The sequence below is a fragment of the Rhinatrema bivittatum genome, chromosome 5 (genome assembly GCF_901001135.1).
Source record: "Rhinatrema bivittatum chromosome 5, aRhiBiv1.1, whole genome shotgun sequence".
Classification (NCBI taxonomy): Eukaryota; Metazoa; Chordata; class Amphibia; order Gymnophiona; family Rhinatrematidae; genus Rhinatrema; species Rhinatrema bivittatum.
In genome coordinates this window covers 218,684,502-218,972,859 of record NC_042619.1, presented here as the reverse complement: position 1 = coordinate 218,972,859, position 288,358 = coordinate 218,684,502, and the positions used below count along the sequence as shown (strand labels likewise).

General features: G+C 44.1%; 3 protein-coding genes across 13 annotated transcripts; 2 read left to right on the top strand and 1 right to left on the bottom strand.

Annotated features, from left to right (window-relative positions):
• Positions 1 to 14,819: 14,819 nt before the first annotated feature.
• Positions 14,820 to 86,185, bottom strand: BMX (BMX non-receptor tyrosine kinase). The gene is made up of 19 exons (XM_029603222.1): positions 86,141 to 86,185; positions 85,871 to 86,015; positions 85,030 to 85,178; positions 83,456 to 83,560; positions 82,590 to 82,671; positions 81,452 to 81,571; positions 80,572 to 80,624; positions 71,244 to 71,425; positions 53,878 to 53,937; positions 50,495 to 50,549; positions 45,654 to 45,733; positions 35,224 to 35,351; positions 34,735 to 34,809; positions 34,265 to 34,436; positions 33,101 to 33,317; positions 22,918 to 22,982; positions 19,793 to 19,911; positions 19,156 to 19,313; positions 14,820 to 16,064 (listed from the first exon to the last, which is right to left on the bottom strand). The coding sequence occupies exons 3-19, from the start codon at positions 85,165 to 85,167 to the stop codon at positions 15,981 to 15,983; spliced, it is 1,893 nt and encodes a 630-aa protein (XP_029459082.1). The 5' UTR covers positions 85,168 to 85,178; positions 85,871 to 86,015; positions 86,141 to 86,185; the 3' UTR covers positions 14,820 to 15,980.
• A 23,910-nt stretch (positions 86,186 to 110,095) lies between these two features.
• PIR (pirin) lies at positions 110,096 to 240,288 on the top strand. Of its 10 annotated transcripts, none has more exons than XM_029603220.1 (10): positions 110,096 to 110,254; positions 111,216 to 111,351; positions 123,647 to 123,739; positions 140,197 to 140,280; positions 142,144 to 142,350; positions 192,594 to 192,678; positions 223,255 to 223,299; positions 224,606 to 224,688; positions 227,571 to 227,637; positions 239,839 to 240,288. In XM_029603220.1, exons 2-10 carry the CDS (start codon positions 111,259 to 111,261, stop codon positions 239,952 to 239,954), a joined length of 873 nt encoding a protein of 290 aa, XP_029459080.1. In that variant the 5' UTR covers positions 110,096 to 110,254; positions 111,216 to 111,258; the 3' UTR covers positions 239,955 to 240,288. The 10 variants fall into 10 exon arrangements, with proteins under 10 accessions (XP_029459080.1, XP_029459079.1, XP_029459076.1 ...); XM_029603219.1 differs by having other exon boundaries at positions 110,096 to 110,268; XM_029603216.1 differs by having other exon boundaries at positions 110,097 to 110,268; positions 111,197 to 111,351.
• A 129-nt stretch (positions 240,289 to 240,417) lies between these two features.
• VEGFD (vascular endothelial growth factor D) lies at positions 240,418 to 288,078 on the top strand. 2 transcript variants are annotated; one of them, XM_029603209.1, is made up of 7 exons: positions 240,418 to 241,350; positions 271,465 to 271,666; positions 277,762 to 277,952; positions 280,383 to 280,531; positions 282,582 to 282,685; positions 283,859 to 284,033; positions 286,974 to 288,078. In XM_029603209.1, exons 1-7 carry the CDS (start codon positions 241,258 to 241,260, stop codon positions 287,059 to 287,061), a joined length of 1,002 nt encoding a protein of 333 aa, XP_029459069.1. In that variant the 5' UTR covers positions 240,418 to 241,257; the 3' UTR covers positions 287,062 to 288,078. The 2 variants fall into 2 exon arrangements, with proteins under 2 accessions (XP_029459069.1, XP_029459068.1); XM_029603208.1 differs by having other exon boundaries at positions 277,762 to 278,000.
• The last annotated feature ends 280 nt before the right edge of the window (positions 288,079 to 288,358 follow it).

The window sequence follows — 288,358 nt, the reverse complement described above, 5'->3', positions numbered from 1 at the left end:
TACTCGCTCCTCGAGGGCCTAACCCTTTCCAGCTACTGAGCTTCCTAAAGACCTTATGTGAGTTTTGTCATCCAGTACTGGCTATGAACACAGCATACCCTGTCTACTCACTATCTATAGTTTCTCTACAGCTCAGCAACCCTGGGATCGCTGTTCCAGTACCTGAGGGACTTCAGCCCTGCTGGGCATATCAGCTCACTACTGCCACCTCTGGTGGTTCTACTAACCTGTCTAATAAAAGAATTACTTGTGTCTGTCTCCGTACTCAAGCCTAGCCGGTGGTCCCTCTCAGGATATCCTCCTGGGGGCGCAGTCATCTGCCATCGGCCCAAGGATCCACCTATCTACATTCCTCTACAGCTGAGTGCCCTCTCCAAGCACTCCGCTGGTAACAGATTGCTACTCCTTCCTCATCAGGAGTCTTCAGCAACAGATTCATAACAGATTGCTATCTCCGCAGTCTAAACCCTATCAGATTGCTAACGCCTCCTTCCACAGGAGCAGATTCATTACAGATTGCTAACTCCTCCCTTCTTGAGGAGTAGATCACAACAGATTGCTAACTCCTCCTTCCACAGGAGCAGTTTCATAACACTGTGATAGGGGATCCAGTCATGGTTAGGAAACCCCAGCCCAAGTTCCAAGCCCCTGCTTGGAAGGGAGACATACACAGAGGCTGCTGTAAATCTGAGGGCCCAGGATATACTTGGACACTTTATTTATTACACCTATTAATTCTTTTGAAATCAATCATAGTAAACTTTAATTTGAACACCCATCCAGAGAGTCCAGCCTGGTTTGTAAGTGTACTTGTCCCAAAGAGCTATGGTTACACACTTATATGGCAGATCATACATACATCACTGCCTAGGCCAAGAAGATTTTCCTTCACCCCCACAAAAAGGACCTACTCCCTTGGGAAAAGAATGTGAGAGAAAAGACTGAGAAGTTAGCCCCGTTTAAGAATTTTTTTAAATGGCCTTTTGGGATCCAGCTTATCCCTGAAAAAAAGGTTACACAAATTTCCTGAGACTCCAGGGGAAATCCAGAGAGTTCCCAGGTATGATTACTACTGAGACTGAGATAATGTAACGTAATAACTAACTAATATGGGTGTATAAAACAAATAATAATCTTGTCCAAATAACAGAAGCATTAAGATAACTGTATGGACTACTTTATTAGGGGATTTTGATCATTAGCGGAAGTGTCAGGTGACCTTGGCCTGTTTTCAGTGAAAGTAACACCTGCATCCTCATGCCCGGTGAAGCAGCTCCAGTAATCGCTGACTTTGGCCGAGTCAGTAGTGTGCCATCCAGTTGTCCCTTTTCCAATCTGCCTATTAGTGGATCATTTAGATTCTTCTTAACCCAGTCACTCCTTCAAGGTAAGATACACAAGCTACTGCAGTGGTGACTTCAGACCAGTTTTCCCGTAGAAAGAGATCCACAGGTTGTAGGTGCCCTGATTATCCTTAACCTTTCTAGAAATGTGGCTTCATGGGAGCAGGTCTGAACATGCCCCATGAGACTTTGACCCAGGTATGATGAAGACATCATTGGAATGTTCCTGAGAGGATCTCGTTTATTCACCAAGAGCGCCTCCCTGTTAAGACAGTGACTCGCTGCAACACTAGAATGAGCTTAACGGCTGGTAGAGGAGCAAAGGGGTGACGGAGACAATTGTTAAGGTGAGTGAGGATTCTGATACACATACTTCACAGGGTGAGCAATAAGTTGAGGAAAGAGGAATATAAGAGGTAGTGGGAAACGTGGGCATGCGGGAAGGATTAACTTACGTTCTGCTACCCCCCACGTTAAGAAATCAGAGCCCAAGATGGAAAAGGAGAAAGAGTTCACGGTAAAGAATGCAAATGTCCTCCCTTTCACTGAATTATTTTGCCTCTTTAACAATTTGTGTTGCTAACTGTTTTCCGCTTGTACGAACTCATCGCATGAACACTGCCCTCTTAAACTTCCCCTTCCTGTTGGTGACAGAAGGAAACCATCCAGGGTGAAATGCAAAAAGAAAAGAAGTGAATTTACTCCAAGTCCTTGCTGGCAAACAGAGGGCCTAGTGATTAGAGCAATAAGCCAGTGAGCAGGGAATTGAGGCTTCAAATGCATCCTTATCCCACTAATGCTCTTTGTGACCTTGGCTATGACACTTGGGGGCCTATTTGCTAAAGCAAGTTAAAGACATACATGTTTAAATGCCATTTAATGTCATATTCACTAAAGGCAATCAAGCCTTTACCACATGCAGATCTTACTGGCAGAAAAACAGACTGGCATAGCCAACCCATCCCCCATTCATCACAAATAGATGTTCGCAGCCCTAAGTAACACCTCCATCCCCTGGCAGGAGCACAGTCCACTCAACCCTCAGAAGCACAACTCTCACAGCTGGAGACACCCTCAGCGGTATCAAGGGGCTCTGCATCCCAATGTTCCCCCTCCCTGTAGTCCATATTCACCTCTAGTTGGGAGAGGGGGGAACAAATACATTGGTGGGCTGAGGACACATTCATCTCATCTCCTGAAGTCACAGGAGGCGAGATGAGGTGTACTGAAGGTCACAGAGGAAGTCGGTGGCAGAGGAAAATATTGCACTCATGTCCCAGGACTAACTCCCAAACCACTGTCTAGTGTCCTAATTGCTAGACTAATCCTAGGCCATGATAGCATACTGCATGTTTTTGAGGCATTAAATTGTAAAGCACATAGGAATCTTGTCTAAGCAAACGACATTGTCTTAACCCAACTAATTAAAAGCAGTGGTATTAGTATATCTTTTGCACCACTCATCCAGACAGTAGACTCTTTTTATGCTAGGCAAGAAGCAGATACAATTTAATGTGGACAGGTGCAAAGTAATGCACATAGGCAAAAATAATCCCAACTACTGGTACATGATGATGGGTTTGGCGTTAGGGTCACCACCCAGAAAAAGGACCTAGGAGTCCTTGTGCAGGCCCCGCACTACCGGGTGTGCACACTCTGCAATTGCACAGGGCAGCCCACCTGGGGAGGGGGTCAGCGGAAGAAGAGGTGGCCTGCAAGGCTGCCGATGGACCCCAGCTACCAGCAGCTGAACAGAGAAAGACCCCCATCCCACCGGCAACCATACCTGGGAAATTTTGATTTCCAGTCACCCTCCCACCCATGCTCATTCACACTTTCACTTCTCTTCCTTCTACACACACACACACACACACACACACACACACACACACTCTCACAGATATGTGCTTTCCCCTCCCCTTTATATACTCCCTCCCCCGTGCACACACTCATTCACATATATAAACACACACACACACATATGCCCCCCTCACATCTATATACAAACACACATGCACAAATACCCACCTCACTAGCTACCTCCCCCACCCTAAACTCACCAGTAGGGGCAACCTCCTCCTGGAGTTGATAGGAAGATCCTTCTTCCAACCAATAACAGCAGCAGCAGCAGCATCTTCTATTGCTGCTTCTGCTATTGCAGTAGCGACCAAAGAAAAGGGGATCAGTGAACACCAGGAGTTCTTTATTCAGCACAGAACATCATAAAAAGCCCGACTCAGGCCGAGTTTCGCTCTTTGAGCTGCTTCAGGGGCTATTACATCTAATGCCGGTGGTTTGTCTCCATACAGCAGTTCAGCCTGTGCGCCACAATTGAAATATTGATCGCGCTGACCCACTGAGGGTTGGTATGGTATTTAGGAGCACGATTAAATGCGGCGGCTCTAGACTGATTTATGTTCGGCTGACACGGAGCTGTCAGCTGATGACAAGTGAATGTGCTGATATTAAGATTTTGGCCTGCGAGGTCACTGGTGGACCCTATCTCACCAGCAGCCCAGAAGAGGAAAAGGCCTGCAAGACTGCCGGTGGTCCCCATCCCACCAATGGTGGAAGAAGATGTGGCCTGCAAGGCCGCCGTTGGACCCATCCCACCGGTGGCCCAGAAGAGGAAGACTCCCGTGAGGCTGCTGTGGACCCCATCCCACTGGTGGCTGAAGAAAGAAGAAGGTGCCAGTTCTCCTGCTCCTTCTTGGTGCCAGTGTGCACTATCCAAAATATGTGCAGCTAGCATGTGCTCTATGCTGATCTCATGATGCACGAGATCAGCATAGAGGAAATGCTAGACCCGCGAAATTTAATTAGTAGCAGAATGGCTCCTGATTGGTATATGTGTGTGTGTGTGTGTGTGTGTGTGTGTGTGTGAGTGAATGAGAGCCTGACTGGGGGATGTGGTGTGTGTGAATGGGAGCCTGACGGGAATGTGTGTAAATGGGAGCCTGACTGGGGTATGTGTGTGTGTTTGTGTGTACATGCAAACCTGACTGGGGTGTGTGTGTGTGTGTTTGTGTGTGCATGCAAACCTGACTGGGGTGTCTGTAAACCTAACTGGGGTTTGTGTGTATGGGAACTTAACTAGGAGTATGTATCTATATTGGAACCTGACTGGGGTGTGTGTGTGTGTGGTATGTGTGTATGTGTGAATAGGAACCTGTCTGAGGGTATGTGTGTGTGAATGGGAGCCTGCCTGGGTGTGTGTGTGTGAAGAAAGTGTGTGTTGCCCCACTAATCCACACCATACTCAGGATGACTGGAAATGAAAAGTTTTCAAGTATGGAGGGCAGTGAATTTTTCATCTTTATTAGTTTTAATTATTGGGTGTCTGTGTCAATTATTTTGAAATATTTGATTGTCGTTTAGAACATTTTTTAAATTTTATATGCGCTCTTAATTATTGGATATTATTCTATTCCTTAGCTTGCTAGAAATATTATTTTTGTTAGTATGGTTTTACTAATATGATTGATTTATATTCCTTGATTTTATTGTTTGAATGTGGGTAGATAGTCATTAGCGGTGGTTTGCTGTCTTTTGAATGATTTATGAGGACTGGTGGTGTTTGATTCTCCATTGCTGCATTGCATACAGAGTCTGGCTTGTTGCAGTTTTCAGTTCAGTTTCTGTTTATATTTTATAGTCTCTTTATTCTGTATTTGATGAGGGTGAGTTTGCATTCTGCATGTTTAACTGAGGTGGGGTATTCTGTTTAAAAAAAAAACAAAAACACAAGGAGGGGGCAGCACACTAATTGTTTACACACGGCAGCAAAAATGCTAGCATTGGCCCTGTCCTTATGGACAATACCTTGAAATCTTCAGCTCAGTGTGCAGTGGTGGTCAAAAAGACAAATAAAACTTTAATTTATTTACAGCTTTTATATACTGTCCACTCAGCATGCTGATCAGAATGCATAACACAATTGAATACAGTCATCAAAAATAATACTATTATAAAAACAGCATTAAAATACAATATCAATAAAATGAAAGAACAATCAACTCGCTCCATTCCCACCTCCTCCATCCCTGGAAATAAGCAAGTTTTTACCCTTTTCTTAAAAATCATTTTTTTTGCCCAACTCATTCCAATCTCACATTTCCTCAACCCATGGGAATAACCAAGCTTTCATCCTGTTCCTAAAAATCAAATAATTTGATTCCATCCTGACATTTAGAGGGATTATTTGGAAAGGAACAGAGAACAAAACTGAGAATATTGTTAATACCTTTGCACAGATCCATGGTGTGACTGTATCTTGAATATTGTGTGCAGTTCTGGTTGCTCCATCTCAAAAAAGACATCGCGGACATAGAAAAGGTACAGAGGTCACAAAACTGATAAAGGGGATGGAAAAACTCCCTTCTGGAGAAAGGCTAAACAGATTAGGGCTCTTTAGCTTGGAAAAGAAACAACTGAGGGGGGGATATGATTGAGATTTATAAAATCATGAGTGGGGTGGAACTGGTAATAGAGAACTGTTAATTAACCTTTCAGACATCACTGTGACTAGGGGACACTCCATGAAACTAGCAATCAGTAGATTTAAAACAAATCATAGGAAGTATTTTTTCACTTTGCGTACAATCAAGCTATGGAATCTGTTGCCAGAGGACATGGTCAAGGCAGCTAACATACAGGGTCATTCATCAAATTGCGTTATGACGTTAACACCCACGATAACGTCATAACGCATGCGTTAACACCATAACGCACTAGATAGTTATGGTACCACGCGGCACGAATGCACATTTTTCAAAGGGGCGGGATTGGGGAAAGGTTTGAGAGGGATTAATGAAAATGAGGAGTGCTATCGCATGCTTTTAACACTGGAAATAACTACACCTTTTTTCCTGGCAATAAGCTGTGTGAAATGCCTGAAACGGCCGTAATGCAATTTACAATAAAGATTGCAAATTGTATTTCGGCTTGGAGGGGAAGAAGGAGAGAGTGAGAGAGAGCCTCTGGGGTGGCACACATAGTACTCACATATTTATACTACTATAGGAGGGCCAGCTAGTAACTCAAGGTTTTGGTGATGGTGTAGGGTTTTGGGGCCAGTTTTACATGCAGAGTGAGACGTACGAGCAGCACAGTAGACCCCAGCGAAGATCTGACATATTTGGAGTGAGAAAAGTCACACAAAGATGAGATTTCTTCAATATTTTCTCGCTGTAGCTTGATAGAACTCTGGTAGAGAGTCCATCAAGCTAGGGCGAGAGAACATTGTAGAAATCTCATCTTTGTGTGACTTTCCTCACTCCAAATATGTCGTCTTCGCTGAGTCTACTGTGCTCTCTCGCTCTCTCCCCTAAGTAAGTAAATGCCTGGCTGAGCACTTCGCGAGTAGTGAAGTACAAGTATCACACTTTACCGCATGTTACAATAAAGTACCTATGCGAAGTGGTAAGATGGAGCATGGTGCGATAATTCTAAAATTATCATAACCACGCCCCTTTTTCTTATTGCAGGCATTATCCATGCGAAATTATAGCATTTTGATGACTCTAGGGGATAATGAGGTTCCTGAAGGAAAAGTGCATAAACAGCTATTAGCCAGGCAGAGTTGGGTAATCCAGGGCTTATTCCTGGGAGTGAGATATAAGAAAGAGATCAACTATTGGGGATCTGATGGGTACTTGTTACCTGGATTGGCCACTATTGGAGACTGAATGCTGGGCTTGACGGACCTTGATCTGACCCAGTAAGGCACCTGTATGTTCTGATTAACTGGAAGAAAAGGATAGTCGTGTTTTCTCACTGTTAAATGAGAAACTTCCCTAATGCTTTTTTAGAAGTTGCCTTTATGTACAGGTAATGAAGCATAAATCCGTTTTTACTTTGAAAGAGAAGTTTACAAAAAGAAAAAAAGGAACATGCCACTTTGTTCTACTACCGAAACGTTTATATAGCACAGGATAAGGATATAGAGAGAGATTAGCTAGAAAAGTCAAATCTTTAGGAAGCAAAACACAATTTTTGTCTTCAGTCAGACCTGACTATGCTGGTTCCTAAACTCTTTGTGGCATTGTTTCAAAACAAGGTCCTGTATCTGAACAATAAGCCCCGATGCACCCCCACCTCCCCTCCTAACTCAGGACTTCAACAAATTTCCAGCCAAAAGTAATTCGCTGTGTTGGGGGGGATGTAAATATTCACAGCTTCTGTCTGAAAAAAAGCAGCAGAGAGGCCTTGTGCGTCTCAGAAAACTCTCTTGTATGGGGTTTTAGGCCAGTCCCTGCTCTCAGGAGCATAATATATTGTCAGGCCCATTGCAATACACATGAGGGTCATTTATTCCTTGGTCATGGGAAGTCACACTGTTGACATTTGCAAGACTTAGGATAAAGCAGAGGACGCGCGTGGAGAGCAGCTCAAGGGTTGTGCATGGCACAAAGAATGGAGAAAAAGCTCAGAACATTTGCGCACATTTCCATCGCCTCATTTAACCTGCTCTGAAACACTTGTGCGGCCCTGCACCAAAGGAAATAATGGGGAAACAGGAGATGAGTACAGAAGAAAATGTTGACTGGGAAATCCGCTCCAAAAGTTTGTATAAACTTCAGACAGAGGGTCTACATCATTTCTGAAATGAGCACAAATCTTACAAGTTCAGGCACCGCCACACAAAGTCCTTGGTCAGTTTCTCCTTATTGCCATTTTATCTGCCCAGCACATCAAGGGGGGGGGGGGGGGCCAAACACAAACGTTTTTTCATACCCTCTCGCTCGTTAGCATGCACCCACAGCTCAGCACTGCATAAGGCACATCAAGGTATTCCTAGGAGGATGGGGATGATATGGCGTAGGGTGGCCAAGTGTCCTGCTTTATATAGGACAATTCTGGTTTTTAAGAACTTGTCCTAGGTCCTGCTTAGGCAAGAATAGGATGTACAAATTGTCCTGTTTTTCAATATTGTTGAACATAGAAAAAGAAACTGACTTAATGCCGTATGTGCCACACATGGTCAGATCTAGGATTTTAAAAGGGGGGGGGAGGAGATGCATCATCCACCCTACCCTTCCCCCTTTCACTTTCATCCTCCCCTCTGCTCCTTCTTCCCCTTCCCTCTACCCTTTGATCCTTCCAGACTCTCCTCGATCTTCCCCAACAGGTTCCTCTCCACCTACCCCTACTCATTTCTATCTCTGTTCTTCTCCGTCTTCCCCCTCATCTCTCTCAGGTACCTCTCCATATCATATCCCTTCTAATCCATGTCCACCTCCCCCCCTTAAGTTGCTTTCCATCTCCTCCCCACAAGGCTTCTCTCCCTCCCCTTTAGATTTCTCGTTACCTCTTTCCAAAGGTTCTTTCTATTGCTCCCTCCTCCCATCTCACCAGGTTTCCATTCTTCTCCCCCTCTTTCAGGGTTCTCACAGTTTCTCAGGAGTACAGGACCATGGGCAGAGTGGTGGCAGGCCAGCAGGGTGGGGTCTGGGTAAACCTGTGCTCCCTTTCCCCCTCCTTTATCACGCACACTCCCTTCTCAGGAAGCGAATGGGGAGGAGCAGCCACAGCGACTGGGAGTGCACGCTTACTGTATCCCAACGCTGCTGCCTGCCATCACTGCCAGGAAAAAGGAGAGGCAGAGAGAGGAAAGTCAGGTTTTTAAACAAGGTACATATCTGACACCACTTTTACTAAGGGCATGTCCTAAATTCTGGGAATACATCAGTTGCCACACTAAGTTGGAGAACACAAGTTTGCTTCATGATACCATCTCTTTGGGAGACCAGAAATGACAGACGTTTGTTCTATGAATGATCTCTTTATCTCATGAGTACTTTGTCATCCTCATTCTCTCGCTCTCCTAGTGAAGAAAATACATACACACAGGCCATTTCAGAGTTAGATTTAGACAGACATGGCTTCCATATGGAAATACACACAGTTACCCACATATTTATTTATTTAACATTTTTCTATACCGAACTTCATGACAAGCTTCATATCAGGCCGGTTTACATCAAGCTTAGGGAATAACTGAACATAACCATATAACAGGAAGGCCGAAGCGCAGGTACAAATAACAGGGAGAATGAACTTGGGGGCTAGAGTAGCCAGGACATAAAGGACAGAAAAAACTGGAGAATGAGAACGTATGAATATACAGTGGCTGGGTCGGTCATTTAGTCTATTGGGCTAAATGACGCACTGCTGACAAGAGACTCCAATCACAGCTTTGTACAGGGACCCTACATGAGAGGTTAAAACCCTAACGGTGTTGTTGGATATGGTATGAACTCAAGAGTCTGGGGGAATCAGGATATGCACAAGATTTAGCACAACTGGCCCACAAATTTAAAAAATGCTTAAGGGTCCAATGCCCAGGAAACCTTCAGGTTCAAACTGCCAGCTGCCTCTGGTGCCCTGCCTCTTATTCCCTTCAGCAGCCAGCAGGGGGGGCTCTGCTAACTGTGATGCACCCCATCTAAGACCAGCTTTTAAACCAGCTTCGGGGAGACCTGGCCTTCTTAAGCCTCTTACACCTGCTGTCCATCATGATTGTGGTGGTAGTTTTGGGTGGTTTTCCATGTGTGTCTGTTGTGGGCGAAGAGGTTGTTATTGCGCTCTCACATGTGAATGCTGTTGTTACATTATTTGAGCTCTCTATTTGTTACGGGAGCAGAACGTTTGGGGATTATGCTGTTTCTGCTTTGATTGTAGAAGACTCTTCGTCCTTTTCTCCTTCTTGGTAACTATTTCCAGCCCCATTCAGTCCCACTGTCTTCAGTTTCTCATCTTCTCGGTGGGTGTCACGGAGTTAAGAATGTGTGAAAGGGTTAAGGATGGGGGTTAAGTACTTGTTGCTTGATGAACGTCTGTTGTTTTTTTTATTAGCCTTTTTTATTTATTTATTTGATTTATATTCTGTCTTTCAAGCACTTCAAAGCAGATTATGTTCGGGTACTGTAGGTATAAGGACATGCTCATATATATATAAATATACATATAGCATGTTGTTGTTCCGGCTGGTGGAGGTGGAGAAGGAGCAGAAGAGGAAGAAAAGAGGTTTCTTCCCCTCACCCCACCCCAGCACATCTGGCAGGAGGCTGGTGTGAGAGACTCAGCAATAGCCTGCCACACGACCCAGCCGTGGAGTCTGCAGCAAAGCGATTATAATTACATGTTTCATATTATTGTTTGTCCTGTAAACCTTCAATAGCAACTGTGTTCATTTGACTTCTTGAGCCTGTTGTGATTTCATGTATGAAGTGTTTTATTTATTTATAATTTAGATTTATGAAATGCCCAATCTAAAATAGCCCCAGGCGAGGTACAATAAAGTACAAGCAAGCAGCATAAAATTATATAAACGTAAAAAGAAATAAAACATAACATATTGCAACAATCAACTTAAAAATAAAATAAAAATCGAACATCACATAACACAACAATCAACTTAAAAACTACAGCCAAAGGATGAATCAAAATCATAATCCATCTAATGCACTGATATACAAACAGAATATGATGGCTAATGACTTTATCTTCACATCTAGGCCTCCTCTGTGCTCATCTGAGACTTCCTGAATTCTGTTACTGTTGTGGCCTCCACCATCACCACCTGGAGGCTGCTGCAACCTGTCGATCACACTTTCAGATGACATTAAAGTGATCAATGCTAAGGGAGAGTATATGTATGTGTATGAGAGAGGGAGGGAACTGAAGCGTGAATGGAAGCAAGAGCATGCGTTGATGGGCTTAACAGAAATGTGTGCATGTTGTGAAAGGTAATAGAGACGTTACGGTCAGGACTAAGCAAGTGCTTTTTTCACAGACATCGCGGGGGCTTCATTTTTCACATTTTCCTCCCATGGCAAGCAGTAGAGTAAGATGGGTTGGCTTGTTCAAGCTAGGTTTCCCATTGTTGCCGGGAGAAGAAAAATCAAGTAAGAGAATCTCTCCCAGGGGTCTCATGAGTTTGTTTTCCAAGCTGTGTTCTATGTTACAAGGTAGGCAGGTACAGAGATAGATAGATCTGTGGGGTTACTATGGGGTAGACAGACAGACTGACCCTCTGTGCGGGCAGGCTTATAGAGGGCAATATTCAAAAGGTTTTCCACCAGTAAATGTGGGCTCACCCGCCTAAAAACATGGTTTCAATATTACCCTCTTTTACTGTGGGTGAAAGTCTGCAAATAAGTGGGTGGGGGGTTAGGTCATTTCAGGTGCAGGCCTGGATTAAGGCAACACAAGAAACTGACCCTCTGATGCCAAATTTTAAAAGGCGCTGGAGCGTTGCTGACGCTGCCACCATCCGGGCCGGCATCCCTCTCTTCTTCCGCCAAGTCGTCCTTGTTGCAACAAGAACATCCCCTAAACAGATGCGAGTCCTTTGCACCGGCGCATGCACACTCGTAGCAGGGCCTGAGGCGCCCCCGTCCCTTGCAGGGGCTGCTCTGGTGACAGGAGGTCGGTGCTGTAGAGCAGGGGGGTGGGGAAGTTCTCGCTGAAATGGGGGCAACCTGGCAGAGGAAGAAAGGGTTGCAGGCCCAGAGGCTGGGGGAGATGTGCGGCAGGACACCAGGGGCAGTGGCGTACCGAGAGGGAGGGCGGGGGGGGGGGGCCAATGCCCTCAGGTGCAGGGACGTAGGGGGGTGCTGACGGACAATATGATGCCCACAGAGCAGGAAGACAGCGGGGCCATGGTGGAGCTCATCCCACCATGGCCCGAAGAAAAAGTCTCCTCCAGATGCTCCTCCTCCTTCCTGCCTGTGTGGCCCTGGAAGAAAAATGTTGCCGCAGCTGCGCGGGCCGGAAGGAGGAGGAGCATCAGCTGAATGCAGAAGAGCAGCAACATTTCTGGCAGAGCCGCTGCAGATCCCTCCTCGCAGTGGCCCGAGAAGATCAGGGAGCCTATCCCGCGGTGACCCGCCCAGAGAAGGCTCAGAGGTGAGAGAGAGGCTGAGGCCCTGTAGACTGTGTGTTTGTATGAGAGTGATTTGAGAGACTGTCGGGTGAATTTTAAATGGCTGGTGCGCGTAAAAACGGGGGTTACATGTGCTGCTGTACCAGGGAAGGGAATCCTGGAACACGCAAGTTGCTACTGCTCCGTTGGAGCTGTAAGCAACAAAATAAGAAAAAAATGTAGGAGATAGGGTTTAGGAGGTGGGGGGAAGAAGGGAGGTTAGGGTAAGGGGTAGGGAAGTTCCCTCTCAGTCCGCTTCTTAATTGGAGCAGACTGGAAGGAAACTGGGGAAGGCCGCGATGCGTCGCCGTACAAAACTTGTACAAATCTACCCCCCTTGTGCGCAGCCCAATGGTTTTATAACGTGCTGCACACCGGCATACGCATATTATAAAATCAGCGCATCCATGTGTGTGCACATGGATGCACAGGCACACGTACTAATATCTATCCCTGTGTGTGGGAGTGAAAGCCTCTGTTCAGAAAGACAGCATGTGAGAGCCTGTGTCTGTGTATGTGTGTGAGACAGCATATGAGAGTGAGAGCCTGTGTGTTTGTGTGAAACAGCATATGAAAGAGACAGCACGTGAAGAAAGAGACAGTGAGTATATGTATGAGCGAGAGCATGTGAGTGTGAGAGCCTGTGCCTTTGTGTGTGTATGTGTGAGAATGAGAGCCTGAGTGTGTGTGTCTGTGAGAGAGACAGCATGCGAGAATGAGAACCTGAGTATATGTGTGTGAGAGAGAGACAGCATGTGAGAACGAGAACCTGAGTGTGTGTTTGAGGGAAGAAGGGAAGAAGACAGGTGGAGAGAGAAGAAACAGGAAAAACAGAGACCCTGTAAAAGGAATTGGTAAAAGACCAAGAAAGAGAAGGTAGGAAAAAAAGCCTGTGACCAACCGATTAGAAAACTAAGATCAGACAGCAAAGGTGAAAAATTTTTTTTTTTAAATTTTTAGTGATTGGTATAGGTTATCTTTGGGATGGTGCAAGAGTAGCACTTTCTCTATACCGATCTCATGATGTACGAGATCAACATGGAGGAACTGGAAGCCCACAAATGTTTAATACCGAAGGGCCTGCACAGAGGAGGCAGCAGAATGGACTTCAGCACCTCCCCAATAGCCACGCGGCAGCAGTGACAGTGGCAGCAGTGACAGAGGCAACAGAGAAATAAGAGAGGCTCCGAGGTTGCTGGCAAAAGAAAGAGAGGGTGTCTGCCTTCAGTGTGTGCAAGTGTATGAATGGGGGGGGGGGGGGGTGAGTGTGTATGAGAATGAATGGGTGCCTTCCTGAGTTCTGTCTGTGTGAGAATGGGTGCCTGCCTGGGTGGGTGTGTATGTCAGAATGAATGTATGCATGCTTGCCTGAGTGTGTGTGCATGTGTATGTGAGTGAGCTAGTGAGAGCGAGAGAGCGAATGTGTGTGAATGAGAGAATCCAGGGGAGTAAGAGTTTATATGTGGGGGTGCAGGGAGAGATAAGGTCTTAGAGCCTGAGTGTATCTGTGTCTGTGAGAGAGAGAGAGAGAAAGAGCTTGTGAGTGTGTATAAGAGCATGTATGTATATATGTGTATGTGACAGTGTATGTGTGAGAGAGAACGGATATATGAGTATGTGTGTGAGAGAGGGGATAACCTCCTAATCCTCGACAATATCAGGGTGACTGGAAATCAAGATTTCCCAGATATGGACAGCATGGTCTGTTCTTTTTAATCCTTATTAGTTTTAATTATTGGGTGTAATTTGACATGTGCTGTTTTGAAATATTTTATTGGTGCTTGGGAAATTTTATAAAAATGTATATGATTTTAATTAATAGAAGTTATTCTATTTGTCAGTAGTTTTAAAATATTCTTTTATTAGTATGATTTTATAATAATTGATGCTTCATGTTTCTTGATTTTATTTCTTTTATGAGGAATGGTGGTTCTAATTTGTGATCCTTTATTCTGTATTTGGTGAGGGTCTGTCTCTGCTCTGTGCGTGTGACCATGATGAGAGATTCTGTTAGCGTGTCTGTGTTAGTGTAAGGATCTATAGCACTCGGGTTTGTTTTGTTTCCTCAGTAGGTGGTGCATTGGTATTCTGGGACCCAGTGTAATATTTACAGTGCTGCTTTTTCACAGGTAGGGTTATTGTTTGAGTCCTTGGTGTTATTACTGTTAAGTTACAATGGGATTGCAATATAGATTCTGAGTGTCTTTTTTGCGAGGTTTTGTGCTAGTTCACAATGTGCCTGGCAGTGGAAGGTGTTTGTGCTGCTATTACTGTGAGACACCAGAATTTGAAAATATCTTTTTGTATGATGAGCAGTAAGGGAAACACGCAAGCTCCATTGCTGGGTGAATTTCTTTGGATACGCAGTGTGTTACAGAACTGGAGGTGCAGGGCTGATTTTGACATTGTTCTCCTTCCTGTATACATTCCAGACTTCATTCTCATAGCCATATAGAATTAGTTGTATAAAGCTATCAAATAATTTTAATAGTAGTTTTATTACCAGTGTGAAACTGGCCAGCTTTTTTAAATTACTCAGAAGACCCTTTTTATAGCCAATTTTATAGCAGGGGGCCAAGCTATGGAGGTGGGTGTGATGAGGAAATGTCATTTTGGCTCCGCCTCCTCCAAATTCTTCTGTCTAGAGGCGCCGCTGATTTTCTGTGACCTTAAACATTAGTAGAAGAAGGATATGGGTGGGGGGAAACCGTGCACAGTGTGTACTAACTGGAAAAGTGTCTGCGTCAAAGCAGGGGCCCCGGTGGGCAGCACAGAGAGTGGCACGATCCCTGTCTCCAGGCGCGGGAAACCAACTCTCAAAACAACGCCCTGGATGGAACATGAAAAGAAAAAGACAGCTGCCTGGCATGACTCACATGATTAGACAGGGGAGGAAAAGAAAAAGATTTGACTCAAAATGTTCCTTCTGCCCTGATCTGGAGTAAATCTGTTAACGGTGCGGTGTGGGTGAATTCATGGGAAGAGTGAGATGCCTTCAAGGACCTTCTGTGGTGGCTCTTCCAGCTCCGCACCTCAAATATACTTTTTGAAGCTATGTCAGATATCTTTTTTCACCCCCACCATTATCTCCCAAATATGCCTTCTTATGACAATTGTCGCTTGGCAGTACCTGAATATCCTGAATTATTCACCCTCCGGAGCCCAAAAACACAGTGTGTGTGTGTGTGTGTGTGTGTGTGTGTGTGGGGGGGGGGGGGGGGGGTGATGGTGACGCTAATCAAGCCACAATCATCTGGGTTAACCTGCACAACGCACAAAAAACAATTAAAAAAAAACTCTATTCAAAGCTAATTGATGGTGAAATGCACTACCTGGTAGAATCATAATACCAAAAAACTACTGTGAACATTCAACACAATGATTTGAAGCCAGGGAAAAGTGTCGGAGGCAGTGATGGCAGAATCCGATTTAAGTAGTAAAGCTCTGCAAGACTAAAGTAGACACTTGCGTTGCCCTCCGGTTGGCTCCATTTCTTTTTTCAGGCCTGGTTTCACTCCGCTGAAACACGAACAAAGTCCCGTTGTAATTTCCATCACCGTAACTCTGCTTCTTTGTCAAACACCTGTTCTGGGGGGTTTTTTTGGCTTTCAAGAGCAGCCTTATTAAAGAACCCCAGTGTCGAGTGAGCAGTAATTCATCTGTCCCCGGGTGATCATGACAACTTTCCCCTCTGTATCAGCTCTTCCTTTTCAAGGCCTGTCGTCACTGTCGTCTTCTCGGAACGACTCCATCCACGACAAGAGCTGATGGAACGTCGGGCGCTGCTCTGGTAACTGTACGAAACACAAAAAAGCCAGATGAGAAATACCGGAGGCTTACGCTCCACTGAGCGAGGCAAAGAAACCGCTGCAGCAAGGGAGGGATAGTGTTTCATATTTAGCATAGTTTGTTTTCCTTCTCCAGTGTCAGAACCGTATGACTGATAGCTTCGACACAGTGGCATAGCCAGAAGTTAATTTTGGGGGGGTGGGGGGCCCAGAGTTAACATGGGTGGGCAGTTGACATACAAGTCTAGACCCTACTATTTGTACTCTTATCGATAAATAATGCCTTAGACTAGAGTGTACCTGACAATCAGGCCAATACAATAAGAAGTGCGGGAGAACGGGTACTCCATATTGAGCGCCCACTCTCTCTAATGCCATAGGTTAGGAAAACGGACGCCGGTAAAACTGAGCATTCATTTTCCTAACCTGCCCGGCCGGCACATATATTTTTTATTTTTTTAAACATTTTTGGTTCCTCCGACTTAATATTGCTAGGATATTAACAGGGTCATTTATCAAATTGCTATAAGGAGTTTTTGCATGTGTTAAGCCCCTTTAATGCATGCAAAAATGCCTTAACGCCTGCGAAAGCACCATAATGCATGGTGCGATGCAAATAAGAAAAAAGGGAGGAGTTTGGGGTGTGATTTGTGACTGAGTTAACAATTTTGCAGAGAGAGAGAGGGTACATTTTTTCTTTTTGGTATCCCGGGTATATAACGAATAGCCTCATCAACATGCATTTGCATGTGATGAGTGCTATTAGTTTCGGGGGGGGGGGTTGGACACACATTTCTGACGAATGTCCAAAACGCGCGTCCAACTGCAGGTTAAACAGTGCGCTCGTACTTTACTGTATCGGCCTGCATGGAATTTAAGTAGTTTCATCATGAATGATGCTTTACAATATTTTAATTCTATTATTTCAAGCACTTACCAGCATTAAAAAATACCTTAATAATCATCGTAAGAACTTAAGATTTGCAACCGGTGCAGAATAGAACTAGGACATACAAAAAAAAATATTCAAATGCTGGTGCCACCTCAGTGACAGCAAAATAAACTTCTTCCAATGCCAAATATTTTGTGAAATAAGACAAATCCCTAAGAAAAAAAAAAAGAAAGAAACAAAACACATAGAACCTTCCCATGCCATATTATAATAGCAGTAACTCTCAGGACTCAAACAGCAGCAACCTTATCTACAAAAAGGTAGCAAAGGCAAACATTACACCAAGCCCTAGAACACTAATATACTACGTAGTGGGAAGACAGAACAAGCCAAACTGCTACACATCCCTACTGGGAAACTACACACTAGCCAAAATACTGCACTTCTGTCACATGTGCAACACAGATAGACCCTTACCTAAATCAGAATAAGGAACTACAAATTAGAAACAAACATACACACAAAACTGAAATGGAAAACCTGAGAAATCAGCCTCAGCTTCTGTGAACACTGGAATACTGAAGAAACAGCAACATACAAATATATAAGAAATGTGCATTCATAAAGATGGATTATTCCAATTGCTAAAAGTCAAAATCATTTTTTTTTACCTTTGTTGTCTGAGCTTATTGTTTTAATCAGTTGGTCCCAGTCTGTTTGTTCCCTTTGTCTATCTTTTCCTAATTCCTTTTTCAGGATCTCTTTTATTCTTTGTTTCTTCTCCTCTTCTTTCCTTCCTCCTTCATACACACACACAGATTCTCTCTCACATGCACTCTCTCAAACACATGCTTTCTCTCATAGAGGCTCCCACTCTTGCATTCTCTCTCACATACAGCCTCCCACTCAGGTGCCCACTCTCATATGCTCTCTCTCTCACATGCAGGTTCTCACTCGCAGGTTCCCACTCTCTCACACACACACACACACACATGCACACAGGATCTCGCTCTCACATGCAGGCTCCCATTCCCCTTCACAGACACACACAAGCTCTCACTCTTGCATTCTCTCTCACACACAGGTTCACATTCCCACACAAACACACAGGCTCTCACATGCAGGCTCATACATACACACAGGCTCTCACTCTTACAAGCAGGCTGCCACTCCGACACACACAGAGGTTCCCACTCTCATACTCTCTCTCACAAGCAGCTCCCACGTCCACGCACATCCGCTCCCTCACATACACACACACACAGAGGGTCTCACTCCCACATGCACGCTCTTTGACATGCATACACACAGTTTCTCCATTTCCACATATTATCTCACATACACACTCTCCCTGGCAGGCTCCCCTTCACATCTCCCCTCCCCAAGCAGCCTCCCATTCACACTCCTACCCCACGGCAGGCTCCCATTCACACAAATACCCAAGCATGCTCCCATTCACACTAACACCCCTCTCCCCCAGGCAGTCTCTCAGTCACACAAACACACATCCAAGCAGGCTCCCATTCTTTCACAAACTCAAAACCCAGGCAGTCTCCTCATCAGGAGCAGAAGGAGAAGCCTATTCTGCTGCTGCTGCTTCTCCTCCTCATGTACCGGTCCCTGCGCTATTCAAAACTCTTGCGCCTAGCACTTCCTCTATCCTGATCTCGTGTATCGCAAGATCAGCATAGAGCACATGATAGCCACATGCATTTTGAATTCAGTAGGGCTGGCACATGTGGAGGAGCAGGCGAATGGGCTCTCTCCGGTCGGGTTTCTCTTCTTGGCCGCCGGTGGGATAGGGTCCATTGGCAGCCTCCTGAACCTCATTCTGTTTCCGGCCGCTAGAGGGATGGGAGCACCGGTGGCCTCACGGTCCACCTTCTCTTTGGTCACCAGGGGCACAGAGTTCACCGTTGACCTCCCGGGCCACGTTCATTCTTTGGCCTCTGCTTCGCTGGGTTGCGCCGGGCCTGTTCACGGGGGCCCTGTGACAGGGCCTCTCTTCTCATGCTGCTGGGCCGGGACAACTCTAAGTGGGTGGGCCACGGTCCATCCAGGCCCACCCACGGCTACAGCCCTGCTTCGATATGCAGGCTTGCCAGTTTTTCCCCCCACTTTAAATAAAAAAGACTCCCTAGCTGGCCAGTTCTTGGAAGGGTTTCTTAGACCCTCTTTATTACAATTATTACACATCACACTTACCTCATTCCAGCAGCTGCACATTATTTCATAGATCTCCTCAGATGACAGTTGCGGTCGGTAAAGCCGGTATCCTTGAGAAACCTTCTCAACCACCTGTGTGTTATCATACAGCTCGTAGGGCTGTTTTCCCAGACTGAAGACCTCCCATATCAGGATCCCTGCAGAGAGGATCCCCAGGGTTGAAAACTACATGAAGTAAACTGGATTACATTGTCTTTTTGATTCAACTGTATTTCTCTTCAACGCCATTTCCAATACAGAGCTGTTCTGTTTTACATCATGAATTACTTCATTTCGCTTCCCTACAATGTAGTGAACATTTCACTGCAATACCATGCTTCTTCCAATCCAGCCCTCAAAGCCTCCAAGCAGTTTCGGTTTACAGGATCTCCATAATTAATATTCATGAAAACATTTACATGTACTTTTGTGCTAATTTTGCTAACTTGAAAACTAGGATCTGTTTGGGGTTTTCTCAAGGACAAGAATTGAGAACCACTGTTGAGATGGCACTTGCTTTGCTGTCAAGAACACCATCATTTAGTGGATAATGTTCTCGAGGACAAAGTCTAGATAGCCTGGTTAATTGTTTTGGTATGTCAGTTCTCTTCAGTACTTTAGGAAAGCAAAATCTTACCAAAGGCCCATACATCAGACTTGCTGCTAAACTTAGAATAATGAAAAACCTCCGGTGCTGACCACTTGACTGAGAATTTTGTTCCCACTGAACTGATATATTGGTCATCCAGCACAAACCTGTAAGGAAAGAAACACGCATTAAATAAAACCTGTTCATCCATAGCTGAAGAATGCTTGTCCTATTATTTGCATGCATCCTCTGGAAGTATACTATCTCGCTCATTGTGTATCCACGTGCACACAGTGCTACCATTTACTTACAAAGCACCGCCAACACACATCTTGCATTTCTGGTTTTAAGTACATAAAATAAGGAAGATGTGCACAATAATGAACAATGAAAAGACAAAATTACATGAAAAGCTGTAGGGCCCTGAAGATTTAACAAGCTAGCAGGCCGATACAGTATAGTGCACGCCGATGGAGCTAATTTCTTCGGGCACCGGGAAAGTGTACAGAAAAGCAGTAAAAACTGCTTTTCTGTGCACCCTCCGACTTAATATCATGGCGACATTAAGTCGGAGGTCCCAAAGGTTAAAAATAATTAAAAATTTAAAAAAAAAATGTAAAATCGGTCCGCGGCTCGCGGGTTGAAAACCGGACGCTCAATTTTGCCAGCGTCCGGTTTCTAAACCCGTGGCTGTCAGCGGGTTTGAGAACCGATGCTGGCAAAATTGAGCGTCGGCTGTCAAACTCGCTGACAGCCGCTGCTTCTGTCAAATAGGATGCGCTAGGGACTCGCTAGTGTCCCTAGCGCTTCTTTTTACCGCGGGCCCTAATTTGAATATTTTTATATACTGAATTTAATCGCCCGCTCTCCCGTGATTTTTACTGTATCGGCCTGTAAGTAAGCAAAGACAGTAATTATAGCTAACATGCGTAGAGGCTGGACAGGGCTGGAGCTGCCCGTTTTGCTGCCCTGTGCAAATGATTACTGTGCTGTCCGTCCCCCCCCCCCCCCCCCTTCTCTCCCAAACTGCATGGATTTTAATGGCACCGTTCATGGACTCCTATTTTTTCCATAATAAACCTTTGTGTCTGAATATTGTTTACAGGTAAGGTTAGAGGAAGGCTACCAGATGTCAGGTGGGCAAATATGCCAATGGTGGGCAAGTATAGTTCATTTGCGAGAAGTGGAAAACTGTAGTAATCTGTTCCGAGAATATGCCCAATACGAAGCCTCAGGGCTGACAGGTATATCCTATACAATGAAAATAATTGTGTACCAGAAAAATTCAGCACACCCCCCTTCCCCGCACCACATGGCCCTCTCCACACATAGCTACAAATTCTGCTTTTCTAATAACAGATTTAACATGAAAAAGGACAGGCAAAGTACAGTCTTCTGAGGTAAAAGTATCACTTACAACAACATGTACATTACATTTACAGAAAACCCTTCAAATAAAGCAAAAGAGACACTTGGAACACATATGGTAGGAGGCATATTGTAACACATATTGATGTAGGCTTGGTCTTCAAAAAGCCATGAATAAAATCAATTACAATTACAATATAGTAAACTTCCCATACCAAAACAGCACTCAAACAAACCTACCTATGAAAAGAGGAAATTACAAATATTACATCAAACCCTAAAACAATGCACCTCCTATTGGCAAACCAGAGCAAGCCAGGCTGCTATGGAGCCAGAAAATATACACTAACCGAATACATCACTTTAGTCATATATGCAGAACACAGACAGACCCTCATCAAATGCAGAATAAAAAGAGGCCATAAAGTGTAAATAGAAATGTGCAGACAAAAACTGAACTGGAAACCGCAAAAAGCCAGACTTTGTATACAATGGAACAATGGGAAAAAAACAAACATTACATTCCACAAAAAACATCAAACAATAAAATCGATAAATATAAAACATCAATCAAAATAGTGTAACCATACTAATAAAAAGAATAAATATTTCAAAACAGCTGATGAATAAAACATCCAATATTGAAATAAACCTCATTTAATTTTTTTTTAAATTTCTAACACACCAGCAAACTATTTCAAAATATCATATAATACCCAATAATTAAAACTAATAAGGATTTTTAAAAATCCCCCCCTCTCCATACCTGGAAATTTTTCATTCAGTCACCCTGAGATTGTCATGAATTAGTGGGGTGGTGCACAAACGTTTTCCTTTCTTTCTTATAAATACAGTATATATGTACACACACATACATGTTAATTCTCACACACACACTCTCCCCCTCTATCACACAGATTCATACAGTCATCCTCCCTCTACTTCCCACACACAAACTCCCACACGCACACACATATCACACATGCTCCCACTCTCACACACACACATGCTCACAATGCACACCCATGCCCCTTCTCTCTCATACACACATATGCTCACACACTATCTCTCTCTTTTTTGGTTCCCCAGCAGACCCAGGCCCCCCTCTCTATGTCGGCTGCCCGCAGCCTTCTCTTCATCTCAGCCACCCTGGGTTGAGAAGCACTGGGGCCCATGGCCTCCCCTTCATATCTGTGGCCAGCAGGTTGGGGTCTGCCAGAGCCCCACAGCCCCCTCTTTAATTCCACTGCAGGTGGCCCCAAAGCTGTTGCCCCCCTCTAGGCTGCTGCCTTGTGGACGTGCATGGCTTGAACAATGGGTTATACCAGCACTGGGGCAGTGTATGGAAAGCTGGGGCTTGGCATGCGGTGGAGGTAGTGCTCATAACCCCTGGGGAGGGAGGAAGTCATGGATATCATTAAGGGCGACACCTGTGGCTGGATTAAGAGCCAATGGTACAGGGCTCTGGAAGGCAGTCTGCTGCATTGCTCCCAGCTTCAGGAACGTTGCTGCAATCACCAGGCTAGGAACAATGGGAAGGTGTTTAAAAACAGGGGGGGAAATCCCTGGGTAGTTGTGAAGGAAGGCTCGAGACATCAGATTCCAACGCAGGTTACAACTGTGCTGGAAAAAGAAACAAGGAGAAAGAAGGAACTACCTGGTCAAAAAAAAAAACCCATTAGAGGGAAGGAAGAGACAAAGTGTTATTAATGAGAACCACATTTAGTTCCCATTTCTCCTTGTTTGTAAAGCTCACCTCTATTGTAAACCAAAAGCTGCAATACATTTTAGCAATTTCAACTTACCGACCCATCCCAAAGTCAGACACTTTCACTGCAAGATCATTATCGACCAAACAGTTCCTGGCAGCCTGCAGAAGAAAGAGAAGTGAGCTGTCTAGCACCAGATGGTTACAGCTGATATATCAAACAGTGTTATTTTACCTCTGCTTGTCCCCAGCGTGAGAATGTGTAGAAAAGTTATAGTCAATATTATAAGAGAATATGTCTTAGTCCTTTTAAACATTCCTAGTTAGCCTGAAATCAGGACATGCTCAGGGCCAAATAAAGGATTTTTTGGGCCCCTAGCTCAGCAAAGTCAACCACCCTCACACAATACATCACAGTGAAAAAACACACATATATATAAAATATATAATGGCAAAAGACAGAGAGATGGTTTTCTTTATCTTAGACTAGCTGTTAAGCCCGTAACAACGGGCTACATTAAAAAAAAAATTTCGGTCCATTTCCTCCCCCCCCCCAATTCTCCTCCCTCCCACCTCATTCTCCCCTCACCCTTTATTCTCCCTCCCACCTCCCCCCTCTAGTCTCCCTCCCTCCTCCCCTCAGTCACTCCCTCCCCTCTCCCCCTCCCCTCAGTCATTCCCTCCTCCCCCTCAGTCACTCCCTTCTCCCCTCTCCTCAGTCACTCCCTCCTCCCCTCAGTTACTCCCTCCTCCCCTCAGTCACTCCCCTTCCGGATAGCACAAATGGAAGATCTTCGGGGGAGGTCTCTTGCGCGCGCGTGCCGCTACTGCGCCTTGCCGCCGCTGACGCTACTGGTCCTTGCCGCCACCGCTCCTTGTCCTTGCCGCTGCTCCTCGCCGCCACCGCTCCTGGTCCTTGCCGCCGCCGTCACTGCTCCTTGCCGCCACTCCTTCCAGCGCCATTTTTGTTATGGGCAAGCTCTGGCCGACGTGCTCGTCCATGCATGCGCGGTAGAGCTGCTCTCTACTGCGCATTTGCGGCACGTCGGTCCGGGCTCCCTTATCTAGTAGGTACTCTGAAGTCCTGGGTGCCTGCTACTCTTCCCTCTCTCCCGCACATGTACTTTCATGCCTTCCCTGCTACCCCCACTCTGTGACCTAGCTGTGTATTACTGTATTTCATTGAAAGATTGACTCTGAAACTTGAAGATATGTTTTCTGAGGTTCATCTACCCAAAAAAGAATTAAACAGTTCGTACTTCAGTGAGATCTACACTAACCTTCCAAACACTGTCTGAGCATCCATTAGAATCTCTGGCTCGAAAGACCAGCAGATTCCTCTTCCTGTTGCACAGATACTCTTATTTGTAACAAAGAAGCATAAAAACATAAACAAAAACATAAATAATATGATCTAAGAGTCTGCTCAATTGACTTCTTGTTGCAGTGCTACAAACCATAGTTGACCTCTGGCTTTCCCATCAGGTCATAAAAGCAACCATTGAAGAGTGATGAGAAACTTCAGAATCTACAATCAGTTCTTCTAGGACATGACAATGTGAAGAGAGGTCCCAGAGTAAAGGTTGGCGTGAGCCCTTGGTGCTGCGGTGTAGTTGACACAGCCTCGTAGGTGAACCTACAGGGCCTACAGCAGCAGCAGGTGAACGCGCCCTACTGGAATAGACCGGAGCTTCACCTATACCAGCCACCAACTCTGCAGGTTGAGCTCTTGGGTTCTGACAGCCGATAGGTCTGAGGCAGGTCCCTAGGGCAGAGGCAAGAGGAAAGACCGAGGTCAGGACAGGCAGCAGATAGACGAGGTCAAAGACAGGCTAAGGTCAGTTCAGGCTGTGAACTGACATGGTCAGGTCCAGGCAGAAGGTCAGATCCAGGCAGCAGGCAAACGTAGTCTGGTCCAGGCAGAAGGTCAAGATCCGGAGAGTGAGGCCAAGGGAGTACGAAGATACTGGATGAGACAAACAAGACAGGGCTGGACAAAGGAAGCTGCAGAAGACAAAGAAAGTAGGAAAAGGCAAGGACGAGGCAAGACAAAGCTGAAGAACACAAGGCAGGGCAGGAGAAGACAAGCTGAAGACACAGGAACTCAGGAATGCTGGCAACACGCTCTGCAAAGCAGGAGACCCATTGCTGAGGCATTGGTGAGCTGTCCATGGAGCCTTTATATAGGAAGGGCTATCTGATGTCATCAGAGGGTGCTGCGGGGACTTTCCCACTGAGGACCCTTTAAGGTTAGGAACTGTGCACACGTGCCTAAGGGAAAGTCAGGTCGCAGCATTATGGCAGTGATGGATGCTGTGTCCAGTGGCGTTCCTGTCATGCTGAGGCTGAGCCACATCAGGGCCAACAGGAAAGACAAGGCGGCATGGGAGGCTGACTCCAGTGGCTTCCAGCCACACTGAGAATGACTAGTGTCAGGGATGAGTACCGCGTCTCACAGGGACTACTCATGGGCCGCAACTCTTAACACCCAGAATGCCTGTCATGCATTGAATTTCTTCACAGCAAGAAAAACATTTTCCTACATTTGTCCCATCAGTGGGAAAGGATCTGTATGGAAAAAAACCAAAAACAATATCATCCTCTTGAGCATGAAGTATTTACACTGCCAAAGCAAAGGAGTTGTCACAGTTTCACCTGCTGTGCAGTCTTCCCATGCCAAGGTTCAGCCTGATGTGCAGTCTTCCCTCCACTAGGAGTCCTCAGTGAGTCGTGCTAACTTTCTTGCCAATTACCTCATTGATTACACGAAAACCCAAGCCTCAACCCTACTTAACCTGGCCTGTCCAGTGCCTCAATGCCTCTTCATCGAGTCACCTTGGATCTCTGACCTGGCCACTCTTTCCTTGTTATTCTGCCTTGCCTAGCCTTATGGCAACCGGGCCTTCTGTCTTGCCTTGCGGCCTATCTGGGCCTTCTGCTTTGCCTTGTGCCCTACTCGGGCCCTCTACCTTGCCTTGGAGCATACCAGCCTTGCTCTGGGCCCTTCCAACCTTCTGGCTTTGCTCTGTGACCTCTGAGACCTCCCTGCCATGCTGTGTGGCCTCTTAGGCTTTTCTGTTACTGAACGGCCTTTGGGCCTTCTAGGTTCACCTAGCTAGCCTTGCGCCCTGTTGGGCTTTCTTATTCCCTGTAGCCTGTGTAGTTTAGTCCTATCCTTGTCCAGTTCTTGCCCTGCCCAGGCCATTTCAGTCCCTTGCCTATTTCCCAGGCCTTGTACTTATCCTTTGCCTCAGATTGAGCCCCAGCCTGTGCTCTATATTCAGCCCGTGCCTGTACCTGGCTTCAACTTCCAGCCTGACCTGCCTCATCCAGCAAGCCTTGCCTTGACCAGGTTGTGCCTGACCTTAGCTCCTAGTCCGTGCCCTGATGTTCTACAGAAGACAAGTCCTATCGGCCCCCAGAACACAAGGGCTCAACCTGTGGGAGAGGGGGTTGGTTAGTCAGAAGATCAGCTCCAGTCCTGACCTGCAGCCATGTACCGTCTCTGTGGGGTGCTCCCAGACTCCAGCCTGACAGACCATGACAGATTTTAGATAGTGTTGCTTGGATGGAATAAATGACAGCTTTATGAAGCAATTGGTTCAGGAACCTACAGGAGAAGGAACAATTTTAGATCTAATTCTCAGTGGAGCGCAGGATTTGGTGAGCGAGGTAACGGATGTGGGGCCGCTTGGCAGTAGTGATCATAATATGATCAAATTTGAATTAATGACTGGAAGGGGGACAGTAAGCAAATCCATGGCTCTAATACTAAACTTTCAAAAGGTAAACATTGATAAAAGGAGAAAAATAGTTAAAAAAAAACAAAAACAAAAACCTGAAAGATTCAGCTACAAAGGTTAAGAATGTGCAACAGGCATGGATATTGGTAAAAAAAATATCATCTTAGAAGTGCAGGTCAGATGTATTCCATGCATTAAGAAAGGTGGAAGGAAGGCAAAATGATTACTGGCATGGTTAAAAAGTGAGATGAAAGAGGCTATTTTAGCTAAAAGATCTTCATTCAAAAATTGGAAGAAGGATCCATCAGAAGAAAATAGGATAAAGCATAAACATTGGCAAGTTACATGTAAGACACTGATAAGTCAGGCTAAGAGAGATTTTGAAAAGAAGTTGGCCCCCTTAACCCCTCAATCATCTAATGGTCCAACCGACTCCTTCACAGGCTTTCTGCTTCGGATATATTTTTAAAAGTTTTTATTATGAGTTTTTGTTATGGGAAAGTAGTTACAATATTAAGAGGGCAATTCAGAGACTCCCGGCAGAGTCTGAAGTCCCATGGGTGGTTTGTAGGGATAGGCACACCCTGCTGCATGCAAAATGTGGGTTCGTTGTGCCAGCGCTGAAGCAGGTGCAAAGTACGAGCCAGAAAACAGGCAGAATAATTTGGAAATGCAATCATCACGCAGCACACACTTTCCCTCCCCCTGTCCTATCCCCACCCCTTCACTCAGAGGAAGTACTCTGACCCGCACTGAGGGAGTGGGGCAGTAATCAAAGTGCATTTTTACGTGGGCAAACGCAATTACCAGTATAAAAAAGCTTTGGTTTTAGCCCTCTAACAACTAATTCAATAATCTAAGAAATTACTGGAAAGAATAAACTATATTGTACTAAAACTGACGATAGCCAATAAAATACTGAAACCGACAACAAATAGAAAGATAAAATAAACTCCTGCCCACACCCCCTGCTGCCTGTCGAGGTGACCCACGGTAAAAAAAAAAAGGCTCTAAGTATCACGTGACGACTGCCTGAACCCCTCAAAACTTGAAAATAACCTCCTCCAGGTCAAACCCTCCCCTCCCCCAGGTTCTTCCGCCCCCCCCCCCCCCCCTAGTATCTACACCTCGCTTCTCCCCATACATTAGATGAACTCCCTGGTGTCTAGTGAGGCCCACCCCCTCCTCCTTATCTTTAAAAGGTACCAGTGGTGGCTCGGGGTGCCCTCTAGGCCCCAGGCTGGCCGACGCTATATTTCATAATGGCACCGAACAACTTGTGTCCCATGGGGCCACGCTGAAATATGGTGTCAGCCGGCCCGGAGCCTAGGGGGCGTCCAGGGTCACCACTGAACCACCAGGCTACCTTTTAAAGGTAAGGGAGGGTCCGGGGGTGGGGGGGGGGAGCTCCACTAGACACCAAGGTGTTATTTTGACCTAAGGGGGGAGAGGGGATGGGGGATGCACTAGACACCAGGGAGATCGTCTTATGTAAGGGAGGCTAGGGAGGGGGAGAACCTGGGGAAGTTTGAACCAGGAGGGTGGTATTTTCTTAAAAGGGGAAGGGTTTGGGCAGGGGTGGAGTGTCACTATGCGACGCTTGGAGTGTTTTTTTCTTTCTTCTTATTTTTTTTTTTTAACTATGGGCTGCCTCAACAGGTGGGGGTGGGGTGAGGGGTGGACTCCCTAAATCCCCAGGGGGTATTTTACACTGTTACGGGGAGGTGGAGTGGTGTTTTAGGTAGATTTGAGTCCTTTAAGAGGCATCCTGGGGACATCTGGATGCACATTAGTGACCCAATGGCCCCCCCCCCTCCCATCTATTATCTACAGCTCATTAAAAAAATTAAACTAACACAGCTCTCCATATTTTTGGCATGCAGTGTAATTTGCATAGGATTACCTAGGCTTTAGCTGCTTTGCATGTATTTGCAAAATCGATGCATGCAAATCGAATGCAACGCCCATAATAACAGTTTTTCATGCGTTATACCCATATCGCAGCGTACTAAATGAGCCCCTACCTACGTTAGGAGCATAGCCTGAAAATCCACCAACCTGAAAGTGGAAACTGCACCTTACTTTAGGTGTTCAGTGCGGGGAATGGGAGAATTTTAATTTAGGAAAATCTAGGTGCCTAATTTGTCAAGTTAGCTGCCTAGCTCTTTGGAATATTGAGCCCTATGTGTTTTAACAGAAGGTCTGCCCCAGCACAGATCATAAACCCTTCTTTTGTGTAATGCTTGTAGTGATCAAGAAAGGAACTGGTCTAGACCTTTGTCCCAGATTGCATAGCTCTGCCAGCTATGTCTGTATATACCTGGTTAGGTTTCAAGTTGTCCGGGTGCATGTCCCCTGAAAACTTTAACCTTGACTGGCTATACTCAAAATACAACCAGTGAGGTACCAACAAAAAAAATTAAAAATAAAAAACCCTTTGCAAGTCTATCACCCTGAGCAGCCTTCTCCTTACCTGTAATTCAGTGTGGCCTCTGGGCCCCATCCACCCACAAACCAACTCAGAACCTTCCTGTCCCATCCATCAGCCTCCCCCACAGCTCCCAGGCTGCCGGGAGCCTGGTATGGTTGGGTTCTTAGCAGAGTCCAGCGTGGCTTAATACACTCTGATAGCAATGTGGGGTGAGGGAGGGGGGATTGGGACTACAGGCCTGCAATGTTGGGGTATGGAGGTTTGTTTTTTTTCCAGTATTGAACCAACTGTATTTTGAATGTAGCTAGCTAAAGTTAAAGGGACACATTTGCAGATAATTGTAAACCCTACTTCAAGGCTTGTCCAGACTTAGCTGGTTAATTTATTTAGCTAACCCTGAATATTGGAATTAGCCAAGTATTCAGCTAACTCTACCCCAGAAGGCCTGCAGTTTATCTGCATAGATTTTAAGCGGTGAATGTCTTAGCCCAGTAAGGTTTATCCCCGTGCAGGGCCAGATATTAATACATACCTCGGGGGATCGTTGCACCAGCGCTGAAGCAGGTGCAAAGTAGGAGCCAGAAAACAGGCAGAATGATTTGAAAATGCAATCATCAGGCAGCACACACTTTCCCACCCCCTGTCCTATCCCCACCTCTTTTCTCAGAGGAAGTACTCTGAAAACTGAAAAGCTATCTGGACAAACCACTTTGAATATCGACCTGGCTGAAATTCAGCTCAATAAATAAAGTGTGGGTGAGACCTTTTTCAGTGGATGAATATAATGCATCGTGGATGCAATTTTCACACACTGCCTACACTGGTGCAAAGGGCACATGCAACTTTAACCTGCCGTCTTTGCACCATTTCTCAAAGGGAGCAGAAGCTCGAGCTATCCTTTTGAAAACTGCAGTAGGTGCAAACCATGAGCAGCCACGTGCACCTGCTATTTTTTGTGTGTGCAATGAATCTGTCTTGAAAAGTCCACGTGTAGATTAGAAAAAGCCATCTACCTGTATACCTTTCTTCCCCTGACTGAAATCAGCCACTGGGAATGCCGTCTCCTCAATGTGACTAACAGTACAAATGACGTGGGACAAGGCACGTGCACTGAGGGAGAGAGATTGCCAGACGACATGGGTGAAATGCTTTTTTTTACCCTGCCCTCCCCCTGAAAGCACTCCTCCCTTCCTCCGGTCCAGTGCAGAATGAGGTCAGGGTGAAGCTGCCGGCATATATACAAGTAAATTGCAGATTGCACCACGGTGGTGGCTTGGTGCTGTCGATTTTCCCAGGCTGTTAAGACTTGTACAGTACAAGGATGGGGGCTGGGAGTATGAGAAAACAGGGGAAGACAAACAGAATTTATAGCTAGGGGAGGACTGTGTCTAGCAATTACCAGGAAGACAAACAGCAGAGTTTAAAGATAAAATCCTCCCCTTGCTATAAATTCTAAATGTTTCTCTCCCTCACTTTTCTCACGCCTCTGTAAACACAATCTCTGCACTCTTGCCCCCCTCAACCTTTTACTTAATAACTCTATATAGCTATGAAAACAAAGATCGCGGAACCATCACTGTAATGTAATCTATGATTCACTTATATATTCCCGCAACATTATCAGTAGCTCCTGCTGCACTGCCCTGATGAAGGTAGCAGAGTTCTTGAAAACTCATCACAAATGTATTAAATTAGTCCAATAAAAACGGATCACCTACAGTTTGTGAGCCTTTATATCTATGCAATTAATTAGTGGTAAACCCATAGGTGTTTTAAATTAAATTACAGCTAGGTCCATTAAAATCACACAATCTTTTCTGCAGCACAGGGAAAAATCCTCTGTGAGGAGAGAGGGACAGAATAGGTCATTTCTCTGGATAAAAAGCAAACACACTAGTGCCGCAGCATGCCTCGCTCACATCAAGGTCTTTTCCCATAAACTCAGCATGGGAGAAAAGCCTTGAATCAGGCCCCCAAATGGTATCAAAAAAAGTAATTTATCAGTTCTCACATACCAAAGTAATTAAAAATCCCAAACAGAGAAATTATGTAAAAACCCTCTGCCAGTCTGAGAAACAACACACAAGAGCATGAGGCTGGTTTTCGCCTTTGCTTCCTCCCAGGACCTGAAGTCGCAAGAACGGAATGGCCTCCACCCCCTCGGACGTTTTGCTCTTATCTGGCTGCTAGGACGATCGGCACAGTACTCCTCGCTGATGGGAGGTGAGCGCCACTTGGGCTGCTGATGAGACGACCAGGCCTGGCGAGACCGGGTGTGCATTCCAGTGCATTTCCACGCAGCGGCGCACCCGGCGAGGCAGCAGGCCAGGCCGTGGGCCGCCGGTCGGTTAGCTTCTGCCGGTGGCCCGCGACCTCGCCTGCCACCATACGGCCCGCCGATCTTCCTGCTTGGGGGAGCAGAAGCTGTGCGCGCGCACTCATGCCCGCCCGCCCGCGGCTTCCACCCCCTCCCCCCCAAGCAGGAAGTAAGAGTGGGCCTGCACCACCACTGCTGCCTAAAAAAAAAAAAGCCTGTACCATGGCTCGGGAAGAGGAGAAGAGCAAGGACGGGCCAGCAGCAGAAATAACGTGAGCCAATGCCAGAGCCTGGGGAAGAAAGCGAGAGGATAGTGCATATGAACGAGAGAGGGGGGGGGGAGTCATGGAGGGAATGTGCTGGGGAGAGAATGGGGACCACCTGGTGGAGGGGAGAGAGAGAGAGAGACAAATAGGGATGGGCTGGAGGAGAGATCAGTGGGGTGTGGGCCAGGGGGGAGAGGGATAGACTGGTGGGATTGGGCTGCTGGAAGAGTGATGGGATAACAATAGAGACTGGTGAGGATAGGCCTGGGGGAGAGAACGGTGGGGAAGATAGAGATTGGTAGGGAATGGACTAAGGGGGATACAGTGTGGGGGGGACAGACTGGGGAAAAGCATGGTGGGGAAGGGAGAGAGAGAGATCACTGGGAACAGGGGGAGGGATTTGAGGGAAGTCTGCACCACGGAAGGGGGCAGGGTGGAAAGAAGATTGGCACATCACCCCCATCCTCCACCCCATTCCCCCCCTCCCCCACACTCACCACTGATCGAGTCTCTTTATCCCTTACATAATCACCCTGAGCACTGACTCCTCAATTTCTCTGGCAATTTCTGGAATTTGAATTTATTAAAAATGTATATTCCAGACTTTCTCAGGCCAAATAGCATTCAGGGTGGATTTCAGTCAATTACAACCATAACGTGATAAAAACAGAATGACCACAGCAAAACACAAACATATAAGAAGAAAAATTCTTGGATCAGCTCTGACACAGGGCCATAAAATAGGAGAATAAGGGTGTCACAGCCATTGCGCCCAAAGTTGTTGCTGGCAGTGCGCCCCTGCACAGCTTCTGCGCCCTGGCCCCCCCCCCCCCCCCAGTAGGAAGATCGGTGGGCCGTACGGCCCGAAGATAGCAGGAGGCCCTCGGGGCGGTGGTGGAGCTCATCCTGCCATGGGCCGAAGGCAACAGGAGACCATGATGTGTGTGAGCTTGCATGCATGTGTGAATGAGTCAGAGCCTGTGTGTGTCTGTGTGAGAACCTGTGTACCTGTGAATGTGTCTGTGTGAGAGCTTGTGTGTTTGGGTATGTTTGTGTGCCTGTGACAACCTACGTGTCACATACAGGCTCTCACAGGCACGCACACACACACACACACACATATAATGAATCTGTGAGGATGAGGGAGAGGCAGCCTGTGTATGTTAGAGAGAGGGAGTGTGTGAGAGAATGAAAGTGTTTTGGTGCATGTGTGTGAAAGAGAAGATAAAATTTGTGCGGCCCTACCTCCCCCAATCCATGACAATCTCAGGGTGACTGGAAATCAGATCCCAGGTACGGAAAGCAGATTATTAAATCCTTATTAGTTTTAATTATTGGGCCAGTGCAGTAATTTTTCGCACAGGGTAGCAAAAAAGCTACCACCGGCCCTGAAGATGACTGGGACACTGTGCATGCCCTGTGTGTCACGATGTTTGCATCCTCCTCCCCCCACCATCTCTTCTTAATCCTGTATCACCACATCCTGTCTCAGATCCCCCCCCCCCCACCCCCCGCCATCTTACCAAATCTCTGTGGATGAATTGATGATGCTCCAGGAATTCCATAGCCTCACACACATTATAGCACATCTCCAGCAGTTGGAAGGGCTGGAGCTCCTTTCCATGGTCCTTTAGGTAACTTAGCAAAGAGCCGTTCGACATGAATTCAGTCACTATGTAGATAGGGTATTTCTCTGTACACATGCCATACAGCTGAACAAGCTTAGGGTGACTGAGATTCCTGGAAACAATATTTAGAAAAAAATGTCTGCTTTGCCTGGGTCTTTCTTTCATTTTCAAAACAAGAATTCAACCCATCAACTACAAGAATGAAGAGGAAGGCAGTTTCTTCACTAGGTTAACCCAGCACTATAAATAAAATATTGTGCTCGGATAATGAGCTCAGTGATTGCGCTCGAATATCCAACTGCATGATTATTCTCTGCACAAAAATGAACCAAATGTAAGTTAATAGGTGTTGTGTGTGTGGTCCTTACAGCATAAGTGGCACAGAGCTGCCAGCATTCTGCAACCACAACCCGCAACACAACTCCACTGCAGTCAACAGGGCCAAGGTGAGACTCTACACCAATCCAGCAAAGAGTACTGGATGACTGCAGAAAGGCACAATGGGGAGCGCTGACTTCAGTGAGTGCCTTCGAACATATTAAAGCTGATCTATGAAATTTTCTTTCTGTCGAAACCGTAGTCTGTTTTCAGCCTACATTCCAAAGGGAAGAAGGCTTATAAGATGTGTGTGTGTGTGTGTGTGTGTGCGCGCACGCATATTCATGTGTTCTTCTACCCCTCCCCCAATTATTTTTTGGGGACGATATTCAACCGGCAGATATCCGGATATGTAGGATACCTGCCACAGCAATGACTGGCCTAGGGAGGAAGAAGGGTAATAAAAATAGGGGGAACCCTGGGATAAAAAAAACAAACCAGTACAAATAAAAAACATAATTCTGAAAAAAATTAGTCACTGTGTTTTTACAATATGAGTTCAGTTTTTTTGTCCTTACAATGTGACATTGCCTTCTGTCCCTTTCTTCGGCCATTGAAGGCCGTGAGTGTAGCTACTCTCTGTTTCCTTTGCAGTATAATTGTGAAATGAGGCAGGGTCGACGTGTCATTGGTGTTCGCACAGCTTAAGCGCGTTCTTCTATCAATCAACACAAAACTCACATCATCACCTGCGCTTCCTCCAGGAACTCATCTTCTGACATGGACGACTCTCTGATCATCTTCACGGCGACGTCATACTCCCCTTTCCACTTTCCCAGCTGCACCACCCCAAACTGCCCGCTGCCCAGTTCCTTCGTGAGCACGATGTCCGTTCGCCTCAGCTCCCACGGCCCTGCCGATGCAAAACATATCCTTCTGGAAGGCCTGGCACACGAGGAAGCATTACCGGCGGGTCTGTATTTAAGCACAGACGCGACATTCAAGAGACATGGGAGGTCGCTGGCAGAGCTTTGGTCAGTGCAGCTAGCCCTCTCCCCATTCTCATACCAAACACTAAAAATCAGAAACGCTACCTACTATTTTAATGAACATTTACTAAATATTTAGCTTCCGTGCGCATGCTGTACGGTACTTTAATCCAGGCGCATACAATGGCTTCTCTGAGACAAGAGACACGGGAATTCCCATACCGTTTCCTAAGGGAGCAGTGGATGGGACTTTCTTTGCTTTTGTAGATACAGGATGCCGGAGCCTTGTAAGTAGGCCTATGGCAGAGAGAAGATATTATGGCAATCATAATGGTGTGGAAAGAAAACGAACCTCTCTGAGCCAAAAGCAAGTCCACAATATACATTTCAAAATAGCTTTGTGAAGTGCAAATTGGCTAGCAAATGCCCAAATGGGCATGCATAGCACTGTAACTCCTCAACTCGCTCATCAAAAATAATACATTTTTTAAATTGTCTTCACCGTGGTATTTATTTTTAACTTAAACCAGGTGAAGTAAATATATACATACCCGCAATAATTGCTTAATCATTTCCTCAACATGACAGCTGCTGTGTGCTTGATTTTATTAATATGACACTATTTGCAGGTATCTAATATCTTCCCTTTTTTTTTATATGACTTGAAAAGCACTAAAAAAAGCACAGTTAAGCATGTGAACAGTGCTTTACCTGCTGAGTTGTGCTGATGGTATATAATAAGTTTGGGAACTGAATCAAAACAGTGATCCTGGGCCAGATATATTTTATTTTCAGAGTTTGTGTGGATATGGTAATGTTTGACTGCTCCGCTTTTATTTCTGTAAAATAAAGAGACCGTCCTGTTATTTATAACAACCCAGCTAAGCAAGAGAAATGGTTCTGCAGCAAAGCTGTGCTACTGCCAGACAGTGCGAGGTGCATTTTCTCAGAATATCATCCACATCCACAGATATTTCTCTAAGAGACAATGCAGGGTTACTTGTGCTGTGTGAGCACAACAGACCTCTGGCCTGATCTCGAAATTTGCAAATGGTATGATAAAATGAAAAATCAACATTGGCTAAAATAATAATAAAAAAAAAAACAACAACCAGACAGACCAGGTGCCTGAGCAGAATAATGACAGTAAAAATAATGCAAAGGTTTTAATATCCAGGGGTCAATATTCAAAGCTGGCTGTTTAAGTAACTTAGCTGGATATAAATTATTCGAGTACGTTACAAGGTATATTCAACTGCATGGCTAAGCTCTGAATATACGCATGTATATCCGCACTTAGCTGTATAAGTTATAACCGGCTAAGTTTAGATCTGCTCTATGGCTTATCTAACTTAGCTGCATAACTTGTACGGCTAACTTGCTCCACCCTGATCCGCCCACTACATGCCCACAAGTTACGCGGCTAACTTTTTAGCCACATAAATTACACTTACTCGGCTAAATAGCGCTGAACGTGCTTTGAATATTGACCTCCCAGTTCTAACTCTGTGTATCTCCTGACCTAGAGGGTATTTATATGCCAAAACACTTGGCCAATATGACTGACTGTATCAGTCTTTTCTAGCACTCCTCTGTACATACTGCATAAGTACTGGAAAAGTTAAAATCGACCAATGTGATTGACCAGTGCAGCTTTTTCAAGCACACACCTTTATATAAGTCTGTGCTGGAGATAAAGACTGAGCATATGCATCTGAATTAGGCCCATAAGAATTAGGGGGGGGGGGGGAAAGATGATATTGCTTTGGGGTTACTGGGCATTATCTTTTGCCACTTCTGTGGTCCCAATCATAGGTAACCAAATGGAAGCACCTCCATCCCACAAAGGCCATTTATTCTCTACCATCGTGGATGACAGAAAACACAGAGCCACTCTCACCCGAATACAGAGGGCCAAGTTACCCGAGTGACTTCATCTGCATCTTCAGTGGCTCTTACCTGGATAAGTCTGCCATTACACATACTCGGATAAAGGTATTCGGGTAACTTTAGGACAGGTATTTTTCTGACGAGTGTTACTCTGCTAACTTTAGCCAGTGAGTGCTTAATATCGGTGCTCACTGGCTAAAATATAACTATGCTCCTGGAATGCTTCTGCCACCACCTTCTTTTTAGCTAGCTAAATTTTGTGTGGGTAAAGGAAAATTGGTTCTTACTTGCTAATTTTCGTTCCTGGAATACCACAGATCAGTCCAGACAAGTGGGTTTTCCATCCCTACCAGCAGATGGAGGCAAAGAATAAAAACCTTTCAGGCACTGCTACATAACCTAGAGTGCCACCTGCAGTCCCTCACTATTGACCTGTACCAAGGCCAAGATAGAGCCACATTCTCAACTTCAACGAACAACTTCCCCCACTAGGGAAACATGGGAACCAAGGTTGGAACCCCACCTAAAAGTTCCAACTATATACACATAATAAGCTCTGCATAAAACACTTATTGAAATCATATCAGTCTTTCGGAATGTAGGGGATGGGTCTCCGGACAGATCTGTGATATTCCAGGAACGAAAATTGGCAGGTAAGAACCAATTTTCCTTTCCTGTTCATAACCCAGATCAGTCCAGAAAAGTGGGATGTACCCAAGCCACCCTACACTGCGCGGGCACCCGAAAGGCCGCTCACAGGACACACCCTCCAGAACCTTCCAACCTTTACAGAGATAGGCCAAAAAAATAGTCTCTTTTAACCAATAAGCAATAGTGACTTTAGATGCCTTAGCTCCTTTATTTGAGCCCCCGAACAAGACAAATAGATGAGCCGATCGTCGGAAACTGTTAATGACCTTAAGATAACGCATGAGGGTCCGCTGCACATCCAATAAGTGAAGTTCCCTCACAAGCATTCCCTCCGCAGACAAATTTGTAAATGCCAGTAGTTCCACTGTCTGGTTGAGGTGGAACGAAGAAACAACCTTCGGTAAAATTAAGGATACCATACGCAAAGACATGCCATCTTCTGAAATCCGCAGGAATGGTTTCCTACAGGACAAAGGTCTGAAGCTCTGAAATCCTTCCGGCTGAACAAATTGCCACTAGAAACACCACTTTCAAGGTGAGGTCCCTCAGTGACACCCTCTGCAAAAGTTCAGAGGACCACAAAGACCTCGCAAAACCAAGTTAAGATTCCACGAGGGATACGTCCTTCACACCAGCAGTTGCCAATGCTTGGCCCCCTTGAGAAAACATATGATATCCGGATGAGAAGCCAAAGATTTTCCCTGCAACTTCTTCCGAAGGGAACCCAAGGCTGCCACCTGCACTTGAAGCGAATTATAGGCCAGACCTAGTCCTCGGGGAATTCTGTGCTACTGCGGAGTGCAGAATTTGTTCAGAATTCCCCCCCCCCCCCCCCCCGCGCAGAACTGCCAAATTCTGCGCAGAAAATGGCCCCGGCATGCTGCGAACTGAGCGCACAAAGATGAAGGCCCCAGCATGCCGTTTGCGGCAAAGATGAAGGCCCCTGTGTGCCACGAGATGCGTTCAACATGGCAAAGAGGAAGGCCCCAGCGCACTGTTCGCGGCGAAGATGAAGGCCCCCGTGTGAGTGAATGTGTGTGTGCGAGAGGAAAGGGAGAGGGGTGTGAGAAAGGGGAGGGGCTGTGGGGGAGGAGAGGGGCTATGAGAGAGGGGAGGAGTGTAGGGAAGGGGAGGGGCTATGAGAGAGCAGGGAGAGGGGAGGGTGAGAGAGAAAGCAAGGGGGTGAGCAAGAGGGTGTGAGAGAGCATGGGAGGTGAGAGAGCAGAGGGGGATGCTTGAGTGTGGGTTTCAGAGAGAGAGAGCCTATATGAGGGGATTGTGAAGGAGTGTGTATGTGTGTGAGAGATTGGGAGCTGGTGTGTATGAAAAAGGGATCGTGTGTATGTGAGGGTGCTAGTCTGTGTGAAGGGATTGTGTATGTGTGAGACAGAGCCTGTGTGAAGGGGTGGATGAGAGAGAGACATAGGTAGCCTGTGTGAGGATGTATGTGTGAGAGAGAGAGGGAGCTTGTGTGGGTGTGTATGCAAGAAAGGGACCCTGTATGAGGGGATGTGCTTGTGTGAGTGAGGGAGCCTGTATGAGGGTGTGTGTATGTGTACTAGAGAGAGGGAACATGTGTGTGAGAGAGGGAGGGACAGAGGGAGCCTGTGTGATGAGCAGTACTGAGAACAGGGTCCAACTCTGGGACTGGCAATAGAGTGGAAGGGATTGAGCCTAGAGGTGGAGGGGAGAGATACTGGCAGATGGAGGAGCTGGAGCCTGAGAGGGCAAAGTGGGCAGGGGAGTAGGGAGAGCAAATGGAAGGGACACTTACAGTGTATTTCTAGGGAAATTCTGCTCAAAATATTTAAAATTCTGCATCTCTAAGTAATAACTTTTTTCTGTATTAATTTAAAATGTAATTACTTAAAGACTGTCATGTAAATTGTGTTATTCTGACCAATATAAAGTTTGCAGAATTTTAAATTTTTTTGCACAGAATTCCCCCAGGAGTAGCCAGATCCTTTGACAAGCTCTATTGTAAATATTGTAAATATTGTGCAGAATATCCACCCGCAACAGATCCAGGCCCACTTTCACACACCAGGACTCAAACCTCTCCACACTCTGACATAAGCCAGTGAAGTAGACGGTCTCCTTGCCTGTAGCAACATAGCAACAACCACTTCTGAGTATCCTTTCGATCTTAAGCATCTCCTCTCAAAACCCAAGCTGCGAGACAAAAATGCCCAATCCCAAAGGATAGGCACTTGCCTGAGCAGGCCTTGTAGATGAGCCAACCGGATTGGTCCATCCATGGCAAGATGATTCAGATCCACAAATCACAGATATCGTGGCGACTCTGGCACCACCAAAACCTCTCTGCCTGAATATCGCTCTATGTGCTAAAAGACTCGATCTACAAGAGGCCATGGAAGGAACACACACAGCAGAATTCCTGTTGGCCACGGAAGAACCAGAGTATCGATCCCTTCGGCCCCTACTTCTCTTCTGCGACTGAAGAACCACGCTGCTTTGGCATTGCTGCGCGACACCATCAGATCCAGTTGGGGACTGCCTCACTTGGTTCGAATGAGTTCCAAGGCCTCTTCAGACAACTTCCATTCCCCTGGATCCAACTGCTGCCTGATGAGATAATCTGCCTGCATGTTGTCCACTCCGGCCACATGCGATGCCACAATCCATTCCAGATATTCCTCTGCCCAGACAATTTCTGTGTCTCCAGAGCCACACCTCAACTTTTCATCCCACCCTGTCAATTGATATATGCCACTGTTGTTGCATTGTCCGAGAACACTCTCACCATTTACCCTGAACCTGAGGGAGGAATCCCACCAATACCCTGCGCACTGCCCTCACCAGGAAGCTTCTTCTGGCAACTACAGCCCTTGGGCCATCTGCCCTTGACAGACTGCCCCCCATCCTCTGAGGCTGACATCCATGGTCACCACTACCCAGTCTGGCACCTCTAGATCCACTCCTTTCTCCAAATTGGGCCATGACTGGACCTGGAGACCCCCTGCAGTGGTAAGGCCCAATGAAACTCCTCTGACAATGGATTCCAATGGGACAGAAGTGCCCTCTGAAGTGGGTGCACATGGGTAAAGGCCCATGGCTCCAAATCCAGCAAAGACACCATAGAACTTAGCACCTGAAGATAATTCCAGGCCCTGGGCATCAGTATTCGCAGTAGTCAGACCACCTGTGACTGCAACTTCAGAATCCTCTTTTAGATAAGAAACACTTTGCCCAGGTGTCAAATCTCGCTCCCAGATATTCCAATGGCTGGGTTGGAATTAGGTGACTCTTCACTAGGTTCACCATCCAGCCTAGAGATTGCAACATTTCCAAAACCCTCTGAACAGACTGATGACATTCCTTCTCCGACTTTTCTCGGATAAGCCAGTCTTCTAGATAAGGATGAGCTAGGACCCTTTCCCTCCGGAGCACTGCAGCCAACACAACCATCACCTTCGTGAAAGTCTGTGGTGCTGTCACCAGCCCAAAGGGAACGGCTTGAAGCTGGAAATGCTGTCCCAGCACCATATAACGAAGAAATGTCTGATGATCCACACATATGGGTACGTGCAGATAAGCCTCTGTCGAGTCCAATGAAGCCAAAAACTCCCCTTGATGGACCACCACCACTATTACTGTCCGCCTCGTCTCCATACAAAATTGGGGCACTCATAGCGCTGCATTGAATTTCTGCAAGTCGAGGATGAGCTGAAAAGTCCACTTTTTCTTGGGAACCATGAAGTAAATTGAGTACCTCCCTTGACCCTGTTCCATTGACAGTACTGGATTGATCCCATGTAACTGCTGAAGCCGACACAACATACCTCGAACCTCCTCTCGCTTACTGTGGGATGTGAAATATGTAACCATGAAGAATTCCCTGATGGGACGAGAAAATTCTAAAGCATAGACGTCTCTTATGACTTCTAGAACTCATTGGTCCGAGGCGATCCTAGTCCACTCCTATTAAAATCATGATAGGCTTCCCCCGACAGCTTCTCTGAGAGAGTGGACCATCCTGGCTTCATTGTGAAGATTTACCACTTCTGGTGCCCTGACTGGAATTATCCCTGGGGAGTCTTTGGGAACACCAAAAGGACTGCTGCCTTCCAGATCCCTGCTTCTGCGGCACTGAAGAACCCTTATTGGGATGAAACCATCTCATATCCTGGAAACAGGAGCCAGCCGTGAAAGTTTTCCTGTCGGTATTATCCTCCAGTAGTTTGTTCCTGTTCAAAGCCCCCAAATGCTTCATCAACTGCTCCAGGTCCTCTCCAAATAGAAGCTTCCCTTTAAAAAGAAAATTACAGAGCTGAGACTTGGACCATATGTCTGCTGGCCAATTCCGTAACCACATAAACCGGCTTGCAGACACTGCCTCAACCATACCCTGGCCTCCAACTTGGCCACCTGCCTAGTGTTACTAGAGTCAGCTAAGTTCTTCTCCTGAGACTTCTGTACCCAGCGTAAGCAGGCCTTTGCATCAGACTACCTCAGATCACCGCATGGAAGCTCAAGGCCAAGACCTCAAACATCCTTTTCAGCTGAATTTCCAACTTGCGATCCTGAGCATTCTTTAGTGCAGCTGATCCTGATACAGGAATTATCATCTTCTTGGAGGCCACCGAAAATGCCATATCCACTTTAGGCAATACTAGCAGCTGCAAAGTGTCCTCCATTAAAGGGTATAACTTCACCTGGCCACCTTGAGACCCAATTCTGGAAAATCCCATTCTCTGTTCACCAGCTTCTTAACCTTCTTAGGCAGCAGAAAAACCTTCAGTGGACCTTGTAACTCATCCAGCATTGGGTCCACCCCTTCATTATTGGAATCCTCCTGCAGCATCTTAATCACCAGCTCCTTTAGCACCCGGGGAATAAGAGGCTTCAACTCCTCTTTTCAGAACAGGCAAACCACTCGCAGGTCATCTCCCTTCACGATCAGAACCTCCTCTGCTTCAGAAAGATCCTTGTTTCCAGTATGGTCCATCCTCTTTGGGTTGTCAGCCAAGTGATCTCCAAGATCATCCCCCAGATCATCATCCAACCCATCCTGCAAATCGTTGGATTCCTCTGCTTCATCCTCCCCAGCAGGATGGCCAAGGCCCAAATGGTGAAATAGGTCACCCGACCCCCTGGACGGGGACCCCTTAGTCCTCTTAGAAACATAGAAACATAGAAATGACGGCAGAAGAAGACCAAATGGCCCATCCAGTCTGCCCAGCAAGCTCCACACACCCCTTCTCTCATACTTATCATTTTCTCTTAACTCTTGGTTCTATTTCCCTTCCACCCCCACCATTAATGTAGAGAGCAGTGATGGAGCTGCATCCAAGTGAATTACCTAGCTTGATTAGTTAGGGGTAGTAGGGGTAGTAACTGCTGCAATAAGCAAGCTACACCCATGTTTATTCCCTTTACCCAGACTATGTCATACAGCCCCTATTGGTTGTTTTTCTTCTCTCCTGCCGTTGAAGCGGAGAGCCACGCTGGTCATGCATCGAAAGTGAAGTATCAGGCCCTTTTGGTTTAGGGTAGCAACCGCCGCAACAAGCCAGCTACTCCCTGCTCTGTGAGTGCGAATCCTTTTTTTTTTTTTTTCTTCTCCCCTGCAGTTGAAGCTATTCTGGATATGCGTGAAGCCTCAGCTTTTCTTATTCCCCTGCTGTTGAAGCAGAGAGCTATGCTGGAAATGCTTGATGTATCAGCCTCTCCCATGCCATGAAGCAGAGAGCCATGCTGGATATGCATCGAAAGCGAAGTATCAGGCACATTTGGTTTGGGGTAGTAACCGCCGTAATAAGCCAGCTACTCCCCGCTTTGTGAGTGCGAACCCTCTTTTCTTCTCCCCTGCCGTTGAAGCAGAGAACTATGCTGTATATGCTTGGAAAGTGAAGTATTAGGCTTATTTGGTTTGGGGTAGTAACCGCCGTAACAAGCCAGCTACTCCCCTCTTTGTGATATCAAATCCTTTTTTTCCACATTTCCTCTTGCCATTGAAGCTTAGAGCGATGTTGGAGTCACAGTAAGCATCTGTATGTTTATTTAATAAGGGTATTGTCTCCGGGCAGTAGCCATCGTTCTGGTGAGCCACCCACTCTACATTGGCGGTCTCTTGACTTTATGGATCCACAGTGTTTATCCCACGCCCCTTTGAAGTCCCTTTGAAGTCCCCTTTGAAGTCCCCTCTTAGAGTGAGGGAAATTATTTTAAGCAGCTAGTTAGCTTATGTGAAGAATATTGTACTGTGATAGAAAGTACTGAAGCAGAGAAATACTTATATTTTTAGTGTAATTATTTGATATAAGGCCTATAAGTTCTGAGAATAAATATGCCATTTTTCTTAGCTTGCCTTATAACAAAAAACAAGTCATGAGATCAGATATATTAAGGAGCATTTACTCATGAGGCTAACTGTACAGATTTCAGGGAAAACAGTACAGTAGCCACTTGGCCACACCTAACTGCTTGCTGACGTGATAAGAACAGACAGTTGGGGCCTCAAGAACACATGGGAGTAGCCCAGAGAAAACCAGAAACTAGGAAAAGGTCAGCAGAATCAACATAAAAAGACCTACTTCAAGCTAACTGTTTGAAAGCAGAGAAAAAAACTGCTCAGAGGAAAAGCTTTTGGACATTACCAGTGGTTAATGAAGTGCCTGATGAGCTATTGCTGGTTTCCTGGCGCTGTGTTCCCAGATTTCCAAAGATATATCAGACTCACATTGGGAACTGTGAGGGAAAGTATTTTTGTGTATATTCCTTAATGCAAACTTTAATCCTGTTTTATTGCTTATTCTCAGACTTATAAGTAAAACTTCTATACTTATAAATATGTGTGTTGTGTAATCTATGACAAAATAATCTCCCATTTTCCTACCCAGTACATAGAGAGATGCTGGGGCTGCTGATTCAGGGGCAGTTTACCTCCTGCACCTTTCCTGGTCAAAAAGGCCTTGTGCATAAGTAAGACAAAATCTGTGGAAAAATCTTCCACATCCTCATCCTCTCTGTTTGGCATGGGCTCATCCAACTGACTATCCTCCCCCTGATCTTCCACCCTGGTCTGAATTGCAGGCAAGAGCGGGGGAGGGTAGTCCCTGGACTCCCAAGAGACTATCTGCCTCTTGCTGCATGTCGCTTTCCTGCCTGTCAGACTGCAATCTCCTGCCAGAGTTTCTCTGACAGGACCTTGTAAACGAGTGGCCGTACTGGCGCCTGCAGCTCCCACAGATGGCCTCCCCTTCCTGCAGCACACTCCCCCGTACAGCACTGTCAAATTGAGCCACACGCGGTTGGAGCCACAGGCTCGACATGCTTTCCCATGCTCGGTGGCTGGCGCTGGAGCCATTATGAGCACACGCGGCTGAGTCTGTCTGCCATGCCAAAATGTCAGCCAATCGCGGCGCGAGATACCAGTTGACAACACTGCCCCAAAGCTCAATCACTTCAGAACACTGCTCCGAAGGTCAGAGAGTCCTCAGCCTCTTCCTCCCCAATGGCCTGCTGTGCAACTGCACAGCCCAATGGCCCTTCAGCTACTAGCTTCTTTATTTTTTATTTAGTTATTTTTTTATGTCATAATATGTTTATTGTTTAATTATTTTGTCAAAGAAACAGTATCAAGCAAAGAAAAACACCCCAGATAGAAGAAATAAATACTTCCTTGCCGCTGGAGAAACCTCAGGGAAGAAGCATTCAGGAGGAAAGAGGGAACCAGGACCCCTGATTTTCAGACCCCTAGATGCTGCAGGCTAAAGCTGATCAGGGATTATCAAATACCCCACTCACCCGGCTTAACCTGAGGGATGGTCTACGAAGGATACCTAACACCTGAGGGACTGTCTCCTTCAAATCTTCTCTTTTCTTCTGTTCTAATCTAAACTCTTTTTTTTTTTCTCAGAATGCAGATTTGGAACTCTACCATCTGCTGGGGACAGAGAAATACCGAGGGACTGCAGGTGGCATTCTCAGTTATGTAGCAGTACCTGAAAAGTTTTTATTCTCTGCCTCCATCTGCTGGTAGGGATGCAAAACCCACTTGTCTGGACTGATCTGGGCTATGAACGGGTATGAATTATCCAGACAAAATGTAGCCAGACAATGTAGAAACATAGCCAAATCATAGGAAGTTCTTTTTCATTCAGCATACTGTCAAGCTATGGAATTTATTGCCAGAGGACATAGTCAGGCAACTAGCATAGCAAGGTTTAAAAAAGGTTCGGACAAGTTCCTGGATGAAAAGTCCATAGCACATTATTAGAATAAAGAAAGCTATTTCTATTCCTGGGAGTAAATAATAGGAATTAGATCTACTTTATGGGATCTGCCAGGTACTTGCGACCTGGATTGGCCACTTCCAAGGATGCTGACCTCGATTGACCTTGGTCTGGCCCAGCATGGCAATTCTTATGTTCTAATGCAGGAAGGAAAAAAGGTTGGACAAATCCCAACCGTCATGGGCCCTGATCTAAGCAAAAACACTAAACAATGCATCGCACTCTCAGAGTTAGGGGGACTAGACCTCTGAGCCTCTTAAAGGTTGATGAGCTTGCTGTTACTCCTCTTTCTACAGAAGTTCGGAGGGAGTGCAAGAAAAGCAGTCTTGATACTGTACTCACTCAACAGCCACGCTGAAAACGGAGACAGTGTACTTCCCCACTTGACTGGAATTTCGAACCATGAAAGCGCCTTCTTTCCCCTGAGGAAAACAAAAACGTGAAAGCCTATGCAGAGCCACTGAATAGTTTTTTTTGTTAGATTAATTTGTTAACCCCTAAATTAATTTCTTATCAACTGACCTTAAAGCAATCTGTGCTAATAGCTAAAGATAGGCATAGAAGTTAAGATTTCATATTGCGTTTGTAATCCACCCCATACACACACACACTCTGCCTCATCTTCCTCATATTTACTTTCCATGGTGCTTAGAAGATTGGAACTTGGGACAGCGTGTAAATCCAGAAAAAAAAGAGGGGTTTTCCAGAGGGAACAGGAAACAAATTCCTTATTCTTTTTTCACAATTTCTCTGGCTTGTTTTCATGGAGTCTCAATCACGAGCCACTGGATAACCACTCAAGAAGAGATGCATGCATGAAAGGCAGTGTTTTAGGACACAATCAGAAACTGTGAATTTTTTTTTCCTCACTGTCTAGGTCAGGGGTCGGGAACCCATGGCTCGCGAGCCAGATATGGCTCTTTTGAGGGCTGCATCTGGCTCGCAGACAAGTGTCGCCATACTTCGCGGTTCCCCGCTGACCCAGCTGCTCCCCGGTCCTCCGCCGCCCGGGCTTAAAATGCTGTCAGCCCGGGCGGAACGCGGCAGGACAGCTGGAGTCAGCGGCACCGGCGTGCTCTCTTCTCCTCCCCCCCCCCCCCCTGCGGCCCGGAAGAGGAAGTGGAGAGCATCGGGTGCCTGCGCGGGAAGAAGAGACCACACTAGCGTGGTCTCTTCTTCCGCGCAGGCACCCGATGCTCACCACTTCCTCTTCCGGGCCGCGGGGGGGAGGAGAAGAGAGCACGCCGACTGGAGTCATCCGGGTGCCTGCGCGGGAGTCATCGGGTGTCAGCTGGGTGCCAGCGCTGGAGTCATCGGGTGCCTGCGCGGGTCTTCCCGCGCAGGCACCCGATGCTCTCCACTTCCTCTTCCGGGCCGCGGGAAGAAGAGAGCACGCCGGTGCTCTCTTCTTCCCGCGGCCCGGAAGAGGAAGTGGAGAGCATCGGGTGCCTGCGCGGGAAGACCCGCGCAGGCACGCTAGTGTCCGACGGGAAGAAGACTGCAGCGCGGCTCGGAGGAAAATGAAAATCTTCAACCGCGGCCGATGGGACTCCGCCTTCGCCTCCGCGAGGGCTGAAAATGAAGGAGGTTAGCGTTGGGAGGTGGCTGCTGCTGCCGCGAGTTCCCGGGGGGGGGGGGAGAGAGAGAGTGAATGAGCGAGCAAGCATGTGTGTTTGAGATCCTGTGTGTGTAAGTGAGAGATTGCATGTATGTGAATGATTGAGAGCCTGTATATGTGAAAGAGAGTATGTCTGTGATTGAGATCCTGCCTGTGAGAGAGAGAGCATGAATGTAAGTTTACCATTGGGAACCTGTATGTGTAAGTTTGTAATTGAAAACCTGTTTGTTTGAAAGAGTATGTGTGTATGATTGAGATCCTTTGTGTGTGAGAGAGATCATGTGTATGTATGATTAAGAGCCTGTGTGTATAAGTAAGAGAGAGATCATGTGTGTCTGTGTCTGATTGACAGCTGGTTTAGGTGATGGAGCATGTGAGTATGTGATTGAGAGCCTGTGTTTAAATGAGAGAGAGAGACCATGTGTGTCTGTGTGATTGAGAGCTGATTTAGGTGAGGGAGCATGTGAGTATGTGATTGAGAGCCTGTGTTTAAATGAGAGAGAGAGACCATGTGTGTCTGTGTGTGATTGAGAGCTGATTTAGGTGAGGGAGCATGTGAGTATGTGATTGAGAGCCTGTGTGTAAATGAGAGAAAGAGAGGACATGTTTGTAAGCATGTGAATGAGAGTCTGTGTGTGAGAGAAAAAGACAGCATGTATTTATGTGATTGAAAGCCTGTGTGTGTTTAAGCGTGAAAAGATAGACAGCATGTGTGTAAATGTGTAATTAAGAGCCTATATAAGTGAGAGAGAAAAAACATTTGTATATGTGAGTGACGGAGAGCATGTGTGTATAGGTGTGTCATTGAGAGCCAGTGTGAGAGAGAGCGCTGGTATGTGACTGAGAGAGGAGAAAGTTCCAAGCAAACCACCCCACCTCCTGCTAATTCAGAACAATCTCAGGACACCTGGATATCAAACGTTCCCAGGTATGCAGAGCAAAAAAATTTTTGTATCCTTATTATTTTTCATTACTGGATCTTTGTGTCTGCTATTTTGAAATATTTTGTTGGTATCTGGAAATGTTTTATATGAGTTTTTAATTATTGGATATTCCACTCATCAGCTGTTTCGAAATATGTTCTTTTTGTTAGTACAGTTTTACTGCTGATGATTTTATATTTCTTGATTTGTTTTATAAGGATGTGTGATGTTTCTTTTTTCCTTTGTTACACTGCATACAGAGACTCTGGCTTGTTGCAGTTTCCAATTCAGTTTTTGTCTGCATGCTTCTTGTTATGCGTTTTGGTCTCTTTATTCTATGTTAGGTGAGGGACAGCACGTGATTCAGGTGAGGTTTTCTGCTGGCGTGTAGTTTCTGTGTAGGACTCTATAGCAGCCTGACTTGGTCCGTTTTCCTAATAGGAGATGTATTGGTGTCTTTAGGCCTGGTGTAATATTTTCAGAGACTTATTGTACTTTAAAAGTGTGATCTTACATAAAATGCACACATTTACTTGTATTTAGTTTTAAACATATTGTATGGCTCTCATGGAATTACATTTTAAAATATGTGGCGTTTATGGCTCTCTCAGCCAAAAAGGTTCCTGACCCCTGGTCTAGGTCTTCACTTCTGCCTGTGCAGAACTGTGCAGGTTTGCCTTAGCCTCCTTTCTCCCCCAGATTCCTGAACGCTCTTTCTGTTTTCTGCAAGTTCTCCTCCACCCAAAAGTCCCTTGCCAGCATGTACCCTGCTGCTCTTCCCGACTGGCTTCCATCCCAAGGGGCTCCATTGTGCTTATTCAGCTATATCAATGTCTTACAGTTCTACTCTGTCCTTAAGACTACAGCACTTGTAAGGTGAGGAGGGTAGTGCCGGTTAAACAGTATTCTTTTACTAAGCATGGTCCTAGCCTTGGGCTAGCTGACACATTGTACTCATTTTTACTCCTATGGTTATTCCTTAGTGAAAACAGATTGCTCAGGTCAAGATGCAAGCTTCTACATCCTGAAATCAAACATTTATCAGTCCAGTTAAGATGATGTTACCGATCCTGTGTTAGAAAAATAAAAACTGCAAGTTCTGAAATGCAATAAGGCAAAACTGGAGCAGGCTGAGACTATCTAAGCCAGGGGTAAGCAAACTCTTTGAGCTGTAGTGTCCCTTCCATTCATGCACTTGATTAGGGCCCACTCCCGATGGGTTTATAGACATGTATATATATGTGACCTTATCTATACACACACATACACACACACACATGTATACGTGGAGTTTAATATTCACCAGACACCCTCACTGTCATACAGTGCCTCAAAGCCCTGGGTAGGGACCCCAGTAGCAGCAGAAACTCCTCCTGCGCTGAGGCCTGAGGGTGGCAGCTCTTCCTGGAGTGTGGGACACCGCAGTGACTGCTCCCATGACCAATTTTACCACAGAGTAAGCAGCTCACCACCCCAGCCTGCCACATTAGAAGCAGCAGATCTCTCCGGCCCACCATAAGTGACGCATGGCTGAGCCGTGGCATTCTTAAAATGATGTCACTACATGCTGGCAGCTCCCTCCTTCATCAGCCTGCAGTGCCTCCAGGGTGCTGAGACTCCACAGCGTAGCTGTTTTTCTCTTCCCTGACTAGGAAGCCGATGTGCCCCCCCTTCAGGAATGTTCAAGCCCTGGCAGTTTGCTCACCCCTGATCTAGGTGACAGCGAGCCAGCTGGTAATGGTGCCAAGAAATAAGTCCTCGCGAACAGTAGTGTACAGACAGCTAGGGGTAACGCAGATATTCCAACTACTTGTGGTCTGGAAACCCCAACAGGGAATTTTATATGTGTGGTTTGCCATAATAATAATCAAATAAAAACTATGTAGGTTAAGTTTGCTTTGATTATTATTACCGTCCCTGCCCACCCGGTCTAAAGTACCTGCAAAAATGTACACCATCTTTTTGTCCGGGTATTTTTGTAAAAGCAAAACAATAAGCACAGCATTCTCCCCCAGCCTAACCCTGCCCATGGGAACACCTTCAAAATATGCACGTTGTTGACATGTGCATGTACTTAACGGACAAGTAATCAAGCAGCCTTGGATTTTTGTCCTGTTGGGGTCTACATTTAAAGGCAATCCAGCTAAGTAACTTAACCGGCTATAGCAATTATCCAGCGAAATACAAGGATATCCAGCGGCATGGCCATGGACATGCTCAATAGCAGGTCTAGACTTAGCTGGTTAACTTATTCGGCTAAGTCTCAAAATCGCTCCTTAGCTGGGTAAGTTATGCGGTTATCAGATACTCAGCGGTTATCAGATACTCAGCGGCCACTAGCTACCCAGAGAAGTCACTTTTCCAGCTATCTGGCTAGCCAGCTGACTCGGGGAGCTGCTGCTTAACCGGATACCCCACTCATCCGGCTATTCGGCATTTGAATATCAGGCTCATTATTTCCTAGAAAGAAAGAAAAAAATCTTTTTCTGCTTTTTGTATGTTCCTTTGTCACATCCTAATTCACAAGACTGCGGGGATGAAATGGCAGCAGTGTATGTACAGAGGCAAGACTCAGGTGCAGAGCAGAGAGATCTGGAGCTACAGCACGCATTCCCAGAGTAGAAATACATTTAAAGCACTACCTTCTGCCGTAGAAGCTGCTCACATTGGGCCCTGGAGATATCGCCCACGTACCACCTGCAGCAAGAAGGAATTGCCTTAAGATTCTGTCCTTCACGCACAATGCAAGATCATGCACAGTCCTGTCGACACTCTCTATAGGCATGTCCATGAAGAAATGTGAATGCAATAGGCAAGGGATCAAAGTGACATCAGTTGCAAATAAAAGTGTGCAGCCTTAAAAAAATAATTAGACAATCTGCCAGGAAGTATGTGGGCTCATGCAAGGTCCACCCCTGCTGTTCTATCTCAGTCTTTTCATTGGACGGGCAGTGGTGGGCTGGTGGGAGCAGTCAGAGCAGATCCCATAAGCAAAAGAATAAAATAGGTTGCTGCTCCTCAACTCTGGTTAGGGAGCGGCTTTGGATTTGCTCGCTTCCATTCCTCCTCCATTGCACTTTCTGACCGCTGACACCGCCACCCTCCTCCCCCAGGCAATACCATGCAGTTTCATGGTTTGCACACCTAGCAGTGCCAGCCCTGTCCCTACAGTACTCAAGCTTTAAAAAAAAAAAAAAAGGAGAGGAAATTGTCTACAACGCGGGAGTTCAGATACCAAGGGGTGTCCTAAGAAGTATAGGAGCTCCCAAAGTCTGCTCATTAGGAGATCTACAAGGGGATCTTGTGTGTGTGTGTGGCTTTTGACTGTGTAAATGGAAAAAGCAGATTCATCTACAAGTAAATGTACTGTCTGCAGGCTGTCACATCTGAAGAAGTTTGATCTGAGTGAGGTTTACTGCTGGAATACCATCCCAAGTACGGAAAGAGGTTTCTCAGACTCCAAGAGAATCTCTCTCCCTGCACCCAGAGGCTCCCTTCACAGTGAGGACACAGGAGGGGGGCCTACACTTCCATGTCCCAGACAGGGGTCTCTCTTGAGCTAAATGCCTGTATGTGCACCTTGCCCCATCGTCCCCAGCACTGCACTCACCCATTCACTTTGTTTGACAATCGACCCGAGTCTCCTGTGACACCCCGGGATTCCTCTCCTAGAGTCTAGAACGTGCCCTGGCTGAAGGAGCTTTCCAGCTGAGTGCAGCATAGCCTCGCTAAAGGAAAACTGGTTCTTGCCTGCTAATTTTTGCTCCTGTAGTACCACAGATCCGTAAACATTAATACAATCTCGCTTAGATGGGTCCCAAAATGCAGAGCTGCCAGCGTAACAAAGGATGACTCATGGGGATGAAGGATCTGGACCACCAGATATTCATCCCCAAGGAATCTAAGAGCGAGCCACCATCGAGGATCATCAACTCCCTGCTTATCCTTCTCAAACCAGGGGGATGGCCTCACCAGGCAGCTCTATCTTCTCTTTTTCTTCTTCTTTGTTGTTTTTGTTTTTTTTTTTAATATATTCCAGACTGCAGGGTTTAACACCATCTACCATCTGCTGGAGACAGAGAAATACTGAGGGACTGCAGGAAGCACACTAGGTTATGTACAGCGCCTGCTTTCTTAGCGCACGCATGGCACTCGCAGGCGTTAATATCTGAGCAATAAATGTGCGTCTGAGATGCACATTTATTTTTTTGCATTTGGCGTGAATGCGTAATAGCCTCATTCACATGCATTTGCATGTAATGAGTGCTAACACATTCACTCCACGTCGGACGTGCATTAGATAGGCGCTAATCCCTCTATTGCATTAGGGGGTGGATTGGCGCCTATTTAACCCGCGTCTGCATCGACCCCATTGTCAGTTAAACTGCTGGCAGGGAGGCAAAACCCAGGAGTCTGGACTGATCTGGGTACATTCAGGGAACTGTGATTTTTCAAATTCCTTACATATTCAGGCCGATTCAGAAAAACACGTGGGAGAGCTGGTGAGTGTCTGCTCTCCTGGCGCGCGCACAGGCCACTCTCCACGGGTTCAGAAAACGGATGCTGGCATAATTAAGCGTCCGTCTTCCGACCCACGGGCCGATTTTTAAATTTTTTTTTTAAATTTTTACTTTTTTTTTTACTTTTGGGGCCTCCGACTTAATATCGCCATGATATTAAGTCGGAGGGTGCACAGAAAAGCAGTTTTTACTGCTTTTCTGTGCACTTCTCCAGCGCGGGCAGAAATTAATGCCAGCCGTTAATTTCTGAAAGTAAATGTGCGGCTTTGGACTATTCTGAGGTCCAGGCGTATGTTTAAAGATGTTTTATATTTTTATTGTTCTTATTTATTAGATGCTCTGTTTGTCGCCTGTTTTGAAATACTGTTTTTTATTAGTATGGTTTACTATTATAATTGTTTTACAAGCAATGGTGAAGTTTTTGTTTTTGCATTATTGCACTGCATATGAATCCAGCTAGGAGGGAAGAGGGAGTTGGGGAGCACAACTGTTGAGGACTGGGAGAGGAGAGGGGGGGCTGAGGAGCAAGATTGCTGGGACCTGGGAGGGTAGGAGAGTGAGACTGCTTTTGCTTTTGTTTCAATGGGATGGGAAGTGGGAAGAATTTGATGTTTCTATCTTTTTGAAAAATGTGCATCTAAATATTTCTGTGATTTTATTTTTTTACAGTACAGGCAAAATGCAATTTTTATTTCCCTGGTGTTTTACTGCAGGCAGAGTTCTGGCTTTTGGGGGATTTCCAGTTCAGCTTTTATCTCCATGTTTCTCTTTCTTATTTGTAATCAATTATTCTGTATTTCGTGAAGGAATGGGTAGTGTGCTGTAATGGCGCTGCAGTGATTTGTGTCACACTGGAGAAAAGGGACACATATGGAATAGTTTTTGCCTTTATTTTCCCGATGGTCAGAAGTGGAAAAATTGAACATTTTGAAAGAATTTATAAATTTTACATCATAGTCCCATTCTTTATCAGAGGCTGTTTTTGTTTGCTTGCAGTACCACAGAGGGAAGGGGGCAAAGGAAACTCTATTGGCAACCTGTCTGCGGGCAGGGAAGCTTTTGCCCCATAGGCAGCTCACAAGAGTCTGTCAGTTCATTTCTTTCCTGGGATTTGCATTAGTGTGACTTTCTGTGATGGCAAGCATTTCTACAGGGGGGATAGGGGGAGGGGGTGCAGGGGAGTCAACACATATGCATTGGCCCCGGTCACCAGAGACCCTTGCTCCGCCTCTGATTCCGGGGCCCTGATTTGTCCGAGGGGGGGGGGCAGTCTTGTTGGGACGAAATATAAAATAGAGGGAAAAATCCCCAGGAACGCACCAGCCCTGGTTCTCAGTGAGCTGGAAACCCAAAGAAGCAAGGAGGAAACTGTTGCAGCGGTGAGATATTTTGTGTTGCTCATGCGCTGGCAGGGCTCACTCTGACTCTCAGCCCCTCCCATCAGGTCAGTGAATGCAAGGAATTAATGGCCCCACCCAGCCACCCCATCTGCCCCCAGCACTCACTCATAGTCCTGGAGGCGCTCCTTTTCTGCTGAAGTATCTTCACTTCTTCCGGTTTCCTTCCTGCAGCAAACCACATTGATAGGTTAGCAGGAGTTCACGCTCAAGCGCTCAAGCAACACGTTCTGATTTAGCAAGGAAATGTGGTACTAGGGGAGATCTCTGCTAAGGGGCAGTAGCTTAAAATGAAATCCACACCCGGTGCTATGCACGGCAGAAAAGGACCCGTTGGCCCAGTCGGCACAAGCATTCTCCTTCACCTCTGTGCTGTGACGTCCAGAGGACTGCAAAGAAATTCTGCAAGGAAAGCCGGTCCTAATAATGGTTTGGTCACGCAAATAAAAAACGCTGAATTCTGGACGCCTCCAGATAGTCAGCCATTTTAAGCAACTCAGGAATTTTGCAGACTAGGAAGCTGCTGGACAGGCTGCCTATTTAAGACTACTAATGACCATGGCGTGCCAGCTGTTAGCACCTGCAATATAGCCAGATTTTACTATTGCAATCTGAATTATACAGCATTTTTGTCCAGCGAAAGTCATCTCAGTACTATGAGATTTTTACTTCTCCATCAACTGAGCACAACGTACTGGTATTGTAAAGAGCTGGCCGGTGACCAGGTGGTAGCCTAGGCTGGTTTGCAGCCAAGATCTTAAGTAAGGACAGGAGAATTTTTCCTGTCAGATTTAGAACCCTTTGCAATAGCACTTTAAGGACCTGAGTTTAAGAAGAACATGACCTTTTGATGTTCCAGCTCAGTTCAGTTTAGTTTTCTCCTGCAGGGGCAGTTCTATAATGAGGCAGGGTGAGGCGACTACTTCAAGCGGCAGAATTTTGAAGCGGCAAAAAATGCCTCTCTCAGAACGCCGCTGTAGTGGCCGCCTCACACTGCCTGCCAGTGTTCCCTCTAAGCTGTGTGCAGGCCTGCACAATTTTTCTAGTCCCATGCAGTAAGACCAGCAAGGCTGTGGTGGAGCTCATCCCACCACAGCCTAAAGCACATACAAGACCTCCAAAGCTTCAGGTGCCCCACAGTATTAAAAACTTGAGAAAGTAGTACTTTCTCTGTGCTGATCTCACGATGCACGAGATCAGCAAATTTTTTAATATCCTCCTCTGTGCAGGCCTCGCAAATTTTTCATATCGCGGGGCCTGCACAGAGGAGGCAGCAGAACAGGCTTCAATGCCAGTAGCAGCGATTGGCTCCTCAACAACAGCTATGCAGCACAGTGACAGTAGCAGCAGAGTGAGAGAGGCTCCTGGCAAAAGAAAGAAGGGGCCTTTCCTTACGTATGTGTATATGAGTGAATGGGTGCCTGCCTAGGGGGACTGTGTGTACGTATGAGAATATGCTCCTGCCTGGGGGTCTGTCAATCTCTGTGTGTGTGCGAATGAATGAGTGCTTGCCTGGGGGACTGTGTGTGTGTGAGTGAGAGAGAGAGAGAGAGATGATTGGGAGCTTGCCTGGGGGAGGGGGTGTGTGTGAGAGAGAGCATGTGAGAATGAGAGCCTGTGTGTGTTTGAGACAGCATATGAAAGTGAGAGCCTGTGTGTGTGAGAGAGTGTGACAGCATGTGAGAGAACCAGTGTGTATGTATGAGAGAGAGATAGCATGTGAAAGTGAGAGCCATGTGTAAGCCTCAGCATGTGAGAGTGGGAGCCTTTATGTGTGAGAGAGCATTTGAGAGAGAGACAGCCTGTGAGAATGAGCGCCTGAGTTTGTGTTTGAGGGAGGAAAGGAAGAAGACAGGTAGAGAGACAAACCTCCCCCCCCCCCCCCCCCATTTCCCACTTCTCCAGGGAGGAAATGCTGCGGAAATGTGGGAGGCAGGTTGTAGTGTTCCTGGGAGTGTAGCAGAGTTGCCAGCTTCCAAGAAATATTATTAGTGATATACTGTCTGCCACTGGGCTTGCAGTGCAGAACTGTCAGCAGGTTCCACCGTTCTTGTGGGAGATGAGGAATCTGGACTACCAGATGGCCACTCCACGGACCTCCGGACTGAGATATCAGAAGGTTCGCCAAGCCCCTGCTCATCCGCCTCAAACCTGGGGGGATGGCCCCACCAGGACCTCACAAGCCCCTGGAAGGATCCAGAAATGTTCTTGTCTTTTAATCTTTTTTTTCTCCAGACTACAGGTTTTAAACCAGCTACCATCTGCTGGAGACAGAGAAATACAGAGAACTACTGAGGGATTGCAGGTGGCACACTAGGTTATGTACAGTGTCAGTGAAACTTTCTTTGTCTCTATCTGCTGGCAAGGAGGCAAAACCCAGAAGTCTGGATTTATCTGGGTACATACAGGGAAAAGGCATTCCAATGATAGGGTGAAGGGGAAAGCAACTTGGGGTAGGGTGGGGAGGAAGGTTGATAGGTGATCAGAAGGTGACAGGCAGTAAAGTTTTATGGCTCACAATGGGTTAAAAAAACTTAGTTCTTTGCTGAGTCCTTTTTTATCAGTTCTGAAATGTCTGATCCTTTTGGGAAGGACAAACAGTACTAAGCATACCAGACCATGAAAGCCATATTTCAGCAGTTTCTCAACAAATTAGGCAACACATATGATTTCCACCTATGATAATCTGGCTTCCGTCAAAGCCATAGCATTGAAACAGCTCTACTTGCAATGGTTAACAAAATCCGGGTTAAAGCCAGCAGAGGAAAAGATGCTCCCGTTATCCTATTTACCACTTTAATTTTTTTTTTCAATTAACAATTTTTATTGAGCTCACATAGCGAAAATTACAGTTCCATCAGCACTGTATCATTACACTGCCACAAACTATAAACAGCTAACCCTCAAGTGTATATCATCGAAGACTAACACACATAATCCTAGCAAGCTCTAATTCTCATATTTCCCCAATCCACACCTTCCAACCTCCACCCCTCCTCAACAAATGCTGATTATTGAATGTCTTCTTGAAATGTTCACAATACAGGAAAAATTTTGTAGTAACTTAAAAGTCATGTTAAGTCCTTTACCCTAAACACAACCTGCAGCACATTTTGTACTTTTGCATTGCTCATACGGCTTCCGTATCACCTCGAATTTCTTTAAAGTCTCTCTCTTCATGGCCGCTAGTTTATTCAGATAATGTATGTTCTCTGGTCATTGATGAAAGTGTTCCTTTAAAGATGCCTCAGCTTGCCTCCAGTTCTAAGCTATCTCACAACGTGCTGCCACTAAAGTTTGCTGCTAGAAGGCCATCTGAATAGCATCCAGCCGCTTGGAAGGAATAATAACAAAAACAGAGGATGATGGAGCATCTTTATCCCAGACATTTCATCTATTAATTCCAAAATCCATTCCCAATAGGAAACCACTGCTGGGCATTCCCACCAACTATGCAGAAATGTTGCTTATTTCCCAGAATGTCTCCAACGGGTATCCTCCACTTCTGAATACAACCTGTGTAATTGGTCAGATGTTGAATACCAATGATACAAGACCTTATATCGATTTTCCATTAGGAGAGCCGAAACAGATCCCTTCTCCGGGTATAGAAAACAGCTCTCCCACACCGGGCTGTGTCATTATTCTCTGGGTATTAAGGCCAAGGGCAGGAGCCCAGCCTTGACTGCTATTACAAAGTGATCTCAGTCTTCCCTTTTTTTTTTTTTTTTTACTACTTACTACAAGTTGATCTAGTCAAAGGTACTAAGGTTAGGATACCCCCTTCACCTATTAATCAATCAAATAAAGAATTTTGCAAAGGATCAGGATCGCAGGTTATGCCATCCTGCATCTGCTGGAGTCAGAGAAATACTGGAGGATCGCAGGTGGCACACCGGGTTATCTGGGGGTGCTTTTCAGCTGTTCTCTGACTCCATCTGCTGGAAGGGAGGCATAACCAGCGCTCTGGACTGATCCTGGTACGTACAGGGAAATAACAATTATATATCTGTATGTGGTAGAGAGAATGCTTCTTGCGCTAAACTCAAACCATTTCAACCCTCTGCCCTCCCAGAAGTGCCCCAGTTTTGTACACCTCTATCCTCCCGCCTAATAAATGAACCTGAATTTGCTCCCAGAACAAACTCCCTGTTAAAGTGAAAAGGTGTGCCAAGAAAATGTCTTTTCTCCTACTATAGTGTGCTTTCATTTATCCCATACATGTAATGTCAAGCCAGGAACAGGTGGCATCACAACTGCTAAAATCCTAGCCTTCTTCGGTAACCTCGGCGTCCCAAGTATTGCTCCTTCCATGCTAAACGTTTCCAACTGCATCCATCTCCTTACCTCCCGGGTCCTGTGCCAGCCCACTAATGCCTGCACTTGAGCTGCCGCAAAATACCAGAGCAGACATGTTACCCCCTCCATGCCTCCCCCTGCTCCTCCCTCGGTACATCATCTCCCTTGCTACTCTCGGTGGTTTTCTCTTCCAAACAAACCTAAACAGTTTCCTCTGCCAGGAATTAATAGCAGCTTCTGCTATTCCTATCAGAAGTGCTTGAAATAGATATATTTAAATCTCGGCAAAATATTCACTTTTAGAATAGCTTTTCTACAAACCTTGAAAAATCTCCCCTTTCCCATGGCTGTAAGTCCAGATCGATTTGCTGCAATAACTTTACACTCCTAAATTTAACTCCTAAATATTTCACTCCATCCTTTAAATGGAAACTTTCTTAAAATCTCTGCCATTGTGGGACCCGGAGCCGATATATTAACTCCCTCAGATCTCTTCTCCTTTACTTCAGACCCTGATACTGTGCTAATGTTCTCTTATTTCTACAATCAAGGAGGTGTAAAGAAGTTTCTCGGTAGGCAATAGTTAATAAAATACCATCCACAAATAAAAACAATTTATATTACTCCCGCCCAACCTGAATTCCCTTAAATTCCCAGGGAGCATCTAACCCCCTCTGCTAGAGGCTCCAAATACAGAGCAAATAATAATGGTGACTAAGGACATCCCTGCCGCGCATCTCTACAAACTGTAAAGGTAGGCGAGTAACCCCTATTAAACTTTATACAGGCTGTTGGCCTCATATATAATTTCCTTAGCCAAGAACAAAAATTCTCCCCCCAATCCCATTTTAGTTATCATCGTAAATAAAAAAATATCCCAGTGCTCCATATAAAATGCTTTTTTCTACTTCTTTTGTTAACAATACAGATGGGATGCTTTTCGGATGAGCCCATCGTACTAAATCCGGCCTGATCAATATGTCTTAAAGGATTAGCTACTGCTCCCAATCTGAGTACAAGAACTTTCGTTGATATCTTTAAATCAATAATAATAAGGGGAATAAGTCTATAAGAGCCACAGAGAGTGGCATCTCTGCCGGGCTTTGCTAAAACTATAGGGGCAGATTTTAAAACCTACGCGCGGGTGCAGATTGGTTGCGCGAACAAATCTACGCCCGATTTTATAACATGCGTGCGCAGCCGTGCGCATGTTATAAAATCCAGGGTCGGCGCGCGCAACGGGGTGCACAATTGTGCAACTTGCGCACGCCGAGCCGCGTAGCCTGCCTCCGTTCCCTCTGAGGCCACTCCGAAATCAGAGCGGCCTGGGAGGGAACTTTACTTCTGCCCCCTCGCACCTTCCCCTCCCCTCCCTTCCCCTACCTAACCTGCCCCCCAGCCCTACCTAGAACCCTCCCTTACCTTTATTGAAGATGTTACCCGCGATCCTGGGGACAGCAGAAAATGGCCGCTGTGCCTGGAGGCTCAGGCCACGCCCCGCCATGCCCCCCGGACTGCCCACGTCCCGCCTCTTTTTGCAAGTCCCGGGATATACACGCGTCCCGGGGCTTACGTGCGCCACCAAGCTTATGCAAGATAGGCTCAGTGCGCGCAGGGGCAGCTTTTCGGGGATTAGGCTCAGTGCGCGCAGGGGCAGCTTTTCGGGGATTATGCGCGTATCTTACGCGTGTGACCCTTTGAAAATCTGCCCCATAATGCCAGTCATGTTTGCATCAGCTTGAATATTATTATCTTGTATCAAAAAGTTAAACACAGAAACTAGCAGTGGAACCACAATGGGGCTCATAATTTAATAAAATTTTGAAGTAAACCCATCAGCCCCAGGTGCCTTCCCTTGTTTAAGCTCTTTTATCACTTGTTGCACTTCTGGTATTGTTATTTCCTTATTCAGCATCTTCCTTTTACTGTCCTCTAGTATTGGAAGCTCAATTCTCTTTAAATATGACTATATATCTCCTTTCTTAATCCCTAGATCAGCTGAATATAGTTCCTCATAAAATTGGGAAAATCGTTGACTAATACCTTATGAATTTACTATAACTTTCCTCCCTCTATTTTTGATCTTATGTATCTGGTTTTGTATCATCTTCTCCTTCATTTTTCTAGTGAACAACCTACTAGCCTTATTGTTATGTTCAAAATATTCCTATTTAACTTTATCCAATTGGAAGGCAATCTCTCCTAAATTCAGATTTTCTAAAACCTTCCTCACAATTTCCAACTGAAGTCTTACTTGATCCGATGGCGCCCTCTTGAGGCTTAATTCCAGTTTAACCAACTTCTGCATCAAATCTAATCTATTTTTTTTCTCTCTGCTTTTTAACATATGACACTCTAGCAAATATCTTCCCCTTGGCCACTGCCTTCAAACAATCCCATATCATCACTGGTGATATTTCTCCATTATTATTTTCCTGTAGGTATTGTGTTAGCTCTGATCTTAATCATTCAAAAAATTCCCTGTCTCCCAACAAACTTTCAATAAACCTCCAGAAATGCTTCGTGGCATCCTCGATACTGACAGCTCCAATCATACCGTGGAATGGTCAGACCAAATAATTGAACATATACCAGTCTCCACTAATTATGATAATTGTGCTTTGTCTATCAAAAAGTAGTCAATCTATATACACAAACATACACAAAGTATAATGATGATCTATCCATCTAAATGGCTTTTGAATATTGACCTCATCATGCATAATCATTTCATCTGCTTTGTTTTTTTTATAGCATTTTTAAATTACAAAGTCATAATCATGACAAGAAAAGGCAGGAGATCCAGTAAACAGGAAAAAACCCCAAAGTAAATTAATTACAATAAAAAGAAACATATCATCTCCAATAACTGCCATGGACCACAATAAAGGGGTAGTGGTGGACATAAATGCATAGGAGATCTAAACAAATTTTTTTTTAAGGAAACAAAGCATTAACTTGCTACAGATCGAATTACATTAAATTAAATAGTTGGAGCTATAGACACTGAAAGGACAGATTTCTTCTGCTCCAAAAAGAAACAAATTTGGTCAGAAAGAAAAAAGTAATATCTATTGCCAGCATTTGAAACCATAAATCCAGATGTGATTCCTGTAAAGGAGAGTATGAGCTTTGCGAAAATACAATTTTAATATCATATTTAAGTCTTGCTCAAATACAGAAGACACCAAAAGAGTCTTTCTATCCACAACCTCTTCAATATGTTACGCGCCCCACCCGCAGTCGTCCCACGCTCGGGACCGTTCACCTTCGGGGTCACAGAGCGGGTCCTGGTCCTGGCTCCCTCACAGCCCTCATGAGCCCAGCTAGGCCCCGGTGTTCCGCAGCAGCGGTCACCAGGCCTTCGGTCACACTCCAGGCCCCACGCCGGGCCTTGGCATCCCTGCAGCTAGCCACGCCCCTACGTGTGTGCGCGGACCAGCCGCCCTGATATGGGTTCTAGGACGGGGTCTAGTTCCGTGGCGCACCATGATTGAATGGATGTTAAAAGGAAGTTCCTGGCCTCACTTCCTTGCCTTGGCAATCGGGTCGGTTTGTTTCTGAGATTGCCCTTGCTCATGTTCCTGCTTGCCTATTCCTAGACTTGTTCCAGGATCCTTCTGTTCCAGTTCCATTCCTGCTTGTTCCTGCTTCCTTCTGTCTTCGTTGTTCGTCTTCCTGGTCTTACCTTGGACTGCCTTTCTGGTAAAGACCTCAGCTTGTTCCTGACCTGCCTGCCGCCTGCCAAAGACCTCAGCTTGTTCCTGACCTGCCTGCCTGCTGCCTGCCCAAGACCTCTGCCTGTTCTTTGACCCTGCCTGACCTTTGGATCTTGACCTTGGACTGATTCTTGGACTTGACCTTGCTCGCCTGAACTTGCTTGATTCTGGCTCTGTCCCTAGCCTTGTCGTCACCAACACTCTTCTGGTTGCTTATCTCCAACCTGTTTCCAGCCTCGAACCCGATAGCACTCTTCCAGTCCCTGTGGGCACGCCGGACTCAGACTCTCCCAGGAGACCCTGCGAGGACCATCTAAGTCCCAGTGGCCCGGGTCCCTATGGGCTCCTCCTGGGGGGACCTTGGGTTTCCAGTGGTGAAGATCTACACTGTCTCCGACTCCTTCAGTGCTCCACCCCCTGTGATCAGTTCTCGTTCTGCCTCAGGCCAGGGATCCACCCCTGAGCGCAACAGGTTGCCAAGGCCATGGACTCAGTGGAGTCTCCCGCCTCCAGGGCCCTACCAGGACTGGCCGTTACAGTAAAGCAACACCATCAAGCATTGGAGACGCTGGCTTCCTCAGTGGAGGAGCTACCCTCTCAGCTACAAGAGACTGCTATGGCCAACCCTGTGGGCCTCCCAGCCACTATGCTTTCTAGAGCAACTTTGGCACTTCCTGCACCTCCTAGATACAATGGAGACCCATGCTCTTGTTGTGGCTTCCTTAATCAGTGCTTTATGCAATTTGCCCTCCAGCCTTCCTTGTTTTTGAAGGAGATCACGAAGGTCACTTTCATCCTGTCCCGGTTGGAAGGGAAGGCCCTGGCATGGGCCTCTCCCTTATGGGAACGCTCTGATCCTATCCTCTCCAAGATATCCGACTTCCTTACTCTCTAAGCAGATCTTTGAAGATCCTGGTCGGATGGCTATCGTTAGTCACAATCTACTCCACCTTCGTCAAGAGGCAAGAACCCTCTCGGAATATACAGTGGACTTCCGAACCCTAGCCACAGAACCTGAGTGGCAAGAGAATTGCCTACAAGCCATCTTCTTGAATGGACTCTCATCGGCTCAAAAGGATAAGCTCTCCATCCGTGAGACTCCCGTGTCTCTAGAGGACTTGATCTCGCTTGCCGGAAGGATCGATCATCGCCTCCGGCAAAGACGCCTAAAAGACAAGGCTCCATGCCCTTCTCCAGTTCGACCTGCAAGTGTACCCTGCACCCATGTAAGGATCGTAACACCACCATCTTCCTCCTCGGTGGAACCCATGGAGGTGAATCGGGGACGGTTGTCTCCCACGGAACATCTCCGCTGTAGAAAGGAAGGACTTCGCCTTTACTGTGGCACTTCTGGACATCGTCTGCAATGCTGCCCAATTCGTCCGGGAAACTGCAATGCTTAAGCCCGGCGGGGCTTGGGCGCAACTGTTTCTGGCCCTCAACTTCTGCTTCCTGTATCCCTGGGTATCAAGACCCACACATTCGCTACCACTGCTCTCATTGATACCGGAGCGAGTGGCAGTTTCATTATGGACGATATCGTCAAGATTTTGGGAGTACCTCTTCAACCATTGGAGGCAAGTTTCCGTATTGCTTCCATCCAAGGAGAACATCTTCCCGGTCTTATCACCTATCGGACTGTGGCTATTCACCTGTCAGTGGACACACTCCATAAAGAAGAAACTTCCTTCTATGTGTTAAAACGCTCAACGCATCCGGTAATTCTGGGGTTGCCCTGACTCCAGACTCACCAACCCAGTTTGACTGGCAGACCCTGCAGTTGGTACGGTGGAGTCCAAAGTGCCAAGCCACCTGTCTCCAGCCGGTGTCTCCTGTGATCCCGGTTTTACAGTCCACAACGCTTCCTGGTCTGCCTTCTCAGTATGTGGAATTCAGTGATGTATTCTCAAACAGAAAGCAGACACCTTGCCCCCGTTACGTAAGTTCAACTGTCCCATTGAATTACTGCCGGGCACGATGCCTCCCAAAGGCAGAACCTATTCCTTGTCACAGCCTGAGACACAGACTATGTCAGAGTATATAAAAGAAAACTTGGAAAAAGGCTTTATTCGACCATCTGATTCACCCGCAGGAGCGGGATTCTTCTTTGTGAAGAAAAAAGATGGTGGGCTCCTCCCTTGCATTGACTATCGGGGTCTTAACGCTATATAGTGATAGAATTCATAATCTGTTCCAATATTAATATTTGTGCCTTATTGTAAACCATTATGATGGTACCTAACTTAATGACGGTATAGAAAAGTTTTAAAATAAAAATAAATAAATAAAACGCGTAAGGACCATTACCTCTTATCAGTGAATTATTTGATCGCCTCAAGGACGCCAAAGTATTTATCAAATTGGACTTGAGAGGTGCGTTCAACTTAGTACGCATTCAACCTGATGACATCTTGAAGACAGTGTTTAATACTAGGGATGGTCATTATGAATATGTGGTCATGCCCTTCGGGCTATGTAATGCCCCAGCTGTCTTTCAGCATCTCATGAGTGAGATCTTCAGGGACCTCCTCTACAAGTTTGTTGTCATCTACCCTGGCGACATTCTGATATTCTCCAAGGACATCAAAAGTCACCATGAACATGTTCATATTGTCCTCCAACGATTACAAGAAAATCATCTCTACACTAAGCTAGAAAAATGTATGTTTGAACGTTCTAGTCTACCCTTCCTAGGATACATCATATCTGACCATGGTTTTTCCATGGACCCCGAGAAGGTCCAAGGAATTCATGACTGGCCCCAGCCAGTTGGGCTTTGAGCCTTATAACAGTTCCTAGGCTTCACTAACTATTATCGAAGCTTCATAGCTATCTATTCCTCCATGATCGCCCCACTTACATTGATGACTAAGAAGGGGGCCAATACCCGAGTCTGGACACCAAAAGCCATTGCGGCCTTCCAGAGACTTAAAGATGCCTTTAGCTCTGGCCTGCGTCTCCATCACCCGGCCCCTAAACGTCCATTCATAGTTGAGGTAGATGCCTCAGCTATCGGATCCGGGGCTGTCTTAAGCCAGCACTCGTCCACAGGCAAATTAACTCTGTGCTCCTTCTACTCACACAAGTTCACCCCCACAGAACAACGCTACACAGTTGCGATCGTGAACTATTGGCAGTGAAGTTGGCCCTTCAGGAACGGCACCCCTGGTTGGAAGGGGCACAGTATAAATTCACTATATTCACAGATCACAAGAGCTTAGAGCACCTCAAGGAGGCCCAGCGTCTAAACCCCCGGCAGGCCCACTGGGCCTTATTCTTCGAGAGATTCCATTTTAATCTTTGTTTTTGGCCTGGTTCCAAAAATTAGCGAGCTGACGCGCTTTCTTGTTCCTTTGAACCCGAATACCTACCAGAGATTCCCAGTTATATTATCGATCCTGCCTGTATATCCATAGCAGCAACCACTACTGTTCCAGTCGGAAAGAATGTCGTCCCTCGCCGACTCCGAGAGCAGGTCTTAAGATGGGCCCATGATTCAAAACTAGCAGGCCATCCTGGCCGTGCCAGGACACTAGAGATGCTACGCTGCCATTACTGGTGCCCATTATGATACAGGACTCCCAGAGTGGCAGGACTCCCAGAGTGGCAGTGGCTATTCTCTAAGTGAACTTAATAGCAGGTAATGGACTTCTCCTCCAAGAACTTATCCAATCCTTTTTTAAACACAGCTATACTAACTGCACGAACCACATTCTCTGGCAACAAATTCCAGAGTTTTACTCAACGCACAATTAAACTCTGGAATTTGTTGCCAGAGAATGTGGTTCGTGCAGTTAGTATAGCTGTGTTTAAAAAAGGATTGGATAAGTTCTTGGAGGAGAAGTCCATTACCTGCTATTAAGTTCACTTAGAGAATAGCCACTGCCATTAGCAATGGTTACATGGAATAGACTTAGGTTTTGGGTACTTGCCAGGTTCTTATGGCCTGGATTGGCCACTGTTGGAAACAGGATGCTGGGCTTGATGGACCCTTGGTCTGACCCAGTATGGCATTTTCTTATGTTCTTATGAGTTATGTAAACTCCTGTCCCACCTGCACGCAACAAAAACCACCCACAGGGAAGCCCTGGGGCTTGCTACAGCCACTCCCAGCGCCTATGGAACCTTGGTCCAGTATTTCAACTGATTTCATCATGGATCTTCTTCTATCACAAGGCAACACGGTGATTTGGGTTATAATCGACCGCTTCTCAAAGATGGGGCATTTCATCCCGTTACTGGGTCTCCTGTCCGCCCCGGAACTTGCAAAACTGTTCTTAAAAATATTTTTCGACTTCACGGGCTCCCCAAGGAGATTGTCTCTGATCGGGGACCAAAGTTTGCTGCTGGCGCTCCCTATGTCAGAAATTCAATATTTCCTTGAGTTACACCTTGGCCTACCACCCTCAAGCCAATGGGCAGTCCGAGAGGACGTATTGGACTTTGAAAGCATTCCTACGCTTATACGTCAATGACCAACATAATGATTGGTCAGATCTCCTCCCTTGGGCTGAGCTGTCACATAACACGCATCTCGCAGCAGCCACCAATGTGTCTCCTTTCTCAGTAGTCTTTGGAAGGCAGCCCCGTCTGCCTTTTTCTGTTCCTGTAACGGTTCCATCTCCTGCAGCACAATCTATGGCTCAAATCATTCGCCAAGTATGGACCCAAGTAAGAGAATGTCTCTCACAGGCTGTTGAGCGCACTAAATGCATCTCGGATCTTCATCGAAGACCTGCTCCACTCTTCCGACCTGGCCAGAAAGTTTGGCTGAGTGCCCGCCATATTCGTCTCCGATTTCCATCTCATCAGCTGGCTCCGAAGTATATTGGTCCTTTCCCAATCCTCAGAAGAGTGGGAGCTGTTTCCTATCAGCTCCAGCTACCCTGGTCCATGGGCATCCATAACATGTTTCATGTGTCCCTGCTGAAGCCTCTTGTCTTGTCATGGCCCTCTTGCAAAGACCCGCCAGCTCCATGCGTCTCGGCAGAACCTGATACTTCTCTGCAGGTAAGAGAGGCCCTAGATGTCCGATGATGTCGAGATAAATGGGAGTATCTCCTCGCTTGGGAGGGCTATGGGGCCGAGGAGAACTCGTGGGAACCCTCTCAGAATATCCTTGATAAGGATCTCCTTAAAACCTTCCATAGACAGCATCCTGAGAAACCCCAGCCGTGTAGGGGGAGGCCTAGCTCGCACATTACATGAATGCTAACTTCTATCTGATCCAATACAGATTGCTAACTCCTCCCTCTTGAGGTGCCATTCATAACCAGCTTGCTAGCTCCTCCCTCCAGAGGAGCTCGCTCTTAACAATCTCCAACCTGTTTCCAGCCTCAAACCTGATAGCGCTCTTCCAGTCCCTGTGGGCACGCCAGACTCAGACTCTCCCAGGAGACCCTGCGAGGCCCACCTAAGTCCCGGCGGCCCGGGTCCCTACGGGCTCCTCCTGGGGGGACCTCGGGCTTCCAGTAGTGAACAACTACACTGCCTCTGTCTCCTTCAGTGCTCCACCCCCTGTGGTCAGTTCCCGTACTGCCTCAGGCCAGGGGTCCACCCCTCAGCGCAACACAATAGAACTCTCTAGCATAGCGGATACGTCCGGTGGTGCTTCAGGTGGAATAGGACAACTATTCAGCTTTCTTGTCTTCTACATATAGGTAGGAAAAAAGTTCTACTAATCGGTGGATAGGCTTCAGCAAACAAGCCATGAATTTCAATGAAATATTTTTTCAATGTGTCTTTAATAGGAGTCCCAGGACGTTTATCAAAACTTAAAAAGTACAAATTAAAGCACTTTGAAAACATTTACAGCTGTTCTATTTTCCTGTGAAAAGAGTTCTTAATTCTGAATCAAAACAGTATTCGCCTTTTGAATTTCTTGAACTCATTTTTCTATATCCACAACCCTGGACTCAATCCCCTGGAACCTTTGCAAGTGAACTTCCTGGAATTCTGAAACCGATTTCACTAGCAAACCAATATCAGAGGCACAGCCACTGCTTGCAGAGTCCACGCTCACCAAGACTGACCTGAGCGAATCAAGAGAGACTTGAGATGGTCCTTATCAGAGGCTGGAGGGGACAACTCATGAGAGAAGCAGAAGAAAATTCACCAACCACAGCATCCAATGTAGAGAGGCCTGCAGACTGCGTCTCTTGATTCCCTCCAACAAAGCTGGTTTCTAGGTCGGGCCAAACTGCACTGGCCGCAGCCCCCCACCCACCTAATCAAGAGCCAGTCGCATCATTATCCTGTGACGGCTGAGGTGCCGCAACATCAGGAGTGCACGGCTGAAGAGGAGGGGAAAGCTGCAGGGGACTGAGGTTGACGTCCAGAGGTGCCTGCGCTCCCTCGCAGAGCTCCTCAACGGACCTTGGGGCCCCATTTGCCAACGATCGGCTCAAGACTGAATTGAGCGTTTGCTGGCCGGGAGAAACCTCAGGTAGGGAGGGGTATTGCCTGGGTTTCCCTGTCCTCTTCAGGGCCATAATGACGGAAAAATATTAGTGGAAACAAGGAACGCCAGCAACCCTACAGCCTAGCAGGCTGCCATCTTGACTCCACCCTTATCCTTCCCTTTTTTTTTTTAACGTGCATTTTCTTTTCCTATTACGGGACATCATAGAAAAAAAAAATCTTGAAGTGGTCTGCTCTTCAATTCTAAATAGCCTGGGCTATTGCAATGCTTTTTATCAAGGCTGCATAGTTGTATTTTTGTTTTATTTGTACTTGTTTAAAAAATGTATAACCTGCACCATCCCAAGTTCTTGGCAGCAATCAGCATAACATCCATAACTCATATCAAAATAATACACTAACAACAATTAAAGCCCAAATAAACCTGCAAAAACGTATTTGCTCCTTGACCCATCTATTGCTAATCTGCATTCCTGGCTTCTGTACAGAAGCTGGAGCTTTAGTCATTTAATATAATCCAGATGCTTGCTTAAACATTACTGACTTCAATTGCTTTGTGAATGTACTAGAGACAGGGTTCCACAAGGAGCTCATCTGAGAGAATTCCATAGTGGTCCAGGTTCTTGCATGCATTTTGGCCAACTGTAAAGTACAGAAGTATATGTCTAACAGACTGAGATCAGCAGATCTCAGAGCCTGAGGTGATCAATAAATCCATAATCATGTGCTAACACGAGCTGCTGCACCACTGCTTAAAGCCTTGTATATAAGTGCGAATTGCTTAAATTTTATTCTCCTCTGGATAGGTAGCCAGTGGAAAGATTGCAACACAGGCACATCCAACGGATCCAAAACACAGTAGCTAAACTTCTCCTTGGAGCAGCAAAAAAAAGTGTTAACATTGTGATTCCCATGCTAGCTATACTTCACTGGCTCCCTATTGCCTATAGAATTAAATTTAACATTATTACTGTTGTGATTAGATATTTGCATAGGGTTTCTGTTCGATATCTGTCTGACCTGCTGCTACCTTATAAGCCTGCTCGTTCGCTTCGTTTTTTGCAACTGGACCATCACCCACAGCCAGTAAAACTCAGAACTACCCATCGTGCTATTTTTAGTTGTGCAATGCCCTCCCACTTGACTTTAGGCTAGAAAATAATTAATTTGAATTCTCACAAGCCTTCGGGTGCTAACAGAAGTGTTTTTAAGGTTATATTGCCCTATGCTGACCACTGTTATTTTACATATGGTTTAACTTTCTACCAGCACTGGGCATCATTAAGTCCACTCATTGGCTGTATCATTGGTATCCTTAGCTATTATTATCGATACGTTCTACTCCATCATCTTACTTTTAACTTCATTTATTCTTACTGCTTACTTTGAAAATGTTTGTGTTTACCTTCATAAATTATTTATGCCAGTTTGTTATCATATATGGAGATACTCAGTAATTAGCCGGCTAAGAAAGTTAGCTGGATAAACATACCCGGCTAATTTAGCCAGGATATTCAGCAGGGAGCAGCTGCATCCCTAAACATACCCAGATAAGTTTATCCAGCTAACTTTAGACCTGCTCAATAACAGTTCTAATTTATCCAGCTAACTTACGGGCCGATACAGTAAAAAACGCGGGAGAGCGGGCGAGGTAGAGAGTCCATCAAACTAGGTTGAGAGAACATTGCACAAATCTCATCTTTGGGTGAGTTTCCTCACTCCGAAGTTCATCAAATCTTCACCAGAGAGCACTGTTCTGTTCGTACGTCTCACTTTGAATGTCAAAGTGACCCCTAACCCCTACACTAATACCTAAACCTCACCTCGAGTTACTAAGTGGGCCTCCCATAGAGATATAAGTACCTATCTAGCGTGGGGGGTATTATGGCTAGTCTCTCTCTCTCATCACACCAAAAGTTATGGCACTTTCACATGTGTGTGTAACCATGCCTTGAAACACCCCTACTCTGCCATCCAGTGAGCTGGATAAATCCAAACTTATCTGATTACTTAGAGCTGAATCAATCTCACTGTTTTTAACTGCTGTTGTATTATCCTGTTTAGTAGTTCTATGTAAGCCCAGGTGAAATTGAGGTTAATCAAGCCGATAAGATGAATTAAAGAACTAGAGCATGTTAAGCAATGGACTCCAAAAGATTCTGGGTCAGCCAGCCCGTTTGCTTATTAGTTCGTCCAGGCTGCTACATAGCATCAATTCATGGTTCAGAGTCTCCCTTTGTTTTGCAGGTTGAGGCTGAGGGTGGAGCTGAAGTGCGATGCAAGCACTGACTGCTTTCAAGGATGTCACCTTCTGGCCATTTAAAGAATGAATCTGAGAGCCGTGCACAGTTCTCCTGCATCCTTCTTTCTCAGCTCCAGGCATTCGCAGTGGTGAGTGCCCCATGCAGGAGGGCATGTGGAAGAAAAGACTGGACATTTTTCATCATGGGTTTCTGACCAGAGTCAGAGGAGAAGATGGAAGACATTGGTCCTCAAAGGGATGGATTTATAAATTAAATTTAGAAATGTTGCAAGATCCTGATCCTGGGCGAATAGTGCTCACAGGACAACATCTTATTTCTAAATGATGATATTTGTGACCCCACTACGTCATCTATTTCTTTCAGAGGAAACTATGTGGGCCACCCTAATGGCACAGTGACAGTATTGCACAGTGCTCTACGGGAAATTTACATTTGATTCCTGAGTTTGGCTTTTCCTCCCTGGCCAGAGCTGGGGATGCTGCCTTCACAGATGCTGGTGGAGAGGGAATCCCCATTAATCCCACTATAGTGACACCTAGTGGTCAGACTTAGCATTTAATTCCAGAAGGAGCTGCATTTTATGACCCCCGGCTGGGCCATAAGAGGGGTATGGAGAGGTTAGAGAAAATGGGCATACTCGTATAAATAAAAAAAAAGAGAAGATCCTTTACAGCAGAGAGACAAGCTTTGCTCTGACCCCCCTCATACTGAACTGGACGTTCTGGCAATTGCTCCTACGAATAACTATGCTCACACTACAGAGCAACCTTACCCGTCAGCATCTCCAACTTTCCACCAGTCTGGGTCCTTATCTGAAGAAATATGGTATTTCTGGTTCTTCATTAGTGAGATATCAGATTTGTCCTGGGGTCCATAATCATGCTCGGCCACAGCTATCCCAAGGGAGGATTTACCCTCTCCTGGAATCGGAGGTAAGCTGGGGCGCTTTGGTTTCTGCACACAAGAGAAATATGAAATCTGTCACCAAAGAGTAAATCACATGTCATGACGGATATAGAAAAAAAAATGGACTGTTTTACTGTAGTCTTTTTTTTTTTACATTAACTGCATCTAACCAAAACAGTGGTGTCGAAACCGTTCAGCATCTGCACGCTTCAGAGAAGATTTATGGATCTAAATTAAATGGAAGAAAATCATTACCCCATTCACAATCCTCTCCACTGTGTCTCAGACTTGCCTGGGTCTAAACACCAACACCCAGAGAGGTTTATTTATAAATGGGTCCAAATTACAATTTTGAGGTCCATCTTCACTCAATGGCCGGATTGGAAAGTTAGCTGGATAAACTTAACCCACTAAGGCCTGGATTTATCAAAATGCGATAAGTATCACATGTGATAGCAAAAGGGGTGTGTTTTATGTTAATAGACAGTTTATTGCAATCTGTGCTAATACCTATGTGAAAAGCTAAGATAGCACAAATTGCAATGAGAGAGAGAGAGAGAGAAACTAGCCATAATGTCCTTTCCATAGATAGGTATTTATTTCCCTATGGGAGGCCAACTAGTAACTCGAGGTGAGGTTTAGGTATTAGTGTAGGGGGTTAAGGGCCACTTGGACATTCAAAGTGAGACGTATGAACAGAACAGTGGTATCTTGTGACAATCTGATGACCTTTGGAGTGAGGAAACTCACCCAAAGATGAGATTTGTGCAATGTTCTCTCCACCTAGCTTGATGTTACCCAGGTAGAGAGTCCATCAAACTACATGGAGAGAACATTGCACAAATCTCATCTTTGGGTGAGTTTCCTTACTCCGAAGGTCATCAAATCTTCACCAGAGACCACTGTTCTGTTCGTACATCTCACTTTGAATGTCCAAATGGCCCCTAACCCCCTACACTAATACCTAAACCTCACCTCGAGATACTAGGTGGGCCTCCCATAGGGATATAAATACCTATCTATGGAGAAGACATTATAGCTAGTCTCTCTCTCTCTCTCTCTCTCTCTCTCTCTCTCTCTCTCTCTCTCTCTTCTCCTCTCTCTCCTCTTCTCCTCTCTCTCTCTCTCTCTCTCTCTCTCTCTCTCTCTCTCTCTCTCTCTCTCTCTCTCTCTCTCTCTGCACTAACACATTACTGCCACACCTTAGTGCATTTTGATAAATCACCCCCTAACTTTGAAAATATTTTAAAGATGGCAATTAGCCGGATAACTTGTGAGTTACCAAGCTAATTGTCTCTGAATATGGACCTCAATATCCATTTCTCCTACATATCTCGACTCTCTCAAACTTTCTCTCTTTTCTCCCACCACCCCCACTCCTCCACTCACTGTCAACAAAAATAAAAAGCTTTAAGAATGATCAGAGATTGGGAATGTGGGAGAAAGGTAAAGCATCAAAGACAGGAAGACCATTCCCCCCCCCCCCCACCCAAAGTGAACTGTTTCTTTTTCTTTGTCCAGTTGGGGGATGCTGTAGCGCAAGGATGAGACACAGCTGGAGATTCAGCACTCACAATAGTAAGAAAATAGTTTACTCGCTTCTTTTTATAGTTATAGTCTTGCAGTGATTCAAGAAAAGCAAACAAAAAAATCCCTAAAATATGCATTAGCGGAGGAGGAGATAAACACTATAACCTATGATTAATATACAGATCTTTGGAATATTGTTTTTGTATCTACAATGTGTTTTTCAGGGGTTTTGCAATATTTGATTTTTTTATACATTATATATTTATGATTTTTTTATTTTGTTATTGAATATTTTTGCTATTGAGGTGTTTTTATGCTTCTATGTTTATTGAGTTGTTTGTAAACCTTCTTGGCCAGTTTATGATGTACCGGTAGTCTATAAATTTTATTTTTATTTTTTATTTTATCCTATACATTAAATTAAATGTATAGGAATAATCAGTGATTGATTAATTACCATTTGATATTCCACCTTTTCCTAAGATAGTATCCAGGTAAAACTACAATAAAATTGCATCATTGAACTGTACATTGAACATGAAGATGGGATATATATATATATATATATATATAAACACATGATTAGTGCTAGGAGGAAGATTATAAGTGGTCATCTGGGTTGTAGGAGGGCATAAGGTAAATCTTGTGTCTACTTGCTAGTTTAGAGAGCAAGAATGGAGATAGGCACAAGGGTGGAGATGCACTGAAATAAGGCAGGCACCTAGTATAGAGGGGGTAGGTCAGTGAATAAAAAGCCAAGTAATGATCTATTTTCCTACATGCAGCAATTTATGGACACAAAACATGGGTTTTGAAATGATACAAGAAACACATCAAGTCAGCATTGATCAATGAGTCTTGCCTGCTAATAGAACTGAAAGAAATTTCTAACTATACCAAGTCATAATAAAACTTTAAAAACTTCAAGAAACCTGTGAGGGAGTCGGTTGGACCTTTGGATTACCGAGGGCTTAAATGGGCCCTTAGCGAAGATAAGACCATTGCAGAAAGACTAAATTAATTCTTTGCTTCTGTGTTTACTAATGAGGATGTTGGGGAGATACTGGTTCCAGAGATAGTTTTCAAGGGTGATGCTTTAGATGAACTGAACCAAATCAATGTGAACCTGGAAGATGTAGTAGGCCAGATTGGCAAGCTAAAAAGTAGCAAATCACCTGAACTGGATGGTAAGCACCCCAGGGTTTTGAGGGAACTAAAAAATGAAATTTCAGATCTAATAGTTTAAAATTGTAACCTATCATTAAATGTATCCATTGAACCTCAACCAATGTAACCCCAATATTTAAAAAAGGCTCCAGAGGCAATCCAGGAAACTATGGACCAGTGAGCCTGACTTCAGTGCTGGGAAAAATAGTGGAAACTATTGTAAAGATCAAAATCACAGAGCATATAGAAAGACATGGTTTAACGGAACACAGTCAGCATGGATTTACCCAAGGCAAGTCTTGCCTCACAAATCTGCTTCATTTTTTTGAAAGGGTTAATAAACATGTGGATAAAGGTGAGTCAGTAGATGTAGTGTATTTGGATTTTCAGAAGATGTTTGACAAAGTCTCTCATGAGAGGCTTTAAAGGAAACTAAAAAGTCATGGGATAGGGGATGGTGTCCTTTCGTGGATTACAAACTGGTTGAAAGACAGGAACAGCGTAGGATTAAATGGTCAATTTTCTCAATGGAAAAAGGTAAACAGTGGAGGGCCTCAGGGATCTGTACTTGGACTGGTGCTTTTCATTATATTTATAAATGATCTGGAAAGGAATATGATGAGTGAGGTTATCAAATTTGCAGATGATTCAAAATTATTCAGAGTAGTTAAATCACAAGCGGATTATGATAAATTGCAGGAGTACCTTGAGAGACTGGAAGTTTGGGCATCCAAATGACAGATGAAATTTAATGTGGATAAGTGCAAGGTGATGCATATAGGGAAAAATAATCCATGCTGTAGTTATTAGGGATGTGAATCGTTTTTGAACGATTAAAATTATTGTCAGATAATTTTAAAATCGTCCAAAATCGTTAGAGTGCACGATACAATACAAATGCCCACGATTTATCGTCAGGGGCATTTGTATTGTATCGTTAAATAGGGCGCGAGAAAACCGGCACACCAAAAAAACCCTAACACCCACCCCGAACCTTTAAAACAAACCCCCACCCTCCGAACCCCCCCAAAATGTTTTAATTGACCTGGGGTCCCGGCGCGATGTCCCGCTCTCTGGCCACGGCTGCTGTGAAGAGAAATGGCGCCGGTGGCCCTTTGCCCTTATGTGACAGGGCAAAGGTAGCGCCGGCGCCATTTTGATTCCTAGCTCCCAACGTCACGCGTCCAGGAGATCGCTCCCGGACCCCCGCTGGCCCCCCTAGGGACTTTTGGCCAGCTTGGGGGGCCTCCTGACCCCCACAAGACTTGCCAAAAGTCCAGCGGGGGTCCGGGAACGACCCCTTGCACTCGAGCCGTATTGCAAAATGGCGCCGGCCGTATGGCCGTATTGCCGTATTGCAAAATGGCGCCGGCCGTATGGCCGTATGGCCGGCGCCATTTTGCAATACGGCTCGAGTGCAAGAGGTCATTCCTGGACCCCCGCTGGACTTTTGGCAAGTCTTGTGGGGGTCAGGAGGCCCCCCCAAGCTGGCCAAAAGTCCCTGGGGGTCCAGCGGGGGTCCGGGAGCGATCTCCTGGATGCGTGACGTCGGGAGCTAGGAATCAAAATGGCGCCGGCGCTACCTTTGCCCTGTCACATGATAAGGGCAAAGGGCCACCGGCGCCATTTCTCTTCACAGCAGTCGTGGCCAGAGAGCGGGACATTGCGCCGGGACCCCAGGTCATTTAAAACATTTTGGGGGGGTTCGGGGGGGTGGGGGTTTGTTTTAAAGGTTCGGGGTGGGTGTTAGGGTTTTTTTTTTGTTGTGGCCAGAGAGTGGGACATCGCGCCGGGACCCTCCCACTGGACCCCAGGTCATTTAAAACATTTTGGGGGGTTCGGGGGGGGGTGGGGGTTTGTTTTAAAGGTTCGGGTGGGTGTTAGGGTTTTTTTGGTGTGGCCAGAGAGCGGGACATCGCGCCGGGATCGCGCCGGGACCCTCCCACTGGACCCCAGGTCATTTAAAACATTTTGGGGGGGTTCGGGAGGGTGGGGGTTTGTTTTAAAGGTTCGGGGTGGGTGTTAGGGTTTTTTTGGTGTGCTGGTTTTCCCGCCCTCCCCCGATTTACGATTTTTAACGATTTCAAAACAAAACAAAACACGACGATCCGATTTCCCCCCCCCCCCCCAGCCAAAATCAATCGTTAAGACGATCGATCACACGATTCACACCTCTAGTAGTTATACAATGTTAGGTTCCATATCAGGAGCTACCACCCAGAAAAAAGATCTAGGAGTCATAGTGGATAACACATTGAAATCGTCAGTTCAGTGTTCTGCAGCAGTCAAAAAAGCAAACAGAATGTTAGGAATTATTTGGAAGGCAATGTTATGGTTTGTGGGTATGTGGACCCTTGGCCCGAGGCGTGAGTTGTTACAGCCTGTTGGGAGGAGCCCCACAGGTCTGCACCATCAGGATGCGAGATACCGGCACAGCGGGGAGCTGTAGGCACAGCAGTGGAGAGGCCCCAGGGACCAGGAGCTAACCCCTGCAGGGTGGTAGGCTGTAGGCAGTTCTTGGTGAGAATCCCTGGAAAGAGAGGTGCCAGGCGAATCGCGGAGCAGTAAGTGCAGGGATAGTCACGTAGGAGGTTCTCCGGGAGGTCAGCCCCAAGGGGGCGAAGCTGCAGCATGGTGGACATAGGTAAGAGACATAGACCACCCATGGGGTAGGATAGTCCGGTCCCGAACCCAGCTGCTGACGTAGGCAGGAACCCGGAGAATGAAGGTATTGCCAGCGGTGTAGCAAGGGATTGACCCGAGGAGCGGGACAGCTGACAGTCAGGAACAAGCTTGAGTCCAGCACGGAGTAGCGAGGCGGATCTAGGTAGTTCTCTTGAATAAAAGCACGGCCCGAGGAGCGGGCAAGTGCAAGCAGACTTGGTAAAGATACAGGTGCAGCCCCGAGGAGTGGAGAGGCCAGACGAGGATCTCAAAGGTTGCTGGTGTTCCAATGGAGACCAGGGTAGCTGGAGCCAATGCAGAGTAGGGCCCAAGAGGCGCAGAGCCAGCCCGAGGAGCGGGGTAGGTCAGGGGAGCGAGTCCCCGAGGAGCGCACACTGACCCTCGAGGAGCGGGTGCCAGACAGGGTCCAAGAGCAAGGCAGCAGGCGGCGTCTCAGGAACACACAGGAGTTCAGACCACGGATGGAACTTGTTGCCAAGTCGGCTTGCTGGGGGCGAAGGTGGAGCTTAAATAAGAGAGGCCGATGACATCATCACAGAGGGACGCCCCCAAGGTTCCCACCAAAGATGCTTCAAAGGCCGGACCTGTGATGCATGCGCGCGCCTAGAAAGGCCCGGTGTTGGAGCAGGAAGTAGCGGCGTCCATGCCGCCGAGAGAAGTCCCTCGGAGCACGGCGATGTAAACAGGCTCGCGCAGCAAGCAGCTCCGGGGAGGGCAGGAGAGCAGTGCAGGATGTGAGCACTCGCGGTCGCAGACGGCTGCGACCGCCAGCCATAATAAGCAAAGGTGAATAAAACGGGAAATGTCATAATGCCCCTGTATCACCCCATGGTGAGACCGCACCTTGAGTACTGTGTGCAATTCTGGTTGCCGCATCTCAAAAAAAATAGTTGTGATGGAGAAGGTACAGAGAAGGGCGACCAAAATGATAAAGGGGATGGAACAGCTCCCCTATGAGAAAAGGCTGAAGAGGTTAGGGCTGTTCAGCTTGGAGAAGAGGCGGCTGAGGGGGGATATGATAGAGGTCTTTAAACTCATGAGAGATCTAGATCGGGTAGATGTGAATCGGTTATTTACTCTTTCGGATAACAGAAGGACTAGGGGCATGCAATGAAGTTAGCAATTAGCACATTTAAAACTAATTGGAAAAAATTCTTTTTCACTCAATGCACAATTAAGCTCTGGATAGTTTTGGATAAGTTCATGGAGAAATCCATTAACTGCTATTAATCAAGTTGTCTTAGAGAATAGCCACTGCTATTACTGGTGTCAATAGCATGGGATCTACTTAGGGGCTGATGCAAAAAAAAGCACGGAAAGGGGAGCGCCATGCTATATTACAATTAGGGGGTCGTGTTAGCAAGGAGGCGCTATGGTCGCTTCTGCAACCTTAGCGCCTCCTTGTTAACGTGTCCCCGCAGTTACCGGCGGTCTGCTGCTTATGAGCATCGACGCCAATAAACACGGCGTCGGTTTTCATAACTGCAGTCCGCCAGATATGAAAACTGAAGCCGAGTTTGTCGACGTCGGCTTTCATAACGCAGTGGGCTGGTTATGAAAACCGACGCCGAGCATATTGACGTCGGTCTTCAATATGGCTGGCTGAGTTGGTTTTTTTTTTTTTTTTAATTTTTAAAAGAAGTACTGAAAATAAGGTTTTTTTGCGTTTCTATACTTCTTTTCAATGAGCTCAGCTATTAACGCCTGCTCCAGGCAGGCGTTAATAGCTGAGCGATAAATGTACGTCTCAGACGCACATTTATTTTTTTGCATCAGAGTGAATGAGTACTAGCCTCATTCACATGCATTTGCATGTGATGAGCTCTATCCCATTCACTCCATGTTGGACGCGCATTAAATAGGCGCTAATCCCCCTGTTGCATTAGGGGGTGGATTAGCACCTATTTAACTTGTGTCCAACTGTGGGTTATACAGTGTGCTTGGCTGAGCGTACTGTATTGCATCGGCCCCTTAATGTTTTGGTACTTGCCAAGTACTTATAGCCTGGAGTGGCCACTGTTGGAAACAGGATGCTGGGCTTGATGGACCCTTGGTCTGACCCAGTATGGCAATTTCTTATGTTCTTAAGTCTGCCTCACTTCTTATGAGTGATGATAATCTTAGCTTGCTCAGTAATAGTGTGATGATATATGATATTTTATTGTGAAGCTTTCATGCATATGATAGATGCTGGAGAATAAAATTGAACTGCAACATACAAGCTAAGAGCTACACCATGCTGTGTCTCTCGGCCTATGTCTTTCAAAATGATAAAGAGAGAGAGAGAAAGAGAACTTGTGAGCAAAAGATATCGAGCTATTTTGAAATGTTATGAATGCGAGCAGCACTAACAAGTTCTACCACATTCCTCCACGGACATGGTGTTTCTTTCTAATAAATGCAGGCTTGTGAACGTCTCTGCTTGATTCCTTCATTTAAATGCTCAATAAACAGGACACTGCCAGCAGCCCAGGGTCTTGAAAGGATCCCAGCCTCGTCATTTGTTAACACAACTATAACCACAAAAAAAGTTACAGTCATTTTAATAAGTGGCTCATCTAGGAGTAAGTGAATTTTCATTCTTGTAGGTGGGTTTCATGCATGTCATATGTGTTTTAGGCCTCTACTTCCATACGGCAGCTGGGGAAGCCCATAATAGGACTTGCTTTTATTTTACTGTTTGCATATCTTTGTGAATCTGGTGGCCTTATCATAGGGATATTAAGTTGGAGGCCCCAAGAATTAAAAAAAAAAAAAAAAATCTGCCCGCGGCCCGCGGGTTGGAAAACGGACGCTCAGCTTTGCCGGCATCCATTTTCCAAACCCGTGGCTGTCAGCGGGTTCGACAACCGACGCCAGTAAAATTAAGCGTCGGCTGTCAGACCCGCTGACAGCTGCCGCTTCCGCCAATAAGGAGGCACTAAAGACGCGCTAGTGTCCCTAGCACCTCGGAGCGCCGGCTCTCCCACGGACTTTACTGAATGGGCCTGTTAGTAAATGAGGCTTTTATTCCATTTTAGGACTATGGAAAAAAGGCTTAGCACATCAGGCCCTAAGTTTGTAGCTGAGGCAATGGAGGGTGAAATGATTTGCCCAAAGACGCAAGGAGCAGAAGTGGGATTTGACCCCTCATTCTTAACCTGCTGCTGTAATTACTCTAGAAGCCCAGCGCAGCAGGAGGAAGCTATCAAGGTCACAGAAAAGGGATTCCATTATGCTGTAAGTATTTTCATATTCTTGGAAGTCACAATGAAAATAAGGTCTAATTTCTAAGGAAAAACAATACATTTCTGAACTTCAATTACAAGCCAAAAACCAGGTTAAAAACTCCAAGTGGCACAGAAAGGCAGACAGGTTCTCAGTATTCACTGTCTGGCTAAGAGCAGGTGCCCAGCATTGACCAATATCTATTGAGAGGTCTCGACCCATGTATAACAACCGTCTCTTCTTGTCCTAATTTCCTATTCAAAGTAACCCATTGTTCGGAAGGCCTGCCAATAAAATATGCCATGAGCACATGGGGCTAGAAGTGACAACACTGTGACAATAGAACTGTTCAGCTCCTGTTTTGCATAACCCTACAATCATTCCCAGAGCACACCTTTGAACAAGGATCAGCTAGAAGAGAATATAAAGGATAAAAGAATTGAATTTTCATTTCACATCACAAAAATCAGTAAAGTGTGAGCAACCTGAACGTGTCAAGTCAATGCCTTTTTTCCAACCATTTCTTTTTTTGAGCGAAAACTTGACTTTTCAATAAGACATGAGGAAAATAATGCTGAATGCAAACTCTCGGTGGTTTGACTCACCAGATTTCCAGGCAGATGTTCCTTGGAGTTGGATGGATCACGCAGAGTGTTATCTATAATCACAGCACACAAATAAAATCAGAGGACACCTGTACTGCGATAGCGAACCAAGGTATAGCACCTACCTACAGCGATTATCCCCATTCTAATTCTGTCCCTCACAGAATACCATAGTGTGCACTTATCTCTGTAGGAAATAAGGTGGGGACAATCTTAAAACTGTTCGCACTGGGACAAAGTTTGCAAGTTTTTGCATCCATTTTTAAAAAGAAAGGACGTGCATGCTTTCACTTTGAAACCCAGGAACCAGCTCATGCCTGCTTTTTGGTGTGGGAAAGGTTTTCTACAGAAAGTAACTTTCATAGACTTGAAAATGCAATCTATGCCTGTCATTTTCCACACCCAAAATACACTCCTCCCCCCCCCCCCCCCCCACACCTAATTGACTCTCCTAAATGTGTCTAAAAGAAGACGTGGAACATGGCATGAATGTTTAGGTGCAGAGGTAGGAGGGCGCTTCTGAGACAGCCAGCTTACAACCACCCCCTCCCCTCCGCCCAAATGTCCTGTAAAGCACCGTATCTGAGGCAAGGCAAGACTAAGGAAGGTGACCTAGCAAAAGTCAACAAGGAAGCGGCACTTTCCAAAGTGGAATGTTTACTCTGTCCAAGGAGGAGTGAACATCCTTGTAAATGCTTTCAACAGCTGTTTCTCATTCTGCCAACCTCTGGAACACATTTGAAAAGCAGGCATTTGTCTGACTCTCTCCTTCCCAGTGGGCAAAACTCATGTACATAAACTGATTAAAATCTATTTTCACTCTGGGATTCAAACACACGGAGCCATGTATAATATATTGGTAGAAAAGAAATCCCATTACATGGCTCCCAAATGGCGCATCCAGGGGCAGTCTTGCAACTTTGATTGCAGCACAGAAACTTCCCGTTTGTGAAGAATCCCGGGTGGTATTTGTTCAACAAGAAGGGGTTGTCCTTGATTTCTTGAAACGAAATAAGACAAGCATGAAGAATTAGAGCATCTGAGAAGGTCCTGTGTTTTTGGATAGCACTGTAAGATGGCAACACACTGTTTCTTGCGGGTAAACGAAGGCATAAATCTGTTGCAAACAGACACAAATGAAAGCGATGGACTTGGTTTCTGACAAATAACACTCAGAATTTTCCCTCCTAACATGTATGAGGATAGAAACTGAATTTGAGTGGAGAACATTACAGGCATGGATTATGTTATCCCTCCGGCATTATTTCACATCATTATTCATCTGAATGATGAGATTACTGCACTGTCCTGTCCCAAGCAAGCCCCAGGAGAGTAATGCATGCATTGCTTTCCTCTGCTCTTTACTTAGGGTTTCCTTGTAAGAGCGCCCAAAGCTTGCAGCTCTTGGAGAATGTGACCGCAAGGCCTTTCCCCAAGATTCAGTAGGTAACGGCACAGTCCGCATGCAGTGACACGCCCGACTTCTGCTTGAAGCACTGCCTTCCAGGTACCCACCCTGTGTGCTTTTGGGCACTGTCAGACCAGCCAGCACCAGGAGAGCTGCTAGCATCAGGCATCTCAATCTCAAGACGCTGGCCCATGCATGAGAGGGGAGTCTCTGTTTAAGGAAGATAGCTCTCCTGTCATGTGGTGGGGGAGGTGGGATGGAGCAGAGAAGAAGAGGGAGACAGGAGTATTGTCGGGCTGGTGAAGAAAAGGGAGTAACCCTCACTTTTTAGCATGTGGAAGGCACTATTAATTTTAATAAGGACATCTGGCCTTCCGTCTGTCTGCTGGGTAGAAGATTGTCCATGTCAAACTAGACCTTCCCTTGCCCAAGAAGCTTGCTTTAATAAAGCCTGAGATTTTATTCAGTTTACCTCTTTTATTTCGTCTTTGGCTCCTGCTCCCCCCACATACACACAGCCAGGACATGCGGTAATATCTGTCTTATCAGCTGGTTAGAAAGGGAAAAATACTGTTTGCCGGTACACAGGTGCTGCTCAGAGTAGCTTTACCTTTCAGGAGAGTTTCTAACCACTGTCTTCGGTTTTCTTGGTTGGTCGCATAGACATAAAGAAGCCCCTCCTTATACACGATCTTCAAGAAAAGAAACCATTTTACGCAAAGCTGTACGACCATTCCCCACCAAACCACACTGTGTGGGGCCTTCAGTCTTTTACAACAAACTTTAAGAAAGAGTAACCAAAGAGCTGGGCTTATTTTATTTTAGAGTACTATTGTATGTATTAGATGGACTGAAGTTGGGGGTTTTTTTGTTGGGGGGGGGGGGATTTGGGTGAGGATTGAATATAACTTTATATTGTAATGTGAGAGCTGATTTAGCAATTTAAATAAATAGAGGCCCATGTGCCAAAATAAATAGTGTGTGTCAGTTTGCTATATGTAAGTCTCCTCTGTGCCGGGGATTATGTGCTAATTCTTCCAGTTTGTACTAGACCCCGGGTCCTTATTAACAGGTATTTGCTCCTGGTATTTTCTCCAACCGTTTCCAGGTCTAAAACCATACAAACCATCATCCCATAGCTTTGAGGCAGGAAGAAGACATTTGGGCCAGGCCTGCAACAGCATCACCACCTGCCTGACTGCATCACTCCATCTCAATTAGGTCTCCAGTTACTTTTCTTGTTTGACAACAAATTGAAACCACACTGGCAAGGTTGATGTGCTAATGACTTGCTTAAAAAAAACCCAACAAACTCCTGACACTGCAGGCATACATGCTAGCAGACTCCCCGCAGAGCGTCACAGAGATAGACCAAGGCAGATCCTCAGCGCCAGAGCGTGTCAGCATGACAAACAGGCTCAGTTTCTTCTTGTAATGTAGTCAGTACGGAGAAACAAAGCATAATGCTGGTCTTACCTGAAATGGGTATTGTCTCTCCACGGGTGTACACTCTTCAGGATTTACTGTCTCAACACACCTAATTTTCTTAATATCAATGGATCCTTTCCTGCATCCTCTTTTCTAAGTATAAAAAAATGCATTGGAATTAAGATGATCAGCCCCGGCCATCACGGAAACACAGAATCTGATGCAGCTAAGGACTGTTCGGCCCATCTGCTCTATTAAAAAAAAAAAAAACTCTTCCTGGTACAATGCCACAGACCCAACCCACGGTCCTTCAAAACAAGCCACAGCAATCAAGCTTTGGCCTGGTCCCTCCTGACATGAGAAAAGGTTCCGCAGGGCAGGGTAGGAAGGCCTAAAGAAAACTGGCCAGTCCAGCCAAATGACTGGCCACCAAGGGAAAGTCTATGAACTCCAACTTTCCTCACTAAAACTCTGCTCTGCCACCTGCTGGCAAAATCCGGTCACAACACCTTCCTCTTCATCTAGAACATTCTCTGGGCTACAGAACATTTTTTACTCCTTTCCAAGGAACATTACTCCTTAATAGGGACAAAGGGCCCTTAAATATGTGTATGTGCATGCACATACACACTCACTCACACACACGCACACTTTCATACACACTAGCAGAAATACCAGTTCTTTGCCCAGGTTAGAAGGCCTCCCCCCTAAAGTCCCCATGATAGGCAAGGAAGTAACCTTTTTAATGGATTAAAGTCTCTTGGTATACAATATTAGGAGACATGGGAAGGCCTGTTTTGTTCCCAGCCTAGCTGCCAGAAACCATGAGAAGAACTTCCTCAGCCACAAGATGGAAAAACCCTACTTGGATAGTGCTGGTTGTCTTTTTGTCTCTAAAGATAAAGCAATCTGAATGCTAATAAGGGCCAGTTTGCCCATTTCTGCCCCCCACCCCCTTTAAGGGGAAAGATGCCTGAGCAGCAGCTATAAGAGCCCCTTGGGCAGCCTCCCCCCCCCCCCCACGAAGGGGGAGGGTATGGAGCAAATCAGCTCTTATTAATAATGAGATTGCCTTGCCGAAGCTCACCCTGATGTCAAAGTGTCTTTAGAGAATACCATACACTCCTGTCTTCCAGCCAGCCATAGGTTCACCACCAATCGTTTTATAATGGCTACGATGAATAAACGTCAATAAACAATCCAAGCAGGAGTATCTAGAAATTTTATACTGAAGAAATCAACCCCTAGTTTTGGGCCTTTCAGTTTGCTGCCTTCGTGAAGCAATAATGACCAATTAAGCTGGGGGTTTAATTATTAAAGCGTGTTTCACTGCTATTCTGCAGCCCAGTCTGGATGCAGGGAAATTAATACAGCGCCCTTCAAATAAAAAGGAACATGATCTTTGACACTACTTCAGCCTACCCTCGGCCTACCTCTGGTGGCAGGTCGGAGGTAGCCATGATTTCTTTTATCTGGAGCACAGCTGATGTTTCTGTTGTTGTACCGATACCAAAATACAGTTACAGCCAGTCTATTCTTAAACTTTCATAGCCTCTTGGTCACAAACTATTTTCCTACCAACTCTTTACTAAATCTTGCCTTGAAAAACCGTGTGCCCTCACCTCTTTGTCAAAGTCGTAGTAGGCCAGGCTTCGTTGTGTGAACACAAACAGACGCTCTTTGTAGTTAGCAGGCGATATTTTTTTCTTCTGTTGCGACCTCTTTAGGAGAACCCCCTCTAAAATGGTTTCGCTCTGCATGCTGTTTGTTCCTAAACATCTCAGAAAGTTATTGCAGCTCTTGGAAGAGTTAAGAGTATCTGATTATCATGCATGGTTTATGAACTTTTTGTCCTGTTGCAAATCTCCCATTGCAGGACTGCTGCATGCATCCCAGGGATGTTATTGCTTGGTGCACTCTGATCTTTCACAGCACCTCAGGCAACTTTACAGATTACAGTAAACACACCAGAGAAAGGCAGAATTTGTGGTCTCCAGAGGTTATCCTTAGCCATATACATATAACATATTTACAAGAGCTGTGAGTTACCCAAACCAAAAGAATAAATATGATATTAAACGAAATGAAAGGGCGCAACAAGAATGATGACGTAAGAGAAAGACACTTTGCAAACCCAAGATACAAGAAATATCTAGCTAGAAAGTTGAGATCTGTGGCAGAAGATTCAGCATCAGGCAAGGTAAGTGATGAGCACAAAAGAATGTGACCTAGAACTACAAGTATAAAAAAGAAAAAAGAAAATAAGGTAAAATAAGAGAAGTCGATCCACTTGAAAGCAAAAAAAGGGTGGTGGGGATAAGCAGAAGGCCAGCAAATATTATCAACTGTGCAGAGCCCAGGAAAGGATCACACCTCTCAAACAACTAATCATGCATATATTTGGTCTAATACAAAGGAATCAGCTGCAACTTGTTTGTTGACTTTTACTTCTATCAGTTGTACCTGAGGTTGTAAAGAAGACGTTTCTCTGGTCGGCCTCCTCAAGGGAGAGATCCAGGTTGCCGTGCGGAAAACTCTGCCACCATCTGCGCCACAGACAGGTCCTTGGCTGCGACTGCAGCTTTTAGGTTTCGTTGCCTACGAGTGCCTGCAAAGTCCGAACGAAATGAGCGATAGCCAAAAGCAGAAGCAGTAAACTTTACCACGTTTCTGTGGATTTTTAGAAAGAAGCTTGGAAGGTCTTTTTCGTTCCAGGCTTCACATTGTACTTACCGTGGTTTGGGATGGGCATGAGACTGACTTTTCTGCCACTGCTGCTGCTGGGGGTTTGTTCAGTATGGAGTCCTTTTAAAGGTGCATGGGGAAGCTCTTACTCAGAAATGCTTTGCATGTGATTATCAGGGGGATCTCGTTCAGCTCTTTATCACAAGGAAGCACCTGTGTATGGAGTTATTGTTTTTGATTTTGAAAGCAGCGGGGAAGCCTGTGGGACAGGTTGACTGCTCCTCTGTGGAGCAAACATTATAAGTCAGGGCCCCCCCACCCCCCAGACCTTTCCACGGAGGACATTTTAAATCACAGAGAGGGCCAGCGTGCTGCGGGGGTCTTGTCCCCTTTGGAGTTTGATAAGAGGGAGAGTGAGTCGTGTCTGGCCCCTTGGAGGATATGAAAAGCTGAAAAAAGGAGGGAGGCAGGGGTTCCTAGGGGTGTGGTGGATAGGAAGAGCGTCAATAATAATATTTCTAAATGTCTTGCAAGCTGGCAACTCAACCCCCATCCCCAGGAACCTGCCCCTTGCCTTCCTCTGCATCTGCCCCCTAAGGGGGGTTTTCCTGGCCCACTCCCTCCCTGCCCTCTCTCTCTCCCCTCTCCTCCTTCTCATACAGCCTCCTCCCTTCTCTTTTCTTTCCCTCTTACCTCTTCCTTCTATCTCATTCTCTCCCCCTCTCTCTCCCCTCTGATCCCTTCACTTTCACTTATCCCCCATCCAAGTTAAGAACATAAGAACATAAGAAAATGCCATACTGGGTCAGACCAAGGGTCCATCAAGCCCAGCATCCTGTTTCCAACAGTGGCCAATCCAGGCCATAAGAACCTGGCAAGTACCCAAAAACTAAGTCTATTCCATGTAACCATTGCTAATGGCAGTGGCTATTCTCTAAGTGAACTTAATAGCAGGTAATAGACTTCTCCTCCAAGAACTTATCCAATCTTTTTTTAAACAGAGCTATATTAACTGAACTAACCACATCCTCCAGCAACAAATTCCAGAGTCTAATTGTGCGTTGAGTAAAAAAGAACTTTCTCCGATTAGTTTTAAATGTGCCCCATGCTAACTTCATGGAGTGCCCCCTAGTCTTTCTACTATCCGAAAGAGTAAATAACCGATTCACATCTACCCGTTCTAGACCTCTCATGATTTTAAACACCTCTATCATATCCCCCCTCAGTCGTCTCTTCTCCAAGCTGAAAAGTCCTAACCTCTTTAGTCTTTCCTCATAGGAGAGTTGTTCCATTCCCCTTATCATTTTGGTAGCCCTTCTCTGTACCTTCTCCATCGCAATTATATCTTTTTTGAGATGCGGCGACCAGAATTGTACACAGTATTCAAGGTGCCGTCTCACCATGGAGCGATACAGAGGCATTATGACATTTTCCGTTTTATTCACCATTCCCTTTCTAATAATTCCCAACATTCTGTTGCTTTTTTGACTGCCGCAGCACACTGTACCGACGATTTCAATGTGTTATCCACTATGACACCTAGATCTCTTTCTTGGGTTGTAGCACCTAATATGGAACCCAACATTGTGTAATTATAGCATGGGTTATTTTTCCCTATATGCATCACCTTGCACTTATCCACATTAAATTTCATCTGCCATTTGGATGCCCAATTTTCCAGTCTCACAAGGTCTTCCTGCAATTTATCACAATCTGCTTGTGATTTAACTACTCTGAACAATTTTGTGTCATCTGCAAATTTGATTATCTCACTCGTCGTATTTCTTTCCAGATCATTTATAAATATATTGAAAAGTAAGGGTCCCAATACAGATCCCTGAGGCACTCCACTGTCCACCCCCTTCCACTGAGAAAATTGCCCATTTAATCCTACTCTCTGTTTCCTGTCTTTTAGCCAGTTTGCAATCCACGAAAGCACATCGCCACCTATCCCATGACTTTTTACTTTTCCTAGAAGCCTCTCATGAGGAACTTTGTCAAACGCCTTCTGAAAATCCAAGTATACTATATCTACCGGTTCACCTTTATCCACATGTTTATTAACTCCTTCAAAAAAGTGAAGCAGATTTGTGAGGCAAGACTTGCCCTGGGTAAAGCCATGTTGACTTTGTTCCATTAAACCATCTTCTTGGCCTCCCCACCGGCAGTTTTTCGATCTCCATGAGTCTAGCCAGCATCTCTGCCACTGCTGGGGCCTGGGAAACCCCTCCAGCCTTTCTGTTGGCGCTTTTAACTTCTGCTTCTAGGACCTGGGAAACTTCGCTAGCCTTTCTGTCACCACTGCCATGGGAAAACAAAAATAAATCTTCTTTCTTCCACAGGCTGAATCTGGCCAGCAGAAGGAAACATGTGGAGAGGCTGAAAAACTGAGCTCCACGGGCCTCATCCAGCCCAGTCCATGGGCCATAATTCAGGGACCACTGTTAGAGACGTGTGTATATATATATATATATATATAGAGAGAGAGAGAGAGAGATTGATATCATATGGCTGTACGGTGCATGTTTATATACTGTATCATTACATATCCAAATTTCTGAGTTGACTTCCTCATAATAACCTGGCAACATACCTACAGAACCTGAAGGTAATCTGCTTTGAAGTGTCGACAAGCGGAATATAAAAAAAATAAAAAACAAAACATGCTAGATGATGGTAAAAAGAGACCAATCAGCCCAACTAGTCTACCTGGATACTCCAGACCACACTGCTAAGGATATATCCCAGCAGCCAGCCACAGAGCTTGAACCCTTGAAGGATATCACTCCATAACCAGGATGGTTTCTGTTTTATTTCCTCATTTGTACACACGAGATTCCCCCCCCCCCCCCCCCCCCACTTGGTTCACGCCCATCACTCATCCCTTCCTATTTCATAGAGATCTGCCTCTTAAGAAGTGTAAGGAAACACCTGGTATCTCCCGTATCTATTTTGCCATCATTTCCTTCAAGGCCATGATTTCCACATGACGGTGTTCTTGCCTTTCTTGTCAAGCCCTATAGTAAAAGCAGGGCGAAAACAGTGAGTCACATAGGGACCGATGCAATATCGGCACGCGAAAAAAAACAGGCAATCGGGACTGAGCGCCCGCTTTCCTAACGCGCGCCCACCCACCTCTCCCGGGCACGCGGTGCAATAGGGTGCTGAGCTGTCGCGTAAAAAAAGGAGGCACTAGGGGAAATTGTGCGTCCCGAGCACCTCCTCTGCATCGGGCGCCCGGGAGATGTGGCTGTCAGTGCGGGCTAGGAAATCGGACGCCCAATACGGGCGTCCACTTTCTCCAGCTACCGGCGCAAAAAAACATGCACAATATGCAAGCCTGGACCGTGTATATTGTGCACATATATTGGGCGTCCAGAATCTTCTTTTTTTTTTTTAAAGATTTTATTTTTTGTGCAGTGCTTCTTTCTGTGGTTCCTCCTATTTTATGTTGCAAAGATACTAATAGGAGGAACCACAGAACGCAGGATTTTTGTTTTTATGGTAGAGCCCTTGACCGCGGCATGCCTTAACGCTAGCTCCCGGGCTGGTGTTAAGTTTGCCGCATTACAATGGGCACATTGGCCGCGCGGGCATTTTTTAAACTGGGCGGTAACATCTAACAGCCTCATCTACATGGAATTTACATGTGATGAGCGTGCGTTTGGACGTGCGTTGTGGATGCGCTGATCTCAGTATTGAATCGGGCGTAAGTCTAGCGAGTCCACGCGTCCAACCACACATTTAGCGGTGTGCTGACCTGAGCGCCTGATATTGCATCAGCCTGAAAGTTTTGTGAGCCCTGACAATTAGCAGTAAAGCCTTAGTTTCTGAATGCAGAGCTGCAGCGAGTGCATGCACAGCACCTGATGCAGCTTGCTGCTACTACTACTCAGGGCCAGTGCCAGTGAAAAATGACTGTGCTGCTTCCAATCTCCCCCTGCATTCATTTAACCTCTGTTCCGAGCCCACCAAAAAAAAGCCCAGCTCCCTCCAGCAATCTAAACTTTAAAAACTGACACTACTAGGCCTTCACCCCCTCCCCCTGGACCCCATGGTTGGTGCAAGGATATTAGCTTTGCATAACCCCCACCCGCTGGCACTCTCTACGCACACAGGGATAGATTTTTAAAGTTATGCGCGGGCGTAGATTTGTTCGCGCAATCCAGCGCGAACAAATCTACGCCCGATTTTATAAAAAAACATGGCTATTAAAAAATGAATATATAACCTAACTTAAAAACATCAGAATGTAGAGAGCCAGAAAAAACAAGAAGGACAAGAGATCCTAACTCAAGCATGAGGAATACATTTAATGAGAGAATGTAAGACTCTCAATGCAATGTACTGACTAATATGTGAAAGTTGTTATATTATTTTAGTTTTCCTGTACTTCCTGCCTTGTGCCCTAGATCATTAGTTAATGTGTTGGAACATTTCATTTGATAGATTTTATTTCCTGTTTATGAATAATACTTCCTCTGTAACCCGTCATTATTTGTTGATTTACAGTTATGAATGTTACTTTTGTAAACCTTTGTGATCTACACATGGAATGACGGTATATAAAGCATCTAAATAAATAAATAAATAAATATGGAAATTGTGCTCTGCCCCACTCTCTGGCCGAACTCTCCAGCTCTGCCTCTCTCTTTTTCTGAGTTGTCCAATCCCTGCTCTACTATCACTCAGTACACCTGAGCTCAGCCACACTGTCTACTACCTCACATCTCAGTTACACACTTTCTACACTTCACAGTATTTCCCTGTCCTTGCATGGGCTTTTACTACTAGAAAAGTATAAATAGAAAAATGTAAGCAAAAACTAAACTGGAAAGCGCAACATGCCAGATTTTCTATGCAGTGCAACAATAGAAACACAGATCCATCATCATTCCTTCAACATCAAACAATAAAATCCAGGGCTGGTGGAAGCACTAGGTGGACTAGGTGATTGCCTTGAGCACCATGGGTCTGGGGGCGGTGACAGCATGGCGTGGCCCGAAAGAGGAAGTGGTGGGTGCATGCGGACGAGAAGGAGAAAAGGCCATGCCCTTGCGACCAGAAGCAGCTGATAGAACAGTGCCTCCCTCGAGCTGTCACAGGAATCGACAGGCTTGGCCATAGCCTGCACAGCATTCGAGTGCAGGAGCGACAGCAATATTGTGCCCTGCAGGCGGAGGAAACAGGGCAGCATCAGCCCCTGTGGCCTCAAGAAATTTGTAGAGTCCTAAAAGAGAGAGAGTGAGAGTCTGTCTGTATTTTGCATGTGTGACTGAGCTGATGTATTCTGCTAGTGTGTAGGCTCTGTGTAACAGTAACATAGTAATGACAGCAGAAAAAGACCAAAATGGTCTATCCAGTCTGCCCAGCAAGCTTCCCAAGGTAGTAACTGCCATTCCGTGCAGGTTACCCCCATGTTTCTCTTAAGGATATTAACTGCCGCTCCGTGTAGGGATCTATAGCAACTTGACTTTTTCTGTTTAGAAGTTGTATTGACATTTTAGAGCCTGGTAATGTATATAGATAGATAGATAGATATACACATATACATTCATACACACACACACACGCTCCTTCTCTGTCACACTCTCATCTCATATTCACATGCTTCCTTGCATACACACAAGTTCACATACACGTGTTGTGTTTGGCGGTCTGTGGGCCACACTTACCTCCAACCCTAAGCCCGAAGGGGAGAACACCGATGCCAGGGAAAACCCCCGAGGGGATCCGTGGCAGGCCATCATGCTCGCGCTTGCCTCTGCTCCCTGTGACATCGGTCCTTGCGGTGACACTCTGCCAGATTTAATGGGACTGCTGCAGGAAAGCCTCTGTGGCTCCTATGGATGATGTCATCAATGCTGCCCTATATAAGGGCAGTTCTCCTGCTTCAGGATGCCTTGGCAATAGGTTCACTATTTTGGTAGAGCAAGTTGCCTCAGCGTGTCCCTGGTCTTTGTTCCTATGTTCCTGGCCTTTGTTCCTGCATTCCTGGTCTTTGTCTCTTCAGTTCCTGGTCTTTGTCTTCTTCCTGTGGTTACTCTTCACTTCTTGTTCAGTTCCTCATCCTATGGTAATTCTTCATTTCTTCTGTGTTTTTGGTATCATCTCTACCCTCCTATGCTGTTCCTCGCCTCCCTGCCTGCCATCCGTCCTGTCTTCTCTCAGATGGATCTCTGGTTCTGGCTTCGGCCTACTTGACTCTCGTCTTGCTTGAACTCTGCCTGCCACTGACCACTGCCTGACTCTGACTATGCCTGAACCCAGCCTGCCTCAGAACCTGGTCTTTGACTTGACCATCTCTCTGGATATCCAGCTCATCAGCAGAGGCCCCCACCGGCCTCGGCATCCAAAGGCTCAAGGGGAACGAGGATTGGTATAAGTGAAGCTCCAGTTGGGCCTCTGCCACAGCCAGCGCCACCAGCCAAGGGTGGCGACCTGCAGGGCTCCTCCCTGCAGGTTGTGCCAACTCCACCTTGGCCCAAGGGTCCACACCCACAACAACATGCTTCCTCTCTCATCCACATGTTCCCTCTCTCGCACACACCCAGGCATGTCCAGACTCTAGCCCTTCTTTGGCTGGAGTCTGCCATCAGCTCTGGGCCTTTATCACTTTGGCCATGTGGCAAGATGGGGTCTGCCAGGTAGCCGGTGGCTTCCTAATCATTCTAGGTTGGGGTCTGTTATGCAGCCTGCGGCCTCCTTGTCATATTGGCTGCCAACAGGATTGGATCCACTGCCCCCTCCGAGTTGTCACCTTGTGCAGGTGCATGGCTTGTACAGTCAGGTATGCCAAGCCTGCTACTGCTTGTGATCAAGATGCTAAAAGATGAATGAGGGATAAACACTTGGCAATTTTCACGTGGGATATGGCTGACTCCATGTCGGTTGGACTGCCTGAAGCTCAGATGGCATCTGGCATTAACGTGCACAGGATTCCATGTCATTCAAGTACCTATTTTGATCTACTCAAGGGAATATAGCTTCCAAAAACTAGTCACAAACTGTAAAAGTCAGCCCCATAAAAAGGCATCACCTTTTTTTTTTTAAATCTTTATTTCCATACATAAATAAAATAAAAAATTTGAAATGATGTGGCACTTTGCTTCAAAATAGAATACAAATGCACTCTACACTTTCATCCTTGATACAGTGCAAAGAAGCTTAAGCTTTTGCACATCTAGCTGGTCTCTGGTTTCAGAATGAATGGTTTCTCACATGAACTATCGCTGCATCTTTACTTTACTTCTCCTAAGACCTTGGCGCTAGTGGTGTCTGGATATATAATTACAGGCATACTGAATCACAGTTGTACCTGGCAGCAGCTGAATTTGTTCTTCCCTGGGATTTAAACTTGTGACTTTGGGCTTCTAGGTATCAAGGTTACCAGAGATCCTCAAAAGTTGTTTAAAAGAAATTACTGTTTGACCATGCTGTGCATTAGGAAATATTTATCAGATGAGTCTGAAATTGCTGTGTCATGGGCGGGCAGGATTAACGTCTTGAAAATCTTGCTAAACTTGTACCTCTTACAACATTTTCCTTGTAAGGTGCTGACCTCGCTATTTGCAGAGCAATAAGGCTTTTTTCTTATGTTTTATATGGCACAAAATATCTTTAACCGAGATTAAGTTTAGCAAATTATGGCTGCCCAAAATTAAGGTGGGCATAGAATTACCTAGTGATAATTATTATTTATTTATTTAAATGTATATAGCTGCTTTTCCATAGCCATGCTCAAAATCAGGCCTGGCGCCACCGGGTGTGCAAACCATGCAACTGCACAGGGTGGCACACCCGATGGGGCGGCGTCAGGAGCAAGGAGAGGCCCGTTTTGCTGCCGGTGGACAGGATCCCACCAGCCTCAGAAGAAGCAGGAGGCCACAGCAGAAGAGGAAGCCCGTCCAGCAGCTCCTCCTCATGTGCTGGCCCCAATGTATTTAACCCTTGCGATGCTAGCACTTCCTGTATTCTCATCTAGTCAATGTATGAGATGAGAATACTGGAAGTGCAGGGGGTGTGTGTATAAGAATGGGAGCCTACCTGGGATTTGGGTGAATGTGAATGGGAACCTTCCTGGGTGTGTGGGTGTAAATGGGAGCTTGTCTGGGGGGGGGGGGGGGGGGCGGTGTATGTGTCTGTGTGTGTGAGAGAGAGAGAGAGAATGGGGGCTGCAGGTGGATTCCAACCTGCCAGCAACTAAAATGAAGATGAGGCCTGACGCTGCTGGTAGAAAATTCAACCAAAGAAGAGCTTGGAGATACCTGTAGGTTTGTCTGAGAAGGAGCATACATGTATATAAGAAAGAGAGGAGAAAGTTTGTGCATCCCACTTCCACTAATCCACAACAATCTCAGGGTGACTGGAAATCAAAAGTTCCCAGGTTTAGAGAGTGTGAATTTTTAAAATCCATTTTAGTTGTATTTTTCAGCTGTTATTTGATGTGTTTGCTGTTTTGAAATAGTTTTTTGGTGTTTGGGACATTTAAAAACTTGTATCTGAGTTTTTCATTATTTGATCACTTTTTTTTTAAATAACATTATTAGTGTGTTTTTAGTATTATGATTATGTATTTATTTTATTTCTTGATTTTATTATTTGAGGCATGGTAATGGTTCTGTTTTTTCATTATTGCACTGCATAGAGTGTCTGGCTTCTTGTGGTTTCCAGCACAGTTTTTGCCTAACGCATTTGTATTTCTACTTTTTTGCAGGAATTTCTGTTTGGCTTCACAGCGGTGCATGTAAATATAATGTAAGTGATATTTTTACCGCAGAATACTGTACTTTGATATTTTTCATGTATAATATAAATGCATAACTGTTAACTGTGTGTGTGGAATGGGGCAGGGGGCACTGTGCAAGGTTATAAGGTTCGCCTAGGGCACCCAATATCCTTGAACCAGTCATAGGGAAGGGTGGGGGTGGTGTCATTTTTTAAAGTGTGTATCACTGAAGGGAGCTGGGCTTTTTTTGGGTGGTTCTGAGACAGAGAATGAATGAACGGGTGTTGGGGGGGCAGCATAGTAATTGTTTGCACAGGGCAGCAAAAACGCTAGCACCGGCCCTGCTCAAAATGGAGCACAAGATCAATCATATAAAATAAAACAGAATCCATTACAAACATGGACCACAGAGACAACGCAAAACCCCTCTCAGAAAGCATTTCAAATAACCCTAAAGACAATGGCAACATAGAATATCAAAACTCACACCTAAAAATGCAAATCATCTATAAAATATTTAACAGAAATCACACTCTGATCAAAAAGGTTCTAAGCTCCATAAAAGGAGCCATCAGAAAAGGAATAAAAAGGATAAACCGCATCTCATAAAATAACTCAAACAACACCTTTAACAACGACATCATAAAATATCAAAATGAGCACATACATGCAGACCATCTACAAAATATTTCATGGAAATCCTTCTGTAATCAAACTCAGCCAAAGGAATTCGAACCTCCATAAAAGCAGGCTGCAGTAAAAAATTAATATATGGCCTGCCGGGGCCGTGCCGTGACATGTTTTCTGAATTGTAAATAATTCTCCATCCAGCAAATCTCAGTCAGTAAAAGCACTTCATGATGTCAGACTGCTCTTGTATTACATTCCCTCCAGTTTATTTAGTTAACTTATTTACAAATGTATATCTTGCTTTACTTTAAATGTTAAAAACAGATACCAAATAAAAAAATGTGAACCAACAGCAGAAATCTAAATCAAGACAATGCCAACACGCAAAACAACGCTGAAAGCTTAAAAAGAAGGTAGCAATAATTATAAGCACTCATAAATACAATTAAACCAACAATGTTAAGAAACTGAGGGATCACTATTCAGCTGCTCTCTGGCTGTGCAAGGTAGCCAGATAAACATATCTGGCTGACTGGGCTGGGATATTCAGCAGCGTGGCCATGTCACTGACTGAACCCAGCTATCTAACAGTTATCCAGCTAAGTTTAGACCTGCTATTCACTCATCCAGTTAATTTACCCGGATAAAGCTAAATATCAGCACTAAACCGGTGAAGATAGCTGAATGGGTATCTCTGCCCTGGAATGCCCCGTTCCACCTCTCACTTTCAGGCCGATACAGTACAGTGCGCTCCAACGGACGCGCTAGCTTTACCCCTTATTCAGTAAGGGGTAATAGCGCATCCAAACGTGCGTCCAACCCCCCCGAACCTAAAAGCGCCTGCAACATGCAAATGCATGTTGATGGCCCTATTAGGTATTCCCGCGCGATTCAGTAAGTAAAATGTGCAGCCAAGCCGCACATTTTACTTTCAGAAATTAGCGCCTACCCAAAAGTAGGCGCTAATTTCTCCAGGCACCGGGAAAGTGCACAGAAAAGCAGTAAAAACTGTTTTTCTGTGCACCCTCCGACTTAATATCATGGCGATATTAAGTCGGAGATCCCGAAAGTTTAAAAAAGTAAAAAAAAAAAAATGTTTTAAATAGGCCCGCGGCTTGCGGGTTGAAAACCGAACGCTCAATTTTGCCGGCGTCCGGTTTCTGAACCCGTGGCTGTCTGTGGGTTCGAGAACCGACGCCAGCAAAATTGAGCGTCGGCTGTCAAACCCGCTGACAGCCACCGTTCCTGTCCGAAAAGAGGCGCTAGGGACGCGCTAGTGTCCCTAGCGCCTCTTTTTACCGCCGGGCCTAATTTAAATAAATGTATTTACTGTATCGCACGCACAGGAGAGCGGGCGCGATTTTACTATATCGGCTCGTATTTGCTGAAAGTGGCCAAATATTGAAATGGTGCCACTTAGCCAGCTAAGTCCAAACCTGGATTTGCCAGAAGGCATACCAGGCTAAATTTGGGAGGGGAGGGGGGGGGGGGGGGGCAGCAGGCCAGCTGGAGATTTGCTGCCTCCCAGTTCTGCTGAATCTCACTCAGCGGAGAATGGCCTGCTCCAAACCCTCTCCCTTCCAGTGCAGAGAACAGGGAGGAAGAGATGAGGCTGGAAGGGACAGAGCAAAGAAAAAACGGCTCTTCTCCCTCTGGGGAACCCCTGGTTGCCCACTAGATGGCCCTAGATCCACTCCCATAAGAGTTATATAGTTAGAGGGAGATACCATCCTTTCAGCACCTCCCCCGGAGGCTGTCTGAGATGGGTGCACCCCTTTGCTAGAAGTGGAGGCTAGGAATAGGTTAAGTGTGGCATTTGTGAGCATTTGAGGAGTGAGAAGCTCCTAATGTTTCTTTCGGAGTGAGGCCTATCCCCTCTCTGGGTATGTCCTTTTTAGGGCTATTCCTTACAGGGTGCCTCTGGTTAATAACAGAGACTTTGTTGAGGGTTGTACTATTTTTGAGAAGTTATACTGGAGTGGAAGCCTGGTCCTTTTGGTGATCCGGAGGCCAGGAGAGTGAAGATCTGGTAGAACCCTGTCTGGGAGAGGGACAGATCTGCAGTGACAGTGATTTCCCTTCAGAAGAGATTTTCGTCTGTCAGATACTATTTCGTCCATCCCTCCTTTCCTATAGAGACTGGGCTTTCTAGCCTGATCTCTTGTCGGTTACAGAACTTTCCCTTTGAAAGATTACCAGGACAGAGTTGGAGAAGAAAGGAAGAAGACCAGAATTGGAGACCCACCATGGGATCTCCCCCCAGGGACACAGGTACAGGCTGGGTGAAAGAACAAACAACCTTGGACTCAGACAGGATTTTTCCATGTTCTACAGAGCAGAAAATTCCCCAGAGTCCGGGCATCTGGGCAGGAGAGGTAAGAAAGGGTCCCAGTAGAGCCCAGAAAAGAATGGACCTTTGGTTGTAAAACCTATCCTTTTATTGATGATCAGACATTTTTTAAAGTTTTCAATAATCAGTAAAATTTATTTGAACACCCAGCCCTGTGTCCAGCTCATCTGTCATGTCAGTACTGCATTACCACGTCTTCAGAGACTACAGAGAGAAATGCACACATAGGGAAATATACACCACTATAGGGAAATATACATTTACATATACATCAACCCCCATAGAAAGGACCCACCCCTTGGAGACCCGACAGGAAGGGAAAACCAAAATTCGGTTGTGTGTCCTTTGAGATAGATAGACCCAAATGCACCCAATGAAAAGGGTTAACATCCCTCTTCCAGCCCTTCCTCTCCTGTCCCCTGCAGGAAACAGGAGGAGGGAGGTGAGGCCATAGCACACAGCAGGATGCCAAGAAAAGTCACTCTGCTCCCTAATCCTGCCCCTCTCCTGACCTTCATGGATTTACGAGGAGGAGGTGAGCCTGGAGCAAAATGAGCAGAACAAAGAAGGCTGTGTGCCTTAGATGTTCTGCACTACTGTCTCTGGTCTGAAGAGGTAGTGGGAAGGAGAAGAAGGAGGAGGAGGAGGAGGAGGGGGAAGGAACAGCACCAACAGTTCTAAACCCTGGATCACTGGCTAAGCCTGAACTTATCTGCCTAAGTGGCGCTGAATAAAACTTCCTTCAGTCATATTCAATCTGTAAAATAAAAAAGCCTGAGATATGATCTCTAACATTCAGAGAAACAAATATATAACAACTAATAAATATCAGCTAAAATTATCTGAGGGTCATAAAAAGCCTTGGGTAAACAATCACGTTTTAGCCTGGTGCCTGAAAAAGCAATGAGTTCTTTTACGTGTAACCCTTTGTTCAGGGATTTGCTGTTTGCCCTAGAGCTATAAAAGTATATTTTAGCAGGGGGGGGGGGCTACCTCCTCCATCATATCTCCTCTATCTGCAAATCCCAGGGGGGGGGGGGGGGAGGACATCCTTCTTGTTCCAGGTGATGATGTGTTTCTCCTTAAGCTTGTGTGTATCTCTCTGGTATTGGACTTTCCTTGGGTACAGGCAGGCTGGACACAGACTGGGCGTTCAAATAAAATTTACCGATTAATTCCAAAACGTCAGTCATAGTCCAATATACTTTCCAGAGCTGAAGCTGTATAGTGGAATTATTTACGTAGTCTCTTTGTTGCTGGTCTCATGTCCTTCTCTCTAATGCCTGGGGGAGGGGGGAAGCTTGCCACTTCTTCATCAGTGTACAAACAGCCCTGCGTGTAGGGGAATCTATTGGGGGAAACTCAAAAGTAATGAGAAAATTCCTACCTGAGCCCAGTGCTCTTGTCTTCGCTCACAGCCTGTGACCTGGTCCCTTTGGGGGTGGAGATCCAATTAGAAGTCTCCAGATTTTGATGTTTTGTCCCCGCACTTCCTTTCAAATCTGTGCGACTTCTCTGAAGGGAAAAGTCTGATGCTGCCAGTCTCGAACCAAATTCTCAATCTCCTGGTTCCAATTTGTGAGGAGGGGTGGGAATCTAGGGAGATACCAGAGGTTTAATTGTAAAAAATGTGAAAACTGACTCTGCAAGAGAGAAGCAAGCTTCACATAAGAGATGCTGACATGTTTCATCAGAAAAACAAAATGAGGAAGTTTTGACCAGGACAACAATACTGCCCAGTTTATCTGATCTGCCTGTTTAGTTTAAAGGCTGTATGTAAGCTTCTTTCCACAAATAATGAAACAAGTGGCCCCAGGACAGGGACAGATCAGAGATGTGCAAATAACCCCAAGGCTACCTGCAGACAAAAAAACAACTATCCAAAGGTCAGTTTATCAGACAGAATAGCTCATAGAAAAGTGTGATGGTGCAGAGCAGCACTGGTCAAGAGGTGAAATGACCGAGAACATATCCTGAACTGGAAGTGCCATGCAGCAGGAATAGTGACCTCCCCAATAAAGAAAAGGGGGCAAGCACTTTGAAATGAAGAAACGACCCCATCCACGCTACTACTTGACTGTGCATGAGCTGTTTACATGTTATAACTGTGGAACTTTGGACCGAGGCAAGATTGGCTCTGCCTGCAGGTTCCCACCATCAGCAGGCAGACCCAGGCAAGGCAGAGACTCATCTGTACCTTCGCCTATACCAGCCCTGGTTCCCCTCAGGTTGAGCCTTTGGTTGCCGGGGCTGGCAGGACTTAGGTGGGGTCTCTGCTGATGGCAGGAGAGGTCCGCAGTAAGCTGGGTCATAGACAGGATGCAGTCAAACATTTCTGGGTCCAGGCACTGCTCAGAGGAAGGCTGCAGTCAATTGTATCTGAGGTCCACGCAATGGTCAGAGGCAGGCAGTGATCAATCGTATCTGAGGTCCAAGCAATGGTCAAAGCCAGGTATCCATCTGAGGGGAGAAACAATGGACAGCTAGGCAGGACAGGGAGGCAAAGACAAGAACAGGTGGATAACGAAACTGGAGACGAGCTGGATGAAGACTGAAGATAAGCTGGAAAAAGACAGGAACGCTGGGAAGCAACATGGACTACAGAAGTATTGCTGAGGTGAGTTGTGTTTGGAGCATTGCCTCTTATAGGCCCTGGTTGCTGATGTCATCAACAGGGGCTACGGGGGATTTCCGGCCACAGTCCCTTTAAATAGCGATGAGAGGTGCGCGCATCTAGGAAGAGCACAGCGCTCAGAGGCTGGCGGCATCCAGCTGCATGTGCTGATGACGTCTTTGGGGAAGGCATGGCTGGTTGGGCCAGTGGCTGCCCGGATGGGAAGGTAAGTGTGGCAGTCCGTGGAAGCAGCCCATGGACTGCCAAACGTAACATTACATAGGCATGTCTGGGCTGTTAAAAGCAGCCAAGGAGAGGGCTCAAAGAGGGTTGGTGAAGGAAAGACAATCAACACCTGACAACGCCCGAGACATCACCCTAGCCTCTCCCAGCAATAAAGGGAGAGCTCATGTGTCCAAGACGAGACTTCTGCACATAAGAGATTCCTGCCTGTTCCTGGTTGCTTTGGTCGAAGGACAGCCAGCACAGGAACCAACAATGCAAGTTCTCTTCACCTAAGTCTGTCTCCTAGACCTCCAGCCACAGACTGCTCCAGAGTGAAACAGGAGGTAATCTCCTAAAGTTGGGGGGGCTAGTTAGATAAATTTATTAAAATATCCAAAGGAGGTTAAAGCCTCTGATACATTTGAATCCACTAGTGATGCAGAGCCTTAGCCAGTAAAACCCTATGCTAAGCAGTGAGGACTTTAGAGATATGTATTGTTTATGTTCTTCTAACTGCTAAACCTGAAAAGTCTGACAAATAAAAATGATCCCGTTGATAAATTCTGTAGTCTTTTCTGAATTATTTGGATTCCAAAAAGTGAATGTATTTCTTGTTACTCAGTCCTGGGAATAGCAATAGCTTTCTGCAGTCTACCTAGCTAATAATCAGGCCGATTCAGTAAAAACGCGGGAGAGCAGACGAAAGCCCGCTCTCCCGGCGCACGCACCAGCCACTTGCCGGTGCGCGCGATTCAGTATGTAAATTAGGTTGTGCAGTAGAAATGGGCAAAAGGAGGCGCTAGGGAGACTAGCGCATCCCTAGCACCTCCTTTTGACCCGGAGCGGTGGCTGTCAGCAGGTTTGACAGCTGACGCTCAATTTTGCCGGCGTCGGTTCTCAAGCCCACTGACAGCCACAGGCTCGGAAACCGGACGCCGGCAAAATTGAGCATCCGGTTTTTGGCAGTTTTTACTGCTTTTCTGTGCACTTTCCCGGTGCCGGCAGAAACTAGCTCCTACCTTTGGGTAGGTGCTAATTTCTTAAAGTAAAATGTGCGGCTTGGCTGCACATTTTACTTACTGTATCGCGCGGGCATACCTAATAGGGCCATCAACATGCATTTGCATTTGCATGTTGAGGGCGCTATTAGGTGCCGCGGGTTGGACGCGTGTTTTCCGCCCCTTACTGAATAAGGGGTAAGGGAAAACGCGCGTCCAAGGGCAGGTTAACAGTGCGCTCCAACGGAGCGCACTGTACTGTATCGGCCTGAATGTGTTATGAACTTTTCCTGCAGGAACTTGTCTTAACATCTTGTAATCCCCTTTATACTGGTTGAATGATTTGGTATGAGGGCTGTTATAAAATTACCTTGTGTGCAAATTTCTTGGTACTACAAGAAGCAAACTTTTCCCAATATCAATAGGTTAAGCCCTATTTGAGGTGTGGTCTTTTGTTGCGCACGGAGGCCGCTGCGTTCAGCAGCCAGTCACACTCACCCAACGCAGCCCTGTTTCAGTCCTGGCTCCTCCTGCAATGACAGAGAGCCGCCACCAGTGCTGAGCTTCTCTGCGGCTCAGGGCTGCCAATCAGGATGCCAAAGCCCGACCTCGCTGGTGTCTTCCTAGGTGCGCAAGCGCATCTCTTTACTATTCTTAAAGGGATTGTGGCGGGAAAGATTCCTGTGGTTCCTTCTGATGACATCAGCACTTCTTCCTAGTTAAGGCTGCTCCTGCTTGCTATGCCTCGCCTCAGCAACAGGTTTTGCTACTTGTTGGTTTCTCGTTGTCTGCCGCCATCCTCTTCTGGATTGTCTCTCTGGTTTTGGTTTGGACTGTCTGGATTATGTTTTGGATTGTTGCCTGTCCTGACTCTTGGAACAATTCGAAATTCATTGGATTGCTTCTTGCCTTGACTCTTGGAATGGTTACGGATTCTGTTGGATTGCTGCCTGCCCTGACTCTTGTATTAGTTATGGATTCTGCTAGATTGCTGCCTCACCTGACTGCTGGCTTGTCCTTGACTCCATCAGCTTGCTGCCTCGTGGAGTTGCTCTTCTCTGGAAAGCCACTCCTAAGACCAGCCAGCCCCAGCACCCAAGGGCTCAATCTGAGGGGAACGAGGGCTAGTATTGGTGAAGGTACTGTTGGGTCTGTGCATCTGCTAGCTCCGCCTACCGATGATGAGAACCTACAGGGCTCCTCCCTACAGGTAGGTGACAACCTTGTCTCAGACACAGGGTCCACTTTCATAACAGTTTGCTGAGGCCATGGACCTGGTGGACCTTTCAGGGCTCCAAGCCATTCTGGGATTGGCTCAGAAGATTCAGCAGCAGCAGCACTTCCTGGAGTTACTGGCGGATAAGATGGAACGCCTCAGTGCTCGGCTGGACACAATACCACCGTCAGTCCTGCACCTCCTGAGGTTCCTGTACCTGCACCTACCTCAACTACAGTCCATCTCCCAGTACCACCCTGATACGCTGGGGATCCTAGTCAGTGTCATGGCTTCCTGAATCAGTGTTTCATGCACTTCACTTTACAACCAGCACAATTTCCTAATGACTCCATTAAAACTATTTCCATCCTTTCCCTCCTAGATGGGAAGACTTTGGCCTGGGCCTCTCCTTTGTGGGAATTAGGAAACCCTCTCCTTCAGGATCTACAGCGGATTGTTCAAACATCAAACAAGTCTTTGATGAGCCAAGCAGGTTGACCATCGCTGAATCTGAGTTGTTACATCTCCAGCAAAGGGTCTAGACCACTTATGGACTATGCCATAGAGTTTCAAACCCTGGCTACCGAATTAGACTGGTGGGAGGACAGTCTTTGAAGTATTTTCTTGCAGGAATTATCTCCCCAAATCAAGGATGAATTGGCAGCAAGGGAGCTTTCTGAATCTCTGGACACCCTCATCGACTTCACTGGGAAAATCGACCACCTTCTCCAGCAATGGTCTTAGGAACTATGGACCTCACGAAGACTGGTCACGCTGGCTCTAGCATTCTCCTGTCCCATGCTTCCTAACCCTCTGACTGAGCCCAGTCTGCAGCGATTGGATGAACCTATGCAGCTGGGTCAAAGTCACCTTACAGCTGAAGAGAAGCACAGTTGTCGCTCTTAGGGGCTCTGTTTTTATTGCATTGGGAAGGGAGATCTACTTGCCCAATGTCCTGTGAAGCAGGGAAACTCCCAAGACTAGGAGTCAATGGGGAGATGATTCTAGGTTATGCCACTCCAGAGACCCGGGCCATGTCGGATTACATCACCGAGAATCTTGCCAAGGGCTTCATCCGTCCATCAAAGTCTCCCGCTGGTGCAGGCTTCTTCTTTGTAGCTAAAAAGGACAGGTCCCTGAGGCCCTGTATAGATTACCGCGGACTCAATGCCATTACCAGAAAGAATCGCTACCCGCTTCCTTTAATTCCTGAACTGCTAGACAAACTCCAGGGAGCACGAGTATTTACCAAGTTGGACTTACGGGGTGCTTACAATCTGGTCCGAATCCGTCCCGGGGATGAATGGAAGACTGCCTTCAACACCCGGGACGGACACTACGAGTACTTGGTCATGCCATTCGGATTATGCAACGCCCCCGCTGTGTTCCAACATCTAATGAATGAGATCCTGCGAGAACTATTGCACTCCTGCGTAATCGTGTACCTGGATGACGTCCTCATTTACTCCCAAGATTTGGCCTCCCACCGGCGACAGGTCCGGCAAGTACTCCAGATCCTTTGAGACCATCATCTGTACACAAAATTTGAGAAGTGCCTCTTTGAACAAGAGTTGTTGCCCTTTTTAGGGTATATTGTCTCGGCAACAGGTTTTTGCATGGACCCCAGTAAGGTTTCGGCCATCAAGAGCTGGCCCCGGCCGGTGGGCCTAAAGGCTTTACAGCGCTTTTTGGGGTTCGCAAATTTCTACCGGCACTTTATACCACAGTATTCCCGGCTCGTAGCACCCCTAACCGCATTAACCAGGAAGGGCGCGGACACCCGAGTATGGTCTACCGAAGCCTGTAGAGCATTCGAGGACTTAAAGGAGGCCTTCCTTACGGACACCTGCCTACGTCACCCGGACCCGTCACGCCCTTTCTTCGTGGAGGTGGACGCCTCCAATATTGCCGTGGGGGCGGTCCTTTCCCAGAACTCTAGCTCCGGGCACCTACTACCTTGCTCCTATTTTTCCAAGAAGTTTACCCCAGCCGAGAGTAACTATGGGATAGGAGACAAGGAGTTGCTAGCAATCAAGTTAGCGTTTGAGGAATGGAGACAGTGGCTGGAGGGGGCTAATCACCCTGTCACGGTCTATACCGACCATAAAAATTTGGAATTCCTGATTCAAGCCCAACGACTCAACCCCAGACAAGCTCGCTGGTCGCTATTCTTCAGCCGTTTCGACTTCATCCTCAAATATCGCCCAGCCTCAAAAAACGTTCGGGCCGATGCCCTATCCCGTAATGACATCCCGGAGGAAAAGGAGGATTCTCCTCAGTACATCATCGATCCAGCCAAAATCAACTTAGCCAGCACCACGGTGTCCGCGCAAGAAAGAGTGGTTGTTCCTCGGAGGGATCGCAGAAAGGTCCTTGAGTGGGCTCATGACTCCCTCTACGGGGGTCACGCCGGCAGAGCGAGGACTCTCGACCTTCTAAATCGCTATTACTGGTGGCCCAAAGTGCGGCACGATGTACGTCTATACGTAGACTCATGCCCGGTATGTGCTAGGCAGAAGCCCCTCAGCGGCCGACCCTGGGGCCTCTTGCAGCCGCTACCTATACCCACTGAACCGTGGACCCACATCGCCACGGATTTTGTGGTGGACTTACCGCCCTCAGAAGGTAACACCGTGATCTGGGTCACTGTGGATCGTTTTTCTAAAATGGTTCATCTGGTACCTTTACCCAAACTTCCGACGGCTCCTGAATTGGCGCTCCTATTCACACAGCACATCTTCCGGGCCCACGGTCTCCCGCAAAGCATAGTATCCGACAGGGGCCCACAATTCACTGCTCGGTATTGGCGCGCCCTCTGTAAGAAGTTTGGGGTGCAACTAAACTTGTCCACCGCATTTCACCCTCAGAGTAATGGGCAAACTGAACGGATGAACTGTTCGCTAAAGACTTTCCTTCAGAGCTTCATCTCCGAGAAGAGGAACAACTGGGTGTCTCTTCTTCCATGGGCCGAGTTCGCCTATAATAACCACACCCACTCGGTTACCGGGCAGTCCCCATTCCAGACGGTTTTTGGGCGCCATCTGAGGCCACCAGTGCCTGTTCCTATCACGGTTCCTTCACCAGCGGCGCAGACAGTCGCTCATCAACTTCACCATCTTTGGAGAGCCATCCAGCAACGGCTCTCTACAGCCACTGAAAGGGCACAAAGATGTGCCAACCGTCACCGACGTCCGGCTCCTGTATTCCAACCTGGTACCAAGGTCTGGTTGAGCACTAAAAACCTCCATCTGCCAGCACAGTCTCGTAAGTTGGCATCCAGATTCTGCGACCCCTTTCAAGTGGCCGAACGAGTAGGCTTGGTATCCTAAAGACTCCGTCTTCCCTCGTCTCTTCGCATACACAATGTGTTTCACGTTTCGCTGTTGAAGCCTGTGACACTCTCTCACTTCCATCGACCGACAACGGATGCAGTTTCATCCTCCCCAACCAAGGAACCTACTTACCAGGTACGAGAAGTACTGGACGTGCGCTTCCACAGCCACCGCTGGGAGTACCTTCTGGCTTGGGAAGGGTGCGGACCCGAAGAGAACTCTTGGGAACCTGCCCGGAACATCCTGGACAAGTCTCTGCTAACCCAATTTCACCAGGACAACCCCGGGAAACCTGGTCCCCTGCGGAGGGGGCGTAAAAGGGGGGTACTGTTGCGGTCCCGGTCGCTAAGCTAGCGACCGGGTCCTTACCTGCTCTCCAGGCCCCTCTGCCGTATCGCGAGCCGCGGGATCCAAGGCCTTTCAGGCCGCATGGCAGCGGCGTCTCCACGAGGGAGACGCCGCCGAGACCCGAGGATGACTCCTCCCCCTGCAGGGGAACGCGCGCGCACGAGGCCCGACCTTTTGTAGGTCTAGCACCCAGATGTGCTGAACCGCCCTCTTTCTGACGTCAGACGCCGGCGGGGGATTTAAACCGGCACCAGCCCTTCCTGCCTTGCCTTGCAACGTGGTCACTCATTGAGTCTAGTTGCCGTTCCTGTTTGCCTGTCCCGACGCTCCTGATCCTGTCTGCCTGTTCCAGTGTTCCTGATCCTGCCTGCCTGACCCAGTGTTCCTGAACCTGCCTGCCGGTACCGGTTGCCCTGCTTCTGTCTGCCTATTCCTGAACTTTCCTGCTTGCTTGCCTGATCCAGTGTGCTGACCTCGGTCCGTCTCCACGCTTCTGACTCCTGCTGCCTGTCCTGACTTCGGTCCGTCTCCACTCTTCTGACTCCTGCTGCCTGTCCTGACTTCGGTCCGTCTCCACGCTTCTGAACTCTGCTGCCTGTCCTGACCTCGGTCCATCTCCGTGCTTCTGACTTCTGTGGCCTGTCCAGATCCTGGTCCGCTCCGGGTCTTCTTCCACCGCCAGCCGCTCTCCTAAGTCCCAGCGGTCTGGGTCCCTACGGGCTCCTCCTGGGGGGACCGCAGGCTTCCAGGGCGGAAGCCACCTAAGCCCTAGCGACCCGGGCCCCAACAGCTCCTCTGGGGGGTTCACGGGTTTCCAGGTGAAGATTCGTCTCCGGCTGTGCGCGTCTGCCTCCCGACCGTCTCTCTTCGTCGGTCGGCCCAAGGATCCACTTCAGGACTTCAACAGCAGGTGGCTTTTTTGCATAGTTTTCTGGTTAGTGCCATAGTATTGCATGTAAATAATATATGATAAACAACACAATGACCACAGATATGAAATTCTTCTTTACTTTGGATAGGACCGATGGTGATTAATACCCAAAGACACAAAGAGTACCACAGTGTCCCAATAATTATATCCTTCACCAAGAACCTTACAAATTAATGTACCTACTAGGCTTCATTGACCATCATAATAGGTTTCACCGTATAGCATAGTTTCACTTTCACACTCCAATTTATATTTAATCATTGGTCAATATTGATGTTGATGTGTTATTTTTGTTGTATTTTTTGTTTGCAAAAGCTTCTCCAATAGTGATACCAGCAATAATGTGCACTTTTTTATGGTTTAACCAAAACTCATTAGTGCTAATACTTAGCTTAGTATATAGAAGCCACTTTTTGTATGGAAGCCACTTCTTTCACATAATTCTATGAAACTGCCCGACACGGAGTTGTGTTTCGGATTACGAAACAATCCTTTTTCAAGGGCTAAATCATTTCACTTAGTCAATACTTGATTTTCAGCATAATGGCTTAGCGGCATGCATTTCCGGTATCAGCCATTAAGCTGAAAATCAAGTATTGACTACGTGAAATGATTTAGCCCTTGAAAAAGGATTGTTTCGTAATCCGAAACACGGCTCCGTGTCGGGCAGTTTCATGGAATTATGTGAAAGAAGTGGCTTCCATACAAACAGTGGCTTCTATATACTAAGCTAAGTATTAGTACTAATGAATTTTGGTTAAACCATAAAAAAGTGCACATTATTGGTTGTATCACTATTGGAGAAGCTTTTGCAAACTAAAAAATACAACAAAAATAACACATCAATATCAATATTGACCAATGATTAAATATAAGTTGGCGTGTGAAAGTGAAACTATGCTATACGATGAAACCTATTATGATGGTCAATGAAGCCTAGTAGGTACATTAATTTGTAAGGTTCTTGGTGAAGGATATAATTATTGGGACACTGTGGCACTCTTTGTGTCTTTGAATAATATATGATATACATGATATTTTTCCTTAGAAAACTGTACTTTGAATGTTCTTTTTCATGAAAAATCTGCTAATATAAATTACCCTTGCACCAGCCCTGGCTGCACTGGCTCCACAAGAGAAAGCAGGATTCCCATCTGGAGCTGGGTTAATGGCTCTCCCTCGTCTCAGCCAGGGCTTAAGCTTTTCTTTTTATAAGCCCAGGGAACAGTATGGGTCATTTCTGGTTCCCTTCCTCCCCTGAGTTGGGAGACAGAGAAGAGCATGGGAAAGCATATAAGCAGCAGATTGTGTAGCAGGCAGTCAGGAGGAATGCACTGGAGTGGTGGGAGGGTTGCGGAGATGTGGAAACAAGCTACAGGCACAGGCACAGCCAGGAGGAAATACCTGTGCAGTGTTGGGGAGGCTTCTGTCTGAGGTGACTGGACTGAGCTGTGGGAGCAGTTAACTGTGGAACCAGCAAGTTTCAGAGTGGGATTGGAAAAGGAGACTGCTGCAGAATGAGGAAGGGATGGCAGCAAGCAAGAACATTACACTATGTTGCGGTAGTGCTGGGGTGGGAGCACGCACCGTATGAGCATATAAGCAGCAAAACAACAGTAGTGTGTTAGAGAGTGTGTCTGTCACACAGAGAGCAACACATGCTTATGCCTACACTTTGTGTCAGAGGGAGAGTGCGTGTGTGGGTGTCTCTCTCTGACACACACTCGCTCTCAGTGTGTCTGTGAGAAAGTGTCGGAGAAAGAGAGTGTGTGTCAGTGTATATAATGTTTCTGCAAACTATATATCTATTTGTGTGACTGAGCATATGTGTGTGTGTCTGACACTGGCTGGCAGTGTAGTTGTCTCAGTACTTTCACTAGTTCAAGAGTTGCTTGGTTTTTCAGGCCAGGATATTTGTGTGAGTGTGTTAACTGATTTGAATGGATGGAATGGGCTCTTCTGCTTTGTTTACTCACTGTTTGTCTAGAGTATGCTCTATTTAGGAAAACATGTGAAATTTATTTTGGAGATATTTAGGCTTAATTCTGACAGGTTCCAGAGTTAACTTGGTGTGCTTTAGGGAGCTATCGACTCAGGTGCTGCAGAGAAAGTTCTCGAGGGAGTCAGATATCCCGTAGGCCAGTTTTGAAAAAATCCCTGGGGCTGATATTTTCCTGCAATTTGCCCCTGACCGGAATGCATCAGGATCAGGTTGTCAGAAATCCAGGATTCTTGCTTGAAATCTCCCTCCTGGGATTTGGGTTGCTTGACAGCTTTGTAGGATGGTTCTTTTCACTGTCTTCAATAAGACACATTTGAAATATATGGCTAATTCCCTATTCTTCTCTGAAGGCTCTATCTGCAAATACACAAAACTCTTCAAATACTATGTGAAATAGTAAAAAAAAAAAAAAAGACTAGGGATGGCAGCTCTGGTTGTTATGACTACAGGACTGTAACCACCCTCCCGTATCACGTGACGACAGTCTCTCTAGGCTAGGTCTTCCTCGCAGTCTGTGGCAGAAGCCAGGCACTTGTGCCCTTGGTTCGGGCGTTTCCTCTGGCCCCACCCTGCGTTACCCGGCAACCACTGAAGGACGCCTCCTGGTTGGCCAGAGAGTTGTTAGAGAGCCTCGCCCCTGTGCACGCGGGGATGTTTTTGTTTATGGCAGGCACCGGCATAGGTGATAGGGGTTTATGTAAGCCGCAGGCCTCGAAAGGTGTCGCGTTAAAAGAAATCTTGTACCGTCGGCGAGGATAACACCGCCCAGTTTCGGGGCGGTATCGCGGGTGGGTCTGTGGAGGTAACTAACGACGGGGCGGGAGCCGGCTTTCCTCACACCTCAGCCCAATCCCTAGGGCGGCCCCCCCCCCCGAGAATTTAGAAATGGAGGCACTGCTCAGGTGGGATGTACGTACACGGCTCGCAAGCCCAGCTCAATCGCGCTGAATCACTGTGAGGGCGGGGAGGCTTTAAATCCCCCGGGCCACGCATGCGCCTACCACTGACCAACAGGCAGCGGAGGCGTTCTCGCGTCAAAAAGTGGTGGCCGGGTGCTTTTTATCCAGCTCGCCGCAGAGGCTCTGTAGGAGTCCGGCAGGTAGCGTTAAGCAATCTTTTTGCAGGCTTTGTAATCCCAGTGAAAGCTATGTGCTTGTGTATTAGAGGGATTGAGCAGCAATTGTTTGCATGGACTGATTTGCGTGGATTAAGCAGTAACAGGTGGGCGGGGCTTCCTTTCCTTAAGATACCGGCGTGGGCCGGGTTGTGGAATCAGGGGCGTGGAGGGTAAAAAGTTCTGGGTGTGGGAAGTGCATGGAAGGTAAGTGGCAGCGAGAGGTGACCCAGTGGCGTTAGTTGCTTAAACGAGTCGTTCTTCTGGCAAAGACGAAGAGGGTCCGTGAGGGTTATGAGAGAAAGAGGAGGGCTTGAAGCCTGGCACTCCGTGCTTTAATAGGAGTTAGAAGACTCTGTTTAGCCTATAGCATTGGCGCAGAAAGACCATCTGGTCCATTCAGTCTGCCCGGCAACAAAGAATTATTTTCGAATTGTGGAAAAAGTAAGAAATATTCTCCTTGGAATATTTTCTCCAGTGTGTATTTCAAAATGTTTATGCTGCTAGTAGTCTGGGATCTCTCTCTAGTTCACTGCTTGAGTCTTTAAGTTGTGATTTTGCTTTAGGGTGTTCTACTTTTGCACAGTATGACTTTTTTTTTTTTCTTTCCTAACAGTGCAATATTTGATTTCTAGGTGGGGAGACGTGAAGAAAACAGCATTTTATTGCAAAGTCAGGATGTCTATTAGGAAAGTAACTAAACTTGTTCTCAGTAAGGAGCAGTCGGAGGGGGTTGGGGCCTGTGTTAGAAGAAGCATTGGCAGATCTGAGGTATGTATTTGGAGTCTTGTGCTTAAAGCATTCCATTTAAGTGTTTTGTTATGATTAAAGTACATTATGATAGTATCATTCATATAAATTAACCCTGACTGACATCCTGCAAATGTGCAGTAGAGAGCGGCTCTGCAGCTCTCACAGAGGGGCCATGGATGCGTGGAAGACAGATCTCTCACTGACGTGCTGAGTTAACTCCGCAAGGCACAGAGATCACACCAACAGCAGAGAAAGATGGCGTAGCTCATGTGCACCCTGCATCACAGGTGCTGCCACTTCACAAATTAATACACATTGTCGTTTGCAAACTTCCAGCCCCTCCCCTGAGAAGTGCATGTGAATGCCAAATACAGGAAAAGGCACAAGAGCTGGCGCTCCCAGAAATGGCTCCTCCGACAGTCGCTTATTTCCTGCAACCTGAGCCCCTCCCTCCCGCCGGGGGAGGGAGTAGGGACAGACGGACCGGCACGCAAATGGACAAAAGTGTAGAAGCCACAGTACACAGGGAGGGAGGTATGGAGAGAGGCGGGTCCCTGTAGATGGCGCAGCTCTCACGCACACTACAGCACAGGTGCTCCCACGATATAGTTGTGGGAGCACCTGGGAGCACATAGAAAACCGATCTGATATGGTCATCAACCATGAAGGTCGGTATAGAAAAGTGTTAAATAAATAAATAGTCGCTTATTTCCCACAGCCTGAGACTATCCCTCTGCTGCTGGGGGAGGGAGTAGGGATGGATGGACTGACAGATGGACCGGCACGCAAAGGGGCAGCAGTGAGAAACTACAGTACACGGGGAGGGAGGTACAGAGAGGCAGGTCCTTGTAGCGGCAACCCTTGCTCTCTGCATCTCATAGGTTCAGCAGGGTACAGCTGGCCCTGTAGAAGAGAAAGAGGGGAGTGGAGGAGTACTGAGGGAAGGGGTTGTGGATGAGGTGAGAGTGGAAGGAAAGGGAAGATGATGGGAGGAAAGGGGAAGAGGATATGAGTGCGTAAGTGGGAAGGGTAAGAAGTTGAGAAGAGAGTGACTCTGACCGTGCTGGTCTGACCAGTGGAATCTCGCCTGTTTGAACAGGCCTAACGGCTAGTCTGAAAATATTTGACAAATATTTTGGGAGTATAAAATGTGGGGCTTTTATTTGAGAAGTTTCTTGAATTCCTTATTTACAGTTCTTGGAGAGGGATTTGATATAAATGTGCCATATTTTGTTTCCTGCAATATTAAGTCATGTAACTAGCTCTAATACTTCCCACTAGTGCTTAATTTATAGACCTAAAGGAAGTGGAAAGGCTGGTGTGAACTCTTACACTCCTAAACACACACGTTTGAGCAAACTTTTCACTTTCCTCATCATCCCAATGATTCTTTGTCTCCAGCTTGCAACTGTGCTTGACCATCAGTGCTCAGAAAACACTGGTGTATGAAGCACCACTGGAGGCTGAACAACCCTGTTGGGAGGTTGTGCATGGAGAGTTACTAAAGGTAAAGAGGATAGAGAAATGGGATCCTCTTTACCTTCCTCCCTGCCTTGGTGATCCTGGTTATCCATCTTAAATACCCCTCTTCCCCCCCCTACCATGATTCCTCCAGTGGTCCTAGAGTCTCCTAGTTTCACCTTAATTCATAGTGTGTGTTCAGTCCCATCCCTTTACTTTCTGATTACTAATTCCCCCTTCTGGAAAAATTATCCTTTCAAGCAACTCTCCTCTCCTTCCTTAGCCAGTAAAGCAAGGCCTCCATTGTGACACCAAATTAGCTAGCCATCCTCTGCCTTGGGGGTGGAGGCATGCTGGCATGCACCACCTACTCTTTCAGCCTCCTCAGACAGGGTAGGTCTGGAATCTCTCCTTGATGGAAGAAGGGAGCAGCACCATGTGCTATCCTCGCTCACTCCTTCCACCACACATGCTCATATCCCTTTCCTTCCCTTATTCACATTCCCTGCTCCCTCAAATCATCTCACTCAAGACTGCCCTCATTCTTACTCATATCATGGTCTCTTCAGTCCCCCTTACACTCCACAGCTTTGATCTCCCCATTCTCTCCCCAGACATCTCACAGCCCCATCATTCCCCTCACTCTCTTCTTAGCCCCCCACATCCTCATTTGTCCTCCATTCTTACTCTTCAACCCCAACATCCCATGCACTCTCTTGCTTTCCCCTTCCCTCTCTGCTTTCCTCTTTCCTTCTTTCACTCCCCTCCTGTCCTCCCTCTTGCCCCTTCTCCCTCTCCTGTTGGCATCAGTGGCAGAGGCGGGGAGATCCCAAGAGGCCTAAGCGGCAACCTCATAAAAAAGATGACACCTCCACTAGCAATGAAAGCAGTGGGGCTAACAAGCATTCATCTTTTTGACTTTGGCTATTATCCCTCAAGCAGGTCTATCCAGTACCGAGCGGTAGGAAGAGCTGCGTTAGTGCCTGCGGCACCCGCAGTTGCCGCACGCACAGTGCAGCTCACCTACCGCTCAATCCTGAACACTAATTTTATTTAAATGTAAACCGCGTCCGTGAAGCCTTAGGCCCGCACAACCCATTTTACTGTATAGAGCGCCTATACAGGATCCTGGGTGCGCGGGCCTAAGGCTTCACGCCACGCTGGTATCTGTCATTTCAAATGTCATTTGAAATGACAGATACCAGAAAGTCGGGACTGCCAGTCCCCCTCCCCTCCTCCCGAAGCAGGGCACGAAAAGCAGCCTTGCTCCGGGAGGAGGAGAGACACTGACAGCGGCGAAGCAAAAAAAATCCAAAAGCAATTTTGGTTTTTTTCCAAAAGCGACTTACTTTTGGGATCTGTCAAGATCCCAAAAGTAAGTCGCTTTTGGACGGCTGCACAACTTACTTTTTTGCAGCCATCAGCAGGAACACGATCGTAGCTCCTCCCGAGGAAGATGGCCGCCTGCACGGGGGAAAGCGTGCAATTGGCCGCTGAAGACGTGACGTCACGACGTTTGGCGTCACGGGATGTGACGCCCCCGAGCAGGCGGCCATCGTCCTCGGGAGGAGCTACGGGAGCTACGATCGTGTTCCTGCTGATGGCTGCAAAAAAGTAAGTTGTGCAGGTGTCCAAAAGCCCAAAATTGTCGCTTTTGGAAAAAAAAAAACCAAAATTGCTTTTGGGTTTTTTTTTTGCTTCGCCGCTGTCAGTGTCTCTCCTCCTCCCGGAGCAAGGCTGAAAAAGCAGCTCCGGGAGGAGGGAAGAACTGAAGCGGCGAAGCAACTTACTTGCACGGGGGAAAGCGGTCTCCGTGGCAGCCCCAGTCCTCTCCCCTCCCGAAGCGAAAAAAACATTGCAGCCCCCCTCCGGACATCGGAGGGGGGCTGCAACGTTTTTTTCGCTTCTTTTTTTCGCTTCGGGAGGGGAGAGGACTGGGGCTGCCACGGAGACCGGCACCCATGATCGTGGCCGGGGCAGGTGAGCGGGGGCTGGGGGAAAGCTTGCCACCTACCCTTACCCCTGCCTCTACCGCAGGGGTCAGGGTAGGCGGTAAGTTTGCAGGTTAAACGCACGACAAAACGGCAGGGAAAACTAGCGATAGTCGGGGCGCGGGTTACGGGATGCTAGGGAATAGCTAATTCGCTCGTTTGCATGCAATATACATGCGTGCAGAAGGGGTTGCCCGGGGAATTTAGGACGCGGTAGGAGTAGGTTAAAGGGGATTCGGGATCGCAGGAAGGGCTAACGCGGCCGGAAAGTGAGTAGAGAGCCGGTTAGGGATGGGGAAACCGCGGACGCACTTTACAGGATAGACCTGAAGGTTACCTCGTTTATGCCAGGAAATTGCACAAAAATCAAGGCCATTCAGGTGCCCCCTCTCAGGGAAAGCAGCTCCAGCACACCCTGCTTTGCTGCCAGGGGGAGGGCAAGAAATATGTGCCACCGCTGGCTCTGCTCAATTTCTGCAGAGATGTTGCAACTGATTTACACCACCAGGTCTACTCTGCTTCCTTGGATCCCAGAAAAAAATGTGGCAGAATGCCATTCTGGGTTGTTCCGTCAGAAATGAAACCTCTGGTAACACAAGGTTTGAATTGGGTTAAGTTTGAAACTTTTGAGCTGTTGTGCCAATCAACACCTGGGTTGAAGCTTTGACTGGCACTATTGCTCGCAAGTTCCCTGTAGAACAGGAGGAGAGAGGCTGAATTAAGTAAAGTTGCTGTTCTCTGCTTTGCCTGCACCAGCTGTGCTCCAGCCTCTCACCTTCAGGTAGCTTGCAATGAAGAGGGGGGAGAACACCCCTGCTGCTCCACCTCTTAAGCCTGAAGAGCCAGAACTATTCCGGGATGGTCCCCCCACAATTAATCCCTGGGTCCCGTGAAGGGTAGTATGTGCCTTTCATCCATGTGTAGTGCCTGCTGTCATAACATACATTTGGATTTCATAGCCACTCTGAACAGATGTACCTGAAAATTGGTAGGTGTGGGTGAATTTTTTTATTTATCCTGGTACCTTCTTAGGCATCAAGCTCATTCAAAACCAGTGTTGACAACTGGAACAATGAGCCTTCATTCACAAAAAAAAGAGTTAAAACTATTAGGCAACCTTTTTTTCTCATTTTATATTCCCTCCCATTCTGAGTGCTATGAACAGAATCCTACAGTTATGAGCCCTTAGTCAAGCCACTAGTTGTTGCTGCTGTGCAGTGATTGAGATGCCCCTTTTCCCCACACCCCTCTCAAGGACTGTGAATGCTACTTCTATACCAGCCCAGGGGGAGGGGAAATTCTGGGCCAGGGAATCAAATCTGTCCTCTGCAAGAGAGGCCATGCATCAGCCACATCCTTCACCTCTAGCTCTGGGCCCAGCTGCTGCTTTGAACAGCACGGCACTGTGTAGGCATGCGGTTCAAAGCAGCAGTCGGGTAATGTGGCCTGAGGTAGTACCCTGTCGCTGATCTGCAAGGGAGTGGGAAGAGAAGGCAGGGGTGAGGGGGAGAGATCAGTGGGCAGAAGGGGATGGGGTGGAGTCTGGTAGGCTTGGGCATTCCCCCACCCTCAAAACTATAAAAGTATTCTGCCCCTGCCAAAGAGAAAAAAACAGGCATTGGGCTGAAACCCAGATCACCTACATAATGCATACACCGCCAGTCAGCTTTGTCTGGTAGCTTCTCCTTTTCCCTTTGTCTTCCAACTCAGAATCAGTGCTGGGATCCTAGTGCCATAGGACTTCATTCACAACTCTCTCCTCACACCTTAAAAGTGCAGTGTGCACACACTCCCCCCCCCCCCCCCCCCTCCCATGCCAGCAAGGGGTACCTGGAGCTGTGGGTTGGTGGAATAAAGAGAAAATAATGCAGAGGCAAACTTGTCACAGGTTTTGCTCTTTGGCAGTAGAATCAAAAAGCCAAATACAAGGAATGGCCATTGCTTTACCTCATGGGACTACACGTGGAGAAGGGGCAGGATGATTAGGAGCAGGAACATGGGTGAAGTTATTACTGTTTTTAATTGGCCTAGATTGCCAAAATCCATTCCACAGTGTTGGCAGAGAATGCGCAGGAAACCAGAATGGCCCTGTTACATCTTGATTTTATTGACAGCTTTGCAGAGATCGACTTGATACAATAATACCATGGGCCAGAAAATCCACTGCTTTCATGACCTGATTTGAGCTTAGACCAAATGGAAGTTCTGAGCCACGAGCCCTTGCCAAAGCAGGAAGATTAAACCTTTAAAGTTAATAGCGTCTCTGTTTTGCAGCTTTTAAAAATCCACAGACATGACTGGGACTTAGCATAGGAATTCAGTTGTTGAAAGACTTGGTCTGTTTTGGATGCACCCTTTGCTGCCACTCTGCCTTTTATCTTAAAGATAAGAGGTGGGTGTAGGTTTTGGGGAAACAATTCCCATGTCTCTGCATTGGATATGGCAGTGGTTTGTGAGGTGAAGCATGCTAAATTTAGTGTGGGTAAAAGCATTTTCTAAGCATGCATATCATTTTTTTGGATCCATGTTCTGTCAAGATGGCTGTATCGTTATTCTGTTATTACCTATTTTGTACTGATGTAATAAATCTTAGGAAACTGAGTCTCAACTGAACCAGGTACAGCATGTAAATATTTTTTGTGCTACGTGCTTTTAAAGGTGGTTTTACAGAACCTGTTAAGCAGAAGGCTAATTTGTCATGGAAATTTGAGGTTCCAACAGTGGTTTGGGTAATGTTCCAAAAAGTCATTCCCTCACACCTGCCACAGGTGCAGTGAAAAGGACTGGAAGTCCCAGTCTCTGCACAAGTAACATCTAAGCAGTTGAGGTGCATGATTTTAGTCTTCCATAAAGAGCCCTGTTGCATGATCCCCTGGCAAGGACAGCTGCTGTGATTGGTCTAAGTAAGTTGGCAGAGAGGTATAAAACAGCTCTCAAATCCCTAGGTGGCTGGCAATGAAGGCTGCTTGTGCCAGATCCCAGCCCTGGCTTTGATTTGAGCTGGAAGCCCAGGGGAGCAGAAGGAGGCTGCCAAACCAGACACCCTCTTCTCCCATTTAAAAAAAAAAATAAATAAAAATCTGCAGATCCTGTGGCCAGCAATTTTTTAGCTCAGAAAATCTGCATCTCCATTACTGGAGTGGAGAGAATCAGTAACTTAAAAGCATTTCTTAGTTTGCAGTTGACAGGGTAGTACAATCCTTACAAGGGTATAAAATGCATCTGTCCTGAAGTGTAGTAACTAAATGCTGTTGTGTGTTCTCTGCATCTGCACTGGCATGTCAAGATAGCCTAAACTTGCCAAGTAAGATGGTTGGGCAGCACCCACCATGCCTCCATCCTTCCATGAAAAATTGATTTTTGTTTAGTTTCCGTGAAGCCTTCCTAGGCATAGATACAGGATGGTGGGGAGCCTGGAATGGTACATTGCATGTTGAGGCAGAGCCTCCTTGGCTGGTGCTGTAAATATATTCCTGGGGTCTGGATCCTTAGTTGCACTGTGAATTGAAGGAATAAAAGTCATTCACTGTAGTTGAGATACTTCTGAGTATACCCCACTTGCATGTAGGGAGAAGGAAAATCATAGGACCCATCAGTATCCAAATGAGTTTTTAATGCTTTAAGACTGTCTACCTAGTTTTTGGCAGCAGATTCATAACATTCTTAATGTCCTGATGACATATTTTGGAATGGGAGAATGTCATATTTGTATCTGTTTGATACAATGCATACACTGGTGGCAGGTAGTGGAAAAGTGCTTAACATTTCTTTGACTATTGCCAAGTAAATCATTCTTGCTTCTTGGAAAGATGGATTGCCATCAATTCAGGTTTGGCAATCCAGAAATGAAAACTTTTGCTACTCTAGAAAATGTCTTTATTAAAAAAAAAAAAAAAAAAATCTTTAGTAAAGCAGTAACAATATGTTTGTCTATGGACATAATTGCAAAGAGATGCAAGGTTTCTACCTCTTGATCTAGAAGAATGTATGTGGATGAATGGGTATGACTAGGAACATGAAAGTAGAGATTTAAAAAGTTACAAAGCAAATAGATTGACAGCTTTGTGATGAAACATGCTACTTTAACAATCTCTTAAGTCCGTTATTTGTGATTATACATTACTTTTGCTTCTATAAACATATAAAAAAAGACTGTCGTAAGAGCATAAGATATGCCCATACTGGGTCAGACCAAGAGTCCAAGCCCAGTATCCAGTTTCCAACAGTGGCCAATCCAAGTCATAAGTACCTGGCAAGCACCCAAACATTAACTAGATCTCAAGCTACTATTCCTTACTGATTGATAGTTTATGGGTTTTTCCTTTAGGAACTTATCCAAACCTTTTTTTTAAACCCAGTTAAAGTAACTGCTGTAACCACATCCTTTGGCAATGAATTCCAGAGCTTAACTATATGCTGAGTGGAAAAAATGTTCTTTGATTTTGTTTTAAATGAGCTTCTTGCAAAACTTCATGGAGTGCCTCCTAGTTCTTCTCTTTGAGTACTTAACCAATTTACATTAACTTGTTCAAGTCCTTTCATGATTTTGTAGACCTCTATCATATCCCCCTTCAATCATCTCTTCTCCAAACCAAACCGCCCTAGATCTAAAATTGCTCCGTCTTGTTGGTTCCTGAACCATTTGCTCCATAAAACTGTCATTTATTCCATCCAGGAACTTTATCTCTCTAGCATGGCCTGATGTTACTCCAATATTGACTGGGTAAATGTAATCGAAATTTCCCATTATTTCTCAACTACCAGTTTGGTTAGTTTTCCTAATTTCTCTTAGCATTTCACTGTCCATTGTGGCTATTCTCTTCCCCCAACTCACAAGAGATTTCTACCCATAAAGATTCAATGTTTAATCTCTTGCAGGATCTTTATCCTATTGGTGGCGCTTTATGTCCAGGATGGATTAGTCCAAGTTCTTCTCTATTATGATATAGTTTGTACCCTGGTATAGCACTATCCTGTTGATTATCCTCTTTCCATCTTGTCTGAGATGCCAATTAAGTCTTCACTGCTATACACTCTCTCCCCCATCTTACTACTTAGACTTCTGGCGTTAGCATACAAACACTTCAAAGTTTTGGTTAACATTCTGCTTTTCAGTTGACAGGGATAAATTGGAATCTTTTTTAGCTCAGGTGAGTCTTTAATTCTAGGCACTTAGACTACTTTTCTTATTGGAACCTCTCTGTTGCGATGCCCTAACTTTAATGCTTCATTAGTATCCTTTGAAGATACCTCCCTCCAAACCATGCACTGTTGAGTGACTGTCAGCTTTCCCCTTAGAGCAGCTTTTAAACTAAAATCAATCTTCCTTTTTAAAGGTTAGTGCCAACAGCCTGGTTTCATCCTGGTTAAGGTGGAGCTCTTCCCACAAAAGGTTCCCCAGCTCCTTACAAAACAGAATCCCTCTTCTTAGCATCATCTCATCCACGCATTGAGACAAATACAAACTCCTGGTTTTTGCCTGCCCTCTGACTAGCTGTTTAATATACTCAGTTTACTTCTCCCCAAAACTTAAGTTCTGAAATTTCCCCAAGCAGTACTTGCTGATTCTCTTCAGCGACCAGCATGGTGATCCTCTCCTCTCAGTGCTCCCACTAATACTGTTAAAGTAATCTGTAAAATAATTCAAACATATCTTTCCCATGAATTTTCTGGCTGGCCCAAGTTCACTGAACCCTTATGAGTCATTGCTTGGTGAATTCATTGTTGCCAGAAGATTTTACTTTATACAGTTTCAGTATTGATACTTTAACAAATCTAAGGTAACTACTGATAATTGCTACTAATTCATTTGCAAGTTTAAAAACTGTTTCTCTTAGTTTTGAATTCCTTCAAGGTAATGGTAATGATCTTCCATGCACAGATTAATTGCCAGATTTGGACCTGGGTAGCCTCCAATTAGTTCTGTGCAAATAGTGGGAAATGTTTTGTGGCTGGTGCTCTAGTTCGGTCCATTTAAAAATATTTAACTTTAAGAGTAAAGTAATCCTGTAAAACAGATGTGCCAAGTTGCCAACTTTTTTCATGTTAAGGCCAAAATGCTGAGGGATAGATGCACTAATGAATGTAACCTATTCAGGATGTGTAGATTCATAGGTCTTCAAAACTTAACTTGTGAAGCATGTACTAGATATTTAATTAGGGTCTCTTACCTTCACACTAAATGCAACAACCAGTCTCCAAAATGTTCGTATACTGCAGGTTGTTTAGTGGAGGGGGATTAGAAAAGGGTGAGCATCTATGTAGAAACCTCCCTTGTGCTAGCTCTTAAATTAACCAAATTAGTTTCCAGAAACCACGTGATAGTGTCTTTTTCTTTACACACAGTTTTACCATATGCAATTACTGACACTCCTCAATTACAGGCCGATTCAGAAAAACGCGCGGGAGAGCTGGCGAGCGCACAGGCCATTCTCCTGAGCGCGCAATTCAGGAGCGTGGCCTATGCAAATTAGGGCCCATGGTAAAAGGAGCGGCGGCTGTCAGCGGGTTTGACAGCCGATGCACAACTTTGCCGGCATCTGTTCTCAAACCCGCTGACAGCTACAGGTTTGGAAAACAGACGCCGGCATAATTGAGCGTCCGTCTTCCGACCCGCGGGCAGATTTTTACTTTTTTTTTTTTTTTTACTTTTGGGGCCTCTGACCTTAATATCACCATGATATTAAGTTGGAGGGTGCACAGAAAAGCAGTTTTTTCTTTGGACAGGCGTTAATTTCTGAAAGTAAAATGTGACTTGGCTGCACTGTACTGTATCGGCCTGTTTGATAGTACTACTTGATGTATATAGTGCTGTACAAATACATCTAACTGTCCCTTCTCCATAGAGCGTACAATCTAATCAAGGTGAGTGATAGTTGCTGGTATTGATCCACCATTTATATATAAATAATCCTTGAAGCCAAAAAATTACAGCTCTAAAATAGAAAAATACACAAATAACTCAAGAACACTATTCACCATAATAAAAAAAAACCTGACTAATGACAAAACAGATTCTCCCCATAATCTGCCAGAAAACAGGTGCAACGAAATAGCAGTCTTTTTAGGGACAAAATCATCAATTTAATAACCAAAATACCTAGCACTACGAAACATTAAAATGGCCACGAGACGTTTCACAATGGACTGATTTCACAGAGACATCTAGCCTTGAAGTAGAAAACTTACTAAAAAAGATAAATCCTGCACCCCATATAATTGACACAATACCTACTATGGACCTAAAAAAGTTAGCAACAATATCCTATACCCATCACAACATGGCTTTAGGAAACACTATAGCACAAACATTACTTCTCGCACTATCAGCCAACATCCTAAGAGGTTTTGATTGCAGAAAACACTATATTCTTGGTCTTTTAGACCTATCATCTGCATTCAATACAGTAAACCATGAAATACTCTTAAAGACTGAATGAAATAGGATTACAGAACAAAGCAATAGCCTGTTTAGATCATACCTAAATAGATGTTTTCAAGTACAAATCAAAAATGCAATTTCTGAAAATTAGCCTAAAAACAGGAGTACCCCAAGGCTCAGCACAATCTGCTACACTATTTAATAAGTACCATCTTTTGGCAGGACTGGGAATCATACATTACATTTATGCCGATGACATTCAATTAATCCTACCAACTGACGACTCAATTGAAAAAAAACATTAAACCTTGTATATATCTATCTGGACATAATAAAACTACTAAACCAAATGGAACTAGTCATTAATATCGATAAAACTGAATTCATACACCTGGAACGAAAAAACATTATCATTAAAACTCCAATTATACTGAAGAACAATCGAATTAGTAGAAAAGGTAAGAAACCTAGGTGTAATAGTCGACACAGAACTTAATCTCAAACACATCACTTAAAGTAAGAGAAAGCTACACTAAACTAATGGTCCTAAAAAAACTAAAACCTTTAACACTGTCAAACTTCCGAACTGTTTTACAGGCTCTGATATTTGCAGGCACTGACTACTGTAATGCCCTGTTCTTAGGTCTACCATGCACCACCATAAGACCACTTCAATTATTACAAAACTCTGCTGCACGGATTCTTACAGGGAAAAATAGATCATATTTCTGGAACACTAGCAGAATTACATTGGCTACCCATTGAACAAAGATACAATACAAAGCACTCTGTACAGTACATAAACTAATTCACGATGAAAAAGCAGAGTGGCTCAACACAGCACTGCATGTACACGTTCCACAAAAATCTCAGATCAGCCAACAAAGCCCTCCTAACCGTCCCCACTGTAAAAACAGCAAGACTTACACAAGTGAGGGATAGAGCACTGTCCCTGGCAGGTCCTTCTTTATGGAATAGCATGCCCCCGGAAATAAGGTTACAGAACAATTACAAACTTTTCAAAGCAAGTTTAAAAACCTGGCCTTTTAAACAAGCTTTCTACAAAACAAACGGCGAATAAGTTGAGAAATAAAACTGGAGGTAACACTCCAAACAACCAGCACTCAATTTTAATGTTAATAGTATACAGCACACTTTTGAAAAGGACAAGATTTGTGACAATCATAGTCTTTATTTTGAATTTTATTGTAACCGAAACCTTTTGGCGCCATTATATTCGTATATCCCAGTTCTTTATTGAGCATAACCATTTGTGCCTTTATGTAAACCGTTGTGCTGGTATCTAACTTAACGACAGTATAGAAAAGATTTTAAATAAAAATGTATGTGAAATCTTGCTCTTAGGACTCACATTTCTCAAGCGTCATTTGTGTATGGGATCTATTATCAGACATCTGGGTTGAATAGTATTGCCTTTCATATGCTAGTTAAACATTGATACATTTATCTTTTATTTCAGTTGAAAAATTTGGATCCATTTTTGTTGTTGGATGAAGCTAAGGTGGGAAAGCCTGCTGGGTTTCCTGATCACCCTCATCGAGGCTTTGAAACGGTAAGCCAGTTCTGATTGTTCTGAAAACAAGCCTTGGTCCATGACTGCAAGCCCTGTCATGGTCATGCTGCTGTTCTGCTGCTCTGCCTCAGCAGTTCTTTTGCTCAGACTCGGCCAGGTGGAATGACCCATGAGCAAGATCTTCCTGAGACTTCAAGGTAGTTTTCAGCTTGGAGGAGTCCTTGAATCGTTCTGCTCTCTGGTGCTTAACCCTTTTTGTAGCTCACCAGAGATTTTGCCTTGGCAGTTGCTCATTTGTCATTCTAGCGATGTGGCCTGCTCATATCTACAAGTTCCTCAGGAGTTACTACTACTTAGGTGACTCTACCTATCTTCATAACCCCCCCCCTCCCCCAAACTTTAGCACCACTAAAGATTCCCTGGACCTATCCCATGGCTTAATTTGGACATGTTAACAGATAACTGGCAGAGCAATAAGCTGGTGGTACCTTTAAAAACAAGTGATGACGGATCTAGGGGATGAATTTAGAATGCAGGGCCAATGCAAACAAAACTTAGCTACAAGTTAAGTTATTTTTCACCTAATTACAAAAAAGGAAAACCTCTTCAGACGCTGTAAAATAGTAGTAGTGTGTTTTTTAAGCTTATTCCTTTTCATTGGTAGCTCAAGGAGCAATTACATTCAGGCAGTGTTTTGTGAACCCTCTGGGGACTGAAATCTTTATACTTGAGGTAAGAGAATGAAGTGACTTGCCCAAGGACACAAGGAAGTAGCAGTGGGATTTGAACCCTGGCTTCCTTGGTCCTCAGCCCACCAATCTAACCATTAAACTACCATGATTTTTGTTGAACTGTTTTGTTTGAGAACAAGCTGTATTTATTTTTAATAAACTTATGCTATACTTAATAAAATTAACAAACCTTATAAAACATCTATTAAATATTTTAAGAAAAGGGTTTAAGGTTTTGCACATGAGATGGAAAGGAATTCAGAGGGGGAGAAGTAACTGAAGGCTCTGCTGGATGGTAACTCACTTTACACTTGCCAGTCTGTTTTGCCATTGCCCCCTGACTGAAAGTAGTGACGCATGATTTCACTGCATTTCTGAGGGGGCAAATCATATCTAGAAGACCCCAAAAGTAGACTCCAGATGTACTAGCCAGTGTCAAAACAGGGTGAGGTAACCATTGCGTTCATATGGGAAAACAGATTCTGGAAGCTGTCGGAAGGTGTAGCTTGTTTAAATGTTACACACAATGCATTTGAAAGGACTTTGTTTCAATTTGAATATTTTTTATTCCCAGTTTGTCCTTGCTATTAACTGTCATACACTAGATGGCGTACATTACTAATATTAGTTAAAACCTTCCTGATCATTTTATATTAAGTTGACTATGCTTACCTAGAGTTAAGCAGACAAAACTGCTAGAAAAGAGATTTTTAAATGATTTCAGGCTCACTAGCAGTGCTACAAACCTGGGTACGATTTTTAGGTTGTGTTTTTTCTGTTCCCAGGTTAGGGATTGGGGGGGAGGGCAGTATTCATAGCCCTTGAAGGGGAGTCTCGGCTATTCTTCACTGGTTATACTGAATGGCCAAATATGAGCCATGGCTTGTGATCTTTGGCCAAGGACTCTTGCTGTGATAGTTGGATAGAGTTAAGAGCAGGATGAATAGTTGGGAGACCCAGTGTAGTTACACATGGTAGCTCATGATATAATTTGTTACCGGTTCTGAGGTGAGCTGGAAGACCAAAAGGAACAGGAGTAAACTACAGGATGAAAAACATCCTTGTGAAAATGGCAGCAAAATTTTGTAAGAAATTAAATGAGGAAAAGGAAATAGACATGGTAAGAGATGGGTAAAATAAAATCAAAGTAAACATTTTAGCATTCAGAAAGTAGAAAGGTTCTCAAACACTAGCCAGAATATCTAGTAAAGTTGGAGGTGTCAAAGAAATGAAGATAGCACAAGCAGAAAACTTAAAAAAAAAAAAAAAAAAAAGTGAGCAGGCATTTTTAGATATGTCTGAGAGGAGGAAGACCACAGGTGGAATAGGATTAAAAGATGTGTGCAGAGAGGACAAAGCAGCCATACTAATACATTTAATATTAACTAAAGAAAACTTTGGGCAAGGACCACAGTTGACAAAAGTATGTGGGAGTAGGGTGGATATGACATACAGAAGTGCCTATGTAGACCTGTCTAAACTGAAAGTGGGCAAAGCCATGGGCCTAGATTGGATGCATCCTAGCCTCTAGTTCTGGCAGGTCCCCACTGAAAACGACCTGTGCAGTAGATGTTTGGTGACTGGTTCCATGGGACTGGAGAAAGGCACATCTTGTCCCTTTTCACAAGTTATAGAGAAGAGGTTGGAAACTACAAGCCAGTTAGTCTTACTTCAGTGGTGGGAAAATTTAATAGTGAACGTTTTCCTTCAGGAGAATATGCAACAATGCAATGGGTTGCAGGCTTCAAGGCACCATGACACTTATCAGAAGCAGATGCTCAAATAAGCATTGTGTTTCCCAGTTGGGTGACAGAATTGGATCAAGAATGTGCTGGATGTGGTTAATTTAGATTTCAGCAAAGCTTTTGATACGGTCTCATAGGAAGCTCTCAAATCAACTGAGCAGCCTGAGTTTGATTCCTAAGGTGGAAGACTGGATTAAAAGCTAGTTGTGGTAGACAGAGGTTGTTGGTAAAAGAAATACATTCTGAGGAGACACCCATGATCAGAGTACCTTAGGTGTCTGTCATGGGTTCTTTTTAATATTTTTGAGTGCTATTGTCGTGCAGGCTGGACTCCAGGTGCACCCCTGCAGGAGTAGGGCAGGACCACAGGGCAAAGCTTAGGTTTATTTTCTGCCTTGCTCGCCCTCTGCCTCTTATGTTGAATCCTTAGGTTCTGTGAGCCAGTAGGGCTTGGTGATGTTGGCAGAACATTATGGCAAGTCAGGCTGAATGAGGCTGGGCAGGTACAGGCAGGAGCCGAGGTCCAGGATGGGCTGGAAGCAGAGGACTGGATACTGGCATAAGACTGGAATTGGGGACTGGATATAGTGTAGAAGCTGATCCCAGGACAAGGAACTGGACAGGTTTGTGCAAGGCAGAACAAAGCCTGGGCTAAACAGGGAAGCCCAGCAGGGCACAAGAACCTAACAGGCCCGGGAGGCCAGAGAGGCAAGACGGGAGTGAGAAACTGGTCAGGTCAGGGAGCCAAGGTCATTCAAAGAGGCAACTAGGTAATGACAAGGCAGGGTTAAATGGGTCTGAACCTTGGACACGATGTGACTTGTGAGGAGGTCCTTGGCAAGGCTCACTGAAGACTCTCTTGGTGGAGGGAAGACGGCACAGCAGGCTCAACCTGCAGTTTTCCAATGTTACAATGTAAAGATATGACCTGTTAACTTGTGTGATAGTGTGACATGTAAACCGATGTGATACCCATGTTTGAATGTCTGTATATAAAAAATAAATAAATATACTGGCTCTCCATGCCAAGGTTTAACAGGCAAAACCATGACAGATATTGTGGAAGGGTTTAGAAGGCAGTCTTTCCTTTTTACAGATGACACTAAAATCTACACAAAGCACACCTATGGGCGTAGTGAAAATGAGAAGGGATCTGAGTGTGCTCTAATGCATGGCAGTTGAGATTCAGTGCAGTCGTGTATTTGTAGAAATCCAAAGGAGCTGGGTGAGGAGCTCGATGTGGGGCTGATAGTGTCTGGTAAGGTGGTGAAACAAGGTAGAGGCATAGAGGCAAAACTTTGCCTAGATTACTATGTTCGGTTGTGGGAACCACATCTCAAAGGACAGAGGCTAGAGGCAATCCAGCAGAAACTAAAATGGTTATTTGGCTTGCTTTGCTCGCTTCTTGTGCATTACATTTTCAATGGAAAGTGAGTTCTGGAGCTAGAAGCCATATATGTGAATCTCCAAGGAGGTAGACATGGGACTGGTGTCCCTTTTTTCACAGAGGGGGTGATGGGTACTTAGAATGCCCTCCCAGTCAAGAGGGTGAAGAAAAACGGTGCCAGTATTCAAAAGAGAGAGGGGATAAATACACAGGATTTCTAGGATAGTGGTAAAGCACTGGAGTAACATGCACAGAATGGCAGTTACAGCCCTAAACAGAAGGTATGGGAGTAATCGTTGCAGCGATTTACATCTAGTGCTGGATTTAGGAATAGACAATGTTAGGTACATGCCTAGAGTACCAAATTCTGAAAGTACCCAAAAACTGGGACGCTCTGTGGACAAAATCTGATTCCTGGTCCTCTGCCTATAAGCATCATCATCTTTAATCCAGTCCTCATGCCTGCAAATGGCAGCATGAGCTATCTATCCAGTCTTCCAACCCAGTGCCCCTTGCTTTCTTAGGGTGGTCATCTTTTTTTTCCCTGTATAGCCTTGGATTTGTACTGAGGCAGTTTCATTATTTAATTGCCAGAGCCTGATCCTGCTTTACAGTCCTCTTACCATCCATGTGTTCTGAAGATTGCCTGCAGCTTCTACAATCAGCACTTCTGCCTAATATCCTTGGGTTCCTGGATTACTGTTTTGTTCTGGCTCTTCCCTCCCTTTCCAGGCCTCTCACTCTTGTTCATATTAGGGGCTTCCCCTTGTAGATCACCAGAACTGGAACACTCATCCCAAAGGGAAGGCAGCTGCTGTTGGAAGACCATCTACAGTCAGTGGCCTGGCTTGACTCTCCCGGTGCTAAGCTGCTAGTTTGTAGGGTAACATGTGGATAACAGATCGCTTATAACCTGGGCAGACTGGATAGGCCATTAGACTGTCTTCCATCATTTATGATGTTGCCATGAAATACTTGGGCTATTGACCTGGAGTCATGGATTGTGTCACAACAGCCTCAAGATAATTTGACAACATTGACGCTCTTGCCCAGAGGCTCCCCATGCTACTTCAGTCAGTTGCCAAACAGAGTGAATTGGGTCACTAAGAAAAAGCCCAGTGCTCAGACTGTAGTCGATTAACAGCAAACTCGTGCTACAGAAGAGAGAAACCTGTTGAGAGCTGTCTCCCCCTGCCTCTAGTGTTGGCTGCAAGGGTTGTCAAACCCTGGAGCAGCATTGCCTCTGCTACTGAAGAGCCCTCTGTGCTAGAAGGAAGGAAGAGCAGCAGTCCCTGTGCATGGACAGTGAAACAGCCGTGCTGTGCTCTTCTGTTTGAAACCCAAGTACAGATCTCAAGTCTAGGAGGGGAAGAGGTAACTTCTAGAACATAGTACACAGCTCTTGTGCTCCCCATACTGCCAGTACTTCTGCCATAAGGATAGATCTTGGGGTGAATGGAGGATGGCAATGGGAAACAGATAAGGCATAAGTGGTAGAGAATGGGGGAGGCTGGCAAGGGATGAGGAAGGTGGATGAAGGCGCAAGCACAGTGAACAAATTCCTTTAGGAAGGAGAAGTAGAAATTGCTGCTGGGAGAAGTTTGAGCCATGTGCTTCTCTGTATTTGTTCAGATTTAAGATGTTTCCGATTAGGACTCTTATGGAGAAACTGTCTTCAGGGCATGTTACACAATCAAATATAACCATAACTACAGCACTTAATCAAACAAATCATTTTAAATAAAGCATTGAATAAAACAAGTCCCTAGTACATTCTATCCCAGCTCCCTACTCACTAGAGAAACAGAAACCTGTAAAGTTTAACTAAAGACACGCCCTACCCAACCGAGAAACTTGCAGGAGGGTGGGAAAAATTGTGCCATTCGAATCTGCCTGTGTTCACCCTGAGAAATTTCCCTTCATACACCATGTCTTAGCAAGAGGAAGAAAACTGGAACCAGGGTGGCCGTTGTCCAGAAAATGCATCTTTTGATTCATTTTTTTGCCACTGGCAGATAATTGCTGGTTAAATGTTAGGGCTTGCTTGCATTTTCTGTAGAGAAGCAGTATTTGGAGCAGACATGCCTTAGCGTTTGCATTCAGAGGTATAAAAAGGTCTTGCTTCACTTGAATCCAGCCAGGTAAATCAAAAGCTACAGCATCGGGGGACCTGAGGAGCATGCTCCAGAAGGAAAGAGCAGCAGAGACGGGGCTTCCCGGGCTGTAGGAGGCAGAAGGCAGGGGAAGTGGAGAGAAAAGTTAACTGGCACAAATCTTGTTCTCATTATGAACAGTACAATCCCAGTTTTATTTCAGTTAATATAGGTTAAAAGTTAAGGGGGGTGTGGTTGTTTTTTAAATTAAATTCAAGCCCTTGCAGGAGCTGCAGGTAACACTAGGATTTTTTTAAAGATGTTTTCAAACCCTTGTCTTACTACTATCTTTTTTTTTCCTGATTAGGTGGAATTATTAGTGCTAGTGCTCTGAAAGATGGAGGCATGACTATCTTAATATGGCTATATTGCCCCAAGCGCATACATCCTGTTCCAGAGCAAATTGCTGGTGGAGGATAGTAACACATCCATGACTGGATATTTCAACTATAACTATTAAAAGCTAGAGCCAGAACAGGGGGGGGGGGGGGGGGGAAGCTATTTTAAACTTGTCACATCAGATCTTTGTAAATACCTCTCTATGTTAAAGAAAAACAAAATAATGAGAAGCAGATCAGAAGCACAAATTTAGTGCAATAATTGGTCTGTGGTAAAGCTAGGTGAAAGAATTGTTTGCAGTGCTCTTGGCAGTATTTCAGATATAAGAACAGGATCATGTGCCCCATGCATACATTGAAAGACCTGCATTGAGACATAGGCCTACTACGCCTATGCTGGCAAAATTCTGAGGGGCAGTGGCCAATTCTGCCCCCCCCCCCCCACCACCACCTTGGAAAGCACTTCTGCTGCCTTGACTTCTGTCTCTGTACCTTGCTTTGTAGGGATTTATGGCCTAAACTTTATCTTTTTTGCCAGCAATCTGAGTGTCAGTTACAGAAGGCCATTTGTCTTAGTTTTCATTATTAGGGATATGGTTTATTACCAGGAGTTATCATAACACCTTTAGTGATTGTCAGGGAAAGGCTTTACTAGCAAATGCTACAAATGAATATACTTAGCAGATACTAGAAAATCAGCAAGATAACATATTACATTAGCCTGGACTTGCATCTAAAAGTACCTAAACAACCTAATTGACTGCCCACAGCTATGAGCTAAGGGCAAATCCCAAATATTGTTGCTGCCGAAAGGCTCTGGTCACTTCGGGAAGATTTGGATGATACGGAAGCAGTCTGTGCTGCAGGGAACCAGGCCCTGCTTGTCTTGGTGCTTCGCTTAGCCACAGGGGAACTCGCTTTGTCCCATGAGGGGAGCAAAGCAGGGTCAACCCTAGGTTAAGGGGTAGCAGGGACAGTAGCAGAGGTGAAACGAGGGTACTTAGTGCACAGGGGCCAATTTATTTATGGAAATCTTATATTCCAGAGCTTCCTTTCACAAGCGTTCAGTGTTGTCTCCGTGGTGGGCCCCCTCTTCCTCCCCCCCCCCCCCCCTTTTTCAACCACCAGCGAATCACCACACGGCACCACTGCCTGAGGTCTCTTCACCAGGGAGGATGGGAACCCCACCAACGCATCACCACCTGCCACTGCTATTTGGGCCAGTGTTAACTTTTCTGCAGTCCTGTTCAACAGTTATAGGGCAGTCTGAGTCTTTTTTTTTTTTTTTTTTTTTTAAACATTTAATTAGTATTCTTTTACTAATCAGGGTCAGTGGAAGGGTATTAGGCTCCCTAAGTGAATCTTAGAGCTTTGTGCCCAGCCTTCCCCCCCCACCACGGCCCTCTCCACACAATTTCAAATTATGCATTTATAATAAAAGATTTTATATGAAAAAACACTCAAACTAGTGATATTTTTACTTCAAGACAACTGCATGTATATATTTACATGCACAGCTGTGGTGTCAACCAGACCCCCTCCATAAAAGCCATAAAGACCCTTGGAACATATATGGTATTAGGACTATTGTAATGCATGTTGTGTGTGGGCTTGGTCCTCAGAAAGCCATGAGCAAACTAAATTACAATTACCATATAATAAACCTCCCATTCTAAATCAGCACTCAAACAGGTGATCCTGCAAACCTTACACTAGGCCCTAAAACACCAATATACCTCCTACTAGGAAAACAGAGTAAACCAAGCTTCTATAGATCCCTACACAAATGAGACATTAGAATATTTAACCTCAGTCATAAATACAGAACAGAGGATCACAAATTAGAACCAGCAATATGAAGGCAAAAAGTGAAATGGAAACCCCAAGAAGCCAGACTCTGTGTGTAACAATGGAAAAACAACCACCGTTCCTCATAAAACAAATAAAATCAAACATGAAGCCTCAATTATAACAGTAAAATCATACTACTTAAAATATTTTAAAACTACTGATAGAGTAATTTCTATTAATTAGTCATATACACTTAAAATTTCTCAAGCACCAATAAAATATTTCAAGATAGCACATATATCAAACACCTAATAATTAAAACTAGTAAGGATTGAAAAAAACAAAACAAAAACCACTGCTGTCCATAGTTGGAAACTCTTGATTTCCAGTCACCCTGAGCTTGTTGAGGATTAGGGGGCTGGGGGATACACAGACTTTATTCTCTCACACACACTCACATGTTCATTTTCTCACATGTACACTCACACACATACTCTAAATCACATACATGCATACAAGGCTCCAAGACTCTCTCCACCCTCCCCCACACATATAAAAGCTCTTACTCCCCCAGATTTTCTGATACACAGGCTCTCACCTACCCAGACCCCCATTCATTCTCATACATAGACCTTCATGAAGGCACCCATTCATTCTCTCACGCAGACACCCAGGCAGGCACCAATTCTCTTACATACACACAAATAGATCCCCATTCTGTCTCTGTTATATGCAGGCACCCATTCTGTGTGTGTCATCTCTCTTATATACACACGCTATAGGCTGCTGAGACATACCCCAAATCCAGCAGCCTGGGGTAAGATCTGTATTACCCTTCCCCTGAAAACGGGAAAGGCAGCAGTAACTTGTCACCTCCAAGGAAGTGTGTTGCCCTCTTTGGTTTATGGGGTAGCTTAGTGCTGCTACTCCTCATAGTGGAAACTGGGCTATATTAGCCTGTTTGTTCAGCAGCAGACCTATGCCAACAAGCGCTCGCAGCAGGAGCAGTCGGAAGAGCAAAGGCAAGAGGTTATGGAGACCCACCACTGGATCTCCACTCCTTGGAGTCACAGGCTGGTGCGTGAACTGGACTGGTGTGGACCTCTGCTATGATTTTTGAGATTAAAGGGATCCTCTTCCTACACAGGACCTTTCCTGCCCACCTGGGATATATTGTTAGCTCAGTCTGAGTGATAGGCTCTAGTCTAGGGCCCTGTATGGAGAATACACATACACAGAAAAAAAAAAGGAAGTCTGCACTGTAAATACCCCACTAAGAGCTCAGCCCTCCCATAGGGCTCAACATTGAATCCTGTCGCTTCATATTCAACACATCTTAAAGTCACACATTCCACCGCTTTACCATTGGGCTCTGTCCCTCCCAACATGCATTGTGGAAGGGATAACACAGCAGCCAGGTCTTTTTCTGCTGTCTACAAATTTTACTATGTAAAAATTCTTTTTTAAAACAGCCTTTTCTGCTTTCAAGCCCGATGTGCTGTGAACAGTTAAAGATGTCATAGCTGTGTTCCCTTTCCTCTTCAAAGGGTAGCTGAATAGAAGTCTTCCTCATGATAGCAAGTAGCTTAATAGAGATAGTGGGGTGGATTCCATTGGAGAGTCTCAAAGCAGCAACTGAATAAAAGTGGGTCTGCGTAAGGGTTGTTTTCTGCACCCTCCTCTGTTGGGCTGGTGTGCTTGCAGACTGACTCAAAAGGAGGGCAATTTGGCACCCTCCCTACCCCCCCCCCCCTCCCAGCTTTGTAGCAAGGCCAGTTGTCCTTACCCCGGTTCTTGCCACAGCCCCCTGATCTCACATGTCCCTTCCTCTGGGACATGCATGCAGTTTCTCTCATTCACAGCGAATCCTAACATGCTATATGCTGCAACACACACTTATATAGGATCGTGGAAGACCAGGCAGCACATGAAGGTTTTCCAGGTTGATGGAGAAGAAACCATGTAATCTGAAGTTGGGGTTCATAAAATATGACCAGTGGCTGTGAGTCCAAACTGGTCACTAGGGTTCTTTGAAGGTGGTCTAGCAGCTGGAGTAATGGACCAGGCTCAGGCTATCCCAACAAGAATTTCTTTACTCGACCGGGAAATGTTTTTTTTGTGACTGAATAGAAGCTTCCCCCAACCAAATGGCTTCTTTAGCTCAACGATGCAGCGGACATGATTCTCATAGCCCCATCTTGGCCAAGGCAACCATGGTATCCGTATCTCAAATGACTATCCATTCACCCTCCGATTCTATTAAAAGACCATCCCCAACTTCTGACGCAAGAGGGGGGATCCCTTCTTCATCCAATGCATCAATCCCTCCACCTGACCGCATGGAGATTGAAAGGCACGTACTGAATTATCTGGGGCTCTCATCACACCTTGAAGATGTTCTCATTGAGTCCAGAAAACTGTTCACTAGGCGTAACTACGCAGGGAAATGGCACAGGTATACAGAATGGTGCAGACCAAAGAACCTGGATCCTTTCTCTACTGAGAACTCATCTCCTTGTGAATACCTGCACACTCTCTTCACAGCGGGTCTCGCCTGCGTCTCAGTGAGGGTGCACGTTAGTGCAATAACAGCTTTTCATAATACTCAACGGACTGCCTATTTCCAACCACCCTTTAATCTCCAGATTCTTGCGTGGTATTTTACATCTCCGGCCACCGGTTACAAAACCACCGGTACTATGGAATCTCAATCTAATACTGGAACAACTGTTTCCTCCTTTTGAACCTATGACGCCTGTCATGTCAAATACCTCCCTTGGAAAACAGTTTTCTTAGTAGCGGTAACATCAGCAAGAAGAGTAAGCGAATTGCAAGCACTAGTTCACTACTCCCATATATTTACAATTTTTTCATGACAGTCGCACTTCGTCCTCATCCCACCTTTCTTCCAAAAGTGGTATCTGCTTTTCATATCAACCAGACCATTACTCTACTGATCTTCAAGCCGAAACCTCATCAGAACGACAGAGATAAACTTCTCCACTCCTTAGACTGTAAAAGAGTGTTGGGGTTGGCCTATTACAAACAAAGAACTCATTCAGAATCAAGGCCATCTCAATTAATTTCTCTTTTAACCCAAATTTTCCTAATCAACCAGTCACAAGCGAACTTTGGCTAGTTGGCTGTCCCAATGTATTATGTTTTGCTACAACAAGCGTAATCTGCCACTACAAACTAAGCCTAAGGCTCACCAAATCAGAGCAACTGCAACATCATTCACCCATTACAGAAACGTTTCACTGATAGACATTTGCAAAGCGGCAACTTGGTCTTCTCTACATACTTTCACGGTGCACTACCGCTTACACAGCAAAGCGCTTCTGATGCGGCCATGGGCTCTGTAATCCTGTCAACCATGACAAAAACATGACTGTCTACCGTATAAGCTGGTCTACGGGTGGGCATCCTAATCTATAAGGCAAACATCTAGACTCCATCCGGGAACTTGGGACTCCCAGACAGCATGGCTAATTCAGCCTGCTATCACCGGGAAAAAGCAAGTTTGCTTACCGTAAATGGTGTTTCCATAGATAGCAGGATGAAATAGCCATGCTGACCCTCCCTCTTCCCTAGACCATCTATACATATGCACTGAATATATATTTTATTTGTATATTTTTCTCGCTTTGAAACAAGACTGAGGTAAATGATACAATCGCGCGGGAACCTCACCGCGCAGAAGCACAGAGTTCAAACTTTGAACTCTAGGAGAAGCTCCGCCTGCCGGTCGCGCGACAACGCTCCCAAACAGCATGGCTACTTCGTCCTGCTATCTACGGAAACACAGTTTATGGTAAGCAAACTTGCTTTTCTTGTAAGTTGCACAGGGTACTTTGTCACTTGGTTCCAAATAGTCCATCTAGGAGATGAGACCTGCACAAGATTAGAGTGGCCACTGGTGAAAGGTGCTGGAATTTGTGCTTCAAGCATTCCTTCCATTGATGAAGGTCTTGCAGTTCCTATTGTGAAATAGCTGTATCAGTGTTCAGTTTCAGTTCAAGGTTGTGAACAGCAGGAATGGGCAATCTACATCACAAAATCTAAACCATATGGGGAAGGAATGTGGTAATGCAGGTAATGCATGTTCAACTTGAGGTCTGAGCCAGCTGCAGCTCAGCTTGGATATCTGTCCTGAATATTAATATTAAGTCTGAAGAGCATGGAGAATACAATTACTTTGGATGCATACATATTTAGAGAATGGTTTGGGACAAAGACTATACAAGGGTTGAGCTGTGGACTTCCATTGTGGGGGTGGGGGAATGGCTATATGAACCTAGCCTCTGAAATTTGCCACAGTACTGCTGCACTGGCATGAAGGTGCTTAGCAGGATTGGCAGCTTGCAATGACATCCACCCCCCACCAAGGCTCCTATTGAAGTTTGCAAATACAGAGTATTCATTGTACACCATTCCAGTCAGCTGACAACCTTCTGGATTAATAAAAACGCCCGTGCCACCAAATGTCCAATATTGATTGCTTAAGCCATGTGAGAGATGCAGTTCATTATGCATCATCAAAATGATAAAATTTACTGCACAGTTTGCATTCAGATCTATGAACGAATCAGCTCGATGGGTAAAAGTCATAAGGATGATTTTGTTCACTAAGTGACAGGTAGTATTTCATGAAGGTAGCAGAACTTAGTCCATATCATATACAGTTAATTTATATTAATATAAATGTATTCAATTCAGGGACAGATTTGGGCAGCTGCCACCTCTAGGCAGTACCTCATTGCCAGGTTGAACCATTCCCATGACAAACATCCAAGGTATACACTTTGCTCCTTGCCCTCAGCACTAGCTGTGATACTCAAAGCTCAGTGAGCAGGGGGGCTAAGTCTGTGCCCACAGATCCTGCTCCCTGCATGGAAGCCCAGTGGAGGCAGGACCTGTGATGTGCAGGTTTAGTCCCCTTGCTCCCTGTGCTTTGAGGATCGCCGCTGGAACCAGGAGGCGTGAGCACAGTTTTTACTAACTGTATCCTGTATGCAGAGATGGACTTCTCTGATCAGGCAGCATATGTGCCTGACTTATCTGCTCTGCAAAGACGGACCACTTGCACAGCCACCTGCAAATAAAAACACTGTTCTCTGTACTCTGAGAAAATATGAAGCCAATGAAAAGCGTGTGTGTGTTTGAGGAAACACCGCTGCGCCCCCTCGGAAATAAGCCAGGTTTATGGTTAGTAACAAGCCAGCTAAGCTGCAACAGGAGAGGTGTCAGCCATGGGGAGTCTGTTCAATGTTACACTGGCCTGATGCCAACCCACCAGTAGGGCCAAAGCAACTATCCAAAGCAGGCAAAAGGATCCAATCACACTTCTAATCATGGATCTACTTTCCTATGCATTAGCTCCCTGAATAATGGAAAGAAATCTGGGTCCACCCTCAAGATCTTCACCGTCAAGAAGAACGCTGCTCTCAGCCCCTACCTGCATTAGGACTTGCCAGGATCCAGCATTGCCAGATAGCAGAGCCCTGAAGTCTCCTGGTGAAAGAGTGTGTGGGGGGGGGGGGGGGGGAACCAAAGCTTGTGGGTGATGAGCACGTGGGGGCAGGGGATTCCCATCCAGGAAGAAGAGGCGGCCCATGGTACATAGCAGAAGAAAAAGCCTGTGGCCGCCGGGGAGCCCATTCCGCCTGGTGGCAAAAGAGGAGGCCCATGGCTGCGTAGAGCACAGGGGGCACTGCCAGCAGTGAGCAGGGATGTTCCGCCTACTGCAGGGGAAGTTGCATGAGGCTGAACAGCCATTTCCTCCCCCCCCCCCCCCGATACAGCCCTTTTAAGAATGATGCGTCGGGGGAGAGAAAAGTTGCTGCACCTGTTCTGGATGTCTGAAGCTGCCAGCAAAACATAGAGGGAGGGGGCCTGGCTTCGGTGTGTATGAATGTGAGCTTGTGTGAGAGAGAAAATGGGTGCCTGCCTGGAGGGGGCTGTGTGTGTGTGTGTGAGAAAATGGGTGCCTGCCTGGAGGGGGCTGTGTGTGCCTGCTACAGGTAAAACAAAAAAAAATGCCTAAACTGTCACAAAACAGGAGGCAGATCCAGACAGGCACTGCAGGAATCTCCTCTCAACCAGTTACCAAAATACCTCCTTATTCTCTAGAAGCCAAACCAAAATGACAACACTCTAGACCACTAGCCCCCTCCTTCCCCCCCCCCCCCTCCATGTGCACTAAGGATCTACCATTCACCGCAGCCTCTGAGGGAGGAAATGGTCAAGGCAGGGATCTTGGGGCCACCTAGTGGAGACCAGGGGGTATCTTCATCCACATCTGCTGAGAGTCCATTCCATGTATCCACCATTAGTGAAAAAAATGTTCTGATATTGCTCTTGTGTCTCCCTCATACTATAACCTCCTGGTTCTGGAGCATTCTTTCTTCTGAAAAAGGGTTGCAGCTTCTACCTGGTTTCTCCTGTATCTTCCTTTTCTTGCCGCTCTAGGGTATGCATGTCTTAGATCCTCATATGGCCTTTAGCGTAGACCTGGCCCCATTTTGGTAGCCTTTCTCTGGGCTTCCTCCAGCCTGTCTGTATCCTTTAGGTGCAGGCTCCAGACCTGGATGCATTATTCTAGGTGAGGCATTGTCGTTTGGTTTTTTTTTTCTGCTGGTATGCTGCCTCCTTTGCACACTAACGTGGCTCTAGCCACAGTCTTATCTCGATCAGGCGCCATCACCCCAAAGTCTTTCTCCTGGCTGAAGCACATCATTTTCTCCCTGGGGATATGCGCAGAGTGCATTTTCCAAGCTGCACGGCCACACGCGTATCTCCTGGTACGCACAGAAGTGCTGGACTTTTAAAAAGGGGAGGACTGTGGCCGGCTGGGACAATGCATCCTGGCAGCCGGCCGGCATACGCAACTTACTTCTGCTCAGAGGAGCAGGTAAGTTGTAAAAAAAAAAAAAAAAAAAAAAAAAATTTAGGGTAGGTAGGTGGGGTCTAGGGGTCATGGAGAAGAGGGCAAAAGGAAGGAAGAATAGGTAGGAGTTAGGGAAGTTTCCTCCCAGTCCGCTCCTTTATTGGAGGGAACTGGGGAAAGGGCAGAGTGCGACGCTACGCGTTTCTAACAAAATCCCCTCCCTTGCACGCATGGGTAGCCAATTTTATGTGTGCGCACTGACGCGCACAAGTTATAAAATCTGTGCATCCATGTGCTGCTTTGTAAATTTACCCAATTGTATATTTCTCCATTGTATTTCAGCACCCCACATCCATAACCACAGTTTTTTTTTTTTGCATTGAATCTTAACTTCCAGCCCTCGATCGCTCCTCAGACTTTCATAGAGCACATCTCGTTCTGTCTGCTGTCTTGGGGTCTCTGTTCTGTTGCAAGTGTTTGGTTTCATCCACAGTAAAGCAATTTTTTTTTTCCTAACCTCTCTGCACTATTCATGAGGATGGTGAACAGAACCATCTTCTCCTGGAACAGTCCCTGAGGTGCTCCATTAATGGCACTTTCCTTGTAGTGAACACAATTTATCATTGCCCTGTTTATCTATTGTCCTAGCAGTTTCTTATCCAGTTCGTCCTCCTTGAGAAGCCACCCCAGAGGCTGCATAGCTTTTGTGATTCCTATGGTGCTGAAATCAAACAAGTCGCACCCAGGCACCTTCTAAATCTCTCTAGCCATCCAGTCAGAGATTGATCAGGATTGACATGTTTTTCCCTTAAGTAAAATCACTGAAAAGGGAGCCAGAAAGCTGTCTACCAACTAATACAAAACCAAAAAATGACAAAACACAAAATTCAGTATGCAATTATACTATGTGATCTAGCCCCAAACAGAATCAAAGCATTACTATGAGGGTGTCAGCAAGCCAGACACAGTGAGCCACATTGCTTCACTGTCTTGTTTTCTCCATCATTCACCCATAAATCACAATTTGTTTTTTAATATAATTGACACCAGCTGCGGTGTGTCCTAGAATTGCTTCAGGGAACTCACAATCGATAATTCCACAAAAATGTAATCTGTCAGCGGTGCTCAATCTCAGACATCTGTTTCACTGATTATATATTTTTTTTATGAGCATTCCTTTAGTTAAAGCCACTGTGGCTAAGATTGCACAGGCTGCTGGATTCTAAATACCTTGCTGTCCTTTCCTTTAGTAATGTCTCCATTTAATTTTCTCACCACTGGGTCAGATTAAGTGGCTTTTAGTTTTCAAAGGGGCAACATCTTATATTCTCCAGTCCTATGTGACCACGCATCTCCCCCAGATTTATTAGAAAACCTTCATGTTGAGTGGACTTAATAGGTGAATTTTTCTGCAGATTCCCCTGAAGGTCTGTCTAAAGTGTATTAAAATATTGCTTCCTAGGTAACCTACCTTTTGTCAGGAGCATCAATGGCCCATGAAGATTTTTGTGGTCATACTGGCATACTGAACGCTGGAGACTTACAGGTACTGTGAATGCCAAATTTTAATCTCACTTCTATGTCTCTTCCTCCTTTACATCACAAGTGTGTGTGTGTGCATGCGTACGCTTCTACATCTATATCTTCTGTGCCCTGACACAAACTGCCCACACTGGTTACGTCAACCATGGTAACTTATTTAAAATTTTTTATACCACCTATATTAGTGCAACTGGTTCACAAGCAACAGGAACATTTATAAAGAAACAAGTTTTAATACAAATTCATTTACAAAATTATCAATAATGTTATGCAGAGGTTTGAAATACAGTGACCCAGCTAGATAAAATTATAGGTAAAAATAGATATATAAAATCAGGAATAAGCCAATTGAAAGGAATGGGTTTTTAACTTTTATGCCTCAAGCATTTGAAGATCTCATGTATCTTCCTGGGTTGGGTTGGTTGTTTTTGGGTTTTTTGTATCTTACAGATTTTTGTTTTTTCTTATCTAGCAGTAATTCTCGGCATGGAATATCTAAGTGAGAAACCTAAGCTATTTTTCCACCTTGAAAATGTTATAATCGAACATAAAATGTTATGAAATCCATGAAAATAAATCCATGATATTTTTCACTACTTTCTGATGCTGAATGTTATAAAAACCATAACTCTAGCTCATGAGACCACCTATCAACCCGTCAGGCTTTTATTTAATGACTCTTCTATACTTTGATTGCTTTATGCATCTGTGCTCATACCTTACTCTAACGTATCAAGCAAATTAGTTACTTAGCACATGGGGGAATTCCCAGGTTGCTGCAGTGAGCACGAGTCTGCAGGTTGTGTATGTGAGATTGGGAGCTGGTGGGCATGAAAAAGGGAATGTGTACGTGAGAGTGCTTTTGTGTGAGGCCACAGTACTGAGAGGGGTCAAACTCTAGGAGTTGAGATAGAGTGGAAGGGGAGAGATAGTGGAGGCTGGAGGAGGTGGGTGATGCCTGAGAAGGCAAAGTGAAAGGAGACTGGCCAGGAGTTTAGGGGGAGAGGGTGGAAGGGACATTCTCAAAATGTAAAACACTGCATCTTTAATCTTTTTCTGCATTATATTTTAAATTAATTGCTTAAAGATTGTCATGCATATTTTGACCAATATAAAGTATGCAGAATTTTGTAGAACTTTCAATTTTTGTGTGCAGAATTCCCCCAGGAGTAATGCTTTGCTTTATGCTAGATGACCAAAATATCATCTCCTATCTCTACTCTTATCTGGCTATAGGCCCTCCCCCCCCCCCCCCCTGGTGGGCAGCTACTCCTGTGATTGTACATTGTGACACAGCTGTATTTGTAATTTTGATTATAAACCCTCTCAAGCCCATTTTGGAAAAAGGTGGAATATCAAATATTTATAAATAACCAATTTAATGTGATCCTTTTGAACAGATGTGGAAATAAAAAGCAGAGCACACCAAAAATATCAAAAGCAGAAGGGTGCTGCAAAAACAAACTTTGTGGTTCATGTAAGGACTTAAAAGTTTTAATGTGAAGGTAAATAATTAAATTACTGGTGGTAATATTCCAAGCAAGTGAATTCCTAAATTTAAATATTTTGAAAGCAAGCAGTATAGCATTCCACTGTCCCCCAACAGTGGAATGCTATACTGCTTGCTTGGTAAATAGGTCATGGATAATAAACAAATCTCGTTGAGAGTGCATAAAGACAAAGTGTCCGGCTTCCTGTAAATAAAATGGTATAGGGCTTTATACGGACCGCAAAGTTTGTTTTTGCACCACATTTTTGCTTTTGATATCCTTTTAAACAAGCCAACCTTCACAGCACTGGAAATAAAAAAAAAATGCCCCTTAACACACTTGTTTCTCCTCCCCACCTTCTATTTCTTATACTTCAGTGGATGACGGCCGGTCGGGGCATTGTTCACGCAGAGATGCCGTGCTCAGAGGAGACTGCCCATGTTCTACAGCTGTGGGTCAACTTAAAAAGCTCAGACAAAATGATACCACCTGAGTACCAGGAACTGAAAAGTCAAGATATTCCAAAACCATCAAAGAATGGTGTGACTGCGATTGTCATTTCTGGAGAGGCTTTGGGTGTGAAGGTAAGTTACAATTTGGATTTAGATGCATGCTGGAGACAAACCCTACTTTTTGTACTCTGCAGCCCAGATCCTAAAAATCAAATTCTTTATGGGACTTGAGTTCAATAGATCAAAAATACAGTCCTGATGGATCTCATACATGGTAATGTATGCAAATATATCAGGAAAACTCATTCTGGGTCTTCTGGTGCATTGAGAACCACAATTACCACTACAAGAGGCCATGGCCTTATGTTTCAGAAGTTGACCTAGTGTGTGAGAAACTAGGTCGTGTCATGTTGCTGCAAGTGAACCAAGTTGAAAAGTGGTTACAGAAAGCACATATAACATTTACTACATTCCTCAGTCACTGGGAACAGTAAAACACATCTACTAGAAATTGCACACAGTGATTGAACCTCATCTAAGATGCACTTGAAACTAACAGTGGTCTGATGGTTCCTGATGCCTCTCCAAGAGCTGGCAGCAGACTCCTTTCACCAGATGCCACAAACCTCCAGCAGGGGTTAGACCTCTGACCTCAGTTTGAAAGGCTGACGGTGACAATGCTGATGCACAAAGGCTTGCAACTCTGTGGTCCAACACTGCTTGAATCCTTTTCCAGTGCTGCCTCAAACTGCCAATGCCAATACCACTTGGAAAGCAAGAGTGGTGGTCACATATTCATGGGACACTTGATGGAAGGACAGATGCCAGTACTTCTTACTTTGCTTGATGCTTGGTATCTGTACTCCTAAATGTCAGTCCCGATGAAATGGAATCCTTTGCTTTCTATGGGTATAGGGAGCTGGATAATGGTTATCTCCCTAGCCTTGATGTCAAGGGAAATCAAAAGCTTCCTCAGTGGCAAAGAATTGCCCACATCTGATGCAGCTCCTGGGCCCCTCACTGTCAATAGGATAGACTTTTTTTTTTCCTAAAGAGCTTTTGCATTGTCTCTAAACCAGAACAACTGCTGGGGTCTCCTTCCTACCTGTGGAATACTCCGAACACTTGCAATTATTCTCTTTGCAGAACACGCATATATTATGACAGACATGTGACAGTACCAAAGATGCACATTGAAGCTTCTGGCTCTTTTCTTTTTTGGGACATCGGTCAAGAGAGACAAAATCAATTCAATTTAAAAAAAAAAAAGAAAAAAAAGTCACCTGATGCACTGATACCAATGTGTATGGCAAACACAGAAAAAATGGGAACTTTAAAAAAAAAAACCAAACAAACCAGAAACCTACATAGAGAATGGAGATAATAGAAGGTCCTAACACAAAATTTAGAAACATTTTATTCAACAAAAGGAGATGTGACTGGGCTCTGCAGAAAAACAAGAACTGAAGGGGGCCCTGTACAATATCTGGCATAGGAGTTTATGTACATAAGAACATAAGATTTACGACACTGGGTCAGACCAAAGATCCATCAAGCCCAGTATCCCAGGGATAAGCAGTGGATTTCCCTGAGCCCATCTCAATGGTTTATGGACTTTTCTTCCAGGAACTTGTCAAACTTTTTAAAACCCAGTTACAGTAACAGCTTTTACCAAATCCTTCATCAATGAATTCAGTTTAATTATGCATGGAGTGAAGAAATATGTTCTCCTATTTGCCGTAAATGTATTACCTAGTGACTTAATTGGATGTCCCCCCAGTCTTTGTACTTTTTGAAAGGGTAAACAGATTCATGTTTATCTGTTTCACTCCACTCATTGGCGTGTTCAAAAGCTTCTTGACGCTATAATGCAAACTTCACTGGCCCTGGGCTCTGTCAAATAGGGTCATCTACCTGTGAACTTCATATTCTGCTTGCCGTGGAAGAAATGAAACGAAAGGCAACAGCATGGAACATGTTGAGGTGGGTAGGCTCATGACATCAATAGTACATGGCAGTTCCTTGCTAAATCTCCATTTGAGATCAGCCTATGATCACACTGGACTCAAGCCATGCAGGATCTTTGAGACAGCATCCAAATTAGCAGCTCAAGGACTCTGGCCGTAGTTATCTCCTTTCAAATTCCTCCAACTCAAATTATCCTAACTACAGATGTGCTCAGCCTGGGCTGAGGGCCTCATGTTGAGGGGACTTCACACCTAGGATCTTTGGTCCGCTCAGGAAAAAATGCAATCACATACTGCTAGGAAACGTAAGAGCAATGCTATAAAAGCTCTTTTTTTTTTTTTTTTTTTTTTTTTTTTTTAATTGAAGGTTAGAATGCAAACATACAATACATATGCAACAAAGCAGTATAAAAACTGACATTCAGTTTACAATAAAACTCTCCCTTGCCCCCCCATCCCGCCCTTACATCAAATACAAGCATCCATTATTCTTCAATAGCATTTAGAATATTAACCATCACATTTCACAATGGAAAGTCCTAGAAACACACTGAACGACGAAAAGCCATATATATATATATACATATATCACCATATATAGGCTGAAACAGAATGCCTATGCGATTGTATGCCGTCTCATAATTATATTACTAGTCTGATAGAAGCAGTAGTTCTCTGTAGTTCTCTATACAAACTTAGGGATTAAAATATCACTGAAACACAAATCAGGTAATAGAATCAAGGAGTTACCCAGAGGAAAAATCTGCCTCCGTAGATCCCAGTTCACCTCCTTCCAGGAATGGCTTCCATATCTTCTGAAACAATGATTTTTGATGACGGCGGTAGGTGTTGATTGCTGCCATTCGGTAGTAAAAATGTACTCTTTGCAACACAGCCTGCAAGGAGGGCACTTCTGGATGATTCAGTACAGTGCCAGTTCGCATCTAGCGGCAATAAATACTTGCCACTAGATAAATTGCTGTTGGCATTTATCTAGACTTGGGGAAGGTACATTAAGTAGCACCAGACCAGCATTTCTTAAACCCTGTACCCCCATTCTTAACTCCAACCACTGTAGTATTCAGCTCCAAAATATAGATACCATTTGGCAATCCCACCATATGTGAAAAAAGGTACCCACTCTGCCGTAATTCTTTCTTCAATGTTCATTAACTTTAGAGTACATAAGGTGTAATCTGGACGGTGTAAGATACCATTGCAGTAGGAGGTTATAGCAATTGTCTTGTAATAGGGCAAAGACAGAACATTTACTTAGTGATAAAAACACCTGGTCCCATATTTCCAGTGCCAAAATCCCCAAATCAGCTTCCCAAGCCCTGGTATAAGGTAGAGATTACCTACTCCAATCCAAAAAATAAAGCATATATCTTTGAGACCAATCCTCACTTCTTGTCCACTTCTATACATAAATGCTCAAAGTTTTACCCAGAGCTAAAGATCCTGAGATCTCCAGACGTCACCAAATGGCGAAGCTGGGCATATGCTAGAAAATCCACCCAATCCAGCTGATAGCGGTCGTGCAGCTCAGCAATAGACACAAGGGAGCCCGCAGCTAGTATATGTTCAGTGCACTGGATACCTTGGGCCTGCCAATTCAGAAATTCCATATTCTGGAACCCTGCTGGAAAAGCTCTATTGTGAGAAATATAAAAACGTATCTTCCACTTAGCCCATACTTGTAGTGTTGGGCTAGGGGCAGAGCATTATACGTACCCCAGGTATATCGTAGCTGCCATGGCATCACAGCTAGAGCCATCCCTCCCACTAAACATTGCTCAAACCTTACCCATTGTATAACAAAAGTTATGCCTATGCACATCTGGTATCGCCAGGAGCTGTGCGGCTGCAAAGAACCAGGCAAGGTTGGGAACTCCCAGATTTCCCCTAATCGTGGGTTGGTACATAATAGAGCAGGAAACCCGTGGTGGGCACCTCTTCCAGATAAAATCAAAGACTTTCCTTTGCCAGAATTGGAGGATAGCAGAAGATATGAATACTGGCAAGGTGATAAACAGATACAAAAACCTGGGTAGAATGTTCATTTTAATAAGTGACACGCCCTAGCCAGGAGAACTGTTGTGTCCCACCTATGCAAGTCTTTTTCTAATTTCTTTACCAAAGGATGATTTAGCAAGAAGAGATCCCACACATTAGGCCCAATCTGTATCCCTAAATATTTTATCAAGTTTTTAGCCCACTTATAGAGAAAAGCTTCTTTATTAGGTCGAACCTCACTGTCGGAAAGTTACATTTAGAATCTGACTTATCAAAATTAACCCTAAATCCCACGGCTGCCCCAAATAACTTCAGCTCAGAGGTAGCAACCCTCAAAGAAGTCATGGGGTTGGTTAGTATAAAAAAAAAAGTCATCAGCGAACAACTTAAGATGCATGACCCCCAGCGGCTCCATGTATTCTAGAAATAAAAGCTTCAAGAAATAGAGCAAAAAGAAGCGGAGATAAAGGGCAATCCTGCCTCGTGCCTCTTTCCACTGAAAAACTAATACCATAGCCCCCATTAACCTTAACACAGGGATAGAATACAGAGAGCAAATCCAAGACACAAAAAAAGGGCCAAATTGCATTTTCTCAAGCATAAAAAAAAAAAAAGGCCAGTGAACCATGTCTAACAGTTTCTCAGTATCTAAGGAAAGTAATAGAGATCTTTTCCTTATTGACCCACCAAAGAATATCTGTAACTTTTCTAATGTTATCAGCTGCCATGTGCTGGAATATAAATCCCACTTTGGTCCATATGTACCAACCCTGGAATGACCCCATTCAAGCGCCTCACTAACACTCCAGCTAAGATCTTAAGGTCCACATTAATAAGTGATATTGGACGGTAGGAGCCAAACAGGGTAGGATCGTGGCCAGGCTTCATGATGATTGAAATACCAGCTGTTAGAATGATTCGAAATACAGGCCCCTTCCCTAATGCTGTTAAAATATTCAGTTAGGGGACCCACCAATACAGTGGCAAACCTCTTGTCATAATTACTAGTAAATCCATCTAAACCAGGAGATTTACCAGATTTAAGGAGCATAATTGCTTGAGAAACTTCTAGTGTACTGATCGGCACGTCAAAGTATTGTTACTGTACTCTAGAATGTCTGCTGTTGTAGTCGAGGGGTCTTTAGAATATAAGAGCATAAAAATTAGAAAAGCACTCCCGTGTGGCAGCCAATAATGTTACCATCTTACCACTATGATCTTTAATTTTGGTGATCGTATTCTGGCCAGAAAGAGCTTTCAGTTTTCTTGCTAAGAGTCTGCCAGCCTTATTATCCCCCTCAAAATAGGTCTCCTTAGTTAACTCAAGCTTTTAAGCTATGTATGCTGAATCCAATAATGCTAAATGATTGCGCACTGCAGCTAGCTGTTTAAATATCTTTGCCGACGATCCTCTCATATGTAGTTACAACAACACTGAAATTGTATCAGTTAATTTAAGCCTAGACCTCTTTCAACTTCTTATGGTATGAAGCTTGTGCAATTAGAATACCCCTCTTAACAGTTTTGAAACACTCCCTGAGGGTGCCTGCCATAATAGTGGGCACAGCATTCATCTGGAAGTATTCTGTCAGCCTCACCGTGAGAACTTAGCCTACTACAGGACAAAGAGTTATGCAATCATTTAGATGCCAGACTCTCTGCCCAGAATCACCATCTCTAAAACAGTTTGTCAACCATACAGGGGCATGGTCTGACTATGTTATATCACCGATCCTCACCTCATGCATTCTATTCTGTAGCAATTTGTCTATTAGGAAATAGTCTATATGGGAGTATGACCCATGTGGGACCAAATAGAAAATATAAGATCTAGAGGTAGGATGGTGTTGTCGCCATATGTCCATAAGTCCCCAATGGGACTAACCAATGAGCTAGGAGTCCCATTATCCCATGGGGTATCTAACCTAGGATTCCGAATAAAATTGAAATCCCTTCCCCATATTAACAAGCCTTCCACATGACAATCCAGAATCTCACAGTGATTACTGATTTCAGAAAAGTACACTGATCGGAGCTAGGAGCATAAACATTACGAATAGTGAACGTTTCCCCACCAATTTTCAGCTTCAATAATAAGTACCGACCATGCAGATCTGAGAAATGCATAAGGTATTCATAGGTGAGACTATGCAAACTAAAGATGCCTACACCTGTATATTTCACCCCTTCTGTACTAATAGACAGATACTTGTGAGGATATTGCGCATATAACACATGTTTATGCTGGTGTTTCACATGTGTCTCCTGTATTAACGCTATTGCAATTTTGTGATACAACAAATCTCACAGCAGAAGGCTCCATTTTCTGTGTGTATTCAACCCCTTAACATTAAGGGATAAAATCCATAATGTCATCACAGCACTTGTTGGAGTGGTAAATAATAAAAGTGCAGCTCCAGGGCCTTTCTAAAGCAGGAGGACTTTTCCATTGCCATCGCACAGTGCAGTGAAGCAAATAAACCTTACCAACCCCTCTCCTCCCACTCATTACTCTGTCCACCTCTCACATCTCAGGGGGGGGGGGGGGGGGCAAGCCACACTATTTGAAAAGCTAACCCAACTGGCCACCTCCCCAACCCTATAACATGTCAAAACATAACAAATGACCCCATATTTAGCCACAGTATTCTAATGATTTAGCTTCATCGCAGTTACTGCTAGGCCAGTATTACAAGGCTGAAAAAACCAGCATGCTGCAGAAAATAAAAATCAAGCTCTAAAGTCTGTGAAAACAGCGTCGGCCTTTCTCAGCGGGGCCTGAGCGGGTAGTAGCCGTCTGTCGCTCCAACCTCTGACGGTTACCAGCCCGCTGCCATCTCCGTGTCACATCAACTCGAATAGGATCTGCACCTGCTTTCTGCACTTGGAAGTTTATTGGCAAATTAGCTTGCTTGAAAGCCTTTTCTGCCTCCAACGGTGTCTTGACTTTGTAAGCAACGCCGCCCGCTGTGAAGGAGAGACCAAACGGGGAAAGTCCACCTATAGCGGATATTTTCCAGTCGGAGGGCTGCAGCCACTGCCTTCAGATCAAACTGTTTTCCTAGTGTAGGAGGCACCAAGTTGTTGAACACGGTGCGTTTTTGTCCTTCCCACATCATTCATTGTGCTTCCTTGCAGCCTCCACTATCTGATTTTTAGAATTGTAACTGTGCAGGTATACGACAATGTCATGGGCCCTGTTAGCTATTTTTAGGCCACAGCGATCTATGCGCGTGCTCAATTTGTACATTCGACCTCCCCGGTTCCAGTTCTGAATCGTTGGAGGCCGCAGTGAGCAGAGACTTAAAAACCGCCACAGCCACCATTACACAGTCAGCCTATTCTGACACCTCTGGTATGCCACGGATCCTTAGATTACATGTTCGTGTCAGTTTTCTAAATCTTTCAATTTCTCCGCAAGTAATGCCCGCTCTTCTTGTACTTCTGTTTGTTGTGTTACCAGTTTTCTGGAGAGAGTCCTCTTGGCCTTCCATTTGCATATCTAACTTATCTACACAATATCCTAGAGCAGCCCCGTCTTCTCTGATCTCAGACATGGAGGCTAGAAGCTCAATTTTAAGTTGCTTCACATCCGATCATATATCCATGAACCATCCTCACAGTTCTTCTCATGTTAGAATCTCAGGTAGCCCTGTAAGCTGATCATTTTCTACTGCATGGTCACCCATTATGGCCTGCTCGCCATTTTCCCCTGCTGTTTCCAATGTGCTTTTAGTATAGGAAAACTGCTTCAAATCTGCCGTTTTTCCTTTTAGAAGCCATTGAGAGGGTGTATTAACAAAGTTGCGGTGCTGTAAACCCAAAAAATTGCTCCGATGGAGTGGATTCACTGTAGATACACTTGGGTTGAGGTGGCAGCTCTCAAGCTAGGCAGCCATTCTCCATGGTGATGTCATCAGCTCCCGCGCTAAAGGCTTTTAGAGATCAATTGGCAAACAAAATTGTCCTTATTTGGAAAGGTAGCAATGTTCTATGTAAACAAACTAGGGGAAATAGGCTCCAACCTCCTGTTTGGAATCTGCTGGTAATTAGTTTCATAGAGCATCTCCTTATTTTAGTATTCAAAAGAGTAAATAACCATCCTTTATTTACCTGTTCCATCTCATGTGTCTTATTTTGCCCAAGCTTTTGCCCAGGTGTCAAAACTTAGTGTTAGAGCCAGGGCAGCAGCATTGATCCACCAGAAATCAGCCTTCATGGAAGAAAGTTGCAGAGCTGCGACATGGAGTTCAGTTCACAAATTCACATCTCATTGTTTAAAGATTCCCAGAACAGGTTTAGTCAGTTTGTGCTGCAGGGTCTATTTAAGGTTTAGAATCCAACTCCATCTACCCTAGGGCCCATTATTATTCCAGGCTACCTTTTTTTTTTTTTTTCTTCTAATTGAAATTTTATTGACCGCTCGAAGTAAAGCAGAACAGCCAGCTATAAGCAAGTACCACAAAAACAAAGCAAAAGAAATACAGTCAAGAAAACCTGCATGGTCCAGAACAATAAAATAGTAATGTAAACCTGTGTGTACATCTTATCGAAATATAAATAAACCAGCCCATAGGGATTGCAAAGAGTGATGTTTCATACATGGTTTTTCAACCATCAGGGTTAGACATATTTTCAGACTTCCATTTTAGATAGGGTGACCAGGTGTCTCTATGATGGGCGAGCCTGTCATTGCGGACTGCTGTGAGTTTACTCATATAGTATACCCTGTCTATTCTGGACTGTACTGTTCCTACGGTTGGGGTCCCCGGCTTTCGCCACCAGAGAGCTATTTCACATTTAACAGAGGAAATAGCTTGTTGTAGCCAACTAAGGGCAGTTCTGGTTTCTTGGTCTGCTTAGTATATTAAGCAGGCAAATTTTTGGATCCTTGGGGATATGGAGTTTTATTTCTGCAAAATTAAAGTTTAGAACCTCTTCCTAGAGATGCACTATACATGGGCATTCCCACCACAGATAGTAGAATGTTCCAATAGCACCACATCCCTTCCAGCAAGAGTTATGGCCGCCCCTGCCAAACTTGCTCAGTCTGTCAGGGGTAAGATACCATCTATATTAGTACTTTATAAGCATTTTCTTTTATTGCCCAGGATCCTGAGCATCTGCTGGGATTGAGTAAAGAGCATTCCAGTCGCTGTCTTCCAGGGCTTCCCCAGTATCCTGTTCCCATGCAATTTGGAATGTGAGCTTACCCTGAGGTACCCCTTTAATGAGTCATGATTTTTGAGATGGGCTTGGTCACCTTGTCTGCATGTGAGTAAAAGTTTTCAAATAGGGATTTGCCCTGTTTGAGTGCCCCCCCTAATATGAGCTGTGGAGAAGAAATGAAGAATTTGATTGTAAGCAAAGAAATCTTTATGGGAGAGGCAGTTTGTGTGTTGCAGATCGCTGAAAGATAAGAGATTCCAACCATTCCATAAGTGCTCCCAAGTATAAAGGCTTTTCCCTAGCCAAAATCTAATCATGTTGGGATCCATGCCTGGGATGAAGATTTGTCAAACAGGAATGATGTTAGGTAATATGTGGTTTTGTCACCAGCCAACTGAGAATGCCACTTCCCCCACACAGTTAAAATTAGTTAGGAGTAAGGTGATAAGACCTGCAACATCTATCCTCCCCCTGTGGCAGGCCCTAACATGTAAAGGTGGGTCACCTGCCCCCTCGGTTGCTATTATAACCCAAGGTTTCGGGGTCCCCCGAGAATGCCACTGGATAAGCGCACTTATCTAGGAAGCGCTGAAGTACCAAGCCAGATTCGATACCTGAAGGCCACCCCGAGCCCTATCCTGGTATAAAGTAGATCAAGTGACCCTGAATGGCCTATGCCTCCAGGAGGAGGAGGAATAGCCTAGTGGTTAGAGCAGTGGACTATGAACCAGGAGACCAGGGTTCAAGTCCTGCTGTCACTCCTTGTGACCTTGGGCAAGTCACTTTACAAAACTTAGATTGTAAGCCCTCTGGGGATAGGGAAATACCTACAGTACCTGAATGTAAACTGATGTGATATCTCAATTGAGATCAAATGTCAGTATATAAAAATAATAAATAAATAAATGAACCAAAAACATTTGCACTGACATAGATAATAAAGTGTCCAGGATTAAGACAGCAAGGTCTGAAAAAAGTAACACAAACAGGGTAGAATGTTCATTTTAATTGTGGCTATGCTCCCAATCCAGGAGAAGTCCCCTCGATCTAAGTCTTTCCCAATGCTAGTGAAAAGTGGGCCGTAATTGAGGCGAAATAGCTCACAATGCTCAGGGCCAATCTTTTCCCCCAAATATTTAACCCAGGCTGTTGCAATTCGGAACGGCAGGGTGTCCTTGATAATTGCAAAACTAACTGGGGTCGTGGATATATTAAGAAGTTCCGACTTATCCTTGTTTAAAGCCAGAAATTTTACCATATGCACGCATCTCCTGCAATAGAGGCTCAAGAGAAGAGGCTGGTGTTGTCACTGAAAAGGAGATCAACAGCAATCATGGTCATTTTATAAACAGATCCCATCCAGTTATCCGAGGGGTACAGGTGGGGTCCTCTAACTAAGGCTGCGAATGGTTCCAAGGATAGGGCAAACAGGAGAGGCAATAACTGGCATCCCGGCCAGGTGCCTCGTTTCATCGGGAAGGGCGGAGTATAAACTCCATTGATTTTTAAACAACCCCTAGGATTTTCGTGTAAGTGTTGGATCCATCTAATATAACTGTGTCCCAGATTAAATTTCTTAAGGACTTTGAAAAGGTATGGCCAATGGACCCTGTCAAATGCCTTTTCAGCATCCATTCCCAAGAGCATCATGGGTATATTCTTCTGCTTTGCCCTCCAGATGAGTTCTAACACTGTACGCATGTTGTCAGAAGCCAGGCGGCCAGGGACAAATCCTGATTGGTCTTCATGGATTAGTAGAAGGGGCTACTTTCCCCAGTCTGGTAGCAAGTATCTTGACCAGGAGTTTCAGATCAATATTGATCAAGGAGATGGGGCGGTTCGACCCATACAGTGAGAGTTCTCTTCTGCTTTTGGCCAAGACAGTGATACCACTAGCTTCTGGAGAAATGGAGCCCTGGGACCGCAAGGCAATAAACATCCGAAGTAATGGTGGCATCGCCTCTGCCTGAAGGGTTTTATAGAATTTAGCTGTGAAACCGTCGAGGCCCGATTAACTCATGTCAAACTATACCAGACCATCCAAGGCCTGAAGTTAGGAAAGTCATCTCAGCATTTAGGAACTAGCATGCTTCGCTGGACAGGGAAGGTAATTCCACCCTTTGTAAATAGTCATCTGTGGTTGTCACTCCCTAGATCATCAGAAGCATACAATTCCTCATAGAAGTGAGTGAAACAGTACGGATCTCACTAGCCTCATATAACCTCGACCCTGTGGAATCCTTGATTTTAGTGATAAGAGACTGGGCTGCTCTCTCTTTGAGCTTCCTAGCTAACATGCGTCCTGCTTTATTGCCAAGTGTTTCTGACGTAGCAAGTCAAGCTGGAAAGTGATTTTCTCTGGCAAGTGCTTGCAGCTCCTGTTTAGCAGACTGAAGTTCTTCTAGTTTATTAGGGTCAAGGGACCGCTTATGGCTTAGATAGTATAGCGATATGCTGCACAATACTCAAGCTTCTAGCATTCCTTTCCTTTTTGAGAAAGCTAGCCCGCGATATTAGTTTACCCCTAACTACAGCTTTCAAGCAATCCCAAACCGTACCAGGGGTCATGTCCTCAGTGTAATTCAGATGCAAGTACTCCTGAATGTTACCAGACAAGGATTCCACAAAGGTTTTGTCATTTAGCAAACTATCATTTAAGTGCCAGTGCCGACCTCCAGGGGATCTGGTGGGGAACCTAATTTCCAGCCAAATAGGGGCATGATTGGACCAAGTAATAATCCTTATATCAGTCTTAATTACCATTTCTGCAATATCCTTATCAATTAAATACATATCAATGCGAGAGTAGGATTGGTGGGAATGTGAGAAAAAGGTGTAATTACGCTGAGTGGGGTTCTGCAAGCGCCAAATGTCTATTAATTCCCTATCGCTGATTAAGGTTTTTAAGGCCCTTCTATGGATCCGACCTCCCCCTCCTGTAGGACTCGAGTTATCCAGGTAAGGGTACCTAGTTAGGTTAAAATCACCTCCGATTATTACTTTACCCTCTGCCCAGGACTCCAGCAGGCTAGAAATGTGATGAAGAAACGAACGCTGTTCTGAGTTAGGGCCATATAGTGTGAGGAGTGTAAACAGAGTTTTATCAATTAATACTATGAGAGCTACGTATCTTCCCTCATCTTTAACATCTATAATAAATGAGTTAGAGAATAAGATCCTCATTCCCCCATACTTCCGATGTATAGAGGCAGAGGCCAAAAATTGTTGGGGAAAAAATCTGTCCCAAAGGAGCCATTCTGCATGTTTTAGTAAATGGGTTTCCTGGCAAAAAATGTTTGCCTGACCCCTTTTCACCGCTTGAAAAAGTAGTTTCCTTTTTTGTTGGGGAATTCAGACCCTTAACATTTATAGAGATTATACATAGCCCTGCCATCTGGAATCAGTAAAACATATGTACACACTCCCCCAACGAGTCAACCCCCAGAAAAGAATTTCAAAGCCCTTGTCTGCATCCCTATGCTTAGCCAAAAATGATGCCCAACTATGCTTTTGCGGTAACCGGGTTCTCCCCTATCCCCCTGATCCTCTGCCCACATCTTTCTGTGGTGGGCCCACTCCTCCTGGAGGTGTGAAGTCATCAGAGTCGTGGCCCCTTCCTCCAAGGATCCCACCAACCTTAATGTGAACATGAATATAAGCAAAATAGTATTGTCCCTCTCCAGCTGAGGACACAGAGAACCGGCCAAAGGCAAAAACGTATCGGTTGTCCCACTGGCATCTAACCAGGCTTCACTCACTGTAGGAGAAACATAAGAGTGTCATAGCAGGTCAATCAGGGTGATCAGAGAGCTGCAGGGATCCACTGGAATGTTGCCGCAAACGCCTGCTGCCTTTCTCGACCCGCTGCCATCTTGGTGTGTCGTTGTGGAATCTGGTAGTGGTGCGTGATTTGGATGCGTCCCCTGTCATCGCGAGAGGCATGCCAGCAGCTTGTAAAATGTCTGCCACTTCCTCCACAGTAGATATCCGCGATGTTATGCCAGCGATAGTAAAGCTCAGACCGAATGGGAACAACCATTGGTATTTGATGTTATTGGACCGCAGGATCGTGGTGACTTTGCGGAAACCTCTCCGTCTGCGGATAGTTGGTGCTAAATCTTGGAAAATCTCCACTTTATGGTTCCCCCCATTGAATAGAGCCCAGTTTACGTGCCTATAAGGCCACCTCTTCTTATTGGGAGTTACTATGAAAGCAGACTATAATGGCCCTAGGTCTGTCGGAGTGATTAGCCCCCAAAAGCGATGGGCCCATTCTGTTTTAATCGTAGCCGCCTCCACTGCTGCTGATTCGGTGCTGAGAATTTGGGCACATATGTTACTGACCACCTGTTTGCAGTTGCTTAGTTCCTGAGATTCAGGCAGTCCCCGAAACCAAAGATTGACTCTCCTAGACCTATTCTCCAGGTCTTCAATCCTGTTCAGGAGGTCATCATTGACTTTTAAAGTTTATCTTGTGCTAACTTGCAGCTGGAAATTTCAGAGGCTTGATCCTCTAAGCAGACCTCTGTGACTGTGACCCTGTGCCCAAGTGCTGTTACATCTTTCTGCAACTCTGCCATAACCCCATGCAGCTCTTGTTTTAACCCTTCCATATTTCTGTGGAGCTCCCCGAACCACTTAATGAAGTCAGCATGGCTCGGCGGCGCATCCCCTGCCCCCACTGAGCTAAGCTCGCTCACCTCTTCAGCCGCGTGTGCAGCCTGCCCTGCTCCGTCTGGGCCCGTCTCCATGTGCGAAGCTGCAGCGGTGAAGGAAAAACACTGCAAGTTGGATTTTTTTTCTCTGAGCCACCATTCTGGCAGTCTTCTGATGCGGGTTTCGTCCGGGGAACGCTGCGGATATGCTTGGTGGGGGCCATTGCCGAAAGATCGGGGCGGGAGCTCCCGATTCAGGTTGCCATTACCAGCGGTGATGTCACTTCTTCCGGCTACCCTCTTTTTAAAGAGAAATGACAAATTGCTTGTTACCACCAAAAATAGTTCAGCCTGTTGGTACTATTTTATAATCCCACCCTTCCCCTTTTTTTTTTTTTTCCATTAGGGGTATCCTGTACCTAGGGATTTCCCACTTGTTAGGTCTTCACATCTTGCTTTTCCTCAGAGAAAGCAAGCTGCTTACCTGTAACAATTGAACAGAGGACAAAATGTAAGTCCTCATAGAACCTACCTGCCTCCTCTTGCTGTTGGTTTCTTTGTTAGCTATATTTAAGAACTGAAAAAGGGCCCAATGCAGTGCCTGGTGCAGGATGACATGTATTTATTCTGTAGTGCATACCAAAAGCTTCTAGAAGCACTGAAGTAAATTCCACTGATTCAGGCTTCATTGGATAACCTCACCCAGCTGTGAGGACTTTAATGTGGACAAGTGCAAAATGATGCACCCCAAATCATAGCTATGCAATGCAAGGTTCCACGTTGGGAGTCACCATCCAGGAAAAGGATCTAGGCATCATGGATATGTTGAAATCCTCTGCTCAGTGTGCAGTGGCAGCCAAGAAAGCAAATAGTATGCTATGAATTTTTATGAAAGAAATGGAGAATAAAACAGAATATCATAATGCCTCTGTATTGCTCCATGGTGTGACTGCACCTTGAGTATTGTGTACAGTTCTGGTCACCGCATCTCAGACACAGCAGAATTAGAAAAAGTACAGAAAAGAATAACCAAAATGATACAGGGGATGAAACGATTCCTCCAATGCGGAAAGGCTAAAGAGTTAGGACTCTTCAGCTTGGAAAAGATGGCTGAGGGGGGATATGATAAAGGTCTATGAGTGGAGTGGAATGGGTAAATGTGAATTGGTTATTTACTCTTCTAAAAAGTACAAAGATTAGGGGACATTCAATGAAGTTACTAAGTGATACATTTTAAGACAAATAGAAAATATTTTTTTACTTAATGCATAATTAAACTCTGGAATTTGTTGCTGGAGGATGTGTGAAAGCTTCTAGTGTAACTAGGCTTAAAAATAGGTTTAGATAAGTTCCTGGAAGAAAAGTCCATAAACTATTAAGGTGGACTTGGAGAAATCCGCGCCTTATCTCTGGGAAAAGCAGCTTGGAATCTTATCTGCCTCTTGGAATTTTGCCAGGTACTTATGACCTGAATTGGCCACTGTTGGAAACAGGGTAATGTGCTTGATGGACAACCTGATCTGATCCAGTATGGCAATTTTTATGTTCTTATGACTTGCATTCCTGTTGAACTTTGAGACTGGGCTTGGAGGACACCCATTTAGAGGTAAGTAGTGCCTTGCCAGTAGTACTAACATCCAGGAGGAACGACCTGCCTGTTTGATGCCATGATCCACCTCCCAACACACATAATCCTGCAGAAGTGCTTGTGACCAGGAAGTCCTGTATTAAGATTGATGTCCAGAATAGTTCAAATTTATGACAGATTTCATATTTCCAGCAAGTGAATCTCCTATGTAAGAGATGAGGAGAAGTGTATGGATTCTGTTTGAATTGGGTATAGAGAGAGCAAGTCTCAGGTTTTTCAGTTGTTCTACTTTCACCAAAGAGCTGATTTTGCACAGATGCTTCCAGGAAAAATGCATGGGTAATACTGCTGTCACTTTAAATTAGGAGCTGTAGCAGCAGAGTCTTTCATGCCAATTTACTAGGAATTTTCAAAATGGAATCTGCATTGTTTTCCACTGGAAACGCTGTTGGAGTCCATAAAACTTTTCTGTGGAAAATTAAGATCTTGTGCAAGCAGGCTAAGATGTCTGAGCCATGCTTAAAAGGACTTCTGACTGAAGTGGAGTGCTTGCATCCGGTGTAAATATGTTTAAAAAAAAAATAAAAATTCTGAAACTAATTTGTAGTTATGCTTTATTTAGCATCTTTCCTCCAAAGAGCAAATTAACGTTCCATAATGCTGGAGAAACATGAAGGCAGCAGCCTTGGGGATAGATTGCACTGCAGCAGATCCATCAGACTGCACTGAATTGTGCAGAAAGACTTACCCAATTTGGTAGATAGAGGGCCAGGAAGATAAGTGATTTTGTCAAAAGTGGCAACATAGGAATATAGTTGGGGTAAGGAGAAATTGAGTTTCTGTCATTATAAAATGCTCATGTAGAGAAACATGCGTGCAGCATATCAAAAACCTGACAGTAAAACAAATCTTAAACACATTTCATAATTTTAAATACAAAAAAATCAACATTGTTAAAACAAAACCTATTACATTCTAATCTAAAATGGAAAAAGCCAAGATTTCACCCTTTTCCAGAAGAGCAGGTAATTTAACTCCATCCGCAACTCTTTTTGGTGCTGAGTTCCACAGTTCTGATCCTATAACAGAGAAAGGCTGCTTCCTGATTGCCCTTCTGGATACTTCCTTCACTGTTTGTGCTCTAAACAAAATCTGATGCGGAGCATGTCCTAGGTGTACACACTTCTGCCAACTGCTGTAAGTACTTTGCTCCCTGGCCATTAGACAGTTTGTACATTAATTTCATAATCTTAAATTGGTACTCTCTGCTGAACTGGAAGCCAGTGAAGCTGCCTCAATGAAGGAGCAGCACTGACCTTTCCATAAATCAACCTTACTGCCATATTTTCATAACCTGCAACCTGTGAACATTCTTTACTGGCAGTCCCACCAATAGCCCACTACAGTAATCTATCTGAGGCAAGACAGAAGTTTGAACCACCAGCTGAAAAATAGCTAATAATTTGATCTTAAATATCCGAACTACCATTGATCATCATAAATCACCCCCAAATCCTTCACTTTACAGCTAGCATTCAACTCTACCCCTTCAGTCTTTAACTGTCAAAGCTCTTTGGAAAAACAACCTGCCTTCCAATGTACATCCATTCTGTTTTCTCAATATTCAACTCTAAGTGGTTATTAAAAAAAACAACCAAAAAAAAAAAAACCAAACAAAAAAAACTTAGAAAGCAGGCCTAATTTCTCATTAATCTTATCACAGCCTCCTCAATGTTAACGTCAGTCTAGAAAATCAACTGCTGCATAGAAAGATTGAAGAAAGGGGAGAGCCCTGTGGAACCCCACATTCAAAGCTATAATGCTTTGAATGCTCACCTCGCACATGCACCACTGCAGATCTTTCTTCCAAAATGAATTCAAGCAAGTTAGAACCTGTCCTTGCAGACCTAATTCCTCACATTGTTCCAACAATAAAATGTAGTCCTCTGGGTCAAATGTGCTAGACCAATCTAAAAAAATAAATAAATAAATAAAACCAGATTCTGCTTTCTCCCTACAACACAAACCCTCTACCTGTACTGCCAAAAGAGCAGTCTCTACTATAGCCACTTCTGAAACCTGTACTGCCAAAACATATAATCCATTAGTCTCCTCCAAATACAAGGACAACTGCAAACATACAGTATGCTCAATAACCTTGGCCAATAATGGGCTATTTGCCACTGCACAGCACCCCCTATCCAACATTGGCTTTTCAAAAGTCATCACTGATTGTTTTAACTGAGCTGGCAAACAACCAGCCAATGAAATGTTAAAAAAAATTATCTGGCATAGTCTTTATCAGAAAGGGGTGGGGGACAGGGATCTAAAGAACAGAGAGCTTACTTACAGACAACATTTCTGCAACTTCTTCACTTCACTGGGGCAAACTCTTCCAAGTCTCATCTCTCAGAATCAGGCCTCTAGACTCCCACCTCTTATCTCCAGCCATTAGTGCTCTTGACTCTTCAGTGAAGCCACAACTAGATTGATTATTTTCCTGTCTAACACTAGTATCTATATAATGTGAGACATGGTAAATATGCTGAAAACTTGTGTTCATAGAGGTGGTGTATCATGTGGAACATTCTTTAAATGAAGAGCTATTCTGTTTTTTTTTTCCTGTTATGGATACAACTAATGAAGAATGACTGATTCTATCAATGGATTGGTTTGAATGTGGGGAATGGTCATGACATGTCTGTGTTTAGAGTAGATTTTCCTTGGCTTTTAAATCTGTTCTAAATATGTAGCCGCTTGGTGGTTTCAGCTGCGAAGAATGGTAAATTGCCCAAGAGTGGTGGTTGTCAAGCAATGTGGTTTCCAGCAAAGGAAACCTGAAGTAACGTGTTCCAGATGTAGCAGCATCTTCAGTTTCCATTCAGAAGACAGTCTTAGAGATGTTTAATAGCACTTCATATTTTGCTGCTCTTTGACAAAACAGATTCAGAGGAAAAAAGTAATATCTATAGAGGGTAACTTTCAGTAGCCCGCAGGTACTTCGTACCTGCAGACTTTACCCCAAATTTTCAAAACAGACTTAGTCTGCTTTGAAAATTCGTAGGTATTGGCAGTAGGAACTGGGACACACAGCAAGTTACACCTGTTCTTGAGCGGGTGTAACTGTGAAAATTGCAAGTGTGCATAAATGACTTTCTGCTGGGATGCTCTCCAGTCTGTGGAAAAGTGAACACACAAAATTGTGTTGCACACCTTTTCTCTGTACTGTCTCTGGAATCACTTTCAAAGGCTGTTTATGCATGTAAATCCTTCTGAAAATGATCCCCCGTAATGTACTGCTCCCTTCAGCATAGGTTCCCCCCCCCCTCTATTTGTAAAGCTGTTCTCTTGCTAGATGTGCATGTTTAAAAGTCCTGCAGAGGAAGGCTTGCCTGAGATTACAGCATCCCTGTTAAAAGGCTAGCCCCCATGGTAATCAATGAAGGCATTCTTGAAATGTATTCTCAGTACTGCCTTGTGTTGGCCATTTATCAGGCAGAAAAGGACTGGATAATGGTGAGACATAGCAGAAGAGCAAAATGATAGGCCTTATCCTTGCTTACCAGGTACTTTTTGTTTAAAAAAAAAAAAAAAGCCACTAAGTGAACTGGCGAAGCTTCCACTAAGCAAAAGTCAGTTACAGCATTGGGTTTCTGCTCCAGCTGGTGGCCAACCAAATGGGTTTGGTTTGCATAAGTTCGCTGTAAAATCTTAAATGTTGTGGTTACCCTGAAAATTAGTTGTTTGCAGGTCTCAAGGGCTGGAATTGATATCTACTGAAGTGTGGTTAAAATGAGGAATAAAGAACTATTTCCATAACTTTATCAGCCTGGTGCATGTTCATTTAGTCACTCTTCCACAGATTGGCATGGTACTGCCAACACAGACATAATTAGATGTAACTGGCACAGTCTTAATGATTTAAAGGGGCACTGTCAGGGCTAATATAATGCAGAAGAGAATATTTTGAAAACAAATTCCCTGTAGTAGCTTAACAATTTTAGTGAGGACTTAGTTTATCTTTTGGGCTGTTAGGGGATGGAGGTTAGAGAGAACTAAACTTGAAGGGGTTAGTCATGGTGTACCACAGCAATTTTGAATTGGCTAGCTCATCTAGTGTGTCCATTTTGTGTATATTTACTGCTGTCCCACAGTAGAAAGTTCTTTAAAATAAGTAGGGGAAGCATTCAGTGGTGTGGCTTTGGGAATGCTTTCCAACATACCATATATTTGTAGAAAGGGTGGGGTGGAAATGGGGTATGAGATTGTGTGTAGGGATAGTGGGAGTATGGGGCTGTGTATAGTGTTTGTGGGTGGGAGGGAATGTGTAGGGGGGATTGCAGGAATGTGGTTGAGGCAATTGTATGTGTAAAAGTGTAGGCACCCCTGGTCAACTTGTATGTTTCAATAAATCTTTATGCAGAAGCTAACACAAACCTCTCCATGGTACAAAGTTTAACATAGCATCATCCTGCAGTGTTTAATGCCAAATTACTTTTATTCTATTTTTAACAGATTGAACATTTTTAAAAATGGTGAATATGGTATGTGCAAAAGTTTGGACACCTTACCTGTTTCATTACTACTTAACTTTTCTTTTTTTTTTGAAGGCCTGACTTATTAGGCCTTCAATTAATAAGGTGAAAACAATTCCACTGTTTACCAAACTCTACTTTCAATAACCATGGGCTTTTTGAAGCAGCTGTGAGCTTCTGAAAGTGAAAATTCATTCTTATAAAGCAGAGGAAGACTATGAAGTTCTCTAAATGCTTCCAGCTAGCAACTTCAACGGTCATACATGGTTAAGAAATGAAAGTTACACGGAACTGTTGGGAAGGCCCAAAAAACTGGTCAGATCTGCAGAACAGAACCTGCAAGTTACTGTAACTGACTGCCAGAAAAGCTTAGCTGCTCCTGGAGTAGTTGCCTACAGTACAGCTTTGCTTACACAGTGAACTGTATGAGAGTTGTCAGAAGGAAACATAGTAATGATGGCAGATAAAAGAACAAATGGTCATCCACTCCCCCTAGTAATTCACTTATGGGGAAACTGGATGGACCATTTGGTCTTTTTCTGCTCCGAGTAGGTTACATCCATGCAGAAATCACCCCTTTTTCTTCATTTCCAGCCTCAAGCCATTAAGCATCCACAGTGTTTGTCCTATACCCTCTTGAATTCTATTTACTGTTCTCGCTTTAACCACCTCTTCCGGGAGGGCATCCACCAGCCCCGTCCATGAAGAAATATTTCCTAATATTGGTTCTTAAGTCGTTTCCCCTGGACTTTCATATTGTGACCTCTAGTTCTACAGTTTCCTTTCCAATAGAAGAGGTTGGAAGTTTGGGCATCATTAATACTTGTCAGGATACAGACCTTCAAATACATCTCTTCTCCAGGATATACATATTTAGATCCTTCAGCCTCTCCTCATAGGTCTTCTGAAACAGACCCCAACCTTTTCTGTGCCCTCATCAAGGATCATCTAAAGTATGCAAAACAAAACCTTGGTACGTCTGAATCTTTCTGGAACAGTGTTTCAGACTGATGAAATTATAAAATTGAACTATTCTACCACAACCACACAAGATCCATGTTGGCGAAAAGGTGAAACATTTGAAGAAAGCAAGTTTGCTTACGGGTAGACAGCATAATTAGCCATAACGTGTGGGTGACATCAGATTGTGCCAAATGGACTCATCTCTCAAAGCTTTATTGAGATGCGCTGGAGTTCCCTTGTGAACGCGTTGCCTCATGAGCCTCCTTACTCTTGCAGAGCTTAAGCTTTAGTGAGGTAGTCTACTTTCCAGGGCGGTGGGTGGGTAACAAACTTCTCTAGTTCATCCTGTGAGTAGAGAAACCTGGATCCAGGTAAGCGCACTTTCTCCATCAACAAGCACAGCTGCAATAATCATGTTATGTGGGGAATCCCAAGCTGAGGGTTGTACAGCGGAAACACTACTTAAAACAACCCAGCTCAGCAGGTGGAGAGCAGACTACTGGGAGAAAAGGGTGCTCAGAACTGCTTGACCAAAATTACTTCTACTTCAGGGCATATTATCCAGACAGTAGTGAGATGTGGAGACATCACTTTTGGGGGAGGATCCTAGGGTGAGGATGCAGAACCACCCTGTTGTGAAATAACTGTAGCTATGGTGAATAGGAGACCACAGTTTGCAATTCACTTGCTTTAAGAAGTGACAGCTATAAGAAACACCCTTTTCTAGGTGAGAAACTTCAAATCCACCAACTTAACTTCAAAAGGGAGGTGTTATGAAATGAGCTAGGACTATATTGAGATTCTCAGGCACTGGAAGTTTACTGACCAGAAGTCTGGAAAGCCACAAAGCTTTCATCAATTTGAAAACCAAAAGGTAGAGGGGAAATAGCCCCCCCCCCCCCACCCCGGTAATAGTTTGAACTTTGACTGAAAAAGTGAGGTGTGAGGATGAAAAGATACTGATGTAAATCCCATGGGCTACAGGAGAAGGGATCCAGCTAGCTGAACTCTCACTAAGCTGAGAACTTCTTCCACTTGAAATTATAGGAGATCATATTTGAAGGCTTCCTAGCCAAAGTCAGTACATCTTCCATTTCCTTCATAAGGAGAAAAAAGTCTACTGTGTGTTCAACATTCATGCGATGAGGGCCAAGCATGTCTTCTTCAGATGGCAGTCTACCATTCTCCTATGAGCCTGAGACATCTCTTGAAGTATTGGAGACTGTACTGATAGATGGATGAGATCTGGAAAACAAATTTGCTGTGGTCCATCTGGTGTAATGGGGATCATCCTTGCTTTGTCTTGAAGGACCTTCTGAATCATGCTTGCAATTAGAGGGATTGGAGGGTAAGCATAAAATAGACTGGTCAGTTTAGCAGAAAAGCAACTGGAGCTGATCTGTACCTGCTTGGCTGCATGGATCAGAACTTTTTGACCTTTGCCTTCCAAGGCAAACATGTTGATTATCGGCTCCCCCTCCCCATGACTGAATAAGTTATCCACCATCCTTTGATCCAAAGACTATTTGTGCAGATCTAGTACTCTTCAGAGGCAGTCATCTAGCATATTCTGAATTCCTAGAAGGCAAGCTGCCTAAAGATGATGGGCATCATGACAACCTGCTCATGACTAAATCCAGATGTCCTCCTGGCAAAGTGTATAGAAGCCTATGCCCCCTTGTTTGCTTATGTACAACATGAACACTTGATTGGCCATCTGGACCAAGACTCTTCCTACTGGCTCACATGCCAGTAGATTAATCTATAGATGACTGTCCCTGAGGGCTATGCTGCTTGTGTCCATGCATTTCTGGTATGAGCCACCTACCCCTTGGTGGAGGCATTGGTAAATAGTCCCTTGATGTGGTGGGCCCTGCAGCAGGAGACCCATGCTCAATACGTTTTCCTCTACCAGAGGGATGCTTTCATCCTGGGAGTAGCCAAAATTAGGATGAAAGTTGATAAAATGGATCCCAATGGCTTTGAAAGCCTTACTGACGACATCATATATGTAAAGAGTTATAGGAACCACATAGAGTGCTACAGCCATGTGTCCAAGTAGAACCAAGACAGCTTAGTTGATGTCTGGTCCGGCTGAAGGAGGGTCCTCACGTAACCCCTTAGTAATATAGCTCTTTGACCGGGAGGAATGTGTTGAGGGTAGAGAGGGGCATAATTTGTGCATGTATGCACAAAGCATTGTGGCTGTCTTAGTCCGCTTAGATAGGAAGAGTTAAAGGTTAGCAAACAAGTTTTGTAGGCAATGACCTTTTTTTATTGGACTAAATATATCTGCCTGTGAGAGAGAAGGGATTACCAGGTGTGCACATCAGGCTGGCTGGAAGGTGAGAGAGAATGCAAGGGCCAGAGTATGGTAAGGTCATCTGCCTCCCCACCATTGCAATTTAGATATTCTCTCCCCAGATCCTGATTCCTGATCTTACTCCTCACCCAATCTCCTCCATCTTCCCCCATCCCTTGGCCTTTCCTTTTTCCCTCCCATCCCTGCTCCTCACCCTCTTCTCCCCCCATCCCTGCCATCTCCTTGTACTGGTACTTGAGCTCAGTGTTTCCTCTAAGGATTGGGTTTTTAGCAAACATTTTTGTTCATGAATAAAAATATTTGGTTACATTTGCTGAGTGCTACTTTTTATTTGATGCAAAATACCTATCAGTTTATATGCAATGAACTGAAACTGCATGTAGAAAGCCATGAGAAAATTACAATACAATAAACTTTTTATATCGAAACAGTACTAACTGCCAGCACTAAAGAGCAATAACACTATCTATGAAAAGGCAACACCAACTATTAAACAAGGTCCTAAAGCACCAATATACACCCACTATTAGGAAAACAGAACAAGTCAAACTGCTATAGATCTCTACACGGAAACTACATGCTAGCAGAATACCTCTCCTCTGTCACTACAGAAAAATTCTGAATGCCACGCAACAATGAAAAAACAAACGTTACCCTTCCTCATAAAGCAATGACATCAAGAAATACATAAATATCAATAGTAGTAAAGCCATACCAATTAGAAGAATTCAAAATAATAACTAAAAATTCATACAGAATATTTCAAAACAAACACATCAACTAACATCCAATAAATAAAAGTAAGGTATAAAAAAAAAACGGTGGGGTTGTTGTACACAAACTTTATCCTCCTCCTCTTCCGCACATGCACGTGCTCTCTCATGCCTGCACCCACAGGCTTTCACAATGGCAGTTGTAGTCCAGCCTCCCTCCCACCAATGATTGTCTTAGACAGTACAAGGAGAGAAGCAGCTGTACCATCTCCACAATGGGGGGGAGGCTCCTGCCTTTGTTATTTCAGCCCTGTAGTGTCCAGCGCAAGCATACAAATCTTAGTGGCACCAAGGATTCTGTAGCATCTTGACCCCCTCCCCAAACCAGCAGCATTGTACACCTCCCACCCCTCCCCCAGCTCCTAGCCTAGCAACACTACACAGTGCACACTTCTCCTCGCCCAAGCCAGGGTTCAACAGCTGACAAATTAGAACAACTTCTTATTAAAAACTCAAAATCTTTTAAATTTACCAAAGGAAATATTTCAAAACAGTCACATCAAATACCACCCAATAATTAAAACTAATACTTGAACTTTTTGACTTCTAGTCACCCTGTGATTGTTGTGCATTAGTGGGGAAAGAGGATGAACAAACTTTATCCTCTGTTTCATATACACACGCTTGCATGTTTTCTCTCTCACATGTAAACAGGCTCTCGTTTATTCACACACCAAATTGGTGCTCTCTCTCTTACACGCACACATACACTTTCTCTCAGAGAAATATACAGGCTCTCACACACAGGTTCACTCTCACAAGCTCTCATATCAGGCCTCTTCTGCTGTAGGCCCTGCTGGGCCTTTGTGTTCAGCAACTGGTAGGAGGAGTGTGCCAGCCCTGCTGGGCTGCTTAAGCGGTGGGCAGGAGGAGGAAGTACTGGCATCCCACTGGGCCTTTTTCTTCAGACAGTGATGGGAGGGGGGAGGTGCCAGTGGCCCTGCTGGGTCTTTTCTTCTGTGGCAGGAAAGCAGGTGCTAGAGGCACAGCTAGGCCGCCTCTTTAGCCACAGATGGGAGGGGAGAGGCGGTGGCCTGTTAGGCCTTTTCTTCTGCCGGGGGCGGGGGAGGGCAGTTGTAGTTTGCTGGGAAGTTTGTGCGCTGAAGCACGAAAAGCTGTGTGCACATGTAGCATGGAGGGGAACAATACTTGAGATCTCTTTTCCTCACCCAGTAAAAAGAAAAATTATACAGACATGGGATTAGAAAACTACTTTTATTTTTATCAAACATCACAGCATCCAAACACCCAACAGAACTACCAACCAAATCCGCGAAATAATTTGTCACCAACCAGCACCAAACAAACCCTTCTAACTCAAAAATGATTTTTTTTTCTGGACTAATAAACGAAAAGTTAATCTTATTTTAAATATGTATCCTGTTATACCTTAATTCACAATTGTTAAGAAAATACCTTTTGAATCTTGTAAACCATTGTGATGGCTTCACCGAATGCTGGTATATAAAACTCAACAAATAACTAAATAATGTGAAATAAGATGGAAGTCATTGCCAGTGTGCTTCAGAATTTTCTAATTTTTGCCACCAACTATATTTTTTGGTATGTACTTCTGAGTTGCTGCAAAAACCATGGGTCTGTGCCTTAGACCTTCTGCTCTTTGTTGCCTGACCTTACCTTGGGTGTGGGGTGGGGGGAGGGATGTGGAGAGTGCATCAACCGTGCCTAGGGCTGATGAAATGCTAAATCCAACATGGAGACTGATTGAAATGCATTTGTAGTTACTGCAGTTATACAAGACTTTAGCTGTGAAAGCAAGAAAATATGCTGTGGTTTCCCTGTTTTTCTTGTTAGCTGTGTTTCCTGTACTTTTCTGGACACTTGTGTGTTTCTCCTCCTGGGTATTCCTAAAATCATAGGAGCCCCAGTCCATATAAGACTTTGGTTTTTTCCTTTGGGAATGCCAGGAGTGTATTAAGTGGCCTAATACAAGGATCTGCAACATTTCAAAAGGGAAGAGCAATTTCACCTTTCTCCAAAATATTTTGAGAATGTCAACCCTTTTATAAATTGGGACACTCATGTAAATTGTCTCCTCTCCCTTGATCCCCAAGAGTCACTGTCTTAATCTCTCGCCAGCAGTCAGTCTCTCTCTCAATCTGCCCTCATCCTCAGTAGTCTCTTATCCCTGTCTCTAGCCTGGGGCCAATGACAATACCTTCATTCCTTTCGGTCCAGCAGGCCACGCCATCTCCTCCCACACCAGCAGAAGAAATTGACGCAGCCTTTCCCCCACTCCAGCCTGCACCATTATGTACTGGCACCCCCACGAGGGCTACATTTCAGACCTCCAAAGAGCCATGGATTGTTGACCCCTAACTTGGTCTTTCTGTGTGCTTAAAAACATAAGTCATGTCATACTGGGTCAGACCGAGGGTCCATCAAGCCCAGTATCCTGTTTCAGACAGTGGCCCATCCAGGTCTCAAGTACCTGGCAGGATCTCAAGGGGTAGGTAGATTCCATGCTGCTTTTCCTAGGGATAAGAAGTGGATTCCTGCAACTCTCCCTTAATGGTTTATAGACCAGGAAATACTCAGCTACACTAATAGCTTTTCTCTTATTAGTTTTAAACATATTACCTAGTAACTTCATCGAGTGTCCCCTGGTCTTTGTACTTTTTGAAAGTGTAAACTTGTTATTTTATAAATCTGTCATATCTCCTCTCAGCCATCTCTTCTTCAAGTGGAAGAGTCCTAACCTCTTCACCCTTTCCTCACAGGGAACTCATTCCACCCCCTTCTATCATTTTGGTTGACCTTCTCTGTTCTAATTCTGCTATATCTTTTTTGAGATACAGTGACCAGCAGAGTTGCACACAATATTCTTGATGACTAACCATAGAGTGATTCAGAGGCATTATGATATTCTTGGTTCCTTTCCTAATAATTCCTAGCATTATGTTGACTTTCTTCAACATATCAGTGAAGGGGCCGACCCGCCCCCAACTAAGGTGGGGTGGCCACAACCGACGAGGTAGTTTGCCTGTGGAGCAAAGAAAGGGGCAGGCGCCAGGGGCTTGGGCCAGCAAACAGAATTTAAAGATGAGCCGGCCTGCCCCTCCTCCCTCCCAGCCTCTTCTTTCGGCGGTATTTTAGGGTAAGGGCATGCATCGTTTTTCCTCCCTTCCCCTGTTGCTCGCCTTTGGCCAGCTGGGCCCTTGCCTTTGGTTGGACCTTTGGTCTCTGGCTGTGTCTGCTGCTGAGCCGGCTTGAGCTGGATGACACTCTGCGAGGATCCCGGGCCCAGGGAACCTCCGTGTGCAGCCGTCATGTGTGTTTGGTCAGATGAGGAGAAAATGACACACATCCAGGGCTCGTTCTCTGAGCAGGGGGGTTGGGACACCCGAAGGGAGAGAGGGCCACATTGTGCACTGTTTCAGTCCGGTCCCCGCCGCCCCGGGACCCAACTGACATGATTCGCACTATCTTGAGAATGGTGAGAGGACCATGGGTGGAGGCATGAGGAATCGTGCAGAGCGGCCTTGGCTGCCCGCTGTTCATGCTGGTGTAGGCAGCACTGTTGGGGCCCATGCGGTCGAGCGGCAGGCTGCGAGTCACGCCTTCCTTCTCATGGACATATTGCTGGCTTCAGCGATTAAATTATTAAAAAAGAGAAAACTTTGCTCTCATCCGCAATCCCGACAGTCTTTTGCAGGCCTTGCCTAGTCAGTGGCCCTCGTGTTCCTGGGATTGGTGTGGCAGTTAATCATTTGTGTGTGTGTGTGGCGGTGGCATGGGTCGGGCAGTCCTTGCCTGACCACCACCGGAGAGCAGTGCAGGGGAGGTGGGCCTCAGTGCTTCCGCTGGAGGGGGGCAGTGTTTGTGGCACTTGCAGAGATCGTGGTGGGCGGCATGCTAGCCTTTCTGCTTCTTGGTGCGAGGGTGGAGGCCCAGGAGGGAGTGCCTTCCATCTGATGGGTCAGGCTGGAGAGGAGGTGGTTGGCCCACTCTTTTGTCTCCTGGTTGGCTCTGCAGTGGGCTTGCTGCTGGGCTAGTGGATTTAATTTGAAGCCACATGTCCAATCCCTCCCTCCCTCCCTCCCTCCAAGAAGGGCGTGGCTCTGCATCCAGGCCGTGGGTCTCATCACCACTGGTGTGGTGGTTCCTGTGCAGCCCAGGGGTATTGTGCAGTGGATGGGGCTGTGTGGCCCGCCTGGAGATGAAGCAGTTTGCGGCCTTCGGGCTGCTATTTGCAGAAGGTCTGTTTCAGCTGTGGACGTTTTTGGCGGTGGGGAAGGGCGGACATGCGGCTTTTTCACAGAAGCAGCGGTTTTCCTCTGGCAGCTCTTGGTCCTGTGGGGAGCTGGAAATTGGCTAGGGAAAATGGGCCTGAGTTAGGGAGGACTCTGGCTGTGGGGTTCCTCCTTTGGGGATCTTTGATTGTTGTGGCTGTGTCGGGTAGCCTGGGAGAATGCATGCCTGCCCCTCGGTACCTGTACTATTCAGACCTGAACGATAGGCACCTTAGGTCATGTTGTGACGGGGTGTCATGGCCCACATAGGGCATTCCTTGCTTGGTCTCTGATTGCCTCCTCAGAGAATGGGAAGCACTCCAGTTGGGGGCCAGACCACAACCCCCCCCCCCCCCCAGGTTATCACGTGGCTGCTCTTAAGGCCGCCAGCAGTGGCATTGTGAGTGGATGGGATCACCCAAATGCCATATCTGTGGAGAGGTAAGCTCCTGCCTGCAGGCGTGTTGTGACAGCAGGAGAGGCAATGCCTGACTAGGCCGTAGACACGTGGCAGATCCAGCGAGGTGCGGTACTTGAGAGACCGAGGCTGTGCCTACTTTCTCCAGCATCGCTCCAGTGAGCACAGGGCCCAATGTAGAGGCGCATTGTCCCAGCACGGGTGCATAGCAGACCTAGCCCTTGCCGATATGCATCCTCTGCAACCCCTACCTATCTGCTCCCCCAGTATTTTGTTTATTTATTTTAGAGTTGACTCCAGGCTTCACATGGGCAATGCAGGTGGCGACTATCGAGGGAGCTGTTGCAGACGCACGTGGGGCAGGAGATCCACCGGGCAGCTGCCAGTTTACAGCTTGAGGTTTTCAGTTTGGTCTCCTGGAAGGCACATTTATTAGCATCACTGCTTCTGTATTAGATTATTTCAGTCAATTTTTCTGCAGTTAACGTTCAAGCTGGGTAGCTGAGATTTAATGCAAAAAAAAAAAAAAAATTGCCTTCATGAACACGCCCAAGTTTTTCTTTTCTCAAGGAGTGTATATTTTGGAGGTATAGGCAAAGCATGGCGGCTTAGCACCAGTTGTGACTTGATGTGTCATGGCTTTTCTGTGCCTGGCGTAGCTCAGCCTTTGTGACAGTGCACTGGGGCCGTATCTTCAAAGCTGCCCATTGACCTTGTTCACCAAGCCAGTGGCTGCATCCAGGTACCCATTATTTGCTGGGGATAGCATGTGGTGGTGGTGGTGGTGGTAGTGCGCAGGCACTTCTACCCCGGCACAGGGATGGCAAAGCAAGGGCTATAGGCGGGGCCACAGAATATTTATTATTTCTTTAAGAATGTTTGATAGTTTGGTCTCAAAGCAGGTTACAATAAATTTGGATGAACAGAGGCATTCAAGTGAAAAGATTGGCGCGTGCTGCCAGGTATCCTGGCTTTCTGCCTGGAGCAGAGCTTCTTTTTTGGCTGAGAGGTGAGTGCAAGGCATAACACAAAATTCAGTTCTGTGGCATTTTGTGTGTTGGACCTGTTAACCGTGCACAAGTGGAACGGCATAGGCCAAATGCAAAGTATTAGATATACCCACTTTATTAATTCCCTAGTGAGACAAGATTTGGAATGGGGTACGGCCTCAGAAACTGCACTTTCATATATATGGAACCTCCTTATCTTTTCTGCCCAATACCCAGGCTGAGACAGAGATGGGGTGCAATGAGACCAGGACATGACTCTCTCACTGAGTTTGAGCGCTAGCAGCTAGATGCAGTAGCCAAGGTAACTAACTGAACCAGCTGCCTGCACTGCTGGGACTCCCCCACCTCCTCTGGCATTGGTATATGTAACCTTATTTGGTATGAAGTTGTAATTTCAGACTACCAGCATTGCAGCCAGGCATTTTTTTTATGTCTGTTATACGCAACCTTAGCCAGCTTATCAGCAGATGATTCAGGCAGTTTGAAGTTTCTTTCTTTCTTTCTGAAGCTCTGGTATTTAAGTTATAGTGGTCAGTTTTTACCTGCAGGCTTGGTACTCAAATCCTCCTCACTCCTCTGCATTAGACTGCTCTGGTATGCAGCAGAGGTCTGCAAACCCATTTTTCTTACTTTCACATGGCAGCTAACAAGTGTTAGGCTTGCTCCAGGGGCTACATTTCCAGCACTGGCACGTTAGTATCTGATGTTTGTCATCTTTTCTTTCTCCATCAGGTCATTGGACATCCAGGCACCTGTCACTTGATGTGTTTCACTCTTGCCAGTAGCACGTATGTCTTTTAGCCTTCAGTCAGCTCGCACGTTTTGGGTCCTGCATTTGCATTGACATGAAATTGGTGGTCAGCTGTGGTCCGTAAGTTATTTATTGCACCTGGGCAGTCTCCAGACCCAGCGCTATGCAATTTGGCAGAGCTGTTCTCCCATATCAAGTGATTTAGCCTTGCCATCTCACACTTCCTTGCCGCCGGTCAGTGCCTAAGGTCTGGCAGACAGATTTTATTTCTTTGTGTGCTCTCCTGCTTTGCCACTCGCCATAGATCGTGGCAGAGGTGTTGTTTGGCAGCTGGCGGCTTGCTGTTATGGTAGCTGCACTTAGGGAAGGTTTGAATGGGCATGGACCATTAATAAGGTGGACTTTCGGAATCCATTGGAATCTGTCAATCTCCTACAGAATCCTGTCAGGTATTGGTGAGCTAGTTAGCCACTATTTAAAGCAGAATACTGGGGCTTGACATACCTTGAGCAATCCACGTAGGACAAATTCTGTTCTTATGTGGGTCCCCTGCAACAAAGTTCCTATTCCCTACCCAACTGCACAGGGCAATTTCAGGAGCCTGTGTCAAAATACCTCAGACTTGGCACCCTACAGTTCAGACACTGTGACAGGGATATCAAACTGGTCTGCAGTTTGGGTAACCCCACACTCGACGAGGTATGTGTGCTCCCACATAGAGTAGGGACCCAGTGCTTTTCGTTATGGGAGATCCATTCCTGCATCCCTCATTGGTGATACTTCCTCATCTCAGAACTTGTGCTACTTACAGTTCAGCCCCTTTGAGCACCTTGTGATGTGTGCCATGGGAATGGTTAATAAAACGGAAAATGTCATAATGCCTCTATCGCTCCATGGTGAGACCACACCTGGAATACTGTCTGGCTACAATTCTGGTCGCCGCATCTTAAAGATATAGTTGTGATGGAGAAGGTACAGAGAAGTGCAACCAAAATAACGGGGATGGAACAGCTCCCCTATGAGGAAAGGCTGAAGAGGTTAGGGCTGTTCAGCTTGCTTGGAGAAGAGATGGCTGAGGGGAGATATGATAGAGATATTTAAGATCATGAGAGGTCTTGAACGAGTAGATGTGAATTGGTTATTTACACTTTCAAATAATAGAAGGACTAGGGGGCATTCCATGGGGCATTCCATGAAGTTAGCAAGTAGCACATTTAAGACTAATCGGAGAAAATTCTTTTTCACTCAACGCACAATAAAGCTCTGGAATTTGTTGCCAGAGGATGTGGTTAGTGCAGTTAGTGTAGCTAGGTTCAAAAAAGGTTTGGATAAGTTCTTGGAGGAGAAGTCCATTAACGGCTATTAATCAAATTTACTTAGGGAATAGCCACTAATATTAATTGCATCAGTGGCATGGGATCTTCTTAGTGTTTGAGTAATTGCCAGGTTCTTGTGGCCTGGTTTGGCATCTGTTGGAAACAGGATGCTGGGCTTGATGGACCCTTGGTCTGACCCAGCATGGCAATTTCTTATGTTCTTATGTGCTATCCAGTTATGATTGAGCAAGGTGCTTTGTGGACTCCTTGTTAGTCAACTTATTATTTATTAGTTGATGAATCTCATTGCTCACTTATGTAAATAAAAGTGATGCAAATCAGGAACACAATATTCCATTAAGGCATACCGCAGTTCAGCATGGCCATAGGCTGAGTGGCAAAGCAAAACATTGATTTTGATTTGTGCTTACGGTATCCTACAGCTCTAGCAACCATGTACTCATGCATGTGGTGGGGATACCACTTAGATTAGGTACTCATTGATTTTCTTTATTGGACTTCTAGTTTTGCATCACACATGTTTACACCTCTTACGGCAAGGTCTCCAGACCAAACACTAGACAATGTAGCGCTATTCATCTGTGCTTTAGAAATTAACTTAGTATTCCCATTCGATTGTTACTGCATACAGTGTATCCAGCATAATAAACCCCATAGGTTTCAGGATAGAGGTTTCGATATATTCAGCTTATTCCAGAATGGAGGCAATCAGAGGTTGGTGACAATATGCAGTATCCTCCTGTGGATTTTGGAGAGCTGGTACCATTTCTGGAGCAGTATGTATGCCGTTTAAGATATTGAACAAGAGCATTGAGAGTTGTTTAGCACTAGGTAATATTAGTGGTTGTAAGATATGGCCACAGCTGGGTTGGTGGGGTGTCCACGGCAAGTGAGGTTTCACTGTGGGCTTGTGGCAGGAGATGGCCACGAGCCGGAGTTCACGGCGTGTGCAATTCTTGAAAGCTGGCTGGGTAGAGAATACCAAGTAGCATGGTATTCCTGCTCCTACGTTGCATTGGTGGGTGACAACGATGGCCGGGATTGCCCTGCAGATCACCCAAAATTGTGTTGGCATGTGTAAGGAGTGACACTTTTATGGAGGACTTCAGTGCACTGCTGAGAACTTTGTCAGGACTGAATGCAGGGTAGTTTGAGGGGAAAGGCTTCGATGGCCCTGTGTCCTTCAGTGGCCCTACATTGCTGTAGCATGATACTATAGAGCCCTTGTAAAATTGCAGCACGGCTTCAATGGCCCTGTGTCCACAGCAGTGCTACATTGCAATAGCAGGTTCCTATGGAGCATTTAGCGAGTTAAAATTCAGCAGGTGAGGGCTTGAGAATATTTTAGTAATTGATGTTTTGTAAACTGAATGAATGTTAGTAATTGTTTTATAATATAATAGTTGTGTGCATGTGGTCAAATTTATAATTACACATGTCGGTGGTGAAACATCCAAGCAGTGGATTGTCCATTTGCTTGCATGTCAATTCTAGCTTCTTTCTAAAATTATGGCTTACTGTCTGGTATTTCCACTTTATAAAAACTTCAATTAAATATGTTTATCCTTAGGTTATAAACTTTTAAAGTAGTTAATGGCGTAAGTATTGTTTTACTGCAGTACTTAAAAAAATTAAAACAAAAAATAATTTATTTTTAAAGTGCTTGCTGCCATTTGTTGAAATGCATTGGTGTACAGAAGGCAATAGCAGCATCTCGATCTTCATGTATAGCATTGCCTTAGTCTTCCAGGGTTAAATGAATTGGTGAGATCACATGATGGGGATGCGAGCAAAATGTTGCACAAGCTGTTTCAGCTCCAGGTGTCACCTTCTTAAGTCTGTTTTTTAGTATTTAATTTCATTTTTCAGACTTGTTTTGATCCTACCATGTTCCTAGTTTATGGATAAATTTGTAGTTGAAGATCAAGGAATGTCCAGAATTTAAAACAAAAAACCCCCCCAGAAACACTGAACACTGGATCCCAAATTGGCTGATGGAAAGGAGGAAACAGTGGGCTCTGCTATGGAAGACAAGTGGTTGCAAATATCACTAAAGCGGTTTTGGTACCCATGGACAGTAAGTTTGAGAAAATCATTACAGCGGGGAAGTAAAACTGTTAATGAGTGAAATCAGAAACCCCAAAGAGGTGGAAATGAGGGTCTTGGCAGTGGAAGATGAAAACCAGGCCTGAAGAGGATTGCTGTGATAGAAAACCACTGTCGCAAATAAGGAAGGAAAGATAGATGAACTTAAAAATAGGTTCAGGTATAAACTCGGGTGGGGGTGGGGGAGGTCTTCTAGGAGTGTTAGGCCCGAATAGCGTCTCGCCAGCTCTACAGGTGCAGTACCTACACAAATGTCTGCTAAAGCCTCTGACACATTCAACAGACCCGAAGCAGACGCACTTCTGCCACACCACTGAGGACAAGGAGGAATATGAGAAGCTTTTGATATTGCGGACAAGCTTTAGTTTGCTTGTGTAGGAGCCCAATTGCTTGCTTGGTTCCAATCAAGTGACCTCAGAGGATGTACATGAACATGTTGCAGATGTACCCTATACAAGGGCCAGCTTGGTGACAAGTTTCAGGCTATCATGGCTCTGATTTAAAGAACATCAATCCACTTTGCGGTCGCTATCTGCCGTGGTAGGGGCGTAGCAGACTGTAACCAGATGCCAGTATTTTTCCTATAAGCATCCATTCTTCTGGAGATGTGCTGCCTTTTCAAGGTCTTCAGGCTCCTCCCATTGTTTAGCAGCAGCAGATGCAGCCAATGCCTGAACCAGTTTTTGACTGCTTTAAGACCCACCTCCCTGCCACCCTCCATGGGGAAAGGGTTCAGTCTTGTCTCCTGGAATCTCTAAGGACTGGTGGGTGCTGACAATTTGTAGAGTATGGCTGTTCCTTATGCTTGTCTTGCCCTCATCTGACCTAGTGGTCTTCAGCTCCGCCACGTCTTCAATCCACCCAACTGCTGCAACTGAAAATGGAGTTTCTTCTTTTAGCAGAAGGTGATAGAACCTGACCCCTCCCCCCTCCAACCCAAGGACTGTGGCCTGGGATTCTGTTCCAGGTATTTCTTAATACCCAAGAAGTCAGAGTGAATAAGTCCTATACTGAATTAATGGTATGGTTCTGCCTGCTGCACAGCCTCCCCTCCACTAGGGGTACTCAGCAAGCCCTGCTCCTAGCTGCACAGTTTACCTCCTCTATGGTCACCTGATGCTTCAGTCCTAGCCCTACTTAACACTGCCTGTCCAGTCCCTTGGTGCCTCTTCATTGTCACCTAGAGTCTCTGACCTGGCCAGCTTTGCCTTGTAGCCTAGGTGGGCCTCCTGCATTGCTCAGTGGCTTTTGTTCTTTCTAGGGTTACTTAGCCCTGTCTTATGCCCTATTGGGCTCTTTTGTTTACTGTTGCATGTCCTAGTTCTGTCCTTGTCTTGTGCTTGGTTCAGCCCTGCCTGTATTTAGCATCTGCTGTCCTCAATACTAGCCTTACTACCAGTACCTGGACCCAGCTCCTAGCCTGTGCACAGCTCCCAGTCCGTGCCTGCTTCAGCCATAATGTTCTGCAGGAAACAAGCCTTCCAGCCCCCTAGAACCCAAAAGCTCAACCTGAGGGTGAGGGGGCTGGTTAGGCAGAAGACCAGCTCCATTCCTGCCCTGCGATTCTATACTGCTTTTGCAGGGATACTCCTGGCCTCCAGCCTGCCGGACCATAACAACTAATAGACCAAACAATTTGTTGGTGTGGGTGAGGTTCAAGATGAACTCCTTCCAGGTTCTTCCTTTCATTCAACCAAAGACTTGAATGTGTACTTTGCATCTAAAAATGCTGATGCTTATATCCCCATTCATCCCGCCCATCGGAAGTTCCTTAGGTTTGTGGAGAAAGGCACACACTGCCAATGCAAGGTGCTCCTCCTTGGCCTCTGTAGCCCCAAGAGTGTTCAGAAAATGCCTTGCAGTAGTGGCTACCCAGCTTTCTCAGCAGGGAATCTACATGTTTCCATCGCTGGATGATTGGCTGGTGATTGGGTCTATCCTAATCCAGAATTGTGAAGTCCCTCAGACTATTTTGGCTCTTCCAGTTCCTGCGTTTCGTGGTCAACTTTGGCAAGTCAAATGTGGTACTAGCTCAAAATGTAATTCATAGGCACTGAATAGGCTTTCTTCAGGAAAAAAACATTTCACCCCATTGAAAGAACTGCGTTGCTGATGGCCCTGGTAAGGTCCCTCCGTTAGCATCAGTGAGGTCAGTTCTGGTCCTTCTCATATTCATGGCTGCTGTAGTTTGTCTGACTCTGCACATATAGGACCTTCAGTGGGGTCTCCAAAGCCAATGAAATCAACTCTTTCAACCTTTTTCCCACCAACTCTCATTAATGGCCAAGATGAAAGCATCCCTCCTGAGCTGGAGAATTCAGCAGTTCTGAAGGTGGGTCTTGCTGTGTGTACCACTGCATCAAATTGCTGTCGCTCAGTGCCACTCCCAAGTGGGTGGGGTACACTCTGGTGCAGCATGGAACCAAGGATTGTGGTCCCCAGCAGAATCTTCTACAGATCAATCATCTAGAGTTGCAAGCCATCTGCTATGCTCAAAGGTCGGGCCCTCTTCTTTAGGGAAAGAATATTAATTCAGAAGGACAACCATGTGGCCATGTTCTAGCTGGGGGCTTGGTGGAGGATTTGAAGGCAATGCATGCCCTTCTGTAAATATTTGATAACTCATGTCTACTGAGTGATAACTTTACTTTTGTCTTTACACATTTTTTTCTGCAACTTAGTCTATAGAGTTGAGAGTTATGTACCCATTTTTAAGATCTTATTCTCTGGCATTTGTAATAAAGAACAAGGGTGGAGATGGTTTTGTTTTTTCCCTCTGAAGCTGAATATGCAGCCTGCACTATTTATTCTGAATTCCCATGCCTCGAGACTCTTGAGTCACTGACTGAGCCTCATTGTGTTAACATTTTATTTTCTGATGGAGCACTCGGGAGAGCACTGTTCCCTCTGTTTTGCTGTATGCACATGCAGTGGTTGTGAAGCCCCTGTCTATAGCAAAACATAGTCTGCACAAGTCATCCTGATATTTGCATTATACTGGCTCGTTGTATACAAATCTGAACTTGGCTTATAAAAAGTTGCATAAAAAATAGTTGTACAGATGCAATCTTTCAAAAAATGAGAACACTGAGGGACTATCACCTTGCAGAAATGAAAAACAGAATGAAATGTATTGAAATCAAAACAAAATATTATATTTTATTCATCCTTTTCTAGCCTCTCTTCCTCTGCTCGGCCCATGCTGCTAAGCAGCAGCTCTATGAGGCACTTCAGGCCGCAATGTACTTTACAAATTGTGGTCAGGAATTCTAATCTCGAGCTGTTCTGTGAAAATTAAAGCATAACTTATGGAAAATGTCCTCAGGAATGAGACCTAATAATGCTTGTGCATACCAACAATTACAGAGCTCCTGGGGATGCATTCAGTGCATGCTTGAGGCACTTAATCATTTGGACCGCTTACTTTTGGAGACTTACCATAAGTCATGGCTCTTTTGTTCAAAGTTGAATCCAAATCATTCTAGCTTGAGTCTAGCTGTTTCATGTGAGTTTGTTTGCAGCAAATCATTGGGATTTGGCCTTGCAGTTTTCCCACTGTTTGATATTGGCTCAATGCAAGAGAATGGCACCTGAAGATATTAATTTATTTTTAATAAGCATTTGCCTCTTCCTCTAGACCACATTACATCTCTTTACACTATTACTGTAATGTAATCTGTAATTCACGTCCACATTCAGGCAACATTACTGAGATGGAATAACATGACACATTTGGTCTTTAGGAAATCTAAAATAACCCTTCCTTGTAGCAGTCAGAGGCAGTTTCTAGGTCTAGGGCACAATCCCTGAAACTAAACAGCAGATTCAAACCAAATTTTAAATTATTTTCTTTTTAGTCAATACACAATTAAGCTGTGAAACTTGTTACTAGACAATGTGGCAACTAAGAGTAATAGAATAACTGTGTTTTAAAACAGTGTTTGGTAAGAATCTGGAGAACAGGTCCACAAATAATTATCCAGATAGACTTTGTTTTTTTTCTCTCTTAATTGCTGGGGAAAGCAACATGAAACACTTTCATATTGGGACTTGCCATGTGCCTTTGAGTGACCCAGACTGGCCATGGTGGAGAGCTCAATGGACCCTTCGTCTGACCCAGCATGGCATTGCTTATGTAGGTATGATAATTGTTGGGAAAACCTTCTGGCCAGACTTATTTATTTATTTATTTATTTATTTATTTAACAACTTTTAATATACCGACGTTCGTATGGCACATCACGCCGGTTTACAAGTAACTCAATTAAAGGAGGAAATTACAATGAACAGGGGGCAGGGGATGGGAGCAGGCCAGAAAAAAGGAGGGGGGTAAGGGAGACAGGAGAAGAGAGAGAAAGATAGGTAGCGTGAAAGAGAGTAAGGAACAACTGTCAAAAATAAGAAATAGGAGGAACTTATTTACAGAAGGGACTATTTACAGCAGTTACAACTAGCAATAGATTAATTACATCGGATACAATGAGCAATTTTGTAAAATAGTAGAACGAGGGCGGGCAAAGGAGAGGCGATAAGGAGGTGCCTTAAAGGGCTGGCAGGGTGTGAGGGATTAAGGCTGGGGGCTGTAAGAGAGGAACTAGGGTAGGAGTGACTAGGTTTGATTGGTTTCCGGATAGGCCTTGTGGATCCAGAGGGACCTTTGTTTTCAGTTTTTGTTTTTATTTTATTTTCCCTGGGAATTTCAATGTGATAACAAAATACACAGCTGTGGAAAAATGACCGTTCTAACAAACAGGAGAAAAATCAGTGGAAATTCCCACAAACAATAAAATAACTGAAAATTAAGCTCCTTGTAGATCTGCCAGAGCTACTGCTGCTCTTAATTCTATAGTTTCCACTCAACGTATGCAGCACTGAATAAAAATTATAGATTCTACTTATAGTTCACAATTTAATCCAGACAAACATACAGGGCAAAAAATTTTAGGAATTAATTTAAGAAAATAGTTAAAATCAATAAGGCTATAAGTGGGGTAATCAGGGGGAGGGGGGATAAAGATTTAAAAGCCACCTTAAAAAAAAAAGGTGGGCTTTTAGACTGGATCCGAATAAGGCCAGGCGCATGATTCATCAACTCAGGACGTCTATTCCAAGCGTAGGGTACAGCCAGGAGATATGAGTTATCAATAGTGAAGGAGGGCACAACTAAGGGGGTAATTTTCCAACAATATTGCATGCAATATCTAAATCGGGGCAGAGTCCGCACCGGAATGGGAGGAGTCGGGGCGGCCTCAGGCCGGACTCTGCGACAACTTTGCTGACGGCGAAAGGTAAGACTCTTGCCACCAGTATCGCGCCCAATAGCACCACCTTTCACGGTGGCGCTATTGGGCTATTGCCCCCCCCGTTACCGCTGGATTTTCTAAGTTCTGTGAACTTAGAAAATCCAGGCCTAAGAGACTTACGTGAGGAATGGAGTTCATAAGGCGGGGTTTAACGATGTAGGGAGAAATAAGAGAAGTAATGAGGAGCTGCAGAGGGGAGGCCTCTTGTAGATGAGTAAGAGGACCTTGAACTGTGTGGAAATAGATATGGAGTCAAAGTAATGGAATAGTCAAGCAGGATAAATTTTGCATCCTTGAATCCTTATGATAGAAATTCCAAGGGTAAAAGAGAAGAGTATAATAGCAAAGGGGATATTATTGCCCACTTGGTCAGAATGAGGAAACAGACTGTACAAGGCCAACAGATTAGACCAGCTAGTAAAATGGGCAAACAATAATAAAGGAAGACTTCAGTTATCTGAATATTGATTGGTTAAATGTTACATCAGGATATGCTAGGGAGATAAAGTTCTGAGATGACATCATGCAGCAGTTGGTCATGGAACTGATGAGAAGTGGGACAAGATTAGATCGAATTCTCAGTGAAATGCAGGACCTAGTGCAAGATATAAAGGTGATAGATATGCTAGGCAACAATGATCATAACGTAATAAAATTTGACATAATCACTGGCAGGTAAATATTAAGCAAAAGTACTTTAATATCATTTAACTATGAAATGGTTGTTATAAAATGAGGAAATTTTGTTAGGAAAAAACTAAAAGGGAGCAATTCACAAGGTTAAAAACTTGCAGAAGGTGTAGACAATTTAAACTTACCATCCTGGGGGATCATATGATGTGGTGAGCCAGGGAAGATGTTTTTCTCGGCTCCAGGTACTGCGCTCCCACAATCATCTGCAATCTGGCCTTTTACGTAGACACAAACATTAAAAAATCAGCTTTTCTACATTCGCCTTATGTCAATAGTCCATTCATGTAGAAATCCCCACCTGCTATGCTTGCTAAGGTAGGGAGGAGGATAAAGATAAAACTCAGGGGACAGAAATCAAAATGGCGGCTGCAATGGAACACACAGGAGATAGACCGCAAACAAACCCGATTGTGGATGAAATTAAGGCTCTCATGTTGGTGGCACTAGATGAAAAATTATGTGGCATCTCTGAGCAAATTTCGGATTTAAAATTGGCATTTGAGTTTAGTCCAAGGATAGAGCAAGTTGAAAGCTGCATATCTGTGCTAGAAGGTGATGCTGTAACTTGTCTAAGATTGCATCCCTGAAGAAGTGTTTGACAGAGTATGCAGATAAGATAGAGCCAGGAGATCAAACCTGCACTTTCTTGGGTTCCCCGAATCAGTAGAGGAAAGAAAGTTGGGCAAAGTGTTGACAACTTGGTTTTCAAAAGTAGTGGGCCTTCCAGAGCTGAAAGGGAACTTCATAATTGAGCAAGCGCATAGACTGGGGGCATCAGTGGCGTAGCTAGACAATTTGGCGCCCCCTCCCTCCATCAATGATTTGCATTGAAATCGGTGCTATTTTTCTGCACTCATTTTTATGAGCGCGCGTGCAAATAAGATAATTTCAAAACAGCTGAGGAATAGAATATCCAATAATTAAAGATTAATGCAAATTTTGAAACATTTACCAAACACCAATAAAATATTTCAAACAGCAGACACATCACATACTACCCAATAATTAAAATGGTAGTCAATCAAGAAAAATGAACTTAAAAAGCCACCTTTACTTACCCTCTCCAGCAGTTCTCCTCTTAAAATTTAGTAATTTCATCTTTCATCCAACTTTTCAACAAAATCAGCACAAAAGTTGAGGTATATGTATTATCACACTTCGTTTTTTTAAACTGGCAGATTCCTTTCTCACATACACTTACACACAGAAGATCGGCGCAGCCAGTCTAGCTGATCACGTGGCCGAAGAAAGGAAGATCGGTGCAGCCGGAGATCAGGCACCGGGACTTAGGGGGCACCGCGGCAGGCAGCCAGCTCCCGACTCGCCCTGCCCCCCCCCCCCCCGGTGGTCCAGCGGAGGGCCCGGGAGCGATCTGCCACTCCCGGGGCCTCCGCTGCCACTAAGCAAAATGGCGCCGGTGGCCTTCAGCCCCTGTCACATGGTAGGGGCTAAAGGTCACCGGCGCCATTTTGCTTAGTGGCAGCGGAGGCCCCGGGAGCGGCAGATCGCTCCCGGGACCTCCGCTGGACCACTAGGGGGGTGTCGGGAGGGTGACACTGGCGGGGCGGCAGGGCGAGTCGGGAGCTGGCTGCCTGCCGCGGCGCCCCCTAAGTCTCGGCGTCCTAGGCACAGGCCTAGCTCGCCTAGTGGTTCCGCCGGCCCTGAGGCAGAGCCAGGCGTTTTGGCGCCCCCTTAGACCCGGCGCCCGGGGCGGCCGCCCACCCCTCGCTACGCCACTGGGGGGCGTGCTGAGACACAGACATGCATCTCAGAATGGTGATCACAAAGATTTTAAACTTTGCCCATAAGCAAGCAATTATGCAGGCTTACATTTGGCCCCACGGAATTTCAGGCCACCCTATTATCTGGTTGATCTCTGACTGGTTGAGGAGAAAGGTGGGGAACTTCTTTGGAGATTCCTGGGCTAATTGGTGGGTGATAGAGTTTCAGTCTCTTCTGCAGAAGGAGTGGGAAGACTTTGAGAGGAATAATGCTACCCATAAAAGTTCCCCGATTCTATTTTGGGAAACCAGTAAAAGTGGTGCTTAGGAGGGAAATTATTTCATACTTAAAATAAAGATTTACAAAGAACTATATTGAAATTAGAAGAGAAATTGAAGATGGTGAAAGAAATTGGTGCTTCAGACAAATAAGAAGACCAAAGAAGAATGTAGAAACACCTTAAATAGCTTACTGTAAATGCTTATCTCCATCAAGGACTCAAAAATCATTACAATGTTCAGAGAATAAATTTTTTTAGGTTTGGAAACATGGTGGGGAAATGTTATCTCAACTGGTAAAGACTTGGAAAGGGAAAGCTTTAATTGAAAATCTGAAAAGTAAAAAGGAACACATAGTTACTAAAAATAGACATGTGAAGTGCTGAAAGAGTTCTATGAATCTCTTAACACGGAGGATAGATCAGGGGTAAAAATGGAAAACATCTTTTTTCAGGACTTAGAGTTACCACAGATGTTGGTGGCCCAATTTGCATTCTTAGTAGGCCCTTTAGTTTACAAGAAATAGTAAATGTTATTAAAATGAATAAGGCACACAAAGCCCCATGATTGGATGGGTATAGCACTGACTTTTATAAAATGCTATGTCGTCAGATCACAGGCCTTATGAGTGCTTTTTTCACAGAGGCGATCCAAAAGAATTCTTTTCCTGTGGGCTTCAATAGAGCCTATAATCGCTGTTTTGGAAAAACTGGTTAAAGACTTAATTTAGCGTCATCATATAGGCCAGTTTTGTTGCTGAACTGTGATCTGAAAATATATGCTCATATAGTTGCTGAAAGTATGAGCAGCGTGACTCCCTGAATGATCTCTCATAACCAAGTTGGGTTTGTTTTAAAAATAGATCTGCTGGAGCTCACTTGATAAAACTGATCATGGTAATGGGGATATGTAGACAGACTGGAACAGGCCCTAGATATAGGATTTGACTCTGAAAAAGCTTTTAGCAGGGTTTTTTTTGGTCTTAAATGTTTTCTGTTTTAAAACAATTTGGAGTCAGGGGACAAATTCTAAGCTACATTTCACTATTATATAAATCTCCATTCTCTAACATTTTGGCCAATGGTTTCAAATCAACTGATATATCTATAAAAAGGGGCAACCCTGGCTGCCCCCCCCCCCCCCCCAACTCTTATTCTCTATATTCTCTTGATAGATTCCCTGATTAGGAAGATAGTTACCAATGAACAAATACAGAGTTTTTTGGTGGGGGAAAATGACTTTAAAATTGTAGCCTTAATGGATGACAAATCCCAAAGACTCTTTGATTAAAGTTCTGCAGATTCAAATAGAGTTAGGGAGATTTGCAGGCCTTAAAATTAATCAGGATACGTCCAAAGCTTTGGATGTTACTGGAGAACTTTGAGGGAAGTGGGAGAAGGGTACCTTTCCCTTGTGTTGGGTGAAAAATGAAATGAGATATCTAGGCATATGTATCCCAACAAATATTGGGAGAATATACAAAGAAAAATGTGGAACCCAAACAAAACTTCAAAAAAATTTTAGCCTATGAAGGTGTCAGCAAGCCTTGACGTTATGTGTCACTTTTCACTTAGACACTAACCGGTCTTATCGATCATTCACCTTCCTCATTTTATTTAATGCAAACAATTTTTTTCTTTTTTCTGTTTCTTTTTCTTCTTCAATGGATTAAAAATGTCCTCCGTTTATATTAACCAGAATGACTCTTTCAAAACCATTTTTGAAAGAGTCATTCTGGTTAATATAAACGGAGGACATTTTTAATCCATTGAATAAGAAAAAGAAACAGAAAAAAGAAAAAAATTGTTTGCATTAAATAAAATGAGGAAGGTGAATGATCGATAAGACCGGTTAGTGTCTAAGTGAAAAGTGACACATAATGTCAAGGCTTGCTGACACCTTCATAGGCTAAAAATTTTTTGAAGTTTTGTTTGGGTTCCACATTTTTGTATATTTGATTCTATATTGTGGTTAACCACTGACTCCCTTGAGTGAGTAGAATATACAAAGCTAATGTAGGGCCACTAAAGAAGAATTTAATTCAAGTCCTACATTCCTGAAAAGGTTTACCATTACCTTTGATTGGTAGAGTCCATCTTTTGAAGATGGAGTTGTCAAAATGGTTGCATCTGTTACAGATGTGGCCTCTGTGGCTCCATAAAGAAGATATTAAGTAGATAATTATGAGCATCAGTATCTTTGGGGAGGATGGAAGGCCAGAATTTCATTATCAGTATTAACGTGAACTCAAAAGCTGGGAGGCTTAAATTGCCCAGATATGCAAGTCTATAATATAGCATGCCTGTTACGGCACATACATGATTGGATATATGAATCATCATATCACACCCCCTTAGGTTGCTGCAAGATTGGGAATGATCTATCTTGCTGGGAAACTTTACAAGTTCAAAAGATGTTCTCTCAGGATCTCCAACCATATCATGGTAAATTCCTGCAGAAAGGCATGGCGTATCCTATGCAAATTATTAAAATTAGCAAGCCCAATGAAACTGCTTATGTCTATTCAAGGGAACCCACAATTTCACCCCTGGTATAAATAATCCTATATTCACACAATGGAAAATGCTTGGTCTTATGCAGATGTCTCAGTTGTTTATTGCAAACACTAATTCAATGCATAGCTTTCAAGAACTACAAAATCAGTAAACATTATCACCTAGAGATTTCTATGGCTATTTACAAATTAAGCACTATATTCATGAGGTATTACAGTGGGTTCCAGACTTGTACACTGGATGAATTATTACAAGTGATGGTAAAAGACATTCATGTGTACAGTATATTAGAGCTTTACATAGTATCAAAACTGGTGATGAATATAAAAGTATCTGGCATATGTGGAATGCAAGCACAACTATAAAATTATCTTTGTTAGAGCTGAGTAAATGCTTTATGTGAGAGAGCGCCCCTAATGTTCCCTTGTGGAGTTGTGCAAGACCAGGCTAAGTGCCTGGTCCCCTTTAAATTACCTGATGGGAGATTGCTTCATGGGTGGCACCCGGCTGGACAGGTGGAGCTCAGAGAGTGTGACAAGCTCAAGGGGAATAAGTTGTGAGTCCAGCTGTGGGAAAGAGGGTCCTATGTCTAAGAAATAGGAGCTCCAGGACCCTTTCTGCAAAGGTAAGCAGTTTCGCAGTGAGTTGTTGTGGAGTGGGAGCTCCTGAACCTCTCAGACTAGTGTGGCAGTTTGTTTGTTTTTCATTTGTGTACATAAATAAAGTGATACTGTAATGAGAGAAGGCTGGAGTCAGCAGTGCTTATTGTTCTAGCCCCCATAAGATTGTTCGGCCATCCTCATGTTTGTAAAACTTCCCTTAATGTCTGAGAATGTAGCAATGAGGGAAACGCAATTCAAATTCTTACACCAAACATATGCCCCTCAATCAAGAACCTTTAAGATGGGTATAGTTCCCTCAGATTCGAGTATTAAATGTTCCACTGCAAAAGAAACTTTATTCACAGTTTCAGGCAGTGTTCCTTCATACAGAGATTTTGGGTAAATCTGCAAAACTTTATTCAAAAGTTGAGGTCCCAGATTGTTCCTTTGGAGTCCAGGATATGGTTGTTTGGTATCTATGATGATTTCACTTCTAAATTGGCAAAGAAATGTCAGATATTTCTTGCTAAAGCAACACTGGTTGCAAAACCTATAATCCTAACGCACTGGATTAGGAAGGCAGATCTGCGGTTTGGGAAGTGGAGGCAGAGAATGCATAAACTGTTAACGTTTGAGTATTTGTCAGCAAAAAAAGCATCAAATAAGAAATGTGCCTACATGATTGAAATTTGGGAAGCCTACTTCACTCCAAAAGTTTGATTTATAGTTTTAGTATATCTTTTATATAATTTGTGCTTGATAGTTTCTATTCTAAGACCTAGGGTTCCAGAGGGTGAGCTGTTTAGTATCTTTGGATGGTTCATATGCATGCTCCGTTTTGTAATTATAGTTTGCCGTTTCCTACTGTCTGCTCACAGGAGTGTGGTGTTTGTTCATATGTAATTTTTTTATTTTGTTTTGTTTTTTTTAATGTAAAGGTATGTTCCAGTAGCAACTGGTTCTTTTCCCTTTTTCTTTATATAGTTGTTTCACCCTCAGTTCTGGTGGAAATTTTGTCTGCATTATTATTACTGTGCTACTATAATATTGCATTGTTGTTTTAACTGCAGCACTGCATTATTTATAAGATCATTGCAGCATTATGCTGGCATTTTTTTATGGATAGGAAAGCTGAACCCATGGAGAGTCTTGTTTTGTTTTATGGATGTACCTTGGGGTTCTTGGGGGGGGGGGGGGGAGGGATGGGGGAGTGGGGACAGAAAAAGGGCAGGGGTACCACAGATGTGGCTTTGGTGGTGGTTATTTTTAACTGTTTTAAGATATTTGAGTACCTTCTTTATAAAGTACCAATAAAGTTTTTGGAAAAAAAAATTACTATCCTTGAGGCTCAGACAAAATGTTCTGTGCATTAAAAAAATGTTTGAAGGAAAAATAAATGACTGCTGGCCTGGTTTAATAATGAGATGAAAGAGGCAATTAAAGCTAAAAGGGCATTATTTAAAAAAAAAAATGGAAAGGCCCAAATGAGGAAAACAGGAAAGAGCATAAGCACTGGAAAGTCAGATATAAAAAAAAGTAAACAGGCTAAGAGAATTTGAAACCAAGCTTGCCATAGACGTAAAAAAGTAATAAACTTTTAAATACATTTGAAACAAGCCTATGAGGGAGTCGGGTGAGTCGCTAGATAACCGTGGGGTAAAAAGGGTGCTTAGAGAGGACAAGGAAATAGCATAAAAACTAAATTAATTCTTTATGTCTACCCACATTGGAAACCTTTTTTGATGGTGAAGACTTTTCAGTGACTAAACATAATAGCTGTGAAACTGGAGGATGTCAGGACCAGTTGGTATTCACCTCAGAGTTCTGAAGGAACTCAAACATTAAACTGAAGACCTGCTTCTGTTATTTACAACATCTGTGGTACTAAAAGACCAGAGGGTGGCCAATGTGATGCCAGTTTTTAAAAAGATCTCCAGAGAGGATCCAGTGAGCCTGATGTTGGTGGCAGGGAAAATGGAAGAAGGTATTCTTTAAAACAAAACTACTGACCATATAGATAGACATGGTTTAATAGGGGAGAGTGAACATGGTTTTTGCAAAGGGAAGTCTTGCCTTTCCAGTTTATTAGATTTTGTTGAAGGTGTAAACATGCAGATAAAGGTGAGCTGGCTGATTATAGGCATTTGATAAAGTTCCTTATGAAACTCCTCGGAAAATTGGGAGATCATGGGATCAGAAGCAGTGTTCTATTGTGGATTGATAACTGGATAAAAGTCAGGAAACTCAAGATAGGACTAAATGGTCAGTTTTCCAAATGGAAAAGGGTTGTCATTGGGGTGTCCCAGTGGCCCTCAGAGGTTTAGCACATTCACAAATGGTCTGAAAAAAGGAGCAAGTGAGGTGACCAGATTTGCAGATGAGAATTGTTTCCAATTATTAAAAGAGTGGTATATTGTGAAGAACTGCAGAAAGACCATGAGACTAGGAGACTGGGTATCTAAATGGTAGATGCAATTTAAAGATGGTATTAAAAGCCATTCGAGGAGATCAGATCACCAAGGGAATTAGTATATAGAGAAAAAGAGGGCCCAAGATTGAGCCCTGAGGCACACCAATTGATAGTGGGATGACAGTAGAGGAGGATCTTCAGAGGGGGGGGGGGGGGGGGGGAGAGAGTGTGAAGGAAGAGGTAAGAAGAGAGCCAAGACAGGACAGATTATTGAGGAGTAAGTGGTAAGTAGCAGATAGGTTTTGTTATGGGAAGTCTGAATCGTTGGATAGGTACCCACTCTTTTCCATCTGCCAGACTTGCTATAACTGCTTTTGCCAGAAACTGGACATTGGAGACTTTGGCAAGGACTGTTTTGTGGAAGGCAGAGGGTGAAAACTAGACTGGAGTGGATTGAGGATGGTTTGAGAAAAACTGAACAGCATGTTCAAGTTGTATTACAGTAGGGAACAGACGTAAACGGATTCTTGTAGAAAGAATGGGACATGCTCATTAAAAATGGTTGAAAGAATTTGCCGAGTACAGCACTCAAGTGTAAACCTCTCCTACAAGCAATAGATCATATTTTGGATTTAATAATTTCAATTTGTTTTCTTAATAAAACTAGATTGCAGTATCTTTATAGAAATTTGAAAAACCTCTTTTCTCAACTTTCTTGGTCACTAGGTGAGGGTTTTTCTTATTTCGATGGTGTTGGTAATGTGGCAGAACTTTCTGGATTTCTTTGAGGAGAAAGAAAGAACAATTTAAAATGTATACATATCTAAGTGGGTCAATGCAACCACCACGTTACTGTTTACAGTAGATGAGGAACTTGCAGCACAGATGAAAAACTGGAAATCTCTTTGGGCCTATCCGTATAAACGTATAGCTAATATGAGCACCTATACACATCTGCAGGTGGCCAACAAGATTTTGCCTGGAAATAATTTTTTTTTAACATTCTGCACTTTGGAAGGCATCCTTCAGCTTGACTCTTCCATTCATAGTTTATCATATGATCATGTTGCCAGTGATGATTTTAATCAACGATTTTCATAGGACCTCATAAAACTGGAATTCTATTAAAGAAAATATTCGTAAGTAACATGCAGCAAATGTAGTAGATGTGCAGTTAAATCTGTCCCTCTGTGCTAATTTATTAACTAAGGACATGTACTATCTACAGGATCCAACACCAGAAAAGTTTAAAAATGTGTAGTTCAGTGATCTTCACTGATGGTAGATAACGTGAATAAGCAAGGATTACACAATTGGTTTTCCAATCCGGGCATCTTGGCGGTTTTCCCCCTTTCCTATTACGTTGCTTTGCTGCTCGTCCTGACTTTTTTAGTGCTTCCATGCCATCCTCGCAATCACTCAGCATTTACTCTACTTTACATAATGTTTTATCGTTGTCCTTCCTAAATAACTCGTATCCTTAATAAACAATCTAGTAGAAACAGTAAAGTAAATCTATATCCCTAAACCTTACATCAGTGTAAGCCATTCTTATATGCCTCTGCGTACCTCAAATGCGGTTTTAACCGAGCAGTATTGCTAATTAGGTTTTTCACTGGGATGCTAAGTAACCTATTTTCAAATTAAGGTTCATGTGAGTGAGATATTTGGATGGATTGTTCTGCCTTTTTTTTTTTTTTTTAAAGAAATTGAGACCACGTTTAGTATGCAAAATGTAAAATAAATTTCTTGGATACATAAAGTACAGTATCGGTCTCTCTGTTGCCACTCTACTTGATCCCAGGGAAGACAGGGTTCAAATCCCACTGCCACTCATTGTGACCTTGGGCAAGTCATTTTATCCTCCCTTGCCTCAGGTACAAACTCAGTCTGGTCGATTTTAAAAGCCTTGTGCATGCCAGAACTGGAAGAGATGTGCGTGTGCCATGCGGATTTTAAAAGGCCCACGAGAATGTGCATATCTTCCATTGTGCGCACATGCAATTTTTCAGGAAAAGGGAGAGGGTCTGGGCGTGGCATGGGCAGGGCAAGGGTGGGCCAGCACTGAGGCGTGATTTCTGCGTGTACTTATTTACTCCTACTATACTCTCTCTATAATTGATTACATTTTTTGATTATTTAGCCTACTATTTTAATTTACTATTTTATGTACATTATGATACTATGTAGCTACTGCCTTTCTTCTTTTGGAAATGCAAATATTTTTAAATTAATATTTGCGAACTACTGTAAACCGACAATATGCTTGCATGAAAATTCGGTATATAAAAATTATTAAATAAATAAATACACACACCCAAGCACGCTCCGGGGTCCCCTATCGTGTAACTTTACTTCTGCTGTGAACAGCGTGTAAGTAATAAACTAAAAATAAGCTACTTTAGGAGGCATAGGGGGTCTGGCATAAAGGGTAAAAAGGTAGGCAAAATAACAGGGGGTGGGGGGTTAGGAAGGCCAATTGGTGAACTGGGAAAGCAGGCTCTAGTGTTGGTGCACGTGTCCAATAAAAATCCCCCCCCCCCCCGCTTACACGAGCAAGGCGGCACAAGCGAGTGTCAATATGAAATCGTGTGTAAACGTACACCCAAAAAGCTGATTTTAAAATGTGTGCGTATGTACGCGTATGTCTTTAAAATCGCCGCGTCCATGTGCGTGCACCGGCAAACGCGTGCACATGTGCATCGGCGTGCAGCTCTTAAAGTCTTCCTCTTAGAGTGTAAGCCCTCTGGGGATAGAGAAATGCCTACAGTATCTGCATGTAATCTGCTTTGAAGTGCCTGAAAAAGAATATACATTTAAATTAAAAAGTTTGTTCCCCTGAAGAAAATATTACAAATTCTCAGTAAAATGTAGAAAGTTGTGATGGACCAGGCTTAAAAGTGCTGAGGAGTAAATGGGAAAGTATTTAAATGATGTAAAAGTCTAATTTAGCTTTTTTTTTTTTTTTTTTTTTTTTTTTTTTATAGTCCAAGGTATATACTCGAACACCAACATCGTTTGTGGATTTCAAACTAGAGAAAAATGCCAAGCATTTGCAAGAAATCCCTAAAGGTAAGAAATGGGCTGTCATTTTGGTCAGTGAACACCAGCAGGTCTTCACTTTCCTAGTCACCCATCCACTTTTTTTTTTTTTTTTATATATAATTTCTTTATTAACATTTTACATTGAAAATTCAACACACAGGATATACAACTGCTATGTCTGCAATAAGTACACATTCAGTCCCTTGAGTCTCCCACCACCCACTTTTATTCTTCGTACCATCGCTGCTGTCCGATGTCTCCTCAAAATGGAGCTTGATGTTGGTGACAAATAGCAGAAAACCCACACTGGCTCCCATCTGAAATATCTCAACATGCTTCCAAGCATGGCAGCCCTCGACCCGCTGGTGTTCAGGAGAGCTACACTAGAATAAAGACTTCAAAAAGGCAGGCTAAGAGAGAATTTGAAATGAAGTTGGCCACAGAGGCAAGAACTCATAATAAAAACTTTAAAAAATATATCCAAAGCAGGAAACCTGTGAGGGAGTCGGTTGGACCGTTAGATCAGCGAATCTCAATCAGTGTGTTTGTTGCCAAGCACCAGCAGGTGTGTACCAGCTCCCGGTGTCCCACTTGTGCTTCCATTCTCTCCAGGGGTGGATTGGCATATCTGTGGATCAGTCATCCCCGGGGGGCCAATGTAGTTGATTGCAGAGTGATGCTGCCGCTGCAGGCCAGATTGGCGATGGCTGAAGAGCGGAGGCCAGGCTTATTGGGGCGAATAATGAGAAGAGGCTGCACATGAGAGAGAAAACTTGCTTGTGTATGTGAGTGGCAGCTTGTATGTGTATTTATGTGAGTGGTTGCTTGTGTGTGTGGTAGAATGGGTGCCTGGGTGCGTGAGTGGCAGCTGTGTGTGTGTGCGCTAGAATGGGAGTGAGAGCATTTGTATGTGATTGAGAGCGTATATGTGAGAGAGATCATGTGTGTGATTGAGAGAGAGGCTGGTCAGATGTGATGTGTTTCTGTGTGAGGAAGATGACTGGTGTGAGAGAGACTGGTCATGGGGTCTAATTGTGTGTGTGTGTGTGTGTGTGTATGACTGGTTGTGGGTGCTAAGGAAGAGGACTGTGAGGGCAGAGCTTCAGCAGCCCTTGCTGCTTCTGGTGAGTGGAAGGGAAAGGAGTAGGAGAGTTGTTGGAGAGGGTAAGTAAAGGTGGCTTTTAAATTTATTTTTCTTGATTGACTGCCATTTAAATTTTTGGGTATTATGTGCTTTGTCTGCTGTTTTGAAATATTTTATTGATATTTGGACAGTTTTTAATAATTGTTTAGTTTTTAATTGTTGGATGTTATTCTGTTCATCAGCTGTTTTGTAACATTTATTAGTATAGCTTTACAATTATTTCTGTGTGGGGATCTATAGCAGCTTGGCTTTTTCTGTTTTCCTAATAGGAGATGTATTAGAATTTAGGGCCTGGTTTAATATTTGTAGTGTTGCCTTTTCATAGATAGAGTTGTTACTGATTGAGTGTGTTCCATAATACAGGTGTAACTTTGTGCAGATTTGTTTGTGTACATTATTGCAGATCTTGGGACTATGGTAGGTGTTATATTTCTCTTTCCATTTCTCCAGGTTTGCACTGCATGCAGAGTGGCTGTTTTGGTTTTCCATTCCAGTTTGTCTCGATATTTATAATTTGTGGTCTTTCTGTACTTGGTGAAGGTCAGTTCTGGGTGTGTGACTGAGGTGAGGTATTTTACTAGCATGTAGGCATTTGCATCAATCTTATTTGTTGTGTTTTCTCAATAGGACATGATTAATGGTAAATTACTGAAATTTTTATAAGGAGGGCTATTGTGCCTAGTAGTAAAGGGAGTTTGTTTTGCTTTTAGTAAGATGTCATCAGAACCAGAATATCTTTTTTGTATGGTGAGTTGTATGGGTAATGCCCTAGTTCTGCTCTGCACCCATGGGGGGTTGAGGGGATTCCTGAGGATACAGAGTGTATGTTTACATTTAGCCCCATGACAGTCACATGTTCAGTGTGTCACTTCATGTGAGAACCATCTGTCAGGTGTGTCCCGGCCAAAAAAAGGCTGAGAACCACTGCGTTAGATGACCGAGGAGTTTGAAATGAGCTCATAGGGAAGATAAGGCCATTGCAGAAAGACTAAATGAATTCTTTGCTTCTGTGTTTACTAATGAGGATGTTGGAGAGATACCAGTTCTGGAGATGGTTTTCAGGGGTGATGATTCAGATGAACTGAACCAAATCACTGTGAATCTGGAAGATGTAGTAGGCCAGATTGACAAACTAAAGAGTAGCAAATCACCTGGACCAGATGGTTTGTACCCCAGGGTTCTGAATGAACTAAAAAATGAAATTTCAGATCTATTAGTTAAAATTTGTAACCTATCATTAAAATCATCCATTGTACCTGAAGACTGGAGGGTGACCAATGTAACCCCAATATTTAAAAAGGGCTCCAGGAGTGATCCAGGAAACTATAGACCAGTTAGCCTGACTTCAGTGCTGGGAAAAATAGTGGAAACTATTCTAAAGATCAAAATCACAGAGCATATAGAAAACATGATTTAATGGCACACAGTCAGCATGGATTTACCCAAGGTAAGTTTTGCCTCACAAATCTGCTTCATTTTTTTGAAGGGGTTAATACACATGTGGAAAGGTGAGCCAGTAGATGTAGTGGATTTGGATTTTCAGAAGGTGTTTGACAAAGTCCCTCATGAGAGGCTTCTAAAGAAACTAAAATGTCATGGGATAGGAGGCGGTGTCCTTTCATGGATTACAAACTAGTTAAAAGACAGGAAACAGAGTAGAATTAAATGGTCAATTTTCTCAGTGGAAAAGGGTAAACAGTGGAGTGCATCAGGGATCTGTAAGAACATAAGAAAATGCCATACTGGGTCAGACCAAGGGTCCATCAAACCCAGCATCCTGTTTCCAACAGTGGCCAATCTAGGCCATAAGAACCTGGCAAGTACCCAGTGGAACAGTGCTTTTCAATCTATTTACAAATGATCTGGAAAGGAATACGACAAGTGAGGTAATCAAATTTGCAGATACAAAATTATTCAGAGTAGTTAAATCTCAAGCAGATTGTGATAAATTGCAGGAGGACCTTGTGAGACTGGAAAATTAGGCATCCAAATGGCAGATGAAATTTAATGTGGACAAGTGCAAGGTGACGCATATAGGGAAAAATAACCCATGCTATAGTTACACAGTGTTAAGTTCCATATTAGGAGCTACCACCCAGGAAAGAGATCTAGGCGTCATAGTGCTGTGGCAGTCAAAAAGGCAAACAGAATGTTAGGAATTATTAGAAAGGGAATGGTGAATAAAACAGAAAATTTCATAATGCATCTGTATCGCTCCCTGGTGAGACTGCAACTTGAGTACTGTGTACAATTCTGGTCGCCACATCTCAAAAAAGATATAGTTGCGATGGAGAAGGTACAGAGAAGGGCGACCAAAATAAGGGGAATGGAACAGCTCCCCTATGAGGAAAGGCTAAAGAGGTTAGGGCTGTCAGCTTGGAGAAGAGATGGCTGAGGGAGGATATGATAGAGGACTTTAAAATTATGAGAGGTCTAGATCAGGTAAATATGATTCAGTTATTTACTCTTTTGGATAATAGGACTATGGGGCACTCCATGAAGTTAGCAAGTAGCACATTTAAAACTGATCTGAGAAAATTCTTTTTCATTCAACGCACAGTGAAGCTCTGGAATTTGTTGCCAGAGGATATGGTTAGTGCAGTTAGTGTAGCTGGGTTTAAAAAAAGGTTTGGAGGGAGAAGCCATTAATTGCTATAGAATAGCCACTGCTATTACTGGCATCAGTAGCATGGGATCTACTTAGTGTTTTGGTAATTGCCAGGTATTTTGTAGCCTGGATTGGCCACTCTTGGAAACAGGATGCTGGGCTTGATGGACCCTTGGCCTGACCCAGTATGGCAGTTTTTTTATGTTCTTTGTTTATGATTTTAAAAGTAGCATTTCTAATTCATTCAAAATGAGTATTTGGCTTGTATACACTTTTTAGACCATCTAATTTCTTTTAATAGTAAAGCATCACTATAAGTTGAGAACCACAAATCAATTATTATTTTGTTAAAAAAAAACAAAAAAAACATACACAATGATGTACTAGCCAGCAGATGTTTTCAGTGGCCCTACATATCCCCTTTAGCTGTCCAAATTATTAACTGTAGGATGCAAGTACTCCATGGGTCCATACTAGAAATGGCAACGACATTGGAAATGGTAGGGTTTGGGTTTTTTTGTCGTGACAACCCTCTCATCTAGTGTCTGCCTTTTTCTGGGTGTGGCTTTTTTTCTTTTTTTTTTTTTTTTTTTTATTGGGGATAGTCAAGATTGGCATGATTTTAAAACCTTTTTTAATCCTCCATGCAGTTTGATGAACCTGTCACAAAGTGACTAGTGCTATTGCTACCCGAAGGATTGGTTTAAAAAATAAAAAAATAAATTTCCACTGCAGAGCAGCACAGCCTAGGATCCCATTGCCTGTGAAAGTGAGTCCGTGCCACTTGCTGTAAAACTGTTTAGCGCTAGTTTTTGAAGGGAAAAATGACTAGAATGAAATATGGCGTAGGATGTGTGTTGATCAACATTTCTTCAAGGCTTTGTTACATGCACGATATCAGCCTTTTTGCCGTCATGTTGCATACAGAAGATTTTACTTTTTTCAGCTAAAGTCTATGCAAGTGTAATTGGGCAGCTGTGTAGTCCTGCTGCAAACAGGTGGCTTTCTTTTCTGCACTAGCTCTGAGAGAACAGCTGGGTTAAGTCATACTACAGTCATTACATCATACCTCTCTCACAAAGAACTAATCTGGAGAAATTTATGCATACCACAACTGTAACACACTTTTATTTGTGAGCACGACTTGTTTATTGCTGGGCCTTGATTGCCCCATTTCCAGAGTAAATTAAGCATCTCCCAATGAAGAGCAAAATTGACTTTTTTTCTCTTTCATTAGCAAGAAAGTGAAAATGTAAGAGAGGTCTTTGTTTTTGATTAAAGGAAAGAGATGCTTCAGTGGATTAATATCAGCCATAAATAATGAGGGCAACCAGGATCCCTGCCTCTTCCCAACCAGCCTCCTCACAAACGATTCAAGCAGATAAGACCAGGACAAACCGTTGGGATCAAAAAGGCTGCAGCTTTATTATAAAGCATTACAGCATCATACCCGAGCTCAAACATAGCCCACAGCCCTGGTGGTCAACTGCCACGCCCCAGCAGGCTGCGCCCACCCCCAGGCCTTACAGCTTCTATATGCAGACCCCCACCACAGTCCAGCAAGGAGACACTCCCCAAGGACTGTACCCAACCCCCTCAAAAACAGTCACTCTTTAATCACTGCCCCACCAACTATCCCAGCTGGTTGGGAATGCAACCCAGGAAATGAAAACTTGGGTACCCTCATTGTGACAACCCTAACTCCCCACTGGCAATAAAATTAGAGGGGAGGGGGAAGGAGGGTCATAGCTAAATGAAGCGCTAATGATTGCTGTGTGGTAAGTAACAAAATTTCTATTCCCACTCCCTTGCCTGTGGGCCCGAACCGATCCACATTAGTCACCTCACCAGGGTTTGGTTCAAACCTCGCAGGAGATCAACTGATAATGCTGCCCACTTCCAGGACACATGCCGCTCCAAACCACCTTCTCCTCTCCAAACTGACCTCGAACCCCCTGCCACACAGCCAAGACAGGCAGCATATGGTGTGTCCTGGCACCCATGTTAGATGGGCCATCCAGGGACTTTGTTGTGTCAGACTCAGACCCACCCTCATTGCACACCCTTCTGTAGAGGATAAAATGTTATTTTATTTATTTATTTAACATTTTTTCTATACCGACAACCGTTTGCACATCGTATCGGTTTACAATTAACTAAAAACTAATAGGCAGGGCCTTTACAAGGAACGGTAACTATAATTAAAGTTAACAGAGATTACCAGAGAGACAGAAAACAAATTAACAAAAATGGGAACTAAATTTACAAAATATTTACAAGAGAATTATCAGTCAGAAAGACAAAAGGATTTCAGATAATCATGTGGAGGGATTGGAAGACTGGTAGGCTTGTTGAAAGAGCCATGTTTTATACATTTTTTATAAATTCATAAATAAAAAGAATATAAATAAATAAATGTTATCAGCCTAGGTGGGTCCGGATCTGCCTGTGTATGTGCAGAAGCTTTGGTATTGATGGTATTTGTCACTGATCCATGCATGCTTATTTTATTTAGTCATTTTATATATATACCAAGTGAAGATCACAATGGAGTTACATCATGACATAAATATTATAGGTACGAATAAAAGATAAAGGATATGCAAAACCACTGTCCTGTTCTGGAGTACAGGACTGCACACAGCACTGCCCTGGAAAGAAAATGCCAATTAATACATAGTTTGCACCTAAAAAATACAAATATCTATGCAAGACTGAAACAATTGGGCCACCTTGGTTTGTGTGTCCCTTTTCTTTGATGTCTCTTCATAACCTCGAATGCTATTCTCTGAAGAAAGGAGGAATTGCCAAGCATACATAATAGGTTATGCCCTCTGCACCAGTCTAACTCTTTCCACAGCTTTTCTACGAAATGTTTAAAGAGCACTTCTGGGTGTATGCAGCAGCTCCCGTGTCCCCACAGCATGTGCCTGGATTTTTTTTTCTTTTTCTGTACAACATTTCCTGGCTAAACTTCAGTCATTTTAGCATCTTTTTTTGCAGATTTTCTTAGGCAGAAAAAGTATTTTGTGCCCTTGCTAATTCCCTAGTCAGGTTTTCCACAGTTTCAAGTTTACTTATTTTAAAAATGTATTTTTTTTTAATTAGCATGAATACATTTCTAAGCAAGCAATATTTGTAAAAGAAAAAAAAAAGAGTGCCTTAAGAAAGAGCATAAAGGTACAGCCTTTTATTCATCCAATCCAAGCATCCAAAGGTGGATGACAAAAACCCATCGATTTTTAAAAGAAAACACAAAAGGCAAGTTGTTAGACTGCTATCTTATATTCAACCCTCTTAAGAAATCTGGGCAAGTGTGCAGCAGGGCAAACACACAGAACATACTTCAAGAGAACTAGCTCAGTCAGGACTTTTCTCTCAACTGCTTCTGATTGACATATCATGAACAATTGCACTCCTCTGTGCACCACAAAACTATTTGTGGGGAAATTGCTACTTAAGTTGCCCCAATAGCTACAACTCAATCCTGCAACCCTAACTATTTTTATGTTTTGTCTTGAGCGGTCTTATACACATCATGCAAAGAACATATTTTTAGCAAAACATCCCCTCATAGACCAATCACTGTCCATTTCCAACCCAAAAGACACCAAAACAGAATCTTCTAGCGCTCATGACTTAGTTTTTCTAGTACAGTGGTTCCCAAACCTATCCTGGGAGATCCCCAGCCAGTCAGGTTTTCAGGATATCCACATTGAATATGAATGAGAGAAATTTGCATGCAGTGGAGGCAGTGCATGCAATCTATCTTATGCATATTCATTGTGTATATCCTGAAAACCTGACTGGCTGGGGATTCCCCAGGATAGGTTTGGGAACCACTGTTCTAGAAAACTCTTCCAATCCAAACTGTCTTAGATGAGCTAATCTCGATCCCTTTCATCATAAGAAATAAGAATTACCAAACTGGGTCATACCAAGAGTCCATCAAGCCCAGTATCTTATTTCCAACAGTGGCCAATCCAGGCCATAAGAACCTGGCAAGTACCCAAACAGGAAATACATCTCATGCTGCTATTGCACAGTGCTAAGTAATGGCTATTCCCAAAGGTTACTTGGTTAATAGTTTATGGACTTCTGCAGGAACTTGTCCAAACCTTTTTTTAAAGCTGGCTACGCTAACTGCCTTAACTACATCATCCGACAATGGATTCCAGAGCTTAATTGTTCATTGAGTGAGAGAATTTTTCTCTGATTTGTTTTGAATGTGCTTATTATTAACTTCATGGAGTATCCTGTAGTCTTTTGTTTAATTTTTTTTCCCCAAAGTATCTTTATTGAGGAATATTGCAACAAGAGTCATAAAACAGAGAAAAAAACATATATTCAAACAAGGCAGCATTACTACCCAATTTCGCAACCCCCCCCCCCCCCCCCGCCTTATAAAGTCCCATCTCCCCAACCACTTCCCAGAAGCTGAAGCAGTTATAAAGACCTTGGTGAGTGAAGTATCGAAGATAGATGGTTTCAGAGAAGTCCAATCACAGGTTCCCATAACTAAATATCCAAGGGAAAGAGCTTCTGCATATTGGCTGGCAGAGATTGGAAAAAGACACCCCAAATGTCCTTAAAAAAAACAAACAATTTCTTCTTTCCAGAAAAACGATAGAACAAAGATCCATACTCCATTTTTGAAACAGTTCTATCATTAAGGACTTCCACATTTCCCTGGTAGAGGGGATAGATTTTATCCAATTTAGTAAAAGACATTTTTTTTACAATTAAGCAAACCTTAGAGAAAACCAGAATATATCAGCATTTAGAGACTCATCTCCACTGTCATTATTTGGAATACAGAAAGGACATGACCACCGAACATCTAGGCCAAAGAGGACAGAGACCTGATTTCGAACTGATTCCCAAAAAACTTTATGCACTCACACTGCCACAAGCAAATGTTGCGCGTCCCGGCCGCGTTGGTGCCGTGGTCGGCCCTGCTCACCTCGCCCTGCCCTCTACCAGTTCCGGCTTTGCCGCCGCCGCCAGCTCCCGACGTCCCCGACGCTCTCCCCAGGCGTCCTCTGCCTCTTCCACGCCACAGGCCTCTCAGCGGAGCTCCTGTAGGGGCTCTGCGTCTTCCATCTCCTTGGCCCCGCCCCTAGGTGCCCGCACTGCCGACGTCTCTACTTTTAAAGGGCCAAGCGCGGGAAACCCGGCTGGAACGCATCCTGATCACACAGCCCTAGTATAAAAGGCGAGGCTCTGTCCCCAGATCCTCGCCTTGGCAATCGGGTCGACACCTGAGTGTACTAGTTTGCCTGTTCCTTGTACCTGATCCTTTGTTCCAGCGCCTCTGTTTTTCCGTGGTCCTCCGTGTCTTCCAGAGTCTGTCTTGTTCCTGCTCCACGTTCCCTGGTAGTACCCTTCGGACTGATTCTTGGTACTGACCCCTGCTTGCCTGACTACGACTGATTGCTGCCTGGATCCGACCTTTGCCAGCCTTCTGACCACGTTGACCGCTGCCTGGAACCGACCACTGCCTGGAACGGACCCTCGCTTGCCTTGACTACACTCTGACTGACCTTGGATTAGACCCTTGCTTTGGCTGACCACTTCTGTACGGATACCCTGGCTTTGACCCTTGCGCTTCACTCGGACACCCTCTTCTTGCCTTCTGTGACCACCAGACCGACCTGCTTGGACTCTGCCCGTGGCCTTCCTCCGACCAGACCCACAGGCGCTGCCTTATTCCGCCCAGAGAGCCTTCCTGAACTGTTACCTCCCTGAGGCCTCCGGAGTCTCCATTTCAGATCTGGTCCACCCTCTCTGCATCAGCCATGCACCCTTACTCATGGTGAGCATACCTCTCTGCTACCTCTCCAGGAGTCCCTCTGAGGCCCACCTAAGTCCAGACGGTCTGGGTACCCAAGGGCTCAAACAGCGGAAACCCTGGACTGTTATTGGCGAAGCTCCAGCTAGTCTCTGTCTCCTCGTGTGCTCCGCCTCCTGGTGGCAGGCGCTCTCTGGGTCTGACCAGAGGGCTGTACCAATCCTGTACCAGGCCAAGGATCCACCTCCAGCGTAACACAATGTATGAGGGATGCCTGAGAACAGCCACATTTCACACATTCACTAGAAGCAATGAGGCCCGCCTTATAGGCACATGCCGGGAAATACACTGCTCTATGAAAAATCTTGGTTTGCATTTCCCTAAGGTTAACATTATTAGTTATCTTTTGTATTGAAATATAGCAATCCTGGAGCATGATATCAAGTTCTTTGTGGAGGTCTGCCTGCCACTTCCCAAGGAGATTATCATAAATAAAGTAAGGCTTGGCACACTGGTAAAAATTATATGAGAGCCCTGTTTAGCCACAAACAACTTAAGTAAAAAAGAATAAAGAGGATTAATGAGTGTCTCTTCCACCCCCTTTGTAAGTCGCAGATAAAATGCCCATAGCTGGCCATATAGCAAGGATTGAGTGGATTTAAAACCCAGCTTCTTCTGATTTGCCTCAAAAAAGCAAAATTTACCTGATACGGGATCTATAAACTCTTTTAAAAGCCAGTTCGAAGATACAGATAAATTGTCTGCTTTGCAATACGTAAGATGGGAATTGCGGGGAAACATGCGTTGGCAATTGCAACAGCTTACATGTCTCCCCCCAAATCTGCCACATAGATTTCACCAACCCGGCCTGTTAAGGTCTACATATGGCAGATATCATGCAGCTGTCAGTATATTCAGAGGTGTTGTGAAGCCAATCCCCAAGAAAATGTAATTTGGCTGCTCAGGAGTAAAGCTTGAAATCTGGGACATTCAACCCCACTTGCACTCTCTGGACAGTTAGAATACGATAAGATAGCCGCGCCCTCTTGCCTTTCCATAAAAGGGCCCCCAAGACGTTTTGTAAAGTCTGATGTTCTTTCAATCGTAGGATTACAGGAAGCATAAGAAAAAGGTATAACAATTCCTGTTGGGGAGTGAGGTCTGGGTCAGGTAGCACTAATCATCAGTCGGGAAGCATTTAATTAGTAGTAAAAATGCAGATTTAGAGGGGTGGCGGCCGGAGCTCTGTCTGCATGCAGCCTACAGAGCCCACCACATCACGTGACTCCCCTTTATTTTTTTAAAGAGTAAATAACCAATGTATGTTTACCTGTTCTATTACATTCATGATTTTATAGACTTCTATCATATCCCCCCCTTAATAGTCTCTCCTCTAAACTGAATAGCCCTAAGCTCTTTAGCCTTTTCTCATAGCAGAGCCATTCTATCCCCTTTAATTTTGATCACCCTTCTCTATACCTTTTCCAATGCAACTATATCACTTTTGAGATGCAGCAAGCAGAACTGCACACAGTACTCCAGGTGTGGCTTCACTATGTAGCGTTTGAGACATTATGACATTCACTGTTTTACTCTTCATTCTTTTCATAAAAATTCCTAACATTGTTTGCTTTTTTGATGACCGCCACACTCTGAGCCAATGATTTCAAAGTATTGACTACTATGACACCTAGATTCTTTTCCTGGGTGGTAACTCCTAATATGGAACCTAACATGTAACTACAGTCTGGTTTACTTTTTCCTCATGTGTATCACTTTGCACTTGTCCATATTAAATTTCATTTGCCATTAGGATGCCCAGACTTTGACTTGCGAGGTCTTCCTGCAATTTTCCACAATGTGCGTGTGATTTAACAACTCGAACCCCTTTCCAAATCATTTATAATTATATTCAAAAGCACTGGTCCCAGTACAGATCCCTGAGGCTTTTCACTGAGAAAACTGACCATTTAGTCCTACTCTTGTTTCCTATCTTTTAACCAGTGTGCAGTCCACAAAAGGACATTGCCTCCTATCCCGTGATGTCTTAATTTTCTTAGGAGTCTCTCAATTGGGCCCTTTGTCAGATGCCTTCTGAAAATCCAAATACACTAAACCCACTAGTTCACCATTTAGCCACATGTTTATTAACCTCTTCGAAAAAATGTAGCAGATTTGATGAAGCAAGATTTCCCTTATGTAAATCCATGCTGGCTACATGTTTTTCTATATTTTCTGTGATTTTGTTCTTTAAAATAGTTGCCACAATTTTTCCTGCCTCTGAAATCACTCACCAGTCTATAGTTTCCAAGATCAAACCCTTTTTAAAGATCAGGGTTACCACTGACCACACTCTAATATTAGGGTACAATGGAGGATTTTAATAATAGGTTACAAATTACTAGTAATAGATCTGCAGTTTCATTTTTGGGTTCTTTCAGAACTCTGGCAATGTGCCCAACTACATCGTCCAGCTTCACTATGATTTCAGTTCTGAATCATCACCATTGAGAACAGTTTCCAGCATGAGTATCTCCTCAACATCCTCTTCAGTAAACACCGAAGCAAAGAATTCTCTTCTCTAAGTGCCCCTTTCACCCCTCGATCATCTAATAGTCCAACCGACTCCCTCACAGGCTTCCTGCTTTGGATATGTTTTCAAATGTTTTTATATGAAACATTTATTGAACATCCAGCTCAATCAGGGGTAGCGGTTGCTACCCCTGATTGAGCTGGATGTTCACTGGGATGCAGATACGGCGCTGCTCTCTGCATTGGTGGAGGGGTGGAAGGGAGTTGGGGCCGGAGGGTGCTGGAAGCCAATAGTGATGGGTGGGAGGGAGAAAAGGGGGGGGGGGGCTGGGGAAATGGATAAACTGCGTGGCTTGCTGGGCAGACTGGATGGGCCGTTTGGTCTTCTTCTGCCGTCATTTCTATGTTTCTATGTTTCTATGAAAGAGATAATTATGCTTCTGTAAGGTCATTGGCAAGACTTCTCCTGGACTATTGTGTGTATAATTCTGCAGGCTGTACCTTCATAGGATATGAACAAAGCGGAGGCAGCTTAGAGAATGTCTACCAAAATGGAGCAGGTTCTGCACCGGAAGTTCTTAATGAGATGAGATTTAAGGACCTAAACATATGCCCTAGAAGAGACATGCAAGATTTAATATTTGTTCAGCGCTTGGGAGAACAGATAAGAGATTCAAGTCTAAAAATTGTATCCTATGCTGATGACTTACAAATGTACAGCGAGACAGGGTCATTTATGTTCAGTAATATATAAATTTACAGGCTGGTCTTCAGTTAGCCATCAATTGGTTAAGAGCAAATAAATTAAGGTAAACCCTCAGAAAACCAAGATATTATGGGTTAGAAAATCTTTAGTTCCCGTTGCTCTTCATTTTTTAATTTAAAATTCTATTGAAAGAATAGGAATTTCCATCCCATACATACATAATATAAGAAAATAAGATTTGCCATACTGGAAGAGACCAAGGGTCCATCAAGCCCAGCATCCTGTTTCCAACAGTGGCTAATCCAAGTTACACGTACCTGGCAAGTTCCCAAACATTAAATAGATCTCAAGCTACTATTCCTTATTGATTAATAGCAGTTTATAGATTTTTCCTTTAGGAACTTATCCAAACCTTTTTTAAACCCAGTTACACTAACTGCTGTAACCACATCCTCTGGCAACAAATTCCAGAGCTTAACTATGCACGGAGTGAAAAAGAATTTTCTTCAATTTGCTAACTTCATGGAGTGCCCCTAGTCTTTCTGTTATCTAAGAGAATAAATAACTGGTTTACATTAACCTGTACAAGTCCTTTCCAATACAAATGAAAGCAAATGTTGCACCAGCAGGATGATGTGGGATAGCTATACCTACGTAACAGAAACCAATATTCAAAGGCATTTAGCCAGATATCTCACAATATTCCATGGCCAACTCTAGCTGGCCTCAGGAACAGGTCCAAAGTTATTCGGCAGCATGTTCCCAGAAAAAAAACGGGACAAATGAGTCCATTTTTGTTTCCTTTCAAACGAGTCCAAAAATACATTTTGAATTTTTTGACTTTGGGAAATAGTGCGCACCACCCGAGGACAGAACACACCACTAAGAAACAGTGTGCACTATCCATCAACAATGTGTTCCATTTGCAGGTAACTTGCAGTGCTTGCATACAGTGCATGTCAGCTGCCACCTCCCAAAATGAAAACCACAAAAAATAAAATTAAAACCCCAAATAAAAAAAAAATGAAACTAATACAAAATAAATAATAATCTACATATACCTATTAACTGGCTATAATACATTCAAATTCCTGAAAGGTATAATGCAAACATCAGTGGAAAGGATATTCTGGAACATGAGGGAGTAGTAGTATAAAATATTTATTCATGGTTCGTGTGGTGACTGCATAGAACAACTTCCCAGTGGAGGCGATGGATAGAAGAATTCAAGAAATCATGGGATAAGCAGAAAGGTACAAAAGAGTCAACCAAACACTAGAGGACTCCCAGGAAGAGAATTGTCTTAAAGTTAAAAATTAATTTCAAAGAGAAAAATACAGAAAAAGGAACTATAGCTTTTTTTGGGCTGCTTCTGGTAAGCACTGTTGCTTTAAAGGCAGTGACTTATCAAGCTTTGAAAATAAAGGCCTATATCAATAGCCAAACAAAGCATCCTAGGCCTCTGTTTTTTTTATAGATTAATTATGTTGGCGTTTTGCGTGATTGTGGTGATTTGAAATAAATTTCTCTAATATGGTAATGAGCAGAATACACAGGCATTCTTTTAGACAAAACACATTTTTATGGACCATGCTGTAAAACCAAAAGGAGAAGCAACCAAGAAGCAAGCAGACAAATCTGCACAATCTAAATGGCACGACTGCTTTATGTGTGGCTTTCTCTGATGCTTGTGAGTAGTGTTATGCGTCGCTGTGACTCTGTACTGCACGGTTCTGCACAATTGGTAGCCTTGGAAAGGATGGGGATGGAAGTATTGGTAGAATAACATAGGGAAAGACTGCAAATCATGTCATCTCAAAACTTGAGAGTAGTCCATGCTACAGAGGTAATCATTTACAACCACTACCTGTAACCCAGATTGAAAAGGGAAAAGGAGAAAGATGGTGCTTTTTGCTTGTCTTTTCTCCCACTGGAATTTGTAACAGTCCTAGTGATTAAGTAACCAGCGTCTTCCTGGGCCTGAGAGAGATTTCTCTATGGGCTATTTATAGAAAGCTGCTGATCTCATGTCAGGGGGTTTATATGCCAGATCCTTACAGATTGTCAACAGACTGGACTATCAGTGTGTTCTGGGATTGTTGCCCAGGCAGTGTATGTAGGAGATGCAAGATTTTGTAATTATCCTGTATATTAGCAGACTTAGATAAAACTAATGTACCAAATATTTTTACTTGGAGAAGTTTATTCTTTGAAAATATTTTTGAAGATGCATTTGGATTCCTAGGTACAATACTTTAAATATATATATAGAGAGAGAGATGATGATACATTGTGTTCTTTACAGTAAGTACTGTTGGTGTGCCATATGTTCCTGCTATCATCAGTCTGTCATTTTTTAACTTATTTCGACAACAGTTACATCAGAATTTCTAAGGCATTGGGGAAAATAAGTGCTTGCACGGTGAAAAGAACACCTTTTGGGGAAATTGTGTACACTCTGCAGTAAACCTTTCCAAACGTGTAAATACTAATTACAGGGTATACACGGGTGTGCAGTTGCTCCATCGAGATTTTGTATAATGCTGTCTTTCTCTGCAGTCTGTTTATGCAGCTTCATCTTTGTGTGCACTTCTCTGCCGCCTGTTCTTGACTCCATACTTTCCACCTGGTTGCATCATGTGCTTGGAATAGACTTCCTGAACTGGTGGATCCAGCTTCCTCTCTCCCCTTGTGTAAATGCCATCTAGAAACCCCATCTTATTGAGGATACTTTTAAATCTTGAATCTGACGGTCCACCTTCAATGTCATTAACTAATTTCAACCACTGTCTTACTATAATGAAGCTCCCCCAAGTCTCTTGACCTATATGTTTGCCTTGATTAGATGTAGGCTCTGTTGAGCAGGGTCTGTCTCTTTTATGTTTGTACATCAAGTTGCATTTCTGTTGGCAGAGTTTTATACATAGAATCAGAAAAAACTGGGCTCACTAAAATTAACCAAACCCAATAATAGTCTATGTAAATAGAGAGGCTGGGGTGGAGGGGTTACTGTAAAAAAAAAAAAAAAAAATTTGTGAAAATACAGGGGGTCATGTATTGTGTTGAACCGGGACAGACATGTGGTTCTCTGCTCCAGGAATCTCTTCCCCCACCCCCCCCCCCCCTGTTTTCATATAAACCAGTGGAAAAACTTGGCAAATTGTTTTTTTATTAGCCTTGGTGGTCATATACTTACCTTACTTCATTGATCAGTGCAGTTTTGGAAGACTTTAATTGTGAAATGGCCACAAAAATTGCTAAGAGAAAAATATAAGATGAAGCTGCTAGACTCCAAGAGGACAAAGAGCCTGGAGCAAGGTCAGTCAGGACTCATAGCAGCAGAAGCAGCAGCAATAGTTTCTGCGCTTGAGGAAAAATTGCCAGCGTATAAAAAATTTGGGGAAACTCAGTCACAGATAGGGGATGCTGGAGAAAGGCTCTCAGAGGCTGAATAACAAGTCTCGCAAGTGGAGGGGCTGCCCAAGTACTATAAGATCATGGAGTTACAAGAGGCTAGAAGGAAGCTAGAGGAAGAGGAAGATTTGGAAAATCGATCCCACTGCAATAATTTGCAGTTCATGGAGCTCCCAGAGACTATTCGGGATGGAGAGCCATTAGCTGTGTTGGAGTCTTGGTTAGTCACCTTCTTACAGCTGAATTCTGAGTATGGTGAGCTGAAGATTGAACGGGCCCAGCCTGACCGAGAACCAGACCCCGTGCGGTGATTGCCAGGCTCCTCAATTTTGTTCATAGGGTGGAGATTCTGAGAACATATCAGAGGAAGATGTTCTACAATGAAAACAACATTCTGACTTTGTTTTTTCAGGGCTACTCTGCTGCAGTGGCCATGAAACAGAGGGTCTTTTCGCCTATTTGGGTACAGCTGGCTAAGAAAAACATACAATTTTTACCTTGCAGTTCCCAGTACGTCTGAGTCTAACATACAATGGCAAATCGATTATTTTTTAAAACATCGGAGGTAGCTAGAACTTAATTGCAGGTGCTAGGATCCCCATGAGCATTGACTTAAGGTAGCTTCTCATTCTGTCTGTACTAATAATTAGCAGCTGAGCTTGGCTGTCTTCTCGCTGTATGAGAGATGGGGGGGCCTTTATGTAGGAACTGGTCCATTTGGTAACTGGCCTATGGTATTTTGTTTTATAGAGATTTTTTCAGTCTTCATTTCCCCCCCCCCCCTTTTTTTATTTTATTTAATTTTATTTATTTATTTTTTAATGAGCATCACACTATTTTTGATCACGCGCTGGTTTATTTCTCTTGGGTTTCTGGATCCGTTTGAGATCCTAACTTGAAGCATTTGAATGTTAGTGGATTATTTTGCAATTTGGAAAGTACTGTTTATTTGAATTTTTTACTTCATTTTGAACATCATTTTTGGGGGGAGACTAGCCTCGCAAGATATGTGATCTTTATCTGTGTTTGAGCGTTTTGGGGATATGCTAGGGATGAGAGAGAGTTTAGGGCAGTGGGGTTAAGGGTTTAGGGATGGAGGGATGAGAAACATTTTTTAGACTTTAGTTGGTGGCAGCCTAGGTATATGGTTTAGAGAATTTTCACTAGCTCATTGGCTTTTCTCTTTCACTGGGGCTGTGGTCTAGGCTGGGGGCCGCAGTCTTAGCCTATGCATATTGCTTGAAAGAATAAGATCCAATATACAACAGATTGGCTGGTTCTTTTAGGTGTGCTACATAGAATGTGTCTGAGAAACTTGGTTATGAAAAAATGTAAAATTTTACAAGCTTTAAATAGGCATAAGAGACATGTGACCTTTTTCCAGGAAAACAGATTGGATGAACTGGAAATTTCAAGTTGAAAAGGCAGGGGCGGATTTTTATACTTGCTCAGGGACCAAAACTGCAGGGATGGCCGTATTACTAGGGAAGTCTGGTCCATTCGTGCATCAAAAAGTGATATAGGACCCATATGGAAAATGTTTGCTGGTTGAGGGTAAGCTATATGGGCGCCCGATAGCTATGTGCAGTGTCTATGCTCCAAATATGTTTTCACATGATTTTTTCACATGTCTATGGCCAAGTCCATAGAGATCACGTCAAGCAGCATTGTCTGAATTTTCAAGAAGGCCTCTTACTCGGTAAAAATGTTGCTAGCAGTAGTTTTTTATGGGATTGACAGTTGCTTGGTTTGATTGGAAATATTACTAGCCTTATCATAATGCTTGGGGGTAACTGCATAGAGTGTCAGTTACTACCAGGCTTGCAGGAAAATATCAGCCCGGGGGATTTTTATAAAACCGGTCCATGAGGTATCTTACTCCCTTGTGCACGTTCTCTGCAGCACATGCATCAACACGCCAAATCAACTCTGAAACCCAGCAGAATGTAAGCCCAAATATCTCCAAAATAAATTTCACATTTTTCCTAAATTACTAAGAAATAGAGCATACTCTAGACCAGCAGTGAGTAAAAGCTGTAGACCCCCATTCCATGCATGCAAATCAGTTGGGGCCTTCCCACAAGTCTGCTTAGCAGAATACCTCACCCTAGTCATATAGGCCCTCCCCAAATTCAAAATGAAGCGATTATAAAGTATAAATAGAAACATGCAACAAAAACTGAACTTGAAAGCACAACAAGCTAGACTCTGTATGGAATGGAAAAACAAATATCGTTCCTCGCTAAACATCAACAATTTATTTATTTAAAATCTTTTCTATACCATCACTAAGTTATATACCATCACAATGGTTTACATGTAGGCACATAAATTAAAGTAGGTGAATGCATACACTATAACATTCTAACAGGTGCCAAATAGATTTGGTTACAGTATATCATAAAAGACAATCGCTTGATTAGTGATGTAGGTCCTGACCATGTGTACCAGTACGGTACTAATCACAGGTAAATATTCAGTCTCTGTTTTACTACTACGTTAGTTGTGAAATAGTTATTAGTACTATCATGCTCATTTTGAGAATAGTGCTGTGTGCTGGTGCTCTTCTGCCTATTCCTGTATATTTTTCTATTCTCCTTTCTCTTTGTAGAATGCTTGCTTAAAAAGCCATGTTTTTAAACTTTTTTTTAAAGGTTTTGAGATCTCTTTGTAATCTGATCTCTAGGGGCATTGTGTTCCATAGTGTAGGGCCTGCTAAAGATAAGGTTCTTTCTCTCACTTGGGTTAATCTCGCTGTCTTTACTGAAGGAATGGTTAAAAGTGCTTTGTTTGCAGATCAAAGGTTTCTGTGTGGGACATGTACTCGTAATGCTGTGTTTAGCCAGTCTGCTTTTTCATCATGTATTAGTTTATATATGGTACATAAGGCTTTGTATTTTATTCTGTTTTCTATGGGTAGCCAATGTAATTCCACTAGAGTTTGTTATATGGTCCCTCCTTTTTCCAGTTAGTATTCTGGCTGCTGCCAAACTCATAAAAAGAATATTTCCTAGCTTGTAGCCAGATGGACTCAGAACCAGTGGGTTATGTGCTCTTCTCCTAGCAGATGGGAGACTGAGTCAGATTTCAAAGCTGACGTCACCCTAGATATACTCCTGCAGTGACTTCAGCTCTTCAGTATCTCTCAGTCTCCTAGCAGATGCGGACACTATCCCACTCACTAGAACAGTGTTAAGAATTACAGCAGAGAAAAAATTTTTTTTTTACTTTAAAGAAGATTGAGCCCCGCTCTCCTGCGGTGATACCTGAGGGTCCCTCCCCCAGTTGCGAATTCCTGAGGTGATTTTCAAGATCCCTCAGAGGTGTGCCTTGGTCCGGTAGCTGGTTCCCAGCATGGACTTAGCCCCCAGAGTGGCTGAAAAGCAGCGGGTGCACAACTGAGCGCGGCGGTGAAGGTAAAACCCTCTCCCCCCACAGCTGGAGACTGTCCCGGCACGCGATCGGTAAGCGCCAAGACCAGGTAAGCAGAAAACTTTAAAATTAAGGTCTCCGGGGCTCGGATTGCCTGTACCGATTCCATTTTTCTTCCGGCGAGGTAAAAAGGGAGCACCAATCGGGTTGAGCAGCCTTGACTGGGCTAGGCCCCAATCTGGTGCAGGGGTCCAGACACGTGGAGATCCTCGGGGGCGCCATCTTCCCTTCTCGACCAGCAGTATGTGCGTGGCAGGCCGGACGGCTGATGCGCCCAACTTGGGTGCATCCAATATAGATGCACGCACAGCTGCGTGCACAACCACGCTGATAACTACACGCGCGCACAGTGCTCACGCGCATAACTGCGCATATTGAAACGCATTAACTGTGCGTCTATATACAGAAGCAATGGCACCGGCATCCAAGAAGCTCAGAAGGCATTCTCTTTGCACAGCCTGCCACATCAGAGCTGCGCAGCCTGAACTAGAGTCCTGTCTGTGCCATCATTGCGAAGAAGCCCAAGGGGTACCAAAGCCTGGTCCCTCAGTCTGAGAATGGGTCCAGAACTACTACATACGATAGCACCCCAGACCTATGTAACTCCGAAATGGCATCTCCACAAGAGGGCATTTCAGGGGCTCCTGCTCCAACTCCCCCTGGGGCTAACATGGACCCAGGGGCCTTCTCCTGGTTAGAATTTTTCCAGGGACTGCAAGCTTCCATTCAGGTGCAATCAGCCCTGGCTGCGACCCAGGTCCAACCCCAGCCAGGAGTACCTGACCCACCCGGCCCTGCTCGGGTGCCACGAGACATGCCTCGCCTCACCAAGAATTTTACTGACAGGGACCTGGAAACCTCAGACGATGAAGGTGCCTCACTGGAGCAAGGGGAAATCCCTCCAGGCCTGGAACCATACAGAACAATGCTTTACTTCTACAGGGATGAATTACCGGCCCTTATTTCACAGACTCTGAAGACTCTGGGGATCCCAGGCACGGACCCTATGGTGGAACCAAAGAAGAACCCCATCTTGGTGTCCCTTCGTAAGGCCTCATGCTATTTCCCAATGATGGAAGCCATCCAGGGAACTGATTGACTTGGAGTGGGATGCCCCGGAGGCAAGTTTTAAAGGAGGTCAGGCCTTGGAAGCCTTGTACCCTCTGGAACCTAGCGACCAAGGAACGCCGGTGTTTCCCGAAAGTGGATGCCATGGTCTGCGTCATCTCGAAGTGAACTACTATTCCCGTAGAGGGAGGGGCGGCATTGAAGGATACTCAAGATAGATGATTAGAATCCATCCTTAAGCAAGCATTCGATGCAACAGCTATGACATTGCAGATAGCTTTCTGCTGCGCGCTGGTGGCACATTCCTGCTTGCTCCTATCGAGAGAGGCAGATAATTCCGGTACGTATGCCGGCGAAACAGTCGAACCTGCAGCAGCCTTCCTGACAGACGCAAGCTCAGACCTGGTGCGTACCTCAGCCAGAGGAGTAGCCTCTGTAGTGGTGGCCAGAAGGCAGTTATGGTTGCAGAACTGATTGGCAGACGCAACGTCTAAGGTGAATCTCACAAGAATGCCCTTTAGGGGATCTCTCCTATTCGGAAGCGAATTAGAGAAGTTAGCCAGCAAGTGGGGTGAATCCCCAGTGCCTTGGCTACCGGAAGACAGGGGCAAAAGATCCCAATGCCCCTCCCCCAGAAGAACTAGGGGCAGAGGCTCCCAACGTTTTCTACCCTACAGGAACTCATTCCATGTACCTCGCCCCTGCGGAAGGTCCCAGCCCTTTCAGAACCAACAAACCAAGAGAGGAACAGGCTCTGGGGCAGGCTTGAACCATGCTTCCCAATGAGAATGGGCCGACCCATCCACAGGAAGAGGAAATAGGGGGTCAGCTTTCCCTCTTCTAACCAACGATGGGTCGAAATCACGTTGGACAAATGGGTACTAAACATTATTCGAGAGGGTTACTCTCTGGAGTTTCGCAGCATCCCTCGGGACATATTTATGATATCACCCTGCCGCTCCCACACCAAGAGACTGGCAGAGGAATCCACTCTGGCAAGACTACTCCATCTGAAGGCTATAACTCCGGTACCTACACACCAGAAAAATATGGGGCGTTGTTCAATCTATTTTATCGTTCCCAAGAAAGAAGGATCATTCCAACCCATCTTGGACCTCAAGAACGTCAACCGTCATCTGTGGGGTACTACACTTCGCATGGAAACTCTCTGTTCTGTAATAATGGCAGTACAACCGAGAGTTCCTAACCTCCCTGGACCTCTCCGAAGCCTACCTTCACATCCCAGTCCATCAAGATCACCAGCGTTTTCTACACTTTGCGGTACTGGGACACCATTACCAGTTCAGAGCGCTACCCTTCGGCCTAGCAACCACCCCCAGAACATTCTCCAAAATTATGGTGGTCGTGGCGGCAACACTAAGGAAGGAAGGGATCTTGGTACACCCTTACTTGGACGACTGGCTGATCAGGACAAAGTCTTCGGAAAAGAGCCGGCAGGTGACTAGCAGAGTCAAGAACCTACTGCAGGAACTCGGTCGGGTTGGTCATCCATTGCTCCTACCATGTGACAGGGGCCGGCCAATGGCACCAATAGCCCTTGTCACATGGTAAGGGCAAAGGGCCATCGGCACCATTTTGTATACTGGCAGCTGATGGCCCGAGACTGGGAGATTGCTCCCGGGACTCCCGCTGGACCACCAGGTACTTTAGGAAAGTTTTTTTTTTGGGGGGGGGGTCGGGAGGGTGAGGGATTCTAAATAATTAGATTTAAAGGGTCGGGATGGGTTTGGGGGGTTTTTTTCGGCTCGGGACAGCCGAAAACAAAAAACATCCAGACCTGCGGGAAACGGAATTTCCCGCGGGTCCACGAAACCAGAACCGATTCCAGCACCCAATTCACATCTCTACTATATATCTCTGGCAAAATTAAGAGTATTCCCAAATTTGTGCTATAGCACTTTTTCTATCAGATAAAGGTATCCCTTATTTGTGTCTAATTTAGATATGATTGATATTTGGAGAATTTTATATCCTCTGGAGAAATCTTATACACATCTAGAGCGCATGATTGTCAGTCTTGATTGGACTGCCTATTTATCAACATTCTGTAAAATGGGAGGGGGAGGCAAAAATTAAGGATATAGGTATTTCAGACCTTGCTCGTGTTGTGTGACTTGGAGGGCTTTTCCCAGAGAGGAGGGGGGGATCTAGGTGGAGATTTCCTCTGTATTTCTCATGATCAGATATTTAAAGATTATATAAATAAAAAAAAAATGGAAGGAGTACGAGGTTTTTAATTGGGATCATCAAGATTACCCAACCTTGTTCTAGGACACTACAAAGCGTGGTATTAAGGGAGGATATTAAATGATATTCCAATAAGAGGAAAGACATTTGCTAGAGAATTGGTGTGGTTGGAGGCCCAATTACTCAGAGTAATAGAATGGCCTATGCGACACAAGCAGAGCTTAACTCTGATTCATCAATATATGCAAAAGTTTCCTGTACTATAAGTTTTAAGTTCTCGGCCAAACTTTGTGGCAGTGATGAAATCTCCTATAGGGAAAGTGGAGAATATTAAGGGGTTGTGTGACATAGTTCATTAGTATTATACCAAATTATATAAGGCAAAAGATAGTGATAAGGATGCTATGAAGGAATATCAGAGTACTCTGATAAGTAAGTCCTTTCCTGAAGAAATACAGAGGGGTATAATGGGAGCCAAGAATTTAAAGGCTCTTGGGGTCTAGTGAGTTTTATAAGCTCTTGGGTCATCTGATTTTATTAGCCTTTGGGTAAGATGTATGATTCTTGGATAACAGAGAGGAGGATTAAGGGCCATAATAAATCGGTGAATGTGGTACTTCCTAAACTGGGTAAGGACCCTATGGTACCTGAAACCACCTGATTTCTTTATTACATTTGATATAAAATTGTTGGCTAAAATAACGGCAGACAGATTGGCCAGGATACTCCTCAAAATGATAGCCAAAGAACAGCGAGGTTTTGTGAAAGGCCAACATGCTGTTCTCAACGTAGAGCGTACTGGTTTCCATGGAGTTTTACTATTGGAGAAAGATCCTGTCTCTCTTGGTTAGTTTCAGCGCTGAAGGTGTTCGACAGGGTTGACTGGCAGTTTGTTTGAAGCCTTGGCATGTTTTGGTTTTGCAGGGAATTTTGTGCGGGCTTATCCAAGCCTTACATTATAAACTTTTTGCCAACAGTTTTCGTAGTGGGGTCTTCTCTGAGGAATTTGAATTGCAGAGGGGAGGAGCCAGGCAAGGTTGGAGCTCTCTTTCCCTCGTATTCTTGTTGTGTTTGGCACCTTTCCTTCAAAGTGTGAGAGCGGATCAAAATTTTCTGGGGATTTAGATGGGGGCGGATGGGATTTGACTACTGCATTTGAAGATTATATCCTTGTACATGTAGCAGACCTGGTGAAATGTTTCCTGTCTTTTGCAAAAAACTTTGAGTTTAGCAGGATTAAAAATTAATCAGTCTGAGGCTATTTAGCTTTTGGATGATGTTAAATTATTCTGGAAAAATGCATTTCCATTAAAATGGTCTGGAGATTAAATATCTTAGGATCCAAGTGCCTAGGACAAGTGCCTAGGAATATTTTGGCTTTACAGTTGTAAGAGCATCTTAAATTTACTATCATCCACTAAACTCTGGTTACAGTAATGGGGGGAAGTTCCCTATATCTTTACTCCACATGATGATACTTAACAAAGTGGTGGTAAGTGTTTCAATTTGTTTCCTTTTATGTGACCAAGATGGGTGCTCCTGTAGTTCCAGACAGTTATTCAAAAAATATATTTTTGGGGAGGCTGGAATATGTACATTTTAGTGAAGCCTATGGGTCAGGGAAGTGTGGGTCTACACAGTCTGGATGATTGGTTGTAGAGTACCTCTTATTTATTTAGATTTTTATATTCCACTTTTCGCACTTTTTTCAGTGTGAAAAGCGGATTACATTCAGGGACTGTAGGTATTTCCCTATCCCCAGAGGGCTTACAATCTCACTTTATACCTGAGGCAGTGGAGGGTAAAGTGACTTGCCCAAGGTCACAAGGAGCGACAGCAGGACTTGAACCCTGGTCTCCTGGTCTCTAACCACTAGGCTGCTCCTCTGGAATGTCCGTTGGTAGTGTATTTGCTGCATGCCTTGTCTTCTCATCTTTTGATGAAACCCATGGTAAAATCCTGGAGATGGCTATGTAATGTTCGAGGGGTGTCTTATAGGTTTTCACCTTATCTACCCCTAGTTGGAAATAGGGATTTTATACCAGGAAAGTAGAGCTGGGGTTATTCACTGCATCTCCTATTTATTCACTCCTTAGAGTAGTTTAAGTGGAATTCAAGAATTAAGATACATATGGGACAGTCACCATTTCTATGAGTATCTCCCAGTGCACGTTTTGTATTAATTTGCTAAGCTTGGTGGATCATCAACAGCATTTTTCTGTTAATCTTAAATCAGTGGTTAACATAGAATAAAAGTAATATGCACGCTGTTGACATTTTTATTCTGAATTGATACAGAATAATGGTATGATATTTAGTATATTATAAAAATAGAAAAGTGACAACCATGACAATGCAGGCATTAGAATTATTTTAAATGGATTGTTTGTATTGGTCAGTAGTAACTTGAGAGTAAATAATATACATTTTTGATGAGACTTTATTTTTCTCATAGAAGAGCATTTCAAATGGCAATCTCACAATTCAATATTTGCTCTAAATGTGGTATAGAGATTAGCATCTCGGGACATATTTTTTGGGAATGTTTAATGATTCAGAAATTTTGGGATGCAGTTTTGAAATTCCTGGGAACTAGATGTGCCATATTCCAAAATGGGTGGATTTGCTTGTTTGATATGGCGGAGCTTACAGTTCTTATATCCCAGAAATTGTAGCAGAGAAAAGCTTTTCTGTTTGCCAAGAAATCTGTTTTGTTAGGAGGGAATAACCCCCTCTTTTATATGAAGGAAAGAGCTGTGTCATCTGATGGAGAAGTGCAAACATAAAAGGGTATTTTCAAATATTTGGAGTGATTATATATTTTCCTTATTGCATGCGACATATAGTAAGGTACTTATGATTTAGAACAATTTGTGCTGGTGGTCGGGTGTGGATATGGATAATTAGTGTTTTGCCATTGTACACTGCTGAGTAGGGACGTGTAGGGTTGGGATAATGGGACAGGGGAATGTCCTTGTTTCTGTGTTAAGACTCCAGTTGCTCATGTTTTGAAAACGCTGCTTTTCAGGTTTCTGTTTATTATATTGGAACAGGAGATTGTGCATACATAATGGATGTGCTGATATATTCTTGTATACATTTCTTGCCTTTGTTGAATGGATTTCAATCTAACAATTTGAAAATGCAGTAAAGTATTTTTATTTTATTTACATGGAATTGGAAAGCCACAGATCACTAGATTTCAGCAGAGATTTTTCTACTAAGTGGGATCATTCACTTATTCATTGCTGTTAATTGAAATCCAGAGTAAGAAGAAAACTTAAAATTTATTTATTTATTTAACACTTTTTTATACCGACCTTCATAGTAAAACCATATCGGATCGGTTTACAAAGAACAAGGGGATAACTAAGACAAATAACTGAGGATAATAACAATAGAGGAGAATAAGGCAAAGTTACAATTAACAAGGAGTAAAAAACTTGGAAGCTTAACGCTGGAAGAAAGAACAGATAAGAAAAAGAAAACATGTAGGAAGGGATTGCTACATGGTACAATAGTGCAATACAGATTATTGTATACAGTGCAATATCAATGTGGGTTAAAGCTAAAGATGATTAAAACTGGAGGTGCCAAGGTCTGCCGTTTTGAAGGTGCCAAGGTTCATCGTTTTAAGGGAGCCAAGGTCCATCGTTTTGAAGGATAGAGGACCGAATTGGCCCAGAAAGTGTAGGCGATTAGTGATTGTCTGGGGGATCGGGGAAGGCCTGGTGAAAGCCACGTCTTGAGTTTTTTTCTGAAAGTTGAGAGGCAGGGTTCCAGTCTGAAGTTTGAAGGGATGTTATTCCAAATGGATGGTCCAGCTGTTGAAAATGCTCGGTCTTTGGTCGAGGAAAGGCGTGTGGCTTTCATGGGGGGGAAATTTAAAGTGCCTTTATGAATATCTCTAATAGGTCTGTTGGAGGAGTATAGAGTTAAGGGAATTTCAAGGTCGAGTTGGAGTTGATGATGGATGGATTTGTGTATAAGAGTGATTGATTTGTAGAGGATTCTAAAGTTCACTGGTAACCAATGAAGTTTTCCGAGGATGGGAGAGATGTGCTCTCCGCGGCTGGTGTTTGTTAGTAGTCTCGCTGCCGCATTTTGTATCATCTGCAGAGGTTTAATAGTGGATTTAGGGAGGCCTAGAAAAAGTGCACTGCAGTAGTCTATCTTGGCAAATAGCAACGCTTGGAGGACTGTCCTGTAGTCTTGGAAAAATAGTAGTGGTTTGAGTCGTTTAAGGATCTGGAGTCTGTAAAAGCAGTCTTTGGCTGTGGTGTTAACTGTTTTCTTTAGGTTTAATCTGTTATCCAGAAATACTCCAAGGTCTCTCACATGCTTGTGGGAGAAGTACGAGTTGTAGGGAGATGATGAGGGAAAGTTTTCTTCATTTGAAGAGATGAGGAGGATCTCTGTCTTTGCAGCGTTCAAGATCAAATTTAATCTATTGAGTAGATTGGTGATGGATACAAAGCAGTTATTCCAGTGGGCGAGCGCTTTTGAAATAGAATCTGTGATAGGAATTAAAATCTGCACGTCGTCTGCATACAGATAGTGAATTAGATTAAGATCAGTTAGCAGTTGGCAGAGGGGAAGGAGGTAAATATTGAAGAGGGTTGGGGATAGGGAGGATCCCTGAGGCACACCAAGATTGGATTTAGTTAAGGGTGATTCTTTATTATTAATTTTGACTTTGAAGGTTCTGTTACGGAGGAAGGACTTGAACCATCTGTGAGCTGCTCCTGAGATACCAATGTCTGCTAGGCGGTCCAGGAGAATGGAGTGGTTGACGGTGTCAAAAGCCGCCGAGATGTCTAGCAGGATTAATAGAAAGGAGTAGCCTCTGTCAAGACCCATCATGATGTGATCTGTAAGTGAGATGAGGAGGGTTTCCGTACTGCGCGATTTGCGGAAGCCATATTGCGAGGGGTATAATATATTGTGATTTTCAAGGTACTCTGAAAGCTGGGTGTTTACCAGTTTCTCTGTCAGTTTGGCTAGGAACGGAAGATTGGAAATGGGTCGGAAGTTGGCTAATTCATCAGGGTCTAAGTTGTGTTTCTTAAGAAGAGGTTTGAGTGCTGCGGTTTTTAGGCTGTCAGGGTAACTCCCTTGGGTTAGAATGCAATTAATGATACTTGTCAAAGGACCTGAAATCGTGTTTGGAATGAGGAGAAGAAGTTTCGATGGAATATTATCTGCTGGATGACTAGATGGTTTCTGTCTTTTTAGTAAGGATTCAATCTCTTTGGTGGAAATTGATTCGAAACTATCGAGTTTGGCACTTATGAGGGAGTGAGGGTTCTCTTCTGATGTGAGAGGAGCAGTGTTAGGAGGGAGAAGGGCGAGGGTATTCAGAACCTTCTGTTGGAAAAAAGAGGCAAGTTCATTGGCCTTGGAAAGTGCTTGTTCGTCTGGAATAGGAGGCGTAGATTTCGTGATTTGAGATACGTATGAGAAGAGGGCTTGGGCATCATACTGGAGATGATGTATTTTATTGGCATAGAATTCCCTTTTTGTTAATAATATAGAGGTCCTGTAATGATGTAGGTAACCTTTGTACTTTGCCAAGGACGCTGTATTGGGGGTTTTACGCCATAAGTTCTCCTTGTGTCGTAGTTCCTGTTTCATCTGTTTGAGTTTGGGAGTGAACCAAGGTTGATTTCCTTTTTTTGTAGGATTAATTGTTTTGGAGATTATTGGGCAGCATTTGTTTGCCACTGATTCAGTGATCTTCTGCCATGAAGATAGCGCTGAGTCTGGATTGGAAAGGTCAAGGTTCGTAATTTCCTTGGCGATCTGGTCACTAAGAATATCGGAAGAGCATGATTTCCTGAATTGAATAGTGGAGAGGTGAGGAGACGAGAGTGTCTGTTTGTCTATGGAGAAGGCTGATTCTATCAAGAAATGGTCTGACCAAGGGATCTGGGAGCATGAAGGTTCGTAGGTACAAGAGAGTTTGGAATTGATAAAAATTAGATCCAGTGTATGTCCTGCTTTATGTGTAGGGTTATTGATGATCTGCATGAGTCCCATAGCACTGAGGGTGGACAGGAGCGCTTCACAGTTTGATGAGCGAGGAATGGCGTCCGTGTGAAGGTTGACGTCCCCTAAAATCATAGTTGGGAGGTCTAAGTTGATATGCTTCACAATGGATTCTATGAGTAATGAAGGTTCTGTTTCAAGAATTCCTGGGGGGGCGTATACTAGCAGAATTTGTAGCTGTTTTGATTTAACAAGACCCAATTCCAGTTTGGACTCATTCTTGATAGTATGTGCAGATAGATTGAGTTCTTTCTTAGCAGCTAGAAGGAGGCCACCTCCTCTTTTTTTGTGTCTGTTGAAGGTGAAGATGTCATATGAGTGAGTAGGAAGTTGGTTGATCAGGGCAATATCGGTGTTTTTTAGCCAGGTTTCTGTGATAGCGCAGATATCTGGGTTTTTATCCTGTAGGTAATCATTGAGGATGTGTGTTTTTTTAGTTAGGGATTGTGCGTTAAAGAGGGAGACTGAGAGTAGTGTAAGGCCAAGAAGTTGGTTCAGTGGTGACGTCATGATTGGAATAATTCTTTTTTGTATATTGTTGGTAAGGTTGATTATGGAGCGTCTCCTTCGGTATAAAATGCAGAATTAAATGGCCCTGGTGTTTCAGTGAGAGTGTAAAACTAGTACAGCATGTTTCCTGTGAAATATTAGTATGGCAAATTGGCACGGATGTTACATCTACTTCTGCTGTCATTGGTGCTGTCTGTTTTCAGTTTTGTTTGCATGGATGTGGTTAGAATAATCTCTTTTCAGACTGACACTACTAGCAGGGAGGGATGTGCTGTGAGCATGTCACTGACCTGTGAAGCTGAGAGAATTCTTGCTGGAAATGGCAACTCATGGGCAGGGAGCTTGCTGGCTGGACCCCTTGTCTGCAGCCCATGATCTCTCCAGTGTGTTGAGTGTGGGGGAGGAGGGGTTGCTTGCGTGCACATCTTTCAGGCTTTTGTCAGTGTGTCGCTTACCTCAAGCGGAATTTTTCAGAAATGTAATTGGGTTTCTCTATTTTATGTTCACTGTATTAACTTGGAATTTTCTGCTTTTCACGTCTCCATTTTGCTTTTTACTGTAGGTTTTCTTTGCTACTTTTTTTTTCCGCTCTTACATCGCACAGGTCTCCTGCCTTTCACACAAATGGATGTTTTGGAAGTCGGGAGCATTAACCAGTTATCAAGGCATTAGCCTTACTTTTGAAGCTTTTTCAAATTGTTGTTTTTTTGGGTTTTTTTTACCATCTTTGGCAGGCTCTCCCTGACCTCTTCTGTCTCCACCCCCCTTCCTTTCGCTCTTCCCCCCCCCACTATTCTGCACATCTGCTGATGATCTCTGGTATGTGTAGCGCACACTCCCCAGTGCACAGCTTGAAGGGAACACAGACTGCAGCTGTTCTTTGTGGCTACTGTTTCCAGCCAGAATCTTTAACATCCTCTTTCCACAGAATCATGCACGTGGTGCATCTCAAACAGTATATACACCTTGGTGAGAAAAAGTTCCAGCTTGCAGGTTTAAAGCTTGCATTTAGTTTTGCCCTAAACTGTGGAAGTAAATAACTTGGTGGCTATTGCCGTAGAACTTCCTGTACATTAAATCCGTAGCCAGTCCAAAAATCAAAATGCTTACTGTGCACTAATTTCTTGTTAATTGTATTCCAGGATGGACTGCATTTATTTACACGCTGTTTGGCAACGTGCATGTTGGTAAGCTTCCTAATAAACCTGGTTTCTTGGGGAGGGGGAAGAAAGCCAACTAGCTGCAGCGTTCTGGTTCAGTGGGGTCGATGTAATAAGCTACGGTAAACCTTCTGCGGATTTTTACGCACAGTGTAATGCGTGTTTTACTGTGCTAATCTTATGCACGTATGTAATAACGTTTAACACAGAAAAAACCCTCGCACAAACCGTGCAAAAAGCTGTGGCTGGTTTAGCACAAGTCCATGCAAATGGCATGCAAAGGAGGTAATTAACTATTCATGGTCAATGCAAAGAGGGAGGTTAGCATGGGGCTTTTTTTAACACAGGTTTTTTAGCATCTGGGTCAGGGCAGGATTTAAATTTTAAGAGTGTGTCTGAGATACATAAAACATGCAACCTCTGCTGCATATACCTGAGTAGTAAGCCATGCCAGCTGTAAAGTTTGGATTGCATATTTGCCTTTACCTACGCCAACCACTTATGAGGAACGAACAGGCGCTTTACCATGTGGAAGGTGCCCTGTGTACCCTGATCTCGAAAGATCCCAAAAATGTGAAGTTACTTTTGGGGGTGGAGTTTTAATTCTAAATAACGTTCCACATGTACTTCATCTTTTGTTGTCTTTTTATCACTTGCTTGTGTTCTAGGTTTGAAACAAACTCTGCAACAGTTCTAATAACGCCTATAATTTAGTGCATGTTTTTCTCACAGCTATCTGTAATGGGGCCTGTGTGGGTATTGGCGTAGATATTAGGTATTCTGTGTGTTTTTTTGCATGCCAACCCCTTATTATATTCCATGGAGGCGCCTGCTTTTGCCGTGCACACAGAAAAGTAAAGCTGATTTTACTATGCGTCTTATTACATCAGCCCCAGTATCTAGTTGGTGATGAGGCTGATCCTTTGCAGTGATAAATGCTTAGTAGTGCAGGAGCCTCATTGGGCCATGAAATCTTTGTATACTCTAATCCTGCTGGAATTGGATTGGCTATGAATGTTAGTGCACACATACATTTATTTATTTTTAAAATAAAAACAAATCTAAATAAAGTTACACACCTAGTCACACTACATGCCTGACTTTCCCTGCAGCAGGGCATGAGGTTTGCACTGGCATGGATACTTTTGAACTTTCAAAGTGCATGCATAATTTTTTCTTGGAAAAACTGCCTGCACAAATCAGCAGTTAGCTTTCCCTGGGTGAAAAGTGTCTGCAGACTTTGCAGTAGTGCAAGGAGTTATAAAAGGACCCCAAGTTTCAGTGTAGCTTTGAAGGAGTCACTTGGCTTATCTGTATCTGTTCTCTCTTAAAGGGCCTCCTGATGCACAGCAAAAGATTGAGCCCCATCACACGGCAGTGTTAGAAGGCGGGGACTGTGCGCAGTTTGAAAATAAGGCAAGTAGCCACATTGTGATTTCTAATTAGGACATTTTTACATTCCTGGAATTGTTAGTAGCGTTCATTTACTACATGTTTGTCACTGAATATTTCATTCTCAGTTTACAAAACTATGACTTAGGGTCTAGTTCAGAAGTATTGGAATACTTTAGTACTGCTCTAGATCAGGGGTGAGCAAACTGGGGGCTCGCATGATCCTGAAAGGGGGGCACAGGGGCTGCCAAATTAGAGGAAAAAAAAGATTTTTCTGTCGAGCCTGAGTGCCTTGGGGGGGGGGGGGGGGCACCGCAAGCTGAAGAGGGAGGGAGCTGTCAGAACATAGCGATGACATTCCAAGCATGCCACAGCTTCTTTGTGTGCCTCTTTCATTGGGGCTGGGAAGAAGAGTTACTTCCACTGTGGCAGGCCCAGGTGGGGAAGTTGCTTACACTACAGCAGAACTGGACATGGGAATAGCAACTGCAGTGATGCACAACCCAGGAAGAGCTGCCGCCCTCAGGCCTCAGCCCAAGAAGAGCTCCTGCTGCTGCCGGGTCCTCACCCAGGGGGAGAGAGAGATCAGAGCTGACGCCCATCAGGGGACAAGAGGTGAGGGAGGCAAATGGGCAAAGAGGTCAGAGAGAATGAGGAAGTGGAGGGGAGAGAGGTAGGAGGTGGGGAAAGAGAGAATAAAGGCAAAAAGTGTGTTAAAAAAATTAAATACACAAATTAAAACATAGGAAAAGATGAGCACACTAAGAAAATTTAAAAAAAAAGAGAAAAAGCTGAGAGTGAAAATGGTTTTAAAAAAAAAAAAGTAACAAAAAATTAAGTTGAGCAGGGTAGGATGGAGTTTTTCCTCAGGTCCTAAAAAATGTTGACTGGCACCTAAGTTTTTTTTTTTTGTTGTTTTTTTTTTTTAAGTTTGCTCACCCCTACTCTAGGTACTCACACAACTTTATGTTAAACATAGAAAAGTGACAGCAGAAAGACCATACGGCCTATCCAGACTTCACATCCACATCAACTGCTCAGCTTTACAATCACTACTAATCAGAGATCCACTTTACTTGTTCCCTGCTATCTTGAATTCAGATGCTGTCTGTGTCTCCTCTACCTGCACTGGAAGGTTGTTCCATGCATCCTGTACGCTGTCTGTAAAGAAATAGTTCTTTAGATTACTCCAAAGTGTAATCCCTTTCACCCTCATCCCATCCTTTCTATTAAGCGTCATGCCTCTAGTGCATTGATACCAATTGAGGTCTCACCAGGGACTTACACAGGGGCAATATTGCCTCCTTTTTTTCTGCTGACCATTCCTCTCCCTGTGCACAGAAGCATCTTTCTGGCTTTTGCCATTGCTTGAATCTGTTTGGCCATCTTAAGATCATCAAATATGATTACCCCCAGATCAATGATATCACACATTTTTGAAAGACTGCATACGCAAAACTGTTCTGTTCATGCAACTTTTTATAAAACAAATTCAAATTTGTGCACTGGAAACAGGATGCTGAGCTTGATGGACCCTTGGTCTGACCCAGTATGGCAATTTCTTATGTTCTTATGCAAATAATATCAAGATTTCTTGTGCATACTGGGCCCAAAATTGAAGGCTGGCCGTTTTGAAGTAACTTAGCAGGATTAGTCCTATCCAGCTCAGTTACAGTGTATATTCAAGTGGCATGGCCAAGCTGCTGAATATTTGTGTGTATGTACGCACTTAGCTGGACAAATCTACCCAGCTAAGCTTAGACCTGCTCTCTGGGGCATCTAAACTTAGATGTATTTTTAAGCGGCTAACTCTGAATATCGGTAGTTAGCTGTATAAGTTGTATGGGTAACTCGCTTCACACCCCCCCCCCCCCCCCCCGATCCGCCCACTACAGGTCTGCTTTTTGTGCTTGTAACATTTAGCTGTATAAGGGACTTCTATGGCTATGCTGTGGCCGCTGAACACAGGCGCATATTCAGCAGCCGCTACTTAGCCACATAAGTCCTGCTTATCCGGCTAAATGAAGCTGAACATGCTTTGAATATTGGGCCCACTATGCTTTGCTGTATGCTCACAGTTTAGAGGGAACAGTGCCCCAGATCCACTCTTCCTGTAGCAGATGTTTCAAGATTCTGCAGCAAGAGTTAGCAAATTATGTAGCAGATTTTTCTAAAGTTTGCTACATTTGTGGTAAAAGCATAATTTTGCAAGTATTTGCAATTTAAATGTTTTGTTTTGTTTTTTACTTTATATAAATAGTCCTTTTTCTGACATTTGTGTGTCCAGTTAATTTTTTTGGCTCTTTATTACAGAAAAAGGATCTTGTGGATGAGGAGGAAGTAAGGGAAGGGGTCTGGGAATGGGAAAACAGATTGCAGAGGAGAGAAATGAAGGAATCATAGATGGGGGGGGGGGGGTAGAGAGGTAAGGGGTGGAGGAGGAGAAGAGGATGGGGGATTATGGGAGGATAAGGGCGGGGAAGGAGGATCGGGGATTGAGGTGGGAAGCAAGGGAGTTTTGGGAATGGGAGTGGAAGAGGAAGAGGATAGAAGATTGGAATGAAGAAAAGGCAGAGGAAAGAGGGGAGGGATGGGGTGTGAGCAGACTGGGATAAGAGTGTGAAGGAAAGAAGGCCCATTAGGCTAAGCTAATGTTTTTGTTCGTGACTGTTAAGTATTTCTCTGCTTCGTTTGTCTGCAATGTTAAGAGATGGGTCTAGATGTTTTCTTTGTGCTTAAGCCATTGCTGCTGCTGCTACTACTGCTGCTGAGGAGTTGAACTGGCTTTCCTCTTTACCTGAGTGTAAAGTCAGCTGGTATGCTTTTAATGTTAATCTGTTTCTTGTAGTGGCTTCAGGACATTCCTGGTGGAGATGTTTGTCTCTAAGCATTCCGTTCCTAATTAGGATCCTGAAATAGCCCACTTTGTCTTGATTGCTGGCAAGCCCATCAAGGAACCAGTTGTGCAACATGGTAAGTGTTTTGAGATTTGAAAGATTTCTTTAGTAATTTTTTTTTTTTTTAATCTTATAGAAAGGACGCAGAAAAGGGACCAAACTGTCCATCCAGTCTGCCCAGCAAGCTTATGGTGGCATCAGCTGCGCCATACAAAGCACTGCAATACTTAGTTTCCCAAACAGTCAAAGACAGGCCCTTGTTGGTTGCTGTCTGAGTTCAATTCCCGTTACTTCTTGCTGTTGCAGCAGAGAGCAATTTTGAGGGTGGAATCACAAGTATAAGGCATATTGGTTAAGGGGGTAAGTAAGTAACAGCTTCATCAACAAGTTTCCCCCATGCTTATTTGTTTTCCCAGACCATAAAATTCAATGTCTTTGTTGATTGCTGTCTGAAACTAATTCCCCTTTTCCTCTTTTCCCCCTGCTGTTAAAACAGAGAGCAATAATGGAGTTGCATCAACAGTATGAAAGCTTGTTGGTTAAGGATAGTAACTGCCACACCAGCAAGTTACCCCTAGGCACTCTTTTCCTCATTTCCATCCTCTAGCCTTTAGGGATCCCCAGTGTTTATCCCATGCTCCTTTGCAATCTTTTACTGTTTTTGTCTTCGTCACCTCCTCCGGAAGGGAGTTTTATTTTGTGACCTCTAGTTCTACTGATTTCTTTCCAACGGAGAAGGTTTATCGAATGTGCATCATTAAAACATTTCAGTTATCTGAAGGTCTGTATCATATCATATCCTATCATATCATATCGCGCGATCGGCGTAGGCCCATCGGGGCCAGGGGAGGTGGACCAGGGACAAGCTCTCGCGAGGCCCCGAGGTGAGGAAATAACAGCTGCAAAAACGCGGCGAATTCAAAAAACAAAAAAGCCGCCGCATTTGGAAGGGCACAGCTAAGCCCTCCCGGAAGCCCCGACGCCTCCCCAGAGCCCTTTAAAGGGCCGAAAACGACTGCAGGCGATCCTTTCTCTCCGGCGCCGCCGCCCTGCACTGCCCCCTCGATCCGGGTCGGCCCTCCCCGCGCGATCGGCGTAGGCCCATCGGGGCCAGGGGAGGTGGACCAGGGACAAGCCTCTCGCGAGGCCCCGAGGTGAGCGAATAAAAGTCCCGCCCACCGATACAGCTCCTCCAATAGGAGCCAGCCCTTGAGGGGTTTTAAATCATTATCCAGCCCAGCGCCGCGCGCCAAACGCCGCGCGCCGAAGGGGCTTGCCCCTTTGTGTGCCCCTTAGTGTAGCCCCTTGGAGTGCCCCAGGGCCTATCCCTATAGCAGTCAGCCTCTATTTCTCCCAGGCAAAAGACTAATATCTCTAACACGCCTTAGAACAGCAGCACCTGTGCCTGCATTGTGAGGCCCCTAAACCAAATCTATCCAAAGAATTCCAGTAACTCTTTCTTACTCCGACTCATCTCGGTGAGCCATGGCAGTGCTCATTTAGTAAGCAGCCATCCAGATCTCACCCAGTGCCCAGTCTGCACTTTACCATCCAGCGCTCACTCAACTAGCAACCGTCCAGCGCTCACTCAACTAGCAACCGTCCAGCGCTCACTCAACTAGCAACCATCCAGCGCTCACTCAACTAGCAACCGTCCAGCGCTCACTCAACTAGCAACCGTCCAGCGCTCACTCAACTAGCAACCATCCAGCGCTCACTCAACTAGCAACCATCCAGCGCTCAGTTACGAAACCAATCATGGCGATCTCATCCATCCCCATCATCCACAACCTCAAGAGACCATCAGCAAAAAAACAAGCCTTACCACACTCTTTACAAAAAAGACTCATCCCTATTGTCATCTCACCTTTAAACCAACTACTGGGACTGTCACTTTTCACCTTATCACTGCTGAACGCACAGTCTTTGACTAAGAAAACTCACCTGCTTCATGACTATCTGCTGGAAGCAAACACAGACATATTTGCAATCACTGAAACCTGGTTAAAACCAGAAGACATCGCTACAATCAACCAACTCCCTACTCACTCGTACAACATATTCTCAATCCCCAGACTCAAAAAACGAGGAGGAGGTCTTCTTCTGGCAGCAAAAAAAAACACTAGGAATATCACTACAAACTTCAATATCTTCACATTCTCTAGAATTTGCCGTATTTAAATCCTCTCACCTTCAAATCGGGCTTACATACGCCACCCCAGGATACCTCGAAACCGATCCATCACCTTTGATCGAAAATATAGTAAAACACATCAACGCCGACACACCAGCGATATTATTGGGGGACTTCAACCTCCATGTGGATGTATCTCCCCATTCTCACAGCTGTGAAACTCTCCTAAGCACACTAAACTGCATGGGTTTCAAACAAATAATTAAGGAACCCACCCACAAAGCTGGTCATACGTTGGACCTCATTTTCATTAACCAGGAACTTACTCTTTCCTCTCACCCTACATGCCTTCCAGTTCCCTGGTCGGACCATAAGATGATCAACACAACACTAAAGATAAACCTACCTACACTCCCAGAAAAGCAGAATAACACAATCCAATTCAAAAAAATGTGCAGCCAGGAAATTCTCAGCAACAGCCTATCGGATGAACTTAACCAACTGGACCTTACTAACGCGGACTCAGCCATTTTGTCCTGGAACAACATTACCAAAAAAGTGGCCGATACTACATGCCCAACTATTACCAAAGCTCCTCAAGCAAACAAGGACAACAGAAAACCTTGGTACACACCAAAACTAAAATCCTTAAAACAGGATCTCAGAAAAAAAGAACAACACTGGCGGAAAAACCCAACATACACAAACATCACAGCATTCAAAACCATGATGCACCATTACAGAATATCCATCCTCCAAGCAAAAAGAGACTTTTACTCACAAAAAATCCACCACTTCATTTTCGACCCTAGAGCGCTTTTTTCTCTGGTCTCATCCCTCACTAATCCCCTACCAACATCCATACCAGATGATAAAGCAGCAAGCAAAGCAGAAGAACTGGCAACCTACTTCAAAAACAAGATACCAAATCTACTAACTCAGTCCATTAATAATAACAATAATAATTACACTACGCCAGTAATACCTCGAGCTTCAGTCTCATCACAAAAGGCTAGCCTTAAGGAGTTCGAACCGACCTCATCCTTAGAGATCGAAAATATCCTAAAAAAGCTCAAACCTTCTTCTCACCCTCAGGATACCATACCCACCAATCTCCTCATCTCTTGTGCTAAAATCATATCCAAGCCCATCGCACAAATCATAAATTGCTCCTTCTCTCATGGGATTGTACCTGACCCACTAAAAATGGCAATCATAAAACCACTCATAAAAAAACCTAATCTTTCTCCTGAAAACCCAGCCAATTTTCGCCCAATAGCTAATCTACCATTCATCGCAAAAATCTTGGAACGAGTTGCAAACAAACAACTAACAGAATACCTAAATGACCACAAAATTCTTTCCCCATCGCAGTTCGGTTTCCGCCAATCTCGAAGCACCGAAACCCTCCTAATCTCATTAACGGACTCTATATTACTTAAACTTGAAAACAGACAACCGTGTCTTCTCATCCTCCTAGATCTAACAGCAGCTTTTGACACGGTCAATCACAACACATTAATAGATCGCCTGGCAGAAATTGGCATCAGAGATAAGGCCCTCAACTGGTTCAAATCGTTCCTACAGAACAGACAGTATAAGGTCAAGATCAACAAGGAAGAATCTCAACCAGTCACCTGCAACTTAGAGTCCCACAAAGGATCATCACTCTCTCCAAACCTTATTTAATATTTACCTTCTGCCACTCTGCCAGCTCCTCATCACACCTGAATCTCGTCCACTACTTATATGCAGACGATGTTCAGATACTGATTCCAATTACTGAATCTCTCCAAAAAACTCTGGACTTCTGGAACTCTTGCCAACAAGCCATCAACAACTTACTCACTAACCTCAACTTGATCCTTAATCAAACCAAAACAGAATTACCTCCTCATTTCCAAAACGGAACCTACACACTTCCAAGTACCATCATGTCAACTCAACTACAATAACCCCACAAGTCAGAATCTAGGAGTTATACTTGATAACCAAATGAATTATAGATCACTCATAAATAACATCGTAAAGGATGGATTCTTCAAATTACAAGTCTTAAAAAGACTGAGACCACTCCTACATTTCAAAGACTTCCGATTAGTGCTACAAGCAATCATTCTCACGAAAATAGATTACTGCAACTCACTTCTACTGGGTCTCCCTGCCAACGCCATAAAACCGCTACAGATGCTGCAGAACGCTGCAGCGAGGATCTTAACCAAGTCCAACAAAAGAGACCACATCTCACCCAGCTTAAAAGCCTACACTGGCTTCCCGTCAAATTCAGAATACTTCAAAAGTGCTCTCACTAACCCACAAGGCAATACACAACCTGGCACCACTCGAGCTCACATTCCCTCTCCAACTCCACACATCTTCCAGACCAGTGAGACAAGCCTACAAAAACAACCTTCAAATTCCACCGATGAAGTCAGCATCAAGTAAAAGAGCTTTCTCCACAGCTGGGCCTAAACTCTGGAACTCTCTCCCATCAGAGCTCAGATCACTGCAATGCCTCCACTACATTTAAAAAAAGACTCAAGACTTGGTTATTCAACCAAGCTTTCCCATAACATCAACCTGCGAAATATCCCTGCCAATATCCCCTCAGTGGTAACACGCTAGAGAACTATATAGATCTTCTCTAGAAATCACATGATCTTTGGCAGTCTATTATCTTTGGCAGACTATTATCTTTGGCAGTCTATCATTAAAACCCAGCCTCTAGCCTATATTAGGCACCGCTCATGTTAATTATGTTATTACCCCCCATATATCTTATCCAAGTTAATTTGACCTGTTCATTGTAAGACATTTACTTGTCATTGTTGTTATTGTTTAAAATGTAAACCGAATTGATCAATAATTTTGTTATTGGAAAGTCGGTATAGAAAAATGCTAAATAAATAAATAAATATCCCCCCTGCTCCTCCTCTCCTCCAGGGTATATATATTTATTTTTCAACCTCTCCTCATAAGTCATTTGATGGAGGGACCCCCCCACCACCATTTTTGTCACCCTTCTTTGGACTGCCTCCATCCTGTGTCTATCCCTTTTGAGATAAGATCTCCAGAACTGAACCCAATACTCCAGGTGAAGTCTCACCAAGGACCTGTACAAGGACATTATCACCTCATTTTTCTTACTGGTTATTCCTCTCTCTATGCAGCCCAGCATTCTTCTGGCTTTAGCTATTGCCTTGTCACATTGCTTTGCCATCTTTAGATCACTAGACACTATCACCCAAAGGTCCCTCTCTTGCTCTGTGCCCAACAGCCCTTCACCCCCATCACATACAATTCCTTTGGGTTACCACACCCCAGATGCATGACTCTGCACTGCTTGGCATTGAATCCCAGCTCCCATATCTTTGACCACTATTCAAGCTTCCTTAAATCATGTCTCATTCTCTCTACTCCTTCCGGCATGTCCACTCTGTTGCAGATCTTAATATCATCCGCAAAAAGACAAACTTTACATTCTGTCCCTTCCGCAATGTTACTCACAAAGATATTGAACAGAACCAGTCCCAACACCAATCCTTGCGGTGCTCCACTTAACACTGTTCTTTCTTCAGAGTAGGTTCCATTTACCATCACACGCTGTCTTCTATCGCCGTCAACCAGTTTGTAATCCACACCACCACCTTGACGTTCACTCCCAAGTTTCTCATTTTATACATAAGTCTCCTATGCAGGACCATATCAAAAGCTTTGCTGAAATCCAAGTAGATGACTTCGAGCACTCTTCCTCGCTCCAATTCTTTAGTCACCCAATCAAAAAAATTAATCAGATTAAGTCCTGTCAGGGCCTTCCCCTGGTGAATCCATGCCTGCCTCAGGTCCAGCAATCCTGAATGTATATAGTTCACTATCCTTTTCTTCAGCAGGGTCTCCATTAAGTGTTCCCACCACCACCAACCGAGTTCCAGCCTCCTCCTCTGTTTCCCACTCTTGTGAAGCAGGACCACTACTGCTCTTCTCCAATCACTCGGCACCACTCCCGTTTCCAGGTATCTATTGAACAGGTCATGCAGCGGACCCGCCAGCACATCTCTGAGCTCCCCTCGGTAATCCTGGGATGAATCTCTGCAGGCCCATGGCTTTGTCCACTTTCAGTTTTCCTAGCTGTTCCCATACATTCTCTTCTGTAAATGGAGTTTTGTCTACTCCACCACCCCATCCACTGTCTTGTTAACTAGCATGGTCCTTCTCCAGGATCATCTTTAGTGAACACAAACTGAAGTATTTGTTTTAATATTCCACCATTTTTTCAATCTCTTTCTACACATTGATCCTTTGCACCTTTCAGTTTCCTATACCACTTTAGGACCTTCTTCTCCTTTCTCTGATGTAACTGAAAAATGTTTTTAATCACCTTGCTTTACCTCTTTGGCATCCTTTCTCTTTTCTTCCCCGCCTGACGTTTATACTTTCTTGATTTCTTTCCTTATGCCTCCCTGTTCACCAGATATTCTTGATGTTTCCTCTTTTGGGATCCTTTATAGTTCTTAAATGCTGTTCTTTTTGCTTTTATTTTATCAGCCACCTCCTTTGAGAACAGATAGATTTCTTATTTCTCTTGCTTTTGTTTTCTAGATTTGTTGCCTTTGTAATTGCTCCTTTTAGTTTGTCCAGCTGGTGTTCCAGCTCTCTTATTTTCTCCCAGTCTTCTAGTTCTACTTCCCCATTTTGAACAAAGTCTGTAATTTTTGAAATTCAAAACTTGGGTCTTCGTGTGACTTCTCCATATCCTATTTGCAGATCAATCAGACATAACCAGTTGATGATCACTGGTGCGGAGGTGGGCACCCATCTGGACATTAGAGACATTATCCCCGTTAGTGAACACTAAGTCGAGTGTAGCTCCCTCCCTCATGGGTTCCATTACCATTTGTTTGGACAGAGCCCCTTGGAGGGAATCCACTATCTCTCCTACTACTGTTACATTGTGCAGAAGGGATTCTCCATCTTCCCAGTGATTAAAATCTCCAACAATCAACACTTCTCCATTCTTTCCACCTTTTGATATCTTCAACCAGATCTCTGTCTAGTTCTTCCACTTTGAGGCAGAGGCCTGTAAACCACTCCAGTTAAAATAGATGCTCCATCTTTTTATATGATGGCCCTAATGCTGGTTTCTTTACCACGCATTCCTGCAGTTCAGTTGCTTGGAATATTGTTTTTTGACAATAATGAGCTGTTACTCTCCCTTTTCTGACATCTCTGTCCTTCCTTAACAAGTTATAGCCCAGTATGGTCGTTTCCCAATCATGAGAATCAGGTGAACTGGTCTCTGTAAACAGCAACAATGTCAAGTCCGCCCTCCACCATTAGGGCTTGTAGGTCTGGATTTTCCTTTGCCCAGATTATGAGCATTTGTGCTCATAGCTTTCCAGCTTCTCTCCTTCAGGTTACTGCTTGTCTTGAATTTTGTTTGTGCCTTAGTCAGCTGACTTTTGTTATCCCCTTCAACCCATTTCCTTGAGATTTGGGGGGTGACATTCCAATTTCCTTCTGCCATTCCAGTCATCTAGTTTAAATGCCTTATGGCATAGGATTTGAATTTAACTGTTAGGATCCCTTTTTCCTGCCACAGACAGATGTAAGCCATCTTTAACATAGAGCCTTTTACTGTTCCATACATGGGCCCCAGCCTCCAATATAACCAAAACTTTGTTCCTTACACCAAGTTTTGAGTCATGCATTGAAGTTATCTAAATGGCTTAGCGTTTCATTCCTCCTTCCCATGAACAGGTAACACTTCTGGAAAGGCAATAAACTTCGCCATGTGACTAATCTGCTTCGCCAGAGTCTGGAAATCTTGTACCACTTGGATGTTATTTCTAGCAAGGTCATTGGTTCCCCAGACGGATGATATCACCTTCAGAGTCCTTACTTTCTTCTTGGATAGCATTGACTATCTGAATAGCATTTCCTACCCCGCTGATGATCCAGGAAGGGCTTTTAACTATAGGGGTTTCCCTTGAAAAGAGATCCCATATTAGTGCCTCTGAGTCACCCAGCACATGATCTTTTTCTTATGTTTTTTGGTTTAAATTTTCTGGCATGTATTGGGGTTTCTTCTTCTGGCTCTTCATTTCCTTTCAGATACCAATTACATCTCCCATCGCTAGAGAAGGGCTTTTGTACTTGTGTCACTAGAGAGTGGGGTGTCTCCGCATTACAGGTCTTCTATTCTACCATGATAATCCATTTGTTCTTGGGTTCCTGTACGCTCTGTGTAAGTGGGGGGGAGGGAGACGTGGACTGCACAGTTGTGAAGAATGGGTGTCTTTGGGTCACAGGCCTTATCCTACCTGAGCCCACTGTAAGCCACTTTTTCTGGGCTTTTGAATTTTCTTGTGGTAATGGGGAAATGATTCCTGAATACTGTAAAGTGTGTGATGATTTCTTGGTGGTTGCTGATACTTTCTTTATTGCAGCTAATTCAGCTTTAAGGTGAGCCAACTCCTTTTTCAGGGCAGAGAGATCTCAACAAATGGGGCAAGCCATAAGTTTCCAGATGATTTGCCTCAAGTTAAAGGCTCCACAATTGTTACATTGGATATGGATAGTCCTCATTTTGCTCAATTGATTTGATAGAGAACACCTAAAGAATTACCAAATTAGTAAATTATCGTTACCAATTATTATTCAAGTCAGGCTATATTAGAAGAAGAAACCTTGGGGTTGGTGAGTAGAGGGGTAGGGTGGGAGGGAATTAAACAGTTGGCATTAGCTACTCTAATTTTAGCTTACATGGAGCTATAGGGATTTTGTAGGATTCTCTGTTTACTTAAAGTGAGGTACGTATATTTAATCCTCTCTTTGCACTGCTAAGATTAAATATCAATACTCCACATTACCTGCCCTTCAGTGCAGCAGTCCTCTAAGACAATGCGCAAACAAAGAACTTTTGGTTATATTCCAAAGATACCAGGCAGTAATATCATAGCTTTGGAGCTGGCAGTTCATGTGGACAGGAACTATCCAGTAAGCAGACTGCCACTAGACCCTTCAATTCACTAGAGTAGACTATCTGCCTGCTATTAGCCTAGAAACAGCCCCTCCCCCAGACAGGCTGCTTGCTGTTAGGCAAGCCGAATTATTTAATTATTTACTTCTGTCCCTCCTTTTTCACTGCTAAGTTACAGTATTAATACTTCACACTCCCACAATGCAAACACAGAACTTTTGGTTATATTCCAAAGGTATCAGGCAGTAATATCATGTACTTAACTTCGCCTGTCTTCTTGATGCAGGTAACAAGACAGCATGCTCATCCTGCAGATGCAGTGTGCTTTTGAATTGTTTTAGTCTTGGGTTTTCTGTCTTCCTTAGGCCTAACAGCTAGCTGCTTAGTCTTTTTCTTACAATGCTGAACTTGAACTTCTAGCTTCCTTTCAGCCTAGCACATGTAACAGTCCGGGCCAGATTTAAGATTTTGTTGCCCATAGGCAGAGTGCTACGGCTGCCCCCTTTGAAGCTGTGCCGGCCCATGGCCCTAAATCAAGCAGAGGCAGACTCCTCTATGGTCTGCATATTTGGCGCCCTGGCCAGTGACCTATACATAAATCTGGGCCTGGTAACTATCATGAATTGCATTGTCTGCTTGCAGCAAAACCACAAGATGTCTCAGACCACCAACGTTTTTTGTTTCTTTTTTTTTTTTTTTGCTGGACACTAATACTGTAATACCTTATGCTTGGGAAGGTCTTGGGATGCTGCAGCTGAATACAGAACTTAATGGGGGTAGCTTGCAACAGCCCGCATGCATTTCTCCATCATGCATGCCCAAATGACACCATTTTTCAAAGGCAAAGTATGCATGGATTTTCCCTTTGAAGATTAACCCCTCCCCACAATTCTGCCTGCTAATTTGTGTGCAGATTTTTTTTTGGGGGGGACGGGGACATTTATGCATATAATTTTGAAAACACAAAAGTATGCACACAAGTACAAACCCCTCCCCCAACTGCACCCTCAGAAGCGCCTCTGCGCACTGCAGGTAAATGGACCTGGATGAAAGCTGTACATGCAGGGGTTTACCCACATATCAGGTAACCAACCATTTCCATGAGTAAAGCTCTGTTTTTTCCCTTGGTAGAATCTCTGTATCGAGGCAGACACTTAAAGCTAGTTTGAGATCTGGCTTAATCAGGACATGTTTAGTGCTGGTGTGTGTGTGTGTGTGTAGCATGTCAGAGCTTCAGGAATTTTTTATTTCATGTTTGCTAGCAGCTCTGACCCCGCCATGTTGGGATCCCAATCATTGGGCCTGTATTCTATGACTTTCTTTGATTGAGCCCAATGGAGAAACATCAGTCTATAAATAACAAAAAGAATTATGAGGCCAGAAGTCTTGCTTTAAATGTTTTTTTGCTGTAATGGTGGTGCAGTTCTGGGCCCACCCAACAACTTCTTGCGCCTCAACTCAGAAACTGCCTGCCCTAGCTAGGGCTACCTGGGGGCTTTTCTCCATTTTCATTGCAGTGCTCCCGTCCTTCCTGATAGTCGTCTGGCAGCGCTCCCTTCAGAAGATGGTTACATATATATCCTGAATCCCATCTGTAGATGTCACTGTTGTGAGATGGCTTGCATTCCCTACCCTTTCAGTGTTGTGAACGCTGCCCTTCACAACATCCCTAGGCTCTGTTGGTCTGATAAGGAGGAACCTAGACCAGGACTTGAACCTAGCTCTGTAATGCCTCCTGATTGCCTTGCATGAACTGCTTGAGTTGTATGAGTAGGACTTCAGGCATTGTGCATGGTGCTGTATGGAATGTCTTGTTTAGAAATAGGCTGAAAATATGCATTCCGTTTCTAAATGGTACACTTCCTTCCTTTTGATATATTACAAAATCTTTACATATGAAATCTTGACAAGCCTGGAGACAAAAACTGTTTCGCAGACATTCTGATCCTGTTCATCACTAAACCCAAGGACTGTCGCATTTAAAAAATGGAACACCGTTAACATTTTTTCCAGTGTGCCATTTAAAATGGAAATCAAGACTTTACAAAGGCAGAATATGTAACCCAAGACTTCTTGGTGTAACTAAATTTGCTCCTTTGAGGCTGTCCATTGCAAAAATAATGGTGGCATGACTGGGCAAATTCAGTGGTTGGTTTGTTTTTTTTAATCTTAAAATGTAAGTTGTGGATTTGTTATGGCATTTTTTTCTTTTTTTTATAACAAAATTCTGTAGGAAAAGCCTAGGGAAGGGTCCTAAAAATCTACATGTGGTTGAGTATCCTTGCCCCCTGGTAACAGGACAGAATTTTAGAAGCCATAGTGAGGTAAAGATTCTGTATTCTTGATAGAAGCCATACTGATGTGGAGATTCAGTATTCTTGGTAAATCGTGATGCCTCCTGTTGGACTAACAGAAAAATTATCTGGAGGATGCTGCAGACAAGTTTTCTTTTTGAGACCGCATTGATCCCGTCCTTCAGATCTGAAGGAGGAGTGTTTGTGGTCTTGAAAGCCCACACCTCTCAGCTTTGAATTCTTGGGTAGAAAACTGCTATTGAAGGCAAGTGTTTGTCAGACAGCAGGGAAAATTCAGTGCATTAACATCTACCCAGATTGCTTCAGCCTAGTTGGGGTGGTTTGATATTTTGAGTTCTGCCTTTCATTGCCATTCTTAATGCTGTTAACTGTGTACAGTGACCTTTAGCAATTGTAAGAGTGCTACTACGCAAGCCAGCCTCTCCCTTGATGCAATATTTCCAGAAAACTGTATCCTGAGGACGGGTTAATGATTGCGGGAGCCTCATGAAAGCCTTAAGTTATTCCAATTGCATTGTATTTCAGGCTGAAGCAGCCGAGGTGCAGGACAAATTATAAAATAAGTACCAGAAATGAATGAATATTGATACAGCTAGCACGTCGCCTTAGTTATGTAATGGTGCATGTGCTGTACCCTTTTTGATTAGTCTAAGTGTAATGTTGACAGTAAAAGATACTTGTACCATATAGGCACAGTTTTTATAGGAAACACATTTGAGCAGCTTGGCAGGAACGACAGAAGTCTGAGGCCCGCTGTAATCACCAAAACACTGCTTGCAAGTTAATAAGTGCAATTACAAACCGTGACTAGAGGAATAGTCCTTTAAGTGTGTGCTCTTTTATGTTTAGGTCCATTTGTGATGAACACTCAAGAGGAAATTACGAAAACTTTTGATGATTTTCAAAATGCAAAAAATGGATTTGAAGGAGCCAAAACTTGGAAATCAAAGATCGGAAACAAATGAAAACCAGCAAAATCAGTTTTCTTTTCCAGACATGGTCAGCGTGGGCTTCCACTTGTAAATGGGGAAATCTTCTTAGCATCTATTTCAGCTCTAACCAATATTCTGTGTAGATGTCTCCAATAACTTTAAGCATTCCTAAGCAAACATATATTAAACCTAAAATTTGTTGGAGCATGGTAATTGTCTAAAGCTATTGCCAAAAAAGGTTTTTATTTTGAGATCTTTTTCATTTTATATGTTATAATCAAGCTTTCAGAAACATACACAAATGTTTTCTGAAGTTGCTGCAAGCAAAGCCTTTGCAGCAGAGATCAACATTTTTACAGTTCTATTAAAAAACAATATATATATTATTTTTTTTAATAGAACTGTATAGAAATATATATATATATATATATATATATATATATATATATATATATATATATATACACTTTTTTTATTTATTTTTTTTAATAGAACTGTAAAAATGTTGATCTCTGCTGCAAAGGCTTTGCTTGCTGCAGTATATATATATATATATATATATATATATATACTGGAATTCTTGTCCTGTGTAAGATTGCATGGCTGGGGTTTTCATGCATCGGATAATCTTTGAAACACAATGGCTAGCTAGCTGTGGGTCTTCAGCTAACATAAGCCTGCCACGCTATTGGTAGTTGAGATTGCACAAAGGAAAAATGGGACAAGAGCCAACATTGGACTGCACTTTCTGCCAAGGTCTGTATCAGATTGAAGACACATGCGTCTGCAGTCTTCTATGAAGGTTGTGAAAGTTTTAATACCGAGTTTGGATTACAGTTTTCTCTGCCTCAAAACATTAACTGCTGCGTTACATCTTAAAGAAATGGGCCATGGAATAGTTGAGGGTTGAATTTTTCTTTTTCTTTTTCTTTTCTTTCTTTTTTTTTTTTTCTTTTTTTGAACATTAAGACTGGAAACACATTTTATGGGTTTTTTTCCAGTTCTGGATGAGCAATGTTTTCTGAGCTTTTTGCTGTAGCTAATTCTTGAACTATTTTTAAAAGCGTAGCATTTGAGAATGAAGCAAAAACCATTGGGATTTACTCAAAAAACAAACCAAGATATGCAACCATACAAACTGAATTAGGATTATTCTGGGTTCCTGACTTTCAAGTTACAAATTATGATCTCTTGTGTGCATGGACATTTTTGGCATACGTTCTGTGTGGGGCCTGTTCTCCTCTTTTAAACAATTTTTTGGAAGCATCATGTATTGCAAAATAGACGTGTCAAACTTCTTTAACTGTGTAATCACCTGTTTTTATTAAACATCAAAATGAATAAACTGGGGGCAGTTCTTGTAAATGTTTTTGTGGTGTCCTTACTGCATCTCCTGAAGGGGTCGGATTATGATTATGGATCAATGCAGGTAGGTGGGATTTTTCTGCTGCTACCCAAAAATGTCAGCTCTGTTTGTTTTTAAAACATGGATTCTCATTTTTATTTTCTGCTCCATTTAGTGCTATGGTACTTCCTTCGTCTTTGTTCCAGGTGCACAGAAATGGTAGTGAATGAAGTGACCCCCCCCCCCTTTTACCAAAACATTTTACTTTTTAGATCGGTCATAGCACTGCAGGTTTACCTACATGCAGCCGTAGTGGGTTTCTTTTCTTTTATTCTGAAAGGTCTTGCCTCCTCTTAAGTAATCATTTCCTTAGAGCATACTGTGTGGGGATAGTCCTTCTTTCTATTTAAGACTGCATGGTTATTTCTTTTCACATGGTTTCATGTTAGCTTTTCCACTTGCGGTCAGCAGCTTTGCTCCTATTCCTGCCACAGCTGATAGCCCAACTTAACTGGAGCATTAAAGTTCCAGCTGAGATCGGAAGCACTTTGGGCATGGAGAGGCTGATGGGGAACCGAGCAGGTACGACATTAACAGGGAAACTAGGCTGTAGAGCATTGTATGCACATTGCAAAGCTTAAGAGAAGAATATGCATGGCAGCCCGTATTCCATCTAACACCAAGTGTTCAATACCACCATATAAAATACAGATGTATGAACAGAAGGGTGGGGTAAGGGAGCAGTAAGAGCCTTGCAGGTGGAACAGTTGAGAAGGAGACAGGACTGACCGATACTGGTGGCACCGTGCAGAACAAGGTTGGTCCTCCTAGAATCCAGGCATGAATCTGAGTTGCATGGAGATTTTCCAGTGAAAGAAGGCAGCAGGGATCGGCCCAAATGGTAACATTTTAGTGGTGAGGAATCTTAAGTCTGCTCCAAGTAGGACTTTGCCTTCATGTGAGAACTGGTGTCCTTGCATTGACAAAGGTCTGTCTGGTTTTTTGTTTTTGTGCTTTCTCTAAAACAGTGAGGTCATGCCTGCTCAGTTTTCTGATGACCATTACTTCTGTGTGCCCTGGGTTACTGCGGAGTGCTGATAAACTCTGAAGCCTGGCCTCTGCTCTTCCTGGAACTAATGTGTCTGCGAGCTTTTTTGACATTTTGATGATGGTCAGCTTATTGTCTGCAGCCAGTTAGATGCTGTAGCCATGAGCTTTAGTTTGTGCACCGGATGTTCTGTTTGAAGAAATATTTATTACAGTTCAGAGTAGATGGATTCCAGGTTGCTTATTTTGTGTCTCAGTCCAGTATTCTGGTCACTAGTAGTACTATTATTTGTATTAAAGGAAATAGTATGCACTATTGGTTTTCTTAATGAGAACTTTTGGAGCCCTACATATGGGTCACATGACTATTGCCTGCATTTTAGAGACCTTTCAGAAATTTTCTGCATCCTTACTGTTCAGTGCTTTTGTGTGGGAAAATTTAGCCCTGAAAAGTGATTTTATAAATATTTGGATTAAATGGTAGGAATCCATTTTTTTGTTTTAAGTCAACTTGAGTAAACTGTTATGGATCCCATGTTGGTCCAATCGAATATGTAGCAATAAGTGTCAACAAACTAGCTCTAGGTGAGACTTATTTATTGGACTAACCATACATCTGTGACTAGCTTTCAACCATAATACTCCCTGTGTCAGGCCAACTGAATTTTGTAGTTTGTTCATTGTATAACCTTTTTAGTGAACAAATGTTATATATACCTAGCTATGAATTGTCCCTTTGTAAAAACTCGTTTCAATGACTATAATGTCCCTGCTCCAAAGGCTTTTTAGAATCTAAGCTGGCGCTTGAGAGATGAAGTGACTTGCTTAAAGCATTCCAGAGAGTGATGGCCGAGGGAACGGAATCATGGACCTCCAAACTTAGAGCACTCTGCTACCAGAACTATTGTAGAATTAACGTCGTGCAGTCGTGTAATGTAATAGTGATTTTCAGTACTGGACACGAGCCCACAGCTCATACATTTATAGCACATTGACATTTGAATGTACTGTGTAAGAGCAGAGCATGACAATGAAGTGCCCATAGCGCTGTACCCCTGCTCTAAGACGCAGATACAATGTCAGTCTAAAAGAACATTTTAAAAATCTAATATTCAACACAGGCTATGATACTTTTCAGTAGTATATCTAATATTGAGGGGCAGATTCTAAGCTTGTTGCCTGGTGCTTCTACCTCCCGGAGGGGAATTTTACACGCTGGAAAAATTTGAAGCTGCAGAAGGAAGGGGGGGGTGGGGGGAGTAGAGTACTGGTTGCCAACATCCAAATCAGTGCTTAAAAAGACCAAGGAAGAAATTCTGGTCGGAGTAGATCAATCTAATCCATGGCGTATGATGTCTTACTGGTAGAATGGCTCCTGGGAAAACAATGTAATTGATGTTAAGCTGCTTAACAAATTTCAGAGGTACTTTCATAGTAAATCATTTTAATTACTACAGGGCATTGCAATAGATTATAGATTTTATTTACAAGTCATTTAATACCGCCTATAGCAGAAAAACTGTGCTAAATGGTTAAAGGTAAAACACAGGTAATACAATATCATAATCTTTAACGTGACTTAATGTCCTCATATTAACAATGAGATCAAACTTTTGTACCAATGTCACACAAAATTGTTTCTCTAATGTTCCCCTGATGTTCTAATATTAATCGTTGTTATTTTAGCATTGTGACCAAGCTCTTTACCAATGTCACTTTAGATTAATTATTTCTCTGTTGTTCCCCTGATGTTCTAATGCTATTCGTTGTTATAACTGTTCCTCTGATGTTTTTCTTTTTAATGTAAATTGTTGTTACAATTGTAAACCGGAGTGAAGGCCGACACCAATACTTCGGTATAAAAAACATACAAATAAATAAATATTCCAAGTACATCGACATGATTGACAAAACAGAGTACATGTCTATTTGATAAAAAGAGCATATGACATCAGGACAAAGCCAATCACAATAAGTGCATTTTTTCAGCTGTTTTCTGAAGGATTTAAAAGCTGTGAGATTTCTCAATTCCATGGGCAGCTCATTCCACAAGATGGGACCAGACACTGCAAAAACCCTTGTACACATTGTCTGGGAAATTGCTATATGATAGGGGGAATGAGGCAACTGGTTTTCCAAAACAAAAATACCTACAGTACCTGAATGTAATCCACTTTGAAGTGCTGAAAAAAGTGCAAAAAGCAGAATATAAAAACATCATATCAATATCACAATATGATGCTCAAATTAATCTTATGAATAGGTAGTTAGATTAGCAGGTATCCTTTTCATTTGGAATGTTTTAATCAGCTGTACCATTAACCACGTCGACCTGGATCTCTTACCAGACAGGAAAGATTTCAAGCTGAGAGTTTTCCGGTAAAATGTATTCAGTTGGGAACAAGATCCACCTGTTTGAGCAACCTAGATATGTAAAAATTATGTGCAAATTGATTGTAGTGTTGCAGTATTTCATGAAAGCCCACACTAAAAACTCACACTGTCAAAGAACAGGAGAGAATGTACATGAGAGAAATTGACACAACCTCATTTTTAAATTATATGATTTTAGTCACTAGAGGCAAGGACAATGCATTATTGGTCCTAAAATTATTATTTTTGATTAAACTGAGTTACCAGATTATAATACTGTTTTTTGCATTAGATGATTCTACACTGCAGACAATCATGCTTTACATATGTTACTCCCCAGAAACTCAGGCACGGTGTAATGAAGCTATAATTCACTCTGTTCTAAAGCAGATTCATAAAACATACATCTGGTAATTCTCCTCGGTCACTTCTGCCTTAAGCTTCCTGCTCGTACAGCACAGATGACCAACTAAACTCCAACCTACGTAGAAAATGTTTGGGGGTTTTTTTTCTAAAAAACTATAAAATCTTCTATTTGTTTCATTTTGAAGGAGATTGCAAAACCATTGCAATAACTTAAGAATTTTTGTGGGCGACCTAATAAGCTATCTGGCACGACAAAGGAAAAAGCCTTTTCCCCTGAATCTCCCTTGGGACTCAGTTCAAATGTATTTTCTGCTTAGTTTAAACTTAAGTTCTCCTTCACTGATTGATTGTATCCTGCTAGCTGCTCTTTTGACCAATGTGGATGTCTTTCCAGTGTAGATTTTAGAGAATTTATTCTAGGACAACTCAACTGCAAGCAGCCCAGTGTGCGGCACATGCGCCATATGGGATAGGACCAGAATTTCTGTCTTCTGTTTCATGTGGATTCTGAAGTAGCTAAGTTTCAGTAAAGCATAAACATTGTCAGAGAAGTAACAAGAATGGACATTCGATGGATGGCTGCTGCTTCAGAGATTGATAGTGGTTAATTAGAAACACATTAATTTTGTTCCCAGGCTTCTCTTGGTGATTTTGCAAGAATAGTTTTACAGCATGCCTAAAAATCCAGGCTTCTAGGTAGGAATCCTGGTAACACAGCTCTCAATTTTGAAACAAAAGAAGGATTTTTGTAGAATGTTTATGCATTACTTAAGGGGGACTGACTGCGTCTCTGGATGTAGGCATGTAGAGCTAGCTATTCACCCCCAGCTTGCTGACCAAATTCTATCCCGAAGATAATATATTCTAGTCATTAGGAGTAATGGTGATGTGGCCTAGTGGTTAGAGCAGCAGGCTGAGAACCAGGGAAGCCATAATTCAAATCCTGCTTCACCCACTGCAAGTCACTTTGCTCTCCATTGCCTCAGATACTAATTTAGGGGGTCATTTTCAAAGGCTTATCGTGTGCCATAGCATGCTGGGGGCGGAGGCGAGGAAGCGGATTCGGCAGTGTCTTCACTGGCAGCGATAAGGTTAGTAACGGGATTGTCGCCAGTAGCGCTATTGGGTGTGAAAGCTAGCAGTGAAAACACCACAGTGGTACGAAGGCTGCCGGATTTCGCAGGCCCGCCCCCATTTTCGCTGGATTCACCATTCTGCGATAGAATGATGAATCCAGGCCTTAGATTGTAAGCCCTTTGGCACAGGGACCTACCTACTTACCTTACATGAATTGTAACTCGCTTTGAGCATGAATTTGGAAAGGCGAGTAATTTTAAATCGCACCATGATCAGGGCCAGTGGAAGGAGTAGGTGGCTGCCTAGAGCCTCACCAGTCTGGAGGTGGCAACGGCATGGCTTCTATTACTTCTCACCTGCACGGCCCAGAAGAGGAAGTGGTGGGTCCACGTGGGTGAAAAGGAGGAGGAGTCATGCTGTTGCAGCCTGAAGCAGGAGGAAATGGGCGCTTACCCCGGGCTGCCGCAGGAAGTGGCAGCATCAGCCCTGGCCTGCACAGCATTCAATCATAGAAGCAGGAGCAGCAGCATCCCGTCCCCAGGCACAGGAAGCAGACCAGCATCAGCCCCTGTGGTCTCAAAAAAGATGAAATCCTGTCTGCTGTGTGGCTGAAGGAGTAGGCTGCCGTTATGCTTCTGGTGGGAAGGGGGAGGAAGTGAGAGAGAGTTTGTGTGCCTGTTAGAGCCTGTGGGCCAGATTTTTGTAGCTACAAGCGGGCGTAGATTTGTGCGCACAACCCGGCGCGCACAAATCTAGGCCCAATTGTATAACATGCGCGCGCAGCCGCGCACATATTATAAAATCCAGGTTCGGCTTGTGCAAGGGGGTGCACCCTTGTGCAACTTGTGCGCGCCGAGCCCTAGGGGAGCCTCGATGGCTTTCCCCGTTCCCTCGGAGGGAGCTTTCCTTCTGCCCCCCCCCCCCCCACCTTCCCTTCCCTTCTCCTACCTAACCTGCCCCCCTCCAGCCCTACCTAAATCACCTTTATTTTATAAGTTGCAACTGCCGGCCAAGTGCCGGCGCGTGATCCCCTGGCATGGCTGCTGTGCCAGAGGCCTTGGTCCCGCCCCCGCCCCTTTTTTCAAGCCCGGGGCTTGCGCATGTCGCCGGGCCTATGCAAAATAGGCTCAGCGCGTGCAGGAGCGGGTTTAAAAGGGTGACGTGCGTAACCTTTTTAAAATCCGCCCCTGTCTGTGTGTATCTATGAAAGCATGACTGTGTGTGTGTGTGTGTGTGTGTGTGTTTGTATGTGTGTGAGAGCGCAAGTTCTTTGATCACGCATGCATATATGTTCGAAAGCAAGGAGAGAGATTATGAGCAATAGCTCCTCTGCTAATTCATGACAATCTCAGGGCATCTGGAAATCAAAAGATCCCAGGTATGGACAGCATGGATATTTTTATTTTATTATTATAATTTTTTATTTATGCAATATTCAATAAACAGAAAAAAGTTAAAGATACATTGATAATAAGTCATATACTCATAACAATCTCCATAACATTAAGAAATAGGTACTTAGTATCTACATACTTTTAAGCAGTAATCCACTAGGAGCTTTTAATTAAGGAAATCAAGCGGAATTAAGGAAACTTAACAATTGAAAAGAATAAGGTAGCATCTAAACTTTCCTTTTATGCCTCTAAACCCATAGCCAAAGAATCTTGGGCTCGTGAATCCAAAAATACTCTTAGTTGGGTAATATCATAAAAGATAAATTTCTGATTTTGACACATAACTTCGCATTTACACGGAAACCTTACAAGCATTTTCCCTCCCATACGTTCCACCTCATTTTTCATTTCAAGGAATTTCTTCCTTCTTATCTGTTTGACGTGATAGGTCTGGGTAAATCCATATGGGGGCCCCGTGAAATTTCTCTAGCCTACTTCTCATAAACATGCGAAGTACTGCATCTCTATCAGCCGGAAATACAAAAGATATATGCAATGTAGCTCTAGTTGAAATTTCTGTTTCTAAGGATGACTCAATCAATTCTGAAATATTCAATTGTGGTTCTATGATCTTATTCTCAAGATTTACTCCCTTCTGTTTTCTTTCCACATAATATATTTTTGTTATGGGAGGGATAGCATTTTCTGGCATTTTTAATATAGCGCTAAGGTATTCTTTAAACATGTCTCTCGGTGTAATCATGTCATGTCTTGGGAAATTGAGAACTCTCAAGTTCAAGTAGCGCAGTGAAGGATATTTTTATTTTAATCCTTTTCTAAATATTGGGTGGTGTCTGTCTGTCTTTTAAAATATTTTATTGGTCTTTGGAAAATTTGAATTTTAACTTACTAGATCATGATCTTTTTGTCAGCTGTTTTGAAATATTCTTTTTATTAGTATGGTTTACCTTATTGATTTATATTTCCTGATTTTGTTTGTTTATGGGGAATTGGGTTTCTGTTTTTCCATTGTTGTACTGCATACATAATCTGGCTTGTTGTGGTTTACAGTTCAGTTTTTGTCTGCACGTTTGTATTACTTTGCGGTTATTTTATTCTGCATTTGGTGAGTCTATATTTTGCATGTGTGACTGAGCTGATGTATTTTGCTAGTGTGTAGATTCTGGGTAGGGATCTATAGCAGCTTGGCTTTTTCGGTTTTCCTAATAGTAGGTGTATGGGTGTTTTAGGGCCTGGTGTAATAGTTGTAGTCTTGCCTTTCCATAAGTAGGGTTGTTAGTGTTTGAGTGCTGGCAGTTATTGCAGTTTTGATATGTGAGATCTACTATATTGAAATTTGTAGTTGTTTACTTGTGGCTTTTTGAGGTTTAAGCCCATACCCAGCACACATTACAATAGAACTAAGGTCCGAAGGTCTTTTTGACTTTTTTTTCAGGGTTTTACATCACTGCCTGTAAATATAATATACATGCTGTAAGTGACTGCACTTTAAATATTCTTGTTCATATAAAATCTATTATCATAATTGCATCATTTTAAATTGGGTGTGATGGGGGTGGGGGGGGGGGGCCAGCAAGCTGTAGGTTTCACCTATGATGCCTAATATTCTTCCACCAGCCCTGATCATGATGCATTCAAATAATCAAAACATTGTAACTTAAAACTTGATTTGCAAGCCCTTCTGAGCCTTCCAGAAAGAGTGCGGTGCAGGAAAGGTCAAGTGACAGAAGTAACATAGGATCAGTCAGTGCTGAGCAGTTTAACACAAGTGCACTGATATGCAACTTCACTCCAGCTGCCTGAATAGTATTTACTGGTTTCTGACCTTGCAGGCGAGTGTGCTAAAAGCTGAATAGTCACCTGGTGGAGCAAACATTCCTTGCTCATTTAATTTCCTCCTGTCACAGATCTTGGTAGATGGAAGCTATGGAGGCTACGAATGCCTTTTCAGACTTGCACAGTGTGGCTGTTGTCGGTGTCCCCAAACTGTTTCCGCAGGCCACATAACCTGGGGTTTAAAAACACTCATTCCTGTTATGTTAGGTATGGTATTGTATGTTCAGATTTATTGCTTGTGTTCTTAATTACCTATATGGTGCCAAAGCGGGTCCTGGAATTTGTAAGGTGTAATAGATACTGAAGAGGGCAGGGAAAGATTAAAAAAGAAAAAACAACAATCAGACGGGTCACACCTGAAACAGTTCTGTATCTTTCTGCCACATTTTGCTCATTACATTTCTTAAAACTGGACATAGTACAAATAGTCACTTTGTACTGACACTTTTGTGCTACAATAATTAAGATGTCTAAGTTCATCTAAATGATTTGCAGTTTTTCCTGCTGGTCCCTCCTGATGAAACATGGCCATGTCGGGGGACTGTACTGTTAATGAATTGTTTTCTGTACTGAATAAAGTGTATCATGCAACATTGAACAGCCTTTACAAGTTCTCACACATTTCTCCTGACGACATTGTATGCATGTGTGGTTTTAGGACTCCACTACTCCTTTGTGACTTTAGCAGTTGCCATTCTTGTGTTTCTCCTTTACCTCTATGTCCGGTTTTCTTTCGTTGAGCTTTTTAGTAGTTGGAATGGGAATGTCCCTTATGATCATGTTGTCTTCATTCTGTGCATTTCTGCCAGGATTGTTATCCCTGTGTTAATGTTTATGCAGTTTCCAGCGGTGTGCTGTAGACCTGTATTGCAGATTCCTAACAGCATGTTGCACCTAGTCAAGAGATGAAAAACAGTCTAGTTCTCTGTTGTAGAATCTGCACTTACCTCTTCTTCCAAGTTTTTTCCCCCTATGCTTCATGTAAACTATCTTGTGCATAGTCCTCTCCTGTGCTACAATTATCAATATCTCAGCTGTAGTTTTAATTTGTCAGGTTTTGATCTACATATGTTTGCCTTGCATTACCTGGTGTATTTGTGCTCTTCGTACTTGTATTTCCTTGATTCTTGGTCTAATGCTTCAAACTTTTTCGTTCTGTTTTGCAAATTCTTTTTCTGCTTCCCCATTTGCCTGTGGTGTCTTACTCATTCCTTCTATTCTTTGGAATGCATCTCCCAAGTTTTGTATAGTGTTCATGGCTGTTTAGTACTTTTTGAGCATTTGAATCTGATATTATAGTGTAGAGCTTCTAGAGTACATATATCTGTTTCTGTAAGGCCCATACTTTGTCTTGGCATACCTTGGTTCTTATAGATTAGCTGGTGGGTGTAGAGGAGCTTTTTAATATATTTATAAATCATCTGGAAAGGGGTACGACGAGTGAGGTGATCAAATTTGTGGATGACAGTTATGCACAGTAGTTAAATCTCCAGCCAATCGTGATAAATTGCAGGAGGACCTCGTGAGACTGGAAGATTGGGCTTCCAAATGGCAGATGAAATTTAATGTGGACAAGAGCACGGTGATGCATATAGGGAAAAATAACCCTTGCTGTAGTTACACAATGTTAAGTTCTATATTAGGAGCTAACATCCAGGAAAAAGATCTAAGTGTCATAGTGGATAATACATTGAAATCATCGGCTCAGTGTGCTGTAATGATTAGCAAACAATGTTAAGAATTATTAGAAAGGGAATGGAAAATAAAACAATGGATGTCATAATGCCTCTGTATGCTCCATGGTAAGACTACGTCTTGAATACTGTGTGCAATTCTGGTCACCACATCTCAAAAAAGATATAGTTACAATGGAGAAGGTAAGGGAAGGGCGACCAAAATAAGGGACGTGGAACGGCTGCCCTTTGAGGAAAGGCTAAAGCGGTTAGGGCTGTTCAGTTTGGAGAAGAGACGACTGAGGGAGGATATGATAGAGGACTACAAAATTATGAAGGGTCTTGAACAAGTTAATGTAAATCGATTATTTACTCTCTCAAATAATAGAAGGTCCAGGGGGCACTCCTTGAAGTTAACAAGTAGCTCATTTAAAATAAATTAAAAAAAAAATTTTTTTCACTTGGCACATAGTTAAGCTCTGGAATTCATTGCTAGAGGATGTGGTTACCACAGTTAGTGTAAGTGGGTTTTAAAAAAGGTTTGGATAAGTTCCTAGAGGAAAAAATCCATAAACTGCTATTTATTAATAAGCAACTAGCTTGAAATTTATTTAATGTTTGGGTACTTGGCAGGTACTTGTGACTTGGATTGGCTTCTATTGGAAAGAGGATACTGGGCTTGATAGACCCTTGGTCTGTCCCAGTATGGTATATCTTATCTTATGTTCTTATTCTTATATCAACTTCGTGAGGTCTCGCTGGGGCCAGTCTGATTCCAAAACTCTATTTTTTGATTGCTAATTAATTTAGTCATCAAAGTTATAGTTACATGATGTTAGGTTCCATATTAGGAGCTACCACCCAGGAAAGAGATCTAGTCGTCATAGTGGATAATACATTGAAATCGTTGGCTCAATGTGTTGCGACAACCAATAAAGCAAACATAATGTTAGGAATTATTAGGAAGGGAATGGTGAATAAAATTGAAAATGTCATAATGCTCTGTATCGCGCCTTGGTGAGACCATACCTTGAATACTGTGTACAATTCTGGTCGCCGCATCTCAAAAAGAAGGAGAAGGTAGGTACAGGGAAGGGTGACCAAAATGATAAAGGGAATGGAACAGCTCCCCTATGAGGAAAGACTAAAGAGGTTAGGACTGTTCAGCTTGGAGAAGAGCTGGCTGAGGGGGGTATGATAGAGGTGTTTAAAATCATGAGAGGTCTAGAACGGGTAAATGTGAATTGGTTATTTACTCTTTCGGATAATAGATGGACTAGGGGGCACTCCATGAAGTTAGCATGTAGCACATTTAAAACTAATTGGAGAAAGTTCTTTTTCACTTAACGCACAATTAAACTCTGGAATTTGTTGCCAGGGGATGTGGTTAGTGCAGTTAGTGTAGCTGGGTTTAAAAAAGGTTTGGATAAGTTCTTGGAGAAGTCAATTACCTGTTATTAATCAAGTTGACTTAGAAAATAGCCACTGCTATTACTATCATCAGTAGCATGGGATCTTCTTGGTGTTTGGGTACTTGGCAGGTTTTTATGGCCTGGATTGGCCACTGTTGAGAACAGGATGCTGGGCTTGATGGACCCTTGGTCTGACCCAGTATGGCATGTTCTTATGGTTTACCATATCCTGCCTAATCCAATGTGTTTTCTTCTATATATATTTTGCCCTTCTCTTGTACATCACTTTATCAGATGCATGAAGTGGACTCTGTCCTTGAAAGCCTATGCTTGTTAGTCTATAAGATGCCACCTGACTCCTGTCAGTGGTTTACAGTATCCAAAGGTTCCCTTTCGTTGGTGCAGCCATGGAAAAGCCCTTGCTTGAGTTCAAATGAGCCTGTAATCCCCAAGAGACAGGACCTGTAGCAGATTTGTTCCAGATGACCGGAGGGTTTGTGCAGGCGTGTTCACTTAAGCTTTTCCCTTAAAGAGCAAGGATCATCTGAATATACACAGAAGTTCAAAATTAAGACAAATATTATAAACAATATTAAAAAACCAAGATATAAAAGAAAACCTTAAGCAAATAAAGCAAAGTAAACCAGGCAGTATAACTAAAGATCCAATGCTTGACAGAAAACTTTTCAGACAGTTTTTGAATATTATATTTTTTTTTCCTTCCTGATGACCAGAGGGTTAGAAATTGATGGAACTACATAGCTAAAAGCTGCTTAGTGTGCATGTGCTCTAGTTTGGTCTTGAAAGGGAGAGGAACTAAAAGCAGATCCTGCTGCGAAGAGAGCAGAAGACAAACCAGCTTGTAGGGGCACAAAAGATTGGCTAATTGAGGATTGCCAGAGGATAGTGCTTTAAAAGCTAAGGGCTGGATTTTAAAAAGGTTATGCGCACTGGACCTATTTTAAAAAGGCCCAGCGACGTTTGTAAAGCCCCGGGACGCGTGTAAGTCCCGGGGCTTGCAAAAAGGGGTGGGGAGGGGCGGGCCGGGGCGGGGTCAGGCTCTCGGCACAGCAGCCATATTTGCCGCTGTGCTGGGGATCGCGCACCGGCAGTCGGCAGGCGCGCGCAACTTCAGCCCCAGGCTGTTTCGAGATAAAAAAAAAAAACAAAAAACTAAGTAAAAGGTAGAGGGGAAAGGCGGGGGAGGTAAGGGAAGGTGGGGTGGGGGTAGGAAAATTCCCTCCGAGGCCGCTCCGTTTTCGGAGCGGCCTGCGAGGGAACGGGGGAAGGCAGTGCGGCTTGGCACGCACAAGATGCGCGCACCAACTCCCAATTTTATAATATGCGTGCGCCTGCGCGCTCATGTTATAAAATTGGATGTATATGTGCACGCATGCGCTCCTTTTAAAAATCTACCCCGAGTATAAATTTAAATCAATACAGTAGGTTATGGGCAGCCAACGCAGCTTGATCAAAAGAGGTGAAACAGTCAGAATGTCTTAGCTTCAAGCAATAGTTTAGCTGCAGTATTTTGAATAAGTTATTAGCTACCTAAGGGGACGATGCAATATAGGGCACTCAGCCGAGTGCACTGTCTAACCCGCAGTGGGACGTGGGTTGAATAGGTGCTAATCAATCCCCTGCTTTTCTGTACTTCCTCCTACTTAATATCATTGCAATATTAAGTAGGAGGAAAAACTTAAACATTTAAAAAAACAAACAAAAAAAAAAACTCACCTAACCGGCGGACTGCTGAGTTAGGAAAAGCGATCGGGTTCTCGTTAGCAAGAAGGCACTATGGGGGCGCAAGCGACTCTTAGTGCCTCCTTGCTAACGCGATCCCCTAATTTAAATATTGCATGGCACGTTAAGAAAGCGGGCGCTGACTGTTCAGTGCCAGCTTTCTCATTCATTGCATCGGCCCCTAAGAAAATGAGTCGTGCACCATTGAGAAAAGGTACTGCAGTAATTAAGCCTTGAGAAAGGAGTGGACCTAGGTTTGTAATCTTTCTTATTCAAATCACTAATCTGCTACACATACCGCAGGTAGAAAAAACATTTTAACTACTGCCGAAATGTGTTCCTTCATTGATAGTTTTGAGTCCAGTCTAGTTCCTAAGGCGTCCATTCTGAATCTGTTTTAACCCTAATTTCAGTGGGTAGGGCTGCCGGCGCAATTTCTATGCTAAAGTTGGATTGTCTAGAGTGGAGAGCATTCACTTTGATCAGAAATTAAATAGTTATAAACAACTTTTTTATAGATCTTAGAAAGAAAAGGTAAGATGGAGGTAGGTCTATAGTTTGTAAAGAATTATGATAGTTTGCGATCTGTAAAAATTGGCCTTATTAGTGCCTGCTTTAATGAGGGAGAAACACTGATTAAGGCTAGCTTTGACAAGCATAATAAGGGATGGGGATAAACCCAATTCTTTTTCCTTAAAAATAACTTTGAGCGAATTAGGTCAAGAGCTATTTATTCAAGAGTTATTTACCTTTTCAAGCAATACTAGGACATATTCCATGAAACTAGCAACCAGCAGATTTAAAACATCATAGGAAGCCATTTTTCACTCTGTGCACAATCAAGCATTGGAGTCTGTTGCCAGAGGATGTGGCAACTACCATAGTGGAGTTCAAAAGAGGCTTAGACAAGTTCCTGAAGGATAAATCCATAATGGATACTTACTAGATAAACTTGGGAAAGCCAACACTTATTCCTGGGAGTGTGATACAATAAGTAGATTAACTATTGGGGATCTGATGGATACTTTGGTATCTGGATTGGCCATTGTTGGAGAAGGAATTCTGGGCTCAATGGATCTTGGTCTAGTCTAGCAGTACACTTATGTTCTTATGATCTGATGTGGACACTCTCATAGTCTTCCTAAAACTGTCCCAGTGACCCTCTCAGTAGGATTTATAGATTATCTTGTGTACGTTCATTGCAGATATCCTGAAAACGACATATTGTAGGGACCATTAGGATAAGTTTGGAAAGCCCTAGCTTATAACCTACAGTCTAGTGCTGTCAAAACATTTTTCACCATGTGGCTGGCCCAGAGGGCTTTATGGGAGCAGTCTAGGAATGATGATGCAAATACAACTGGACTTTCAGAATTTGTATTATACAAAGGGCTACATGTAATTTTGCATTCAGCCCGGAATGGGTGTGTTACGCTTCCACCTGTGGGAGCAAGCCCACAAGCAGCCTCTCACCTCTCTCCACCATCTGCCAGCCAACTTCCCGATGCTGCTGTCATGCTCCGCAGTGGGTCAGCCACCGCTGCTGCCTCTTCGTGGCCTGGAGACGCCGTCATCTTACTGCCTTTGCGGCTGGAGCCACAGACACTGTCCCTTCCATGGCCTAGAGGCCACCACCGACAGCACAGCTTCCACTCGGCACGAGCCGCCGCTGATGAGGCCTTTCCTGCGACCTGGATGCTGATGACACAGATGCCCTCTTTGCGGCCTGGGAGCCGCTGCTGCCTTCTCTCTTCCTGGCCCAGAACCACCGCCTCCAGCATCCTCTTTGTGGCTAGGCCGTCGCTGAAGCTCCTCTACTCCGCTGCCAGGAGGCCACCAATGACTTCCTCTTCTTGTGGCCAGGAGGCCACCCCCAGAGCTCCTCTTCATGAGGCCTGGAGGCCACCATCAGCTTCTCTTTTCATTGGCAGGAGCCGCCTCCACTTCGGGCCTGCTTCTCAGCATGGCTGCTCTCTAGGATCCTCCTCCTAGGTGCACGGCCATGCCTCCTCTGTTTTCTTAAAGGGCCAGCAGTGTGCTGTCCTTCCAGGCTCTTCCTGCTGACGATCCAGGGCATTTCCTCTTCAGCCCTATAACGAGAGCCTTCATTCCAGCATTGCCTTTGCAAGGAGTCAGTTCCTGAGTTGGACTGCTCCTGGATCCTCCGTTCCAGCTCTTTGGTCCAGGAGTTCCAATGATGTCCTTCTCCACTTCTTCAAGGCAATTCTGTTCCTCGTTGTCTTTGTCCATAGTTCCTGAACCTCTGCTTGATCTTCATTCCATGTCTTGGTCTCTCGACAGACCTCGCCCTCTCGTTCCAGATGTCCTGACGTCTCCTCGTCTTCAGATAGCCAGAGACCTTCCCACCTTCAGATATCCTGACGTCCCTTGGCCTTCAGATGTCCTGACGTCCACATCTCCAAGTTCCCGAAGTTCCGAGTTCCAAGCTTCTGATGTTCCGAGTCCTACCCTGAAGCACCGTCAGTCCTCAGCTCCGGATTCTGTTTGCTTGCCCCGGTCCTTGACTCCAGCTGACCTTTCCTAGGAGTAAATCTGTCCTATTCGGTGTCCGTTTCCTGGTGGCTGGAGTCCTATTCCGGCAGGATTGTCTTCGAGCACTGCCTGGATTCCTTCCTTGTCCTGATCCTCAGTCTTGTGCTCGCTCCGCTCGCCGCGTGGTCCTTGACCAGCCTCTTCAGGTTGTGTAGGGCACGCCATGGGACAGTGTGATCCATGACCAGCCCACATCAGCTGTGTGTAGGGCGCCTGTCTAAGCCTCCAAGTCTCCTGAGTCCTTGTCCTCGCTCCTTCCAAGTTCTAAGAATCCTCGTCTTGTCCCATCCGAATTAAAAGTTCTTATCTGAGTCCTTCCAAGTTCCAAGCGTCCTCATCTCATTTGAGTTCCAAGTATCCTTGCCTTGCTCGAGTCTTCAAACCTAGTCTAAGTCAGAGGTCCCGTCTTGTTTCTAGTTCCAGTACCATCGCCTGTCCTCGACCTCTTTCCGACCTGCCGCATTTGCTGCTACCCAGTGGCAGGTCTGAAAGGGCTATTGAGTGGCCGGAGGGCTACCCCAGAGACCAGCATTGCGTTGCTGAGTCTCTACTGGTGCGTGCAGGTTTAGCAGAGGCTAGGGTAGTGGTCAGCCTGTTCCGCCCATGCTGGGACCTGTCTCGCCTGCCGTGGCGTTTCCACGGAGCTCCTCTCTGCAGTCGCGTCATGGTCCAAGGGCACACATCTCCCTGGAATCGGGAGCACTCCCTAGCGCCCCCTCCTATGGATTCCAACAGGATGCAATGAAGAGGCCATACAGTGGGAAATTTTTCTGTAATTGCACATGTCTGAATTGAGGAATTGGTAATGCAGGTTATTGAGCTAAGTTGATTTCCATTGTTCTGTGTTTTTGTTTGAGCTGGAAACTGTAATGTCAAGAGAAAATAAATGCAACCAGTGCTGGGATCTGGTGCTATGAGCTTCATTCACAAATAGCCAGGGATTTTATCCCCCTTCTATGTTATTGGAAGATTTAATAAAATTTATTAGTATTAGTTGCAGCTCTTACTTATTCCCTCTTTAACATGCTACTAGGCAATACTATATGTACATCAAAATGTGTTTAACAAACCACAAATTAACTTGTCTTTTTCATGATAAAGCATAACTTAGAGAAGAGATGACTGAGAAGGAGATATGATGGAGCTTTCTAAAATGATTAGTTGGGTGGAGTAGCAGCTTTAAAACAAGTTGGAGAGAGTAAGCTGTGGAATGTGTTGCTGGAGCATGTGCTTAAGACACCTAGCATATCTGGATTTAAAAAGTGTTAGTATAAGTTGCTAGAGGAAAAATCTATAAACAGTTAATAGTCACACACACTTGGGTAAACCTACAGTTTTTCCCTGGGAGTGAACAATAAGGGGCAGATTTTCAAAGCCCTATACACGCCGGGCCTATTTTCAAAAGGCCTGGCGGCGCGCATAAAGCCCCAGGAGGTGTGTAAGTCCCGGGGCTTGAAAAGGGTGGGGCATGGGTGGGGTGGTCCGGAGGGTGGGGCCGGAGCCTCCAGGCACAGCGGCCATTTGCTGCTGTGCCCAGGATCGCGGGCCAGCCATCGGTTGGCGTGCGCAACCTACACCCGGAGGCAGGCACAACTTATAAAATAAAGGTTAGGGGAGGAGGTTTAGGTAGGACTGGGAGGCAGGTTAGGTAGGGGTAGGGAGGGGAAGGTGGGGGGGGGGGGGCAGAAGGAAAGTTCCCTCCGAGGCCACTCCGATTTCGGAGCGGCCTCGGAGGGAATGGGAAAAGCCAGCAGGGCTCCCCAAGGGCTTGGCATGCGCAAGGGGCACTATTGTGCACCCCCTTGCATGCGCCAACCCTGGATTTTATAACATGCGCGTACAGTTGTGCGCATCTGGTTGCGTGTACATATGTACGCCCGCGTGTAGGTATTAAAATCCGGCCCTAAGGAATCAAATCTATTCTTTAGCAGTGGCTGAGTACTTCCTAATGACCAGGACTGGCCATGCTTGGAGACTGGACTGTCTGGACCTTCGGTGTGACCCACCATGGTACAACTTGTATACTTTCAATACCCAGCAATTCCCATAGGGCATGGTCCATTTACTGCCTCTAATGCAGGAATTGAAAACAGTATCTCTCTCTGGCTCTCCATCAAGTTATGTTCCCATAGCCTAGAATTTAAGGTCAGTTTTTAGTATCCATTAGGAGCTGTTAGGAGCCATTCATCATTTTAAGTTATGTATTACAATTTTTAATCCCATCCAATTCTTCAGCCTATATTAAGTCTCCCAAAAGCCTTTAGGAAAGTGGTCCATATATCTAGATGCTTGTCTCCTTTTCCTAACCTATCTATTTTTATTTTACTCAATAGATTTATATCTTGCCTTTCCCAACAGACAAAGGATTATTTTATGGTAGCATTTTCTATCTCAAAACATTTATACAGTCAAAATAAAACAAGATAAGGTTAATTTTTCCATGGCAACCCACATTCCGCTCTTATCTAGACAATCAATCAAGTGTGGGTGAATGCTAGCTTTCTGTTTTGTCGCTATCAAAACTCTGGCTATAAGCAGAGCGATAGTGAATGACCGCGGATAAAGACGCAAGATGTTTAGGTTTGTAACTGCCTTCCTATGCAGGTTATTATTGACCTTGCGTTGTGTTTAGGGTTGTAATTGCTGCTTCGCTTAGGTTACCATCATGTAGAAATGTTACCCCGTGTTCTTCATTTCCAGCCACTTGTAACTAGGGATTGTCTGTGTTTTTACTTCTATGCCTTTTTTAAAATTCTGTTAGCATTATTCTTCTGTGGAAAAAAAAAATATTTCCTGATGTTCTTGAGTCTACGCACTGGAGCTAAGGAACATAAGAAGAACAGTCATGCTGGATGTTAGACCAAGGTCCATCAAACCCAGTATCCTAACTTAACCAATCTGGGTTGCCTGAAATAGCCAGCAGATCCCACAATGTAGATCAGTTTCTTGTTAATCCAAGGGATGGCAGTGGTTTTCCCTAGTCTGCCTGGCTAATGTTTTACAGACTTTTCTTCTAGGAACTTGTCCAAACCTCTTCTAACCCCTGCTATGCTAGTTGCCTTGACCATGTCCTCTGGCAACGTATTTCATAGGCTGATTGTGCTTTGCGTAAAAAAAAGTACTTTGTAGGATTTGTTTTTAATCTGATTTAGATTCATGGAGTGTCCCCTTGTTGTATTATTTGAAAGGGTAAATAACTGTCCTTTACCTGTTCTACCCCACACATGATTTTATAAATTTCTATCACAGAGAAGGCCACCTCTGGTCCTCAAGAACCATAAACGGGCCTGGTTTTCAGAATATCCACGATGAAAATACATGACCCATCTAACAAACTCATATGTATAACTGTTGGTAAAGGTGCTTTCCCCAAGTCCTGAATAGGGGGTGGATATATATGCTCTATCCACCAATAAAACGTTTTAGTCCCTAAAAAGTATGGAGTATGATGCATTGTTGAGGGAAGAAACCTTCCTCATTTAAATGCATGTAAATCTGATGCCTGTCCTAACAAAATGTGAAAAATGTGCAAGAGAGTGTAGACTTTCAATAGTCACTATATTTAAAAAAAAAAAAAAAAACAAACCCCACTAGGTGAGAGCTTATATGTATTGTACAATGTAAGAAGAATTGGAGCACCTCCTGATGCAGGTGTACAGCAGAAAAGGAAGGGGCTTTCACAGATCTTCCACATGCAAGCCTTCCCAGTGCATGGGAGCCTCTACGCCACCCCTCAGGGCAGCCAGACTGGGACCTGTGCACATGCTTTGTGGCCTTAATGTCGTCTCTCACTTGACAGCACAATGGATCCTGCTTGTCTTAAGTGATTGCCAAAATAGCCACATCCGTGAGTGACCAGGGTAAATGTTCATCATGGAGACATCAGGGCCCTTGTCATTGGAAACCCAATGTATGCAAATGTATTTAATGCATATTCATTGTGGTTGTGAGGGCATCACGAGACCGGGTTTGGGAAGTCCTGCTATACTGGTTTGCTTAAGGCAGAACTTTCCAAACTTGTCTTGGGGATCCCACAACTTGTTCAAGATCTCCACTATGAATATGCATGAAATAAAATTTCATATTCAGAATCTTCTATGCTTGCAAATTTATCTTATGCATATTCAGAGGGTAGATGATGAAAACCTGACTGGCAATTAGGCATATGCATCAAAATGTTTTCAGTTTTATTCTCTTTTTTTTTTGTTTGTTTTTTAGAAAGGTCATTTTTACTTCAGCTGCCCTTATTCAATTGCAGTGAATGAAAAGCCAGGCTCCGCTCACAGGAGTTCATGCACAACCAGACATGATGCAGACTTTGTGTGTTTCAACTTTGTTGGTTATAGGAGCATTCCTGTATTAACGGCTAAGAATGTTCCTGTTTGTTAAGCATCTGAAATTTCTTCAGTGTGAGTGCAAGGATGATGGACGCTGAGGAACATTTTAGAGTGTAATCTTAAGCCAGGGCTTCCAAATCTGTCCTAGTGATCCCATAGCCAGTAAGCATATGTATTTGGAATAAAATAAATAAATGAATGGCACATCTGAACTGAAAAAGGCCATTGTTGGTTTGTTCCAAATGGCGCTGGTCTCCGAACCAACCAGTGCCCTTATGTTGTCCAGCCATACAGGTCTACAGCTAATGGCACTAGCCAGCCCTGGATATCCCTTTGACACCAGCCTCAGAGCTAGTAGGCACCATTTTTAAAGAGATGCCGGCAGAGTAGGAGAAAGTGGGTATTGCTTCTGCCCTTCCTTTTTCAAGGACCCTCACGGCAGGGTTAAATGGGTTAGGGGACCAGGGAGGTCCTTAGCCCTGGAAGATTTATCAGAGGATGAGAAGGGAAGTCAGAAGAGCCCAGTAGGCCTAGGCTGGGCTTGGCTCAGCCCAGCTTGGGTAGGCCTGGTCCCTGCAGGTTCCTTGGAGATTGGAGGGGCCTGGCGCCAAAGATGCCATTTTTTTTCTTAACGAACCAGAAATACCCTAATACTTTCAGGTATTTGGGGGCAAGGTCAATTTGGTTTAGATGTACCATTTGTTTAAAACAAATACACATCCCTACTGGCCCCAAGCTAAGATAATGCTTTGAAATCTCCTACAGAATCATTGTTCTTGGGTTCATACTGAAGAAAATGCTTAGCAAATAGGAAAATTCTTAGCAGTTAATGTATGAATCCTCCGACCTATAACCAACGACGCTGTAATAAAATCTGTCGTGTCTGGTTCTGCATGAACGTCTGTGGGCTGAGGTTGGCTTTTCATTCAACACGATTCAAATAAGGGCAGCTAAAGTGAAAATGTTTGCGACTTAAAGCTAAACGTTGTTTTTAAATCTAAAGCCCTTTCCAAATACTTGACTATATGCTCATTATACAGTTGGAACAGTTTAAAATGTAATAAATAAGCTATAAAATCAGAACAAGGGGGAGGCCGGCCCAGTAGCAGTGCTGGGCTCGAGGCTTCCATTCCAGCAGTCAGCCAGGGATACTGCAAAGGCAGCATTTGCAGATCCTGAGGAAGGGGAGTCTCTTGCACGATGGTGGCAACTAGTGTCCGGATTTAGGGTCCATGAGCACAGGGCTCCAGAAGGGAGAGCTGGTGCAGGGCCAGACTGCAATGACTGAACTGCAGTAGGCTGAGAGGAAAATCCAGCAAACTGGTCTCCATTTATAGCCTAGGGCAGGGCTGCCCAGCTCCAGTCCATTCATTTTCAGGATCTCCATAATAACTTAAGCATGACCAAGATTTACGTACAATGCAGGGGGGGGGGGGGGGGTGCATGCAAGTCCATCTCCTGCTTACTCATTGTGGATATCCTGAAAACCAGACCTGTTTGTGGTTCTTGAGGACTGGAGCTAAAGACACCAGAAGATTCCAGATTGAATTATTCTGACAAATGGGAAGACAAGCTAGAGCAAGCCTTCCCAAACCTGTTCTGGTTTTCCCACAGCCAATCGGGTTTTCAGGATGTCCACAATGAATATGCATGAGATGAATTTGCATATCATGGAGACTGCATCTATGCAAGTTTATCTCCTGCATATTCATTGTGGCTCTCCTCTGAACCTTGACTGGTTGTGGGTCCCCCGAACAGGTTTGGGAAGCCCTGAACTAGAGCAGTCCGTGGCTGAAGATCAATTTAATGCAGTTTGGACGAATGCTAAGCCATCTGCAACCTCAGCACCATTATGAGAGAATAGTTATAAAGTTATGAAATGGTATTTAATGCCCACAAGAGTGAACAAATTAATTAGACGTTATAGTGGGGTTGCAGTCAAGAAGGTTCTTATTTGCATAAAGGTACTGGCACCGCCAATGATTCAAAGATTTTGAAAAAATAGCGTGGCAGCTTCTTAAAAGAATTGCATCTGAAAATATCCTTGAACGCCTAAAGTTTTTTTGTTTTTTTTTAATCAGGTTTGCCAATAAACAGCTTATATAAAGGGGAAAAGAGAAACTGCCACCTCGTGGCAGAAAAAAAATCTTTATGTGAGAAAAGTAAATAAGTAAGAGGGGAAGGAAACAGATTTGGTTCTCTAAAGAGGTGGCTGAAAATAAAGTAAAAAGATGAACATTCAAAAAGGACAAAGGATTTCTAAAAGAGGAAGGTGGGGGACAAGTGCTGGTAAAGCTGAAAGAGAGCAGGAAGGAAATCAGGTGGACCAGAGAGAGGAAAGGTGAGGTGACAAAACGTCTTTCAGGTCTGTTGGAGGAAAGAGGAAGTTCAGGAGGTGGATCTAAAGGAGACCGGGGCAGCGTGTGGCGAGGGATGAGGAAAAGGCAGAAAGGCGACCTTGGAGAAGGACTGCCGCTGGTTAGCAAGGGCAGATAGGAGAGGGGGGTAGACTTGTGTACTGTAGATTTCCAAACATTGGAGATTCTGCTTTTTTTCCCCAGACTGATCTCGAAGCAGATTGCAATATAGTAGAAATGGCTTATCAAGTCAGTGTCTGCACAGGCTCGCGAGGTTTGACAAACAGTACCAGAACTAATTAAGGTAGAGTATAAGGTTGATACCAGAACCGGAATTGTCTGCACACTCTGACCTCCAAGGCACGTGCACGTGTGGCGGAATTTAGTTACTTTAACAAAGCCGACAGATAGCAATATCTTGGAGAGGAGTAAAAGTGCAGTTATCAGAATCGGCGTCTACAGCAGCGATGGCAAACCTTTTCGGCTCGGCACGTCAGAAATTTGTAAAATGTCTAGCTTGACTCTGCTGGTATGTCACGCCCCCTCCCCAAACAAAACAGACACTATGCTTTACAGATTCATTTAGTTACAAAAAAAAAATACAGTGTCATCATGTCTGGTGCTATTTATTATATAAAAAACATCAAATAATTACAAAAATGAAAAATGAGTAAAACTAATAACGAAACAGATTCATTATTAAAAACAGTTTCATACAGCACATTAATCAAACAGGATCAAAACAGCAATTATGCAGACATACACACACTGGTCCTGGGGGAATTCTGCACTACTGCTCCCCCCCCATCCTCCTGCCGCAAAGAAATTTCAGTTTCTGCGCAGATTTTGGAGCAGACCCCGCCATGCCTTGAGTGGGACCCCATGCCGCTTGCAGCAAAGAGGAAGGAGGCCCCGGCGTGCCGCTTCGGAGCGAAGACAAAAGAGGCCCAGTGTTCCACGTCTCAGTGAAGAGGGAGATGCAAGTTCCGGCATGCCACGAGCGGAGCAGTCCCTGATGAGTTTGTGTGTGGTGGTTGTTTGTGTGAGGAACAGAGGCTGTGTGTAGAGGTATGTGTTTAAGACTGCAAGCTGGTGTGTATGTGTAATGAGAGCATCAATGAGAAAGAGTGTGTGTGTTGTGTGTGTGTCTTTGTGAGGAGATTGTGAAGTAATATGTATGTGTGTGAGAGATTGGGAGCTGGTGTGCGTGACAAATGCTGTGTATGTGAGGGTGCATGTTTGTGAGAGAGAGAGCCTGTGTGAAGGGGAATATGTGTATGTATGTGTGTGTGTGTGTGTGTGTGAGAGAGAGAGAGAGAGGGAGCCAATGTGCGTGTGTGAGAGAGAGAAGAAGCCTGTAGGAGGGGGGGGGGGCCTGTAAATGTGAGAGAGAGGGACAGGGAGAGCCTGTGTGAGGGAAAATACTGAGAGAGGGGTCAAACTCTGGGAGTGGAGTTAGAGTGGAAGAGGAGAGATAGTGGAGGGTGAAAGAGTTGAGGCGCCCTGAGAAGGCAATGTGTAAGGAGACTGGCCAGGGAGAGAGGGAGGAAGGGACTTTCTTACAATGTACTTCTAGCGAAATTCTGCTCAAAATATTTAAAACTCTGCATCTTTAACTAATACATGTTTTCTGTATTACATTTTAAATTAATTAAAGATTGTCTTGTATATTGTGTTATTTTGACCAAAATACAGTATGCAGAATTTTGCAAAATTTTCAAATTTTTTGCACAAAATTCTCCCAGGGGTAACACACACTTCCTTACACCCACTGACATACACACACATGCTCCATTGCTCCCGCTAACATAAACACACACTCTCCCTTGCACCTGCTGACACACACACACACTTCCTTGCACCCATTGACAAATACACACACATGCTCCCTTGCACACTCCCACTATCTCTCTTCTTATGCAGTCTCTAATATATAGAAATAAAATGTTCATACATTGGTGGTCAGTAGAGATCAAGGCAGAGCTACCAGCTAGTGTGGGATGAAGTGGGCCGAAAGGCCTGATGCAGGATGGGTGGGAGAGTTATATTTCTCTCACAGCCCCAACATAAGGGGGCCGTCTGCAGAAATCATTGAGGAGCCTTCAGCTGTGGTGAGGTAGCAGCGGGAGGTCTGCTGTTGCCTGCCGCAGCATAGAGAGAGAGAGAGACACAGGCTACTCTGAGGGAAGGCCGCGGGAGCGTTTCCCACCACTGCGGTGGTGAGGGGAGGACGGAGCAGTCCCACAGCTATCAGTGATGCCATGGGGAAAAGAAAAAAAAATGCAGATGTGATCGCAGCCATGGGGGGAGAGGGGTGGCCTGAAGAGAAGCCTATGAAGCTGTGGGAAAAGCAAGAGAAATGAGCAGAGAGCCTCAAGGGAGGCTCCCGCTCTCCCACAGCTGCTGTGGGGCCTAGTATTGATCGCAATGGCTTACAGGGGTCCTATAATATTGTCGGGTGTTGGTGGACGCTGGCGTGTCACCTTTGATATGCGTGTCATAGGTTCGCCATCACTGGTCTAGAGCAATAGCTCTACCTGCCCTCCATGGTAAGTGCTCATGAGTAGCAGGACAAGGTCAATTTAACAAACAAACTGAGAGAAGTTCTGGTGAAATAGCCAGGCCTTTGCTTTCTTTCTGAAAGTGAAGTAACTTGGTTCAAGGTGGATGGGGAGTGGAATCTTGTTCCAGAGTTTGGGGGCAAAGCAACTGAAAGCCTTCTTGTGCAAGTTAGATTTGTGGATATCAGAGGAGGGGAGGCAAGGAGAGCCCTCTGTGAGATCTGGAGTTCTCTTGACAGGATATAGGGAGGAAAAACGTAAATCTTTCCATACTGGCTCGGATCAATGTCCATCAAGCCCAGCATCCTGTTTCCCACAGTGGCCAAGCCAGGTCACAAGTACCTGGCAGGATCTCAGTGGGTAGACAGAATCCAAGCTGCTTATCCCAAGAATAAGCAGTGGAGTAATAGACATTTCCTCCAGGAACATGTCCAAACCGTTTTTAAATGCAGCTACACTAGAGGCGAGAGAAACTCCAGGGCCTGTTTGTACATGCATATGTAGGTGAAACAGAGAATTTTGAATTTTATCCTAGCTTCAATAGGCAGCCAGTGAAGATTGTGAAGGATGGGCATAATGTGGTCTGAATATTTGTCGCCTACCAGGAGTCTGGACGCAGTGCTTTGTACAAGTTGTAGCCATTTCAGGGTTGTCATGGAGATCCCATGTAGCAGGGAGTTGCAATAGTCTAAGCAACCCGTGATAAGAGCCTGAATGACAGAGGCCAGATTATGCTGATCGAGGTAGTTGTGTACTTGCCAGATACAGCAGAGATGCATGAAGGAAGCTCTCACTACTGTGGGGATGTGAGAGGTCATAAGAACATAAGAAATTGCCATGCTGGGTCAGACCAAGGGTCCATCAAGCCCAGCATCCTGTTTCCAACAGAGGCCAAAACCAGGCCACAAGAACCTGGCAATTACCCAAGCACTAAGAAGAACCCATGCTACTGATGCAATTAATAGCAGTGGCTATTCCCTAAGTATAATTGATTAATAGCCATTAATGGACTTCTCCTCCAAGAACTTATCCAAACCTTTTTTGAACCCAGCTAGACAGAAGAGGGTCCAGTTGGATCCCTGGGTTCTGGATAGCTGTTTTGGGATAGAGAAGGGTTCCTGGTAGGGATGGTTGAGTAAGTTTGAGGTGGCCAAGGCATCTTAGCCAGAGGAGTTCAGATTTGGTATGGTTAAGTTTAAGCTCTTGGTTGAAAAGCTATTGTGCTACTGCTATGAGACAGTTGTTGAGATTGGAGATGGTGGGGTAGCTTGGTCAGATCCTATGTTAAGTTATATCTCATCAGTGAACAAGTGGCATTTGATGTTGAAGCTTTGAATAAGGTCACAGATTGGACAAGCACAGATGTTAAAAAGGATCAGAGAAAGAACAGAGCCATGTGGTACACCACAAGTCAGACTCCTAGAGGTGGATGATTTGTGTGCCCACAAAACAGACTGAGTTCTGTTCGACAGAAAAAATGTTAACCAAAGGCTAAAGAGAGATCGAGTAAGGTGAGGATTGAGTTGCCCCCTTGGTCTGCGTTCTGATGAATCTCATTTTTAATGTCTAAGAGGACAAATTCAGTTCTGTGACCTTTCCTGAAGCCAGATTGGTAGACATGTAGTATGTTCCTCTCTTCAAGGAAGTCTAGTAGTTGGGGGAAGAGTCCTATGTGATAAGAAGCCATTAATTATATTGGAAAGCCAAGGAGCTAGGTTTTGCTTTAGGCTACAGATAACTGAGGGGGAATAGGGTCCAGTGGGCTTTTGGATTGACTAATTCACTGGAGGATGTGTTCCACACCATTTATGGAAGAGACTTTGAGTAGAACTAGCAAAACTGAAAGTGGACAAGACCATGGGGTCCGATGAGATACATCCCAGGATACTAAATGAGCTCAGAGAGGTACTGGCAAGTCTGCTGCAGGACCTGTTCAAGAGATCCTTGGAAAAGGGAGTGGTGCCGTGAGAAGAGATTGGAAAGTCCCAGCCAGTTAGCCTGACCTCAATACATGTGCTTCAGGTGGTTATGCTGATAGGTGAACTTCCATCCCAGTTTCAGCTTTCTTGCAGAAGGCAGCAGGTTTTCCATAAGGCCTTTTGGTACTTGACTCCATTCATTGTCCTTTCTATCCTGACAAGTGCCCCAGGCCCTGCTGATGAGAAACATCCCCATAACGTGAGGCCACCATCACCATGCTTCACAGTGGAGATAGTGTTCTCTGGATGATATCCCGTGTTGGCTTTGCACCAAACGTCATGTTTTGCATTTTAGTTTTGTCAAACCACAAAACCTTTTGCCACATGGCTACAGTGTCCCCTGAGTATTCCATTACATACTTCAAATGGGTTTCAAAGTTGTCTTTCTTGAGTAATAGCTTCTTTCTTTCCACCCTATTATACAGGCCAGCTTTGTGGAGTGCGTGTGATATTATTGTCACATGCACACTTTGACTAATGACGGCCATGGAAGCCTTTAGCTCTTTCAAGGCTGCCATTGGCCTCTTAATTGTCTCCCTGTTCAGTTTCCTTCTTGCTCAGTCATTCAGTTTGAAGGGAAGGCCTGATCTAGGCAGGGTTTTGGTGCTGCCATATACCATTCATTTTGTCTGTCCTTTAAAGGCTATTCAGGGACTTTGCAGTTCTCTTATACCTATCCCCAGATCTGTGCCTTTTAAAAAAAAATCACAGTTTCTTGGTGCTCATGGTTAAGTCTTTGCTTTGAAATGCATTTTCCCAGCAGGGAGAACCAGCAGGAACTGCTGAACTTATCCTGTCGTCATATAAATCAATACAGTATAACAAAGGTGGGGACAATTCATTTGGCATGTGCTTTTGAAAGTGATTGGTTACACCAGAGCGTTAAGTATTTAGGATTGGTACAGAAGTGCAAGGGGAGGGTGGACACTTATCCAACTAAGCCAGTGATGGCGAATTCCAGTCCTCGAGTGCCACACACAGGCCGGGTTTTCAGGATATTCACAATGAATATGCATGAGATAGATTTGCGTACAATGGAGGCAGTGCATGCAAATCTTTCTCATGCATATTCATTGCAGATATCCTGAAAACCCGGCCTGTTTGTGGCACTCGAGGACTTGAGTTCGCCGTCACTGAACTAAGCTATTCCACATTTTTATTTGTACTTCATTTTCTAAAAAATTCTGGAATGTATTTTTCACTTGGCAGTTATGGAATAAGATGTGTGGAACTAAGTGTTTTTTAATGCATTTTACTTCCAGGCTATACAGCCACAAAATGTGAATATTTTGGAAGGAGTGTAGACTTTCTATAGCCACTGTAGATTCCACAGTGTGTTTGTCTTTTGTGTGTTTTTGACTAAATAGTGCCTGCTTCTGTATGAAGAATTTTTAAGCTTATGGTTAGATTTATGCATGACTTAGTATTGTACATTTTTTGTGCTTCATGTAGTGCATTAACTTTAAGTTGACGGCAGAATGATGCTAAAGTAGTGTCATGTCTCCAAGCCTCTCTCCTGTATCCCCTATGGCACTCTCAGCAGAGGATATTGTAACCCTTTAAACCTGATTCATCTCTAGTTTATGGCTGAATATTGTTCAGATTGGGACTGTACTATTAACATTAACCCATTGTTATTTCTTGATATCTGTTTACTTACACCTTGCATTTCTTTTTCTTGTGCTTTTTTTTAATTTTAACTGCACATTTTAAGTCCACAGTGTGCCACTCAGCAAGGGATAATGCTGATTTACACCTGTGTGCAGGAGCAAAAGATGAAAATTGAAGCAATGAAGACTTGGCAATATCCATCAGTTTTGTTATGCCTTGCTATCATTAAAGATGTGCATGGGAGCTCCATTGCCTTAGTGCAATATGGCTTTATCTCCTCCCATTTATCACACAGAGAAATGCGTATGCTCTTCTCTAACCACCAGCCTCTATGCTTCCCCTATTTCTTCCAGTAAAAGCTGAAGGGGTTTGCTCGATGCACCTAGCAGATCAAGTGAGGGTTTTCATCAGGATGCACAGAAGCTGAGGAATTACCCTGAGGCAGAGGTCTTTTCTTGAAACATGGGACCATGCCTGTGTCGTCTTCTGCAAGCTTCTTGTCATGTTTGAGCAGTGGGATTATAACCTCCTTGAGTATTTGGGGACTGTAAGCAGATAAGATTTTTATTTTAAGAACTTTTTGCTGCATTAAAAAAACAGTAGCAAAACTGAACTAATAAAAAAAGGTTTATATGACTATACAGGCACTTTAGGTAGGAGTTCAGAGCTCTTCTCATTACTCCAGTCTCCAGTATGAAGATATTTGAGTACAAGGAGCTGTGCTTGATTTGTTTGTTTTGATAGTTTTGCATTTGGGACGACTTGTTTTGTTGAACTTGTGATTGTTTAGCCCTCCTAGCTGTGGATCTAGGTTGGTTCAGTATTAAATAAGTCATAACTCCTTCACCTCACTTCACAGAGTTTACCATGAAAAGTCATCACCTACCCAGCCCGGTTTGCACAGGAACTAACTTAACAATCTTGTCTTAAAGAAAAAGACCAGAATTGAATGACGTGTAATAATAAATGCATTTATATATCCTCAAGGATCCTCCTATGCCTTTCAATTCTGTCTTAATCGATTAATAATTTTGGTTTCTAGAGGGAAGAGGGAATAATTGTTACCCAGTTGCACTTTAAAAAGGAAAAGCACAATGTTTTGTCCAAGGTCATGTAGCGAGGCATTAGAAGAGGAGAATTCATGGTCATGATTTCCTGGACTTCTGATTCATTGTTAATTGTTTAACAAAGTCATCCTGGAAATCGAATCACCCTCTGGCTTGCAGGACTGCCAGAGATGATGGTAGTGATTCAGGCAGGATTTATGAATATTTCTGTACTGCCACTCTCCTTACTGCATCTGGAGAGGAGAAAAAGTCTGCTCTAATGGTTAGAGCACTGGTCCATGATTCAGGAGACATCCTCGCATACGTTCAAATACTTACTTCTGCTTCTAACGCTCTCACCCATACTCTCCAGACCCTACCTCTAATATTTCATTGGAAACCGCAATGAACTTACTATGGATTTGCAGAATATAAACAAATTAACTAAAGGCATTTGGCTTAATCTGGCTTTCCCAGTCAACCAATTAAACTATGTATTTATTAATTATATGCTACTTATCTGTAAAAAGAGATGCAGGCTGTGCTCTGCCTGCAAAACAAACCAGCGGGTGACATCCAAAGCAAAGGAGAGAAAAGAGAGGGAGGAAATTCACTTTGCACACTGGAAAGAATTGCTCACACTTTAGACATCTAGCATCCAAATCTCTATTGAGAAACCCATCCATAGCCATGCACAGGGCAGGGGGAAGAGGAAGATTATATTACATGCTATGGCTCTGTTAGAGTACTGGTTTCTTTCAGAGAATAACCTATGCATCCATGGTCATTCTGTCATCCACGTTTTTTTGTAGGGTCTCTCTCGAGCAGAGTTAGAATACCGGATCAGATCTGCTGCCAGTCTTGAGGAGCTGCTCAGGATAATTCAGTCAAGAGAGCTGAAGCTGTGGCGATGCAGAACAAAGATCAAAAACCTTGCCAGCCAAGACTTCCGCTCGGCATCGCATCGCTCCACGCGGTTTGCGGCAGCGTTCTATGGAATAGACCTCCTGAAAGGTAGGGATACGCTTGGCATGGAATTTGCAGCATGCACCCTGGTTCCTCATTGGCGGTGTGGGGGTTTATAACCAAGGATGAGGGTAGGCATGCCATAAACGTGCTGAATATCAATCTCTTACACTGCATGGTGGTCACAAAAAGAAAGAGCAAGGCCTCGCATGCATGCTCGGAGAAAGCCTCCTGGAAAACCCAAGATGGTAGAGAACCAGTGAGGAAGTAAACATTAAAGCTGATTCGCTGAAGGAGCAATATCCTGCAAGCGGCTGGGCTATATCCTTAGTAGTATAGACCAGAATAACAGGGCAGAGAGGTGGGCTGGCAGGTCTTTTTCTGCTGTGGTACTATGCCACTGGGTCTCTCACTATTTTCCTGCAGATGTGACTCCATAGTCTTTTGTTAGCTGTCCACAGCATATTTAGAGTAGGAGGGGTGTGGGTCTAACTGACGCCGAGAAAGAAACAAGCATATGACCCACAAGGAAAAGATGAAGAGCGTTGTTTGTTTAACCTAGAAAAGACTGAGGGATAACTTGAAAGCAATCTTTAAATATATAAAAGGGAGGAATTATAAAGAGGATGGGCATCAGGAGGAGAGGACAAGACGTAATGGACTTAAACTGCAGCAGAGAGATTGAGGTTAGACACTAGGAAGAATTTGCAGTTAGACACTGGAACACGTTACCTAGGGAGGTGTGGGAATCTCTGTCGGAGGCTTTTCAAAACAGGTTAGACACACGTCCACCTGGGATAGGAGATGGAAAGCTGATGTAAATTACCTTTTTGGGTCCCTTTTAGCTCTATCTATCACTGTGTGTACATGGGACAACAGCTGAAGATAAAGCATGTACATAAGTCTTTTCGATGATCAAAAGTTCTCTAAGCATACTTCATATGAACAATTTGAACATTAGACAAATAAGAAAAGGCTTAAACGTGCAGGAGCTACTTGGATTACTTTGCTAGGAAACTGCCAACAGGAGTATGCTAGCTCTTGAGAACAGCCTGTGGGTGAAACAAATGAACATTAAAGCTTGCATTGGAATTCCTATCTTTATGAGGTATGCCCTGATATGAGACAGCTGGTCAACAGTGAGTGCCGCCATCAGGGCTTGATGTCTGCTAAGATGTCTGAACATCATGCTGAGAGAGCTCTTACTTGAAGATCTAAGCTCCTCCTCATTCTTCTTGCTCTGGCTGTCTTTGGCATTGTGATACAACATAACTCTCCTGCTTCTTACTCTCTGGATGCTCAGCCTGGCTCATCATAGTGCTCTGTCTATGGTGGTAATGTTCCTTCTGCTCTGCTCAGAAACCTCAGTGGCAAGAGTACTCCTGGTTTCCTACTTCTCTCCTCTCACAATCTCCTGTTTCAGTCTCGGCTATGATTTGAATACCAATAATGTTCAAGTGTCTGTTTCCTGTTTATTTGTTGCTAGCATGTGTGTATATTTATTTTCTCTCTATGCTTGCCTTGATGAAATACATTTTCACCCTTTTTGTTTTATGCGTTACAGCTAAATGTCTAAATTGCAACAATTCATTTGGGGCGAGATGTCCCTTTTCAATAGCCATTCTTTCTCCTCCAGTTACTTTTTTGGCTGCGACTTCATCTTTCTTTTTTCTCTTTAACCATGGTATCCTCTTTAAATTAGACTTATATTTTGCAGCTCACATCCCCCAGAGAGGATTTTCCATAATCATATGCATAGCGCCGTTGGCACGGTTGGCTTTCTTGGCTCTCCTAAGGCTATGGTAGCTCCCACTTTGTCATTTGAGCCCTGCTGAATATTTCCCCATAGTGGTGCAAGGCCATCTTGGGAACATACACCTTAGAATTTCCCAGCAAAACAATGCATGTTTTTGTTTGACTTGTAATTAGCAGCAATTTTTCCTGAAGCCTGGCCAGTGTCAGTGAACCACTGTGAGATCACCAGGCAAGAAGGAAATGGCAGCCAATGCCATGAAGAAGGGAGAGTATCAATAATGCAAAAGAAAAGGAAAAGAGACTGCCATTGCTAGGGAGAGAGAGAAAGAGTACCCATGCTGGGAACGTTGGCGCAGAGAGACTGCCATTACTGAGTGAAAGAATATTATGGTTGGAAGAGTGTCTAAGCAGAAATGGTAAGACTGGTAGAGTGACTGCCAGTGATGGGAAGAAGGGAGGAGGCACTCATACTGAAAAAGGGAGGAGAGGGAGAAAGGAGACTTGATGGGAGAAAGAAACAGTGATACTAGAGTTGAGGATGGGAGAAAAGAGGGGAAATGACTCTTCTTAATTGTATTTCTTTGCAGGTGGGAAACAGTTAGAAACATGACAGCAGAAAAAGACAGTATGGCCCATCTAGTCTGCCCATCCACCCAATTAATTTTGCTTAATAATTGCCATTAATTATTAAGCATGGGATAAACACCGGATCCCTGGTGTTTATCCCATGCTTTCTTGAATTCAGATACGATTTTGTCTCAACAACCTCAACTAGGAGACTGTTCCATGCATCCACCACTCTCTTTGTAAAGAATTATTTCTTAAAATTACTCCTGAGTCTGCCCACTTTCATCCTCATCCCATGAGCCTCCTCTCTGTTGAAAGAGACTCACCTTCTGTGCATGGAAATCTTTGAGATATTTAAATCTCTCTATCATATTTCCCTTATCCCGCCTTTCCTCTAGGGCAGATGTTCCCAAACCTGTCCTGGGGGCCCCACAGCCAGTCAGATGTTCAGGATATCCACAATGATTATGCATGACATAAAATCTGCATGCTATGGAAGCACTGCATGCAAATTTATCTCATGCATATTCATTGTGGATATGATGAAGACCCAACTGGTGGGAGGTCCTCCGAGACAGGTTTGGGAACCACTGCTCTAGGGTTTCACATGTTTAGATCTTTGTCTATCCCCATATAGTTTAGAAAGAAGACTACTGACCATTTTAGGACCTTTGGACTGCTCCATTCCGTTTATGTCCTTTTGAAGGTGCGGTCTCCAGAACTGTACCCAGCATTCCAAATGAGGTCTCACCAGCAGATATTTTTATTCCTCCACTATGCATTATTGGTTGCGTGCCATACTTTTCAGAAGCGTTGCATTTTAAAAAATGAAGGCCTAGAGATGGTTTCTAAGAATATAGTTCATACTTGTCAATAATACCTGCTAGGGTAAGATTAATATCATGGGATATTCCCACTTCTCTTGTGCACTTCCTGTATGTGCCTTGCAAAGACCTAGTCTATAACCTGATTACCCTGTTGAAGATCATTTTATGTGTCATAGTTCAGTGATTCAATAAGCAATGTAGACCACCTGCTCCTTCCTTCTAGCTATATTCCATTCACAATCAAGCGCATGAGGCATTACTTCAAAACAGGAATGAAGAGTACCAACACTGTTCCCATTCTACTCTTATTGTTTTGTTTTGTTTTGTTTTTTAAATCTTATGTACCATAATCATATGTACATTTAATTAAATCTAAAGGATTGAACTCTATTAAATCTTAATGTTAAATTGCACTGGACAGGTAAGCAATATCTGTGCTTCAGCATAAATGCTCAAATAGAGTGAGGAGAAATTAACAAATGATAATTTGAATTCATTTTAAACGTGGCAGCTCTCTCCACCACAGAAGTGATCAACCGATGTGGCTCAGGGGATGGATTTGAAGCTACTGATCTTTCACTTTTCCCCAGGAGGTTAAAAGTTTGAATGCATTCCAATTCAATGACGTTTGCAAGTCAATAAGACTCTACCATCTGGTAACCAGTCTGTGGTTTATGTGAAATTTTATCTAAAGAATGATCATTTTAACTACCTAAAGGTCCACTTGCTTCAATGCTTAGTTAGATATCCCCCTTGTCATCCCCAAATTTCCCTCTCAAGAGCTTTCAAATGTTGGCATGTACAGCTTCCGGCAACTTCCATGGCTGGCCAGGGGCTGACCTGGCAACTCAACTACTACCGCTTCATTGGCGGGAGAAGAGACAGTGGCTGGTCACCAAGGGACATGGGTAACGTAACCCGATGGCTCCAGGTCATTACAGACAGAATGAACCAGTCCTGGTTTTACCCCATTGCATGCAGGGACTTGAAGTTCAGATTTTCTTCGGGAAACCAGGACTGGTTCAGACTGTCCCTAATGACCTGGAACCATCTGGTAGCCCTAGACTTGGCAGATAGCCAGAAGCACAGAAGGGTCAGCAATGTTTGCTGTAACCACAGTTGGTATTAATATTTGGTAGCAAAGAGGTCAGGGTATGAAGAGTTATGGAAACAGGTACCCTCTCCCCTCCAAATGTGGGTCAGCGCAGCAGGTCATAGGGCATTGTGGGAAAGCTTTCTCTGTGCAGCTTCCCAGGCTCAGCGTGCCACATGAAAGAACTCACATTTCTCCTGCTGCCAGTCTGCCACCCCTCTCAAGCACTAAAATTAACAAACACATGAATTAAAATAAAACAGAAAACACGTAGAAGACCCTGGGAAAAGACCTGAGAAGCCTCCAAGACTGATGACTTGATGTGGATGTGTCCCGTCTGTAGGCCTGAGACAAGCCTTGGGTTGAGTCTGGAGCTTGAGGCTATTCCTGGCAGATCCTTGCTATCTTTCCTTGCCGTGCAGCGCCACCTGGTAGATATCTGCGCAGCTACACAGGGTGCGCTTCAGGGAGCAGCCCTCAGTGATCATTCAGCTCAGTGGGAACATTGAAGAAAAGCTGTGGTTCGTTCTCTGCTGTATCAGACCATTTTAACAGCAGCAGAGTTTGCCGGGAGACCATGAAGGATAAAAGAAAGATGATCATAGCATAAATACTTGTTCAAGCCCATAGTTGGTGGTAGTGGGGTGAATATAGGAAAGTAAATGTACGCTCTCTAAGAGATCTAAGCAATCACAGCAGTAACCAGCCGTCCAGGTAAACTTACATTTGAACAAGATGCAGGTTCTTTCCATGAAGTTCTGCCATGAGCTACTGCAGCTGCCTCAGGATTTCCCGCCCGATCTAATCCCTGGTGTCCCCCAGAAACGGTGTGAAATGACAGTCTCTTCCTCAGTACTATCTGATTTCATTCTGTTTTAAAGTATTAAAAAAAAAAATGGAATGTTGTTTATTTTTTTGTATTTGTTATGCGTACTAAGGGGCTAATTTTCAAAAGGAGTTACATGCGTAAATGTAGCTACTATTGTAGCAATTTTCAAAAGCCATTTACTCAAGTAAAGTGCACTTATGTGAGTAAATCCTATAGACAAGTCAATGGCATATATTGTAGCAATTTTCAAAAACCCACTTACTCAAGTAAAGTGAATTTACTCCAGTAAACCTGGTTTTTACTCGAGTAAATGCTTTTTAAAATCAGGCCCTAAGTGAGGTAAAGCTATCTGTAAATATACCTGAATCTGTCTCGGAATCGTCATGGGATTTTTCTAACCCTTTGCCATAGACATCTGCGCATGAGCCACTGCAGATAACTCAGGGTCGTCAGCAGGTGCACCTCACCCCTACTGCAAATCACTAACAAAAACTAACAAGATTTTTGACTAACGAACTTCAAATAAGGTCTCTCAGGTTAGCTGTTCCCTGGATTCAATTAACAAATGATGTACATGGACGATAAACTAATAAGATGACTTGTTTTTTTTAATTTTAGAAATTGTACATATTATGTTTTATAAGTTGTTTTTGTTTTACTAAATTATGCTGCCCATGCTAAAAGATTCAGCTATTTCAGCGCTCTGATAATACACCAAAGATCTGCATTTTTCAGTGGCAGGGAGGTTCCGGAGCAGAGGGTGTGGTCATGGTGTGAGGCTGGAGAGCGATAGACTCTTGAGTAATATGAGGAAATGTTTCTTTGAAGGAGAGGGTGGTGGGTACAGGAGAGGTAACAGAATTCAAGGCAGCCTGGGAAAGGTACTGAGGGGAAGTCTGTTGCTAAGGGTCTGTAGTACTGTAACAAGGGTCTGCAGTACTGTAACAAGAAGGGGTAATGGGCAGATTAGGTGCCATCGTAGTCTCCAAATACATTAGTTCATAACCACACAACAGCATTGGGTTGGATTCGATTGTACTACTGCTGATTTGTACCTTTTCCCCTGAACCAGAAATTGATGAGGAATGGCAGAAGACGCAGTGCTTGCCCAGGGAAACCTGCGTGGACGTGGCCAAAGACCTAGGAACCAGCACCAACATGTTCTTCAAGCCTCCCTGTGTATCTGTGTTCAGGTGCGGAGGCTGCTGCAATGAAGAGAGCCTTAGCTGCGTGAACACCAGCACCTCTTACATCTCCAAGGCGGTAAGACCGGGAACATTGAACCCATCAACGAGGGGGAGGAGATGGAATGTACGTAAGCTCTCTGTCAATTTAAAGAGGAAATAATTTAGAGCTGTCTATACGTCAGTCTCTTGTGATGTAGGGTGTGATGGAGAATTTGTTATATTAACAATTATAGTTTAGTCCATTTTAAGATTAACATAAGAAATGCTCTGCTGGGTTAACCCACGTTCCATCAATCCCAGCATCCTGTCTCTGACGGTGGCCAGTCTGGGTCACAAGTGCCTGGCAGATCCCATGAAGCAGATCTATTTCTTATTTAGACTGAGAAGGATTCAATGTTTTTATGTAACTGAGTGTTATCCACTTTGTTCAAATTTGTTCAAAAAATTGTGGAAAATAAGTAAGAAGTGAAATTAAATCTCACTGATTGTGACATAATTATCATTCCTGATGACATGCATGCAGCTAAGTCCTTGGATTTTATTTTTATTTTCCTCTCTGACCCCTCTTCCCTTTCTTTGTTCTCACATTTAAAAATGCAGATATATCTGATATTAGGAGAATTTCCTGAAGCAGCCTAAATTACCTGTTTTAGAATTTCCCCTGCTATTTTATTAAATTCTGAAAGCTCTGGAGCAGCAACGATGGCAGGCATTAAGATGGAGAGCGCTCGGGCTGTAGCGTAAGACATGCTTCCGGTCACTCCCCACCCACCACCACCCTTGTGCACACCTATATGAAATCATATTTTAATCAGGAAAATGATGAAAATCGCAACACGGAACCCCAAACTCCCCAAAAAAAGCAGCAAAATGTCCTGTGCTAATGATGTGGTCAAGGGCATGTCAATGTGCTTGACGTGATCAGCAATTCACCCGTTTACTCTCGCTCTTGCAACTTAACACACCTCGAGTGACGCCATACACAGAGAAGCATTTTGGAGAAAGCTGATCAGGCAAATTGGATCAAAATTGTGGGTGCCGTGTTAGACATGGGAGGGGTACTGGGGGTAAACTAAATAGGAGGTCTTCCATGCTCATCCACCCAAAAAGGTGGGTATATGACAAAGGAGGAAGATGATAAACCTATCTTGAATAAGGAGTGATTATCCTACACACCCCAGGGCTGACAGCTGAGATATTTCTGTCTACACTGTCAAGGATATAACTGAGCAGTACAAAATGTGGGATATCATAGCGGGATCCTTGGATCCGTGTACATTAGATTGCTTATGGCTTGATTGTACCTTTATATCTTTGTGTTTATGTTATAGTTTTGGACTTGGCCCAGCTGTTGTACAATGGTTATCCTTGAAAAACATCCATAAAAAACAAATAAAAAAGAAATAACTGAGCAGACTAGATAAGTCACTTGCTCTTTTACTGCCTTCACTTATTTATTTAAAATATTTATATTTACTGTGTTACTAAGTAGCCGATTTGACAAACTGACTAGTAGTAATTTTGGCAACAATAATGTTCAAAGGAGAGCCCAAACAAGACTGTTTAAAATAATCAAAACTACAGAGACTTATTTTTTCCAGAAATGCCAATGCTACTGCCTCTTTAAATGGTAGCGGCTCAAGAGTGCAGCCTACTCTGGAAAACAAAAAGATTGGAGGCCTTATGCTCTAATGGGGTTCCCGTACTGGTCTCTGCCGCCTGGGGTTAGTAACATATACTAAAGTGATGATGCTCCCTCCGTCACTGGCCAGGGGAAAACCACAGCAGTGCCATCATTGTAAATAAAGTTGCCTAGCTGGCAGTTTATCAGGGCTGGCCACGGTTGGCCCGTGGACCTCAGGAATCTGTATTATGTTAGGGGGGTGGTCCCTAGTACTGTCCCGAAGCCAAGACTGGAAGTGGCAGGAAATTGGAAAGTTGCCTAGCGCTTGATAAATTTGTCTGGTTGGATGCTTTGTTTGGAATGAGTTAGGGTTTGAGATTGTAAAGCATCCTGAGAGTTGTCTTTCTCTTGATCTCTACTGATACTGACTCGTGATTTAATGCTCTTTAACTGCTGGTCCGTTTTGGAAATTTGACATTTTAGCATGAGAGGGAATAAGAAGAGAATAAATATGGTCAAATAACTGAAAGCAAATGGAATTCCATCAGTCCATGCCTCTCACTCGGTGTGCATCATTTTTTTTTTCAACGCATTTCTTTTAAGAAGCAATTACTTCAGAAAAAAAAAAAGTATTGCTCCCAACGAGCACATCGACGATGGCATTAGCAAAGTCTGCATATCTAAGCAATCTCCAAAGTGTGAGAATTTACCACGATTAACTGAGACAACTTCAGAACTGTGTTAGTCTCTAATGCCCAACAGTGCTTTCATCTCCCTGAGTCCCGGCTGGCTAACCTTGGAGGTTTGCAGTTGGCCATCTTGGCTAAACTTGATTTGCTTTTCAGAGTGGATACTGATGAAAAACCTTTCTTCCCCCCGCAGCTTTTTGAGATTTTGGTTCCTTTGACGCATGCGCCAGTAGCCGTCAGCCACAGGTTTGCCAATCACACAAGCTGTAAATGCCTGCCGAGCATCCTGCGCCACCCGTACTCCATCATCCGAAGATCCGCCTTGTTCCCAGGAGAGGATGGGTAAGGCACAGTCTTGTGACTGCCTTTTTGCTTAGAACAAGGCCATACTGTTCACGGTTCTAGACGAGTCCCAAGGTGCCTTTTTTTTTTTTTAAGAGGTGGCCTGGAGAACTGGGTAGCGCAGAGCAGAGCCACGGTAGAAAAGAAAGTTACTGGAGCTCTTGAGCTGAATTACTGGTCTTTCTCCTGTTTTCTCTGTGTCTCACCTTCAGCAGTTTAGTTATGCCTCGGTTTTCCCTCAACTGTACTTGGACAGTAATTCAAATTCTGCATAATTTTTGAAGACCGTGTCTGGCATCTCTTTGCATATATTTATATCTGTCTCCCATGTGGCATTCGTAACCCATCAGGATGGTGCTGGCCCAGTGGCACCCCGATTTTACAGGCCTGTTTTCATGTAACTTATCCTTGGATGAGACTGAAATGTATTCCATGGTGACATCCTGGAGTAAATGGGGTAGGAACTCAGACAGCATCCAGGGAAGGAGGATTGTGCTGGTGTTTGATCTAACAGGAGTGGGAAGAGCTATAAGCCTTCAAACATTTCAAATACTTATTTTGCTTCAGGAAAACAAAATAATAAATAAGTCATATTAAAGATGTTATTTGTTCTAACTGCTGACTGAACTGAAACATTTGTATGTGAAAGAAAAGCTAAAAATCAGCTGGGATCTATGTTATTGCAGCAAGCATGAAACTGGGCAGACTAGAATGGACCCTAATAGGCCTTATCTGCTGCCATATTCCATATTGCTGCTGTTTTTAACGACTCGTGAAATATATGGGAGGAGGATGTTCTGAATTTCAGAGCCGGTCAGTGCTGAGTTTGCTGCAAGTCTAGTACTTGACAAAGTTGTGTTCATCGTAGCATGCGGCATCTCTGTTGCATTTGGCTAATCAAGGCTCATTGCATTCTAAATCAGTGCGATGATAAAACTGGGAGCAGAGAAAGAAGGGCTGAAAGTTTTAAAGTAAATCAGTATTGCATCTTAACCAAAATAATAGTTTTACACTTTAACCTGAGGTATTCAGTATATAATATATGCTTTCTTAATCTCTGGTTTTATTGAAAAGCTAGGAGAACTAATGTTTTCACTTTTTCTCACTGCCTCACTCCTATCTACAGTTGCTTTGATCCAGTCCAAAAAAATTGATGCTGTAAGAAGGTGTTAGGAGTGACTCAAAGGGAAACTAGAAAGGAAAGAAAACCATGAATCATATAAACAAAACAATTATCTTAACATTTGTCATCTCAAATTTGAATTTAACAAGTGGGGTAACTCAGCACAGGGCCAAATTAACAACAAGTTTCAGAGCAGCTAGACAAAACGTTTGCATGTGTGAGGCTCATGCAAGTGCAAAACGAACATTTGGAGGAAAACAGAACTTGAAATATTCTTGATAAAATGCAATTTCAGTTGTCCAGAATTCCTAAAGGTAGCATTTTATGCAAATTTCCTGTCACTCTTGTTCTCCCAGCTACCTCTGTCTACCCAGCAGAGGGCGTCCAATCACAGCAGTGCGCATTCAGCATCTGCAGCCTTCTCATCCTATGTGTCTTCAACTATTTAATATATATATATAGAGAGAGATTTTACAACGTAATGAGGACTTTACTTTGTTTCTAAATATCGGACTTTTGTAAGTAAGTCTGTTTTGCTTTTCTCCACAGCTGCTAGGCTTGGCACGATGGCTAAATCAACAAAAGGCAATGTCTCTTTAGGAACAGGAATGTTCTTTTTACAAACATAAAACTAAATCTCAGCGTTTCGTAACCCTGAAGCATGACACAGGCAAGGTGCCAAAATATTGATCTACCTGTTGTAGCATCTCTGTTTCTTTTGTGATTGCCAGACGTAGATCAATATGGCTTTGGAACAGTTTGTAGGCGAGATGGTTTTCTTTGTAATATTCGTATGTGGTTTCCATCTCTTTTCGGCTGTGTCAGCTTTTTGTTTGCCTGGAACCCGCACTGTGGGGGGTGAAGGCTTTGTTGTGAGTGTAATATATATATATTTTTTTTAAACTGAATTTTTTTTTCTCATTCCAGTTGCCCACGTGCCAATAAACATTGCCCCATTGGCTGGATATGGGATAGCAGAAGATGTGAGTGCCTGGCAGAGAGGGAGTATCCTATGAACAGACGAAGGGAAGGTAATAACTGACCGTTTGTAAGCATTTGCTAGCGTGCCTTTTACTAAAGGAGGCTCGAGGTGAATTATGTAGAGAAACAAGGCATTGAGTACATAAGTAATGGATTCGCACACTTGACCCGCCTAGTAGTATCGATGGTGCAGGATATGCGTTTTAAAAAATAAATAAAATAATGGATCAATACAAATATTTAGGTCCATATTCAGAAGGGCAGTTATATTCAGCAGGAGAAAAGGCCTACGTGTAACCAGATAACAAAAAAAACCTAACCGACTATATTTGAAACGAGCGGGGTAGGTTTTTAGTTATCCAGCCTTGTGTGGCCAGATAAAGTGCTACTTATGTCTTATGAAATCAAAAACTATCAAATCAAGGGGCCAGCGAGACAATCCCCTCCCTCTCTCTCCCCCCCAAAAAATATCACATAAAGGCCCTGTCGGCCCATCCTCTCCCCACCCCCCCCCTCTCAATGTGCAGCAGAGAGGCCCCCTGTCACGCGGTTTTAAAAACTAAAACCTCAGCCTGCCCCCCTCCCCGTCCCTTCCCTCCCACCCAGCCGCAAGAATGCCAAAGGGCAACGGTAAAGGAGAAAAACACGAGGACAGCGTGGCTAATAGAAGCGTTTGTTTCACACGACTGTTCTGCCTGACGTATGGAGAAAGAGAGAAGATCCTCGGGTACCAGAAAATACGGCAGAAAGAAGCCTGAAATCGGCCCAGTTGTGTTGGTCGCCAGCGGTCTGATTAAAAAGGGCTTCCACGCGCGCCTTGATACGTTGCCTGTGCACATCTCATGAGCTCCAGAAGGAGGCTCTCTTTGGCCCAAGGCAAGTATTACAAAGAGCATTAGGAGTGCATTTGAGAGACTGAAGTCCTTTCCAGCCTGCTCTGCACAAAGCAAACCCATTTGGAGGCCCTGGTATCAGTAAATAGCTGGGTTTGGGGTTTTTTTGGCATGACGGACAGAATGACTAACACACAAACCCAGCAAATCATAAACACAGGATAATGCAAATACATACATCTGCATTTAAACAAGAGCCCTAGTCTCCTCTCCTTCTAATGATTCCTAATCTCCTTTCAAGAGCACAGAATTTATTTCTGCAGAATGTTTTGTTTTGTTTTTTTTGTAACTTTACGCTTGACCCCCTTCCCCTTCTGTCTTATCTTGCAGAACTGGCCATTTGCGGAGCCTACATGGAGTTTGTGGAAGACTCCTGCGAGTGCGTTTGTAGGCGCGCCTGTCCCAGGAACCACGTCCTGAACCCGGAGAACTGCACCTGTGAGTGCCGGGAGACTCTGGACAGCTGCTTCCACAAAGAGAAGATATTTCACCCCGACACCTGCAGGTCCGTCTTTCCAGGCTGTGCGTCAGGGTTCAAAGGAAAAGTTCCCTCGCAGAGATTGTCACTTTCTTTTTCTGTAGATACTTCCCCCAGCCAAAATAAGGCACATAATTTTTGGAAGATGCAAAAGTAGGCGTGTTGTTGCCTCCCCCCAATCTATCCCTGCTCTGGGAATGCCTCCACAGAAATATGGGTAACAGTAGGCACGTTCTGGAACAATTCGCATAGAGAGCGGGCACTTTTCAGTTGATTTTACCCAGGTAAATAGCTTTTGGAAGTTCTTCACTGTGTAGAGTGTCACCTCTGTAATCTTATCTGTGAGCTTCATTTGTATTTATTTTATTTATTTTGAAGTATTTATTTCCCACACCCTCCAAAGTTTGGGGCGGGTTACAAATAAAACATACAGAATAGCATAAAATCAAGATGGAATTTTGACAACATAAATATTAAAATGAAAAGAAATGATACAATAATTTGGGAAAGCAGGTATAAATAAGGGTAAAATCAAACCATATGAAGATCAGAAATGAGAGTGACTGAATGAGGTAATCAGGGAGTGCACAATTTTGGGAAGGCCTGTAGAAAGAAATAGTGCTTAAGAGCTTTTTTGAAGTCTTTTTTTTTTGTCAGAAATTAGTCTTATGTCAAGGGGTAAAGTATTCCAAAGAATGGGACCAGCAGTTGAGAATGCTCTTTCTCTCGTTATGGTTAATCTTGTTGTTCTTGGTGATGGAATTTGCAAAAGAAGTTTATTTTTTGATCTGAGGTTCATACAAGGGGTATACGCGTGTAGTGTTGCGGATAACCAGGTGGAATTATTGTTGTAAATCAGACTGTGAATAATCAAGGATTTGTATTGAATGCGCCGTTTAACAGGAAGCCAATGTTGTCGATGAAGTACTGGGGATATATGATCATAGAGCCTGCTGTTGGAAAGAAGACAAACTGCAGAATTTTGTAGAAGTTGAAGTGGCCAGATGGTAGATTGAGGGAGGCCTAGATATAGTGAATTACAATAATCCAGGCTGGACAGAATTAGTGATTGGAGTATTGTATGGAAGTGGGTCCAGGTCAAGTAGTGATTTTATGTGTTTGAGAAGACATAGTTTGTAATAGGATGTTTTGAGTAATGCTTTAATGTGTTCATTTAAGTCTGATTTTGGATCAATTATAATACCAAGCTTATGGACTTGTTTCACAATGTTGATGGTAGAATTATCCATGTGAATAGAAGTGGGGATATTATCAAATTGAGGGCTTCCTAGTATCAGTATTTCAGTGACAACCATTTTTTAACAGTGGGGAAGTAGAACTGAATATCATCGGTATATATCCTGTATGTTATGCCTCGAGTGGACAATAACTGACAAATGGGTGTGAGATATATGTTGAATAAAGCAGCCGATAATGCGGACCCTTGTGGAACACCTGTGTTTAGAGAAAAAGAATAGAAGAGGTTTGATTGATGAAAATGTGTTGAAATCTTTTTTTTTATGACTGATTGAAACCAACTATATACTTTCCAGATATTCCTAGGTTAGAAAGATGAGTTAGCAGGATTTGATGATTTATGGTGTCAAAGGTGGCAGAAAGATCAAGAAAAACAAAAATGTAAGACGTTCTTGTATCAAAACCATGATGAATGATGTCATCGTATTTGTCTTCTCTAGATTATTAGGTTATTACTGGTTTTGTCCTTCTATTGCACGGGCACAAGGTATGTTTTGTAAGTATAGAGGTTGATATTCTAACACCAGCCAAGAGTGTCAAATAGTCTTGGAATTAGCATACAGTGTAATTATTTTTCAGCAGAGAAATGTAGTCATGAACGATGTGCAGCTCCTCTCTCCATATGCATGGCTGGACCAGCACCTTCTGTCTCATTCTTCTTATGATTTCTTTTGAATGTGCACCATTATAAATCATCTGAAGTAAAACACTGCTGTTCAAAACAAAAGAAAAACAAACATTTTGTTTTGTTTCTTGAAATTGCCACCTTAAAAAAAATATATAAAACCAGTCTCCCAGTTAAGTATTTTCCTCCCGCCCGCTAAACCTGCAAAACATTATAACATACATAGTTAAAAATGAAAGGACCCCCACCTTGGCCTGCCAGACCCCTTCAACCCCACCTTAATCCATCCACTGGTCTTCCAGGGGCAGGAGGGATACCCGGTCGCTCTTGCCCCTCAGCTTCTGGTTTTCAAAATGGCCGCCGGTCAACCTGAGGCCAGTATCGTCCTGTACATTCCACAAATGGAACAGCATAAGAGCACAGGCAGCTACTTTGAAAACCAGAAACTGTGGGGCAGAAGCGACCAGGGATCCCTTCTGCTCATGCAAAGATCACAGATGAGGTAAGAAGGGGGTTGGAGGGGTGGGTGGAGGTCTGGGGGAGGAGGAAGGGATGGCGTTTCCTTTTGTTTTTAAGTGGGGGGGGGGATTTTTTGGTTTTTGTTTTGGATAAATGACGCAAAACAAAATGTAACAACTTTTTCCAGCGCTTACCCCTAGTATCACTGGTATTATACAGGCATGAGCCATGCTGTATGTCATTGATATCACTAATAAAATGTTTCCAGCGCATTACCCCTAGAATCACTGACATTATAATGACATGAGCCATACTGTGTCATCGATGACATCACTAATAAAATGTTTGCAACACACCCCCCTAGTATCATTGGCATTATTACTGACATGGGCCGTGTTGTATATCATCAGTGACATCACTAATAAACAAAATGGCTCTCCTGGTGTGTGTGTGTGTGTGGGACAGTCTATTGCATCACATCTTGAAAAATGGAAAATTATCTTGGTTTCATTTCACTGATGTGTTGCTGCTCCTTCCATACAATGGGCAATTACACTCTGAGCTAATGAGAAAGGCTGTTTAAGGAGGGAAATTTTGTTTAATCTTATTTTTTTTTTTTTAAACAGCTGTGAAGACAGATGCCCATTCCAGACCAAGACCTGTTTGAATGGGAAAATGATGTGCGTGAGCACGAAGCATTCCCTCTGTCCATGAGAGAGACCAGATTCCCATGGGCCCCAGAGCGCAGAGAGCCCTTGATCTGGGACACTGCGAAGCAGCAGGCGCTTCCCTGAAAAATCTTCACCGTTCTTTCTCTTTCCTGTAAAATGAATGAAGGTTTTGGAAGAGCTTTGTACAGTCCTCTTACTGCACTCCTTTTCTGCCTTTCGCTCCCGGACCAATGAGTTAAAAATTGCTTGCACAGGACAAGAAGACAGCTCGGCCCTCCGCCTCCCAAGCTGGTGCTCTGTGCCCACTCCTGGGCTGATGCCCTATAGTCTCTGACTTGGCCAGCAAGCTGACATCACGCATTGCCCCAGCCTCACCAGCACACATTTATGTAAGAGGCAAGATCTGTCAAGCCTTGTTCAGTCGTATGTTAGGTCCTAATAGGTCTGGGCTTCACGCACCTCTGGCAAGGTGTATTTGCCTTGATCACCTCAGTTCTGAGATCCCGGTGCTTGCCACAAGGTTCAAAAGAAGGAGATGGTGGAAACGCTCCCCTCGTATTGCACACCCCTGACAGTCCATGTTGGCTTTTAGTGGGTGATGGTGAAACACTGCTTTTAAAAGTGTCGGCTAAATGTCAGCTGAGGTTTCTAAAAATAAATGAAGATGAGCTTGAGAGCTGCAGAAAGAAGTAAGAATGGGCATTACTGTTCTTCCATTGATTTCCAGCGTCCTTTACCTTTCTCTGTGATGGAAGCGAATGGGTCGTGCAAGAGATCTCATGTTGTACGTAGTGCATTACCTTGTGCAAGCTGCTCTTTCACAGAACAACATGGAGGTATAAAGTCCTAATGGTGTTCCCATATCGGCTGCTTTTTCTCTAACATGCACAGTATCAACTACTACCAGTCAAATTTATGAAGGGAAATGCTCTTAATACAATAAGAACATAAGATCATAAGAACATGCCATACTGGGTCAGACTCTAAGGGTCCATCAAGCCCAGCATCCTGTTTCCAACAGTGGCCAATCCAGGCCATAAGAACCTGGCAAGTACCCAAATACTAAGTCTATTCCATGTTACCGTTGCTAGTAATAGCAGTGGCTATTTTCTAAGTCAACTTAATTAATAGCAGGTAATGGACTTCTCCTCCAAGAACTTATCCAATCCTTTTTTAAACACAGCTATACTAACTGTACTAACCACATCCTCTGGTAACAAATTCTAGAGTTTAATTGTGCGTTGAGTAAATAAGAACTTTCTCCGATTAGTTTTAAATGTGCCACATGCTAACTTCATGGAGTGCCCCCTAGGCTTTCTATTATCCGAAAGAGTAAATAA

Excerpts from the sequence above, each read along its gene's own strand:
- BMX (XM_029603222.1), bottom strand. The coding sequence starts at position 85,167 with ATGCAGAGCGAAACCATTTTAGAGGGGGTTCTCCTAAAGAGGTCGCAA. Across the intron at positions 71,426-80,571 it reads AACATCTGCCTGGAAATCTG|AAACCAAAGCGCCCCAGCTT; the intron begins GTGAGTCAAACC and ends TCTTGTGTGCAG. Across the intron at positions 45,734-50,494 it reads AGCAGCTTCTACGGCAGAAG|GGGAAAGAAGGCGCTTTCAT; the intron begins GTAGTGCTTTAA and ends TGTTTTCCTCAG.
- PIR (XM_029603210.1), top strand. The coding sequence starts at position 110,614 with ATGTGCTTGTGTATTAGAGGGATTGAGCAGCAATTGTTTGCATGGACT. Across the intron at positions 140,281-142,143 it reads TGAACGCTGGAGACTTACAG|TGGATGACGGCCGGTCGGGG; the intron begins GTACTGTGAATG and ends CTTATACTTCAG. Across the intron at positions 223,300-224,605 it reads GTTTGGCAACGTGCATGTTG|GGCCTCCTGATGCACAGCAA; the intron begins GTAAGCTTCCTA and ends TCTCTCTTAAAG.
- VEGFD (XM_029603208.1), top strand. The coding sequence starts at position 241,258 with ATGAATAAACTGGGGGCAGTTCTTGTAAATGTTTTTGTGGTGTCCTTA. Across the intron at positions 241,351-271,464 it reads ATGATTATGGATCAATGCAG|GGTCTCTCTCGAGCAGAGTT; the intron begins GTAGGTGGGATT and ends GTTTTTTTGTAG. Across the intron at positions 284,034-286,973 it reads TTTCACCCCGACACCTGCAG|CTGTGAAGACAGATGCCCAT; the intron begins GTCCGTCTTTCC and ends TTTTTTAAACAG.